General features: G+C 38.0%; 7 protein-coding genes across 17 annotated transcripts in view; 4 read left to right on the top strand and 3 right to left on the bottom strand.

Annotated features, from left to right (window-relative positions):
• neurod6a (neuronal differentiation 6a) overlaps window positions 1-2,096 on the bottom strand; it is a 2,101-nt gene extending 5 nt beyond the window's left edge. Inside the window, 3 exon segments of the mRNA XM_051682383.1 lie at window positions 1-1,506; window positions 1,922-1,985; window positions 1,988-2,096. The exon segment at window positions 1-1,506 is cut by the window's left edge and continues 5 nt beyond it. Of these exon segments, the coding sequence (XP_051538343.1) occupies window positions 510-1,506; window positions 1,922-1,985; window positions 1,988-2,096 (1,170 nt within the window). The 3' untranslated portion in view covers window positions 1-509.
• A 21,079-nt stretch (window positions 2,097-23,175) lies between these two features.
• itprid1 (ITPR interacting domain containing 1) lies at window positions 23,176-55,965 on the top strand. 5 transcript variants are annotated; one of them, XM_051682358.1, is made up of 18 exons: window positions 23,179-23,281; window positions 23,395-23,487; window positions 25,868-26,253; window positions 26,576-26,624; window positions 26,820-26,857; window positions 27,480-27,536; window positions 33,497-33,545; window positions 34,566-34,640; window positions 37,041-37,243; window positions 38,114-38,595; window positions 39,234-39,294; window positions 39,834-39,958; window positions 40,714-41,685; window positions 50,644-50,771; window positions 50,895-51,006; window positions 51,550-51,816; window positions 52,707-52,758; window positions 55,852-55,965. In XM_051682358.1, exons 3-17 carry the CDS (start codon window positions 26,133-26,135, stop codon window positions 52,752-52,754), a joined length of 2,787 nt encoding a protein of 928 aa, XP_051538318.1. In that variant the 5' UTR covers window positions 23,179-23,281; window positions 23,395-23,487; window positions 25,868-26,132; the 3' UTR covers window positions 52,755-52,758; window positions 55,852-55,965. The 5 variants fall into 5 exon arrangements, with proteins under 5 accessions (XP_051538315.1, XP_051538317.1, XP_051538316.1 ...); XM_051682355.1 differs by lacking the exons at window positions 52,707-52,758; window positions 55,852-55,965 and having other exon boundaries at window positions 23,176-23,281; window positions 51,550-52,700; XM_051682357.1 differs by lacking the exons at window positions 52,707-52,758; window positions 55,852-55,965 and having other exon boundaries at window positions 23,176-23,281; window positions 25,872-26,253; window positions 51,550-52,700.
• Window positions 55,966-58,913: 2,948 nt separating this feature from the next.
• ppp1r17 (protein phosphatase 1 regulatory subunit 17) lies at window positions 58,914-61,280 on the top strand. 2 transcript variants are annotated; one of them, XM_051682425.1, is made up of 4 exons: window positions 58,914-58,926; window positions 60,298-60,382; window positions 60,658-60,780; window positions 61,127-61,280. In XM_051682425.1, the coding sequence occupies exons 2-4, from the start codon at window positions 60,313-60,315 to the stop codon at window positions 61,195-61,197; spliced, it is 264 nt and encodes an 87-aa protein (XP_051538385.1). In that variant the 5' UTR covers window positions 58,914-58,926; window positions 60,298-60,312; the 3' UTR covers window positions 61,198-61,280. The 2 variants fall into 2 exon arrangements, with proteins under 2 accessions (XP_051538385.1, XP_051538384.1); XM_051682424.1 differs by lacking the exon at window positions 58,914-58,926 and having other exon boundaries at window positions 60,125-60,382.
• Window positions 61,281-61,407: 127 nt separating this feature from the next.
• pde1ca (phosphodiesterase 1C, calmodulin-dependent a) lies at window positions 61,408-157,539 on the bottom strand. Of its 6 annotated transcripts, none has more exons than XM_051682366.1 (17): window positions 157,015-157,539; window positions 150,983-151,009; window positions 103,750-103,863; window positions 102,073-102,255; window positions 92,710-92,776; window positions 87,611-87,727; window positions 87,170-87,310; window positions 84,429-84,529; window positions 84,211-84,339; window positions 83,710-83,811; window positions 83,425-83,545; window positions 77,891-77,972; window positions 77,685-77,805; window positions 76,408-76,580; window positions 75,063-75,449; window positions 62,603-62,808; window positions 61,408-62,047 (listed from the first exon to the last, which is right to left on the bottom strand). In XM_051682366.1, exons 1-16 carry the CDS (start codon window positions 157,143-157,145, stop codon window positions 62,651-62,653), a joined length of 2,154 nt encoding a protein of 717 aa, XP_051538326.1. In that variant the 5' UTR covers window positions 157,146-157,539; the 3' UTR covers window positions 61,408-62,047; window positions 62,603-62,650. The 6 variants fall into 6 exon arrangements, with proteins under 6 accessions (XP_051538326.1, XP_051538330.1, XP_051538325.1 ...); XM_051682370.1 differs by adding an exon at window positions 122,465-122,690 and having other exon boundaries at window positions 61,408-62,808; XM_051682367.1 differs by lacking the exons at window positions 61,408-62,047; window positions 62,603-62,808 and adding exons at window positions 64,279-70,196; window positions 73,006-73,071.
• Window positions 157,540-208,674: 51,135 nt separating this feature from the next.
• LOC127431811 (vimentin) lies at window positions 208,675-218,481 on the bottom strand. The gene is made up of 9 exons (XM_051682381.1): window positions 217,805-218,481; window positions 216,940-217,000; window positions 213,861-213,956; window positions 213,437-213,598; window positions 212,140-212,265; window positions 209,993-210,213; window positions 209,622-209,665; window positions 209,261-209,343; window positions 208,675-209,170 (listed from the first exon to the last, which is right to left on the bottom strand). The coding sequence occupies exons 1-9, from the start codon at window positions 218,344-218,346 to the stop codon at window positions 209,129-209,131; spliced, it is 1,377 nt and encodes a 458-aa protein (XP_051538341.1). The 5' UTR covers window positions 218,347-218,481; the 3' UTR covers window positions 208,675-209,128.
• Window positions 218,482-218,989: 508 nt separating this feature from the next.
• Window positions 218,990-227,485, top strand: trdmt1 (tRNA aspartic acid methyltransferase 1). Its single transcript, XM_051682384.1, has 10 exons — window positions 218,990-219,537; window positions 220,091-220,200; window positions 221,074-221,150; window positions 221,244-221,315; window positions 222,459-222,524; window positions 222,851-222,920; window positions 223,037-223,120; window positions 223,800-224,116; window positions 225,686-225,873; window positions 227,227-227,485. Exons 1-10 carry the CDS (start codon window positions 219,474-219,476, stop codon window positions 227,325-227,327), a joined length of 1,149 nt encoding a protein of 382 aa, XP_051538344.1. The 5' UTR covers window positions 218,990-219,473; the 3' UTR covers window positions 227,328-227,485.
• A 2,142-nt stretch (window positions 227,486-229,627) lies between these two features.
• Window positions 229,628-235,000, top strand: part of cubn (cubilin (intrinsic factor-cobalamin receptor)) — a 53,167-nt gene continuing 47,794 nt past the window's right edge. The window contains exons 1-6 of the mRNA XM_051682349.1: window positions 229,628-229,746; window positions 229,903-230,032; window positions 230,439-230,567; window positions 230,678-230,779; window positions 232,086-232,189; window positions 232,483-232,609. Of these exons, the coding sequence (XP_051538309.1) occupies window positions 229,628-229,746; window positions 229,903-230,032; window positions 230,439-230,567; window positions 230,678-230,779; window positions 232,086-232,189; window positions 232,483-232,609 (711 nt within the window). The remainder of the gene's footprint in view (window positions 229,747-229,902; window positions 230,033-230,438; window positions 230,568-230,677; window positions 230,780-232,085; window positions 232,190-232,482; window positions 232,610-235,000) is intronic.

Below are 235,000 nucleotides of genomic sequence, written 5' to 3' on the forward strand. Positions count from 1 at the left end.
TTTAGAAACTTTGTGCGAACATTGTGTGAATAAATTAGCGGGCCAAATCGAGAATTATAGACTATGATGAAGGGACGATGTGTATTGCATAGCACCCTAAGCAGTTATTGCTTTCTGTTTTGACTGAATTCTCATCGCAAATATATGATTGATATCTTAAATAAATTTTGGTCTGCTTCTGTACAGACAGATGTAGGCATGTAAATGAATATCATACCTACATTAAATTTGACCGAAAACAAAGTTCAAACTTATAGGCTATATCATCACCCGGAAACGCATTGTTATTATTGATGTATATTCCATAACAAACCACACATTTTGTCGGATAGTTTAAAACCAATAAAAACAATTCAGTTAGGAACACTGTGTTTTCTGTAAGCACATTTTCCATGTAATTAAAAAGGATAAATAATAAAACATCAGACGGCCCTACCCAGAGAGAGGGGCTGTTATATAAATAATACATGTGCGATTTGAAAGTCCTGCATTTTCAGTCATTACTCTCATTAATTATGAAAATTAGTATTTAATTCATCTGGCACCGGATAAAACTGGCCGCGGAGGTGAATGTCATAGGGGAAATGGAGATCCGAGGTGCCTCTTGCGCTCTGGCTGATGGTGGTGCGCTGCGGCACCGCGCAATAACGCGTGCCATAGTGGCAGCTTTTGCCATAATCAATCGGGTCCTCGTGCTTAAGGGAAAATATCCCGTTAAAGTTAATAGGAGGACTCAGTGGGCCTTCGAATTGAGGGCTACCGCATTCTGGCGAGACGCTTTCGTAGAAAGGCTCGTATGTGTTGCAGTAGTTGTACGGCCTGAAGGGTTTGACGGCATCCACAGCGCCACTACCGTGTCCAGAGGGCGTCACCACACCGGGGCTGTGGTAGGTCGTGTACACTGAGTCGTACGGTGACCTGCCAGAGAAAGACGCCTCGCCGTTGATCTGATCCGTGATGAAGTTCCTCGCGTTCAGCTGGAGACATCCGGCTACTAAGTTGGTGGTGGGCTGGGAGAGCCCCTTGCACAGGGTCTGCACGAAGGTCAAGAAGTCAGGCCTCTTCCCGGTGCTCAGGATCTCAGAGAGCGCCCAGATGTAGTTCTTGGCGAGCCGCAGAGTCTCGATTTTCGACAGTTTCTGCGTTTTGGAGTAGCAGGGAACCACCTTGCGCAGGCTGTCCAGGGCGTTGTTCAGTCCGTGCATTCGGTTCCTCTCCCGCGCGTTGGCCTCCATGCGCCTCAGCTTCACCCTTTCGACACGAGCTTTGGTCATTTTCTTTTTCCGAGGCCCTCTCCTCCGATGCAACCCGTTCTCGTCCTGCCCGTCCTCCCTTTCATCCTCATCCTCATCCTTCTCCGAATCCTCGTCGTCCATCGTCTCGTTTTTAAACGGCTCTTGTTTATTGACCTTCACTTCACCCACGCAATCCCGTGGAAAGTTTGCCCCAAACTGAGTGTCCTTTATGACAGGAGCCTCAAACGGTAGAGTCAGCATTGTGCTCTCACTGGGGATGGTGAGAAGACAACAGATCTTCTAAATGATTGAGAAAGCCATTTAAACAAAGTAAATGAAAATAAATACATTCAAATCAGTGCTCCATTATAAATACAGTTATACATAAAAGTAATGATTCATATTTGACAGGTTTGGCCATTCCATGAGTGACAGCAAGTGATGTTGATTCTCAAATCAAAGCAATGCACACATTAATCTGAAGCTTATGTAACAAAACTCAACTGCAGTCCATTCTGCACAGGAATGCAACACAATTGAAATCTGTAAACTTATTTTCAAGTGTTATATTTCATAAAATGTATGCATTTTTTTAAATATAAGGCATTAAAATCTGGTGAAATGGCACAGTCATATAGTCGTACAGCACAGATGTCCATCCTTAATCAAAACACCTTCATCCTTACCTGTATAATGATGGTGTCAGACAGTTTTCATATTTCCATTTTTGAACTTTTTTTCTGGCGTGGTTTTTAGCAGGTGAACAGCTCGTGCGTTTTTCTCACCACCCCACTGTTCTCCTTGTCTCGCGCTAAGAGAAATGACACTGATGCCAACTGCCAGAGCTGGTATCCATGCCATCTGCCACTGACGTCACGTGGTATGGGTTGGTCACGTGAATCGGTCCCGGGGGACCAGTATTTCTCCCCTGATCATCTGGCATGTGCCTTGAGCTGCGTACCACTGCAAAACCACAATGCAACCTTAATAAAGGGCCACGTACCAGAATTCACCATTAGAATCTGTTGCCATTGGTTTGCATGAGCAAACTGCTCAGGAATGTTATGACATGGTCATAAGAGCCTATACCTAGTCTCTGTTGTTCATTCAAAAGGCAGAGCACCAGATATAAAGGAATTGAAATTGGATTCTTGTGCAAATACAACTATAAGTGGTCTGAGCAATTTAATAGCACCTACAATTATTTCTAATTTATATAAGGTATTCTGTAAAAACAGAACTGATGAATGACAGCAAGTATTGGATGATTGATGGCTCTTGTTTGCCTGGTCATTCTCTTCAAGGGCATTTGCCAAATGACTAAGCATGAACTGTCTGTCATCCTAAAGGCCATTTTTAGTTTTGACATTTACTTTAATATAATGGGAACATGACGCTTTGACCAAGAAAATAAAATACTGCGTTTAGAGATGTCAAACTGAGGACAAATTCAACTGGGGTTAAAAAAAAAGAAATGAAAAAAAAATGGCCAGTTATCAACACCGATTTTGAGACTGCAGTGTTTTTGTTTTTATTTCTTCTACAAAAGTAGTTCTTGCTTTTTGTTTACACTCTCTCTCATGCACACACACACTCACATCATCTTTCCCCACCTCCCTTGAACACAAACACACACATTCACACCACCTCACTCGTGTGAATCTCATTAAAAACATTTAAAATTTCACCCCAAAATCAAAAGATAATGGTAAGAAATTATATTTTGTATCAAGAATTTTAGAGCCATTAAGACTTTTTGCCTGTGACATTTTCATGACAACTCAAGAATTGTTTAAGTTTTTTCTTCTGCAGAACACAAACAAAGATTTTTAGAAGAATATTTCAGCTCTGTAGGTCAATAAAATGTAAGTGAATGGGGTTCAAAATCGGAAGGTCCAAAAAGCACATAAAGGCAGCGTAAACGTAATCCATAAGACTCCAGTGGTTTAGTCAATGTCTTCTTAAGCGATCCAAACGATTTTGGTTGAGAACAGACCAAAATGTAACTCAATTTTCACTATAAATCTTGACACTAGCAGTCTCCTTGGTGATCAAGATTTCAAGCTCGATTACACTTCCTAGCGCCATCTAGTGCTCTGCTCATGCTCAAGCACTAGGAAGTGTAATCAAGCTTGAAATCATGATCGTGCTTAGAAACTGCAGTGGAGTTATTTTAGTATTTTTTCACCCAAAAATGATTGGATGGCTTCAGAAGACATGAACTCCTTGCTGAAAAGACCAGCATTGCTGGCCAACAGCTTATTGTTTGGGTGCTTGTTCCCCAGGATGGAATGCTGGTGTGCTGGTGTCCCCAACAGGCTTTTAACTAGCTTAACCAGCTTCATCAGTAAGACCATGCTGGTCAACAAGCTTCACCAGCAAGGTTTAGCTGGTAAAAAGCATGGCTTTGCTGGTCCATCAGCTAGACCAGCACCAAACCAGCATGAACCAGCATGAACCAGCTTAGACCAGCGTGAGAATTGCATGCTGGTTAAGCTGTTCTTTTCAGCAGGGCTAAACCACTGGAGTTATATGAATTACTTTTATGCTGCATTTATGAGCTTTGAGGTTTTGGTCACCATTTACTTGCATTGGATGGATCTACAGAGCTGAGATATTCTTCTCAAAATATTTGTTTGTGTTCTGCAGAAGAAAGAAAGTCTTTCACATCTGGGATAGCATCGTGTGAATAAATTATGAGAGTATTTTTAATTTGTGGGTAAACTATTCCTTTAACTTGTATTGATCCCGAAAGATTCCTTTACAGTTTTTCTCAATTCCTTTGGCTCAATTCTCGAATGAGAATTATTATTACACCAGTTTTGAATTTCTTATTCATTTTAGCAAATTGCATGTGTTTTGGCATGTGAGCAAAGAGTAAGTACAATTGTCTACAATTTGCACAATAACTGAATGCACATGGTTTGCTGATCAAAAGTGATGAGTTGATTCTCAGTGAAATTGTCACACTCTTCACAACTTCAAAATATTATTTTATCATGTGAGCCATCACATGCAAAATGATCCATTCAGTTATCAAAATCTGTCAGACATACATATTTATAAATATTTTATTTAGTATATTTATTTATTTATTTTATTTTATTTATTTGTTTTGGCATGGATGTCATTTTGTGACAATTTTCTGTTCACTATATATGACATTACATGTAAGAAATGTGTAAATCTGGACATGCAAATGTGAATTTTCTGTTTACATGTAACACACTGCTACAAAAATACATTTACTGTATACATACAAATGTGCATATCCTTTTTCTGTGTACTACAGTATTGTACAGTACTGACTTTCCCCAGTAAACTTTTACCTACTGTTGAAATCGGTATCTAAAAAGCTCAGTGTGATACACAATAGCATTCAGCTAGACAAAACTGACATTCTTGTATAGTACAGTAAGCAGTCAGTGTCAAAAAACAAGTAGAACAAAAATGACATTTGTATATAACACACATTTCCAGGGTTGACTGCCATGGTGAAATAATATCTAAACATTTTGACCAGTACGGCTCACACGATGCCAAAAAATCTTTTCATTTTGGTTGCATTGGCCACTTTACTGACACAATAACTACTGTGCACAATGTTTTGGGTGAGTTACTACATTCTGCAGACATGCAATAGAGTTGTGATGCCCCATAAAACAGTTGTGACAATTGCACTTACAGTTTAGAGAATGTTAAGACAGTTTCAAAAAAATTATCCTAAGTGACTGAGAAAAACTGTAAGCAAAATTTCCTTCTCATTATCGTAATGCATCCAAACTTTGTTTATTTTTTAGTTTTTTCCCCCATTTTTCTAAAACGATGATTCGCATTGTATTCTGATTACAGTAAAACAAGGACTATTTATTGAAATTAACATAAATCAAGGCAGAACAGAACAGAAGTTACTACCATGATAGGCTCTAATAGTATACAGTTAAAAATATTGGGTTATTTTTTAAATGTATTTTGAATTACTATAATGAGATTTGTATTATTTGTGTGCTTGTTTTATTTATTGTGCTTGTCATGGAAATAATGTCACAATATTTTATGCATGCATATTAATTTATTTTATTGGGGTGAAATGTGACTAGGATATGTTCTTTACAGGTTTTGGGAGATTTACCAGTGCACACTTTCACACTTTCTCTCTCTCTCTCTCTCTCTCTCTCTCTCTCTCTCTCTCTCTCTCACACACACACACACACACACACACACACACACACACGTTGGTGCGGCTATCCTTATGAGGACTCTCCATAGACATAATGATTTTTATACTGTACGAACTATAGAATCTATCCCCTAACCCTAAACCTACCCCTAAACCTAACCCTCACAAAAAACAGTTTTACATTAAAAAAAAAAACCAAAAACCATCGTTTAGTATGTTTTCTAAGCAATTTGAATTATGGGGACACTAGAAAAGTCCTCATAAACCACATTTATAGCATAATACCCTTGTAATTACCAGTTTGTAACCTAAAATAATGTCCTCTTAAACCACCCAAACCCGCCCACACACACAATAAATAATTGTCCAGATCTTTGACTCCTCCCAGATTGAGACCAAACACTTATGCCATTATCAAAGAAAGCTCCTGATGCTTTTGAACCTCTCTCTCTCTCTCTCTCTCTCTCTCTCTCAATCTCTCTCTCCCTTTCTCTCTCACTCTCTTTCTCTCTCAACCACACACACATTTATAATTAAAATCAGAAGCTCTTTAAATACAAGTGCATTTACCTCTCTCAGATGGACTGCCACAAAAAACATAACACGACATAAATGACATGCAACACTTTCCTTTACCTTTGCAAGTTTAATGAACTCTTTAAACATTTTAACCTGATGTTGACAGATTTTGACCAGCCCTGTTAACGGCAATCCAAATATCAGGCACAAGCACTGGTGCTGTGCATTAGCCATGAGTGATCTTGGAGTGAAATGGAGCCTGCTGAACTTTTTGTTGGGATAGTCAGGTTTATCTGCACTTATCAGCACAACTGAAACATAATGAACACAGTATACAGATGCAGTTTGCTGACAGCGACAACTCAGTCATGCTTGATTGGTGTGTATCCTGGATGTTTGTGTTTAGGAACACACATTCTCATCCCCTTCTGTCCCCCTCCAAAAATGCCTCAGCTGGTGATGAGCTTTACGGTTCTGCTCACACACCAACATCTGATGAGTCAAACTTCCCCATTTCAGACTAATCACTTGACTGCACTAATTGCAAATGCAAATATGCAAATTCATATTAATTAATTACTCTGTTAATTAGTTATCTGGTCTTTTTGGGCAATAAATCATTGTGCTGCATAAAGGAAAGGGGGCAGGCACATCCAACATAAAAAATTTAGCACACACGCTCGGTAAAAGGACCTGTAACCTTAAAAAAGCACAAAACACAAAAGCAATGGCTAGGCCAGACACACATGCTCCCCTAACAGACTCTCGTTTCCCAGACGGACTTGCTGTATACCCTGCAGACTCGCAGTGGAGGACTGGCCCCTTCTCATGTGGAACACTCGGCTGACAAGAGCTGTCTGCCAGTGATTTCATTAACACATTATCATCTTTTAAGGACAGTACGATGCCAGGCACAGGCAGCAAATGAAGGCATGGATGTTCACACGTCAAGTGGCATGCACACACACACACACACACACACATACACACACACACACACACACACACACACACAGTAAGATCAGTAGCTCTGCTAAAATGGTCTTTTGAGAGTTCTAGATGTCTGTTGGTGGGTCTGCTGTAAGCTAATCAAAAATAAGAGGATTTGATGACAAGGAAAGTCAAAATATTACGCTTTAACCCTGGAATACATATGAAATTTTACCCCTATAAAATGCAAATGTGGGTTGAAAAAGACCCAGATGAAATCTAGAAGCTTATATATATATATATATATATATATATATATATATATATATATATATATATATATATATATATACTGTAAAATATATAAAACTACTTTTATCAAGGAAAATTAATTGTAATAATACTTTTATTAATCATTTACATTTTAAATGGTTGATATATCTTTTCATAAATTCTGAAGAGTTTCAGACACATTGAAAATGGAGTAGGAGTTTTGAGAGAAAAAAAACAACAAAAAAAAAACACAGGTATGTGGGCATTATCCATGTCAATACTTCTACCCACACAATAACATACTGTACATATAAGTACAATGGACTAGTATAAAATTTATAACAAACAACTGAGTAATAAACTTGTAAAATGACATCCTTTTGTACTCTTTATTTCTATATTGCTCTATATTGCAATTTTACTTATATATTACTTGCTAGATATATAGCTATATTATACATTGCTTGCTACACTTGCCTATACTACAAATAAATATTTACATAAACATGGTATTTGACAAATATGTATTAACATAACAGATGGAAAATAAAAACAATCAATGTATTAAAAGTGTAATCACAGTGTTAAGTGCATTGAATACCATAGTAAACACATATGGATCCACACATGTATTCTAGGGGTAAATATTCAACTAAAAGTTAAAAATGTCAGTATACATGGTCAAAGACACCATAATTGACGAATACCCTGAGTGTCAGATGAAAAGACCACTTAATGTAAAAATTCGACGGCTGGGTAATTTTTTACCCACATATGCATTATACGTATATATATATATATATATATATATATTGCATCTATCTTTCATTACAAATGAATTTTTATATATATATATATATATATATATATATATATATATATAAATTCATTTGTAATGAAAGATAGATGCAAATTCCCTTAATGTATTTCATACTGTATCTGCTTCTTACTGTAAAGTGATGGAGGTCAGTATTTCAAAGGTACAATAGACATTTTTATACAGTAATTAAATGTTATAAAATAGTTTAAATATAATCAAACAGGGTTGACACACAAACGTACCCATGTGCCAACCATAGTGTTAATGGTCTGACAATATGGCACATGCATAATTCATCTGTTGTTAAAAATGTATAACATACATTTCTCAGAGGAGCAGGATGGCTGTGTACAATAGGAACTGTTGCTTGAAAAAGCTTCTGAGAAACTTTTTGGTTAATTATGTGTATTTTATATAAAGAACAACTTGATAAAGGCTATAAACATTAATAAATATAAATATTACAACTACTTGTAATATATGCAATTATATACAACTACTTAAAATACTGTATATATTGCAGCACAACAGCAATAGATTAACATTGTTATTGATTACATGTCTGAAGAACTATGTCTTCAAGTGAAAGGATGGTGCCTAGTGAATTGTCTTATTAAAATATCATGTTTAGAGTTTAAAAAAAAGTTTTGGGACTTAGACAATAGGAAAAATGTACGAGAGGCTGTGCTATATTCTGAACTTATTTAAGTGACCTGCCACATCATTTTAAGTCATTTTGACCTATTTTAAGTTTTATGCACTAAATTAAAAAGGAAAGTCTGAGCTTTCTAAAAATATATTGATTAACTTGTTAATTATTATATAATAATTATATTGTAACTCCAAACCGTTGTCAAGATATGTTGGCTGATATATTCATTTAAGTGCTTTCCTTTTTATTTTAGTGCGTACAACTTAAAATAAGTTTCTAGGACATAGTGACAATGGAGCAGGTCACATAATATAATATAATATAATATAATATAATATAATATAATATAATATAATATAATATAATTGTGGTGATAGGGGCACGACTGAATGAAAACTGTGGAGAGCAAGACTGGGAGAGACCGGAAGAATGGTAAGGATTGACACCTGTGGGAAATCACCTCTAACAGTTGTTTTGTGTTGCAGTGAGAGCTGGAGAGGGATAAAAGGGCAATCCAAACCGCCGGAGGAGAGAGAGAGAGAGAGAGAGACACAGTGTAGCAGAGCGTTCTGTGTGTTTTTTGTTATGCTGAAAAGCAAACCCTTGTGTGTCACTGAAAAGTGGAGAAATGAAAGTCTTACATTGGATGTTTACCCGGCTCCCTCTTCCTCCTTAACAAAGAAAGCTTGAGACGTATCACAATAATATAATATAATATAATATAATATAATATATTTAGGGCATCAGTGGTTCTAAAATTGTAATTTCCTTGTCTTATTAGAATCAGTGTTATATGCAACCACATACAAGCCAAAACAAAATATGCTTTTGATGTAAAATATGAACTTGTGCCATGTTTAAAAACAAAGCATTGAATAACTCTTGTAATTTGCATGCAGAAATGATCTGCTCAGTGCCGCTGATCCACACTCTTAAGTGATTTTAATTTCACTCTTGTACCAAGCCAAAGCTATAGTCCAGGGACTGGGAACTGGTGGGGGAAGTGTGTGTGTGGTATAGATGCACCGTGCTAGAAATGTTGATGTGACTGTGATTTATGTCAGAGTTGTGCCAAGAATGTCCATCAGTGTTGCATCCATATGACTAGCCACACACCTGTCCGTGTTTAAATCTGATCATGCCTGCATGCTGCATTTGGTGGGAAGGTAGGTTAAAACCGATTTGGCATGGGTGAAGTCTTTGGCATGGGTTAAATATGTCTTACCCTTTCTTTTGTCCCCTGTGGAGGCACACATTGGACTGGTGCTGTCCCGTACAGTCTCCTGCAGTCCCTCGCGGTTGTTGCCCAGTCCCAGATTGGGGTCTCCTGGCACATTTCAGACTAGGCTTCTTCCTAAACTGTCTGACATCTGTTTGCGAAGCACCCCTGAATGTGGAAATGTTAAGACTATATTTGGCTACTCATGACACCAGAATGTGTTTTTGTCTATGTTTGAATGAAAGATCAATTTTCTTTATGAAATGTTTGAAATATTTGGAATAATGCCTCCTGTCCTCTTTCTGCTGCCTACTATTTATTGTTACCTGAATGTTGCAGGAATGTTATGGAAATGTTATGCATTAGTGTGGTCCCAGCTGCTTTTGGCATGTCATTTCATCATTTGCAATCATCTACCCTGATGCAATGAGAGGCACCACAACAAATATTGTTTTGGAAATCTGCCTATTTTTCCTTTTATTGCGACTTCTTCTCTTGTACCCAGAGAGATAGAGAAAACGTCTCACAAGTTAAAATTCATGCTTTGCTTTTCTACTTCATATGCATTGCTTTCATTGAATTTTTATCAGAGTTTTTAGCAGCTAATAGGTAATACAGATGTCAATGATCAATAGCAGTAAGAGACTGAAGACAGAAACTGCTTGTAAAGAAACAACTTCCTAACCTTCTAGTGCAGTCTTTGTTAAGTGACAGAGTCAGATTGTGGTGCTCAATAAAACATGCATGGGTATCTGTGAAAACACACACAAGCACTTAGAAGTGTGATTACATGAGCACACACACTTTTATTCAGATTTGTTCCATTTACCAGGGCTCGTGTATTGTTTCTCTCTTGCCAAAACCTAACTGGCTGCAGTCAATTTTATTTTGATCTACCCAATTTAACCTCGGTTGCTACCAGATGAAGGATCCTTGTGTTGGAGCAGTTTTGGACAGCGTGCTAGTACACCCTCAGGAACAGGCCTAAATGTCCTTGGTTTTTAGCAGGCAGCTGTCCCCACTTAAGCCTTAATTTAATCTCCACTCTCCAACCCTCTGAGGCTCCTGTGTTTTCTAGAAAACAAGAATCTGGCAACACGGACACACACTCTTATATAAACACACGCACAGGCACGCTAGAACACATATATAGAACAAGAAGGACCTTTTATGCTGGACCAGTTGGACCAGTAGTTTATATTTTTTCTTGCTCTTCTCTGCAAAAAATATTTTTCTTAAGAAGTATGTTTATCTTTTTGTCTTATATACATATTCCTACAACTTGAGATGCAAAATGACATAATATATTAAGTCTTGTTTTCAGATACATATAACAAAATGTATTCAAATTTATGCTTAAAACAAGAAAAACTTTCAATGAAGTAAGAAAACTAAACTTGTTTTTATTTCCTTTTTATTAAGTCTATTTTATAGACTTCAAAAGACTTCATATCTTATGTAATTTTGATTCTCAAGTAAAAACAAAATATTTTAGATAATTTAACTGGAAAACAAGAGAAAAACATGGAGTAAGAAAACAATGTGGATAGTTTTTTTTAATAACTATACTTCAAAAACATTTTCATTTACAATAAAAGCTGGGAATTATATGGCTAAAATGTTCTATTATACACCGATCAGCCACAACATTAAAATCACCTGCCTAATATTGTGTAGGTCCCCCTCGTGCCGCCAAAACAGCACCAACCCGCATCTCAGAATAGCATTCTGAGATGCCATTCTTCTCACCACAATTGTATAGAGCAGTTATCTGAGTTACCGTAGACTTTGTCAGTTCGAACCAATTTGGCCATTCTCTATTGATGGTTCTCATCAACAAGGCATTTCCGTCCACAGAACTGCCACTCGATGTTTTTTGTTTTTGGCACTATTCTGAGTATATTCTAGAGACTCTTGAGCGTGAAGATACCAGGAGATCAGCAGTTACAGAAATACTCAAACTAGCCCATCTGGCATCAACAATCATGCCACAGTCAAAATCACTGAGATCAAATTTTTTCCCCATTCTGATGGTTGATGTGAACATTAACGGAAGCTCCTTACCTGTTTCTGCATGATTTTATGCACTGCACTGCTGCCACATGATTTACTGATTAGATAATCGCATGGATGATTGCTGGTGCCAGATGGGCTGGTTTGAGTATTTCTGTAACTGCTGATCTCCTGGGATTTTCACACAACAGTCTCTAGAATTTACTCAGAATGGTTCCAAAAACAAAAAACATCCAGTGAGCGGCAGTTCTGTGGATGGATATGCCTTGTTGATGAGAGAGGTCAACAGAGAATGGCCAGACTGGTTCGAACTGACAAAGTCTATGGTAACTCAGATAACTCACTGGGCATCACAGGAACTGTGGGCATCACAGGAACTCGCTGGGCATCACAGGAACTGTGCTTGACTGGTTTAATTCCTATCTCTCAAGTAGATCCTTCAAGGTAGCCTGGAGAGGTGAGGTATCCAAGCCACACCAGCTGCTTACTTGGGTACCTCAGCGATCAGTGCTTGGGCCACTTCTCTTCTCTATATACGGTGCATCCGGAAAGTATTCACAGTGCTTCACTTTTTCCACATTTTGTTATGTTACATCCTTATTCCAAAATGGAATAAATTCATTATTTTCCTCAAAATTATATAAACAATACCCCATAATGACAACGTGAAAGAAGTTTGTTTGAAATCTTTGCAAATGTATAAAAAATGAAAAATGAAAAAAAAATCACATGTACATAAGTATTCACAGCCTTTGCCATGACACTCAAAATTGAGCTCAGGTGCATCCTGTTTCCACTGATCATCCTTGAGATGTTTCTACAACTTGATTGGAGTCCACCTGTGGTAAATTCAGTTGATTGGACATGATTTGGAAAGGCACACACCTGTCTATATAAGGTCCCACAGTTAACAGTGAATGTCAGAGCACAAACCAAGCCATGAAGTCCAAGGAATTGTCTGTAGACCTCTGAGACAGGATTGTATCGAGGCACAGATCTGGGGAAGGGTACAGAAAAATTTCTGCAGCATTGAAGGTCCCAATGAGCACAATGGCCTCCATCATACGTAAATGGAAGAAGTTTGGAACCACCAGGATTCTTCCTAGAGCTGGCCGCCCGGCCAAACTGAGCAATCGGGGGAGAAGGGCCTTAGTCAGGGAGGTGACCAAGAACCCGATGGTCACTCTGACAGAGCTCCAGCCTTTCTCTGTGTAGAGAGGGGAACCTTCCAGAAGAACAACCATCTCTGCAGCACTCCACCAATCAGGGCTGTATGGTAGAGTGGCCAGACGGAAGCCACTCCTCAGTAAAAGGCACATGACAGCCCGCCTGGAGTTTGCCAAAAGGCACCTGAAGGACTTTCAGACCATGAGAAACAAAATTCTCTGGTCTGATGAAACAAAAATTGAACTCTTTGGCCTGAATGGCAAGCGTCATGTCTGGAGGAAACCAGGCACCGCTCATCACCTCGCCAACACCATCCCTTCAGTGAAGCATGGTGGTAGCAGCATCATGCTGTGGGGATGTTTTTCAGTGGCCGGAACTGGGAGACTAGTCAGGATCGAGGGAAAGATGAATGCAGCAATGTACAGAGACATCCTTGATGAAAACCTGCTCCAGAGCGCTCTGGACCTCAGACTGGGGCGAAGGTTCATCTTCCAACAGGACAACGACCCTAAGCACACAGCCAAAATAACAAAGGAGTGGATACGGGACAACTCTGTGAATGTCCTTGAGTGGCCCAGCCAGAGCCCAGACTTGAACCCGATTGAACATCTCTGGAGAGATCTGAAAATGGCTGTGCACCGACGCTCCCCATCCAACCTGATGGAGCTTGAGAGGTCCTGCAAAGAAGAATGGGAGAAACTGCCCAAAAATAGGTGTGCCAAGCTTGTAGCATCATACTCAAAAAGACTTGAGGCTGTAATTGGTGCCAAAGGTGCTTCAACAAAGTATTGAGAAAGGCTGTGAATACTCATGTACATGTGATTTTTTTTTCGTTTTTTTATTTTTAATAAATTTGCAAAGATTTCAAACAAACTTTTCACGTTGTCATTATGGGGTATTGTTTATAGAATTTTGAGGAAAGTAATGAATTTAATCCATTTTGGAATAAGGCTGTAACATAACAAAATGTGGAATTGTTTGGAAGCGCTGTGAATACTTTCCAGATGCACTTTACACAACATCACTGGGACCCACCATTCAGGCACATGGTTTCTTTTACCACTGCTACGCTGATGACACACAACTCTACTTGTCTTTCCAACCCAACGACACCACAGTGACTGCTCAAATTTCTGCCTGCCTGGCAGACATCTCGGCCTGGATGAAGGAACACCACCTGCAACTCAACCCAGCCAAGACTGAACTCCTTGTCTTTCCAGCCAACCCTGCTGTTGAACACAACATCACCGTGCAGCTGGGTGCAACTACAGTAACGCCTTCCAAAACGGTCAGAAATCTAGGGGGTAACCATCGACAACAAACTAAATTTCACAAGCCACATTACAAAGACCACAAGATCATGTAGATTTACACTCTACAATATCAGGAAGATAAGACCCTTCCTCTCTGAACATGCCACACAACTGCTTGTCCAGTCACTTGTCATAACTAGACTGGACTACTGTAATGCTCTCATTGCAGGCCTCCCTACATGTGCAATTAGACCCCTGCAAATGATCCAGAATGCAGCAGCACATCTGGTCTTTAATGAACTAAAGAGAGCACGTTACACCACACCTCATCTCTCTCCACTGGCTGCCGGTTGATGCACGTATCAAATTCAAGGCTCTGATGCTGGCATACAGAACAGTCACTGGGTCTGCTCCAGCATACCTAAAATCATTTATGCAGAGCTACGCGCCCACTAGAAGCCTGCGTTCGGCTAAGGGACGTCGCCTTGTTGTACCAACACAAAGAGGCACCAAAACACTTTCCCGGACTTTCAGCTTCATCGTACCACATTGGTGGAATGACCTTCCCAACTCCATCCGTGAAGCTGACTCACTCTCTGTCTTCAAAAAACGACTAAAAACACATCTTTTCCATGAGCACTTAACCAGTCATTAAAAAAATTATAATAAATAAATAAAAAAATCTTGTTGCACATTAATCTGTTTTGAATACTATTCTAATGCTAGTGAAACTTTGTAATATGGCACTTTTCATACCACTGTCTCCTTAAGATGATTTGCTTATGTCTTCCTCTTTTGTAAGTCGCTTTGGCTAAAAACGTCTGCCAACTGAATAAATGTAAATGTATAACCGCTCTGTACAGTTGTGGTGAGAAGAATAGTTGGCGCTGTTTTGGTGGCACGAGAGGGACCTACAAAATATTAGGCAGGTGGTTTTAATGTTGGGGCTGATCTGTGTATATATACTCATAGACTTACTTTTGCTAGAAAGTTATGGAATAGGATGCAAAACCACGCTGATTAGCTTATATTTTTCTATACTAACTGAAAATAATTCAAAATAGTCTACCATAATAGTGATAGATAATGTTAATTTGGTGATAGGTTTCAATCTTCAATTTTCAGTGCATCACAGAGCAACTTAATTTTGCAAGTCATAAAATCATGTATCATGGTTGCTATTATAGGCAAGTGGCACCTCTGTCAACTGGCCCGGAGATCTCTCAACCTGGCCCCGAGCCATCAGACTATTCTTTTTGCCCTGCATGTGTTCTCACACACAACTCTCAGCTAATCTGAAATACTTTAGTGCTGATGTTTATTGTTATGTTATCTGGTACCTTTTTTAACTATATTTTGCTTATGTGGGAGAAAACAGGCCCCTCTCATGCTCTGTGGGGCTTTCTAATATAACGATATGTTTATTTACCTTTAAATCGAATTTGTAATACCTGCATATTCCATAAAGACAGATAAAACTTTTCTTTGAACAAAGTTACGTAATTATGCCATTGTCCTCTGAAATGTTGGCCTGCTCTTGTTATCAGTCAGTCTGAAGGCCCCATCTGGTCAGCCTGGTGGGGTTTGGATTAGTCATGGTCTGGACCCAATGACCAACCAGCAGGCTCGTGAGGGTCTGCGCAACCCACCCACAGACAGCCTGTAACAAGCTACATCCAAAATGAGCAAGAGAACACAAAGTGACATTCAAAATCACTAGCACCATTCTGCTCAGATCTAAAACAGTAGGACTTGAACCCACACATGAGATGAGCACATGATTCTCCTTATTTAAGCTTATGTTGTTGAAAGAAAGAAAGGAAGAACGAGAGAAAGGATGGACGAACAGGAGAATGGACAGACGAAAGGGAGAAAGAGAGAAAGGACTAACAAAAGGGAGAAAGTACGAAAGAAAGAAAGGGAGAAAGAAAGAAAGAAAGGGAGAGAGAATGAAAGGAAGAAAGGGAGAAAGAATGAAGGATGTAAGAAAGAAAGGGAGAAAGAAAAAAGAAAGAAAGAAAGAAAGGGAGAAAGAAAAATGAATGAAGGATATAAGAAAGGGAGAAAGAAAGAAAAATGAATGAAGGATGTAAGAAAGAAAGGGAGAAAGAAATAAAGACAGAAAAGGAAAATGAATGAAGAAAGGGAGAAAGAAAGAAAGGGAGAAAGAAAGAAAAGCATGTCTTATATATATATATACACATACACACACTCTAACAAGCCAGGCACAGGTGATATCATTGAGCTAATAATGAACAGGAAATCAGGAGGAAGTTGTGGAAGGTCTTGTGCTCTCGGTTTCCCTCTGCTAGAAAGACCGTGGTGTGACAGCCACCCCCCCCACTTTACGGCCAGCTCCAGATGGCCCAGAACGGTCAGGATGCAGGCGATGGAATGTTTGGATCAGGTCTGGGTCCAAGATGTGTCGTGCTGGCACCCAGGTACGCTCCTCAGGCCCATATCCCTCCCAGTCGATCAGGTAGTGAAAACCACGGCCGCAACGTCTTGAATCTAACAGCCTCCGCACTGTATACGTGGGGCCACCTTCTGTAATATGGGGGGGGGGGGGGAAGCTGGGGAAGACAAAGGAGAGATTACTACAGGTTTCAGTTGAGAAACATGAAGAGTAGGTCTTACTCTCATGGATCTAGGTAGGAGAAGCTGGTATGTAACAGGGTTGACCTGTTGGGTGATTCTGAATGGGCCAATAAATCATGGGGCAAATTTTTTTGATTTGACTCTTAACGGTAAGTCTTTAGCTGAGAGCCAGACCCTTTGTCCTACTCTAAAGTGCGGGGTCACCCTCCTTTTCTTGTCAGCATGCTTCTTGTAGCGAGTTGAAGCACGTTTCAAGGCTAAGTGAACCCTTTTCCATGACCTTCTGCATCGTTCAATGAAACTTTCAGCACTTTGGGACTCCAACCTCTATTTCTTGACTGAAGAACAACAGTGGCTTGAACCCGAATTGACACTTGAATGGTGATAAACCAGTGGAGGAGCTGCGTAAGGTGTTGTGTGCCAGCTCTGCCCAAACCAGGAACCGAATCCAGGAGGATGGCTGATGGGATGTGAAGCAGCAAAGGTATTTCTCCAATTCCTGATTTACCCGTTCTGTTTGGCCATTTGACTGAGGGTGGAAACCTGAAGAGTGACTGACAGAAGAGCCACATAGAGACCAGAATGCTTTCCAATAACGAGACATAAACTGGGGACCCCAATCAGTAACAATGTTCACTGAAATTCCATGGATCCTTACAACATTTTGAAGAACAATATCAGCGGTTTCTCTAGCAGAAGGAAGTTTAGGTAAAGGAATGAAATGTGCAGCTTTAGAGAAGCAGTCCACCGCCACCAGGACAACAGTGTTACCTTCAGATACTGGCAAACCAGTGAAAAATCCATGGATATATGAGACCAGGGACATTGTGAGATGTGCAAGGGATGTAGAGGACCAGCAGGATGCTGATTAGACGACTTCTGTTGAGCGCAGACTGGGCAGGCTTGCACGAAAGATCGGACCTCTCTTGACATCTCTGGCCACCAAAACCGTGTTTGAATAAAATCCAATGTCCTCTCTATTCCCGAATGTCTAGCAAGGAGAGAGGCATGGTCCCACTGAAGGACCTCAGATCTTACTTTCTTGGGGACAAAGCATCCTGTTGGAACCATATCTGGAATGTGTGTGCCATGTAGCGCCTCACGGACAGTATCTTCAATGGACCGGCAAACAGGTGCCAGGATGCAGTCTCTAGGAATGATGAATTCTGGGGAACGGTCCTTCTGGGAACAATCATACTGGCGTGACAAGGCCTCAGCCTTAACATTCTTTGATCCAGATCTGTAAGAGATCACAAAATTGAAATGGGTAAAAAAAGAGAGCCCACCTAGCCTGCCGAGGGTTAAGGTGCTTTGCCTGCTGTAGATAGGACAGGTTCTTGTGGTCTGTCCTCACAGTGAAAGGATGCTTGGATCCCTTCAGCCAGTGGCGCCACTCTTCCAGTGCAAGTTTACAGCTAGGAGTTCTCGGTTACCCACATCGTAATTTCTTTCTGCTAAAGACAGGCTTCTGGAAAAGAAGGAACATGGATGAACTTTGTTATCTGTGACTGATCTCTGAGAGAGCACTGCTCCTACTCCCACTTCAGACGCATCCAATTAATAGGTAATTCACGGTCTGGGTGTACCAAGATTGGGGCAGAGGAGAACAGTTTCTTTAATCTGCCGAAAGACATCAGGGCTTCAGCAGTCCAGTGAATACGAGTGGGTGAACCCTTAGTAAGAGCAGAAATGGGTGCTGCAATTGTGCTGAAGTTATGAATAAACTTCCTATAGAAATTGGCAAAGCCAAGAAATCTCTGTACCTGCTTCAGTGTTTTTGGCAGGGGCCAGTTGGTGATGGCAGATAACTTCCTTGGTTCCTTCTGGAGGCCTACTTGAGAGACAACATAACCTAGGAATGAGACTTGGGACACATGGAAATTATACTTTAAGCTTTATGAAAAGATGACTCAAGTAGCTTCTTCAGAACCTGTCAGATATGGTGAATGTATTTCTGTAGAGAGTTTCAGAAGATTAATATGTCGTCTAGATAGACAAACACAAAACGATTCAACATTTCCCTCAAGACATCATTGAAGAAGGCCTGAAACACTGCTGGGGCATTAGCTAACCCAAAGGGCATGACTTGGTTCTCCCAGTGGCCAGTCGGGGTACTGAAGGTGGTCTTCCATTCATCACCCTCCTTTATGCGTACCAAGTTGTATGCACTCCGCAGATCTAATTTTGAAAAAATATTAGCTTACTGAAGCAGTTCAAAAGCGTATGACATGAGCGGGAGAGGGTAGCGATTCTTAAGTTATTTTATTGAGCCCACGATAGTCTATGCAAGGCCTAAGGCTACCATCTTTCTTAGGGACAAAAAATAACCCAGCACTAGCTGGTGAAGTTGAGGGGCGAATGAAGCCAGTCCTTAAAGCATCCTCAATATATTCATTCATGGCCTTAGTTTCTGGAACAGAGAGGGGAAATGTGCCAGGAAGAAGGTCAATAGCACAATCGTATGGTCTATGAGGTGGTAGCTTGGTAGCACGTTGTTTGCTAAATACTTCTCTCAAATCATAGTTTTCAGGGGGCATAAGTGGCAGATCTAGTGGATTATTCAAGGAACAAACACTCACCTTTTCAACTGCTGCCAGAATTTATTTACTCCCAGCCACAGAGGAAGTAGGAGAGGTGCAGGTGTCCTTACACGCAGAGCCCCAATGGAAAAGAGTTCCCGAGGCCCAAGAAAATTGAGGGTTGTGAAGCCGCAACCAGGGGTAACCCAGGATAAGGGGTTCTCTGGAAGGTTCGATAAGATAAAAGGAGATTGTTTCATGGTGGTTCGCTTCAATGGTTAAACGCTGAGGAACTGTTCTAAATTTGATCATTCCAGATCCAATAGGTCTGCCATCCAGGGCTTCAACTTTCCAGGATGAGGGACAAGTCTAATAGGGTATACACATCTTCTTTGCCAGTTCAATGTCCAAAAAATTGTCAGCTGCCCCTGAATCCCCAAATGCTTTCAATGTAGTTGTCCTCTCCTTAGTATCCCACCTAGTAAGGGTAGCTGACAACAGTAAACGGGAGTGGGGAGTGTCAAATTGCGCAGTCCCACTCGCTAAGGTCCCCACACCCCTAGTGAGCCTTGGTTTTTAATGCTAATTCAGGGCAAGCAGAGTGCATGTGACCAGACCCCCCACAGTAGAAACACGACCTTCTCTTATGCACCTCTCTCTCTCTCTCCTTAGGTGATAGGCGGGTTCTGCCCAGCTGCATTGGTTCTCCTTCTGTCTGTTGGTTGAGATCGGCAACATCGGGAGCATTAGTGGGTGGTAACATGGGCATGACTCAGGAGTGCAACGTTCTCTTCTCCATTCACGAATACGGTTATCAATGCGGATGGCCAAGGTTATGAGTTCCTCCAGACTTGAACCCCAGGCTCTACTAGCTAGTTCATCATTTACATCTCCAGAAAGGCCACGGTAGAATGTTGAGACAAGAGCCTCTGAATCCCATTTACTCTCAGACGCCAGAGTACGGAATTCAGTGGCATAATCAGCCACGGATTGATGCCCCTGACACAGGTCTAGTAAACTTGCTGCCTCACGGCCACTGACTGGATGGTCAAACACTTGTTGAAGAGTCTCTGTGAACCCCTTTAGATCTGAGCAAATGGGGGACTGTTGTCTCCAGAGGGTTGAGGCCCAATCCAGTGCACAATTACACAACAGGGAGATTAAGTATGCAATCTTAGCCTTCTCAGTAGCAAAGGCAGAAGATTGCAAATATGAGAGACACTTGAGTCAGGAAACCCTTGCAGGTACCAGGCTTCCCATCATAGTGCTGAGGGGCTGGGATCTTGGCTTCCTGGGTGCAGCTAGTGGTGGAGGATCTGGGGCCGGTACTACCACAGTTTCTTGAGGCAAGCGTGCTTGTAGTTGTTGCAGGGACTCCCCAGTCTGGTTCACAGTGTCCGTCAGCCTCTGAAGCTGTGTCTCGTGTGTTCCAAGCAAAACCCCTTGTTTGCTGATGGCTCCATGAATCTGTTCATCCTCTGCTGGGTCCAACATATTAGTGTCTCAGTCTTGCTGTCAGGACCGGGGCTCGAACCCAGAGTGTGTTGCTGGTAGCACTAACCAGGTATGCTATGGAGCTGTGTGGACCCAAATTGCAGAGAATCACAAGAGGCAGGACTTGAGGAAAACAAACAGTCTTTACTCAATGTCCTTCTTGAATAAACACAAAAAAATCAAGCATCAAAAGCAGGGCTGAAGAAAGTACAGATCCACAATGGCTTGATGCAGGCAAAAATGTCCAATAACATAAAACAAACTTCCCAAACAAGCAGGTTTCAATGTAGTCTAAACGTAGGTCAAAAAAGGGACAGGCATTTACCAAAAATCTGCCTAAGCAAAAGAACCTCAAGACTGAGCAAAGATACAAACAAAAGCAGGTCTTATATACAGTATACACATACATACACTCTAACAAGCCTGGCACAGGTGATATCATTGAGCTAATAATGAACAGGAAATCAGGAGGAAGTTGTGGAAGGTCTTGTGCTCTTGGTTTCCCTCTGCTGGACAGACCGTGGTGTGACATGTTCCAAATCTTTCTACTAACAATAACACTTTACACTCAGTTCTTGTAGGCAGATATTGGTGTGGAAGCCCGAGTAACTGTAAAAGATGTTAAATTATTAAATTAGCTGTTGCAGGCTGCTCAAATATTCATGTCGCATCGAAAACGTTTTCCAATTATGAACAAAACCCATTGAAAACTACATGATTACTCTATGCTTTTATTTAATTCACATCAGACACAAATCTTTCTAAATATGTTCTAAGAAAAGATGGTTTCTTATGTTTTCTCCAAGGACACTTGTGGTGGCTTTAAGAAAGTTTAAAAAAGAGACTCTTGGTGATGTCATGGGAAGCATCACAGTATGAAGTGGGAACTGCTCTTGTGTCCTGGAGCAAGACACTTCACGCCCGTCTGCTCCAGATGTGCTCTGTGCCTGCCTCTGTCGGAATGTGTCAAATCCCACTCGGAATGTGGACAGTATGCAAGGAAAGTCACTCTTAAGTACCTGCAAAAAATGGTTCAAAACAAGATTAAAATGTCTTAAAACACAAAATATATAAAAAAAGATCTTATAAAATAATTTTTATTAACATGAACATTTTTAAACAGATCATTTACAGTGGCCCCAAAAAGTATTTGGACAATTCAAGTACACTTAAAAATGTAGGAATGCTTTTGCATTAAGAAACTAAATTTTAAACCAAGTGGCATTTATCTGAAAGATAGACAAGCACAAGAAAAACAAATTCACAAAAATATGTTTGTTAGGTTTAAAATTATATATATATAATAAAATAATAATAATTATTATTATTATTATTATTATTATTATTATTATTTTTAACTAAAAAAACCTCTCTGAACATGAGGACTTCCACTAGACCAGTTGGTTAAAAGTAATAACAAAAATGGCTAGAAATGTGAAATTAGCAAGTTGTAATCTATTGCAATGAAATTCAAACAATTTAAAGCACATCTAAAGAGCCACTCGGTAGTTGTAATGAAACTTTGATTCATACAGCCTATAGTCATGCATATATTCATATTTAAATGTGAATGAACTTAGCATTAGTATTTGTTTATGACTTAAAGTTATTACAAAGTGTTGCAAAGAAGAATTCTTCAAATATGCTATGACGACAGACAGTAAAAAAAATGCTTGTTTATATAAAATTTTTAGTTGTACATTTTTGCTGCTCAAGATCAACTTTATGCTGAAAAGTGGATGGGTTTATTTCACCAACGTATAAATGAAGTCAAAGCCAAGATTCAATAAACTGTGCTCTGCTAAATATGCATTATGCAGCCAAATTTGTGCCAGTCACCTTGTTGTTTGTGAAGAGTTTCCTGGTCCATAGTAAGCACAGAATATAAATTCACACAGAAAAATAATATAGTTTCCACCTTTTATCCCCCAGTCTTTTGGGTAAAATTGCCAAACATTTTTATAGCTTAATAATGCGCGGTGGAATTCATTATTCACTGGTTTACGACAGGATTTGAATGAGTCTTTTAGTGACATCTAGCGGTTCAACATCAGAACTGCAGTTTTAGCTAACTCGCGGTTCCTTATCAGTAATTTTAAAAAAAAGTCACTTACTCCTATTTTCATTCTACAATTTGGATTCGGTGAGTTTATTCACCTATATTGACATAATAGCCTATGTAAGACAACATCTTTTCAGGACTCTTTTAGTCCCCCTCACACTCAGTTAAGAGGTGAGAGGTGGAAACAAAGTATTTTGAAATTCCACACATTTCCTTTCAACAGGTTAGGCAACTGATATCATGTTTCTGCACGCATGAAAAGCGCCTAATTCCTCTTTCTGACACATTAAATGCAAATGTACTATCACAGCAGTGCGCGACTGCGCGTTTACACAGCGTGTGTTTTGGTGGGTGTTGTTTTCCTTCTCATTTATTTACATATGCCTTCTGTTTTATTCCGCCAAATGTGGACCACATTAGAAACAGTGTTTCTTTTTTTTTTTTTTCTTTCTTTTTTTAGCCCTGGTTGATAAAGAGATAAGTAGAGTAAAAACTTTCGTCGTGTGAGAGGTTAGTTCAGTGATCGTTTTGAACATTCTCCTCAAAAGTGCAGGTGAGTTTTGGTTTGATTAACATTTGATGCTTGTGTTGCGGTGTAAAGCGGCAGGTGATGGATGTTTTGTTGGTTTACAGTGTAAATTAAATAGTACTTTAGTCTTTGCTGACCGCAACACTGTTAAATTCGACATTTGTTACAAAACGTGCTGCCTTATGTTGTGCATTTACAATATGTTGCAGTTCGATAAATGAGTGTTTCGTTAAATCTTTGTGTATGTTTTTTTTCTTGCATTTTTATGACAGTGGATTGTAAAGTGGTGTGTTTTAATGCTGTCTACATTATATAGAAGTTGAAGTTAGTAGCAGGTTTGTGGTGTCTCTGTGAAGAGCTAGCTTCTGGACCTTTCCCGAAATATTAAACTCTGGTAGGCTATATAATAAGACTGTCGTGCTATATATATATATATATATATATATATATTGACTAGTAAGTATTGTGATATATATTATAATATCATAATATTGAAAGAGACAGTAAAGTTTATAAAGTTGGACTGCTTTATACATTACAAATAAAATTATAAACTAATATATATATATATATATATATATATATATACACACACACACTGGTGGACAAAAGTTTGGAATAATGTACAGATTTTGCTGTTTCGGAAGCAAATAAGTACTCATTTTTGATCAAATCTAGACAGACCCCATTTCCAGCAGCCATCACTACAACACTTTATCCTTGAGTAATCATGCTAAATTGATAATTTGGTACTAGAAAATCACTTGCCATTATATCAAACACAGCTGAAAGCTATTTGGTTCGTTAAACGAAGCTTAACATTGTGTTTGTTTTTGAGTTGCCCCAGTATGCAATAGACTGGCATGTCTTAAAGTCAAAATTAAGTCAGAAATGCCAAAAAAGAAACAGCTTTCTCTAGAAATTCATCAGTCAATCATTGTTTTGAGGAATGAAGGCTATACAATGCTTGAAATCGCCAAAAAACTGAAGATTTCATACAAAGGTGTACACTACAGTCTTCAAAGACAAAGGACAACTGACTCTAACAAGGACAGAAAGAGATGTGGAAGGCCAGATGTACAACTAAACAAGAGGATAAGTACATCAGAGACTCTAGTTTGAGAAATAGACGCCTCACATGTCCTCAGCTGACAGCTTCATTCAATGCTACCCGCTCAACACCAGTTTCATGTACAACAGTAAAGAGAAGACTCAGGGGTGCAGGCCTTATGGGAAGAATTGCAAAGAAAAAGCCACTTTTGAAACAGAAAAACAAAAAGAAAAGTTCAGAGTGTGCAAAGAAACACAGACATTGGACAACAGATAATTGGAAAAGAGTGTTATGGATCTTAACCCCATTGAGCTTTTGTGGGATCAGCTAGACTGTAAGGTGTGTGAGAAGTGCCCGACAAGACAGTCACATCTATGGCAAGTGCTACAGGAAGCGTGGGGTGAAATGTCACCTGAGTATCTGGACAAACTGACAGCTAGAATGCCAAAGATCTGCAAAGCTGTCATTGCTGCACGTGGAGGATTTTTTGATGAGAGCTCTTTGAAGAAGTTTAAGAAGTTCTGACATTTTTTTTCAAACTGTAATAGTAATCTTTCATGTTATTAATGTCCGGACTATACATTGTGATCAGTTGAATGCAATTTTGGTGAATAAAAGTACCAATTTCTTTCCATAAGAGCAAAATCTGTACATTATTCCAATCTTTTGGCTGCCAGTGTGTGTGTGTGTGTGTGTGTGTGTGTGTGTGTGTGTGTGTGTGTATATATATATATATATATATATATGTGGGTTGTTGACAAATAAAGTTGTCTGGGATAATAAAAGTGAGAAATCTTTTTAAAATATGGTGTAAACCGCATTTATGAAGAAATTTTATATTTGTGTCCATGTTGGTTTCATACAATTTTTGAAAAGCATTTAAGGACTTAAAAAAAAATAAAACTGGTGTAACCATCAAGTGAAAGGTATTAAAATGCTTTCCTTGCACTTTGAATACATGTGAATGTAATCATTCATTTCCAAAGTTTTCAAACATATTTTTCATGAGGAAAAAAAAACAAATTCAAATATCATGAATATTTGAGTCACAAATGTAAAGAAGTTTTCTTAGGTTTACTCCATATGACCTGAAAAAAATGATAATTTTCATAAAAAATTTTTAAATATCTATAAAAATAATAAGTGACCCATATACTTTAAAACAAAAAATAATGTAATTTTAATATATACAGTAGTTACATATATAAGTTGCCCCAAAAACATTTGGAAAATATTTATCATTTCATACCTAACAAACTTCTTGTTGCAAAATGTTTTGTTTGAGGAGTGTGCTTGTGCTATCTTTTTTTTCTACATACATGCATACATCAACTTTTTGTTATTGTGCATTAGATAGAGCTCGTCACAAGGCTATCTGTAACCTTCATACAAGATTTGGGACTGACTGTTCCTTCAAGCAGTTCCAACTGTTCATTGCTGATAAACACAAGGGCCTGGAAGCCACTCACTCACACTTTAAATAAGGCAAAAAAGTGTCTTTATTCTGACCCGAGTGTTGTGAGCTGGGATTAAATACATTTGCATCTTCCAACGTTTTGCCTTAAAGAGATGACCTCATATTGAGGTGCCTGCTACTTTGTTGGATGTTTGGTTGGGGATGTCCACAGTGATGGCTACAGATTTGTTGGCAGACAGAAGAGCAATCCTACGGGCTTCATGGAATAGATGGAGCAGGACGAATAATTCTGAGATTGATAAAATTATCAATACTAACACAAGTATGTATCTTTATAATCATCTGAGATGTTTGCAATAAATAATCATGATTAATCTATATATATTTTTTATATTAATGATTATGCAGAATTATATCCAGCATAAAATCAGTTTTAAGTTTAAACTTGAGCCTTATTAATTTGGGGATTTGGGATCACATAAATCAAAATAGTTTGGGAAACATTGGTTTAGAGGAGACTATAGCAAGTAAACTCTTTTTACTGAAGTGACTTTAGCAAACTGAACTATAAGAAGATGGTATATGAGGCATGGAGTGGAACCAGATCGAACGTTTTAACGATTGGACTTGTTTATTTTGAACAGGGAACTGTGACGAAGACATTGTACAGTGCTGGCTTACGTCAGTCCCCAAGTAAGAGCTGCTTTCATGTCTCTTTTAGTGTGGCTTAATTTGAGATGGGAGATAAAACACTCTTTAAAACCCAGCTAGCTGGATGCTCTGTCATTGTGTTGATGTTGTGTTTTGCATTTCTTCCGACATTGTTTTCTTTACAGCTTTTTTCTCATAGTGATTTGGCCACTAATAGAGTTTGACTTCTTTGTTTAGGGATGATGCAAAACCAGACGTTGCCATGGAGATGGCAAGTAAGATTACACGTCACTGCAATTTTGACAAAAAAAAAAAAAAAAAAGAGCTTATGTGATTTGCATGGAGTATATAAAATATATATGCAATTATTATTGTTTTAGAATACACTAATAATAAAACGTACTGTTGTTGTAATCAAACCTTTAGCATATGTTGAATTAAATATTTTAATAATCTGTTGTTATAAAATTGTTCAGTTCAGAAGCTGAGATATATTTTGTTTTTTTTTTTTGGCGGGGGGGCAAACACTTTATATTTATGTATGTGCATATGTGTCGTTTTATAGTCGCGCGTTATAAATTTAAATTCAGTGGAATGTAGCTTGATAAATGTGGTCTTCAAATAATATGCAAAGCAATTCTGTGAACACCCATTTAACACTGGAGCTCAGTGGAGATATGCCACCTGGTTTACAGTGTAGTGCCCTGGATTATATAACTGAGATACTGATAGGATTCGATTTGCACTGCGAATATACAGTATACAGTTATTTTAATTTGTAACTTTAAAAAGATGCCCTATTGACAGGTGACCTGAGGGTGTGAATTGGTTCCTGTGAATTTCATTATTTGGTCAGCTTTGTAAATACTGTATTTTAATCTTTTGCTTTGTTTACAGTGAAGCCTATAAGGAGAAACAGGAGTGCAGAAGATGATCTGGCACTGGGAGTGGAAGGTAAACATTCCCTGGTTGTATTGCTGTTCAGTTAAACCAAATACCTTGCTTAAAAAGGACTGTGTTTTAACACACAAGCAATTAATCGTGGATATGTCCAGAGGCGGTGCTGACTAATAATAGACAGATTTATTTACTAGGGCAATTACTCAGCAGATATATCAATTATTACATAAGTGTCCATCCCATTCTGCTGAGAATGCCTTTTCCTGTGGTGCTACTGATGGCGTATTTCGCAAACAGCCTTGGAGAGATGGTTTCTAGTCCCTTTGAAACCAGGAAGTAATCATGTTTACATAATCAATGATGAGTGCCATTCGGAGAGTGCATTTTCCCTCTTAAGTTTACATTTTTAATCCACTGACAGTTACGTATTCCTGTATTACATGAATTACAACTAAAAACAACTTACTTTTGGCATCACTCTGGATATTTCACCCACGTGGAGCTCACAGGTGCCCATACGTTCAAAAACACTTCCAGCTTCGGCCACCAGGGGACTTTGGTTAAAGTTTTGATAAGCACAGACCGATTTTAGCTGAAGAACTTTCGATCTACTGTCACCAAATTCACAGTCAGATATATCTGGTGAAATAAGTGTTCATTTTATTTCATCAATCTCATTTGCTCTCAGTTTTAATGTAGGCTATATATCGGTATAATACCAGCAATCAACCACCTTTGTCTCTAGATATCTGTATTGGCATCACTAGTGGCGTATGGACATTTCTATGTTTGTGAAGCAGCAGCGGGCCAAGTCTCGACGATTCTAAATGATTGTGCCAAGTCTGGATTTTAAATATGGCAAACCTCTCCATGTGAGCACGGGCAGAAAGTGAGACAAGCCAGTCGCTGCTGTATCCTGCTTTAGGGGACATCAAGCGGAGCTGCGTCACGGAACATTTGTAGAAAGTTCACCTGCTGCTGTTTGGATTCCAGTCTTGCAAAACAGATAAAGACTAGATAAAAGGGAGAAAGACATACTTGTTAGTTTAACATGATTTACCCAAGAAGGATGGCATGTTCCTGGATCAACCTTCTTGTTAGTCTTGAAACAGCATTTCTATCAACCAGTCAGATTTTTGAGTTAAGAGTTCAAAAATGTTCTTTTTAACTTGTTTCCCTTTGATTTAGAGTGTACAGTAGGTGCTTTTGGTCATATATTGGCTGTTTTACAACTGCTTTGAATGTGGCTCATCCAGTTTAGAATAGTGGTCAATCAATTACATTTTTACATTTAGTCCTTTTTCTTCATTTAATCTTCAACATACCATTGTTGAAGATTAGGTTACATCCTTGGGTTTAGGGTTAGGGCACTGATTGTTTGACATAAAAGTTGTTTCAGGATCAAAAAGGATGTTATACATGTGTAACCGGTCCCGCTCAACCCGCTCCGAGGCGTGCTAACGAGGAGGCTAAAGTCTACAGGCTCTAGCGTCAGTCACTAGTGCACCTCTTGAGGCCATGGGAGTGAGGTTTACACATACCGCACAACCATCATGTACCAGCTGGCTCCCTTTATACTTGCTCCTCATATACTTCCTTGTTGTATTTGATGTTCTTGTCCTCTCATAAACAACTCTACAAAAGACTTTGGCATGATGTCAGGGACACAATGGGCCTTGATGCCTTCTTATAAGGGGATCCTGATCAATTGAGCCTAGCTTATTTTCCTAAACCAACATCTTGCATGGGTATTATGCCTGATCATTCATCAAATCATACCTGGGCACTTATATCCATCACAAATTCCCAAATAGTGAAAAATATATTGAGCTGGGCGTTTCTTCAACTTTGGGCACTTTCATGTCCTAGGGGTTGATTAGGGATTCAAGCCCGAAGTGCTGAAACATTATTGTATTTGTAAGGATTATTATTATTATAATTCTGCCCTAAAACTGATAGAGCAGACCAGGGCCATGCACAGACATTTTGGGGGGGCAGATGCTCAAGCGAAATAAAAGGGCACCGCTCTCATAATTATTTATAATAAAAAAAAGTTACTTACAATAGCACTTATTTTACTAATTTTTTGTTTTTTTTATTTCAATACCCATACACTCATGCAAATGTTTAATTCTCAACAGATTTCTACAAAATTATCAATTCACACAGACAGATGATGGTCTTTAGCATTCACTATTTCTACATTTATCACAAGAACAGGCAACAACAAAGAAATCAATGCCACATTGTGCATGCTTTAGTGGTCTATAAAATAAATAACCATTCAAAATCAAGAAATCTTTACATAAAATTGAAAAAGGATGTTCTGTGAATAAATAAAATAATAAACCAACCAATCTACCCTCCACTCTACAAAGTAGGCCTATGCTCAGTTGCAACAATTAGGCTAAGTGCGTTCTGTGTACTGAGGTGAAGGGAGCAGGATCACTCTCCTGCTTTTAAAATTAAAATTAGATGAACTGTTAAACTTTCAAATCTGAGCTTGTAAAGGCCCTGGACTATTGTATTGAAATGACAATCAGTTGGCTTGCCTACAATTACCAGTACATTTTGTGTCACAGGAGTAAGAATCGATAATTTACTAGGCTATATCTTAAAGCTGTTGCTAATCAGTATGATCATGTACGCAGTGGACGAATCATATATTTGCACATTTTCTTGTGACAAGTGACAGGTCGGCTAACGTTTCTGATATCCAAATATGATTGACTATTAACCACATAATGCATATTTATTTGTTTCAATTGCCTGACAAAGGAACTAGCCTACCGGAGTTTACTCGTTTTTCATTGATGACGGCGTCACAACACTTTTTTTACGCCAACGCCAGACTAGCTTGCTTATTGTTGAGCTTAATGGAGGGCTAATGCCCAAGTTAGTCTGGCTGTATTGAGATGTTTTAATAGTGGTTTAATTTCACAACAGTGACAAACAATGCCGAAGCTTAGGGCAAACACTATCGTTACCTGGCTGTCACAAATGAAGTCAGGTCAGAGAGACGTAGATGCTGATCCGCAAGGCGCTCGATTTGTGTGCTTTAACTGTGGTGGCTATGACACGGGAAGTCGAATAGGGAGGTGCAGGGGCTCGTGCAGTCTCACAGAATTAGAACTCAAATGCAGTTGTCGGGCATTACAACATGCTTTTAATTAAGAATTGATGCCATTGGCTAAATTTAAAAACTAAAATATAAAATTTTCTTGCAAAAAGGGCACTTATCTAGTCCGAGGCCAAAAGGGCATGTGCTTGAGCACCACCTGGGGTCTGTCTGGGTGCAGTGCAGACCAAACCGTGAGGCCTAGAGACTTGAAACTTTGGGTAATGGTTGTACTCTGGCTGGCTAACCATACACATGGACTTGCCCCGTTCGGGGGGCGCTACAGTGAACAAAAGAAATAAATAACAGCATTTGGGCCATAACTCTTGAACCGTAAGGCTTAGGAGCAAAATTCTTTTTGCCTGTGATTCCTCGCGTCATGGCGAATCTTTTGGAATACGATAAAAGTTTTGCTCCACCCTTTCGTTTTTCCGCTATTTCGTATTGTTTGAAAAAAATAAATAAAAACTAACTAGTCCTTGGCCGTTCGCTCCAATTGGAACCAAACCAGTGCAAAAAGATTCAGCAGAGTCCCAATATGAAAGTTATCTTTTTTTGAACTTTCGATTTTTTGAACTTTCGATTCATTGTCCTACAAGAAAAGGCCTATTTTTATCAAACTTAGTACGCATATGCGATATATCATTTTGAAGAAGCAGGCAAAATTTGGAGGAGTTTGGACAATAGGTGTCGCTATAACAGTTATGAATGTTTATGCTATCGTATTTTACACGCATGTGAATGGTTGTATATTCTGCAATGTTTCACACAGACACACGTTAATCATATCATACGGTAGATCTCCTCATTCTAAACAACTTTGCCTCAAGAACCATAGGTGTCAATCAAATTGTTCGTTAAATATTTGAGATTATTTAAAAAAAAAAAAAAAATGTTAAAAAAATTGTAACTAGTCCTAGGTTTTTCACTCAACCTCCACAAAACAATTCTCTGAACTTCTAGATAAATAATTATAAAAAGACATAAAACTTTTTTTATTTAGAATGGCTATAATAGGGTAATTTATACATATGGTTGTGGCTCAGTTTACCCAAAAGCCAGTAACTTCTAAACAAAGGTTATGATTGAAATAAAATTTAGTATACAAATGAAATGTGATTCCAAAGAAGCATGCAAAATTTGTTGTGGATCAGACAATAGGTGGCGCTATAAAAGTCAGACATGTTTAAAAAAAAAAAAAACACTAAATCTCTATGGTTATTTACCTGTGAGTGCTGAAAATTATATTGCTTTATTTCATTTTAGGTGCTTACGGGCTATCAGAATAATTCTTACAGTTCTGTAGCACATGCACTTAAAGGCCCTCTGCTGCTTGAACCCCAGTAATTGCTGCTTGCAGCTATTTTTAAATTTTCTTTTTTTTTTTTTTTATTAAGCGAACTGATATCAATTTTCTTCTTTATGTTAAATGAAGGTCTCATTAAAACTGAATTGGAAATGTTTTACCATGCAATCTCCATTTCTTTTTGGTACTTTTTAAATACCTTTTATGTACAGATTTGGCTGTTTTAGTCTTGTCCCAGATCCAGACTTTCAATATTAAACTATGAAATTCTGTTATAAAAATACAAATTATTACATGTTTAAAACTAGAATAATCTACACAAGAGTGAAATAAACAAACTGACATTATTTCCAATTAAGCTGCAATTTTGCTAAATTACACAACGATTGTGAAAATATTATTTAATTGTGTTTATTTAGGAAATAATAAATGTTAGCTATTAAATTAGCCTCATTTCCATTATGGAATTCTATTAAACAGAATATGGAATTTAAGATGACAGTGTGGTGGGAATTTTCATGACCTTCAGAAAAAAACATAAATCTCCTTTGGTGAATTTACATACACTGTTGTACATTTTTAGCAGGCAAAATTCAGTGGTAGAAGTTTTTTTATCAAGAATACTTTCTAAAAATTCACATTGCTAAAAATGCCCAAAGAAACACCCAGTTATATTTTGATATTTTATGTGTCACATATCAAACTGATCATGCAACAAAATAAGTAGCCCCCAAAACCCAGTTTACTTGCATGTTAATCACAGTGGTTTCTGAAAAACAGCAATCCATTGCGTTCTGTATTTTCCATTGCCATTGTGGCATACAGGCTGTAGGGAAATTTGCGGAGGTTTACCTTGTGCTGAGGTTTCACTTTAAGCACTAGGCCAAAGGTCCTTTTTTGCCAAAGAGGAGTGCATTTTCCTGCTTCCCATACCTACCTCATGTCTTTTAAAGTTTCTGAGTTATTTTATTTACTACATCCACCTAAATAGTTTTGTCTGTCTGTCTGTCTGCTCAGCATGCTGTCTTTGTCGACAGGGATTGTTCTTGCTTTGAGTGCTGTTTTCTGTCCAGGGCTCTTATGTCCTGATTTGTGTCATTCTGTTCAGAATGCTCACTGTATTCTCTTTTAAGTGAGACTCTTGAGCTCTTGGCTGTCCAATCTCACTCAAACTCTTTTTAGGAAAAGTCGATAAGTCAACAGCTCTCTGCATTTCATTCTGTCAGTCATTTGCCCTCAGTCAGACACACCCCGTCTAACAAATGTGGTGCATTGATTTCGCAACACTGTGGCAACGGAAGGATGACAGAACGGAATGGATTGTTGCTCTTTGGAATCCGCTGTGATCCGCTGTGTTTGGCAACACAAGTTGGGTTCATTGGATCAGGATGCACTTATAAGACAACATCAAGGCCCAGCGTGTCCCTGACAACATGCCAAAGTCTTCTGTGGACATTGTTTATGAGAGGACTACAAGGATGAATATTGACCTAATATAGCTACTCTACTGGAGACTGGAGGTGTTTAATAGAAAGTGAAGCTGTTTTCCATCATTAAATGTCCTCTATGTTTTTTCTGTGTCTGATGCAGCATCTTTATATAGTAAACTCTCCCTCGGGACTGTTTGGAGCTTTCGGAGGTAAGAACACATTTACTTGTCACTTTTCATTGGCAAATAGTTTTTATTTGTTTTAAGCTTAAATATAACAGTCTAGTGAGGTTTATGCCCAATCCGGTAAGAATAATAAACTTTCAATATTAAACTTTTCACATTCAAGATATATTGTCTGAAAACTTGTATTATCTTACACTATATTGCTTTAAGACAAATTTGTTCTTGTTTGAAGGGTGTTTAAATATTTTTACTGTATAACAAGACAAACATTTTTTTTTTCTTTTTCAGTATTCTTGTTGGGTTACTTCTGTTTTATGTGGTACTTTAATTTGTAACTTGAAGAACTTTGCTTGATAAACTTTACATATACATTAGTGTCTAGCCAAATGCAGAAAAATGAGTTTGAATATTGAATATTGATTGAATATACTTGTATCAAATACTGAACATCCCAAAATACTTATTCTAGTATACATGTCCACCAGGTTTGCATTGGACATTTTTTCTATTATATTGTAGTGTAAATGGAATATTTTATACATCATCATTTATTCAATATAGTATTCTAAATTGTTACAAATTTGCAACAGGACCATCCTGTATCCACAAAATTTGCTGTTCAATTATTGTTAAGATTCGGAATACACTTTGTATGTCCATGTTACATCATAGGTTGTTTGGGATAGGGAACATTTGTTATATGATTATGTACTAAGTATGGCTTGTGTATATACTATATATCAGCCTGGGCAGAGAGTGAATGTGTATATGTGCATGATGTGTCATAGCCTCGTTCAGTCACCTGCCAAACCTGAGTCATATTTCCCATGCAAATGTTGATCCGGTTCTGATGACCTGCCGCCACATGGGCTGGTTTGCATGAGGTGGAATGTCACTGATGGGAGCAATAGGCAGGAAAAGAACTTTGCTGACCTGTGAAAGAAGAGGGTATGGAGGAACTTGGAGAGGATTGTAGGGGCAGGACAACAGTCAGACAACGAATCTTCTACCTGATGTTTTATTTTGATTTCATCCATAATTTAGGTCGTCTGTAGACCCTCCTTCTCTATCCAGGTTGAACAGTTTTGCATCGGGTGTCTCGATACAGTCAGGAGTCAGGTAGGACCCCACCGTTGCATCCCGGGTCACACTTAAGTTGCAAAAAAATTGTCAAATTCCAAATTTGAGACTTGTGAACAAGTTTTTAGGTTTACAAGGAGAAATATTTTCGTTGTAAATCAACACTGTTTAGACACAGGGGAGCGTCTCTGTCACTCTTATTTTTCATGAAAATGTACAGCCATTTGCTCACAATGGTGCTTTTTCATAGGAAATCCCTAGATATAATAAAAAAAAATTTAAAGTAGAAGATTAATTGTCTTGCAACAAGGTTTATACTTACAGAAGCCCCGAACTGCAATGTAATTTTTTTTCTCCGCAAAAAATTTGAACTAGCCTGCCTATAGAAAACAGTTACCAAAAGGGATCTGAGCCTTGACTTGGCCTCTAGACAAAAGATTAAGTGGCCGTTTTGACCAGTCATGTTCTTGCGCTAAATAAAACCTAGATGCAGTGCCTCAAATTTAACAGAATGCAGGTGTATTGAGATTTTTCTTTTTAAAGGGATAGTTCACCCAAAATTTACAATTCTCTCATCATTTACCAACCCTCATGCCATCCCAGATGTGTATGACTTTCTTTCTTCTGCAGAAAACAGATTTTTAGAAGAATATCGCAGCTCTGCAGGTCCATACAATGCAAGTAAATGGTGACCAAAACTTTGAAGCTGTAAAAATCACAGAGTCAGCATAATAGTAATCCATAATCCAGACTAAATTACACCAACTCTCTGTTCCCATGTCTATCTGTAAGTGGATTACCAGCTTTCTGACAGACAGGCAGCAGCTTGTGAGACGGGAAATTCACTTTCAGCACCTGTACAATCAGCACTGGTGCCGCTCAGGGATGTGTGCTCTCCCCACTACTCTTCTCCCTCTACACCAACGACTGCATCGCCAAGGACCCCTCTGTCAAGCTCCTGAACTTTGCAGACGACACCACTGTCATCGGCCTCATCCGAGATAGGACTACAAAGGACAGTTCGGACTGCTGAGAGGATTATTGGTTGCCCCCTGCCACCCCTTCAAGAACTATACACTTCCAGAGTGAGGAAAAAGGCTGGAAATATCACTCTGGACCCCACTCACCCTGCCCACTACCTTTTTGAACTGCTGCCTTCTGGCTGACGCTTCAGAGCTCTGAGCACCAGAACCATCAGGCACAGGAACAAAATTTTTCCCCCAGGCTATCCATATCATGAACAGTTAAAACTGCCCCTTTGAGCAATAATTAATGTGCAATACACAGCTTAGTCTTTTTATATTATCCAACACATCCTACCTCTTCTGCCATTACATTCCCTTGCACTGTACATAACCGATTTGTATTTAGATTTGCACTACGTATATGTGTGTGTATGTATGCATGTATGTATGTATGTATGTATATTCATATATGTGTATATGTATATGTATGTGTGTGTGTGTGTATATATATATATATATATATATATATATATATATATATATATATATATATATATATATATATATTGTCTATTGTGTATTCTGTATATACTTTTTTTCTTTTCAATATTTATCTATTTTTTATTCAATTTTAATTATTTTTTAAAAGTCTTGTTGCTGTTTTCGTATTGTTGTGTACTGGAAGCTCCTGTCACCAAGACAAATTCCTTGTATGTGTAAGCATACTTGGCAATAAAGCTCATTCTGATTCTGATTCTGATATGACTCCAGTGGTTAAATCCATATCTTCTGAAGCAATGTGATAGGTGAGGGTGAGAATCAATATTTAAGTAAATTTTTACTATAAATCTCCACTTTAACTTCCCCATTCTTCTTCTTTTGTTTTTTGGTGATTCACATTCTTTGTGCATATCGCCACCTACTGGTCGGAGCTGATCAAAGGTGGAGATTTATAGTTTAAAATGACTTAAATATTGACAGTTAATACTTAAATACTTCTGAATATATAGATTTAACAACTGGAGTCTTATGGATTACTTCTTTGCTGGCTTTGTGATTTTTGGAGATTCAGAGTCCTGGTCACCATTCACTTGCATTGTATGTTCCTACAGAGCTGAGCAGAGGTGAGTAAATGATGAGAGAATTTTCATTTTTGAGTGAACTACTGTATCCCTTTAAGTTGAAATCGGGTCTAAAAACACAGGGCTCCTAACCAACATGCTGAAAAACCATGAGACACACCCAGTGGTCGCAATGGTCAAAAACGTCTGTAGCGCATGTATATATAGATAAACTGTTGAAAACAGTGAGGACAGATGAAAAAAGTGTTCAGAGTGAACGGCCCCTAAGACTTGACTCTTGACTTGGACACGAGACAAAACACTTGACACTTGAACATGTCTGTCTCATTCTCTTTTAAGTTCTCTTTGCAAGTGGTATGAACAGTATACTTGCATGGTTTTTCCCCCCGCAGTGTGATGGATGTATTGACTATGCTAAAAGATGACCCTGAAGAACTGTTGCTGGATTTGGGTTTCGGCATCGATGAGCCTGACATCACAGGGAGAATCCCGGCCCGTTTCCTCAATTATCAGTCCAGTGCTCACGGCATCAGTTTTCAGCTCTTTCTGGAAGCTCAGCAGAGCCGAATGGACATCGAAAACCCGGATGTCAGGAGTGAGTACCCAACATATCATTAGAGGGTTGCAGGAGCTCGTCTTTCGAAGTCTGATCTTCATATCCATACACAGTAGTCAAAGGCTGCATTTACATTGTCAACTAATTTTTATTTATTTATTTGCCAGTTTTTGTTGCATGCGTGTAACATCCAAAACACTTTTGAGATTTTTTGACTTCCTATTTTGGACCATTTTCAAATGTGGTTGGAAATCCAATATTTATCTGACATCTGGTCATTGGTCCTACATCGAAACACTCACGTGACCCTTGTTTGTTGTTCCAAACTCATATGACTTTTTCTTCAATGGAGCACAAAAGGAGAAATTTTGAAGACTGTACTTGTCTCGTTTTTGCCATGCATTTACAATGGGGACTGAAGGCTTCAGAAGACTTGGAATATATTGCATAAGTCGTATGGAGCACTTTTATAATACATTTATGTTGCTTTTGAGTGTATTCCCCATTCAGTTGCAAATTCTATGGAAAAGAGCAACTAGCACAGTCTTCAGAATTTCTTCTCTTGTCTTCCATGGAAGAAAGTTATATAGGGTTGGAACGAAATGAGGTTGAGTAAATTATGCCAGAAGTTTTAAAGTCTACAGTGAATGTAAACGGATGAGAAAAATATTTGTGAAAATGCATTAGGCTTTGCAATGTAAGAGTAATGCTGAAGAGGTTGAAAATAGTTTAAAATGACAGACGAATGTGCCTTCAGATCAAATGGCTGTTTTACTATAAAATAAAAGTTGACACTCATTTCCTGAACACGAAATTTCCTGTAGTGTGTTGAAAGTCTGATAAGCAGAAGAACCGTTTTATATTATTCATGAGTCATGAAATTAACTCTGTCTTCCTCTCTGTGCTCAGATCGATTTAGACAGCTCGAGGTTCTTCAGCAGGTCACCACGACCTTCTCCTCTCTGGTTGGCCCCATCTCTCCAGGTGCAGATGCATCTTTAGCTTCCCGAATGTCAGTGGAGGCACGGGAAAGGAGGAAACGCATGGCTATGATTCTGCGTAGAGCCTCCAAGAAGAGTCTCAGCCATGCCCAAATGTCACAGAACCAGCAAACACTCTCTCCAACGAACTTAGCCCAGTCTGGCGTGGAATCCTCTGGGGCTTCACCGGCAGATAAAATAATTCCTTTAAAACGGTCAAGGCAAAGTTTCTCTGACAACAGCGGTCTGCCTACCTTACAAGAGGAGCAGAGTTCTAATTTTGAATCGGCTGAGCCCATTTTAATTAGTCACCCAACTAGAGGAACAACAGACCCCCTAAAACTTGTGTCTGATCCCATGCCCACCGAAGGGATCTTGCATCAACCTGTGGAATCTTTTGAGCTAGAGGAGGTGTTGTATTATATGTAATTTCTGCATTGGTCGCATAGATTTGTTGTGTGAGGGACTAAAGTTCAGAGTTGTAGAAGGGTTGGGGGTTTTTGGACTGTAGAAGTTTTCTGAGTTCTAAAAGTTACGGTATGTTTTCATAGCACATCAAGCTCAAAAGATCAAGGAAATTTCCTCATTATATGAGCTATTTACATTTTATGTCAACCTTTGAGCCATCACTTCACCTTCATCTTTATTTGTTCCTAAAGGAAAATCAATTGTATTGCAGTGACATAAAAAACTTACAATTAATAAAAACACTCAATAAAGAAACATAATACTATTGAATAAATAAATTACTCTGTTAAATATATGCTTTGGCTGTTTATGGTTCTTAAAGGTAAAAATGCAACCTAAAATTATTGGAAAGGTTAAACTGGGGAAAAAAATAAAAATGTGTGATTGTGTGAATGGGACCTAAACTGAGTGGAAAGGGGTGGGAAGAAAATCCATAATAATCGGGGAGTGCTTGGACACAGTTAAATTCTGCGGGAGTGGGTAGGAAATGGGATTAAACTCGGAATGGAAAAACAATCTATCTTGCACAGACCTCTATTCCATATTGTTCCCTATGTAATTTTCTTCATTTCTTTTATCAGATCCAGAGTTTTGATGAGGGAAGTGTTTCTGGGCACTGCAGTGGCCCGGTGGATCCTGGAGGTGTGTTTGCTCTTCTTTCTTATCATTTTAAACACAAATATGCTATTTTAATTGCAATAGATTGTGCACTGGTTCACTGGTTTTTGTCATTTATTTGTGCTGTTTCTTTTCACAGCATCCCAAGTTGGACATTATTCTTTTCAAATACTGGTTAAAACAATGTCATAAATTACTCACTCTTATGTTGTTCCAAAATGAATGTCATATTTTTATAAAACAATAGCTCATCTCTTGATAGCTTTTCCTATTTCTTCATGGAATGTGAAAGTTTTTTCAAAAGCCTCTGTGTTGATTCAAATAATTTACATGGAACAATTTCCATCTCTGATATTATGCAAATGGTTCATGAGATTGTTCAGACATTTTCATGTGTGCTTCAGTGCATGCATTCAGGTTTTCTATTACTGTCCTGAATAAATGCATGCCTGACCACAGAGTTGTGAAAAAACATGTTTATTTAGTCTGAACAAGAGGCTTTAGTGTTCTGCTGCTGGTTTGTGATATGAGGGCGCATGTTCATGCCTCTTAGTTTTATGTAGGTGAACGTTTGGGATCTAATGTGATAAGGACAAACAGTTGTCAGTCAGACAGCAGTGGCTTCCTTGAGGAACCATTCGTACCAGCGCTCTCTCAGCAGAACAGCCCAGGATCTGAGCTCATGAAGGTAAGATATGATATTCCTTCCCTACACATTGCAGAAGGATAATTTATAATATGCAGAAATAAATCTCTCCCACCTTTACATGGGTGTTGCACTTTTACTACTGTTTATTCCAAAAACACTTTTTAAAGGTGAACCGTGTAATTTCTTCCAATGTTTACATGACTTTTTCCTATCTCAAGTCACTTTTATTTTTATAGCGCTTTTCACAACACACATCGTTTCAAAGCAGCTTTACAGAAAATCATGCATTAACAAAAAACTGTAATATCTATAAAGTCTTAGTGATCATTGTGTAGTTTGATTAAATATGATTGTAGATTGTGTATAAAAATTTTATAAATAATAATTGTATTTAGAACCCCTGTGAGCAAGCTGAAGGCGACTGTGGCAAGGAACATAAAACTCCATAAGATGTTGGTTAATGGAGAAAATTAGTCGTGAAATGATTCATTCTTTGAGACAATTTTTTTAGATACATTAGATGAGCCCGGTTCCAAAACAGACTGAATGATTCTATCACAGAGTTAAATCAGCGAAAAAACAACTCACTGATTCAATGTGATCAGCACAGGTCTCTCAACTTCCATGGAATTATGATCTGATGCCTCACTGTACCATTATACTACTACAGTACTTTTTTTTTTTTTGTATAGATTGGCATCCATGGATCAAAAATGTCACACTGTAACAGTAAAGGCATTTACCATGGATTTAGGTGTGTTTGTAAATATTTGATTTCTTGTGCATTTTTGCAGATGCTGAATGGGATATCACAAGACAGTACAGAGAGTCAACAGAAGAGCACAGAACAGCAAAACACTGAGGGGCCCAGTGCAGATAAACAGAACTCTGGCACACAGTTTGGCCATATAACACACTCTAGAAACACTGTTCTGAGAACGGCAGACTCTGGAACTATTAACAACACAGTGGACTCTTATACTGTCCTGGGAAAAATGGAATCAAGAACACACTCGACACAGAAAAGCACTATATGGACTGAAAAAGCTAATTCAAATTCTTTGTCACCAGACATTAGTAAAATTAAGGGCAATGGTGTTTGTGCTTTAGTGTACTCCGTCCAGATGGATCCTGTTTGTTATCCGCCTGAAATCCGTGACAAATTGCAAAGCCTAGATCAACGTGTTGGTAAGCAACGTATGTCCTTGTTTGACGAACTGAAATCTGCAGAGACAAACTCAACTACTTGTCCTACTGATCTGGGAACAGGTGTGGAAATGGAGGTTGCCACCTGTGCAGATCCCTATGAGTTGGGTGTGAAAGATCAGATCTCCAGACATTCAAATCAGATGTGCGATTCTCTGACCTCATACCGGGACAAAAATGTGACATCTGATACTGCATTTGGGCACGATTCCCCAGCTGCGCTCAAACGCAGAAGGGAGTCATTTTCCAAGAGGTCCAGGTCTGATGTGGCCACTGATAATGATTCGGGCACAGCGCAAACACCCACCACAAATACACCATTCACATCTGTGGAGACATGTCCAGCTGGCATGTGGAAATCTATGGAATGTTCTAGAGGTCTTGGACATTTCCGTACACGATCGATGTCTCTGGACACGGGGTTGTCATATGAGGAGGAGGATCACAGATGGGAGGGCATGTTTTGTGCAGGGACACAGCGATGCTCCCATTGCGGATCTCAGATAAGCAGCGACAATGGCTGGGAGAAACCTCAACCTGAGCAGTCCTCAAATCTGCCTGTAAGTAAAATGCACAGCTAAAGATTGTTCCACCCAAACTTCACACTTCATATTTGCATACTTTACTGTGGGAATGTTTCCAAAGTAGGGGCACAAAATAGACTACATAAGTTATTTTTTTATCTGTCAGAATGACAGTTCTGGTGCTTAGTGCTCTGTAGCGCTGGCCAGAGGGCAACAATTCGAAAAGGAAGTGTGCTGGGTGAATAGGGTCAATAGTGATTTTACCAACCCTTTTCATCACTCTGGATGTGTACAGTTCTAGCAGGGTGGGTAGGGGAGCACCAATAATCCTCTCAGCAGTCCGAACTATCCTTTGAAGTCTTTTGATGTCTGACTTAGTAGCTGAACCAAATGAGCTGAACAGACTCAATGACTGTTGAGTAGATGATACTGCTGTATCAGCAGCACCTGTGGCAGGTTGAACATCCTCAGCTGGCAAAGGAAGTACAACCTCTGCTGGTTATTTTTCAAAATTGAGTCCAATTGGGTCTCCCACTTCAGGTCCTGTGAAATGGTAGTGCCCAGGAACCTGAATGACTCCAATTCAGCCACAGTGCTCTTTAGAATGGTGAGCTGGGTTAATGCTGGGGTGTTCCTCAGTGCTCTCCACTGTTTTGAGTGTGTTCAGCTCCAGGTTGTTTTGACTGCACCAGATGGCCAGCTGTTCAACCTCCCTTCTGTATGCAGACCAGAGCATGTGAGCGGAGCTGTCAGTGCAGCTGCCAGCTAGATGCAAGTCCAGTTCTGCAGGTTTGCGAACATTAGAGCACCCTCAATTGAATATGTAAGCTTAATAATACTGTATATTTGCCTTGAATCCTGGCTTAGACACACACAAAACCAATAAACATGTTTGATCTTGCAGATCAGTGTGTCCTAATTTGCAGGCGGAGCATTCTGCTTTCATGCCTCTATTGTACAATTGAGCATTTGATTATGTGGCAGGGTGAGCAAGAGACAGACACACTGGGTGTGGCGTCAAGCCTCGGAGAGGCATTTATTGGAAACAATAATAAATGTAAAAATGTCCAAAAGGGGTAATAAAGTGTCCAAGGGGGAACAGTTTTCATAATAAAAGGGGAAATCTGGCATCCTCGCAGTGAACGGGGCGCCATGAAAGGGGCAGGGTAGTGTTCATAGGAAAAGCCCAGGCACGGGCTGGGTCAGTTGGCTGCTCATGCTCCCCTCCAAAGTCCACGGCGCGTGGGGCGGCGGCATCACTGGTGGCCTGTCTTCCCAGGCCTGCGGCAAGCGTGAGGGGAAGGCGGCCCAGCATCTAGCCCGTCGGCGGCAACGTGAGCAGTTCACCCCCGGTGACTCATTACGGCATCCAGGTGTCCGCAGAACGGGTCTGGCAGCGTGTCCACTCATCCAATCCCTCCCAGCTCTGGTCCTGGGCGTGCAAGGATGCCAGTGTGTGCACACATGGAGATTTGAAGCCGTCTCCCAGAGAAGAGGTGCACACTGTGTTTCAAAGACAGCGGTGATGAAGCATTATCCCCATCAGTTGTGTTTCATTCACCGCTGACCAAACGAGGCTTATTAATTATGCACCTCTTCTCGCACTCCCGCCCAACTCCCGTCGTGAGCCCGGCTGAAGGGCGGCCCTAAGAGGCAGGGCGACGATGACGAGCCAGAGGGGCGGATCATTCCGTCACAATTAGTAAAGACTTCCGCTCTCGCATAGAGAATTTCATTGCTGAATTATCTCACTTAATCGACCAGCTTTCAATTTCTGCTTCGGGATAAAGTGGCAGATAGTCAGATTCCCAAAGCCAAATCCACACCTTAACGAGAAGTGAGACGTAAAAAAATTATTCTAGATTAGTTTTTGCGGATATCCTCTTTCAACATCGCATGCTGCATTCATGCGCAGAGAAAAAAGCTATAAATGATTGTACATTAGGAAAAAAAAACTTTTCTTAAACGAAGTCATTGTAATTTGTGAATTAAATAATTTGTATTTGTTTTAGGATCATTAAACATGATTTCATCTAATATATATATTGGACAAAATCTCACTTTATGCAGGACAAATATTTTTTATTTGTTAAATTCATGGTTAAACCTTGCTGTACATATAAAGAGTGCATGCACAAGACATGATTATTTGATGCATATAAAGTCCAGATTCACTTTATAATGCTTTAAAAATATCAAGGAAAAACAAAGGGGGCACATGGTATCTACTAATATAATAATTATTATATAAATAACCACAGTCCTTTAGACTGCATATGATTCGAACATATAAAATTGTAGGGAATATTAATAAAGTAACAACACTGAAAAAGAGAAAAACATTCACTGCTGTTTTCTGGATAACTTAATATACCCTTTAAAACTGAACACAAAATTATGATGATAAATTGCTCATTTTAATTTGCAGACCCAAAGTCTGATAGCATTAAAACAGAAACCTATTAATGTATCAAATCTACAGTATAATCATTCCATGGAGACAACTGAATAATAATTATGAATTTCACTTTTACTTGCAATATTTTTCCTGGTATCAGTCCATGTTTTCATTATTGCCATAAAGGACTCGAACAAACTTTAAAGTTTAAAAGATTGTAGATTTCTGGGTCGGTTGTATCACTTGGGTCCAGTTTAAACTGAAAAGCGCAAATTTGCACAGTATGACAGTTTCCGTGCCAACGCACGTTTTATCAGTTGTAGAGGTGTGTTTGATGACTTGTTTAAAGTAAATAAAGGTAATTTAGAACAAAAAAATTTTAAGGCATTATTTGAAGATGTTCAATGACATATGTGCTAACAGAGAAATATTTGACTGATTACAAATGATAAGAAAGGTCTGGTTGACCCGATTATCTAACAGCCGTTGTAAACCAGTCCAAAATAAACAGCGAGATTTTATATTCAAAAACACAACAATACAATCACATAATTTCAGATGTGTATGTTACTAATCATTTGATGATTGCATAAATGTGAGCCTATAGTCTATATTTCACCCAGAGGGGCACCTCAGCCCATATGGGCAAAGGGGCAGTTGCTTGGGCCACTGTAGCTACCCCCTGTGTGCGTGTTTGGAACCAAGTATACTACAGAGAAATTTCATGTCGGAGCAGGATTTGAGCGAACGCTTTTTTACCGGTAAGCCTGAGTGTTACTTGAGCAGAGCATCCACTTGGGCCGTGAGCGGCTGAGCGGAGCGCATGTGCATGGAGCGGGTTATTGAGCGAAGTGTCACACCACTCCGCTTCGCTCACATGCTTTGATGCACACTCATCGTCATCTTGGATGAGGCCGATGACAGTAGTGTCATCTGCGAACTTCAGGAGCTTAACAGAGGGGTCCTTGGCTGTGCAGTCGATTTTGTAGAGGGAGAAGACTAGTGGGGAGAGTACACATCCCTAGGGGGCACCAGTGCTGATTGTACATGTGCTGGAGGTGAATTTCCCCATTCTCACTAGCTGCTACCTGTCTGTCAGAAAGCTGGTGATCCACTGACAGATAGAGGTGGGAACAGAGAGCTGGGTTAATTTAGTCCATAGGAGAGCGGGGTTGATGGTGTTAAAAGCCAAACTGAAGTCCACAAAAAGGATTCTTGCATATGTCCCTGGTCTGTCTAGATGTTGCAATATGTAATGCAGTCCCATATTGACTGCATCATCCACAGACCTGTTAGCTCGATAAGCAAACTGCAGGGATGCAGAATGGGTCCAGTGATGTCCTTCAGGTGGGCTAACACCAGTTTCTCAAATGACTTCATGACACAGATGTCAGAGCAATGGGTCTGTAGTCATTAAGTCCTGTGATTTTGGGTTTCTTTGGGACGGGGAAGTTGGTGGAGCATTTGAAGCAGCAGGGAACTTCACACTGCTCCAGTGATGTGTTGAAGATCTGTGTGAAGATGGGGGCAAGCTGGTCAGCACAGGGTTTTAGACAAGTGGGTGAAACACTGTCTGGGCCCTGTGCTTTCGGCACACATCCTCTTCACAGATCCTAAGTGCAGGTTGAGTAGCAGGAGAGGGGAGGAGGGGGGATGCAGGAGGTATGTGTGATGTGAAGGTCACAGCGGGTGTGGGGGTGTGAGACTGAGCTTTTCAAATCCACAGTAAAACACATTCAGATCGTCAGCCAGTTGTTGATTCCTTACAGAGTTGGGGGATGGTGTCCTGTAGTTGGTATTGTCCTTCAGGCCTCTCCACACTGATGCAGGGTCGTTAGCTGAGAACTTGTTTTTCTGCTTTTCAAAATAGCTTCTTTTAGCCACTCTAATCTCCTTTGTCAGTCTGTTTTTGGCATGATTGTACAAGATTTTATCCCCACTTCTGTAAGCATTCTCTTTGGCCTGACGAAGCTGCCTGAGTCCTGCTGTAAACCATGGTTTGTCATTGTTGTTTGTCAAATAAGTCCTTGTTGGAATGCACATATCCTCACAGAAACTGATGTATGATGTCACAGTATCTGTGAGCACGTCCAGGTCAGTGGCTGCAGCCTCAAAAACACTCCAATCAGTGCAGTCAAAACAGGCTTGTTGTTCCAGCTCTGATTTGGTCCATCATTTTAAACGGCCTTTACTACAGGTTTAGCTGATTATAGTTTCTGCCTGTAAATCGGAAGATGATGACCCGTCAGTGATGAGAGAGTCCCAAAGCTGCTCGAAGGACAGAGCGATATGCATCCTTTATTGTTGTGTAGCAGTGATCCAGTGTATTGCTGTCTCTGGTGGGGCATGTAATGTGCTGTCTGTATTGGGGCAGTTCACTTTTTGCAGTTTTTCACAGTTCAGATTTGCCTTGATAAAATCTCCAAGAATAATAATAAGAGAGTCCGGGTGTTGTTGCTCTGTGTCTATGATCTGATCAGCCAGCTGTTGCATCGCTGCGCTCATACATGCTTGTGGAGGAATATAAACACTCCTGTGGTGAGTGGAAAGGTTTGCAGTTTATGAAGAGCATCTCTAAATTAGGACAGCACATCTCCTTCAGTGTTGTTACATCTGTACACCAACTTTCGTTGATGTGAAAACACGTTCCACCGCCTCTTGTTTTTCCCGTTAAATCTGCGAAGCGATCCGCTCTGAACAGCTGGAAGCCCAGTAGACGTAATGCGCTGTCTGGAATGGCTTCACTCAGCCAGGTTTCTGTGAAGCACAATGCAGCAGAATTTGCAAAATACTAATTTTTGCAGGTGAGGAGAAGTAATTTGTCTGTTTTGTTAGGAAGAGAGCATAGATTCGCTAGACGGATGCTTGACAGCACAGTTCAAAAGCCGCGCTGTCAGAGTTTGACCAGCGTGCCGGCTCACTTCCCTCGCTTGCATCTTTTAGCACGCTTGTACAGCACCGCTGCTCCTCCAACTAAAATGTCCAACAGAATGTCAGAGTAATGAAAAACCGGTAAAAGATTGTCAGGCATGTGCTGCCGAATATTCAGCAGCTCATCTCTGGTAAAACTGATCAGAAATAAATTACTAAACACAGGACAAACAAACAAAAACAGCAAAAGAACTGGTGAGCTCCATAATGAGGTGGCCATCCGATATTTGCATTGAGATTTGATTTTTTTATTGCTAGTTATGGAAAAAACCTAGAGCCTGACCTGCTAGAAAAATGAAGCAAATGGAGTTAGAAAAGTCTGAAGGACTGTGCCAAGTTTGGTGAATGTTGCTTGAAAGCTCTAGCAGAAATTACAGGTAGAAATTTTCAACAGAGGTCTATGGGATATTTGGGAATTTTTTATTTGTCAGCTATGGGGAAACTATAAGTTTGATCGGTTCCGCCTGATCTCATGAAAATTACGTAACTGTGGCGACATTTTTCAATACATTACATGGTTCCTTACACGTATCGCGTAAGTTCCGAGGTGAAATGTCCACTATGTTGCGCTAAAAGCTGGTTAAATTTTCTATTGAGTTTCTAAGGTTAATGATCTATTGAGTTCAGCAAAAGAGAATCAACAAAATTGACCTCCCTCTCCTTAACCCTAACCCTAACCTTATGCCTAAGTCATGGAGTGATAAAAAAGCAAATGTGAGATGAAAGCACAATTACATCGCAAGTGCAGCGATCAGTTGAGCTACCGCACAATTTACTGTTCTCGAACAAGCTTGTAAATGTAGTTGGTTATGCAATGCAAACGTTAAAATGTATCAGCTTACAAGTCATGGGTGATAGATTTTGATGTCATAAGATGGCATTGTGTGGGGAACAGGGCTAAAAGAAAGTGTTTATGAACTAATAATCTGATTTATCTGTTTCATTCATGATTGTTGTTAAAGTAAATAAAAGTCATTGTAGTGCCTCTAGTGTTCATTTCACTAAGAAAATGACACAGTATTTACAATGAGCCAAGTAAAAATCATTTTGCAAAAATGTAGGAATAGCAACGTGATTCTATGAGATCAGGTTGAATCAGTTGGATAAGATATGGCACACAGCATTGCAAGTCAGAACAGGCTGAAGTTCTGTGCCAAGTTTTGTAGATGTAGTTTAAAAGCTGTAGGAAGAGTTACATGTAAAAATGTAAAACAATAAAAGTATGTTGGCTTTGTCAAAGCTGATATAGTTATGCATAATTTGTGCCTTTTTTATGAGACATGAGTTTTTTAAATTCAAGAAATTATAATTAAAAAATTGTTAACGCAACTGCTGCCTGCAATATTTGAAATGTACAGTAGCAAGGCTCTATTTTTCAGCATTTGAGGAATTTAATTAAGACAATCTTTTATTGGGGTATCTGAGAAGACATTTTCATTTACATTTATTCTTGGAGATCCTTATATGGAGATCTGTGTGTTGTCTACAAATAGTGGTTTATGCTGATTTTAAGAACAAACTATGATTAAACATTTCTATTCTTGGAAAAAAAACTCTTCTACCCTTTTCTCTACAACCTCTAAGATGAAAAGCTGCATGCGCTGCTTAAGTTTAATGAGGCTCATTTGAATTTGTATGGTTCATTTGCATGTGTAATGGAAAATAGTAGAGAGCGTTGACCACTTCAGAATCTTCACAAGCTTTAACAACACACACGCACAAGCAAGATCCCATTTAATTCACATCCTTGCTTAAAAACACTCTAATGAGAAAAATAATGAAGTAAAAGTATTGTATTAAGTAACTGATATTAAATTTACTTAAAGGTGTGCTCAATAATTTTTTCCCTGTTAAAAATGTTTCACTCCTAAAGAAAGTAATTGTAATTTTGAAACCTATATATACACAGGTGCATCTCAATAAATTAGAATGTCGTGGAAAAGTTCATTTATTTCAGTAATTCAACTCAAATTGTGAAATTCGTGTATTAAATAAATTCAGTGCACACAGACTGAAGTAGTTTAAGTCTTTGGTTCTTTTAATTGTGATGATTTTGGCTCACATTTAACAAAAACCCACCAATTCACTATCTCAACAAATTAGAATACATCATAAGACCAATAAAAAAAAAAAAAAAAATTTTTAGTGAATTGTTGGCCTTCTGGAAAAGTATGTTCATTTACTGTATATGTACTCAATACTTGGTAGGGGCTCCTTTTGCTTTAATTACTGCCTCAATTCGGCGTGGCATGGAGGTGATCAGTTTGTGGCACTGCTGAGGTGGTATGGAAGCCCAGGTTTCTTTGACAGTGGCCTTCAGCTCATCTGCATTTTTTGGTCTCTTGTTTCTCATTTTCCTCTTGACAATACCCCATAGATTCCCTATGGGGTTCAGGTCTGGTGAGTTTGCTGGCCAGTCAAGCACACCAACACCATGGTCATTTAACCAACTTTTGGTGCTTTTGGCAGTGTGGGCAGGTGCCAAATCCTGCTGGAAAATGAAGTCAGCATCTTTAAAAAGCTGGTCAGCCGAAGGAAGCATGAAGTGCTCCAAAATTTCTTGGTAAACAGGTGCAGTGAATTTGGTTTTCAAACAACACAATGAACCAACACCAGCAGATGACATTGCACCCCAAATCACAGACTGTGGAAACTTAACACTAGACTTCAAGCAACTTGGGCTATGAGCTTTTCCACCCTTCCTCTAGACTCTAGGACCTTGGTTTCCAAATGAAATACAAAACTTGCTCTCATCTGAAAAGAGGACTTTAGACCACTGGGCAGCAGTCCAGTTCTTCTTCTCCTTAGCCCAGGTAAGACGCCTCTGACGTTGTCTGTGGTTCAGGAGTGGCTTAACAAGAGGAATACGACAACTGTAGCCAAATTCCTTGACACGTCTGTGTGTGGTGGCTCTTGATGCCTTGACCCCAGCCTCAGTCCATTCCTTGTGAAGTTCACCAAATTGTTGAATCGATTTTGCTTGACAATCCTCATAAGGCTGCGGTTCTCTTGGTTGGTTGTGCATCTTTTTCTTCCACACTTTTTCCTTCCACTCAACTTTCTATTAACATGCTTGGATACAGCACTCTGTGAACAGCCAGCTTCTTTGGCAATGAATGTTTGTGGCTTACCCTCCTTGTGAAGGGTGTCAATGATTGTCTTCTGGACAGCTGTCAGATCAGCAGTCTTCCCCATGATTGTGTAGCCTAGTGAACCAAACTGAGAGACCATTTTGAAGGCTCAGGAAACCTTTGCAGATGTTTTGAGTTGATTAGCTGATTGGCATGTCACCATATTCTAATTTTTTGAGATAGTGAATTGGTGGGTTTTTGTTAAATGTGAGCCAAAATCATCACAATTAAAAGAACCAAAGACTTAAACTACTTCAGTCTGTGTGCACTGAATTTATTTAATACACGAGTTTCACAATTTGAGTTGAATTACTGAAATAAATGAACTTTTCCGCGACATTCTAATTTATTGAGATGCACCTGTAAAATCATAACCAGTCACATAAGCGTAACCCTTCAGATCAAAACTAATTTCAAGCATTTTAAACATAACCCTTCAGATCAAAGGGTTTCTAAGATCATGAAAAATATAAATTCAGTAAAATGTGTCCAAACTGTGACTGGTAGTGTAAATCCTTCTCTCTATCTTTTCAGTACTCTCTGGATGAGCTGGAGGAGATGATGAAGTGCATGAGAAAGTTCCAGAGTGTTCTGACGGAAATTGAAGTAAGACTAGAGGAACAACTAGCATCTGTACACTGCTCGCTTACAGACTCCCACAGGTGAAACTTTGGCATAATAATGGAAATATCGTTAATTTAATAGTGCTCTTTTTTTTTTTTTTTTTTTTTTTTTGGTGTTATTTGTAGTGTTGTTCTGTGTTTGAAGTTGCTTTTCTGTCTTAGAGAGGAAGTGAAGGATATTTTGAGGATACGAGAAGCTGTCAAACAGGAAGCTGGGATGCTCGAACAGCAGCTGTCCGATTTGGTACACCACTATGGTGATAGCATCAAAATGGTAATATTTCTACTCTATGTATAAAAATCTTTAGTAATTGACAATTAGAACAGTAGTTCTATCACCTGGTAGGTTGTACAAAAAAATCTATATGTTTTGCTGTTTTGTGCAGTTAATTATCGGCTGCCGAGAGCATGAAAACTTTGAAATTCAAAATTTTGTAAATAAACACTCAAACTATAAAGACAAGAATATGTCATGTTAAGAATTTTTAATATTGTTTGGCCTATGCGGTTAAGGTAATATTTATACATTTCAATGGTTAATTTTATGGATATTCCTGTTTTGTTTTTTGCTTTTTTGTATGTAAGATAAACATTTTTGGTTCAGAGTTGGATCAGTGGAAAACCTGGGTCCTGAGGCAAAACCAGTTGAGAACCACTAATTTCAAAATTACTCACCCCTACTTTAAATTTAACCCACAACCTTCTGTACCAGCCAATATCCTGCTTGGCCATCAGACAACCACCAACCCAGCAGTAAAATACACTTAATAGATATCAGTATTGCATTTGTTTTATGCCTGTTCTATTGTGTTTGTAGAAGCTGAATCGGCTCTTGGATGAACAGTCTCAGCTGTGTTCCCAACTGCGTATCACCCCTTCTGAAAGGCCCCGTCTTGGACTGCCCTCGACCAGGAGTGTGGGCACTCAGTGCTGCTTGCTGCCTGTGACATCCAACCCACTGAGATGTGTTCACCATCACTGTACATGTCAGAGAGCAGCATGCCACGATCCACACAAATATCAAACCCAGTGGGGGCCCAACTGCAAGCCAGACAGGCTGGACTTTGTAGCTTTTATTAAAAGTGTAAGAAATGTCTTGAATCCTAGTAGGGTTGGGAAAAATCTGGAACTAAATGATTTTCATGACATTCAGTTAACGCGTCTTGAACGTCTGCATTCTTCTGCCGATGTGAACAAAGCAGCATACTAAAATACTCTGTGAGTGCTTTCGGTTAGCGATGTCTGATTCATGAACAGATTGTTCTTTTGAATCATATCTTTTTAATTAATGAAGCCTAACCAGTCAAACCTGTTGAACTCCTCAGTCTAACGGCTCAAAAAAAAGTAAAGAATCATTCAGTGCAATCGGAACCAGAATCATTCAATGTCATTTGATTCCCTAATCCTAAAGGCCGAAACATGATCTACGCAAGTATGTAAACACAGATGCAAATGCTTGGCCACTGCATTGTCAATGCACTGTCCAGTTGAACGTGCTTAACGTGCATGTTCTGCATTACTGTGGTGGGAACGAACCTTCAAGGGGGCAATAGAGTTACCTTCAAACATCTGTGCCATTAAAATATAAGCGTTATTATTCAGGTAAGTATACATTATATAAATGTATTGACTTTCCTTACTTGCTCAGCAATACAGTATTCTCTTTTAACTGTTGTTCTGACATTAGTTATAGTTGGCTTGAAAGAGAAAGTTCCCTGTAGAAGTGGATAGTTCACACTAATCTCGCTATAGTGCCCCTTGTGGCAACATTAAGAATCCACGCGCACTTGCGTTGTGTTGCGGTTTATACACTTCTGGAAACACAACAATGCACAAAATATAGTTACCTTGGCTAGCTTAAGTGTTTGCGTTTACGTACTTGTAGAGTATATGTTTCGGCCATCACTGTCAGAACTGAATCTGTCTATGGTTAAATATCTCAAGTGTTTTTAACTGTGCACTTTTATCTTTCAGTTGAAAAATTCCTTACAACATTCGACGAACAATAACTCATTGGAATAAAAAGGTTTGTGTTGTACTTGTTATAGTTTCATACACAGTGATTCTCTGAAATCTTTTTGACATTTGAAATCAAAAGTTATCCTTAAAGTTAAGTTTACGTAAAGACCCCATGAAATTGTTCAACAAATGCAGTTTTCTTTCCTTTTGAAACAGGAAATTGGGGCAGGACAAATTAAAGGGCTTGTCCTTGTTTTTAAATAGCCAGTAGCAATAAAATGCAACAATAATTTATAGCCAGTAGCCTTTAGATTATATATATTTTTTTAATATATATATTTTTTTTGTTTTGTTTTTTTGCAACGTGCTATTGCTAGTCGGTGGCAAGTGGTATTAGCAAGGGGACATTTTCATTCTATTGCATTTTATTGGATGAAAATCTATACATGCCCCTGTGAACAAAATGAGTTATCAATATTAGCTATGCAGGTTGTAGTCTAAAAACCCGGAAGAGAATTAACATTTTCGAGCCACGGGTTCCATCAGAATTTTGCTATGGGCTTTTATAATGGCAGCTTTGGATTTATGAGTAAAATAAGGTTTGCGGTACATGTTACTTTAAGGCCACGTACACACCAATATGTTTTTGTTTGTAAACTCAGGGTACGTTTACACGACAACGATGTACTAAAAACGGAAACGTTTTTCCTTTGCGTTTTTGAAAAGTTTCACATACAGACAACAACGTTGTCAAAACGATCCCCGTTCACACGGATCCGCAAAAATGACTAAAAACGCTGTATTATGCATGCCAGGCCAGTAGTTGGCGATGTCACTTTGTAAAGAAACACTACGCACCTGCACACATAAGCATTCTTCCACAGATCGGTGAATACAAACAATGAAGATGGGGAAAGCATCGAGCAATTTTGTCTGGATGGATGATGAGGTTGCTTTATTACTACAATTACTTTGCTGGAGAAGCCTCAATAAACTCAAAATCTTGAGCAGCACAAACACAGTCCTGTAGTCCGCCATTGCAGTTTTTAAAGTCTCACCTGTTGTTTTGAAGTACTCGCGGGCATACCTATAGACTGAACATGTAATACGCGTGTGCATTTATGTCATCATTTTCACAAATTTGTGTTTTTGTATGTTTACACAGAGACGATAATGGCATAGTTTTCAAAAACGTGCACTTTGAAACCCGTTTTCAAAAGTTTGCGTTTTCAGGCCCCAAAACGCCTTTGTCGTGTAAACGTACAGTCAAAAAGCATGACAAATTTTCCGTTTTTAGTTGAAAACGTTGTCGTGTAAACGACGCCTCATTGATTTCGGTATGTTTTGGCCTTCCGTCCACACTAACACGGCATTTTTGTCCCTCGAAAACAGAGCTTTTAGAAAACGCTCTCCCAAGTGGATGAATTTGAAAACACCGTCTTCGTGTTGTAGTGTGGACAGGAAAAATGGAGATATTTGAAAACGATGACGTATTTGTTGTCATGTGACCAGTGGTGGGCCGTGCATTTAAAGTCTAGGCCTTCAGTGTGAGTCATGCCATTAAGAAAACACAGTTTCACAATGAATAAGACACCCTATGCCTTTGGGCATCATACATTGTCACAGCTAACTAGTAATACCAATTGACATTTTAAAAACACGTCCACGCACGAAAGCCAGAACTTGAAACGACACTTAATGCTCAAGCAAGCTTAATTTTAACTGCAGCATGACTGTTTTGTGAAATGAACGTCTCCCAAACAGACATTCAAAAATCATAATTTTTCATATGAATCTACCAAGGAGGTCTATAATACCTGGAGAAATCTATCTAATAATATTTGCAATTTACATGTTGCTTGCAATACATTTCGTTTCATCAGGGTACACGGTTATGCTGTGTTCCATTCAAGTTGGATGAAGGATATTCCTACTTGATATCTCCGACCATAAATTCCATTCCCCGATATTTGGAACTGCAACGCTCCCGTTAGCTTAGCAGGGGTTTGACTCTCATTAGAGATGTCTCCTAGCAATCCAACTGATAAACAATGCTGCAGCGCTAGCATTTGTGCTTCAGGTTTACGATTATCAAAAGAGATTATAATTTTATACACCTGTTTCTGCAGGCGTTTTTTAAACGAGCTTTAATATCATGTAATATGGAAACAAACTCATTTATCGATATTACTTAATAAAGTTAATGTTTATCACTTACTTTGTATATCTCCCTGAGTGTCAACATGTTTGTGTGACATCATGCCCCTGCATCTCGGCAAATCGGAGTTGAGAATTTCTGCACGAGCCTACAACTTGTAATTCTGACTTCAAGATGCATTCCATTGCACTTTTCCTAGGAAGTTGTAAAATCCAACTTTCCGAGTTGAATGGAACGCAGCACTACTTTTCAAAACTTGATCCGACACTGAATGCTTAAGCAGCCTAATTTACACTTAAAAAACTCCTGATGTTGCTATAGCAATGCAAAAAGCACTTACCAATTTACTTGAAGTAAAAATCAGTCCTCCTTTCCTGTTTAATAAATTAAGCAATCACGCGGTCATGAAGAACATCTCATGTTTTTAAATCCATAAGGATCTCTACGGCAATACCAGCAGTGATGACAGCCGACTCGTCAGCAAGATCTCACGCTCTTCGCTTTCAAATGACATACATCACTTAAAGCATGACTGCGTCACTCAAGGCCAGCTAGAAGGCCTCGACCGGGACATATCCTAAAGATCACACCCACCAAGAACAAATAAATCAATCTGATTTGCTGATGAATCAATTTCAAGCTTTTAAGAGCCCTTCAAAAACAATCCGCCACCAGATGACGATATGCTATAATGTAATGAAATAATTAAAATTGAAATGGTTCTTGGAAAAAATTTTATTCGTCATAAAACATGGCTACTTTTGAATGGCTGTCTATGGAGAAATATGCTTTTTGCCATCAGGTGGTGTAGTTCCAGCATCTACCAGCAGGTGATAACAGGGACCTGCTAACTAGCCAATTCCTGACCCCCTGACTAAAACCCACAAACTTTGAATTTTGATTTCATGGGGTTTTTAATCTAAATGGATTGCGCTGTTTTTCAGATTGCAGACTACAAACAAAATTAATACTTTTTGCATGTCCTTTCTTTTTTTATTTCAGAGTAACGAAGACCTTAAGATTCTTGCCATTTTTTTTCCACTTTTATAAAGTGAACCTTATAAAGTGCTGACCCTTGAGCTCAGAACTAATAAAAGACTGATATATAAACTGTCACCTCTGTGTCCACTTGTGCTTATTTGCATCCTCTCTCCCTCTTACTCTATCTCTGTTTCTCTCTGTCTGTAATGAACACTCAGGGCCGTAACCAGGGTTTGAAAATTAGTGAGGTCCATGGTGAGGTGTCAAGACTTTTACCAAAATTACACCTACAAATGCAACATATTCTATACATAAAAATTAAATATAAAAATTAAAGGACAGAAACCGCAATTACAAATGCAGTCAACAATATTATTACTGAATTTTTGTCACACAGAAATGCACATTTGACAGTAAGGCATTGATTTTGAGTTGGGCAGCAACATTTACTCATATTAACTACAGAAACATCAGCATAAGTTAGTTAACAACTAATTTATCTAGGGCTATGTTAACGCCGTTACATATTGATATTATCCAAAACAATCAATTGCTTTCCTTTTGCCAGACTCTTAATTATTTAATTATTTAAAGGTGCACTCAGTAATGTTTTCCCCTTTAAAAAGTTTTACTCCTAAAGAAATGAATTATAATTTTGAAACATATGTATAAAATCATGACCACTCACATGAGATGAGGACTCTGGTCATATCAGTGACCTTATAAAAGCTGTTTTATTCTACATGGGGCAGGGGCATCCTCATGGGTGCTGCCATTTTATAATCACATGAACAGCTGGATACTACCCGTTTAAACTCAGTAACCGTCTTGTTCTTGGACACTTTCACTCTTGGATTAAATTTATCATGGTTGAATGTGAATAGTGAATTTCTACAATGAGGTCTGTAACTGAAAACTATTGATTTTGAATGATGCTGCATCCACACCACTAGGTGTCACTGTACGTCCAAGATGACATGAGCAAAAAGTTACTGAGTGTACCTTTAATTCACCTTTTTCAATTAAAGTTCATTAGAACTGAACATATTTACAAAGGAGAAAAAGTCATAACTTCATCCTTAATTCATGAGTGTCCAGGCTTTAAAGCTTATTTTTTTGCTGTTGTTGTTAAATTCTGCTTTGTAACTGTCAGATATATTTCTATAATGGTGCTGATTTGTGGAATGAAAAGCCTGTAATTACCGTTGTGAATGGAACAAAGTTTTCCTGTTTACCTCGCCACTAGGGTTGCCACCCGTCCCGTATTTAAATATAAAATGATGCGTCCCGTATTGATACGTGACGCGATTTGTCCCGTATTTAAGCTGGTCAGATGGCGTCACGGTGAAATAGTTCCAGATCGCCAATTTAACACTGATATTAGCTGGAAAATTTGCCTACGGTGGGTAAGGGACCGTCTGAAAAGTCCACACATTGTGAAATAACTTGCTAATACTGTGGAGGGTGCGGTAAGGGACCGTCTGAAAAGTCCACACATTGTGAAATAACTTGCTAATACTGTGGAGGGTGCGGTAAGGGACCGTCTGAAAAGTCCACAAATGGTATAACTGTGGAGTTTTTTCTATATAAATGTTCAGTAAGATCAAACAATGTATGAATACAATCATAAAGACAAGTAGGTGAAGGAAAAAAATGAAACAAAATAAATTATATATATATATATATATATATATATATATATATATATATATATATAAACCGTCCAAAATGTATACATAATTAAGATAAAGACAAATAATAAAAAAATTAAAATATATTTTTAACATATAAATTATGTATTTTTTATTTTTTTATAAATGGGTCAGAAAAGTTCTCATTTTAGCATATAAGAAAGGATATAGCTACAGTTTTTATTCATATTAACCCTATTTTAAAACTTCAAAAGTGGCAACCCTACTCGCGACTGTAGTTTAATATGACGGGCTGTTTAATCTTATTTCAACTAGCTTCAGCACAGAGCCTTTAAGTATCTCGTATCAGATGGGATTATAACAGAGAATTCTGTGTCAAATTCAAATGGGTCGCACGCGACTCACACTGTGTTAACCTCAGGACAGCATGCCGCAAGCGCCATTGCATTTCTCTTTCCAAACATACACTGTTTTGATTTAAATAAGCAGATACTTAAAATGCTATGACTGGATCATTATTGCAGTGATTAATATGTTTCTTCTGGCAACAATTATTTTAACCCTAACTGATGCAATGCGTAGCTTTTAATTTCTTAAATCTATCAAATGGTGTGGCTAGGTTCAGTATCTGTGTTTTATTTTCTTTGTTAAATACTGTTTATCTTATATTTATTTGAATGAACAATATATTTGACCTCATAATCATGCTTAGGGATCATGTGAAAAGTGCCATTTTTATCACCACATTTATCCGTTAACATTTATGTTCTTTGCAGACGCTTCTTTACCAGTCATTGGGTTGACATATGAATACATTAAAACATACAGTACAGTCTCCTGTTTAACAGAGCAGTTCAATGAATGAAAATCATCAACACCACTTCACACACACTCAACATGGAAGGAAACACCATTCACATCAGGAGAGAATTAACAGACATCAAAGCCTCCCATCAAACAATATGTCCACATTGTTTTCTATTATTATTATAATTATTATTTACTCCCTCTTGTTCATGCTCTCCATTGTACTCTTAATGAGTTCTGTGGATGGTTGTAAATTACAGAGATAAGTCATTGTTAACTCAAACGTACTGTATTTTATGAAGTACTATATTAGATGGACAAATTAAACCGAGTTTCTCATGTAGGCGAATCAAAATCACTCATAGGGAATTATTCCATTGAGAACACACTGTCTTAAAGCACTGTCTAATCGAACCCCAGCTTCATCATTACTGTGTTTGAATCGCTGCTAAATTCAAAGTTGGTTCATTAACCTCAGTGATGTGTGCTCATGGAAGCTGGAATGATTGGCATATCACAAGGCCCTCTGTCACCGTGACAACAGGCTCTAATGGAGATGGGCCCTCCTCCTGGAGTACATAACCTCTCGCTTTCATCTGGCCTTTACTCTCTCAATCTCTATCTCGGCCACATTGAGGTAAGGCCTTCTGTTAATTTCGCTCACAGTTTAGTTCTGTTTTAGTCCTTTCTGATTTAAAACTTTATATTTCAGCAAGTCTTTGCTTAATGGGTCATATTTTACATTTTAATTCAGTAGTAAATAATGTTTAAGTAACTGTGTTTAGATAATATTGATTGTTTTTAGTGTGTATTCACTAGACTGCAGTCAAGCAACATGAGCACAATTAATGTTAGTGTAAATCGTTTATGAAAGCATGCTCAGAAATTGGTGCATTCAATGCAATGAATGAGAACCATTGTGTGTAAATAGAGCTTGATATCATGTATATATGTTGCACATTTGAATGTGTTAAATGTTTACTGTAGTTTCCTGAACTAATTTAGAGGAAAATAACAGTTAACATGACTTCGACTATGAAATTAAACGCATAACAAGTGATGAATATGGCATTTGTTTATTGAATGTGATATCTTTGAATATGATACTTTTCATGAGCATAAATAATATAACATACAGTTAATCTGATTGATGAATATACACTGCCGTTCAAAAGTTTGGGGTCACTTGACCGAAATGTTTCTCATGATCTTAAAAATCTTTTGATCTGAAGGCGTATGCTTAAATGTTTGAAATTAGTTTTGTAGACAAAAATATAATTGTGCCACCATATTAATTTATTTCATAAAAAAAAAAAAAAAAAAAAAAACGTTTTTGAAATTGATGACTTGGACCGAATAATAAAGAAAAGCAGCAAATAAGTACCCAGCATAGATTGAAACTCTTTCAATACAGTTTAAAAATCATCCCAGGGTGATACCTCAAGAAGTTGGTTGAGAAAATACTAAGAGTACATTTCTAGGCAAAGGGTGACTACTTTGAGGATGCTAAAATATAATATAGTTTTGATATATCATATTTTTTTTAGCCACAACATAATTCCCATAGTTCCATTTCTGTTATTCCATAGATTTGATGACTTTACTATTATTCGAAAATGAGAGAAAAAAAAATTATAATAAAGAATGAGTAAATGACCCCAAACTTTTGAACGGCAGTGTAATCCTCTGCATGAACATAAAAACCATTATAATAATATACATTGGGTCTCAAAAAGCAGTCTTTACAGTTTTATATATATATATATATATATATATATATATATATATATATATATATATATATATATATATAAATACACACCATATTATATATATACTTTATATAATTTATATAAGCAAAATCATTTTGTGAAATGAGTATCTACTTTTATTTTTAGTGCCCTATATATCCAATAAATTTGCTTTCCAGTAAGTATGACATAGCCTTTGTTATATATGTGTGTGTGTGTACACACTAAACATGAGCTGTTATCTGATACCTGAACAGACTGCCATACGGAGCATGTCTACTGACTGTGTGAGGTCACTCTCAGACAAAGCCGAGCACACACTCACCATGCACGAGCATCTCTGTGAGTACCGCAGTATGTTTTTGCCTGTTTTCCAGTCAATCTGTGTGTATATATGTGCATGATGTGTGTACTGTGGAGGAAAATAAGTCTTTTTTTTAAGGAAAGTACAAGAGAAACAATGTAGATTGACAACTGATAGGCAAAAAATTGGAGGAACCGTTGGGATAAACAAAGGTGGCAACAGATGGTGACAGTCTGACTGATACATGCACACACACCAGTCCTTGTGTGTGTTTGTGAACCTGGTTCTGAAGTGTTGTGGTATTCCCCTGCAGATGGGAATGCAGAAATGGACAATCAGAAGCACAATTCTGAAGAACATCAGCAAGACAACCTGGGACAGAAGAAACCTCGGAGGAAAGACACTCCTGTACTCAACAGCCCTCCACTCATTCCAGGCAAGACTTTCTCATTCTATAACACTACAAAAATCTTATATTAGTCAAAATGTTTGTCTTGAATATCTCTGTTTTAAACATCAAACTCTCATAAAACAAAATTATGTTACATTTATGCTTAAAACACATTTTCTTATTATCTTACACTATTTTGCTTCTCAAGTAAATGTATCTTGTTTTAAGAATGTTTAGATATTTTCACTAAAAACAAGCAAAAAAAAATTACAAAGAGTTTTTTTAGAAGTCTTGCCTTCTCACTGTCTGTCTCTCACTCTCTCTCTCTCTCTCTCTCTTGATGTCTTCTTTGTCTGCGAGTCTCTGAATTCTTTGTGATTCTCTTTCGCAGGTGTGAGACTGATGAAGACAGAGGCTCGAATGATTCACCAGGAGGATGAAGAGAAGGAGATGAAGAAGTAGATGTGTTTTTCAAAAGCTTTGGTTTTCATTGTTTTATTTTTGAATGTTCACTGAGTCTTCATTAAATGTAGGCTTTGCATATATTTTTTGTGCTGTCATGTCGTCATTTGAGTGTTACACTGTAGTAACACAACTTCCAGTGAAGGGACTTCCTTATAATTAAAACATGATCATTGCAATGTAAATGTAAATTTAGTGCATGTATTTGACAATCCATATATTAGACAGCAAAGACAATTCAGTCTTAATTAACATGCAAAATTATTAAGCATAATGAAAAGATGTGTCAGTGGGTAATATGTACAGTGGGTTACTTTAACTGGGTCTTAATCTTATGAAGCTTGTCAAGAACCTGTCCAGGTCTTATTTGATCCCAAAATCAAAATATTTAACAAATTATATTTTTGCCTAAAGAAAGAAGCCTATTTATGGGATTTTTTACATTGTGATATTATTTTTATGACCATTTAGCACATTTTACCACTTAATTCTCATTACCATAATGCAAATATTTATACATGGTAGTATTCATTGGACTGCCTTTAATTTATGCTGATATGAATATATAGTAAAAAGTTACTGTATTACAGTAATGAAACTCTATAATGAGAATTACCATTGAGAATAATGGAAATTCAAAAAATTAATAATCAAAACATAAATAAAAATGAAAAAAACAAACAAATAAAAACTATGAAAATAATATGTAAAAAAAAAAAAAAATGTTGCTCTCTAATTCTACTTACCATATTACTTAGAAATATCATTTTCATTACCGTAAAGTAAATAAGAATTGTGCGAATTTGCAAAACGTTTATCATGGTAGTACTTGCCTTTAATTTATGGTGACCTAAATGGAAAAACAACAATAACAACAACATTATATTACAGTAATTTTTACTGGAATACAGTAAAAATACGGTATTACAGTAATAATAATCTAATGAAAATGATCATTCAAAAAATACAAATAAAAATATAATTATACGTAACATGCTCCATCAGTTTTATGCACAAAGTAAAAAGAAAAGCTTTAAATTAATATACCAGCCAACATTTAATTTGTTGTATTTCGATAATGGTTTGGAGTAGAAACATAATATGTTGTTAGAAAGCTGAGACTTTCCATTCAACTAAATTCTTGGTCAAAGTGACTCAAAATGACAAAGCAGGTCACATATATAATAAAATAGTACAAATAAATAAATACATTAAATAAAAAATCCAAATAAAAAAACCTCAGAGAAAGGAAACATCTGGACACATTACAGTAATGGAAATGTCACAATATAAAAACAAATAAGTCTTAAGAGTCCTAAAAAGAGGCTTCATTTTCTTTAAGCAAAATTATGAAATGTGTACTAGACATGTTTTCATGTGTTTCAACAATATTAACTGTGTAGACCTGTTGTTGTGTGTAACTCAGACGTGTGTGTGTAGTGCTGAGGTGAGGTCACCTCCCCCGTCTCAGAGAGATGCTCTGTAGATGTCTGGCTTTGCTGCGGGGGTCTGCGTGTTTGTTGTCTTCTCTCTGTGGCCGGGAGAGCAAATAGGAGTAGGCACAGTAACTTGGTTTCTTAGTGTATCGCACCAGGTGGTACTTACGACGACCTGCAAAACACAGAGCAGAATCTGAATGAAGAAAGGTTTAGATAATATTTCTTTTTAAACATATGAATGAATAGACTGATATCAGACATGAATCTCATCAGAGATCCCAAATAAAGACTCCAACTCGTCATCTGAGCCCTTTGAGTAAAGATTTATTGTCACAAAAGTGCAATTACGGAGCACCAAAAGAAGCATGATCACATGACTACATGACCACACCTGCCTTAAGATGATTTATTCCTTATAAAAAATAAAATTCCTCATCAACAGACATTATTATTGAAGACAAATTAAAATTTTATGACAAATAAATTTAGAGATTAAAAAAAGAAAAAAGAAAAGGGGGGTAAACAATAAATATGTGTGGATATGAAAATTATTTTGTTTTTGTATGGTGTTGTTGTAAGAAAAATCTGGCAACTTACATACAAGTGTATGTAATTGACTGCAGTACATTAGACACCTAACAGATGGCAGCACAGCACTAGTTGCTAATTGTATTGAGAAAATAATAATAAAGGTGTCCATTTATTTCACTAATGGAACAGTTTTTTGTGTTAGCGAAATAAAAAAAAAAACAAAACAAAAAAACAAGATGTTGCCAGGCAGACACACAAACGTACTTGACAGAGCTGAACACGACTTACTTCAAAGCAGAACTATAAAACTCATTAAGGCAGAATCTCACAGTGTGCAATATTTACTCTTCAGTTTCTATAAATGTACATTTATTGTAGCATTTCATTTAGAGAATCTCCCGCTCTGAGTCCAAAAATGCTAAACATGAGTTTAAAAGAGGATTTTGCAGAACTCACAAGATATCAGTGGCAAAAATGTCAGAAATCCAAAATCACATTTATAATCACAGAGAAAAAGAGTAAACTTTGCATGTACTGATTTTAGTTAAACACAAAATTATACCATGATAATATTTGCAATATTTTATAATGGTACAGCATCAACCAAAGGAGCTTTGCAAAGTTCAATTACAAATTCGGGCAAAGCATTCTGCAGACATTCACATATGAATTTGAGCTTTTCTAGGAATTTAAGAATGAAATGTCATTGAGATGTTTCTCATATCTGGAAAAAAAAAAAAAAAAAAAGAAGAAGAAAAAAACAAAAGCTAAAAATGTGTGCTGTGACCCATAACAGAGTCAGGGAAGGACAAACTAAACAGTGACGGAAGATCAACACAAATATTCTATAAATTTTCTATTAAGGAGAACAGAATGAGGGACATGAGAATAATTTACAAGGTCATGAATAATAAAAGATTTAAGGCAACAATGCATTATTCTTTCTTTCTTTAAAAAATAATTACTCACAACACATGCGTGCTTGATGACTTGCGATGATCTCCAGTAAAATGATACAGACATTATAGTAATCTTTGGTTGAGGCAACAGACGTTTCTAGGATTTTGCTGGCTATTTATAACAGCCTATACAGTATACAAGGAGGCCTAACTTGTTTTTTTTTTTTTCTTTTTGTTTGTTTGTTTGTTTGTTTGTTTTTTTACTTGTTTTCTACTTTTTTTGTTTTTCTCATTATCACAGTTAATAAGAAAATGATTTTCAGTAATATTTCATATGAATAAGTGCATCATAAGAATGTGTCCTAGCATAACTGTATATACACACTTTTGTCACAGTCTCCTCTAAAGATCAATAAGGTTGGGCAATATAGATTAAACCATATTGAAAGTTTGTGACATAAATATTAAAATAAATACCCATAGGACATGGAACCAAAGAGGTGTTTTTTATCTGCACTCAGTATCTAGAGAATCACTATGTTGAAGTTATATTACTGAAATCTTTTTTCTTTGTTAACCAGATTAAATAGTAAAATCCCTTTTTATCTCTCTAATATATCTCTCATCTACATACACTATATTGCCAAAAGTATTCGCTCACCCATCCAAATAACTGAATTCAGGTGTTCCAATCACTTCCATGGCCACAGGTGTATAAAATGAAGCACCTAGGCATGCAGACTGCTTCTACAAACATTTGTGAAAGAATGGGCCGCTCTCAGGAGCTCAGTGAATTCCAGCGTGGTACTGTGATAGGATGCCACCTGTGCAACAAGTCCAGTCGTGAAATTTCCTCGCTACTAAATATTCCACAGTCAACTGTCAGTGGTATTATAACAAAGTGGAAGCGATTGGGAATGACAGCAACTCAGCCACGAAGTGGTAGGCCACGTAAAATGACAGAGCGGGGTCAGCGGATGCTGAGGCGCATAGTGCACAGAGGTCACCAACTTTCTGCAGAGTCAATCGCTACAGACCTCCAAAGTTCATGTGGCCTTCAGATTAGCTCAAGAACAGTGCGTAGAGAGCTTCATGGAATGGGTTTCCATGGCCGAGCATCTGCATCCAAGCCATACATCACCAAGTGCAATGCAAAGCGTCGGATGCAGTGGTGTAAAGCACGCCGCCACTGGTCTCTAGAGCAGTGGAGACGCGTTCTCTGGAGTGACGAATCACGCTTCTCCATCTGGCAATCTGATGGATGAGACTGGGTTTGGCGGTTGCCAGGAGAACGGTACTTGTCTGACTGCATTGTGCCAACTGTGAAGTTTGGTGGAGGGGGGATTATGGTGTGGGGTTGTTTTTCAGGAGCTGGGCTTGGCCCCTTAGTTCCAGTGAAAGGAACTCTGAATGCTTCAGCATACCAAGAGATTTTGGACAATTCCATGCTCCCAACTTTGTGGGAACAGTTTGGGGATGGCCCCTTCCTGTTCCAACATGACTGCGCACCAGTGCACAAAGCAAGGTCCATAAAGACATGGATGAGCGAGTTTGGTGTGGAAGAACTTGACTGGCCTGCACAGAGTCCTGACCTCAACCCGACAGAGCACCTTTGGGATGAATTAGAGCGAAGACTGCGAGCCAGGCCTTCTCGTCCAACATCAGTGTCTGACCTCACAAATGCGCTTCTGGAAGAATGGTCAAAAATTCCCATAAACACACTCCTAAACCTTGTGGAAAGCCTTCCCAGAAGAGTTGAAGCTGTTATAGCTGCAAAGGGTGGGCCGACGTCATATTAAACCCTAAGAATGGGATGTCACTTAAGTTCATATGCGTCTAAAGGCAAATGAGTGAATACCTTTGGCAATATAGTGTATGTATGGTATGCCTCCTCAAAAGTATATTGTTCATAGCAAATTTCGAAAATGTGACAAGCTCTATAAACAACACTTCATAAATAGTCATCTTTTATATACATTTAATACAAAAATAGAAGAAAATTCAAAATACAACCTACTGTCAAAATAATTACATTTACTACATTTTAAGGTCTTGAAGGGCTAAAAATGTTTGCAGAAGCTTGAGAGATAGTTGGCCCATCAGGTTCGAGTCACAACATCAGATGGACAAGACTTGTGTTATCTACAGTTGTGTCCAAAAATATTGGCACCCTTGGTAAATATGAGCAAAGAAGGCTGTGAAAAATATGTCTTTATTGTTTATCCTTTTGATTAAAATATTCACAAAAATCTAACCTTTAATTGAAGTAAACTAATTGCAAGGGGGGGGGGGGATCTCATAATTAAATAAATACTTTTCTCCAAAACATGTTTGCCACAATTATTGGCACCCCTAGAAATTCTTATGAGTAAAATATATCTGAATTATATTCCAATTCATATTTTTTTAGTACACCTGGTTGACTAGGAACATGAAATTGTTCAGCCATGACTTCCTGTTTCACAGGGGTATAAATATGAGGTAACACACGGGTCAAATTCCTTTAGTCATCCATCACAATGGATAAGACCAAAGAATATAGTTCTGATGTGCGGCAAAAGGTTGTTGAGCTTCACAAAATGGGAAGTGGCTATAAGAAAATAGCTAAAGCATTGAAAATGCCCATTTCCACCATCAGGGCAATAATTAAGAAGTTCCAATCAACTGGAGATGTTACAAATTGGCCTGGAAGAGAATGTGTGTCTATAATGTCTTTATGCACGGTGAGGAGGATGGTTCAGCTGGCCAAAAATTCTCCAAGGGATCACAGCTGGAGAATTGAACCAACATCACTACAAGTTGTTTGGGAGGGTTTCAAGAAAAAAGCCTCTGCTCTCATCCAACAACAAACTTAAGCATCTTCAGTTTGCCAGACACTACTGGAACTTCAAATAGGACAGGGTTCTATGGATAGATAAAACAAAAATAGAGCTTTTTGGCAGCAAACACCAGAGATGGGTTTGGTGCACACAGAGAGGTAGCCATATGGAAAAGTACCCCATGCCCACGGTTAAATATAGTGGTGGATCTTTAATGTTATGGTGCTGTTTTTCTGCCAGAGGTCCTGGACATCTTGTTTGGATACATGGCATCATGGACTCTATCAAATACTAGCAGGTAAAAAAATCAAAATCTGACTGCCTCTGTCAGACAGCTTACAATGGGCTCTGGTTGGATCTTCCAGCAGGACAATGATCCAAAACAAACACCAAAATCAACACAAAAAAATGGTTCACTGACCACAAAATCAAGGTTCTGCCATGGAAAACTTGTGGGGTGAACTGAAGAGGAGAGTCCACCAGCATGGACCTCTGAATTTGAAGGATCTGGAGAGATTCTGTATGGAGGAATGGTCTCATATCCCTTGCTATGTGACCTCCAACCTCATTAGGCATTATAGAAGAAGACTCAGAGCTGTTATCTTGGCAAAGGGAGGTTGCACAAAGTATTAAATAAAAGGGTGCCAATAATTGTGCCACACATATATTTGACAAATATATATATATATATTTTTTTATAAAACTTGTGTTGTGTTTGCAATTGTTTGATATCCATTAGAGGATAGATTTTTGTGAATATATTGAATGAAAGATCAAAAGGATAAGCAACAAAGACATATTTTACACAGCCTTCTTTGCTCATATTTACCAAGGGTGCCAATATTGTTGGACACCACTGTTACAGATGAACTGTATAATGGCAAATGCACCTTGATTACAATAAACATATGTATTTTTTTTTTCCATTTTCCTTTCCTCTTCTTTGTAATTTCACAATATGCAACTGATATAGATCTACGGGTATGTTGTGCAAATCACATATTGTAACATCCTATTAACAGTTTCTGTAAAAATGACTCCATATTCTAAATGAAAGACTGAACTGATTACAATTTGTGTGAATCCTATCAGTCACAATGAGTTATATTTGAAAAGAATAATATCTTTTGTGATCAAAGTGATGTTATAACAGTTAGTCCCGGTCCTCTAATCTGATCTGACAAGCGCCGTTCCAAGCTTGATTTCTATATTAAGTCTAAAGCCACATACACTCTTATCCATTTTATTTTAAAACTCCATTTTCAGTTTCTGACCATAATCGTTTTCCAAAGTATGCAGTAATGGAGAGCATTTTCGAAAAGCTCCATTGATTGGGTAACACTTTACAGTAAGGTTCCATTCATTAACATTAATTAATACAATAGGTATCATGAACTAACAATGAGCAATATATTTTCCACATCATTTATAAACTTTGTAAATGTTAGTTAATAAAAACACAATTGTTCATTGTTAGTTCATAGTGCAATAACTAATGTTAACATGTAAAACTTTAGATTTTGTGATGGACCACTTTTGATGGAGTGGTGGTGGCGTAATGGACTAAAGCACAGAACAGGAAAGCATAAGGTGGCCAGTTTGATCCCACAGCCACCACCATTGTGTCCTTGAGCAAGACACTTAACTCCAGGTTGCTCCGGGGGGGAATGTCCCTGTAATATGTGCACTGTAAGTTGCTTTGGATAAAAGCATCTGCCAAATGCATAAATGCAAAATGTAAATGTAAAAATGTATGAGTAGCCTATATGTTAAAATGAACATTAACCAAGATTAATAAATGCTGTAAAAGTATTTTTAATTGTTAGTTTATGTTAACTAATATTGTTAACTAATGTTTGTTAACTAACCATTGATTGTTTAAAAAAATGTTCTCCATTACCACATAATTTGAAAACAATGACGTCAGGAAACTGAAAACTTGCAAGTGTATATGTGGCCTAAAATTTAAGCTACTCTATATTAATTTCTTGTTTATAGAACTTTTGTATATAAAAGCAAAATCATTTGCAATCGTGCTGAGGTACTGAATGTCATTGTGCCAAAGTCACAAGCCTGCCGGCTGAGATTTTCAGTATTACAGCACTCTTGCTTGTCTGCTATTTCTTAATTGGCAAAGGATATTGACAAAAGATTACGGGCCATTATATTAACACTGAAAGCCTCTATCACATACACGGTTTGATCCACACCAGCATATGTACAGAGAACGCACACAAGCACTGGAAACAGTACAGTATCACACACATAACAAAAAACAGGATGACAGCAACATCAGTATAACTACTACTAAACAGTAAATAACAAACAATGAGCACGTTTACATGCACAATATTACACCGATTATGCTTAGCAAGCCAACAACGTGTAAGGTCATGTAAATGCCTTTAACGATTTTCCTTTATCGAGGTAAGGTCATAAAAGTTTAAGCAAAAAACGATAAGCACACGTAGATTTTTGCCCGTTACACCAATTTTGCGTTGCTTGTAAACACCTTTACCATCACTTTTACTGGCTTATGCAAAGTGCAGAAGTGTTGTGTGCATGTCTGTTCTCATTTTGATGTCAAAAGCAGAGAATAATCCGATCATTTCAAATCTCATGTAAACACGATTTTTTTAATGTACACATTTTTGGTCGTTATCAGCATATCGGTGTGCAAGTAAATGTGCACATTGATGAAAAAAATGCTAAAAATAAGAGGTAAACAAACAGCAACTCTGCAGACATTCTTTGGACACTGTAATGAGGGCCAGTTGAAGGCTGTGGTCCAGTTGCATGGGACTAAAGTTCTTTGAGGTTCTCCATCTGCTGTCTGGAGGTCTGATGCTTGTTGTGCCATCCCTGGGGAATTAGATGGGTGGCCTTCATCAACACACAGTACATACATTTAATTTCCGTGTGGTTTCGGTGGCAACAGTTTCCAAAAGCCACCATGGAACATCATGACTGCGGCCAATGTAGCATCATCAAGCAAAAGTCTTGGATTGTTTTGTGAATCTCAGACCCAAAACCTTGTTTGCATGTAAGGTCATACATCTTTAAAGTCAGGTTTGAATTAAAGAAAGCAGGAAAAACTTGAGGTGGGTCTATGAGAAACAGAAAACCTTATTTAAGAAAGAAAATGTCCTTCAAAAAGCAAAGAGATGAGTAATAAAAGAAAGTAACCACCAGGTGACAGCACAGAACAGGGTTTGGAGTCTGTTAGTTTGCATCAGGCGCAGAGGCAGCAGCTGCACTGTTTGCCAGTGATGAGGGGCTGTTCCCACAGTTACTGTACTCCTCTTCTGTGTCTGCAGAGGAGAGCAGATATTTGGCACATTTAGAGCTCATGTTCCATAGCTCCGACTGAGGTTTGACAAGGGAATGACATGCTACGACATCTGACATGCGATGGGAAATTTCATGCAAAAATTAAAATTCTGCCATCATTTACACACCCCAAGACTTTCTACATTCCGTGGAACACAAAAGGCAGAATATTAGCCTCAGTCACAACATGAGGGTGAATATTTTTATAATTTTCTTTTATTATATTATTCCATTTAGGGGAAATGGAGGGGATTGCAAAGGGAGAACAAAATAACTTGTTTTGGATGAACCAGTATGCAAATTATGGGGTGTTTTGGAGGGTGTTATACCCCATAATAGCATTCTGAGATGATATTCTTCTCACCACAATTATACAGAGCGGTTATCTGAGTTACCATAGACTTTGTCAGTTCAAACCAGTCTGGCCATTCTCTGTTGACCTCTCTCATCAACAAGGCATTTCCATCCACAGAACTGCCGCTCAATGGATGTTTTTTGTTTTTGGCACCATTCAGAGTAAATCCTAGAGACTGTTGTGTGTGAAAATCCCAGGAGATCAGCAAAATACTCAAACCAGCCCATCTGGCACCAACAATCATCCATGCGATTATCTAATCAGCCAATCGTGTGGCAGCAGTGCAGTGCATAAAATCATGCAGATATGGGTCAGGAGCTTCAGTTAATGTTCACATCAACCATCAGAATGGGTAAAAAATTTGATCTCAGTGATTTGGAGTGTGGCATGATTGTTGGTGCCAGATGGGCTGGTTTGAGTATTTCTGTAACTGCTGATCTCCTGGGATTTTCACACACAACAGTCTCTAGAATTTACTCAGAATGGTGCCAAAAACAAAAAACATCCAGTGAGTGGCAGTTCTGTTGACGGAAATGCTTTGTTGATGAGAGAGGTCACCAGAGAATGGCTTGGAGAATATGTTTAAACAGGGGTTTCAAGGTCAGTAGCCACGAAAGTTAAACAGATGCTCGTAAACCAAAAATATATGTTTGCAAATTAAATTTGCTATGGCAACACTTTTTGTTAGGATCATTTTTAGACAAACATTGACAAAACAGAAATACTGCCATTATATATCACTTTTTATAAATGTGCAAGTCAAAAATACAATCACAATACAACAAAAATTGTTACTGTTTGACATTAGGCTAAGAAAGACACATTTTCAACTGCAAATTTTTTAAAAGTCCCTTAATAATGTTAACCTCCATTAAAATTGCGGAGAATTGAATAAAGACGTTCAATAATTGCATACTGGGATGAACCGACATTTGCTCACACACAGCGTCCATATTTGTTGTCTGTCAACTTATACAGTACAAAATTTACTGTATGACGCCTTGATCACATCAGGGAATGGAAATTTTGTTTTTCATTTTTACAGCAAAAATGAGAAAGACTGAGAATACTAAACACTGAGGTGAAAGACAATGCGTGAAAGACGATGCATGAAAATGACAAATAAACAACACAGGATCCTGCCATGCGCTCTGATGAGACTTGGTGAAGCTCTCCTGCTGATAATGGCTGAATCCCAAATCATATATTATCTTAAATACAACATGCAAAATTGAGATTAGTGTATCCCAAATCACTATATGTTGAAAACAGTATGCCAAATGTGCCCGAATGGCTTACTATTTAGTGGATTTTTAAAGAATGTATCAGTGCATGCTTTATGGACTAATATTGCCACCTACTGTACCCCTGATTGGTGATGGTTCTTTGATGTGGTGTAATGTTGTAGTCACTTGTCACAAAAAGTAAGTAGATTGTACACTTTGGACCTGATTTACTAAAGGTTTGCATGTATAAAAACATGTGCAAACTTGATAGCACGCTAAAAAAATATCAGAGCTTGATCTACTAATGTAGTCTTTTAAAGATTGTGCCTTTCAGATGTGCAAAATAGCATGTCTTGGCAATTTTTGTGTGTTTCCCCAAAATGAATATTGTTTTTAACTGCTGACATATTTCGAAATATTTTAAGTGCCGGTTCTTTCTAGTAGGCAGTCCAATATACACCTGTATGCCGAACAGATTTCGTCTTGATCCCGTGAAATGAACAGGGAGCGCAAGTTCTGTACCGTGCAGCATGCCGTGTCTCTTGTGTGCAGCTAACTTTGCCATGGCCAAGATAATAATGGTTTGAAATTCTAATTTCATTTAAGTATACATCAGTGGTGCAATGGTTTAACATGTACATAATATTGTATTTTCTTTGTGAATTATGAATATTTCAAGTGAAGAGTGTCATGTGCATTCACATCAACTATACTTACACTTGTTAAATAGCAGGGATTTTATGATGATATCATACAATCCTATAAATAAACATATAAATGCCATATTGAATAAAAATAAAATTGTATTTAGTGAGAGCTGTACAGTAATTGCATTTGGTGCAAGTACCACATGCAAAAGCCTGCTTTTGGAGGGTGTGTCCAACATATTTGCATGACAGTAGTTATTTGCGTGATTTTTCTAAGTAAATCATGCACACGCAATTTCCAACGCAGTCTCAAAGATTGCACAAGCAAATTAGCACCAGTTATTTGAGATCTTAGTAAATTGGGGCCTTCGTGTACTAACCAGGTGTCATGACACAATAAAAACTACATGTTATATGTTCCACGTTGAGCTGAGTTTTTGGGGAGTTCAACATCGCCAACACAGTACATACTTTTCATACATACTACTGCAGGAATAGTATGTGAATCGGGATTCAGCCACTATGTGATGCCGCTAGCAGTTTAGGAAGATGATGGTGTTACCGTCTGAAATTTTGCTTTCACTGTCGTCACTGTCACTGTGTGAAGGTGAATTCAGTTCCTCGTTCCCTGACAGTCAGATAAGACATGAGTCACAGACTTAGCTTGTATAGGGAACAGTATACAAAAAATAAATAGACAAACAAATGAAAAGACGGACCCTTTTCATTGTAAGCGAACATTTGTCTTACTATACTGATTGTGCTGCAATATTATTAACAAACAATCGATGAAAAGACAAACCATTTTCTCTGGTCAGTCCTACAAACATAAGTGAATTTTCCCCTTAATATACTGACTGTTCATTCAGTCTGGAACTACATGGTTTCATTTTAGTACTGCACATATATACTTATACTAGTCATTGCAAACATGTCTTGCAAGAACATAAATGTGTGTACACTATACTACAGCATACTGTAGCACACAGTGCCTTAAAATCACAATAAAGGCCCCAATACAGAGTACAGCACTAGGGTACATCGGGGCTAAAGGTCCCTAGGGGGAAAAGGCTCTTTTGATTTCATTTTCTCCCACAATGCTAAACAGCAACAAAAACTATCACAGTACTTTCCTTAACACCTTTTTGTCACTTTACACTACAAAATACTCCTGATGCATGAGATCATTGCGTGTAAGCTCTAAAGTTTGATTTTGAGGTAATTTGATCTAATATTTACTAATTTTTAAAATGTTGCAAATTTATGTAGCTAATGAGAGACCCTGAAATTATCACATTTATTTGAAGACAAAATATTTATTTGTCTTTTTCAGTTTTGTTCAAGGGATTGAATCAAAAATCTTTTAATAATTGTCCAATAAGTGAAAGGATAGTATTTGGGGTAAAATCCCCCATTGCAGGGGCTAAAGCCCTCCCAAACACATTGTTTTTCTTAAGTGGGGCGAATAGATTTCTTATGAAAAATGTTCAAAGAGGGCTCACTTTGACTAATCCAATCACAATGGAGATTCATTTGTTAATAGAATACTTGAGATGTTATGAAATGACAAATGAGATTGAAATCAACAGAAAATGGTTCATCCTTTCCATTCCTTATCTTAATTTGTTACTCAAAGAAAGCATCTTGTCGTCTCAAATGTATTTGCCTTAGCTGAAAAATGTGCCCTATTGTTCCTATATTTACACAATATCACTATAACACCACCTTTTAAAATAATAATAATAATAATAATAATAATAATAATAATCAAAATAATCAAAAGAACTTCCGTTATTATTTCTTTTCACACAAATGATGTTGCTCCATCGATATTCAATTAAAAAACAAATGTATTTTTATCAATCTTGATATATTTTGTGACCAGAAAAGAAGCACATTTTCCTTAAAGTGAGCCTTTAGCCCTGTTGTACCCTTAGTAATAAACACTAGGTAGTACACACGTTTGTGAACATTATACACTTACACTGCACTCTATTCCCCTACACAGCAGATTATAAATGATTAAGCATAGTATACAGTATAGAGCACACAACACAACACCATAAGAATGAAAATAGGTGTACTACAACAAACTATTTACAACAAAGACATTACTATTTTGGCATTCAAAGTTTTGCTGGTGTTAGTGCTTGGTTACAAAAACCACAGTGGTAAGCAAAGAAAATAAATAATGTTTAAGCCATTATTGTATAGTTTTTCGGACTACTTTATAGTTTATTGTAGCTATTATACTATAGTTTATAGTATCGTTTCGTTGTTATCATTACATTATATTATATAAATTATAATATATTGGCATTACATCGGCCACCCTGCTCACTAGATGTTTTGGTATAATTGGCTATTAACAAACCCATATTGGTCGAGCACTAGTTTATAAACTTGAATAATATTATTTAAGTCAAGGAAGGTCAAACTTCAACAAATACCCTAAAGCATTGTTCAGAAAAAGTGTTGAGGTTTTAGGTACAGATGTTAGACATAAAAGCCACCATGCTTTGCTTGAAAATACTGAAAATAACAGGATATTGCTTTAATTTTTGTTTCAAAAACAAGCTAATTGCAAAAATCGATATGTAACACATTCAGAAAACTCACCGCTTTGTGCTCGCTGACTGTTGTCTGTGTCACTGCCGGTCTCAGGCTCTTTGGCATCAGACGCTGGCGTTTGTGCCCCGTTTACGCCCCCTGGGTCTTTATCACCCTCTTCCTCTCTGGGCTGCTGCTCTGTGGGTTCTTTGTTATCAACGGTAGCTTTGCTTGAATCCTCTTGAGTTTTTGAATCTTTCTCCTTGCCGTCCTTCTCTTGTCTTGCATCTTTTTTCCCTTTGTCATGAGATTTCTCAGGTAAGTTTGTGTTTGGTTTATCTATGTCTTGTGTTTTAGTATCATTGTCTTTGTTGGTTTTGCTGTCGTTGATCTGTGAGTCTATGGCATTGTCGTTTTTCTTTTCGGTATCTTCCTGTTTGGCCTTCTCTTCTAAATCTAACACACAAATGAAGAGTTCATAACTACTGTCACTGTAATTCTATTGCCAGACAACTTATCATGTCTTTGAGATGATGAAGTGTTCTGATGAGATCTGTTACCATGTTGTAAGTCACTGCACATACAGTGGTAAAAGAAAATATGTGAACCCTATGGAATTAGCTGGTTTTCTGCATTAATTGGCCATAAAATGTCACAAGTAATTCATCAAAGTCACAAGAACAGACAAACACGATGGTGCTTAAGCTAAGCCATCTTTTTTATCTCTTTGAGCATTCTGCGGTGTGCCCTATGAGTCATCTTGGCTAGACGGCCACTTCTAGGGAGAGTAGCCACAGTAATAAATCGTCTCCATTTATAGAAAATTTGTCTAACTGTGGACAGATAAATATCTAAGCTCTTCGAGATAACTTTGTAACCCTATCCAGCTTTATGCAAAGCAACATCGTACTTGATTGTAGGTCTTTTGAGATCTCTTTTTTTGCAAGGCAAGGTCCACATCAGTAGATGATTCTTTTGAATAGCAAACTCAAAATGTTTGAGTGCTTTTTATACATCAAAGTAGCTCCAACCCATACCTCCAATAGTGTTTCATTAACTGGATGGCAGGTTTGCCAACTACTGACTCTAATTAGTGTTTATTAACGTCATTAGCCTAGGGGTTTACATACTTTTTCCAACCTAAACTGTGAATGTTTGAATGATGTATTCAAAATGTACAAGAACAATACAATAATTGGTGTGTTATTAGTTAAAACAGATTGTGTTTGTTAATTAGTGTAACTTAGACGAAGATCAATCCAGACTTTAAAATAAATTAATATATACATGCAGGTAATTCCAAATGGTTCACATACTTTTTCTTGCTACTGTATGTAGTCTGTCGTGATTAAATATTACAACACACTTTATGTATTTCTGTATGTTTATTATATGTGTGTGTTTAAACCTGTACCTTTGGCTGCTTGCGCTTTCCATTTCTCTCGGTTTTTGTGCACTTCCTCGTTCCAGGTGCCCTTGAATGACTTGAAGTCCACAGTGTGTATGGAGCAGTTCAGAGAAGTGCCGCTCTCCGAACCCGTGCTTCTCGCATTAGACCGTTTACCATCTGTCGGGATGTTATTCAGACTGCATAAACACATAAAAAGACAGGGTTTATTTAGCTTCCACTTAATGTTTGGCTTTGGTTTATATGAAAGTACATCAATTTTATGAGTAATGTCTTTAGTTGTCAAATTGATCAAGGATGCAGAGACTGTGAGGGTTTCCATAACAAGACTCGGGATGTGTGTGTTCTCGCGTACCAGAAAGAAATGCCAGGTCACCTGAATAACAAGGACACTCTGGTATATACTGTATGTGTGGTAGGTTCATACATTATGACCTCATCAAAGTGGATTGTGGAATTAAAACTGGCCAGTGCAAGTCTGGATGGGGACTTTTGTGTTAGTATAAATGTGTAATGATGGATGTTATCTGTGGAATACTGTCAATTACAACAGACAATAATTTCAACTCGTACCTCAGTTTGTAAAAACAAGCAAAAAGGTCTACCGAAATGTACGTACTATGGAAGTCATGGGGCAAGACACTCCAGAGGGTTTCATAGCGGAAAAGTGCATCTTGTATTTTTGATAAAGCTCTCATATTAATTCATCCATCCAAAAAAGTGTGTTATTTGAGCTGTAAAGTTTTTTTTTTAATTGTCCTTTAAGCTGTGAGACTACTTTTCCATGTGGAAACATCCGGCTAACTACAGAGGGTGGGTTTTTCTCTGTGTAAAAAGTTGTTTCTAGTATTCCTGATCCATATCATGTGAAAGTTACTAGGTTTATTGGAATTACCTGGTCATGGCAGGAAGATTGGAAGATTGGATATGTTTGCATAGACATGGTTAGAAAGAGATTTTATCACAAGAGTCTCATGTGAACATGTAATGTTAATTCTTGTGGAAATACTTTCTAAACAAGTTTATAACAATGCAATGCCTTGTCTCATAGACCTCCATTGTAAATGCATTAATCTACACATGGTTTGGCTTGTCAAAAGTCACAATTATTGTCTTTGGTTGTTATTTTCAACAGCATGCCATAGAGCTAAATAATCAATGTAATTTGATCAAACACACACCATATCTCAACTATAGTAAATAGACACCAGTGTTGATTTTAATTACTTTGTTTTATTCATTTAATAGACCAGTGCCGTTGCTGCCCATTTGGTTGTGCTCACCTGGATCGTCTGAATCCAGCCAGGCCGGTGCGTGAGGACTCTTCAACTAGTGGACTAACAATTTTCTCGATCATGTCTGTGAGAACGGTAAAAGTGGGCTCCACAATGAAATCAATGAAACCTGTGTTAGAGAAGTAAATGGAACATCACAACACAGATGGGGATAAACCATTTCCTGCTTTACTCACACATGCTTGATCACTCACCGATCTGAGACTGGGCCACCATGGTAGACTTGCGGTCACAGAGAGGAGAGAAAGGCAATCCAAGCTCCGCCTCCTTATCTCCCTATAATACATAGCGGACAGGCTGTAACCCAAACAAACACACTAGCACCAGCCAATCAAGCTCGCCAAGCAGTTTTGATTATTGAAGGGGTCACAACATCATTTATCTTTTTACTTGTTATCTGGTTGTCAAGTTTTTAATGGCCATTTTACACACTCTGTCTGACAATTAGAATTGACAATTGCTATGCTTACACCCAGGCTGCGGGTCTGCTGTTGGATCCAATATAACTAGCACTACCAATGACCTTTTCGCAAAACTAGAACGTTTACGCATTTAAACATTTAAGTCAGACTTAAATGACCAAGAAGACAGTTAAAAATAAACTTCAGATGCACATTTTGTTTAGTAATTATGTTTAGGAATGATAAAATCTGTCCTACTTGCCCTTTATTACGTCACTGTGACTGGGCGGCCCAAGTTTCCGAAGACTGTATAAGCACTGCTGAGGTGTCAATTTCAATTCCTCACATATTTTAACTCAAAACTCCTCCTTGCATATCGTGTTCAGCTCTAGCTGCATTCTCTGTGACCCTAATTATTCCTCTAAAGTCCATAACACTTAATTTGCAAGTATCATAGTTAATCCTGAGGAACAACAGCTGTAATCATCTTTGCTGTGATGAAGTTCTGTGTCTTTTTGCTGAGTAATAAAGCTGTGACCTCTAAAAAAACAGACTCCTAAACAAATTGCTGCAGTTCCACATGAGACAATTTGCTGATCACACTTACATCGTCAGTTTCTCAAGGAAAGATGAACGATGATACAATCATGCCCCTGATATTACAATTATAATATCTGGAGATGCCTTACCTGGTGATGAGCTGATCAGATATAAGTTAAAATGTCAATAAACCAAATCTTTCAGTTACACCACTGTGATTTGAAATCTGACAATCAGATAATTGGTTTGGCTCTTCAGGAGAGATACTCATGACATTGTGTTAGGATAAGAATTAGACCTATTTTCATTAAGCAAAGAAAATTGAGCTGTTCTTCATTTATTTATTTAATCCAAAAAAAAAAACAAAAAAAAAAAACTCAATTCTCAAAAAGGTCAATTCTTTTCTAACTATATAAAATACACAACGTGTACAGGTGCATCTCAATAAATTAGAATGTCATAGAAAAGTTCATTTATTTCAGTAATTCAACTCAAATTGTGAAACTCGTGTATTAAATAAATTCAATGCACACAGACTGAAGTAGTTTAAGTCTTTGGTTCTTTTAATTGTGATGATTTTGGCTCACATTTAACAAAACCCACCAATTTACTATCTCAAAAAATTAGAATACATCATAAGACCAATAAAAAAACATTTTTAGTGAATTGTTGGCCTTCTGGAAAGTATGTTCATTTACTGTATATGTACTCAATACTTGGTAGGGGCTCCTTTTGCTTTAATTACTGCCTCAATTTGGCGTGGCATGGAGGTGATCAGTTTGTGGCACTGCTGAGGTGGTATGGAAGCCCATGTTTCTTTGACAGTGGCCTTCAGCTCATCTGCATTTTTTGGTCTCTTGTTTCTCATTTTCCTCTTGACAATACCCCATAGATTCTCTATGGGGTTCAGGTCTGGTGAGTTTGCTGGCCAGTCAAGCACACCAACACCATGGTCATTTAACCAACTTTTGGTGCTTTTGGCAGTGTGGGCAGGTGCCAAATCCTGCTGGAAAATGAAATCAGCATCTTTAAAAAGCTGGTCAGCAGAAGGAAGCCTGAAGTGCTCCAAAATTTCTTGGTAAACGGGTGCAGTGACTTTGGTTTTCAAAAAACACAATGGACCAACACCAGCAGATGACATTGCACCCCAAATCATCACAGACTGTGGAAACTTAACACTGGACTTCAAGCAACTTGGGCTATGAGCTTCTCCACCCTTCCTCCAGACTCTAGGACCTTGGTTTCCAAATGAAATACAAAACTTGCTCTCATCTGAAAAGAGGACTTTGGAACACTGGGCAACAGTCCAGTTCTTCTTCTCCTTAGCCCAGGTAAGACGTCTCTGACGTTGTCTGTGGTTCAGGAGTGGCTTAACAAGAGGAATATGACAACTGTAGCCAAATTCCTTGACATGTCTGTGTGTGGTGGCTCTTGATGCCTTGACCCCAGCCTCAGTCCATTCCTTGTGAAGTTCACCCAAATTCTTGAATCGATTTTGCTTGACAGTCCTCATAAGGCTGCGGTTCTCTTGGTTGGTTGTGCATCTTTTCTTCCACACTTTTTCCTTCCACTCAACTTTCTATTAACATGCTTGGATACAGCACTCTGTGAACAGCCAGCTTCTTTGGCAATGAATGTTTGTGGCTTACCCTCCTTGTGAAGGGTGTCAATGATTGTCTTCTGGCCAACTGTCAGATCAGCAGTCTTCCCCATGATTGTGTAGCCTAGTGAACCAAACTGAGAGACCATTTTGAAGGCTCAGGAAACCTTTGCAAGTGTTTTGAGTTGATTAGCTGATTGGCATGTCACCATATTCTAATTTTTTGAGATAGTGAATTGGTGGGTTTTTGTTAAATGTGAGCCAAAATCATCACAATTAAAAGAACCAAAGACTTAAACTACTTCAGTCTGTGTGCATTGAATTTATTTAATACATGAGTTTCACAATTTGAGTTGAATTACTGAAATAAATGAACTTTTCCATGACATTCTAATTTATTGAGATGCACCTGTAGTCTATTTAAAAATAGTATTTTTACAAATTAAACTATTTTAGCTGTTATCTTCAAAATCAACATCAAATATGTACAGTATATATATATTACACAATAAAAGCTCTGCTAGTATACATTTTATAGAATTGTACCGAATTATGCCACTCTCTACGGTCTACCGTCATGGTAGATTTTGGTGTGATTACAGTTTCAAGTTGGAGTTATGAGTATTTTATTCATGCTATGGGTATTAATCCCATAACTAGATAGTGTAAACCTAATAGAATATTATGAAATATTTAAAATGTTACATAACAGATAAAACAGAGAAAATGCCCAAGAAACATTCATATCTGGGGCATTTTTATCACATTCAATAGCATTTTGCCTAGTTAATTTGTGCTATTCTAAAATACTTTGTATGACTTTATGGAGATGCAAAAGCCAATAGAATACAGTAAACCAAGCGATATTCAAATGTCGAGGTTAGGATGCTGAAAAAGGATGTTTGGGATCCATGGGATTAATGGGATTTTCACAGTGGACGTTACAAGCTTGGAATGCTAAATAGGATTAAGACTCAATTTGAGATTAGATCAGAGTGGAGATGGCCAGAAAATGGGAATATGGAAGAAGACCTTAGAGGGAGAAGGAGAGAGAGAAAGCTTAATGTGAGATTTAAGAACCATAATAATGGTTAAGGGACCAGTCTCAGCTTCAGACGGCACACCCACAGACCATTCACAGGCCGTCTGATGCATATTGCACACAAAAATGGAAAGTGCTTTCTTAAAAGTGCAATCTCCAGTTTGGTTGCAAACACAATTTCTGGGAGTCAGAGTATACAGGTTTTTATTGGCCTACCGGGAAACAAAGTCTTGGGCTGCTGCAATGAGTTCTTCCTAGGAAAAACAAGTCACTGGATTTGAGTTGGTGAGGTTCATGGAAAATGAAATTCTGATCAGAGACATGTAGAGTTTTATTTGAGATACTTAGTTAGTGGCTTGTAAACAGGTTATCCTTAAGGTAAACTGTATATCCTGCTTTGTTAGATGAATAATTTATTAATCAATATTTATTATTATTTAATACAAAGGTAAATCAAAAGGAAAAATAAGAAAATGTATTTTGCGTAATGAAAATGAAGCCTATTTTTAGGAACTTTAATGAAAAATTATGACATTATTACTCCCCCCTAATTCTCATTACTGTAATAAGAAACTGCTGAAAAATCACACACACACATACAAAAAAAAAAAAAAAGTAACTTTTTTTCTTATTTTTCTGTTTTGACATATATCTCAGGGTGTAAATAAGGTAGCTCTAAAAACTGCTCTCGTTTTGTTCCCACTCATGTCACTTGTAACTGAGTAACATTTTGTGTTGATACAACAAAGCATTCAAAAGTTATAGCATTACAACAAATATTTTTCCTAGTGTCCAAAAACATCTCCAAGTGTCCAAAAACCTCTCCAAACAAAAAAAAAACATAAAACTAATTGCACATGCAAACACAACATTTACTAAAGATTTGCATAGCATCCAAATATTATTTTATTAATGAGATTTCACAGAATGAGTTTTAAGAGTCAACACTGAGTACTTGACGCCATCTCTCGGTGGCCATATGTAGTTAGAGTGACTGATCACAGGACTCTCTGCCCAAATATGAAGGACTATCACCACTGGTTGGATCAATTTGAACCCAATCCGATTGGTTTAGCGTTCCATTATGCCACAGCATTTCTGATGACATCATCTGATCCAGTGAAGCTAACATGTAGCCAGATAGCAAGATACCAGATGTGTGTAAACTGTGCTTCATGTGGGTTATCTAATGATCTATGCATCCGATTACTTTGTGTCTGGGCTCGTTTTAAAGATAATCACCTCCTCTAAGTAATGGCTTGTGATACTTTATGTTCTGTTTATTTTTCGTGAAGTTATAAGCAAAAACACGGCATATGAGCAACACCTGTTCACATGAAACTTATATATACTTAGCTATTACTTGTTATATTTTTGTCTCAGAGTAAAACAAACAGGCTGATTGTATTTCACTCTCTGAGAGCTTTCCAACAAAAAAATGACACATGGCTTTTTGATGAGTTTGATGTTTTTAATGATTACAATAATCTGTTCAGTACAAAAATGTTAATAAAATTATCAAAACGGAACACGTCTGCAAATTTCAAAGCACTTGTTCAGTTTTGGTCATAATGCCTACATGCATTGTAAAATACAGCTTCTAAAACAGTTGGTCAAGACTGTAGTTATTAACATTTTGATTAAAAAAAATATATATATCGTGGGCCCGCCGGATCCGAGTTTAAAGGGTTAACAGATTTGTTTTTATTAAAATCAACACAGATTAAATTAAATAATAATAATTATATATATTATCAATAATTATTTTCTTTAAGCCAAATCAAATTTCTTTTTTCCCCCTTTTGATTTTGTGGTGCAACATGATCAGGACATGTCTTCAGAAATCCTGACGACAAAGTCTACACACAAATTTCCTCATAATTTCTTTGGTGTCGTCTGTACAACCGTCTCATGCCAATTTACTATTTATTAATTATTGTAGTATCAGTGATTTCAGAGTTTCTCACCCCTTAAATATTATGTAAAAAAGTGCACTACTGTTGATCGTTTTACATGTTGGTCAGACAGCTCCTTCCTGTCCAAGTGGGTGGCTTTTTGCCAAAATAAGTCGAAATAAGCTCTAAAGTTGACCAGACTTTGCTGATAGTCAAACAGTCTGGCTTTGCGAAATTAACAGGAACTGACCTGTCTGAAGAACTCCTCCAGCAGTGAGGTGGTCCAACGATGGTGCATGTTCCAGTTTTTGGCGGGGTGGCTTATATCAGCAGTGTGCAGTAACAGGGATAAGGCCTTAGGTTTATCAATCCTGTAAAGGACAGAAAGATTCAGCCCCACAAAGCTGTTATAAACACTCTGTCCAACCGCTCACTATGTGGATATGAATACATGAAGATTCACGAATGTTCTTGTATCAGCAGAAGTTTGATCAGCTAAAGATCTTGTTACCCTAAAGTGTACGACCCAACTTACGCTTCAGGCTGCTGGAGGAAGTTTTTCATGGCTTTAATCTGCTGGAAGTGACAGGACATGTCTGTGGCCAGGACCATCTCAACCACCAGGGTCCGAAATTCTCTGGGAAAAAGAGTGATTTTTAGTATTCACTTCTTAAAATAAAAGTTCTTCAATGACTTTGTTTAACATCTTTGTGGAAAGCTGTTAAACCCTTTTTAGCTATAATCTTTCTTTTAAAGGAATGCTCTAGGTTCAGTACAAGTTAAGCTCAATTGACAGCATTTGTGACATAATGTTGATTACTACAAAAAATAATTTCGACTTGACCCTCATTTATTAAAAAACAAATAATAATTGCGGTTAAAGTAAGGCACTTACAATAAGTGAATGGGTGCAGTCCATAAACATTAAAATTACACTGGCCTGATTTCCTTTCATTGTGAGTGCCCTACTGTAACCACAATTCTGTCTTTTTTTAATGAACGAGGGACGAGTCGAAATTACTGCCATGTTTCTAACCTCCAGTCATCTTTAGACAAATTGAAGAGTATGTTCATCTCATCGTCATCCTGCAGGAGGCGATATGCAGCGCTCACATGGTGGTTTTCCTGTACAGCACGGTCGTTGTAGAGTATAGCTGTATCTGATCTGTAAAATATACATCAGTAGTTTTCAAGCACACTGATGTATTGAATAATATAGAGTTGAGTGATAAACGTGTTTTAGTGCAATGGTACCTGGTCTGTATGTGGAAGTTGTTGGTGGTGCCGGTATGTTCGTAATCATGCACAGCTGCGGCAAATAGCATAGCGAATATTTCTAACTCGGTCAACCAGTGCTAAAAGTAGGGAAATTAAGATAAAATTGAATAAGATTTGTGCTGTAGAGACAAATGTCTTTGTTATTGCCATTTCAACTTTTTTTTACAATAGCGAAACTTATTTTATCATCTCCAGCTTAACTGCATTTCAGTTCTGTAAAATGCGCAATAGCATTGTTCCAGCATCAAGCTATTTAAATTATTTAGTGGTGCTTGTTAATGTAGAAAGTAGGTCTGGTCTTAAAGGGATAGTTCACCCAAAAATGAAAATTCTCTCATAATTTACTCACCCTCATGCCATCCCAGATGTGTATGAATTTATTTCTTCTGTGGAACACAAATTAAGATTTTTCATAAAATATCTCAGCTCTGTAAATCCATACAATGCAAGTGAATGGTGGCCAGAATTTGAAGCTCCAAAAATTACATAATATAAACATAAAAGTAATCCATATGACTTCAGTGGTTAAATCCATATATTCAGAAGCATTATGATGTGTGGGTGAGAAACAGATCAAAATTTAAGTCCTTTTTTACTTTAAATCTCCACTTTCAACTTTACATCTGAAAGTGGAGATTTAGAGTAAAAAAGGACTTAAATATTGTTCGGTTTCTTACTTACAGCTATCAGATCGCTTCTGAAGATATAGATTTAACCACTGAAATCATATGGATTACTTTTATGTTTACTTTACGTTATTTTTGGAGCTTCAAAGTTCTGTCCACCATTCACTTGCATTGTATGGAGCTACAGAGCTAGGATATCCTTCTAAAAATAATTTGTGTTCAGCAGAAGAAAGAAAGTCAAACACATCTGGGATGGCATGAGGGTGAGTAAATGATGAGAGAATTTTCATTTTTGGGTGAACTATCCCTTTAAAAGTGCAATATTATTCCTAACATTTAAATCAACACCTTCTTTACTACATTATATTACAGAGTTATTTCTTATTCTTCAATAAATAGCAATACCATTCTCCTGAACTGAAGATAAGCATAAAGGAAATGAAATGATATTGGTTCCTCTAAATTAAGGTGCATGGCATTATTTTGTTTTAGCACTAAATCACCAAAGTGCCAGCATGACAAGAAGAAATCATCTGTGGTTCAATATTGTAAATGCTAGGGGGCAAATAATTTATCAGATGTGTGATGTGATGTCCACACATCACAGAGAGGTTAATGAGCCTACGACGTGAGTGACAGGAGAGTGTTTTGAGATGTCGAGGGAGATTAACTTGCTATTGATTGGTATTCGAGCAGCACCTTCAAGCGAGAGCGGACCACTGCACCTAATTCCATTCCGATGGCTCCAACCTCAATAAATACCACAAGTTCAGTGTCAGGCTCAATAAAACACACTTCAATGTCCCAGTTCAGTAACAATAATAATAATGATCAAAGACAGGGACTCGATGTACTGTACATTATTATTTTACCCAAGCACACATAAACATTGTTGCTTGAATTCACAGGGCATCTGGCCCCTTTTCCCAGGATGAATGAGTAGGTTACACAATGGCACCCCTACAAATCATTCGAACTACTTCGAAGTAATTCTTTAAAGCACATTAATGTTTAATATAATGTAAAATAACATATACAATATATGGGTTTCTTCAACTTCTGGCAATTTCATGTGCCAGGGGATGATTTTCATTAAATTTATATTCTGGATTCGATACAAGTTAAGCTCAGTCGACAGCATTTGTGGCATGATGTTGATAACCACAAAAAATCATTTCGACTTGTCCGTCCTTTTCTTTACATTTTTTGGGGGGGTTTAAACGCAGAAATGTAAAGCTTATAATTTTCTAAGAGCACTTATATTAATTCTTCTGTTAAAACTCATGTATTATTTGAGCTGCAAAGTTCTTAAAATCATCATTTTTACAGTCATTTTAGGGTTTGTTGACATTACATCGTCATGGCAATTAAGTTGTAAAATTGGCAATAAACTACACAGAAAAGGTTAATATGTGATTTAATCACACTAAAATCATGTTAATGTCTGTTGCAGGGCTCCCTGTTCTTCTATTCTAATCATTTCTATTTGCAAAAGTAATGTTTGGGAGTCTAACATTTATATTTCCTATTGACACACTAAAGCTGAAGATATAAATAACCATCTTAAGACAAATGCTTTTGTGAAACATCTTATGTGCCTAAGACTTTTGCACAGTACTGTATTTTTATTTTTATTTTATTTTTTTACGACAGTCCCACAGCTGTGGCATCATTTCCACCACAACAAACAACTTTGCCCCTAATAAAGCCTTTTCAAAAGTTAGTGTACTTATTAACCAAGTCGACAAATGTGTCAGTGAAGAGCATGCTTGATATGAAATATGAAACAAGTGATGTTTGAAGAAAACAAAGAAAAATCAAGGTAACTATCACTTGTAAGCAGAATATTTTTATTGGTCGTCATTTCCAATCAAGCTGTAATTTTGCCAAATTATGCAAAACATGTGAAACTATTATATAATTGTGTGCATTTATGATACATAAAATGTAAGCCTTAGCAAGCCTTAGTCGTAGCAAGACAAAGGAGTCAGTCCTAAGGATTTAATCTGAAAACAAATAGGAATTGGGAACAAAGCCATATTTTCTTTGAAGGGTCCTAGGTTTGTAACTCTAACTCAGGTCTAGACTTACCACCATGCCAGTCTTGAGCAGAATATAATGCACCGTCTGGGTGACGTCTGCAGCATGGATTAGATTGTGGTAAGGGTTTCTGTGTTTGCCGTAGCCCACCTCCAAGGCCTCCACAAAAGACACCAGGGCAGAGACAGGGATCTAGAGACAAAGACAACATACAGTATATCTAAAATAACATCATCTCAGTGTCAAATAACCACTCGTAACCTCACTTTGTAGATAATTTGGGTGTTGGTTAGTGTCACTCTACAAGGAAATGTCATTATGACAGTTGGTTGAGTCAAAACAGTATATATCAAAAGTTTGCACAGTGTAAACCTCAAAAAATATTATTATTTTTTTTTTTTACAATAAAAAAGTACTACAATGGATAACATTGCAAAGTACCACTTTAAGGTTTGAAATCCTGTTTGAACATTTGGTAAGAGAGCATCTTACCTTAAATCGATTGATTATGTCATATCTGGTGAGAAGTTCGTAAAAAATAAATTTTAGTGCATGATCTCCGCTGGCATCGTTTAGTGTGAAGACATCAAACGACCAAGTGTCCACATGCTAGACCAACAACACATACAGATCAGTTAGTGCATTAACTTCACAGGTTCTGAGCATTACAAATCACTCTTACATAGTATTATGTAGTATTACCAGGCTCATTTATTTTTCAATATAACATAAAAAATACTTTTACTACCCTTATACATAGGGACGGTGAAATGATTCTATTGTGCTTCATATTTCAACCCTGAGTCATAAAAAGAATTTCAGCAATAATGCAAGAGTTTTGGTCCACATCACGGCAGCCTGTGGGTAATTCATTGGACTGCGTTCTATATTTCTCTATATTTTTCTTCCCCTCTCAGTTTAGAGCCTTTATTTATTTTAAAACAAAGTTCTCTGTTGGTTTGATTAGTTGGTTGCAATGAACATTTGGAAAATGCTACATTAAATATTCAGAGCCTCAGATTGGAAGGTTTGTCCTGCATTTTATCTCAGTCAGGGCTAAGAGCTTTGAATAGCCTCAGGCTCTGAGATTTTCATGCAGAGTCTCTGTCTACTGTGAGAGAGGCCTAAATCCAGCTGTGAAGCCGACAGGATGGTTAGCGGGCATGCAGTACAAACCTGGGGACTTCATAAAATGCAATTACAACCTAAATTACAATGATTTGATCCTACATTAAGGATACGTCCACACAAATACTTTTCAATTTTAAAATGCGCTGATTTTGCTACATTCATCCACACTGGAATGGTGTTTTCCTCCACCAAAAATTGTGAGACTTTCGTAAATGCTATCCATAATCGTATACTTTGGAAAAAGATTAATGTGGAAATGGCCTAAAAGCGATGGACAAACGTACTGTAAAGGCAGAAACTGACGTGAAAATGTAAAAAGCATGCCAATTAATTTTTTATGCAAAGTGAGTGAGTGACTGAATTTTGTACTAAATCATTGACCATTTCTTCATTCACAAGAATATTTGATAATAATCCAAATTTGGTCATTTTCTGATTATGTCTGCATTAAGTAAATGCCTTATTTGGTTTTTATTTACAATATCTGTGCATAATAGGCTACATTTATTTTTATTTGGACAAGTCCTTATGAAAGTAATAATGAGGCCTACGAGATAACAGGCAGTTTGCGATGATTTGGGATCGATAAAGGGTTAAAGATTTTTTTTCCCCTCACATGCACAAACATTTGATAAATTATTCATAGGAACATTTAGGAAATTAACATAAATTCACAGTTAGGATGATTCTTTTTTTTTTTCTCCCCTTTTTCTCCCCAATTTGGAATGCCCAATTCGCAATGTGCACTATGTCCTTGCGGTGGCGTAGTGGCTCGTCTCACTCCGGGTGGCGAAGGATGAATCTCAGTGGCCTCCGTGTCTGAGACCATCAATCTGAGCATCTTATCGTGTGGCTTATTAAGAACATTACTGCGGAGACACAGCGCGTGTGGAGGCTTCACGCTATTCTCTGCGGCAACTACACACAACTCCCCACCGAGAGCGAACCATATTATAGTGACCATGAGGAGGTTACCCCATGTGACTCTACCCTCCCTAGCAACCGGGCCAATTTGGTTGCTTAGGAGACCTGGCTGGAGTTTGAACAGGATTCAAACTCGCAACTCCAGGGGTGGTAGTCAGCATCTTAACTCGCTGAGCTACCCAGGCCCCCAAGGATGATTCTTTATAAACAAGGCCCCTATAAGCATCACTAGATGTTTTGTAAGATTAAATGGAAATTTCACTTAAAAATGAGATTTCTGTCATAATTTACTCACCCTTATGTCAGTCCAAACCTGTATGACTTTCTTTGTTGAGATGTTAAGGCCCCGATATATTTCCTACGAAATCGAAGAACGAACGGGCGTGACACCGTTTAAAACAAAATCTGGCCAAAAAGATGTGTTTTTGCGTTCGTTTCGGTGGTTCGTAACAGCTCGCTGGGGCGAACTTTAAGGAAAAAATTTTACCGGCTGCTAAACACCTTCTTACTGCCATTGGTCCATGTCATCGATAGGTGTGACCTGAAGCTCCACCTGCCTTAAGGCTGACAGCTAATTCTGTTTACGTTTTTCAGTCAGTCAAGATCAATCAACATGTAAAACACAGGCGAGTAGAGTTATTAGCGAGCTGGTGCAAATTTACCTACATCTATAAAATCGTTCACACAGAGACTGTTTAATTAATCTACAAAAGGAATCAAATCTACTCAAATACTCTCAAGAGCCCATTCACTCATGTGCCATCTGCAGCCAAAGCCATTCACACATCTGCCCAAAGTAAGATATCATTATTGTTTTGTCTGTTTTTGGCATTAACACTCTCTATGTCCCTCTTTGTTATGGTAATTTATGATGACACTGATGCTACTGGAGAGTTACACCGGCGCATGTTTTGCCACGTATAGCATGTTAGCGCATTAATGTCATGAATTCAGAATCTAAACAAGAATAATTAAACATTATCTATTGCAAATATATTACTTTAAATCATCATCAAATGGTCAAAACAGCTTCTTTTACTGACTTCATGTGAATTCTACTCATAGAATGAGGCATAAAGTCATTGATAACATATATTAATGTCACATTAGTTAAGGTTTAACATGTAGCATCCTCATATTCAAATGTCCTTCTAAATGCCTCCCACAGTCTGTGTGAATGTTCGGAAACAGCATACTGTTGCCCAGCTGTTTAGAACTACTTTTTACCCCTGAACGAAGAAGAACTTCTCTGGAAGTATATTGGGGCCTTTAGGCAGTATGTTAGTCTCGGTCACCATTCACTTTCATCGCATTTTCCATATAATGAAAGTGAATGGCGATTGAAGCTCTCATTTTGTCTAAAATTTCCTTTTGTGCTCTATGGGAGAAAGAAAGTTATGTGGGTTTGCAAAAACATGACTGAGTAAATGATGACAGAACTTAAATTTTTAGGTGAACTATCCCTTTAAGAACATTTGGCTATTTTTAAAATAAACCCAGATATATTTAAAATACAAGGTAGCTAACATAGAGTAAAAAGCATAAAACAATTACTCATTAGTTTGAACGGATTACCCTTTTTATTCTCTATTAAGATTTCATAGATTTAAATGGACCCAGCCAAATAGTAGCTATTTTTGGAGGACAGTTACATTGGTATTAGTCTTTTGTTACTTATTCTTGTCACTTAGCTGAAACTTTATATATTTATTTGCAGATAAAGCAATCAAAGGCAAATTGCCTTGGGCTCAAGGGCATAAGAGTTATAGTGGGCTAAAGGAGATCTCCTTTCCATTTGGTCTCCACTACAAGGTTTGAACCTCTGCCATTTGTGATATCAGCCTAGAGGCTTAACCACTAGGATACCACATTATTCTGTCCATTTGACTTTCATCCACAGAACTGAGAAAAAAATTCCAGCACTACGTCTGGAATTTTTATGAGGTTGGATGTTTACAAAACCTAAATGCTCTCCTGTTTAACCCAAGCTTATAAACAGTAGCCTCGAGATACTACCATAGTCTCATGTTGCCCCAAATTATTGAAATCATGCTCTTAGACAAGTACTCTGGCGGTACTATGGTACAGTAATGGTGTTAGGTGGTAATACAAAAGTACTTTGAAATATTCCATGATAGTGAATGATTACAATATTCATATACAATGCTATTGCAATCTGAATGTTGCTCTTATGTTTTGCATTTGTGCATTGTAACTTTATTTTTGAACAATATTTTCCTACTATCCTGACACACGAATGTATTAGCTTCCCATATAAGCATTGACCTGTATATCACATCACACAGTTCCAATGTGATTCTTTCCACAGCAAGAGGCACATCTGCATGTCTGTGTATTTAAATGCATTTATGTGTTTGTGTGTGAGTGCGTCATGAAACTTTAACTGGAAATGAAATCTGTGTCGTGCACATATGCTGCATCCTGTAAGACAAGTTTTTGACTTACCTAACCACAGGCTAAACTCTCTCTGCCCTGTTCAATCATGTGTGTGTGTGTGTGTGTGTGTGTGTGTGTGTGTGTGTGTGTGTGTGTGTGTGTGCCAGGTGACCCAGCTGGCCGAGGGCAAGATCAATTCTGCACTATGGTTGATTAAACAGGCCTGTTTGCCTGGCAGAGAGTTTGATTTGGCCAACTCTCTCTTGTTGTGTTTCACATAAGCTATCATGCATTCAAAATATGTCACTGTGTTCATGTTTTGCCATCATGTTTGACTACTTAAAAAGTCTGGAGGAGGGAAAATCCCAAAATAGTGAAATTCTGGCAGATTAAAAAAAAAAAATAGTTCAACCCAAATGGAAATTCTGTCATCACTTATCCACATGCATGCCGTTCGGAACCTATATGACTTTCCTTATTATACGGGAAGTAAAAGAAGATGTTTTAATAAAGATAGCCCTCTGTCTTAACCATACAATCGCAGTGGATAGTGCCTCACTTTAAAGCTTCAAAAAGCGAGGACTTGCATTGTTAAATGCTAAAAACAACGCAAGTTCTCGCATGAACACACAAGCCACTGTTATCGAGCTTCTCTTATTGTGCTCATGAGTGTGCAACTAACCTTTTTAATTTTTCGATGAAAAATGAACAAATTCCGGGTGTTTTCTCACCAAAATATATAGTATGCCTTTGGAAGACTTTAAATAAGATGCAACTTTTATGATACTTCTTAGTCCTTTTTAAGCTTTAAAGTGAGGCCCTTTCAAGTGCCATTGTACTTAACAGACGAACAGTAATATATTTATGAATACATCTGCATAAGAACAACATGTTGATAGAATTTTTATTTGTGTGTGAACATTACAACATTCTTAAAAATGAGAAGTATTTAAAGAGACACAACAAAAAGTTTCAAGCTATAATAATCTATCCTTTAAAACTAGAATTTTTAAAAAAGTTTATTTTCTTTAAAAATATCCCAGGGGACATACTGTAAAAGTTCCTCTAATTGAGGAATTGCCAATATGTGTTTGAGGTCACGACTCATAGTCTGATGAGCACAGGTGATTGGCTGTTACCTTCAAGGCAGTGATCACGCTAGGCGGATAGCTGAGTCCAACCATGTTGGAGGTCCGTCGGTACATCCTGTCAGAGAGAGATAACACACTCCTGTCAGTGTGAGAGAGATTCTGGAGGAAAATAATGTAGGAAAATCTAGTGTGTTGGTCGAGATGCCCTTTAACATTAACATATAAAGAGCATGTAAGACAGGGAAGAAGACATGGGACAGAAAATGCACAGTAGGGGACCACAGTTCTGTCCTGATCAACCCATCAATGTTACGTGCAATCCATCAGCCTGTACCTGCTTGAAATTTATCAGCTCTATGTCAATACTTTGAAGGCTTCCAACAATTATCTATTGGGATGTTAAATTAAATAATTAAATAAATATTTAAACAAATCATTAAATGCATAGTGAATTAATTAAATGCATTATTAATCATTAAATACATAGTGAATTAATTACATGCAAAATTAAATCATTAAATCAATATATAAAAATATTACATTCCCTATCTGTCACTCACTTGACGTTGTGTCGATGTAGTGACACTAGGGGTCACTCTTGGGAGCCCCAAACACCTCTGCTTTTTGAAAAAAGGCCAATGGGAATTGGCGAGTGGAATTTGCATGCCACTCCCCTGGACATACGGGTATAAAAGGAGCTGGTATGCAACCACTCATTCAGATTTTCTCTTCAGAGCCGAGCGGTTGTGTTCAGCGAGCTGATTTACTCTGCCGATCCATTCACCTAGAAAAGCTGTTGGATTTATGGCGCATTACAGTGGCTTCTCCCCCTCTTGCACTGGTGAAGTGCAGAGAATGCCCCTGGGCGCTTCAGCAGCTAAAAGAGTATATTATTCCTACTAAAAGAGTATATTTTCCTTTCTTAAAAGAGTGGCATTTACGGAGAGCGTCTTTTTAAAGATGCCTCTCCATTTGTGTATTTCCTGGTTGCGGTCGTTACCACTCCGCTTCCGATGGCCACAATCGTGGTCTTACATGCTTGGGCGCTGCCCACGCGGAGACAGCGTTTGTGGACAGGTCATGTTCTCACTGCGAGAGCATGACCATGGCAACGTTGCTGTCGCGGTTTTTCCTTCGTTAGAAGGAAAGACCACCCCAGCAGCTCCCCGCCTCAGTCCTTCTACCCACACGTTTGAGGGCACGTCGGTTAGCACTGGGGGTAATTTGGGGACCCCAATGGGAGCCACTCCACCGGGTATCTCCCCACGGACCTCCCATTCCCCTGTACGCTCGTTTGCCCCGCTAGGATGAGACCGCCAGCTCGTCTCTCGGCGCTCGCGAAGTGGATGAGCTCTTGACTGCAGCATCGGAGAGTGGGCTGTCCAGTCTGACGTTGAGGACTCTACTGGGCTCCCACCTTCAGGTGTGGTCGCCCAGTCGCAGCCTGATGCGCAGCTGGCATCCATGCTTGCCCGGGCGGCTGTGTGTCGGGCTGGAGTGGAATCCTCCATCCCCCCAAACCCTTGCAGCCTGACGATTGGTTCCTGGGCCTGGAGCGCCCCGGTCCCTTTCTTCCCGGAGGTGCATGAGGAGCTCACAAGGTCGTGGCGGACACCTTTCACTGCCTGCACCCGGTCTTTGAGCTCCTCCGCTCTCACTACCCTCGATGGTGGGGCTGCCAGGGGGTACTTGGAGATCCCCAAAGTGGATAAGGTGGTTGCGGTGCACCTGTGCCAGCAAAACACCGCCACCTGGTGGGGCCGCCTGAGACACCCGTCCAGCGCCTGTAAGGTTATGTCGTCTCTGGCCACTAAGGCCTGCGGTGCCGCTGGACAGGCTGCCTCAGCCCTGCATGCCATGGCTCTCCTGAAAGTGCACCAAGCCAAGGCGCTAAGAGAACTGCACGAGGGTAGTTCTGACCCGGAATTGATGCATCCCCTAGAGCAGGTCTCCAGGCGCGTCGTGGTTACGACGGACGCCTCCAAGATGGGCTGGGGCACCGTATGCAATGGGCACACAGCCGCCGGCTCCTGGACTGGCCCGTGGCTGCGTTGGCACATCAACTGCCTCGAGTTGTTGGCAGTACTGCTTGCCCTGCGGAGGTTCCGGCCGTTGATCCAGGGCAAGCACGTGTTGGTCCGGACGGACAACACGGCAACGGTAGCGTGCATCAACCATCAAGGCAGCCTACGCTCCACTGCATGTCACAACTCACCCGCCGTCTCCTCCTCTGGAGTCAGCAGTGCCTCAAGTCGCTACGAGCCACTCACATCCCGGTTGACCTCAACACCGCAGCGGAAGCTCTGTCACGTCAGGCTATGCTCAGGGGAGTGTGGAGACTCCACCCCCAGGTGGTCCAGCTGATTTGTAGTCGATTCTTTCAAGCAGAGGTAGACTGGTTTGCTTCCTGGGAATTCCCCACTGCCCGCTTTGGTACGCCCTGACCGAGGCACCCCTCGGTATAGATGCGCTGGCACACAGCTGGCCCCCTGGACTACACAAATACGCGTTTCCCCCAGTGAGCCTACTTGCACAGACCCTGTGCAAGGTCAGGGAGAACGAGGAGCAGGTCGTCCAAGTAGCACCCTACTGGCCCACCCAAACGTGGTTCTCGGACCTCACACTCCTCGTGACAGCCCTCCCTGGCGAATTCCCCTGAGGAAGGACCTTCTTTCTCAGGGACGGGGCACCATCTGGCACCCGTGACCAGACCTCTGGAATCTCCACATCTGACCCTTGGACAGGACACGGAGACCTAGTGGCCTAACACCCGCAGTGATAGACACGATCACTCCGGCTAGGGCTCCCTCTATGAGGCGCCTGTATGCTTTGAAGTAGTGTCTGTTCGCTAAGTGGTGTTCTTCCCAACGTGAAGCCCCCAGAGATGCGCAGTTGGATCAGTGCTTTTCTTCCTGCAGGAGAGGCTGGAGAGGCGGCTGTCCCCCTCCACCTTGAAGGTGTATGTAGCCACTATAGTGGCACACAGTGGACGGTAAGTCCTTAGGGAAGCAAAACCTGATCATCAGGTTCCTGAGAGGCGCTAGGAGGTTGAATCCCTCCAGACTGCATCTCATCCCCTCATGGGACCTCTCTGTAGTCCTTCGGGCTCAACAGGGAGCCCCCTTCGAGCCCCTGGAGTCAGCTGAGCTTAAGGCACTCTCTTTGAAGACTGCCCTCCTGACTGTGCTCACTTCCATCAAGAGGGTAGGGGACCTGCAGGAGTTCTCTGTCAGCGAAATGTGCCTGGAGTTCGGTCCTGGCTACTCTCACGTGATCCTGAGACCCCGACCGAGCTATGTGCCCAAGGTTCCCACGACCCCATTTAGGGATCAGGTGGTGAATCTGCAAGCACTGCCCCAGGAGGAGGCAGACCCAGCTTTGGCGTTGCTGTGTCCAGTGCATGCTTTACGCATCTATTTGGATCGCATGCAGAGCTTTAGAAGCTCTGAGCAGCTCTTTGTCTGCTTTGGTGGACAACGGAAAGGAAGCACTGTCTCCAAACAGAGGATCGCCCACTGGGTCATTGATGCCATTGTGATGGCATATCACACTCAGGACATGCCGCCCCCATGGCGCTACGAGCCCACTCTACTAGGAGTGTAGCGGCCTCCTGGGCCCTGACCAGTGGCGCCTCTTTGGCAGACATCTGCAGAGCAGCGCGCTGGGCAACACCCAACACCTTTGTGAGGTTCTATAATCTCCTGGTTGAGCCGGTTTCGTCCCGTGTGTTGTCAGGTCCGAACAGGTAAGTTCCGGGACAGCTGGACGGGTGTACCGCTTGCGTATAGCACCTTTCCCCTCCCATGAGGTGAAGAAGTGCGCCTTTGACTCCCAGTCGTGTTCACAAGTTGTGATCCCTAGATGACTTTCCTCCTTAGCCCTGTGGCAGATAAGTTTGTGGAGAAACTCGCTGCCGGCCCAGTACATGTGCTAACTAAGCCCTGTACTGGGGTAGGTGCTCCACATGCGCTGGTTCCCCATAGGTGACCCCATGTGATATATCTTCCGCTAAATCGTTCCCCTCTCAGTAAACTGCGTCTTCCTTGGGCAGAGGCCCCTCTGCCCCCGGTCACCATGTTTGTAGAAACTCCTCTCCCCTTGGGTAGGACCTACCATGCGACTCCACATGACATATTTCTGACAAGACTCGGTAAGACCATGTGACGTATTTCCACTCAAAATACCTCCCCCCCCTTCTCTGGGCGGGGTGTGGTCTTCACGGTGTCTTCCTCTTGGGAGTGACACCCCTCTGACGTAGACATTTATGGCCCCCAGTCGGTTAACACATTCCACTGCTTTTGGGGAGAAAAAAAAGAGGAAAAGAGGCCACGGCTGGGCTAGCCTGTCCCTATTTGTTGGGCAGTCGACTTGTTCCCGAAGGACCGTTCGACGCTCATAAGAGCGTTGGGGGAGGTTACGTGACGGCCTGGTCTGCTGGCTACGAGGCACACAGCGGTCTGCCCATCTCGCACCGCCAGTCCACGTAACACAGTTCAACTAGTTGTGGCATTTTGTATAGGGACCCCTAGTGTCACTACATCGACACAACGTCGAGTGAGTGACAGATAGGGAACGTCCTGGTTACTTTCGTAACCTCCGTTCCCTGATGGAGGGAACAAGACATTGTGTCCCTCTTGCCACAACACTGAACTACTCGCTGAAATGGCTGGGACCTTGTCTCGGCTCCTCAGCACAAAATCTGAATGAGTGGTTGCATACCAGCTCCTTTTATACCCGTATGTCCGGGGGAGTGGCATGCAAATTCCACTCGCCAATCCTTTTTTCAATAAGCAGAGATGTTTGGGGCTCCCAAGAGTGACCCCTAGTGTCACTACATCGACACAACGTCTCCTTCCCTCCATCAGGGAACAGAGGTTACGAAAGTAACCATGACGTTAATGATTCATTAAATCATTAAATAAATCAATAAATGTCCCTTGTATTTTATTTTAGCACTATTTTGCATCCATTTTCATTTTAGGGTTGATTTTACATTTACGCATGTGCTTCGTGTCTTTTCATTTCCAGGGTTATGGTTATCGGCATGTTTATCGGCATGTCACTCAACAACAGTGGGCGTAGCCTTTTAAAATCAATTTCTTTGGACTTTCTGGTTAGTTTAAAATTTTTCCACACAACAACAGCAATGGTAGAGCTTGGTACAATAAGAGATTTCTTGTTGACTCTTGCAGATGAAGTTGCTAACCAGAATTTTGACAATTATGACTTAATTTGAACCCATATTGAAAATGTAAGGGAGATGCTGACTGAAATGCTGTAAATGACTGTAACACTGGCTTTGAGGTGTGGACCATTCTTAACATACTTGAGCCGTATGTCCGACTAATTTCTAATTGATTTGCTGCAGTTCTTAGTAGATCTGACAGCTGCCGCCTTGACTCTGATGCCTCCATCATTCAGCACATGCCAGCTACTGTCTCAGTTTCTTCTTCACTCTTCATCAAACTTCAGGCGTTTTGGTGATTACTTTGGACTGCTGACATTCTGAGCCAATGAGAAAATCTCAAAGCAGCCCACCTGCATTGATTGGCGTCTTGGTAATGCTCTTGCTTAAATGAAAAAGATCCCATAGCAAGCTCTTAAATGAAAATTGAGGCACAGAACTATTGTTTAAAGAGCCCATATTATGCAAATTTATATGTTCATAATTTTATTTTGCGGGTCTACTAGAATAGGTTTACATGCTTTAATGTTCAAAAAACAAATTTTTCTCATACTGTACATTTCTTTTCCCCGTTCTTCATACTCTGGCTGAAACGCTCTGATTTACCTCCTGTCACTTTAAAGCCCCTTTTTCCGAAAAACCCAGTGTGCTCTGATTGGTCAGCTGGCCTAGTCTGTTGTGATTGGTCAACCGTGTAGAGTGTGTGTCAGAAATGTAACGGCCCTTACCATATCTGAGTTTCAGCTCCCGAAGCTTCGTGAGCAGCTCTGTAAACACTATTGTAACTATAGTAACAGTGACGTCGGTTTTTGCCATACCAGCTCTAGCCCGAGTCCGATAACGAAAGTTTGGAAGAACAAGCTGATCAACCCAAACCACCTTTGCAAGCATGACTTGAGCAGCTGATTAGCAAAACTATTTCAACACAATAAAATTAGCTAGCAGGTTAGCAGAGGCCTACAGCTATGCACTGGGTGTACACCGTAACTACAACACAAAACTCCGCATTTGAACTCTCGGTAGCAGATAAATCCACAAATAATCAAGCATACTTACAGGTTGTGATTCTGAAGCGCCAGATTGTCCCAACAAAGTGGGAACTGCACCATCTTTCAGGAGTAACCGTCTTGAAAATCTGGCACTGGTTGTGGTTATACTGCTAAATAATTCAAATAAATTTTAACCACTGATTCTTCAATTCGTCTGCCTTTGGAAGTCCAAACAAAGAGATTTTGCTTTTGCAGTGAAGAAAACAGCATCTTCTCGACATGGCGACAACACTATGGGCCAAAGTAGCCCTTAGGTGGGCATTATGCAAATGTGTTACATAGTGACGTAGATACTTTACGGAAGAAATGTTTCATGTAGTTCTTGAGCAGTGTTTTCTGTGGGAGAGAATAACTCCCTTTTGCGTGGACTTTTTGCTTTGTAGCTTTGCAGACCTTTTACATGCACAAACAGCTATAATACACACTAAAGGAAAAGTAAAATCCCAAAAAGCATAATAGGGCCTCTTTAAATTAAACTGATTCAAAGCAATGGCTGAAATGAAATACATGGGAGATTTTATGTACTGATTTAATGGTGAATTTAATACATTTGCTATGCATTTAATGATTTATTTAAATATTTAATTATTTATTTAATAATACATTAAATTAATTCGCTATGTATTTAATGATTTATTTAAATATTTAAATATTAATTTAATAATGCATTGAAATAATTCACTATTCATTTAAAGATTTATTTTAATATTTAAATATTTAACTATTTATTTAATGATTAATTTAATTCACTTTGTATTTAATGATTTAAGTATTTAAATATTTATTTAATGATTTAATTTTGAGTAATTTGGCCCTCCATATTAAAGAGGCCACAGTATTTTCCACCCTCTTTAAGACCCTTAGAATTAAGGGTGCTGCTATGCCTTTCAGAAATTCCTCCTTTACATGTGAAATAAGCAAAAAGCGAGCTTGTTATTGTGTCAAATATAATTTTTAACTGCCCCACCCTACGATAACAGCCTCTTGCGAAGCCTGTTTCACAATTTGTGACAGGTTTAAAAAAGAATCTGTGCTGAAATGTGCCACTCAAACTGTAAAGATGATCAGGGATCTTGTTAAAAATAAACATCGGCAACTCTTTCCTAATGCTGGGATTCTTGAGAAGGATATGCAGAGTTGCAGATGCTACACACAGCAAGGAACGGCACAAGGTTTGATGGACTGTCCAGCATTTACTCTTAACAGTAGAGCTGGTGTTCAGGAATAATAGCATTTATCCTACTTAACCTCTGAAAAAGACTGGCCGTGCCAAGTTTCTGAACATAGAATAGTCATCGTTGACATGTAACCGCGGACCAGAGTATGTAAGCAGAGCCACATGATTTTGCCTGAAGCGAGGAGTGGGTCTTTTGAAAAACGGTGTCATTGTTTTCTCTCGCTCTAAGACTGCTCCACTAACGCTCTATCATGAGCAAAACACCTGTTAACGGCCCATAATGCAGCAAGAATTCACCATGTTAAAAGCAGTGTTAAACACTATTGGCATAAAAGAAAAATGGAATTTCTGATATTATCAGAAAGAATGTGATGAAAAATACAAATGTCAATTTAAATTAATGACGGTGAAGGAGAACATGAGTGAGGTGAACAAAGGTATGTTATGGAATCTTAAAAGGCATGTGTCCAGAAAACACGATAAAATCTGTGTACATGTGGAAAGAAAATCTAAAGGTCAGTAATACATATCTCTCTCTCCCTCCTATTAAATATTTTGAATAATCATATCATCATTCCAATCTAATGTACCGTCATCTCAACTGAATTTAATAAATTTAATAAAAAACCATCTGAACTTATCAATTTGTTAATATTGCGTAGTTTGACTTTAATTGCTTGCTATCAAAATATACGTTTTAGTGCCATAGTTTATGCAATTTACATGTGCAGATGAAGAAGCTCAGCAAATGCGATCCAAGGTAGAGAGAGGTTTAAAATATTTAAAAGATAATATTTAAAACCTAGTATTTCTGAAAGGGAACTCATCATTGGACATATAGCTTGATAATCTTATCTAGTCTTGAAAATAAAAGTGTAGAACATTCCTGAGTATGTAATTAAACCAACCTTTTATGCGTTCACAGAATTATAGGGCAAGGTTAATTTAGAAATAAAAAAAGGGCGTGGCCTGGGTAGCTCAGCGAGTAAAGACGCTAACTATCACCCCTGGAGTTGGAGTTCGAATCCAGGGCGTGCTAAGTGACTCCAGCCAGGTCTCCTGAGCAACCAAATTGGCCCAGTTGCTAGGGAGGGTAGACTCGCATGGGATAACCTCCTCGTGGTCGCTACAAAGTGGTTCTCGCTCTCGGTGGGGCACGTGGTGTGTTGTGCATGGATGCCATGGAGAATAGTGTGAAGCCTCCACATGCGCTATGTCTCCGCGGAAACGCGCAAAACAAGCCACGTGATAAGATGCGTGGATTGACGGTCTCAGACGCGGAGGCAACTGAGATTCATCCTCCGCCACCCGGATTGAGGCGAATCACTACGCCACCACGAGGACTTAGAGAGTATTGGGAATTCCAAATTGGGGAGATAAAGGGGAGAAAATAAAAATAAATGAATAAATGAATAAAGGGCAATAATAATAATACATAGGCCTAATAAAAAAAAAATCTGTTTTGTAATTTATTTAATTTAATGGGTTTGGTATTGTTACCGACATGTTTCAAAAGTAAGCTAATTTAAATAATTTAATATAGACTTGGGCTAATGTAAGTGTTCTAATAAAGCACATTTAAACTTTTATCCAAGTATTGTGTATTTATTTTTAATTTAATACATCTTCTGTATGGAGGTTTGTGATATTTTAAAGCATACTGAAATAACTTACAGTGGAGCGGTAGTTAGGTGCAAGTTTCGCCATAGAGCGAAGGAGGGAGGAGCGGGGAGTGGGAAATGGAGAACCTGGAGTGGAGCTGGAGTGGAGTGATTATAGAATTATTTCAGCGTGGAGGGAAAATTATTGCCACTCCACTCCACCCTACTCACATACTCTGATGTGGACGGGTTATATGTTTTGCAGCTTAGTTTTAAGAAATAGTCTTTTTGGACTTAGGCTAGCGTTTTCAACAAACAACAGTATTTTGTTTTATAGAACAATGGACTCTTATCTCAAATAATCAAGGAAAATCTTCCTTGGAAGAGCCCCGCACCCACCTTTCCACAAATATCCCAGCTTGCACCGCGTGCACAATGCTGCGAAATCGCGGCTTCTCCTCCGACCGTCTCAACATCAGCCCCATCTGACGTGTGAAAGTTGATGCCAGCCAGTCGCGCACTTCTGAGGGAACAGAGTCGGACTGGATGTCACTGAGCTCATCCTCTGTGTCCACCAACCGCCTGCAGGAACACACAAACACACACAAACTCAAATAAGACATGATTCCTGACTGAAGGCACTTAAATGGGTAAATCATGTCACTCGTGATCTTGTCAGATGGAATTTCAGCCAAAACGTCTCTGAGCAAAATTTATGAAAAGAAACAGAGGTAAAAATATACAATCTACATCAGGATTAAGGATATGGGGTAGTTTTGTGGTTGTACATTAGGTTAATATTTACATGAATGTATAAGGAAAGTGTATATTTTAGCTGTTGTAACTTGTCACTTATTTCTTTAAAGTTTTTCACTGTTTTTAGTCTCCACCAGTTCATTTTAAATGGCCCTGCAGAGTGACAAACACATTTTTAAAACTATAAATTTACCATATAGTCTTTCAATTAATGAGGTCATGAAACTACATGCATAATAATTATAACAGAATTAGCTAAATGCTTTTTACAATCATTTTAAATGGAGTATACCATGCGAAATTGCAGGACATGTTAGTTAGGCGCAAACCCATGTACAAACATATACAAATATTCCAAAATCACCTAAACAATAATTCTAAACATGTCTACGGTGGTCTGAGCAGTATTTAATTTAAAGGATGCCACACTTATTTCTGAGATAGTAGCAGATGTCTAGACATCCATTTCATTCGTCAGCACATCCAAATAAAACATCTAGAAACCAGATAACATGCAATAATTCTAACATTTCCTCTTTATGTCAAATCAACCTAGAGGTTTTAGAGCAGCTTTAGGGATTACGCCATCTAACACACTCAAGAAACAACATTTACCTTAGACCCCTGACCTCTGACCCCAAGGTTGTTTAAATATTTGTTAAAGGAATAGTTCACCCAAAAATGAAAATTCTCTCACAATTTACTCACCCTCATGCCATCCCAGATATGTATGACTTTCTTGCTTCTGCAGAACACAAAGATTTTTAGAAGAATATCTCAGCTCTGTAGCTCCATACAACGCAAGTAAATGGTGGTCAAAACTTTAAAGGTCCAAAAAGCATATAAAGGCAGCATAAAATTAATCCATATGACTCCAGTGATTTAATCTGTATCTTCAGAAGCAATATACGGTAATAGGTTTGGGTGAGAAACAGATCAATATTTAAGTATTTTTTACTATAAATCTCCACTTTCACTTTCACATTCTTCTTCTTTTGATTTTTGTCAATTAAAATTCTTTGTGCATATTGCTACCTACTGGGCAGGGAGAATAATTTATAGTAAAAAAAAAAAGAACTTAAATATTGATCTGTTTCTTACCCACACCTATCATATTGCTTCTGAAGACATGGATTATACTACTGGAGTCATGTGGATTACTTTTATGCTGCCTTTATATGCTTTTTGGACCTTCAAAGTTCTGGTCACCATTCACTTGCATTGTATGGACCTACAGAGCTGAGATATTTTGGATGATCTTTCCCTTAAGAGAAAAGAGGGAGAGAAATGTACAATTTGCGTGTAGTGTGTTTTCTTTACCTCGTCTCTTCAATGTAGACGGACTCCAAAACAGATGCAGCATATTCTAGATTTTTCTTCAGGTCTACAACTGAAGCCTCACCTCTTTCCAACTGTTTCACTAAACATCTCAGCCTGAAATGAGAAGAAAACATAACAAATCTGATTAAGTCTGATGATTTTTCTTTTTTTGTAATTTATTATTCCATTTTCGCCTTTAATGGATAGGACTAGGGATGTGAGAGACTAGTCGACTAAACTGTTCTGATGCTACTAGTCAACACTGGAATTACTAGTCAGTCAGTATTTTTCCTCATTAAACTGTTTTGCATTTTTACACATTTAAGTTTGGCTTTACGTTATTACAAAGGCTGCACTTAAATTATGTCCATGCTAATGCTACACATTTTTAAATATAATTAGTAATACAAATATTATTTAAAAAGAGGATATCTGGAGCAGATATACAAAACTCTTTTCACCTCAGGCTGCGCCTGCTTCTTCCCTCTTTCTCTCGTGGCGCGTGGAGGATAATGTCCTCTCGCAAGACCAGCAAAGTAGCTATGGAAATCACTTTGGCGATGGTGTGGGAAGCGTATTTCCCAAACATTGGCTTGCAAGTCGCTATGGATGTTTTTGAGTCACACTGAGTCTTTAAATCTGTGCATGCTTGCAAGTTATTTTCCCACCGAGCTGGCTTTTTCAAGGGCAGGATAATCACCTCAGGTGAGTCAGGTCCTGTCTTTCACCGGACCTTGTTGACATGTGAATTTTGTTCATCAAAAATGTATGCATGTGAGTAAGTAGCCTAGAAAATTACTATTTTGCAAATATTGTTTTACCCTGTTGATCAAGAAAGCTATTTTCAACGATGTGTCAACTGCTTAACTGGTTAAACCCTTTTATTCTGTGTGCACGTCATGTTTAGAACAATTCATTTGGGTTATTGTACATTTCTCACAGGCCTATTTTTTTCCATCCTATTTTTCTTTTTTTACATCGTAACTGTTATTGTTTAACATTCTTAACCCAACAGCTGTCATATTAGATCATAGGCTAATGCACGTCAACTTTTCAACACATTTTTTCACGCACGAGGCGTTAAGGACATACTTATTAACATTATGCCCTTACCCAAACCCCTTATCTAAACTTAACCAATCAGTAGAGTGTGTAAACATGATAGGAAGCTGTTGTGTGTGACAGAAGCAAGTTAGATGGAAACGATGTCCAGTGACGTCATTGGCTGTTGTGGCAGTCGCACGATATCATACGAATTAGCCACATTTTGTAAAGTCGTACGAATCTTGACGATTTTGCTGTGAGGGTGTGTTGCAGATTTCGCTAACATTGATTCATTAAATGCATGTCATCAGGGCTGACCCTTGGGTTTGTGGGGCCCTAGGAAAATCATGAAAATGCCGTAACTTTAAAACAACCATGGAACCACTGCAAAAGTGATGAGCAGATTTGTTTGAAATGAAAGCACTAAAAAATAAGCACTATGCTGTATAGTTCAGTAGATGACAAATAACGTGTCCAATAGCTTTTTTTTTTCCCAACATGAAGATGTTAGGTTAAAATGTGCATGTATGCATAAGGGAATATGTGTAGTTTAGTTGCTGTGACAAGTCACCATTTTATCGCCTTATTTTGATCTCCTTTCAACTTTTTTCTAGAAGTACATATAAACCAATGTCTCAATTAATATGAGGTCATGGAAACCGCAAGTATGGTAATTACTGGGTAACATTTTACAATAAGGTTTGCATTAGATAAAATTTTCCAGCATTTATTAATCTTGGCTAATGTCGATTTATAAAAATACAAATGTTTATTGTTCATATCGTATTAACTAATGTAAACTTATAAAAAATTTTATGTTAAAAATTGACTAGTATATGAAGAAATTAACATTATCCAAGATTATTAAGTATTGTTCATTGTTAATTAATATTTACTAACGTAGTTAAATAATGTTAACAAATACAAGCATAAGTGTTACACATTAAAGTAACACAAAATAAGAAAATGCTGTTTAAAGTAGTTTTAGATAGTTTTAATAGTATAGGACACAGCTGACAATGCTTGAAATTCCATTTCAACTACCCACATAAGCTCCTGTCACCAAGACAAATTCCTTGTATGAGTAAGCATACTTGGCAATAAAGCTCATTCTGATTCTGATTCTGATAACATGTATAATTGTTTATTTAGAGCAACAAAATCAATGAAAACAAAAAGTTGGCCAGAATGGGAGCAAAAGTGAATAAAAGTTAAAACATCAGGGAAAATAAGGTAACTACAGCAATGTATAATGTATAATTCTGTATAAATAAAATTACATATTTTAAATAGGGCCTATAAACACAACAACTCGAAATATATATTTGTAAACAAATGTAAAGAAAATGCACATACCTCTTAGAGAGCAGACACCTTTGCAGATAGGATGGTTTGGTTATTTTCCAGATTAGTTGCTCATATTTTCACTCTATGTGAGTTTTTTTTTTTTTTTTGCACCTTTATATCGGCAGTGTCCGAATATCTTCCTGTGTAATAATACTGCGAAAAGAAGCTATGCTCCAGGTCCCAGCAATGCTTTGCTTTATGAATTAATTATGCAGATTAGTGTGTACTGCTTAGCTTTACTTCTTGCCAATTTTAGATACATTGCTGTTATTTTATCTGCCGTAACTTTCAGTTATTTGTCTTATTGTGATTATACGTAATATGAGAATTTCAAAATAAAAGTCAGTGTTTCTTAATCTTATGACTTGTCCATTTACTTTCGTTAGCGGGGCCCCTTAGGCACGTCGGGGCCCTGGGCGGTCACCTGTATGGCCTGAAGGATGGGCCAGCCCTGCATGACATTTTCTATATTTAATGTAGCCTATGATGATGATAATGCAATTCAAGCACGTCGCAGATAAATGCCCCTTTTTCAGCGGAATTTGGCTGTTTGGAAATATTTTAAATGGGTCACATAAACACAATGTTATTTGACTGTTTCTGAGGGTTTCTTTCTTTTTAGACTAGCTGACTAGACAACTAACATTTTTGTTTAAACGTTAGTGAAATTAGTAATTCCACACATCCCTTGAGGACAGTGAATAACTGTCAGGAAAGATGGAATTGGGTGTTGACGCAGACTGGATTCGAACCTGCATCCTGTGAGCACATGCATTATCCACTGCACCACATCGGCAACAAAATTGAGCCCTTTAAATGTATTAGCAATTAGGGGGCATGATTTTGTAAATGCAGTTTACAAAATAAAATGAAAAAAATAAAATAAATAAATAATAAACATTAACGAGGCACACTCAAGACATCAAGAAAATAATTATTAATTAAATGCAAGAAGACCAATGACCATTCAATATGCAAATAGCAAAAACATCACTGCTAGATTTATACTGGCAAATATTCTAACAAAGTAAGTTTTAATCTTACTTACAGTACAAAAATAGATCACACTCCAATGAAATTATCTACAAAACAAAGTTTGAATGAAGTCTGTACATTAAAAATTGTGGAGAATAAAACAAGAATTTCCAAAAATAGTTGTGCCTTGTGAGCATGGTAATAAATACGAACATATTGTTTAGTTAAGAAGTCTTAAAAATTTTGCCTGAAACCCAAACTCTGTTCACTTGTGGTTTGTGGCTGCTGAAAGCTTTTTAGACAAAGTGAAAAGATTCATCCATCATTTTTATTACTAGGGATGATAAATAAAAAAAAAAAACACTCTTTGTTTCTGAACGTCAATAGATCCTTTTCACTGCCAAGAACTAAAATGAAGCGTTCTGTGTAGATTTTGACAACTTTTTCAGCTGTAACAGTATATAAATTGACAGAGTTTAAAATGTACATTGTAAAACAGATAGTTTTGGATCGGTCAATACAGTGTTCCAGTTGTGCTTAAATACACAATATTAACGACTATAACAAATCAAAGCACTTACTATTGTGTACACACAGGCAAAGCCACTTTAAATTATTTTTTAAAGTGAGCGTTTCTATTGTGTTTAGAACTTTAACACGGTTTGTAACTTATTTCACACACATTCACATGAGACAATAATATGGCTTCAATTCAGTTCTGTCACTTTTTTGTTTATGAGCCATATTTAGCATTTCCGAACTGGACTAAGACTTTCACTCATGTGGACATAGGGCAAAGTCATAAGGCCAACACTGATGTCCCAGGTGTGTGCAGACAGACTTCATTCTGTGTGGGCATGGGTGATGAGATATGTGTGTGAATGGAGAACATAGGAAACGTGCTTGACCCAATTCCAGACCAAATCAGCCAGACAACGTGAAGCTGAGGTGAGCATACAACAACATCCCTACCCCACATAAAAAAACATAAAAAAAAGAAAATTAAGTGAATTCATTTAATAGTTCAGTAATATTGCAATAATGCTGATCATAAATAAAAAATGAACATTTATAATAATTAAAGGCATGTTCCAGGATCAATACAAGTTAAGCTCAATAGACAGCATTTGTAGCATAATGCTTCTTACCACAGAATATATTTTTGAATAGTCATTTATTTAAAAAAAAAAAAAAAAAAATGTGTTTACAATAAGGCACATACACTGAAAGTTACTGGTTAAGTCCATAAATATTAAAATTGACACAACATTTTTAAAGTATAGCCAAGATGCAAAAATTAAACATGTTAAAATGATTTTAGTGTGATGAAATTTCTGTTCTTCACAATTTTAGTGTGATAAAACTACTTTTAGGGTTTGCTGGCATTTATCGTCATGGCAACAAAGCTGTATTATTGGATTTAACTTTATACAGATAAGGCTAGTAAGCGATTTTATCACACAAAAATCATGTTAACACGATTATGTTTAAGTCTTGTGGCTATACCTCAGAAAGATTAACATTTTTATGGGCTGGCCCCATTCACTTCAATTGTAAGCACCTTACTGTACACAAAATTTTTAACGAGTCAAAAATATTCTTGGTGGTAATCAAGCATTATGCCACAAATGCTATCGGTTGAGCTTAACTTGTGTTGAACCCAGAGTATTTCTTTAAAAACAAACAAAATTGTAAATTGATCAATTTGGGTAGTAGCTGCAGGTTTAGTTTAAATCAATTTCTACCCCAAAACGGCAACTTGAATGTCATCTTAATGGCCTCTTGTCTTCTATCCTTAAGTAGTCAGCAGCTGTGTTATTTGAATGAAGTGCTCTCATTCAACTCAAAAGTGTGACCTCGGAAACAGGGTCGAGGACATGCTGTTTGAACAATGTTATCGAAACCAGCGAGGCAGAGCAGAAATACATTCCGCTGGCGTCCCCGAGGAATCCCTTCCTTCCGACAAACACGCAATCGATGCCGCAAGTCAATGCCATCCCATTAGAGAATTAGTACTTCCTAGAATCTGTCCAGAGCAGAAATGATAAGAGCAAAAATTCATTAGATATGCACGCCCGCTTGGCCACGACCACACAATGTATGACCTTTCTAATACAGAGAAAGAGCCGGATTAGATGCTTATGATTAGACCATCAGACCACACCTTCCATCACAGAGTCGACTGTGACTGGATCAGGGACATCAGATATAGAAAGCATGCTTCAAATGAAGGACTGCCTAAATGTAAACGTATTGTACTGTATATGAATAGGAAATGTAGCTGCAGATACTGTGGTTGCAGTTTGCTTGAGCTGAGTTGTAACAGACATGGGTCTTCAGGGAACTGCCTTTATTGATTTTATATATTTTTTTCCCCAAAACTGAATGTGTTTTTGATAAGAACGGATTATGACATCAGCATGTCCTGGGCACAGATGTCTCAAAGATCCACCAGCACAACATTTTCTATGCACTGTATGGTCCGTATGGTTAAAAATAAATTTAATAAACATTGGGGTGTTCTATGCAAATACCCAGAAGGCCTGTGTGTTAATCCATCCCTGGTTGTTGATTATGATATGGTTTTTTAAGAAGCAAACTCCCCATGGAAATAAAGGTCTTTTTCACTAAGTTTCATGGCCATTTAATTCATGCCGAAACTTGCCGACCACAACATGTTTTATAAATCACCAACAACAGTAACACATCTATTTAAAATATACTCTGTGTAAGCACATAAAACACAGATGCTTCCAGCTATACAAGCTCGAATTCATGTCATTTTTTTCTGAAATGCAGCAAAGTGCAATTAATAACACACTCAAGTTAAGCATTGCATTCTCAGCAGTACCACAAGGAGCGTTGTGGCAGGCATTAGCGTAAACCAGGGCTATAAAGCTGTTCAGCCGTGACATCAATTTGTAGGCGACCCCAGAAGTCTAATTCGCCATGGGTTCCCTCTGGATTTTCCTATGGGTTTTTATAATGGGGTTTTTAAACTTAAAGTAAAATAAGGTTTGTGGTGAACATTACTTGAGGATACGTGGACGTTTTGTTCTACAACATAAATTACACACTTTCATACCTCAAACGTGAATTTTGAAGCCACCGTGTGTTTAAAAAAAAAAAAAATTATACAATTCATTACGGCTTCAAAACTCACGTTCAAGTTATCACTGTGTGTAATTTATGTTGTAGAACAAAACATCCATGTATTGTCAAGTAATGTTTATCACAGGCCTTATTTAACCCATTAAAACCCATAGGAAAATCCAGCCTGATCTCATTAATATATGTAGCTATTTGTCCGTTAATATTTGTAACATTTAAACGTACAAGTTTGTACTGGATAGACACTAAAACATACAATATGGACGTTTGAAAGCATCTAAAACGTAATTGTTTTTACATATTTACAGCTTTAGAAACGTAAAATGTTACAACTACAGTTGTGCTCAAAAGTTTCATACCCTGGCAGAAATTGTGAAATTTTGGCATTGATTTTGAAAATATGACTGATCATGCAAAAAAAAAAAACTGTCTATTATTTAAGGATAGTGATCATATGAAGCCATTTATTATCACATAGTTGTTTGGCTCCTTTTTAAATCATAATGATAACAGAAATCACCCAAATGGCCCTGATCAAAAGTTTACATACCCTTGAATGTTTGGCCTTGTTACAGACACATAAGGTGACACACACAGGTTTAAATGGCAACTGAAGGTTAATTTCCCACACCTGTGGCTTTTTAAATTGCAATTAGTGTCTGTGTATAATAACACAGTAATGGTCAATGAGTTTGTTAGCTCTCACGTGGATGCACTGAGCAGGCTAGATACTGAGCCATGGAGAGTAGAAAAGAACTGTCAAAAGCCCTGCGTAACAAGGTAATGGAACTTTATAAAGATGGAAAAGGATATAAAAAGATATCCAAAGCCTTGAAAATGCCAGTCAGTACTGTTCAATCACTTATTAAGAAGTGGACATTTCGGTGATCTCTTGATACCAAGCCAAGGTCAGGTAGACCAAGAAAGATTTCAGCCACAACTGCCAGAAGAATTGTTTGGGATACAAAGAAAAACCCACAGGTAACCTCAGGAGAAATATAGGCTGCTCTGGAAAAAGATGGTGTGGTTGTTTCAAGGAGCACAATATGACGATACTTGAACAAAAATGAGCTGCTTGGTCGAGTTGCCAGAAAGAAGCCTTTACTGTGCCAATGCCACAAAAAAGCCCGGTTACAATATGCCCAAAAACACCCTGACATGCTTCACAGCATCTGGCACACTGTAATTTGGAGTGACGAGAGCAAAACAGTCACAACCATAAGCGCTATGTTTGGAGAGGGGTCAACAAGGCCTATAGTGAAAAGAATACCATCCCCACTGTGAAGCATGGTGGTGGCTCACTGATGTTTTGGGGGTGTGTGAGGCACAGGGAATCTTGTGAAAATTGATGGCAAGATGAATGCAGCATGTTATCAGAAAATACTGGCAGACAGTTTGCATTCTTCTGCACGAAAGCTGTGCATGGGACGCCCTTGGACTTTCCAGCATGACAATGACCCTAAGTACAAGGCCAAGTTGACCCTCCAGTGGTTACAGCAGAAAAAGGTGAAGGTTCTGGAGTAGCCATCACAGTCTCCTGACCTTAATATCATCAAGCAACTCTGGGGAGATCTCAAACGTGCGATTCATGCAAGACGATCAAAGACTTTGCATGACCTGGAGGCATTTTGCCAAGACGAATGGGCAGCTATACCACCTGCAAGAATTTGGGGCCTCATAGACAACTATTACAAATGACTGCACACTGTCATTGACGCTAAAGGGGGCAATACACAGTATTAAGAACTAAGGGTATGCAGACTTTTGAACAGGGGTCATTTCATTTTTTTCTTTGTTGCCATGTTTTGTTTTATGATTGTGCCATTCTGTTATAACCTACAGTTGAATATGAATCCCATAAGAAATAAAAGAAATGTGTTTTGCCTGCTCATTCATGTTTTCTTTAAAAATGGTACATATATTACCAGTTCTCCAAGGGTATGCAAACTTTTGAGCACAACTGTATATTTGAATACACAAATCAATTATAAATATATTTGGGGGCCTGGGTAGCTCAGCGAGTATTGATGCTGACAACCACCCCTGGAGTAGCGAGTTCGAATCCAGTTAGTGCTGAGTGACTCCAGCCAGGTCTTCTAAGCAACCAAATTGGCCCAGTTGCTAGGGAGGGTAGAGTCACATGGGGTAACCTCCTTGTGGTTGCAATTAGGGGTTCTCTCTCTCAACGGGGCATGTGGTAAGTTGTGCGTGGGTTGTGGAGTTTAGCATGAGCGTCCACATGCGGAGTCTCCGTGGTGTCATGCACATCAAGCCACATGATAAGATGCGCGGACTGACAGTCTCAGGAGCAGAGGCAATTGAGAATTGTCCTCCACCACCCGGATTTAGGTGAGTAACCGCTCTACCACGAGGACCTACTAAGTAGTGGGAACTGAGCATTCCAAATTGGGAAAAAAGGGGATAAAAAAAAATAAAATAAAAACAATTTGAAATATATTTGTAAATTTTCACTGTTTTATAGATATTTAAGATCCCTTAACCCTACCCCAACCTCTAAACATAACCACATTTCAACAATATTAAAACATGTAACAAGTAGATTAATGTACAGAAGCAATTATTTTTGTTACAATATATTAATTTATATATATTTTACAGCCATCAATCCCACACCTACTCCTAAACCTAACCATAAACATTAATTAAGCATATAAAACACGTAAAAGGCAGATAAATTGAATCACAATAATTAATTCAGAAAAATGGCAAAATTTAATACAAAAGTAGTCCAAAGTAGTCTGATGTGCTCCCTGATGGCATACAATAGCATTGTGTGAGGTGGAGAGTAGAATTTAGAAATCTTCTCCTGATGCACTCCGTAACGGCACTGTGATACCTCATTGAAACATATACATCACAGATGTCGCAGGCATGTCGCAAACGGTCACGAGACACTTGAGAGCCAATGAGCATTCGACATCACTGCTGTAAAACCATTGGTCGTAATGCTTGAGGCGGCAGTTTTTGAATTCTGAAAACGAAACCAACACAGGCGTGTTGACGGTTACAGCGGGCGCGATGGCACTGCGGCAGATGGAGATCGTTGAATAAAAGGCTTGAATTTGGGTCTGTTCTTCACAGAAAGCAGTCTGTACATTTGGACTATGGCTAACAAATGTATGGATTTTTTATTGTTTTATGGTGCTTTTTGTGGTTTATTTTGTTTTTTTGGTATATTCTGAAAACTCCTTTTGTTTCCCATGGCAAACTAAAATAAAACTAAATGCTTAATAAATGATTAAATGATTACAGAGTTTTTATTCATTTTAATATTTTAAAGTTTAGTCTTGGTTAAAGTGATTTAATCCTTTAAAACGTTGTATAGGGCAGCAGAAATCACACAGAACTGAATGAAACCATTAAAATGTCATATTATAATGTCAACTGCATTAAATGTGATGGCATTTAACTAATCTGCATATTATAATTTAAATGTAATTAACTGATTAAATCTATGAATTATTCAATATTAATCAATTCAAACAGTACATGTAAACATTTGTACATTTCTATAGGTGTTAATACGTAAAATGATGACGTTAAGATGCTCAGTACATCAATATTATACATTTAAGTGTCTATGCAAACGTAAGAGAATGTATGTTTGCTAGAACCAAACTTTACTTAAGAATATATACGAATTTTCATGAGATCACATTGGAAAATCCCAAGGGAACCCATGGTGAATTCTCTTCCGGGTTTTTGGACTTAATTCAACTGAAGGGCCACGTCCTGCAGTTTAGTTCCAACCTTAAACAAACACAACTGCCTATAATTTTCAATTAATCTGAATAATCATTCTGAATAATAACACATCTGATTTAATGGCACAGATTTTTGAAGGTAATTCTATAACTGCCTGCATTGGCCAAGCATTTGCAAATCTGCATAGAGTATGTTTATAGCCTACGGTAAACTCTGTATACAAATACCATTTTATTTGTTGTTCATTCACGGTCATATTTTATCCGACAGATATATTTAGATTCTCCGTCGTACACACAGACCACCAGTGAAAACACACTCTGAGAATTTCCTGTTCATTAGCAGCTCCTAACGAGCATGTGTGCCGATTACTCATCACAAATGTTTTGCTTTTGCAGTAAACAGATAAACTTAAGCCTAAGGGGTTAAGAAAGCACTTCTGCTGAGGGAAACATCCAGTGTTGGGGAAGCTACATTGAATATAAAAAGTAGCCTAAAAATAGTAGTCTAAAAAGCTAATACTTCAGTATACTCATTATAAGATATTATCACATGTAGTATTTTGTTTACCTTTCATATGTTTAATTATATATATATATATATATATATATATATATATATATATATATATATATATATATATATATATTAAAATACAAAATGTTTGAATATTTGGTTGAAGGTTTTGTCATTTTGCAGATTGTCATCTGAAATATGTTATTGTTGTTGACTAAATTTATATGCCATTTTAGTAAGAGTAAAACTGACTAAAATAAATAAAAATAAAAACGTAGTTGCATTACATTAGAAACATCCATACTTTGAGAAAGCAGAGACATCTTTCCTAGAGTCTTTGTCACCATCAGAACTGGTTTATTTGCAGACTTGGAAGGGGAAACTGTATTTAAATGTTGTGTGAGTGCTGAGGTCCGTGCAGGGGCCCCAGGGTCTCAAAGGTGTCCTGACCAAATGGCTCGATGTAGTTTTTAATACTACATGAACAGAGAAACGCCATTAAAACAGAGGCCTCTGGAGATATACAAGGATGTGTGGGCTTCCTCGCCTCCTTTTGTTAACCTCTGTGACAAGGTCAATTTTAATCCATTCTTTAATCTGTTTTGCCAGCTATTCCTTTCTCTTTTAATGTATAACACATGCAAACAGGCGCAACAACAACACACACTCACACACTCACAAATACACCCACGAATGCATTAACTCACACTAACTGCTTCCCCATACCCAATACAATCACTCTTCGTTTAACCTTCCCCCACATTAAGAGATCTCCATCTCTTTCTCTTGGCTGAAGGTCAGTGGACTGTCTATTTTAATGTCAGTCATTGAAGATCTGAGCCTTTATCCCACTTTACTGACCCCTGGAAATGCACAAAAGCTGCTGGAAGTACACACAAGATTTACGGAGTCTCCAGGTAGGATGGCAATATCTGGTTTGAGTTTATATACATTGTACTGGCAGACGTTTTCCCAGGGTAAGCACAATCTCTGGTTGGTTAGGTTGACAGTCTGGCTGTCAGACTGAGGCTCTGGTCCAAAACAGAATGAGCTGCCTTGCTGTCTACTTGCTTCACAGACAGCTGGCTTTGAAGGCAGCATCCTAACTGATATATAACCTCATAAGTGACCAATTTGGAATGCTTTATATTGGCAGAAATTCCAGCAATTCCACGCACAAAAGTGGCACAACCATTTAGTGAATTTACCCCTTATAATTTTATAAAATACTTTATTTATATAGCAGCTTTATAATACTCAAGTTCGCTTTACAAAGTGGCATGTCAAGTACTCCAAAAATCATATTGACAAAGCAAACAAACAAAAAAAAAAACCAACAAATAAAAAACTGGTAATGTATTTCATATATTAATAAAGAGTAATTAAAGATATCTGAAAAAGGCTTTCTTGCTAGTTATATTAACATTATAGATATCTGAAATCAACATGAATTGTTGAATTAAAAATGAGGATTTTTACTAGCTGAAATTCAATTGTTGATATTAAGCATGGATATTTGTACTAGTAACAATGTAACTATTGATATCAAAATTATAATTCTTACTAGTAAGGTAAGTACATAGCTGATATCTAAAACTGGAATTTTAACTAGTAAGAAATACATTTTAGATATCTGTAATTGTGTTTTAGACAGGAATGCAATTACAGATATCAAGACTTATGTTTTTTACTAGACGAAATTCCATTTTTATGTCAAGAATGTGCATTTCTGTGAGTAATGACATAATTTTTTATATACAAAATTGAAGCTGTTCCTTGTAAAAATGTAACTTGCACTTTCACTGGTAGTAATTTCATTCCCGATCTCAAGTAATACATTTTAACTATTGAACTGTAGATATCTATAATTCATATCCTGCACGTGGTTAAATGTCTAAAGGGCTTGCGATACATGACTGCGCAATACAGCGAGGAACATTAGGTTGTTGATGTATGATTATGGGGTTGCACTGCAATGTATACTGTCGTGAGTTTTCTTCTCACAGTACACTGAATGAGTATGTTTGTGCTGAGTGGACTGTTTACAGTGACCTTGACTGAGCTGCTAAGATCAAACTCTGTGATGCCGCAAACCACGTGACCCTCCTTGAGTTCCGTCGCAGCTGAGGTTACCGGTGATGATGTGTGATGCGTCAGTCGACTGGCAAATGTTGCCTGAAACATATGTGGGTTCCACTGGGTGTCTCAAATGCCTTCCTGCCTCATAGTAGGGGACAGGACCATAAGGACATGCTGGGAATCAGGTCCCAAACAATCGGGGCTTAAATCTCCAACCGGTTGTGGTTTCAGAAAGGAAGATGGGTCAGGACCCTGATTTCTCATTAGTTCTCCAATTCTGACTTCCTACCAGAGGCCCGCAGGAAAAAAATACAAAACCGGGCAAAAGGCACCGGAAAACATTTGGATTGAGAACTGTGACATATTCTTCAGTGGCTCCTCCTTGACCTCCAAAATCCAAACACAAAACACACAACTCATACACCTTAAAAGTCTTTTAAAACCTGTTTGGTTGTGACTCCTAGCAGTAAACACTTTATTATTTGTTAAAAAAAAAAAAGTGTTTGCCACTTTTCTTTATAGGTACAATAGAGGAAGTACAGGAAATGATGGAAAGAAGAAGTGGGGAGTGGGCATTGAATATGTTGAAAGCCAGATTCAAAGTTGCATTTTCTGCATGAGCACCATTGCTTATTGTGTTGGAGCATACATCTTTCGAAGATGTGTCCAGGTCATATTTCAAGCCAACATTTTTAGAAAACATAAAAAATTTACAGAAAGAAAATGAAGCCCATTTTAAGACACATTTTAAGAGTTTCTGTATTGTGACATTATTTTCATGACTAAAAAAGTGCATCATTACTGTAATGAAAAAAAAAAAAAATCACATTACTGTAATAATTTTTTTTATTACAAAAAGTTTAAATGACATTCAGTAAATCAAACACTATCATGATTTATTCTTGCTATTGTACAGTATAATAATATCATTATTTCTTCTGCTTTACAGTAAAAAAATGTTGTTTAGTTTTTTGCATTCCAGTAGGCTACTGGGAATTTGGTATGGCCTACCGTCTTAAAATGTTTATGTTCCTATAAAAAGACTTCTTTTTTAACGCAAAATATAATTTCTTTTGTCTTTAGATTTTAGGGTGAAATGTGACCTGAACATGTTACTGACAGTTTTTGTAAGAATCACCTTTACATTTTCCCCAAAATTCACATTACTGTAATGCAAATACTGTAAATACATAAATAAACAATTCTCATTACTGTAATAAATTAAATCATTCTGTCCAACCACAATGATTGTTATTATTACAGTATGTTTAAATAAATGTAGTACAGCAAATAATATAATGATGTATACTTGCAATTGTACTGTAAAAAAAGAGAGTTGTGCATGTAGTAAAAGACTGATCTTGTGATTTAAGAATCAATACTGAGACCAAAAATCTATATTTTTACCCAGTCCTATAAACTATCATTGTTTTTTCTGCATAACAGTAAGGAGAATTAGATTTTTTGCGTCACAGTAGGCTGATTGTGAATAATGTCACAATAAAAACAATCATCATGGTCCTAAAATAGGCTGTATTATATACAGTATATATATATATATATATATATATTATTCAATATTAATCAATTCAAACAGTACATGTAAACATTTGTATATATATACATACTGTATATTCACCAATCAGCCACAACATTAAAACCACCTGCCTAATATTGTATAGTTCCCTCTCATGCCGCCAAAACAGCGCCAACCGGCATCTCAGAATAGCATTCTGAGATGATATTCTTCTCACCACAATTGTACAGAGTGATTATCTGAGTTACCGTAGACTCTGTCAGTTCACTCTGTTGACCTCTCTCATCAACAAGGCATTTCCATCCACAGAACTGCCGCTCACTGGATGTTTTTTGTTTTTGGCACCATTCTGAGTAAATTCTAGAGACTGTTGTGCGTGAAAATCCCAGGAGATCAGCAGTTACAGAAATACTCAAACCAGCCCATTTGGCACCAACAATCATCCATGTGATTGTCTAATCAGCCAATTGTGTGGCAGCATTGCAGTGCATAAAATCTTGCAGATATGGGTCAGGAGCTTCAGTTAATGTTCACATCATCCATCAGAATGGGGAAAAAATGTGATCTCAGTGATTTAGATCGTGGCATGATTGTTGGTGCAAGATGGGCTGGTTTGAGTATTTTTCAAAGTGGACTTTCACGCACAACAGTCTCTAGAATTTACTCTGAATGGTGCCAAAAACAAAAAACATTCAGTGAGCAGCAGTTCTTGGGCAGAAAAACCCCTATACACCAGGCCAGAGATACATCTGCACCCATCAGCAACAAGTTCAGTGTGTTAAAAGCCATTTCAGAACCAAAGCATGATGAAGGAGAAAAAAACGTTGTTGGGTCGATCTTCCCAAGCTCATTGGGTTAAAACCTGTCCGTGAAGCACAACATTGTAAAAGCTTTATAAACCCTTTAATCAGATTGGGGAGAGTAAGTGTGCCGTAATCCCTCTTAACTGCTTTCTAATTGGATTCTGGCTGAATTACTCATGTGCACATACAGGATTGAAATGATGTCTGGGCTCCTACAGCCACCGCTAACTGAACCTTGACAGATGTGTAAACCAGTGGCCAAAAAGTGTCCGGGCTCACATTTGCTTGCATTAATCATTTAGGATTAAAAACCACACATTCTGGACATATCCACTAATGAAGCCTCATAATATATTGTTGAGCCATATAGGAAAGGCTGCAGTATTACATCAACCAGCTACAGGCTAAAGGGTACAAGCAATGTTTCATAATGTATGAGGTCACAGAAACATTGGCTGGAACTATTGGCACTGTATTAACCAAAAGCAGGAGGGTAAGACCATCCTCCACCTTGACTAAAGCACTCAGTCAGGGAAATAACACACTGATCAATGGAGTTAGAGAGGAGACCAGGCAGAGAAGAGCAAAAGAGTGATACAGAGAGGAAAGAGGGATGAAGTATACAGGGTTCGTACAGGTGCTGGAAATCCTTGAAAATGCTTGAATTTTAATGTGGTGTTTTCAAGGTTTGAAAAGTGCTTGGATTTTGGATAAAGTGCTTGAAACTGCTTGAAACTGTAAATGCATTTGTATAATACGAAAAGATAAAATAGTCTAAATGCCTTCACATACTGTATATTTACACCCTAAATCAGCTTAAGATATTATTTACACCAATACAGAACAAATAAAAAATAAAAGATCATAGGGGAGGCTGGGGCTAGTTGTCTCAGTAACGATAAGACTTGGAGTCAAAAGTCCAATTTCGCAAATGTGTGTGTTCTCTTGCAGGGGGTTTGTATGCTCGTTTCAAACATCTAGTTCAAAACCCTCTTAAATTAGAATAATTTTTATGAATTCTATCATCCAAAGTAAATTTGGTATCACTTTATTTTACAGTACTTTTCTACAACAACTATAGTAATTACTAGGTACTACCCTAAACCTAACACTAACCCTAACCTTAACCTTAACCAATATTAAGTAAATGTAGTTAACTAATATTACTCAGTACTTTCTTGGTTAAGTACACTGTTAAGTATACTGAAAGTACATGTATTGTAAAATAAAGTGCATCCGTAAATTTTAACTATCATCATGCATTATTTTTGTTATAGCTCTTAGGTAAACAAGCAAACTTAATTAAACCACACTTGAATACTGTACATTCAGGCAAGGGTAAACTGTATTATGAAAATAGATTTTTTACTAAAAGATTTAAATGTGTTCTTAAGACAGATGGGACTTGTTATAAGTCGCATTCACATGACTCGCTGACTGAAGCATCAGTGTTTTCCCGGCGTCGTGTTGCACGTCCGTCTTCCTGGACGATTCGGATGAAGTATCATTACATGGACATTTCCAACGCTAAAAGTAAAAATAAGATGTTCTCTGCAGTGCTTTTCATGTGGAGTTCGAAACGGCGCGAATCATGTAAATGCGGCTTCACGATTGCTGTAGCAAAGTGGATAGCCACAATTAATACTGTGGAGGAAAGGGGTTTAAGATATTTGATGTCCATTACAATGAATACGCAAACAACAGGGACTTCTTTTAATTAGTCAAGCTCTCACTTACACTTTTGGAAACGTTTAATGTTACTTGAATTGATTTAGTGCATTTATGTCTTTATATTGTGGAATGGTTTGTTTGAAAAAAGTTAATAAAACATTATTGTTACATATTGTTTTGTTGTCTTTTCTAAGTACGAATTAAATGCTTTTTGACAGGAAAAGAAGTATATATAGAGACAAGCACTTTCAAAATCTGCAGTTAATTGCTATTAACAATGAAACAAAGATATTAATCGCAATTATAGTTTTTTAATCGACTGACAGCACTAATAATTATAAACAGAAAATACTGTAAGTCTTTAGACAAAAATCACAAAAAGAAATATTCAATAGAAGAAACTAAATCATCAATACAAGCTTTGATGTTGGCTTAAAGCCTTGTATGAAAATTTCAAACAAGGCTTGAAGCTTGAAAGTTATTTAGGCCTTAATACAGTTATACGTCTTGTCAGTTTTGTATCAGCACAAGGACAACAAACTTGAGCAGCCACAGTAAGACACAAACCTCCCGAGAGAAATGTCTGGCTTACAGTGCATTAACCCAAAGCCTCGCAATACAGCACTTCACAGCGCTACCCTAATCCTCTCTAGTCACATGCATAAATGACACACACACACACGCGCGTGCGTACAACCTCAATATGCATTCAGTTTGTGCAGCAATGGGTTTTGAAATTATTATCAAATTCACTCCATCTGTCAGAAATCATTTTCATACTGATTGTAATATATTCAAACGCTTTATGCCGTTTGTCTATTCGTCTGAAGCAGTAAAACAGATTCATGCAATAAGAACAGACGATCTGAATGCGTAAAATGACAAAGGAGGTGATAAAAAGACTTGATTACTTTCCGTCAGCAATCTGTTCACTTTGGAAATGTTAGTGTGGAACGTCAGCTTACAACAGCTTCAACTATTGTTTAAAGACAGACCCAAAAAATAAAAAGAAAGGAATAAGAATGCAGAGAAGGATTTGATCAATTACAAAAACAAAAAAAAAACGACACTATGGTTGCAGTCAGCGTGTGCAAAGAATTATGCCGATCTCAGTAAATGATCAACAGAAGACAAGAATAGGAGATGTTGAAAAAGAGAGAGAAAAAGAGAGCTCATTGGGAAAGAGACAGCAAAAACACATCTAACTGTCACCTTGCTAGCATGGGTTTTGCCTCGATTAATCCAGAAAACATCTATGGGGAGTGCCCGGTAGAGATTATAGTAGTTTGCATATGTGTGACTCTCTGAGAGGATCAGAGAGGGGAGGTCCATTGTCATACAGCACCACAGAGCTCCAGAAGTAAAAATCCCATGATTCGCAATGATTCAGAACATGATTCGCAATGCTTTATGGGTGTAACTGTCCAAGTTCTTAATGTGGAAAGGAGGAAGCGGGAACCTGGTGAACAATCCACGTCAGACATTTAATGGACACTTTACAGTGTACAACAAAAACTTTGCTTTTCAGCAACACATTAAAACACACATTGCCTTTCAGCCAGCTACGTATAAACATAAAGACACAGACACACAGACAGGCTTTGTGCATCTCTCTCTCGAACTGTGGCTCCGGCACTACCTTATTCCTCTCCCGGCTGATTACGATTATTCTCCCCCAGCTGTCTCTCATCGCTCTGCTACGCCCCTATTTACGCCTATAATATTACCCTTTAAACCCGTCCCGCTGCCGGATGGTTTTCCCCGCCTCCTGGGAACAGGAACAGGACGAGGGGAGGAGAGGGGAGAGAGAGAACGAGATAGAGTGAGAAGGGGAGGGAGAGGAGAGAGAGAATGAGAGAGAGAGAGAAGAGAGAGAGAAGGGGAAAAAACTCGCCGGTCCCCGTACATGCCGCCAGACGGTCCTCAGTCCGCTGTACTGCTTCCGTCCGTGATGCCGGGCGATGGCACTGGACCCCTCAGCTGTCCCTTTCGGTTGCCGGTTGATGCAGTGCTCCAGCGCCACCAGATCGACCACTCCCTTGGCGTTGCAATCCTTTGTCAGCGGCGAGGACTTGACGCTGCATCTTCCTCCAAATTCCCGGGGTTTCGGCACCATTGTAATGGACCAAGTTCTTAATGAGGAAAGGAGGAAGTGGGGACAGGGTGAACAATCCACATCAGAAATTTAATGGACACTTTATAGTGTATAACAAAAACTTTGCTTTTCAGCAACACATTAAAACACGCACTGCTACGAACTGCGGCTCCGACCTTATCCCTCTCCCGGCTGAATGCGATCATGCTCAGCCGCCCCCCCAACCCCCCGCCAAAATGGGATTGTAGTTTGTGCCCTCCTAAAAGACTGTAAGTACACAGCCTTATACCTTTGTTTTTATGTCCTATTTTCAAATACTTTTTTGCCTCAAAACAAAGTTTGTGATGTTGTGATTCTCCTCAGAGCTGGTTGGATTGGCTCATGGTTACAACTCTTTTATGAAGGATTTTATAAAAAGTCTATGAAAGAAATGAATAGGGAAAATACTTCCAGAACCCAGATGGCTAAAAAGTGTGCGGGCACTATTGCGCTATATTACACACCATCAAATCTGTTTTTAGCACTAAACATGCAAGTTCTCGCACGAACACTCTCATAGCACTCATGAACACCCAACGGACGTCAAGATTTCCACATAAATATTACTACTTTTTGTGTAATCGCACTAAATTAACACAAAGTGTTCAAATCTACCCAATTAATCATGCCCCCTGATCGTGCATCATTTCCCTTAAAAGGAATTTTCCTAGTTTGAAGTACCAACTTCATGTTTTAACAAGTAGAAGTCAGCAGGGGGTAGCACAACTCCTGCTCTACAGGCACACCTACCAAAGCAGGTAGCACTAAATGAGCCTCACACAGCAGGATGCAGTCTTTGGCTTTATGGCGCAAGATGCTGAAAATCAGTAAAAGACGTGATGCAACCGAAGTAAGACGCCCCAAAAGCGTCGACAGGACGCATGTGTACAAAGACCCACAAAAATAGCATGGAAAGAAGCAAGAACACATGTCTTCAGTCTACCTCGACCAGATTGATGAACTCAATTACAAAACGGATTGCTGTGGACTGTAGGCCAACAGTAGGCTTATGTTCAATGATATTGGAATAAAACAAACAATATACTGTCTTCAAAAGCCACTTTTTGTCATATCTATTCAGTGCAGACCCACTTTATTTTAGAGGTCTTTAACTTCTATGTACTTTAGCATTGGATACAATGTATTTAATATGTACAAATGTGTTGTTGCATTGTTCTTACAGTACATTTAAAGTACCTGCATTTAATTACATCTGTAATTACTCTGTTAACCTTACCCCTAACCCTAAACCTAACCCTACACCAACCCTTACCCTAAACCCTAACCCTATCCCAACCCCTACTCCTAAACCTACCCGTACAGCACCTCAACCTCAGTAGCAGCAAAATTGTGAGAATTTTGTAGAAAAATATGTAGTTACACAATAAATACATTGTACTGTATGTATTTTAATGTTAGCACATAGTAGTTAACCTTTTCACATGTGACTCTTGTACTGACAGATCCCCCAGTGTGAGTTCTTTAATGCGCACTTTAAAAAAAAATCTTACCTTACACTTCACAGCAGATGCACTGGAGAACAGATTATATCACAGCAGGTGCACTGAAGGTCAGATTATATATTATCGAACATATAATGTTTTTGGATGTTTATAATGATTGATTATTATAGATAAGATGCGATCAGGAACGCGCTTCCCAGCTATGTGCGCCGCCATTAGGGATGCTCTGATCAGGATTTTTACAGCCGATACCGATCACTGATCTTCTTGTCACCTGATCTCCCGATACCGATCATTTCACCTTTTATTAGGATCTCTGTCATAACTGGCTATATGTAAGCTTTCTGCACACCGTCACAATTAACTGAATTTTGCTCTTTGCTTCCTTCCATGCCTTTTCGTTTAGTTGGATTATTGTATTTATAGTTCATTTTTCACTTGTTGCTGCTTGATCTTTAATGAGGGGAACATGCGCTCACTCATGAGGGCAAGAGGTGAAAGGAAAGCAGAGAAAGAGCGCATGTTTCTGGACTCTACAGGTGCTACTACTGTTAATGTTGTTTAATCGGGAGATATTTAATAAAGATGTTTGAATTACACAACATCTTGTAGCTTGCGTTATTACCGAGATGCCTATGCCTGGCGGAGACTGAGAAGTTGCCGCCATGAACGATAATAAAGACCGTTTCATAGCTCACGCTGTTTTCCCTTTGCCTTGTCGCGTGTGAAACGCCACATTAACAGTACAGTAAAAAAAACTTTTCATATTCGTTATACCTCTCCCACTGCATCATACTTCAAATCAAAATCAAAATCAAATCACTTTTATTGTCATACAACCATATACACGAGTGCAATAGTGTGTGAAATTCTTGGGTGCAGTTCCGAGCAACATAGCAGTCGTGACAGTGATGAGACATATACCAATTTACAATAAACATCAGATTAACACAACACAATTAAAGTCTAATATACACATAATTACACACAACACAATATACAAATAATAACATACACTGTACAGTATACAATACACACAATATAGAATACACATTATACAATAAAAAAGTATATATAGTATATATAGAATGTACAGTAGGTTGTATTGTACTGTATTGACATTCAGGCTGTCGGTTGATAGTAAGTTGCCAGTGTGTTGTTAAGAGAGAATCTAATATAATAATAATATAATTTATGACAGTCCGGTGTGAGATATAAGAGTAAGAGTAATAAAGTGCAGTGCTGATGTATTTTGATCGTGGGAGATCAAGAGTTCAAAAGTCTGATTGCTTGGGGGAAGAAGCTATCATAAAGTCGGCTGGTGCGGGTCCTGATGCTGCGATACCGCCTGCCTGATGGTAGCAGTGAGAACAGCCCATGGCTCGGGTGGCTGGAGTCTCTGATGATCCTCCGAGCTTTTTTCACACACCGCCTGGTATATATGTCCTGGAGGGAGGGAAGCTCACCTCCGATGATGTGTCTGGCAGTTCGCACCACCCTTTGCAGTGCTTTGCGGTTGTGGGCGGTGCTATTGCCATACCAGGCGGAGATGCAGCCAGTCAGGATGTTTTCTACAGTGCAGGTGTAGAACCGTGTGAGGATGTGGCGGTTCATTCCAAACTTCCTCAGCCGTCTCAGGAAGAAGAGGCGCTGATGAGCCTTCTTCACAAGGGCTTCAGTGTGGATGGACCATGTGAGTTCTTCAGTGATGTGGACACCCAGGAACTTGAAGCTGCTGACTCTCTCCACTGGTGCTCCATTGATGGTGATGGGACTGTGTTCTCTGTCTTTTCTTCTGAAGTCCACCACAAGCTCATTGTCTTACTGACGTTGAGGGAGAGGTTGTGCTCCTGACACCAATGTGTCAGAGTGTGCACCTCCTCTCTGTAGGCCATTTCATCATTGTCAGTGATCAGACCTACCACCGTCGTGTCATCAGCAAACTTAATGATGGCATTGGAGCTATGTGTTGCCACACAGTCATGTGTGTACAGAGAATACAAGAGTGGGCTGAGAACACAGACCTGCGGGGCTCAAGTGTTGAGGGTCAGTGATGAGGAGATGTTGCTGCCTATTCTAACCACCTGGCATCTGCTTGACAGGAAGTCCAGGATCCAGCCGCACAGCGAGCTGTTTAAGCCCAGAGCCCGGAGTTTCTCATCAAGCTTGGAGGGCACTATGGTGTTGAATGCTGAGCTGTAGTCTACAAACAGCATTCTCACATAAGTGTTCTTTTTTCCAGGTGGGAGAGAGCAGTGTGTATTGTAGATGCAATGGCATCATCAGTGGAGCGGTTGTTGCGGTAAGCAAACTGCAATGGGTCTAGTGATGGAGGCAGCACAGAGCAGATGTAATCTCTGATTAGTCTCTCAAAGCATTTGCTGATGATGGGGGTCAGAGCAACAGGACGCCAGTCATTTAAGCAAGTGATTTTGGATTGCTTTGGAACAGGCACAATGGTGGATGTTTTGAAGCATGTGGGGACTACAGACAATAAACAAAACAAACAAAACACTACCATGTTGTGTCGGAGCTCGCAACACAGCAGCCATACTCGGCGCCATCTTGAGTCTAACTTAACTGCTGAAACAAGCACTACGCCAGTATTCCCCACACTCCGTGATGTCATGACAGTGCTGCTGATGTCTTAAAGGAGCCGCATGTCTTTTACGCCATGAGCGATCGGTTTATGCGATCGGCCAAATTACCGATCACCGATCGAGTCATAGGACGTGAATATCGGCCGATACCGATCGGTGGCCAATCGATCTAAGCATCACTAGCCGCCATATTGTTTACATTGCAATGCGAGATGGGATTCTGATTTCGTCATAGCATAGAAGCGTAGAAGCTTCTAAAAACCTAGCACTTCCACTTTCCCAGCACCGGAAGTGGTTAGAATGAGTGACGGACGCTATGGGAGAAGGCTCGAGTGGACTGACTAGTTTATGTATTCTTTGTTTGATGTCAGAATACATGGCCGCATCGCTGCATCAGAACAGTGTGCTCCGACAATATCGGCTTTAAACTTTTATTCAGTGGTTGTTTGAATGTTTGTAACATAAAAAAATAAAGATATTGTGATGTTGAATAGGCTATTTGAGCAGCTGGTACATTATGTCAACCGCTTCACCTGGACCTGGACCTGGACTACTTTAATGATACTTTTGGGTCCTTTCTTAAGCTTTAAAGTGAGGCACTATCCACTGCTATTGCACTGAAATGGACCGAGATATTAAAAATCATCCTTTTGTGCTCTGCATTATATAGAATGCCATACAGGTTTGGAACAACATGAGAGTGAGCAAATGATGACAGAATTTTCATTTCTGGATGAACTACTCCTTTAATCTAATACAGTATCTGCATAAAAATCCTATATTTATTGCTGATATGCTGGTTATAACTCCTTTGATAACCAATGGCTCTCTTGTTTGTGCGAGCCATACAGAGTGCGTTCAGTGAGATTACCAAGTCCTGAACATGTAGTCACCACCCAAGGTGTGAAATTTTATGAGGGGGAAAAAGGGGGAAACATTATGAATGGAACTTCCAATATCAATACAATAGCCTAACGAATAGAATAGACTTAAATAAAGAATAGCTGCCTAATGAAGAGTTGCGACCCCTGATAAATGAACCTAAATAACGCATTGAAAGCCAGATGTTCTTTACCAATGTATGAAATTACTCAGGCAGCAAAGTACATGCACTGACAGAAGATGATTAATTGCAGCTAGCAAATATAATGTGCATGGTGGGTAACTGTAAGACGTCTCGGATATGGAATGACACAAGAAATGTTGTTAGACACACAGACACGCGCTTGAAGAATTGAAGATTATATTTTTAAGAACAGCATGTCTGACGCACTTTTGGAGGCATTTGGAGGTGTGCAGTCTCATGGAGCACACGTATGTAAAGGGTTCTGACTCTTTCTTTGTCTCAGTCTTCTGAATTTTTTTTTTTGCAAGAATAGTATCATCAATGAGAATGCTGCAAATGACCTCAGACCATCTCAGCTCAGGAGGTGCTCTGAGTTCAGTTCACTTAATTTCCACAGAGCAGTTCGTTGTGTGTGCAGCTCCGCAGGGTCACTTTATACATAGCCTATACATGCTTTTTCATTTAGTTTGAAGTGCAATTTGAATTTAGAAATGTCTTTGGTTTACGTTTTTCATTTTTTAAATAAATGAATTTCATTTTCAATGCTAAATCACTAAAGCAAGAATATTCACCGATCTCTCAGCCGATGGGGTTGACAATGTAATTGGATATTGTGATTTTTTATTTTATTTATAAAAATATCATGAACATATTTCTTGCATATCGCCCAGCCCTAGGAGGGAACAAAACAAATTTATTCACACACATTCAAATCATTACCCTTCCGAAGCAGCTAAACTGGTTCCTGGGATGAAAGGTGATAAAACACCAACATTAAACCCGCAACAACCCAGAACAAGTGATGTATTTGCCCGGACAATGAAATACCCAACTGGTAGCCCATGATGGAGAGAATGCACGGATGAAGTAGGTTCGTTGCCAAAGAGATGTTGCCCTCCACAACTGTTGAAAAGCCATCTTTCAAAAAGTTGAACAACACACATTTTAATTGCACTTAATTTTTTTCAGTTTCATTTGAATTTTTCGTTAAAATAAATAAAAAATAAAGTTCAAAGTTTGAAATCAATCTGCCTTGCGTTATTGTGTAGGCTATTGCTTAACGAATATTACCCTATAGTACCACTTAGCATCCAACCAGCGGTAATACCGGTGTTAGTCGGTTTGAACGTGAACACTGCACTGGTGTGAAAATTATGACATCATGGCTAGTGTACAGTAGTCCTGAAAATTACACTGATATTAAAGCTCAGAGCATACCTAAGCAAGTTACTTTCTCACGCCCTGCAATATAAGTATGAGCGAGTGTCACTGTGTGTGATGGATGCACTTTCAAAATGATTTGAATGGGGCTTTATTAAACTTAAAATACTGATTAAACCTGTGAACAGCTTTGATGAAAAACAACAGGATTCAGAGGGATTTTTGAGCTGGCACTTAGAAAGAGGGACGTCTTGGTCTGATTTGAAGTGACCATCTGTGTCATAATGAAAAACATGCTTTGCAACTTCAACTCTTTTCACGAAAAGCCTTTCTCCACGCTGCCACGGTCATAGGTAATGTGCCGGTAGCTTCAAAATTAAGTGCAGCTGGTTTACTATGCAGATCCTAAGCATCAATCTGGGACACAATATCTCACAAATGTTATTGGTGTATGAAGGTCAGACAAAGGATAAAGGTTACATGTTGAGTTTAATTGCCTTCCTAATTCAACAGAGAGAGGACAGACAGGCAGACAAATTAGGAAAATCTGATTAGGAAAAATATTGTTTGCAGTTCAGAAAGGCAGACAAACACCAAATGATAGACAGACAGACAGACAGACAAACCAAAAAACAGACAGAGAGACAGAGTGGGAGAGATTCATTAAATATTCATCCTTCTATTTTGCTCAGTAACACTTCAGTGGAGCCGTTAGATTGATAATTGACAAAGATTCAACAGACACTGAACTGTAACTCAGCCCGAACAAACCCATTCATCTTGAACCTCCCCTCCACTCCTCGTTCTCTGGTGACAATATGAAGGTCACACTGATATACAAGCATGCAATCACTCACGTTTGTGAGTATACAAGCACTCGTCTGCAAGTCCTTTGAATGATGCTGTTGAGTTTTTCTAAGGATTTGTGCCACTGGAAATATTCACAGTGGTGCATCAGCATGCCACATTATTTAACTCCCTTAATTACTCGCACACTCCATAAAACAATTTTATTCACTAATATTCAGCTCCAACCTGAGCTTTGAAATCTGACCTGGGCATTTGCATGGTGGCTTTGGCTGTACTGTGTGTTATATATAGCCATGTGCCACACATAAAAGAACAAACAAGGTTCCATACGGCTATGTATCCATAACCTTGTCCCCCCTAGAGTATGACCTGGTCACATCCGTAACATAACAAAAAGTACATTTTTGTCTTCTTAAGGGTACAAATATGAACTCAAAACAATGGTACCATAATATATATATATATATATACACACACACACACACACACACATACATATATACACACTCACGGAGCACTTTATTAGGAACACTATGGTCCTAATAACGTGCCCAACGTGGTCTTCTGCTGTTGTAGCCCATCCTACTTTTTGTGTAATTGCACTAAATTAACACCCATTCTGTTCCTCACATTAAACTATTATATGGCTATAGAAGACTTGGAATATAGCACATGACTCTTATGAATAATGGTGCTTGAGAGTCACTGTTCACTGTATCCTACTGCTGTATTTAAAAGGGTAATGATTAAAGAAATTATAACAAAATGTTCACATTTAATTCTAACATTGTATTTGCTGTTTGATGTCATCTTTAAAAGTCTGCCAAGCTCATGGAACAAGAGAGGAACACCCTGACTCACAACTTGAAAACATACCCAACAAGCCACATGTCTACATTCACACAGATCACACTAATGTATGAGTACTGAGACTGCTGGACTGTGATGTGCTCTTGGCAGAAGTTCCAGAGAATCTGTCCAGTCTGGGAGGAAAAGCCTTGTTTCTCTATAACTGTGGAGACAGAAGCAGAGGTGGCGGATAAGGGGGGCATAGCCAATGATGCTAACGGTGGGTGAAAAGTTTAATGGGCATAACAATACACCATTTACTGGCCGTCATCACTAATTAAGACCAGAGAGAGTGGTGTGGAATTGGCCGGGGTGGGGAAACTCTAAATAGACTCTGTTGAGCAGCTGGACAACTCGATGCAGTTGACTCTGTAGTGGTCACGCTCTGCTCTGTCCAGATCGCTAATTGTGTCAGTAGCCCGTGCTCTGGTGTGATGGCAACAAGTGGTTGAAGGCCAATGTGTTGACAGCATTTACCAGAACCATCTGGAGTTTTTCACAAAGGTCCAGACCTCCAGAATTGCTCATTGGGGACGAAACCAATGCCCAGTCTGACCTGACTCACTCTCCTGCATATTATGACAAGATATGACAGAGATATGACAGGATATAATAGATAATACAATTCCAGAAGTTTGCAACTGACACTTTTGCTAAGCTCCGCCCCTCTGGAAAAACTTTATAGATAAAATTACAGTGACATAACATATCAGGCAACCACGCTTCCAGGCTATTTTGAGAAGCAACTTTTAGTGGATGATATGGGCAGCACTGCAATTTAAAAACTCTGTTAATCTTTACATAATCTAATAATGTTTGTTTATGTAAATAAAAGTTAGTATAAAGGGATATCTATGGTTTATAGTTAAGAAATGTACACTCACTGAGCACTTTATCAGGAACACCTGTACACCTACTTACTCATGCAATTATCTAATCAGCCAGCAGTGTGGTAGCAGTGCAGTGCATAAAATCATGCAGATATGGGTCAGGAGCTTTAGCTAATTTTCGCATCAACAATTTTTTATCTCAGTGATTTTGTCTGTGGCATGATTGTTGGTGCCAGACAGGCTGGTTTGAGTATTTCTGTATCTGCTGATCTACTGGGATTTTCTTGCACAACAGTCTCTAGAGTTTAATAAGAATGTTGCCAAAAACTAAAAACATCAAGTGAGCGGCAGTTCTGCAGAAGGAAATTCCTTGTAGATGAGAGAGATCAAAGGAGAATGGCAAGACTGGTTTGAGCAGTAACTCAGATAACCACTCTCTTCAATTGTAGAATAGCATCTCAGAATGCACAACACGTCGAACCTTGAGGCGGATGGGCTACAACAGCAGATGACGACGTCGGGCACTTTATTAGGACCATATTACCTCTGTTAGTGTATGTAGGTTCTTTTTGAACTATTGGAAAAACTATCGTTCTTAACAGGCCTGTATGATTTAGTCTTACATGTACCAGGTTGATGAATACACATTCTAACACACTTAATTTCACAATATTAGAAATAGTGCATAATTTTTATTCACATATCCATTCACAAATAGTCAGTACACACTGCAGTGTTGGAGACGGGTTCCGGTTCATCCCATTAGATCTTTCATAATTGTCTTGTTCATATAAGATCATCGTTTGATCATATTTGGCCACATTTCTGTCACAGTGGTTGTGCTTTGAAAATGAAAAACAACCGTTTGTGATTGGAATTTGTGCGATTGCTTCGTGAAAAGTTCAAATCTACCAACAGCAGCTGCAGAGCAATTTGGTTTTCTTAGAGCAGAGACGATCACGATGATGGTGATCCATGAAATATCATGATTCATGTCAAATCCTTGACATGAGTTTGTCTAGATCCACTAATCTAAAATCTTTAGGAAACTGGGTGCTCCACAGACAGCACGTTTCGGGCATTTTCAGCAAAATTTGAACAAAGCACCCATTGAAAGAAGTTGTTTTCTGGAGTGCCAAAAGAACCTGGAAGTGTTGCGCCAAATGTTTGTTTGTAAACAGTAACTTCATCTATAGAGTGTCCCATTGGAATAAATTTGGAGATTTTCATGAATGGCACAAGTTTTGGTAAAATGTGCTCATAAAGTGGTCAAAATTGTGTAGAAATTATTCTTATGTGAGCTGGAATGATGTGTCAAAATACAACACATTTTTACCTGCCATTTTCTTTAACAAAAATTTAAATATGCAGGTCCGTGATAAAAAAAACTGAATTAGAATCACTGCAAATGCCTATCATAGTCAAAAAGAGCCTCATTAGATAGCAATTGCAAATGATATAATTAGTGTACAGTACGTGAACATAACTGTTCCTTTTGTTTCTACAACATAATCACTATGGTACTAAAGTTGCTATCGCCTCTACTATAACCTACTACACGATGTTATACGTGTTCATTTGAGAATAAGGGCTGACACACTGATCAATAGTTTTATACAAAGGATGCACTCAATATTTATTTGACGATTTAGAAAAAAATACCATGTTTACCCTTTCGGTGCTCCTTGTGTTACTTTTACAAGTGCCCCGGCAACAAAGTTTTGTCGTATTTTTGAATAATTTCTGTAAGATTCTGTTTAAAACTATCCAACACACAGGAATTCCATAGGTGTTCATAAGAAAAGAGCAGTTCGTATAAAAATATGGCAGATGGCAACAGTAGCTGAGGTATGATTGGGCCACAATAATGTTAAGGTAGGACTTGGCAAAGGGTCATTTAGAAGCTTAAGGGATTCAGACAAGACTCCTCCCCTGCTATAAAAACTGATGATGTCTGGGTTTAAGGTAAATAGCTTTGTATTGCTGCAATTATTATCTTGATAGGTCATTATGCCACTAATTGGCCATTTTCCACGCTGTAAACTCAGTTTCACAGTATGTCGCTTTGTCTGCTATTCCTAAGTAGTCAGACATCTTACTTTATTTCACACTGAGGGCATCAAGGCTCCGCTGCAGAACTATGAATATTAAATGGTTCTTAGTATTGAGAACAGACTCCCTGATTGCACCTTAATAACAGAATATATGGCTGTCTATTTCTCTGTCATCTCAATTCTTGCATTAGCCCGATGGCAGTACATAGATTTTATTCAAAACAGTTAGATTGTCTGATTTCCAACAGTCATGCAAAGCAAAGTTGAACCTGGCACTGATCATAGCTGGCAGAACACAATGAATGGTTTAAATTATGCCAAAATGAGTTTCAGTATAAAAACAGATTGTTCCATCTCTTGTCTTTCTGAAGATGAAGACAGAGAGGCAGCCACGAAAGGAGCTCATCCAAGCAGACCTGGTGCCTGCGTGCAGAACAGCAAAGCTCTTTTGCCAATAAATACAGCTGGCTCTCAAGGCAAAATGGAGAGCCAGGTAAATTGACAAAACAGGCACAATATCATTCTGATACACTTCAATGGCAACTACTAGGTTTGGCAAATGAGAACCAGTACTTATTCAGAACCAATTCCATTTTTTTTATAAATATCGGAACGGAATCGTTTTCCTGATGCTTTGTTCTGTAAACGCTCAAACATCTACATTCTTCTGCTAACACAGGCTGAGCTCCAACACTCTGAAAGTGTTGAGAGAAACAACATGTGACACAGTTCTTTTTATTGCATTGTCTATGCTAGTTACACATGCTTGGAAGTTTAATCGAGCTTGAAATCATGAAAGTTTGGTCCCCAATTACTATCGTTGTATGGATATATTCACATCATATCTTCAACAAAAAAAATCTTAATTTGTGTTCCCCGTAACAAAGAGAGTCATACGGGTTTGAGATGGCATATTTTAATTTTTTGCTGAAGTATTCCTTTAAGTGGCAGAAATAAATGTGCAGATTATTAGACCCAGAAAACGCAAAAACATGAGATGTAAATAATCTGTTGGCGGAATGGGGAGATTTATTCTCTAATACCACACATCATGACATTTCATCAGCGCTTTAACGGGTTCAAAGCATCGCCATCCAGATAAATTAGGGATGCACCGATACCACTTTTTCTCTTCCGATCCGATTCCGATATCGGAAATCTCAGTATCGGCCAATACCGATCCCAAGCTGATACCAGTGTTGTTTTTTATAATCAGTTTAGAATATCTTTACATTATTGTGTGAAACTAATTGGGTGTACTCTTTAATATGTCAAGAAACACAACCTCTAACTACACATTGTTTCAATATAAATGTATAGCTTATTAAGAAACACTTTATTATTAACTAGTATACTGGGTAATGTAGCAGCAAAATTAACAGTAATTCCAGTTTTCAAGTCTTCAGTAGAAAAGAAACCAGTGTTTTATTTTTCCTTTTTTTCCCCCCTTTTTTTTTCCAAAAATGTTTCAAATTGCATCTGGACTTTAAAGGATTCAGATCTCTTTTTTTGTTCAATTTAGTTGTAAGACATCAGTTCACTTTTCATTCACACAGTTATTTTTTGGAACCCATTCAACTTAAATATTGTTATAAATTGTAAACAAATACTAATGATGACAATAATAATAATAATAATAATAATAATAATAATAATAATACATTGTTATTAATATTATTATTATTGACTTTTAATTTTAATTTTAAATACAACAGTAATATATTTAAATCGTGCACTTTTTAAAGGCTCATGCTTTTATTTTGACATTCTAAACTCTCCAGGAAGTCCTGTATGTGTCTGTTTGTAGGCAAGTTCACAGTAGTTTAATTCGCTTCTTATTCAAATTCTGGTCAAATGCACCTCCGGTGCCGTTTCTAAATGCATATTATAAGTGAACCGAACTATTGAGCATCTACATCTGAGATGCTGTTCTTCAGTAGTGCTCAAATATTGCGCATCACTGTGAAGGCTAAAAATAGCCGCGAGTGCATCACCAGCCTGTGCGTGAGTTTGTGTCAACAGAGCAGCGCCATTCACTAATGCACTGGCGCTGTGCATACTATATATTTACTTATTAAACACAGCCTTTTGTGATTCACAGAGCTATCGCACGTCTTCAAGTGGCTTTGAATAAAATGCACGAGTCATATGAACTGCTTTGATGGTGTTTTTATGGTTCTTTTATGTCATTTTTGGAGCTTGACAGTAATAAATATGACTAACACACAGTATTAGATTTGGATCGGGGTCGACGGACCGATACCCGATCTGTCTAAAAGCTTCAGTATCAGAGCCAATACCGATCCAGGTGCATCAGGTGCATCCCTATGATAAATATCCCTTTGTGTCAACTGATTATTGACATCACTTCCCTCTGGGCAGGATGTGTGACAGGGAGTGATGAACTGAAGCAGCCTTCTACAAGTTCAGTTTCAGACTGGCATTAAAATAACTTGACTTTTTCGGGAAGAAAATAGGAGTGTCACATGCCTGTGCAAAACTTGCTTCCAAGGGTGTTGTAGGTGGTTGCCAGGAGTTGCTATATGGTTGCAAGTGTGTTCTGGGTTGTTGCTAGGGCTTTGCTAACTTGTTTTGGGTGGTCGCTATGTGGTTGCTTATACTGACCCAAACCACAAGTCTCTACACTGTATTTTGTCGAGCTTTCCAGTAAAACTGATCCAAACATCCAAGATAAATTTACCTCAAAAACAAATTGCTTAATACATTAAGACTATATATATGTATTAATACATATCTTATAAGTGTATTTTGTGCTACTGGCAGATTTTTTCCACTTGTTTATGCCTATTTATAGTAACATTTTTAGCTTATGCTGTTTTACTGTCCACCAGAATCGCAAGCTTAGAAAAGTAGTCACTTAGAAAAGAAATAGCACACCTCTTCTCAACAAACTGCACGATTTAAGGTATCATTTATGTCCATAGAACGGTTTTGAAATGAGTTACGTACCAAAGTTTAATACTTAGGGTTACAGATTTGAATAAATCCCTAAACCTAAGTATTAAACTTTGGTATGATCAATAGTAAACGTGTTGTTTGTCAGAGCAATTTGTAAAACATGAGGGATTACATATAGGACAGGACAGATTGAGAATATACCTAAGTATTCCTAGTCCACAGCTGCAAAGCCAACAAATCCTCTGTGTTTTGTGCCTCATCAACCAGAGCAGAGAATATTAGCTTTAGAGCAAAGCTCTCCCAACATCACAGTTAAACACCTCAGATCTCCTCATGACTGAGTGGCATTTCCAACTAAAGTTCTCTGCCAAAGAGAGATAATAAAGATGTCGTTCCCCTCTGTGACAGATAGATATTCTCGGGGCCTGGAAAAAGAGCAGCATAATGCTTAAACAGTTCAGTTCATCCTGAACAGCGTTTGATGTGTTTTTGACCTGAATATCTGACCTGTGTGTGAACAGAAATGGCCGGTATGATATGCATTATAAGGAAACATAATATGCACACACTGTATTCTGCAAAAGAACAGCAATTTACAGTGGATGAATAAACATCAGTGATTATTATATTTTTTGAGTCGTGCTAGGCTGCTAAGAGATCACTTTTTGGCCAAAGTCAAAAGAGCCCATCTTTAAAGGTTTGGTTCGGACTTCCTGTGGCGAGGAGATTTCTCAACATGATTTGTGTGGGGTTCAAGTTCGGTGACATGTGAATTTGCAGTACTGACCAAGAGGAAGTTGCTTGGTTTGGCAGTGAGGCTGCTTTTTCAGTTCATTTTTGTGGGTTACACTGGTACTTCCCCTTTAAAATATACTGAAAATTACATAAACATTCTGGAGAGAATATGGCGGATGTGATTACAACTTCATGAAGCTGATCGCTCGTAGCACAAAGTGCTGTTGTAAATGTTTTTTAACACCGGCCTTGCTCTGCTCCCACGACCCAGGCCCTCAAGGAGCCACATTGTGCATAATAGGTCAGCTGCAGCCAAAGTCATCACAGCTGTGCTGATTTTATGGAGCTGAAGAGCTGCGTAAGCTCGAGCCAAGGCCAGTTCTGTCTTCTCCAGGAAAAAAAAAACACTGTTTATCCCTACAACAGTATTTGTGCAGGGTTTAATCAGTTTGTCTCACAGCTATCTGCATTGAAATGAAGAGCAACGTCAGAGGTCACCGGAACAGTGCATCCCTCATGTAAAATCAATGACCAGGAGCGCTGTATTAAAGAGTGTGTGAATGTTGTGGGGTGGCTTCTGTGTTTTAGCTTGCCAGAGAAGTCCAAACTGCCATTTCTTCCAACATCTATAAATCCATTTGATAAACATAGCTGAAGTCACAAGGTCACCTTCACACTTTTATGGCCTCTGTCCATGCAAACTATTTTTCTGAAAGTCATCCAAACCAGCGGCTGTAGAAAATAAACACACTCAAGGGAAGCAAGTAGCCAAAAATTATTAGGTCATGGTTGATTTAATTGCATGCTTTTAGTACTCAGTAAAAAAAGAAATCAATAAAAAACTTTGTTGTAGATCTTAGTGTTTTAAAGTCCACATGAAACAACACAAGAGGTCGACAGATATATCGGATTTACTGATTAATCGGGGCCGATAGTTGCGTTTTTTTACTATCGGCTTTCGGAAAAAAATCAACTCTGATAGGTTCCGATAGTTATTTTTGGTTTCATTTCTCCGTTGTCGGCACTGGAGGGTTCTACAGTCTGAACTCCTTGGTTCAACAATATAACAGAGCCTGTAGTAAACTATCACTATCACTACAGCGCCCTCTAGAGGTTGAATAAAAAACAATCACTTACTCCACGTGGAGTTTGTTGTGCAGTATGACTAGGCTATTTATAGAGACAGACGCTTCAAAAGCGGGTTTAAAACACCGACAGAGAAAAGCCAAGGTATGTATACAAAACACGTTATTATTATTGTCATGGTACAATAAATCAGTAATTTAATACAACCAAAGGCGGTTTGATGATTGATTTGCTTATAACTAATCACTGCACTGGAGTATTGCATTGCCGACACGGTGGCGAGGACGCTAACATTTAAACTAACATTAGCTGTTTGAATAGTTAGAACAAAGTTACAAAGTCAAGGGTGGAAACTGCTTACTTTTCCTCTTAATAAGCTGTTTTGAATAACAAAAAGTCACATATGAATGCAGATCCATTACGTTTTTTTTTTGTTTTTTTTTTGTGGTTGAGGGGCGTCCAGTATGTTCCAGTCAGGTTATAAACATGAGGGCTTCGAAGAGGTTTTGTTTCTAAGTGAATTTATAAGTTAATTATCAGTAATAAATCAATCATTAATGTCAATCTTATAGGAATATAGACCCAGCACTAGCAAATTACATTGCGTGAATGCACGCGCACAGGAACAGTTTTATAGTTTTACATTTTATGATTGTTTGACTTTAAAGTTTCCCAAACATTTCTCTGTTCTAAATTAAAAGCATGGTCAAATATATATACGTCTGAAATATAAATGTGATATTCATGAGAGGGCACTTTGTTATATAATACAATGTGTTTATGTGAGGGCACATATAATATATACAATGCCATTCTAAAATTACTCGAGTTTATTTTATTTCTATCACTCTTTTCTCTATCCCTTTCTTGTACATCATTCATATATTTAATATGATAATAAAATAAATAAATGAATAAATATTGTCAGTAGTGATGAAGCATGCAGTCACTATTGGCATTGTAAGTCAGTGTTTTATGTTACTGCTGAACAACAAACACATTTGACCTGTAATATTTTAATTAATATCAGATCGCAAAGGCTTTGAAGAAGCGTTTTGGCTGATCCGATCACAAGTGGACAAGCAAGATACATCTTCGTTTACATCTGGTCGTAATATGTGTCTCTTTTGGACCACTTGTGTTCTGATTTTGATGGGTGGGTGTATGATTCCATGACGACATACATCAATCACTCAGTGGATTACTGCATGATAATAAAAGTAAAAAAAAAAGTAAAAAAAAAAGTAAAAAAAAACATGCACTGATTGTCCCAATTACACTTATTTACAATTATATACAATATACAATTATAATCTAAGTACAAACATGACATTTATAGCAGGTTTGGTAGTTACTTTAGTGGATTACCTGTATTAACTGAGCTTCAGATGTGTGTATTTCTCATCTGTGTCACTGCATGTTGATTTTTTAAATCACAAATGAGTGCTATTCAGCACCCATATCCTTTTTTGTGTGGGAGGAGTTGGGAACGAGGGGTCGTAAGGGGCCCTGGGGTTTTTGGAGGGTGGAACGTGTTGCTCCCTGCTCTGAGAAATAAACCCAGACTCATTTCTGTTCTGCGTCTATCAGCCGGCGAATTGAAGGACAGATCAGAGAGCAGCGTCCCTATAATCAGCACTGCTCTCTCATACAGAACAGCACATTTAATCCCAAAAAACCCCCATAGGCACAGGACACTTCATGACTTAGAAATAGGATGATGAGAAGAAATTCCCACTCAAGGTCTATAGAGAACGAGAGAACTGCATTAAGATTTACTAAACCAGTAGTTCTCAAGTGGCAGGTCTGTTCTGATTGCAGACATAAGGGATAAAACAATGCTAAATGTAAATATTTAAATGCAATTGACCATATAACCATAAATAGTTAGGATAGAAAAATAAACTGGCTAATCAACTTTTGAAAGGGAGAAGAAAACGCATACCATATCTTCAGTTGTTGATGTCACTGGCTGTGCGTGTAATTAAACTTAACAGCATTTTGCCGAAATTCATCTGTCACTTGGTAAAAGCTAGCCAAATTAGGTAGATGCCAATATGGACAGGCTCCATCACATCCTCAAAAATGCAAAGAAAAAAAAATACAACCTAGTGCAGCCAGATATAGGCACCCACCCAAATGTGAGTCTTGCCACCCAATCAAACATTTGGCAAATACAGCATTAAATAAAATACTAGAATTTTTTCGATTTGTGCATTGGTTAAAAGCAACGACACACTCAAGAAGCGGCTACTGCAAACCAAAGAGAGACATCACGTGAGTGAGAATGGTAATAAGAGATGTTTTTGTGCAATGCATAGGTTTATAGTGCCCATAAAGAAGCTTGGTGGTGTCTCTAGCAGTGACTATGTGGCTTATGTTAATGTACCAAGGGCACCCTCTTCTCGCTCATCAAATATCTCCCTCTCCCTCCACCTCAGCTCCTCAAAATCACACTGCAGGTGTTCACGAAATACTGGACCTGAATTGTAAAGCACCCGCCAATATTAGCTGATGCTACCGTTCATGGCAATGGCTGGATACAGTGTTTTGCAGGACGCATGTTTCTGTTTCCCCTGTTGTATGTTCGGTGTCGCTGAGAGATGCTGTCTTCACCTTGCATCTTACATCTCTTTTATTTACATCTTTTTACAGTGATGTGATAGTTTGTTATTTTTTGTAATTACACATTAAACTACTCTGTTTTTGCCATGAAAATAACCTTTGGTGCTAACATGGCATTACTTTCCATTCATCCATCTGTCTGTCCATCCATCAAATTATTTTGATGTGAATTTTGTAGTTACTGCATTTTCACATCAAGTTTCTCTGAATTTTAGCATATAAGCCTAACTCATCTGTCACAGGACAGATCATAGTCTAAAAGACCTGATTTCAGTCTTAACTAAATTTTGCGTTTTGCCTTTGAAGGGCAGTATAATTGCTAATTACATTTCTATTTAACCAATTAGTCAGAAAAGTCAAAGAGAAATAATCATCATCATTTAATATATAATTAGTTCTTTAAGCAGTTCCCATCTTTGTTCAAATTTTAGGTTCTTAATCTTATATGTTATTGATCTCCCCATGTATTGTATTTCCTTCCACTCCATCATCATATTGTTCCTTGATATTATTTCTTTCCACTCCATCCTTGCAATCGAGTGTACTCTGATTTGTCCATGTAATTTGCTTTACAGCTGGAAGTCTATCGCTGTATTTTATTTCTTAATAATGAAGGTAGTATACCAATAATAAGGTTATCAGGACCCAGTTCAATCTTATTATTATGTACAATGTTAATCCGTTTATTTATTTCAATAGGTTATATTTTTAATATGGGGAATAAGTGTAAAATATAGGTGTAATGGGCCATATGATCTTAACAATGTTACGCCAATTGCAGACATCATAAGTTGTATGAGCTCCAATCCCCCCCCCAATTTCACAAATGAAATCTCCCAGCCCACCCAAGCATAGCTGGCAGGAGCCAGCTGGCTGCAACCCAGACTACATTAAATACAGGTTCACTTAAATCACACTTCTGCTGTTGTTTATGCCTTTACAAAATTTTCAAATTTCCTGTTCAACCTGTTAAATGTAAAAAAAGTTGGGTAGTCACATAATGTCCAATGTAAAATCTGGGTCCTAAAGCAAAACCAAGAGACCCAATGTACTGAACGACAGCAATAAAGGACGGCAAATGTCAATGGCATCCATTTTTGTATTCCTGTTTTGTATTCAACTGACAAAATACACCAACGATGGCAGCTCCTGGGGGAGGGTATTGGTGTTGTGGGGTAAAATTGCTTGTTAAAAATGTCAGTTTTTGACTGGAGTAATTATCTCGTTAATTATCAGGTGTGTGGACTGCGATTTAATGGCTGTGAAGCGATGAATTAACAAGCTGAAATCAGTCAGTGGAGGCAAGATGAGACTAGACCTCTGAGAGCTGCGCGCATCCAGCTCGCGTAGGAAACTCACGATTGCCAAAACAGAGCGCTGGATCACTGACTGACTCAATCTTTTGAGATATTGTTGTGTAAAAGTCTAAACGCTCCAATGCAAAAGAGAATTTTGATCTGTCAGTGGTCTCTAAATATTTATCTCTGCTTCATTCCAACTTGGCATCGCTAATCAACTTCACATGTAGCCTATCAGAGCAGTTCAGGACAACAATATAAAACTAGGAGAAACAAAGCTTGGGATTCAGTGTTGGGCTAAAGTGTGATTTTTTTATTTATTTTTCTCAGTCAGAGGATCCATCATTTCAACCAAATGTCAATGTTTTGAAGTAGATTTAAAATGTTTAATAAAAAAAATTAAAAAAAACATCTAGTAAAAAGCAATCAAGGCAGGTATTCACTAAATGAACACCATTTTCATTTACATGCACCAATATAACATAGTAACAAACAGCAATATTTATCTACATATAGTAGATTTTTCCTAAAAAGGAGACTTCAGTGAACATTTTTGAGTGATGACACAAATTAATCGTTGAACCAGAGTTTGGAATCAATTCACTGAAACAGACAGTTTGAACTGATTCACGGAAAATAATCCAACTTATCTACCTGCCTTAGGCACCATCCACACTAAACCGTTCTCATTTGAAAAATCAGTTTTGCAACATCATCGTTTTCCAAAGTATGCGGTAATGGTGAGCACTTTCAAAACGCTCCATTTCCGGTGGAGAAAAACAATGTCCTAGTGTGGATAAAAGGCGTAAACTTAGCAAAATAAATGCATTTTTAAACAAAATTTTTAGTGTGGATGTATGGTTACGTTTCGCTGTTAATGCCTCTTATCCACACTGGAACAGCGTTTTCCTCCAACAAAAATGCTTCGTTTCGAAAACGCTCTACATTACAGCATACTCTGGAAAACTATGACGTTAGGAAACTGAAAACAAAGTTTTCAAACAAAAATGGATAAGTGTGGATGTGGCCTAATTCTGTTTTTGCAACTGAACTCCAATAAAATATCTCCGTCTTAACTAGTGGTCGACCAATTTATCGGCAAAGCCGATAAATCATTTGATATTCATTTTCACTAATGGCCGATTAGTTTCTCAAGCTGCGAAGGCATCAAGAATCACCTGCTTGCATGTGAAGGAGCCATCTGAGACATGTAAACAACCAATCACAGTTAGTTTTTTGTTGCAGGCTATGGTGTTACTCCACTAAAAGACCACACACAACAATGCCTAATTAAAACAGTCCTGCATATCAGAGCTGCAACATAACCGCAATAGCCCATGTTTAAAGTGCATGTGTGTTTTATTCTGTCTTTCTCTCTCTCTTCAACTGTTCCCTGTAACTTTTAACTGTCTTGTCTAATGATATAAAGGCAAATATCAATAAAACTTCGATTATATACCATCTGCAAATATGCAGATATCTCGTTTAAACAGATTTCATTCTCAAACCTCACAAAACTTGAGCAAATCCAGTATTTCTTCCAGATTTTTTTAAATAAATTTTTGTGTGAAATTTTGTGCTAAATAAAAGTTAGTTCATTTTTTTAAGCAATTTTATGTAGATGTTATTTACTATATTAAATGGTTTAATATATCAGCATTATATTGGCCAACCAGCCACCCTACTCTCTGGATATCGGCATCGGCAATTAAAAAAAACATATTGGTGGACCACTAGTCTTAACTTCTAAACTCGCAAGGAAGAATTGCGAAACTAGTCTAATGACACGCACTTTCGGAAACTTAATGACCAAATAAAAAGCACATTAAAACGATAGTGATGTTCACAGTATTTCTTCATTTCATGTCCCCAGCAGAAGCATTGCAAATATATGAAAAATATTTAATTACTCAGCCCTAGTTCAAACCACATCAAAGCTAGTTTCCATGCCACAAAACATAAAAAGATATGAAAGAGAGAACTTTAAAATAATGTGTAAACAAACCCCATCTGCACTGTGTTTGGCTGAGTTTGAATGCCCCCAGCGTTTTTGTGTGAACTCTTCCTTTAAAAAAAAAAAAAAAGCAGTGCTGATCGTGAGCAGCAAAACAATGTCAGCTGTTCGTCCAATCAGATGAATCTGGGTGTGGGATAAGCACATGTACAGGGCATACTGATAAGCGTATTGAATGTTTATATTAGTGACGGTGTTTGCCATCCATTACTTCAAAAGTACCTCTAATATCTTAACTTGTTTCCTCACAAAGCCGGAATCCACTGAATATCAAAAATAGGCATGTGTTCCAGTTTGTCCGAAGATACAGGTCAATAGTGTATCTATAGCCATAGCCAAAGGGAAAGTGTTAGACCAAGAACATCAACCACTTGGATTTAGGTTCTCTGACATGTCCACTTCTGCTATAGGAGACTTGAATTAACCTAATCGTTTTTATCTTCAAAAACCTACCAACCAATTGCTTCAAAAGCACTGTGAACTGACCAAACACTTCAAATCTCTTCAACTACGATATATCAGAGAAGTTCAACAGCTTATGGTTAGTTCAACAGCTTAATGGAAAACTAAACCTTACCAGCCACCTTTAAAATCACGTTCCTAGAGTGGACATGAAAGAAAATGTTTACGAAGTAAATGCTGTGTGCTCACTTTTTTTTAAGAGATGGTGACTCATTGACCAGACGTGCATATAATACAGTAAAACAGAGTGTGAAATGTAAACAATAAATGAATAATAGACTAATATAGTTACAAAGAGCTAAATGACTAGGTCAGGGGTTGGCAACCTTAGGTAGACCGAGTGATAAAAGCAAAAGAGAGGAATATAAAATGTATTTAATTTTTTTAGTTGTTTATTTTGTATAAATGACAGTGAGATGCAGCACAATAGTTAAGAAAATCTGTCCAGCCATGTTTATATAGAAAAATTATTTAAACAGTGCACACGAATTCTAAATTGCACTCAACAATCCAAAAGTGGGACGAAACTGTGCTATCCAACTGAACGTTGTAATGTGGACCCATTATCCTGAATTTGGTTTCCCTAGAGCAGTGGTCTTCAACTGGAGGGTCTCGACCCAGAAATCTGTTCCGACAGAATAGAGGACAGCAGGGAAAATACAATGTTAAATGCAAATGATAAAATGCAACTTAACATATAATCGTGCATAGGTAGGATAGCAAAATAAATAGGCTTATCAACTTTTAAAAGCGAGGAGAAAACACTTTCCATATCTTTTATTGTTGTCACCTAAGACTGTGCGTTCAATCAAACTCTACAGCATTTTGGCCCTTAGTCACTTGTTAAAAGCTAGCCAAATTAGGCAGATGCCAACATTGGCAGGTTGCATGACATGCTCTCAAATCTATGAGCTCACTTGCAATGAGGATAAACATGGTTTGTGCAGACCACAGAGTGTTCTGTGTGGTCAATTACTGGCTTCTGAGAGCATGAAATCATCGAAATTCAAAAGGCATTTAGAAACGAAACACTCAAAGGTAGTTCATGGTAATATAAACACATTTCACTGTTTGATTTTGTTTGATTAACAATTTTTGTATTGTGTTGGGTCTCCATTTGATTTCCAATGTAAATTCCCAAAGCAAAACGAGTAGAGAACCACATCACATGTCCCTTTTGTCTTTTTGTTGCCTATACATCTCAAAACAATACGATTTTAACTTAGGGGATGGTACTGCATAAATTATTTTAAAATAGGGATTGTGTATATAATTAACTAGGGAGGATTTAAACTGAAATTTGGTGCTTTTGAAAATGCCAGGGTCTCCCGTGACCTAACTGAGATCATCAGGGGAATGATTGTGTGAAGGAATGAAGTGATAGTGATAATTACCTCTAATTAAACAACTGCAACCAACAGCCTCATCAGAGCCGTATTTTGCTTCAGAAAATGTCACTCTGGCTTGGCTGTGAATCGATTACAATTTTTTAACTAATTAATCACAAATTTTTTGTGATTAATTGGGATTCATCATGGTACATAAAAAAACAACAACATTAAAATATAATCATGAATATATGTACTTGGTAACACTTTACAATAAGGTTCCATTTATTAACATTAGTTAACCGCTTTAGTTAACATGAACTAACAATAAACAATAGTTTTACAGCATTTATTAAACTTAGTTAAAAACTCTTGAAATGTTCATTTCAACACAAAGTAATACATTTTTAAAATCAAGTTGTATATGTCAACATTAGTTAAAGCACTATAAACTAACATGAACTAACAATGAGCAATTGTATTTTTATAAACTAACATTAACAAAGATGCTGTAAAAATAAACAGTTAATTGTTTGTTCATGATACCTAAAGCATTAACTAATGTTAACAAATGGAACCTTATTGTAAAGTGTTACCATTTACTTTATACTTTGTCTCAAAGAACTTGCAAGAAAGTGGTTAGTCATAATGTATTTTAATTATTTAAATAAACAAAAAAACATTTCAGTGGACATGCTGTAATTAAAAGTTGGCTAAAATCTTTTGGCATTTTCCAGTGGTCTTCTTTAATAATAGGACCAAATGGGCAGATTCAATTCATATCAGAATCAGAATCAGAATGATCTTTATTGCCAAGTATGCTAACACATACAAGAAATTAATCTTGGTGACAGAAGCTTCCAGTGCACCAACATTACAAGACATAAAATAGAATAAAAATAAAAAGTGAATAGAAAATATAAGTATACAGTATATAGAAATACACAATAAGAAATATATATATATATATACACAGTATATATATGTACAAATACAAATCTGTTATATACAGTGCAAGGGAATGTAATGGCAGAAGAGTTTGGATATGTGGGATAAATATAAATAGACTAAGCTGTGTATTGCACATAATTATCGCTTAATGGGGCAGTTTTAACTGTTCATGAGATGGATAGCCTGGGGGAAAAAACTGTTCCTGTGCCTGACGGTTCTGGTGCTCAGTGCTCTGTAGCGCCGGCCAGAAGGCAACAGTTCAAAAAATGTAATGGGCTGGGTGAGTGGGGTCCAGAATGATTTTTCCAGTCCTTTTCCTCACTCTGGAAGTGTACAGATCTTGAAGGGAGGGCAGGGGGCAACCAATAATCCACTCAGCAGTCCGAACTGTCCTTTGTAGTCTTCTGATGTCCGATTTCGTAGCTGAACCAAACCGGACAGTTATTGAAGTGCAGAGGACAGACTCAATGTCTGCTGAGTAGTATTGTATCAGCAGTGCATGTGGCAGGTTGAATTTCCTCAACTGGCGAAGGAAGTACAACCTCTGCTGGGCCTTTCTTCACAATGGAGTCAATGTGGGTCTCCCACTTCAGGTCCTGTGAGATGGTAGTGCCCAGAAACCTGAATGACTCCACTGCTGCCACAGTGTTGTTTAGAATGGTGAGGGGGGTCAGTGTTGGGGTGTTTCTCCTAAAGTCCCAATCATCTCCACTGTTTTGAGCGAGTTCAGCTCAAGGTTGTTTTGACTGCACCAGACAGCCAACTGTTCAACCTCCCTTCTGTACGCAGACTCATCATCATCCTGGATGAGGCCGATGACAGTAGTGTCATCTGCAAACTTCAGGAGCTTGACAGAGGGGTCCTTGGCAGAGCAGTCATTTGTGTACAGGGAGAAGAGTAGTGGGGAGATCAAATCATATCAAGCTTTATTGGTAAGATAAACTCAAGTGTTCATTGCCAATGAATTATACAACAAAATGAAAGCTGAAGTTTAATTTGCTGAAGTTTAAAATCTCTGGCTGTTGTTTAGTCTCTATCGCACACACGCTGAGTCTCTTTCGAGCCGTCTCTTTTTGACACTGGTTCAGATGACAGTGAAGGAGCATTTTCGGGTGATGAAAAGAGATTTGGAAGCTTGGCCATATCTCTCTCACACCTGGCTCACCATTTGTGGGTGAAGTCTCAAATCTCTGTGCAGTCAATCGGGTCTCGTGTTTGTAATGTGTTGCGTTGTGAATAACATGCGTTGTGCGTAATGAATAAGCGTGCATTAGTCCATACAATCAGTTTCTATGATAAGATGTGCAGCCCAGTCAAGTGTGTACCTTATAGAAATGTATATATGATCAGTGTAGCCACACGAAGTGGGGAAAACCGGTACTGCATTAATTGTGTTAATATTTTTAACGTGATAAACAGTCAACTATTAACCGCAGAAATGAAATTTCCCAGCCCAGTAGATAATTCGAAATATCGAGTTATACCACGATATGGTTTGTCATTTTTTTGGTTCGAAATATCGTCCCATCCCTAACAATGTTTTCTGTCCATGTGATCATAAATGAAATGACCCATCAAACATTATAATCTCTCTATCACTTGATTTTACGCTTAATGCGCTTTTATCTACACTGTTTACAGGGTTCACATAAGGTCCTTAAAATGCTTGAATTTAGCTTTTAGAAGTTTAAGAACTATAATACCTGGAAAAGTCCTTGAGATTAAAACTAATCGTTTCCTCCGTGTAGTGTGTGTCCATAAAACATGAGGCGCACTCCACTTTCATTAAATTATGTGTCTTAATATCCTTTCTGGTCTTTACAGTCAGATAAAAAAGTAAAAAGAAATATAAATGTTAATCTCATACAGCATGGATGTGCTAAAGAAATCAAGAAATTCTCGTTAATGTTCGCTGAACCAGAACACTGTGAGCCACTTGTTGAACCCTTAAAGTGACAGTAACATTTTTAGTGTTTCTTATACAAATGAATGTAAACTAAATGTTATTATTTGTAAATTGTAAACATTATTTCAAACAGTGATATAGTATTAATTAATGTAATGTAGAATTTGTTTATTTTTGCAAAGTTACATTTTGATTATAATAATGATGACAAACAAATTATCAAAATATAAATATAGACTTTCACATACTTTTTGCAGGACAGGTTCTGTTCAGTTCTATTGCTTGTTCTGCCTGAATGTACCCCACTATTTTTGAAAGATTATGTTTGTGATCTTTTTATAGAGAAAGGTATATGAGCAACTCTTATTATTTAAATTTTGAGCATTTATATTGTCTATTAAAGAACTTTATTTTGATGAGAAATTATAATGAGCATTTTGCTCAAACATTTTTTCATAAAATAAACAATTTTCTGTAATATTCTGTCATTTAAGTGTTATTATATCGAATCGAGATTACATCGAATCGTGAACCTCATATCGTATAACGAACCGAATCATAAGACAACCATATCGCCCCATCCCTAATATATACAGACACATAAATTATTAGGATATATATACTTGGTATTAGACAGACATTCAAAAAACAAAAAACAAAAAAAATCACTATCACTGTTCTGGTTAAAAATACAGTAACATCTAAACTGCATGAACTGCCTTTTGCCCAGATACACAATAATAATTAAAAAATTGTTTTTTAAAAATCATTATAAAGAGAGAAGAAAATGTCAAATGCTCAGATGTACAGTGATGTATACGATCTGATGTCTGAACGGCTCGTGACCTTTAACCTTGACGGACCCATAAAGCATAACTCCCCCAAGCCCTACTCAAACACACATGCACACAAAGACACATATTTCCTCCCAGCTTTACACATACTCAGTCAATCACATCTCTAGCATTACCCTGCCTAAACATCAAAGCCTGATAAACCCAGACATTCTCATACATACACACGTCAAGACACACAGCGAGAAGGCCAGAAAAGGCATCTGCTGCTGGCTGTTTATGTCTGTGTGTGTGTTTTGAGCACACACTGTCTGGATCACAGTCATTACTGGCTGGTTAGTGCTCCTTCTTTGTATTGTCTCTGGTTAATGTCAGCAGGGGATGTTTTTAGCTTGTTTTTGTGTGTGGTGTGTGGGTGTGTGTGTCACCCAAACTCAAATATGACAAACATACCCATACAGACACAGAGATAGAACACACTTTCACAAATATCAGGAGACTTTCCCTTACAAAAAAAGTACTGGTCCCATGTTACTGTAATGGTAAAATGGTAGATGGTTATTCTATTGTACTTTTTATATACCATAGAACCGAACTGCTTGCATAATCATGTAACATGGTATTTACATGGTACTCCAAGGGATTTCAAAGAATATCATGGATGGTACATGTCCAAAAAAATAATTAGATTAACATGCTATATATCCAAAAACTTGGTATTACCACGGTACATGTCCAAAAACCTATGCTATTAACATAGTATATATCCGAAAACATGGTATTACCATGGTACCATGAAAATACCAAGGTTTTTGAACACTGCCATGATGGTAATACCATAGTATTCTATGAAGTGCCTTAGAGAACAATGAAAATACTATCTTGTACGAATACGGCAATCATTCAGTACCATTGTATACATCACATTTCCACGATATTACCACCTGATACAATCACTGTACAATGGAATTATCACCATACATTTTTGTAAGGCTCCTCATATGCTAATGTCAACGGCACTTCATTCACTTGTGGTAATGAAATAAAACTGCTGTTTATTTCTTACTGACAACCAGTAATTAAACACTGCTGCCAATTTGTTCTCTCCAACACACACAACATCAGGAAAATGTGACCGGACCTATGCACAACAGATGTGGATTTGCTGACCGTAAACACAACGTGCACATCTGGTTTCAACTGAATTTTAGTAGAAAAAACCTCAGTGTAGACACATTGTTTGCAAACAGTTTTATTCACTGAGTTCAATTCCCTGCTCATGTTTCATGTTGATATAACATATTCTGTTTTAAACACCAGATGTAAGTGAATATCTTACCTCTGTGATGTCTTCTTATATTTTCGCCTGAAAAACAACAAAATATGGATGTTTTAGTTTGTTCACAACTGAAACAAACTATTTACAACAAAACAACAGTTTTACAACAAAACTACAACTACAACTTTCTCACATTGATCAGAGTAGGAACAGACCAAAAAGTAAAATTGACTATTCTGCCATAGCTCTTAAATCTAATTTATGCTTGCCTATTTTCAAACATGGTGCATAAAGACATGTCGCACTAGGTTTGATGTCAGTGAACATGTTTACATGCATACCAATATGCTGATAACCAAAAATCTGCTTATTAAAAAAATCAGACAATGCAAAAAAACTGCATTTACATCAGACATGATATCATCGGGTTATTCATTGCTTTTGACATCAAAACGCAAACAGGCATGTGCAAAACATTTGCGTACATTGGATAATCCGGAAAGAATGCTGGTAAAGGTGTTTACTTGCAATGCAAAATATGGTAATGGTCAAAAACCTACCTGTGCTGATAATTTTTTGCTTAAACCTTTTATGACCTTACCTTAGGTCAGTTAGGATCACTACTTTATTTCAAGAATGTGAAATGTCAGAATAATAGTACAGAGAATGATTTATTTCAGCTTTTATTACTTTCATCACATTCCCAGTGGGTCAGAAGTTTACATACACTTTGTTAGTATTTGGTAGCATTGCCTTTAAATTGTTTAACTTGGGTCAAATGTTTTGGGTAGCCTTCCACAAGCTTCTCACAATAAGTTGCTTTAATTTTGGCCCATTCCTCCAGACAGAACTGGTGTAACTGAGTCAGGTTTGTAGGCCTCCTTGCTCGCACACGGTTTTTCAGTTCTTCCCACAAATTTTCTATCGGATTGAGGTCAGGGCTTTGTGATGGCCACTCCAATACCTTGACTTTGTTGTATTTAAGCCATTTTGCCACAACTTTGGAGGTATGCTTGGGGTCATTGTCCATTTGGAAGACCCATTTACGACCGAGCTTTAACTTCCTGGCTGATGTCTTGAGATGTTGCTTCAATATATCCACATAATTTTCCTTCCTCATGATTCCAATCTATTTTGTGAAGTGCACCTGTCCCTCCTGCAGCAATGCACCACCACAACATGATGCTGCCACCCCCATGCTTCATGGTTGGGATGGTGTTCTTCAGCTTGCAAGCCTCACCCTTTTTCCTCCAAACATAACAATGGTCATTATGACCAAACAGTTCAATTTTTGTTTCATTAGAGCAGAGGACATTTCTCCAAAAATTAAGATCTTTGTCTCCATGTGCACTTGCAAACATGCAGCTTTTTTATGGCGGTTTTGGAGCAGTGGCTTCTTGCTTGCTGAGCAGCCTTTCAGGTTATGTTGATATAGGACTCATTTTACTGTGGATATAGATACTTGTCTACCTGTTTCCTCCAGCATCTTCACAAGGTCCTTTGCTGTTGTTCTGGGATTGATCTGCACTTTTCGCACCAAATTATGCTCATCTCTAGGAGACAGAATGCGTCTCCTTCCTGAGCGGTATGACGGCTGTGTGGTCCCATGGTGTTTATACTTGTGTACTATTGTTTGTACAGATGAACGTGGTACCCTCAGGCATTTGGAAATTGCTCCCAAGGATGAACCAGACTTGTGAAGGTCCACAATTTTTTTTCTGAGGTCTTGGCTGTTTTATTTTGATTTTCCCATGATGTCAAGCAAAGAGGCACTGATTACAGGTACACCTCCAATTCAGTACACCTTCTATCAGAAGCTAATTGTCTAAAGGCTTGACATAATTTTCTGGAATTTTCCAAGCTGCTTAAAGGCACAGTTAACTTAGTGTATGTACACTTCTGACCCACTGGAATTGTGATGTAGTCAATTAAAAGTGAAACAATCTGTCTGTAAAAAATTGTTCGAAAAATTACTCATGCCATGCACAAAGTAGATGTTCTAAATGCCTTGCCAAAACTATAGTTTGCTAATATTAAATCTGTGAAATGGTTATAAAATGAGTTTTAATGACTTCAACCTAAGTGTATGTAAACTTCTGACTTCAACTGTATGTAAACACACTCAGTGACTAATCACGACATGCCAAATTTAACAATGCACAAATAGGATTTGAGAGCTAAGGCCGAGGGTAAGATTTTCAGTGAATCATATGGATTACTTTAATAGCTTTTTTTGACATTCTGCAAAACTTCTAGTGTGCTCCATGAAAAATAAAAGAAAGTTATACAGATTTGTAATGACATGAGTGTGAGTAAATGATGACAGAATTTAAATTTTTAGGTGAACTTTCCCTTTAAGTACCAAACATGAACATTTCTGTGCAAAAGGAAAAAAATGACTCATGACAGACATCTTGTCATTTGGCCGTCTAAATCCAGTAACTATATTTAAGGGATAGTTCATGCAAAAAGGAAAAATGTTCTCATACTTTACTCACTCTTATGCCATCCCAGATGTGTTTGACTTTCTTCTTCTGCTGAACACAAACAAAGATTTTTTAGTAGAATATTTCTGCTCTATAGGTCCATCCAATGCAAGTGAATAGTCCTTTGAAGCTCCAAAAATCACATTCTGAAAGTGAAAGTGGAGATTTATAGTAAAAAAGGACTTAAATATTAATCTGTTTCGCACCTACACCTATCATTTCGCTTCTGAAGACATAAGATTAAACCATTGGAGTTGTATGAATTACTTAGATGCTGCCTTTATGTGATTTTTAGGGCTTCAAAGGTCTGGTCACTATTCACTTGCAACGTATGGACCTACAGAGCTGAAATATTCTTCTAAAAATCTCTGTTTGTGTTCAGAAGAAGAAAGAAAGTCATACACATCTTTGATGGCATGAGGGTGAGTAAACAATGAGAGAATTTCAATTTTTGGGGGAACTATCTCATTAATGCTCACTCTGCTTAGCACGTAGAAAGGAAGAGTCACCTTATTTAAAGTAGCGCTTAGTAAACTATTTTAACTGCAGCATTTCTTAAGTCATATGAAGACAGACTCTCCGATTTGTCACCATTGATATTGATGACATCACCTTCAGCAGAGCCTGAAGCAGAGAACACAATGGCTGCCATTTATGTGATGGGTGGAAAAAGCAATGATCTGATTTATAACAGACACAAGTTTAATTAGAACGTTTCAGTCTTGATTGAGATGAGGCGGGCTGGTTAGTATGTCTGCTATGGTTAACCCTTAGCGTTCTGTAATGTTATCTCTCTTTTTCTACCACTTGCTTGTTTTTATTTGTATGAAATAGTAATAGAGACGAACAGGAAATTGATATATCAATGCATGTTTCCTTGTAAAGTGTGGAGGACACTATAGCAAAAACACATAATATTTAGGTTAATTCTGACAGATTTCAAACAATTGCTTTGTGTATTTTCCTGTGTATGAAAGATTTACTGTATATCATATTCACTGAAAATTGTCTTCTATGCCATAGCTCTCAAATGTAATTTATGTTTGCACATATTCAAACTTGGTGCCTTACGATTTGATTTCAGTGAATTCTAATGGCATTGGTTCTTGCGTGTCTTGTGACCGAACATCACGCAACGCATCTGAAAATATAGAAACATGAATAAGATTTGAGAGCAACAGCAAAGGACAAGATTTTCAAAGAATAAGGACTTAAATTACAGTCTGTTCCTCACACAAAGCTATCGTATTATGAACTACTTTACGGTACATTTATGGTTACTTTTATTTTATTTTTTTTGACATTTTTGGAGCTCAACAGTCCCTGGTCACTATATGCTTTCGCTGTATGAAAAAGAGCAAGGCCAACATGTGTTCCACAGAAAAAAGGAAGTCATACTGATTTGGAACAACATGACAGTAAGTAAATGATGACAGAATTTTCATTTTTGGCTGAACTATCCCTTTTAGGAAATGTGAGTGATTGGTTTACATACAGTGTTGTGAAAATGTGCAGCAACCCTTAACCTCTGCCCTCAACTTCCTGTCGGTCAACATTCTTATATTCATCATCATCATCATCATCACTTGCCCTTTATTTTCTAAATGTTTGTCCCTGCCCAAAACGTCTCTCTCTCTCTCTCTCTCTGCACATTTGATGTCAGTTTTAGCTCTTAATGTGCAGAGCTTTTATTAAGTCCTTAAACTTTTATAGGTGTGTGTTTTTCTCTGTGACCAGTGGTGTCGACACTGGTCTCATTTCCCCTAGAGCTGCCAATTTAATTCCTAATAAGCTCAATAAATCAGGCTTAAAAGGGAAAAAAGCTGGAAACAACACAACTTTGCTTTCCTTCAGTTCAGTTCAGCACTGCCTTTTGCCCTGCTCGTGACCGGTTGCGTTATGACAATGTTGATGGCTCTTAAGATTGTTTCAGGACAAATAGCAGTTGTCTGGTTTCTCCCATCTGGGTTCAGGGACCGCAGGCTGACAGTTACTCCATTGTCAGGGCAAATGCAGTTGTCATAAATCTAGGATGAGTCCTGGAGGATATTTTTCTGTTTATAACCGGGATAAGCGTTCAAAAGCTTAATGTGGAATGACATAGCGAGGGATTAGATCAATCCCTTTAATAACAAACAATAAAATCCCGTTGTGAGAACATACACAGTCAATGTTTTCCAAATAACGTTAGAAAAAGTTATTCTTCTTATTCATTGGCAAGAAGGAAAGTTGCGGTACATACGAATGTTTCAAGCTGAGCTTCCACAGCACATGTAATGTCGTGAGACACTGAACATAAGTGTCTTCCCTCTCAGCTGTTTGCTTTTTTTCTGCTACATTATGCTCATTAGCACATTGTAAAATGTGTAAATTTGCAGTTGTTACCTTGAGGAGCTATTTCTACCTGATATGACACTTAGAAAATACTTTTGTTGATGTAACCTAATATAGTCAGGTTGATTCAGTCATATTAAATATTATTTTTGACTCAAATGAGCAATGATATATTTAAACTTGGTAGCCTGGTTTCAAATCAATCCACTTCAAATGGTGCTGAACAGAAAACACTTCTAATGGAAGATGTGGTTTAATTTGTGTCCGGGAACTGAGCCACACATGAAGAGGATGTTTGTATTGAAAGTGACCTGTTAACCCTGACCTGAATCTCACTTTCACAAATATGCCTGCATCAGATTACAACAGCAGCAACTGAAAATCGCCCTCTACAAACAAACACGGAAACTACAGTAAAAAGTAACAGTTTACTTCACAATAGCAATTTTTATTATGAAATTGTTTTATTGATAATTGTGTTATTACATAAATTAATTTATTAATTATTTTAAATGATTTAATTTTACTTTTCATATTTTTTACTCATTTATTCTTCATAATGTATCATTTTTAATGTCACAATAATAAATTGTATTATTAACATTGTGTTATTGCATAAATCTATTAATAATACATTATTTTACATTATTGAATTTTACTCTTAATATTCTTTTACACATTTATTCTTTGCAATGTTTAATTCTTAATGTCACAACAATAATACTTTTTATTATTAAACTGCATTATTAATATTGTATTATTACATTTATTTATTTTAAATTATTAATTTTTACTTGTCATATTCTTTTACTCATTTATTATTCGTAATGTATTATTCTTAATATATGTTATTTTATATTATATATTATAGACATATTTATATATTTTATGTTATATTTTATTTTGATTCACAGTTTAACCTCGCAATAATAAATTGTTTAATTTATTTATTGATAAAAATCAAATAAAAAATTCTTATTGTGTTATTTATATGGACTGAAAGTTTACCTCATTATAATTATAATAATTTTTATTATTAAATGTAAAAATAAAATTAATTACAAATTATTTAAATAATTTTCTTTTCTTTCCTTCTTTCTTTTTTTTTTTTTTTTTTTTTTTTGGCTTCATGTATTACTTGTTTGAGAACTCACAAACTGCAATTAAACACATTCTGTTTGCTTTTTTCAGTAACATTCAATAGCAGATTAATAAACATGTTGCTCACTCTTGCACACAAACACAAAACACAAAGTATGAAACTCTACTCACAGTCCTCGCAGTCTCAGCCAGATCTTCTCAATCTGCTCTGGTTGCAGATACTTCAAAGAGTTGTTCTCGAAATCCTCTATCTCTTTGGTGGGTGATTCCATGTCGAAAAAGTCAACCAGGCAAAACGACATGAACGAGTTGGTATCCGGCTAGCAGCACAGACGCAGAGGCAGTTTTTCAGCACGATCGCAACGGCAGCAGCAGAGTCTGTCACAGAGACAGCTGTAGCGCGTCCCTCATCCTGTGTCTCTCTCTCTCTCTCTCTATCAGTGGTTGTGGGCTTGTTTCACCAGCTCTGGTCAGGTGTACATAGAGAAGCGTGTATGGCAGGGCTGCAGGGGGCCGCTCTCTCCCCTCATGAATATAAGCAGAGGGAGGTAAAGGAGGAGGAGGGGAGGGGATTAAACAACCGCTGTTGATCTCTGTATCACAGTTTCAGAGAAAACCAGTGCAACAGAATGTATTATTTGGGATAAGAAGAGAGAAAGATAAAAGAAGGTGAAGAGAGAGAGAGAGAGAGAGAGAGAGAGAGAGAGAGAGAGAGAGAGAGAAAGGACAAAGAGAGGGATGAGAAGTTGAAAAAGAAGGACTTGGAGGACAAGAGGAGATAAGGACATCTCTGGAGTATAAATGATAGTGTCTGAGAGACAGACAGAGAGAGAAGGAGAGAGAGATACTTTGACTTCTATGGTGTGTCAACAGAACAGGAAGATGTGGTGATGTTTATATATTCAGGGTTCACACCCCTTTAGACTAATGAATTTCCATGTATTTTCCATGGCTTTTCCATCCGTAATTATACTAGATATGTGGCTAACACCGAACACGTCCTTTCGTTAAAAAATGCTAGATGCAGTGCCACAAACAAAGCAGAAGGTAGTACTGTATAGGTGTCTTTGAGACGAGCTTTAAAAGTTTTTTTTTAATTTAATTTAATTTTTTTACTTGATTTGCTGTCTTAAGATGCAACGCAATGGTGAAATATGTCAGTCTAGTGCAAACCTGAAACAGCGTTGACACAAAAATAGCGTTTGGTGTGAACGGCCATGTTTAACATAATTTTAAAGACATTGTATTCATGAAAACAAGAATGAAATATTTTAGACAACAAAAACGTATACTCACTATAGAAATTTCCATGACGTGCAAAGATTTTTAATCATATTCCAAGACTTTCCGGGCCATGAAATCACAGTTTTGAAATTCCCTGATATTTACACGTTTTCCATGACGGACACTTTATACTCAACGTATTATAATACTCAATTACTGTAATAATTTGTGTTACTTTAAAGAGTATATTGCACACGATCAAAGTAAAATTTAATGCGTTATAATGTGTTATAATGCAATATACTGTACATTTAAAAGTCATCGTGAAATAAAAATTTAAAACATTCTTTACTTATTAGTTATTTGTAATCTGCCATCAAAATGAAATAACTTGCTCCACCACTAAAATGACTTACATTTTGGCTGACGTCACCGAGTCCTTATTTTTCAACCCCTTCACTCCAACCACGTCATATTGAGACCACTTTTCACGAGACAATCAATACCCAATGGGTAAAACCAAGTCCCGTCCCTTTTGTCTAGTTGAATATCATGTTTCAATCACAAATACGTCACATTACAGTAAAAAGTAAAATTGGTTGCGAACACCATTTCATGTCGACTTTAAAGAAACGACGATGAATAAATAAGAATTATAATGTTTTATAATAAATCTTTCTCAGCTCTACAGATGATTTTATGATTGAAATACTCAAAAATACAATGAAACCACATCATATTCTTTATAGACAGTATCCACCAAACTATTTCCATAAGGTGACAATTATGGAAAAATAAAAAATACACTGCATTAAACCCAGATAGGACTGAGCTTAATCGCCACTGAGCATAAATCGCACAGCAAAGAAGCAGATGGTCAGTACAGAGATTGTATCTCTGACTAGAGAACGGTTATAAATGGCATTAGAAGTGGAAATACAAATGATATCATCACAACAACAAATGTAAACACAATGGAGTGGTGGAGCAGAGGGCAGAAATGGAAAACCCACACAGTTAAATTAAGACGGCATCAATATCCAACTGCGCTTTAGACTAGCACACAATTAAATGGAGCCGTTCTGTTGATAGCTCATAAAGATAAAAAATAACTGACCAGAATCCATTAGCATCCGCCACTCAACAGCACATCAGCTTTGTTAGGATTCCACTTTGATGCTGATATGGAGAGGATAATTAATAATTAAGGGTACTGAATTATTTCATCCAAGGTTATGTGTGTGTATGCGATTGTGGGCTATGAGCGTTTTTGCAGAGAGTTACAGTATATTGACCAACAACAGCCACTCTTCCAACATCAGCCCAAACGGTTCTGAGCATAGTGGCCCCATTTCCACCTGGTATTACGATGCGTTTCAGGTGATCCGATCACATGTGGTCAGGTGAGACACACCACTGTTTACACCTGGTCACTTAAATGCGTCTCCTGTGACCACTTGTGTTTGGATTTGAGGGTAGGGTCTCTGTTTCATGACGACATACATCAATCACTATGTCTGTGTGTTACTGCATTATAATAAAGCAAAACAAGTCAGAAAAGATAAAGAAAGCGTGAAAAAATGGCGTGCTGTTTCTCTAAGATGCGGTTGAAATTTAATGTAAGTACAAACGCAACATGTCAAGCAGAATTATCCGTTATTTGAGTGGATTAGCTGTATTAAAGAGCTTCAGGTGTTCGTGCTTCTCGTCTGTTCTGATATCAGACACACTAAAGAAGATCCGTGAAGCACTCGGGATTGTGTATGTATCCGCTTTTTACATTTTCTGATCGGATGGTTATTTCCTTTAAAAGCTGCTCGTAAGCGGCAAAGTTTAAACTCTTGGTTTAGTGCAGAGGTTGATTGACAGGCGAGAGGTGGCGCTTCTCTGCTGACAGGACACATACAGGACTGATTAGCATTTACATGTGATGTGGTCACATGCGTTTCTGACCACATTCATATGTGATCAAATCCTGTTTGACCCCGTTTAGATCTGTATTTAGGGCTGACCACATGTGATCGGAATGCATCTTAATACCAGGTGGAAACGGGGTCAGTGAGGAATGGTTCCAGTAGCATTTCCACTTGAGTACGGTTTGACACAGCACGATTACAAACCGTGCTTAACCATGCCCGATCGTGCTGGTGGAATGGCTTTAGTATGTGGTGACTTACGATTGTCAATTTGCCACCGCCAAGATAACTCATTTGTTTCAAGGTAGCTGGTGATTGTTCTCTATGGTGAGATTAATACTATTTAAAAAAAAAAAAAAATTGGGGGGTATTTTCATGATTTTGTGCTGTTGGTTTAACTAATATAGGACTAATCCTACTAATAGGATTTTTTTCTACACTCCTTTTTCATCAGTGAGGTAGATTATGCAAGCTAGCTCATTAAAACTCATAATATAGCATTATATTACTCGTATAAAATTTCTTTGCTAATCTGCAAACCTTTTTGTGTGTTTGTGTCCGGTGCAATAACAACAAATTACTGCATGAGTGTGTTAACATAAAAAATGGTAATAGACTGTATTTTGATGCGATTTATGAAGTGACTTTTCCCCGTGTATGTGTGTGATTGTGTACTTATCCCCTTGAAGTTTGCCGTAGAAAGTGTCCATATGCAATTTCAGTGAGAAAATTAGGTATGTTCAATAAACAGACTGTTCCACCTGACTGTTGTAACATCTACTTTTATTGCAGTTTATAATCATTTTAGTGTATGAACATGCGCGGTATCGTGTCGCATCTGGTTAGGACCCCCTCCCCCCCAGCGACCAACTCAGGTGCTGGTGCGACCATCTGTAGATTTTGGTGGCACCGGTGCGACCACTCTCAAATGTTAGTCTGGAGCCTTGCATGTACATTCATGTGCATTTTTGTAAAATTTCACTGATTACAACAAAACGTGTAATATGTAGGCCTTTCTTTCCCTATCTTTTGGGAATCAGACTTCACTGGTTGTGTTGTGTGTTTCATGCTAAAAATTCAAAAGAACCGGTTCATAATAATAATTATTTCAGAAATTGCACTACACTGGTCATGCTCTATGTTTGACATTGTAGATTCGAAAGAACCGGCTCATGAGAGTCAGTAGTTTGGGATTCGGACTACACTGGTTGCTTTGTGTGTTTCGCACTATAGGTTCAGGAGATAGGCAGCTCTGCCGCTGAAGAATGCAGCAGGAAACACTGTCAGAGTACGTCGTACCATCCGCATAGTTTGGAAAACGCATGTTAACTAAAGGAACAGTTAACGGAATCGAAACCAATGAAAATCATACAGTTCCGGTACATTACTTAAAATGGAATCCTTCCAAATTAGAATAGGTAACTCACTATGACTTTCTTCTTTCATTGCATTGTTTTTCCACACAATGAAAATGAATGGTGACTGAGTCTAACATTCTACCAAACATCTCCTTGTGTGCTCCATAGAAGAAAGAAAGTCAAACGGTTTTGAAATAAAATGAGGGTGAGTAAATTATGAAAGAATTTCCATTTTTGGGAGAACTATTCCTTTAATATAAAATAACTAAAGAGCACCATGGTGAAGGGGAGAGTGTTACAGTTACATCTAGAGTTGACAGCCAGACCTTGGCTCACGAAACCCAAATCAGAAAATAAAAACGTGAAAAACTACTGGGTCATTATATACACAACGGAAATGACTTGTGAAATGAATTATTCTTTATAAACTCAAGGGCACCACAGACCCAAAGGACACAAACGCAATGGCGGACATGACAAGCTTATTAACATCCAGTCAGCTCATGAATTATTGAGTTTTTAATCCTGCCCGCTCACAGTCGGGTCTGCACCGGGCAGGTCAGGTGACTTGTGTGTGGGGGGAGACACTCATATCGAGTAACAAGCCCCCTTAACATGACAGCCTCTGGTCTTTTAGATTTGTAGGTCAGAGAAAAAAATACTCTCCAGGGCCTCCTTTGTAAACGAATGAAAGGATAAACAAAACATGCTAATATCTTTTACAGGTGATTAATCACCCGACATGCAGTTCCTCTCGATAGACTGAAATGTCATTGGTGAGCAATACCCAAAGGGTGGTGTTTGAAAGATTAACCAAATTAAAATATGTATGCTGTTTCACCATACTATAAACTCTAGCTATTTTCTTAATGTGCCTGTAAGAGCCAACAGAGCACACGGTCTGGTTCCAGAAGTAAAAAATCCAATATTTTTTTCAATTTATGGGGAATGGGATATTAAAGCTGATGCAGTTAATTTCTGCCCCACTAGTGCCACCAAACAGAATTGCAAATTAGATTTTTTTTTTCAAAACAGGTTTCTAAAAACGCCCCCCGTCTTTTGTTGATCAAACAAACAGGTAGTCCCGCCCCCAACTCACACCAGTGGTCAAGTCAATGTTATTGTCTCTCTTGAGACAGGTCACTCAAAACAAACAGAGAAATTGATGTTCTTGCCCTTATATTATAGTGCAATGCCATAAGCGCAGGTAAGACCATGGATGGCTCCTCATTTCTGTAGTCTTTCTAAAAAATGTATTATAGAAATAATGTGTTAATTACATTAAGTTCAGTTTGATTTCACATAGCACCTTAAATTAAAAAACAATCTGCATAGAATTCAAAAGGTTTCATACACTTAGATGGTGAAAAATAACTCATATCCAATGTAAACATGAAATGCAATTAAGTAATTATGTTATATATTAATTAAATGTAATTATGTAATAAACCAACTTCAAGCATATGGATGACGATATATGTCAGTTACCACCAAAGACCATTTTTGACCCAGGAAAAAACCCTGGATAGTGCCATTTAGCATCAACTTTTGAAGTACATAAACATAGAAATCTGAAAAATAGAAAGGATTGATCTATTTAAAGGCACAGTTTGCCCAAAAGTGTTTTTCCGTGGAACACAATAGGAGAAATGTGATGCTGCTCGCTTACATACAATAAAAAAAATATATATATATCCTTATGTATTACTTAGAAGAAAGAAAGTCATAAAGTTTGGAAAAATATGAGGGTGAGTAAATAAAGACAGAAATGTCATATTTGGGTGAACTATACCTTTAAGTGATTTATGTCACTGCAGTTTTAATCCCCTCTTCCAAACACAGCCAAATAATAGTGTTGTCCGAACTGGCACCTGTCCTGACTAAGCCTGAATACTGTTTACCAGCAGTGCCATTTCCTTGCGTTCCAAACGCCGGCCTTTACAATCCCCCTCAATCTTGCTTTCATTCACTAAGTTCATTCTATTCAGTAGGGTTGCGCTCAACTGGAAAATTAGGTTTCTCCACTAAAATGAGCTCTGCCTGCCACAGACCTATCAGAGAGCCGTCAGAAAGCTCAGTCTAAAAGAGAAACGATAATCAAAAGAAAACCGAGGTGCGAGGGGCCATTTGGACGAGATGAGAATGGGACATCCACCTGTGTACAATATGCTCCCACACGCCCCGGCTAAAGATCGGAGGTGTGCAAAGGTCAAATCATCCATAAGTCAGGAGAAGCATCGGGGACAGCTAATGTCAGGAGAGACAATCATGCTGCGTCTCGCACCCTCACACGTAATGAGTTCATTCAGAGGAGACAAACCTCGGCCTGCTGTGTTACACATGAATTTACTCCAGAGAGAGTGGAGAATGGAAAAATGAAAAGAGACAGACAGAAAGAAAAAAATTAAGGGAGAAATGAATCAAAACAAGTTACTATACATATCTATATTTACGTGGCTTATTGTACGTGTCACAGCATTTTGCTTTCATACTAATCACGAGTAGAAGGACTGATTATCAGTTTATAAACACTTACTTTTCACCCTGTTCCAACCAATGCTATCTTATGACATCAACACACTTTTACTATAGTGCATGACTTTTAAGGCAATGCATTTTAGGGCTCCAGACTGCAACTTAACGGTCTTAACGTGACTAAATTTAGTAAGAGGTCGCTCTGTTGCAACTAGAAAATTGCCCTACTCTTATTTATTTAGCACTGCCACTTACACAAAAATGGGGTGAGCGCAACACTGAACTTGCTCTGCGCTTGCACTGTTCAGTGGTAAACACAGCGCAAATTGCACAACCCATTTGAAATAACACAGAATTATCTGTAATACACATGGGAACCTTAAAGGCTCCGTGTTGAAGTTAGTTGAAACCATATTAAACAGACCTGACATTGTAAACAGCAAAGGAAAGGTAAACAGGAAAAACATTGTGCCATGCAAAACAGTCATTAAAAGACTTTTTTAATCCACACATCACTACCCTTACTAAAACTGACTTTGCAGATAACGTAGTAACACTAACTGTAGAAACACTAGTGTTTTGGCAGAAATATTGTATACATTTACAGTATAATTGTGGGAGGGTCTTTTTCCCTCCCGCAATACTCCTTCTGTGGCTCCTGAGGGACCGCATGAGTTAGGCATGTAAGGCCGGGATGTAGAGCACGGAGAATCTGAGGAGGATTTGTTGCTGGCACAAGCCTTGTGTGCCTCCCCGTCTCCATTTCAAGTGTCTTAGCCCACTGAATTCGCCTGTGACGATCTGCACCCCACAATTGGCGTGCATGGTACAATCACACATGTCGGTTACAATGAAGATGGAGACGGTATATCGCTCGCGGCATCTGAAAGTTAGGCCTCATCTCACTTAGCCAATGAGTTTGTTGGAATAAACCCCTGCAGGGAGGAAAACCGTACAGAAGTCTCTTACGCCGAGCCAACGCAGGTTCTCTCTCAGGCGGTCAAAAGGTTTCAACTCCGAGTGAGCCCACACGTCGAGAATCTCCAACTTGAGTGGCCCACTCTGAGTGCCCCTGGCTTAGGCCTTGGCCCAAGCATAAAATTGTGATCTCTGGTCCTCTTCCCAGCTGAAAACCTCCTTTTGGGCAAGGAAAGCATTTGAGAACCATGAAGCGGGGCCCAGAGCTTACAGAACTGTTCGCTCTGGCTCCGAAGAGTTTCCCTCACTCCCCACTTGCAGAAATAAAGAAGATGTTCACAACACTGTTACTTTTTGTGCTGTTGTTGGCTCCATGCCACTGCCTAGCTGCACGTACTGATCCAGACAGACAACACTGCTGTTGTGGCTCACATAAACAGCTAGGGGGGGAGTGCGGACGCATCCAACGTTGAACCTGGCGTGCCAGCTTCTCTTCTGGTGCGAAAAGCATCTCCTGTCAATGTGTCCGATGCACGTCCACGACCACCTGAACTGCGGCGCAAACTTGCGCTTGCGTTAGGGGATCAGCCAGAAAGACTGTTCAGAGGATTTGGGAGGTACAGTATTTGGGGAAGCTGTTTGGACCTGTTTGCCTTTCCGGAGACCACGCACTTCCTCTGGTACTCCATGACTAAGGCTCCGCTGGGCTTGAAAGCGCTAGCTCACAAATGGCCAGCGAAACGCAAGTATACATTCCTTCCCATTTGTGTGCTACACCAATTGTTGTGCAAAATTCGGGAGGACAGGGAAACCGTGCTGTTGGTTGCGCCGGAGTGGCCCAAACACCCTTGGTTCCCGGAGCTGGTAGAGCTGACTTTTACTATTTTCACTGGTGGACGATAAAATGGGTGAAAAAAAAAACATCAAAATTGAAAAAGGGGCTCCATATCTAGAGACCGTTTTCAGTTTCCTAACATCATTGTTTTTAAAAGTGTGCGGTAATGGGGCCTAACGTCATCATTTTCCAAAGTGTACAGTAATGGAGAATATTTTTAGCTACATTTTCAGTGGAGAAAAACACTGTTCTAGTGTGGATGAGAGACATACACGTAGCTAAATGAATGCGTTTTCAAATGTATTAGTGTGGACGTGCCCTTTCAACCTGGGCCAGAAAGCAGCCACCTAGCAACAACCCAGAACACCCTAGCAACCACATAGAGTAGCAACACCCTGGTAACCACCCTAGTTTTAATTAGAAAATTTGCATTTTTCCATTAAAAACTGTAAAAATAATCATAAAATTACACCACTTATTATTAACATTTTTAACAACAACAAAAAAAATTCCATATTTTTCCAAGTCATTTTTATCTTTAAAATGTCATATGATGCCAACATGCGTTCCAATAACTGAAAACAAGAACCTGTTTAAAAAATATGACGAAAATTCCAGCAGGATTGCCTGTGATAATCCTATTTGGAGAATGTAAAGGTGAACATGTCTGTCATAGAGTAAAGTCACCTTTTAGTAAATTGGAATAATGAATACGACTGACACTCCAATCTATGAGGGTCACGCTGAATCAGTTCTCTTTAGTCGCACATTTTTTAGATAAGACGTATGGAGGAGCAGCCCTGTCAATCGTAATGTCTTACCCTCTACAAAAACAACATAAGATCAGACTGGTCTTTTCCAATCACTGATTCAAAGGTGGTTCCATGGTACACACAGTCTCCTCGCCCTTTTAATTAATGCCTCACACACACCTCATCATTCATGACATTTACACAAATACAAACTCACATACAATCCCAAAAATTCCATTATCTCATTGTGTTTCTCTTCTTTAGTTCTTTATTTTAGTCATTCTTTAAAGATGAAATGTGTAATTTCTGAAGCCCGCCACTAGTGTCATCCATCAGAATTGCAAAAACAATTACTGTTTTCAAATGGGTTTCCAGCACACTCCTCTGATCTGTCACTGGCCAGTCAATCAGATTGTCCCGCCCTGAACTCATGCCATTGGTTGAGCAAATGTTGCAGTGTTGGGCTGGTTGAGAACAAACAGAGCACTATTTTGATACACCACAGGACCACATATAAATTTTTTAGGGAAATCAACTAACGAATGACTTACATATTTGTCTCTGTATAATAAGCTTGCACAGGAGAAAGTATTTTAAAGACCCAATGAAATCAAAATCAATGTTTTGTGTTTAGTTAGGAATGCACCGATTTATTGTCAACAATATTTATAGGCCAATTACTGACCAAATTGAAACCATCGACATATAGGTCATATGCATGAAAACGCAGGATATGAACCTGCGCTCGTTATTCAAATTTACGGGGACTTTGACATCGAAGACATAATTCACACTTCACTTTTAAATTCTTTCTCTGGAATGTCTTATGAAAAGGGGTGGAGCTTAACCATGCCACATCTTGACATTTCATCATGTCATGCTCAGATAGGCTTGTTCCCATCTGGGGCGCCTTCTCACCTGCAACCCATCACCTTACCCAACAAATGTGTCTTCCCAAGCACCCCGAGTGCACAATAACACATTGATAGAACATTAAGGATTCAATGGAGCGCAGTTTATGGGGGGTATTTATAGCAGACAGAGCCTGGTGCTGACGTCAGGTCTAATGCCATACAGTCTTCCCCCCTCCCTCCCATCCTCTCACTGGGTGATTAATGAGGAGTTGATCACTATACAAAACATCACAGTCCACCGGAGTCTTCCTGTTTAACACAGCCAGTCGCACCAGCACACAGCTGAGTCCAAAATACCACACTGTTCCATCAGTCACTTCCCTGTCGTTCCCTTTCATGCAGTTTCTGACGTCCATGTGAAATTTGTTCGGGATACACTGGGATTGTAATGGACTCTGAAGATTTACTAGATTGCTGTAGAAGTAGGGTTTATGGCATGGAGAAATGGACAAATCTGCATCTCAGGACTTTGGACAGTAAACATAAAAATAAAAAAATAAAATACTTTTTGTCTTAACATATGGGGTATGTTCTCACAATGGAACCTCTCATTAAAGAGCAAAACCAAAACCGTTATTAGTACTGAATGTAGCCCCCAAAAAATGAAAATTCTGCCATCATTTACTCACCCTCATGTTGCATAAAACCCATATGACTTTCTTTCGTGGAAAACAAAAGGAAATGTGAGGCAGAATGTTAGTTTCAGTCACCATTCACTTTTATATTAAGGACAAAAGACACATATTCTGTTGTGTGTTCCATGGAATCAAGTCAGTCATATGGTTTTGGAACCTCATGAAGTTGAGTAAATGACGACATAATTTAAATTTTTGTGTGAACCTTCCATTTTAAGTGCTGTCCCTTTTTTTGGACAAACTCATCATTTCTCTCACATGTGTGAAAAGTAGACACACTCACTGAGCACTTTATTAGGAACACTAATGTGCCCGATGTGGTCTTCTGCCTGTTGTAGCCTATCCTCCTCAAGGTTCAACATGTTGGGCATTCTGAGATGCTATTCTGCTCACTACAATTGTACAGAATGGTTATCTGAGTTATCGTAGCCTTTCTGTCAGCTCCAACCAGTCTGGCCATTCTCCATTGACCTCCTTCATCAACAAGGCGTTTCCTGCCACAGAACTGGATGTTTTTTTGGTTTTTGAAACCATTCTGAATAAACTCTAGAATCCCAGGAGATCAGCAGTTACAGAAATGCTCAAACCAGCCCGTCTGGCACCAACAATCATGCCACGGTCGAAATCACTGAGATCACCTTTTTCCCTCATTCTGATGGTTGATGTGAACATTAACTGAAGCTCCTGACCCGTATCTGCATGATTTATACATTGCACTGCTGCCACACGATTGGCTGATTAGGTAATCGCATAAATAAGTAGGTGTACAGGTGTTCCTGATAAAGTGCTCAGTGAGTGTATTTTCACATGGTCAAGAAATATTTTCAAGTCAATCTCATATAATCACCAAACAATCTGAAAGGGTCATGAAGAAATATTTTGAATTTAAACCTCACTCTGACAAATATATGGAAAACCGTTCCACCAGGCAACTCTGATAATGCCACCTTTTATATAGTAATCATTGGCAATTTCTTCCTGCACTCATTTTCTATCTCCTTCTCTCTATTTCACTCTGTCATAGACCTCTAAACTGATGCCATAGCACTCTGCAAATGTAAAACTCTATAAAACGGGGCAAAAATGTGAGCCAGAAACAGACTACTGATCACAGTCAGATTTCAAAATCAGATGAAATGGCAGTGCAGCCATCCACCCCGTTCTAGGTTCTGCCTGAAAGAGGAGATGCCATAGGAAAGAAAAATATTTCAATATGAACTAAAAAAATGTATCATCAAATTCTTCCAAGACCAAATTATGTGATGCTATCCACATTAATTTATTAGCTCTATACTCAACAACTGTCTAAATTTGTCTATTTCTATTTCTCCAAAGGAAGTTTAGGAGACACTTAAATGAAGCATAACTGAGAGTCTACTGAGCTATGAAAGAGCAACCTCTGAACATTGAAACTGTCCTCTGGGATGGATGGATTAGCCCCTCTGTTACACCACAAGATATAATAAAAGAGAATCTACAACACTGCAGCACTTGAGATGGACATCATCAATCTTCAAAGCAATTAGGATGTTATTTTTGAGATTTATCAGTTCTATATAACATTAGAGTTTGTGTGCTCACCTGCAAATAGCCCACAGTCTGTTTTTGAGAACATCATAACAAACTGGAGCACAAATGCACTCTTAAAAATAAAGATTCTTCAATGGTTCTTTGAACCTTCTTCTTATCACCTTCTCGAGTTAAAAAAGATTTCTTAGGCTGTTCAGATCAGCGTATTGGTTTCTGAGTTCTTTATAGCACCAGTAGAGGGTTTTCTAAAGAAACTAGAGAATAAAAAAATCTTTGTAGGACTTGAAAAGGTTCTTCAATGGCATCAGGCTCTAAAACCCTTCTTGGTTCCAGAATTGGATTCTTTTGAAAAGTGTGGTCTTTTACTACTGTGATGCCTGGTTTGATCTGAAAGAGAAGTGACCACGCAACACCAGAGCACTAAACAAATCAATAATCCTAGTCCAACCAGCTGTGCTTATGAGCAGAAAATACACACTTTAAGAGACATAATCACTGGATAATTCCTGCTTATGGAGCGTGTCCATTCACCCAGCTTGGCTTTATAGGTTCACAGCCTTTTTGGATAACAGCTGGAAAAGGGAAAGTATTTCCCCCCCACTAAGTTCTTGAAACTGAAAGCACTGAAAGTGATACAGTATTTCACCCAAAAATTACAATTCTGTCATTATTTACTCACCCTTATGTTGTACCCATATTACTTTCTTTCATTGGTGAAACACAAAAGGAGTTATTTACAGTATATCAGAATGTTCAAGCTGCATTTTCCCACACAATTATAGTAAATAAAGACTGCAGCTGTAAAGGCCCATTCACACGTGCACAACTTTCAGCGACAAAGCTACTAGATCTCATTCAATTTCAATGAGAGCTGGCGACTTCCGGTGACAAGAGCAACAGCGATCTCTGGCGACTAGATGTGGGTGTGTCCAGCGACTTCAGAAAATTGAAATTTATGCAAATGCAGAGCAACTTTTGGCAGCGACTGCCAATGAGTGAAGATGGTGTCAGTGGAGATCACGTCATCTGCCTCCTGTGAGATAATGGCATCGAGTGCAGACAAAACAGAGAAGTTAATGTTTCTGAGAGCGATTTCACTGTTTTATATGATTTGTCTGCAACCACACACATGGATATAATAACAATTATGCATGGAAAAGAAACTATCAGCAGTCTGAGTGAGTTTAATTTATACATTGATAGATCTTTCATCTTGTTAATTATATAATGCAATTAACTGTACTACTGTAGTTTATATAAAAACACTCTCAACTGTAAAATATACATTTTATGTGACAAAAAACAAAACAAATTCCTTGTCAAAATAGAATGATATCTTAGTTTTACCGTCAATATGTCTCATCTGTGATTATATTTTGTCAAAATATGGCCAGACATGCAGTCTACCATTAACGTTACAGCGTCAGCAGTAGGAACGCCCACTAGCAACCTCACAATACAGAGACTAGCGACTTCAAGTGAAGGGATAGTTCACCCAAAAATGAAAATTCTCTCATCATTTACTCACCCTCATGCCATCCCAGATGTGTATGACTTTCTTCTGCTGAACACAAACAAAGATTTTTAGAAGAGTATCTCAGATCTGTAGATCCATACAATGCAAGTGAATAGTGGCCAGAAATTTGAAGGTCCAAAAAAACATATAAAGGCAGCATAAAAGCAATCCATATGACTCCAGTGGTTTAATCCATGTCTTCTGATGTGATATGATAAGTGTGGGTGAGAAAAATATATTTTTTCCTATAAATTTTTCTCCCTGCCCAGTAGGTAATGATATGCACAAATTATACAAATCGCCAATAATAAAACAAGAAAGTGAAAGTGGAGATTTATAGCAAAAAGGACTTTAATATTGATCTATATCTCACCCACACCTATTATATTGATTCTGAAGATATGGATTTAACCACTGGATTTGTATGGATTATTTTATGCTATCTTTATGTGCTTTGTGGACCTACAAAGTTCTGGCCCACATTCACTTGCATTGTATGGACCAAAATATCAGAGATATTTTTCAAAAAAATCTTCATTTGTGTTCTGGAGAAGAAAGAAAGTCGTACAAATATGGGATGGCTTGAGGGTGGGTAAACGATAAGAGAATTTTCACTTTTGGGTGAACTATCCATTTAAAGCGAGATTTTCATTTAAGGAAAGATTTTCTGTAAATAACAGCTTAAATTTCAACCTGTTCCTTACACAAAGCTATTAAATGTCTTTTAAAAGTAATTTAGTTTTCTTGTCCTTTTTTGGAGCTTGGCAGCCCCTGGTCACCATCCAGTTTCATTGTATGGAAGAGAGCAACTGTAGTCATACAGTTGTGGAACAGTATGAGGGTGAGCAAATGATGACATAATTTTCATTTTGGGGTGAACTATTACTTTGACACTAAACCAAGTGAAAAATTCAGCACTGGTCAAGTCAGAGCAGATGTCAGCATACTGAATGATTCATCCAGAGCACACAGGAACAGGAAGAGAAGGTTGTTAGTGAGTAGTGTGATGCCCGCCAAACCTGATGGCCGTCTTCTCCATAGCATCAGGGATGTCCAGAGTGGGCAGGTCTTCAGCCAGAATCTCCTCCGGGCTCCGCGGGTCAATCAGAATGCCACGCTTGTCCTTGTCCTTGATCCCGATGCCCGCTGTGATGGCATTCCACAAAGCATTCTGAGACTTGGAACCTGATGCAACAATCAGAGATCAAACGCTCAGAGGGGTGTAGACAACAGAATGCAAGACCAGGGTGGTGAGAAGAAGAAATAGAATGACAGAGATAAAGAGATTGACAGAGGAAAAGAAACAATACTTGTTTTTGATTTCTGCCATTAAAAAAAATGCAGAAATGCAATGGCAGGGATGCACTGATACAAAATTTGCACGAGTGTTATATCGTCTGACTGGGGGGGGGGGGGGGGGGGCACATGGAGGGCCAGACTGATTTTAGATACTCACGTGCGAAGCGTGCCAAAGGTCTCGAACTGCTCTCACCAGCTTCATTCGCCACTGTGGAGAGATTGAAAGTAGATGTAGCTTAACTTCTGCAACCATGATTCATGGTTTTTCTCACTACAAATCTCACGTTTGGTCACATGCACCAAAAGTACAAATGGTCAAGAACGCCAGACGACAGAAAAAAATACTTTTCCATTTTTTTCATTGAAAATCTGTTATTTTTGTCTGCTGTTAACCTCATGCACATTAAAGCATCCAGTAAATAAAACACAAATACTTACATATTTTATTAGCATGTCACTCATGAATTTGTTAATGGTATGAAAATATGTTCATGATACAGTAGTTGTTCTCAGTTTCAGGATATAAGAAAGGAATATTTGGGCAGAAAGAGGTGGGGGAAAATAAGAAAGGACAAATCCAAAAAAAAAAAAAAAAAAAAAAAAAACATGTCGTAGCTTTTGTGTTTCTTATTAGTTATTTGACAGACAACCAGCAGACGTCGGTTGAGATCAGAGGTCGAACACATTTTAATGTTTACACAGAGCAAGTGCATTGCTGGAAAAACTGACGAGAGAGCTCTCTCTGCAGGCCACCTTACTGCACTGCATAATTAACTAACAGCAGACGGCTTCCTGTAGCTGTGTACTGTATCCACAATACATATTAAACGCTACTATCACAGCAGAAGCTTAAAGGCATCTAGAAACATTAGCAGCTACAGTACCAGAACTGAACCTGGGATTAGTGAGTATAGTGTTCACTCCCTTGTGAATCATTCGACTCAACAGTTTGGTAGAACTTTTTGTAATGCTCATCATAAACAATGAGATTTTTCACCAACCAAAAAAAAAAAAAAAAAATTACATTTAAATGAACATTTATAAAATGAATGAATCAAATCAATGTGGCCATGTTAAGCCACAGAAATCCTGAAAGCAGTGCATAAATTCACAGTTTTTACAGATTTTCTGTTGATAAAGCTTTTAATTAAAGGAATGTTCAGGGTTCAATACATGTTAAGCTAAATCGACAGCATTTGTGACATAATGTTGATTACCACAAAAATTTCTTTGGACTCGAACCTCCTTTTCTTTTAAAAAAAATTAATAAAAAAATCTGGGTTACAGTGGTACTTACAATGGATGTGAATAGGACCAATCCATAAATGTTAAAAAAAACGATGGGATGAATATAGTATCATAATTATTCACAAATGCGTAAACATCCATCAATTCGATAAATGTCATACATGCATCTTACTATCCACACACAAATGCCTTTCAACTTGTGTCAGTGAAATTCAGAATTAATTGAATGTGCACCTATTTGTACAAATAAAGGCATATTTTTTAATACAAATGTTCCCTTTTGTATAAATGTAACACAATTTGCATGTCTAACCAAAGGAAGATGTTCCAAATTAAACACAAAATGGCCTTGTGAATCACTGAACATGCATTTGTTGATCAAGTGACGTGCATTCATTGACATGTTTTTGTGCCTATTCTGTTTTATTTCTTCGAATTTTGAGACTTTTGTTTCACTGTTTTTACCATGGCCAACCCACACACAAACATCTACCAGTGAATAAGTCCTAAATTCATCCATAAGTGTTGCACAACTACCCACCAATTTTGGAAAATTACACAAATGCATGTTATTAGCCTTATACAAATTTATTTTTATTTGTGTCTGTGTAATTTATTATTAAATAAATGTGCAGCTATTTGTACAAATAGAGATACACTACTGTGCAAAAGTTTTAGGCACTTGTGAAAAATGTTGCATAGTGAGGATGTCTTCAAAAATAATGAAATAAATAGTTTTAATTTATCACTTATTGTCATACAAAGTCCAGTAAACATAAAAAAAGCTAAATCAATATTTGGTGTGACCACCTTTGCCTTTAAAACAGCACCAATTCTCCTAGGTACACCTGGACACAGTTTTTCTTAGTTGTTGGCAGATAGGATGTTCCAAGCTTCTTGGAGAATTTGCCACAGTTCTTCTATCTGTTTAGGCTGTCTCAATTGCTTCTGTCTCTTTATGTAATCTCTGACTGACACGATGTTCAGTGGGGGGCTTTGTGGCAGCAATGACATCTGTTGCAGGGCTCCCTGTTCTTCTATTTTAATCTTTTCTATTTGCAAAAGTAATGTTTGGGAGTCTAACATTTATATTTCCTATTGACACACTAAAGCTGAAGATATAAATAACCATCTTAAGACAAATGCTTTTGTGAAACATCTTGTGCGCCTAAGGCTTTTGCACAGTACTGTTTTGTGAATATAAATGTTCCCTTTTGTACAAATAAATCACAGTTTGTGTATGCAAACAAATGAAGATGTTACAAATGAAACACAAAATGGTCTTGTGAAGTATAAAATGTGCAGTTGTGGTTCAAGTGGCAAGTATACATTCATTGACGTCTTTGTGTGTGTTTTCGGTTTCATTCGTTTTTAATTTTGAGACTTCCTTTTCACTGGGTTTCCCTTGCACGATCCACACGTAACTTTGTGTAATAAAAGCACCTACCACTAGATAGCGGTCTCATTTTACAGATGTACCATCAGGTGGGGTGTGGTTTATTCACAAGGTCACTCGTCATGCGCAGTTTACAAGCGCCACTTCAAATAAACAGCGTCTGAGATCAGCAGAAAGAATCAAAGGTTTGTCACAATTTTTCTCATATACAACCAAGGATAATGTCCTGTCATATTGTAAAAGGCGAAAAAGCCCATTTTAGAGTGTAAGTCCTGGTGACAATATGTTTGTGTTACATGTCAGAAGCTTTCTAGCTAATAGAATTCCAACACCTGCTCACCGAGTCTTTGTTCCAGGTCAGCGTTAGAGTCTGCTACTTCAATCTTAACTAAGTTTCTAGACTGAAATTCCTGTCTACACAATGGGAAATATCTGTTTGTGTAGTCAAAGCATGAGTACAGTTCTTAATGTTGTAGTATCAAATAGGGCTGAGCGGAATGGCTATATATATCGTGGCGACAGAATAAAGTGTCAATCGGTAGAAATGTTTCTATATTGGCTATATCGTGGTATGCAAATATCTGCGCATGCAATGCTCCACTTGGCTGATAGTGAATCACTATCATCAAAATGTGTAGACTATATTCCATATCATAATATCATTATTGACCAAAAATGTAAATACTATTACCATATACTTTATTGCTTATATTGCCCACCCCATCACATGGTTATTTACATTTATTTATTTATTTAGTATTATTAATTTTTTTCCAGAAAAAAAAATATTATATTGTGATACATACCTTTATCGTAGTACAGCATTTTGGTCATATTGCCCACCCCTACCCAAACACCTGGCACTGTTGCATCCTGTCTCACAGTCAGAATCTGTTACTCCTTGTGCTCATATAACACAATAAAATTATCCAAACCTTGCTGCATTGTTATGAATTTTTTATTGAGAGAAATAAAAAAGCATTAACGCAGAAGAACAGCAGCACAGCTAGAAGTGCTTTTACAAAACAAGAATCATGATAACAGACATACCACAAATACCTTTATATTTTTAGAAAATTTGGAATCAAATTATATAAATTTGACATAAACACACACCCCAGTGTTCAAAAGTTAAATTGACAATGACACACAAACATTAAAAAAAAGAATATAAGTATACTTCCAAAAAAACAATACGGTTGTACACACATTTAAAATTACGAATCACTCTCCACTGCCCCTCTCCGAGAGCCTTCTAAAAAGGCTAAATAGCTGCCCCATTTTTTATTAAATAAACCCAGGTTGCCCAGCCTTCTATACGACATCTCCTCAAATGCTGCTACTCTGCCCATCTCCGTGCACCACTCTCGAAATTAGGGCACTCCAGCCAACTTCCATCCCCTAAGAATAACCCGTCTACCTATCATAACACTGGCCAGGACCCGAATCTTTATGTACTTATATTAATGACCGCCCCATCGCCTAAAATACAGAGTCTGGGGCAAAATGAAATTTGAGTGCCTAATACGTCACATAAAACTCTGAACCCTCAACCAAAATTCTTGGATCTTAACACACCACCAAAAAACATGGGTTGTGTCTCCATCTTCTGATTGGCATCGCCAGCAGGTGGGTGTGTCTTTAAGACCAAGCCTATACAATCTAGAGGGGGTCCAATAGAATCGATGTAAAATCTTAAATTGCATAAGGCACACCCTTGCATCTCTAGATGTAGACTGGATGTTTTATTAGAATCCCAGCCCACAATCCATCCTCCAATACCAAGTTTAAATCTTTCTCCCATAATCTCTTAAGAGAAGTTGAAGCTCCATCCCCCAGACTCTGAATTAGCAGGGAGTAATACACTGATGCCCTCATGACCTTTTCCAAAAGCAGTAATCACCACTCCCAGAGTATCTGCTGCTTTAGGGGGGTGTATGCTACTCCCAGAAATAGTACACTGCAGGTGGCGCAGCTGTAAATACCTAAAGAACTGAGACCTGGGAATCCCAAAATGTTGAACCATATTTTCAAAGGATCTCAACACTCCACTCTCATACAAGTCACCGAGCGTATTAACCTCCCTCACAATCCACTCCGTCCAACAGAAAGGGGACGTATTTTTTAAAAAAAACACATATTTTTGGGTTCAGCCATATGCTCAAGGCAACATTTAAATAAATGTCCGAATTAAACACTCTGGACACTTTTGTCCATACCAAGTGCAAATGCGAGATAACAGGGTGTAACTTAACTTCTCCAGTTAGTTTGATAGAAAGGCTTTGCAATGGTGAAATAGGGGCAAGAACTTCCTGTTCACTACAAAACCAGGGAGGGGCTCTCTCAGGTGGAAGCGACCTATGAGCCAAATGTCTGAGACCGAATGCATAATAATAAAACAAAATCTTGGGTAGGCCGAGCCCACCTTTGTCAATCGGCCTATGTAACTTACTGAAATGTAATCTGGGACGTTTACCATTCCAAATGAAGGACTTCGCTATGCTATCAAATTGCTTGAAATAAGAGAGGGGGACATCTATAGGGAGAGACTGTAGCAGGTAGTTGAATTTTGGAATACAATTCATTTTAATAACATTAACATTCCCAGTCATAGATAAATTTAATGAAGCCCACCTGCCCACATCGTTCGAAAACCTTTTTAATAAAGGGTCAGAATTAACTCTAACTAAATCACACAAATTTGCTGGGAATAAAATACCCAAATACTTAATGCCCAGTTTGGGCCACTGGAAGGCACCCAGCTGAAAAGCCGTTACCGGGCAGTACGCTGTCAGAGCCAAAGCTTCAGATTTAGACCAATTCACTCTGTATCCTGAGAACTTAGAAAAGGAATTAATAATTCTATGGAGGCAAGGCATAGATCTAGTAGGGTCGGAGACAAATAATAAAATACCATCTACTTAAAGCAAAAGCTTATGTGCCATACCTCCCACCACCACCCCTGGAAAATTATCCTCCTTTCTTATCGCAGCTGCTAATGGTTCCAGGGCAAGACAAAACAATAAGGGGGAAAGAGGGCAACCCTGCCGGGTGCCCCTATCTAGAATAAAATACTCTGAAATTAATCCATTCGTTTGTACCGCCGCTACCGGGTGTCTATAAAGTAACTTAATCCATCCAATAAAAGTATTCCCGAACCCGTACATTTCCAAGATCTTAAAAAGATAACCCCATTCTACCATATTAGACGCCTTTTTGGCATCAAGCGAGATGGCAGCGACCGGAGTCTGATCGTTCACCACTGCCCACAAGACATTAATGTAAGACTAATGTTATCAGAAGAGTTATGGCCCCAAATAAACCCCACCTGATCTATATGTATAAGAGATGTCATAACTTTATTTAATCAGTTAGCCAAAATTTTTGACAATATTTTAACGTCTAGATGGATCAGGGAAATTGGATGGAAACTCTTACACTAGCTTGAATCTTTGTCCTTTTTAAGCATCAAACTGATCCAGGCTTGTGTCATGGTTGGCGGAAGCTTTCCATTCTTTAATGATTCCGTATAAACTTCTAGCAAAAGTGGAGCCAGTTCTGTAGCATAAGATCTAAAAAATTCAGCGGCAAAGCCATCTGGGCCCGGTGCCTTGCCAATTAGGCAAGGCCTTAATTACCTCACCAAGCTCCTCCAAGGTTATCTCAGAATCTGTTTTTGCTTAGCCGTCTGTTTAGGAAGTTCTAATGGTTCCACAAAGTTTCTAATATCCTCTTCAGTAGATGAAGACATGGAACTATAAAGATCAAGATAGAATTCTTTAAAAGTATTATTAATACCAATGGTCGAGGTAAATATTTCACCACCAGCAGATTTCACTGGGGAATGGTAGAAAAAGTTTCTCTCTGTTTTATATATCTAGCCAGCGGTTTCCCTGCCTTATCCCCCGACTCAAAGTGTGACTGTCTTGCCCTGAATGCCCAAAACTCCACCTTCCGCTACAAAATAGTATTATATCTGTATTTCAATCAGGTCAATTCTCCGAGGCCATTAGATGACATTCGGTGCTTCAGCTCTGCCTTGGCACTTTTAATATTCCCTTCCAATTCCACAAGTTCTTGAGCTTTGGATTTTTTGGTGAATGAGGCATACTGTATGATCCGGCCCCTAAGAACTGTCTTAAGTGCCTTCAAATGCTGTAGATTGAGATTAACGTGTATTAAACCCGGAATATTACTTTAACATTTTATCTAGACAGTTTGCAATTTATTTGAGAGCAATGGAAAATGTATACTTAATTTGTTTAAATAATAAGAATTTATGAGTCAGTGTTGCTGTTTCAGACTGCATGGGTTGCTTAAACAAACAGAGCAATTGTTATAGTGGCACAGAGACAGTGTTTACAGTTTTCAAGGAGATCAACCTATGAATAGTTTACATATTGTAGTCTCTGCATTTTAAACTAGGATAGGAGAAAGTATTCTCTTAACCGATTCGCTAAAATGAATCAGACTACCGATTTCCCAAATCCCCAAATGCTACAGGTGATTTCTCAGAGTTAAAATGAAAATAGTCAATTAGTGGAATGAAAGACTAAAAATCTAAAACACTGCGAATCACACAGGTTAATAAAAAGACAGCAGAAGAAAGGGGAAAAAGAACCATAACATGAAAGAGAGAGAGCGTGTGTGTGAGAGAGATGTGAGGTTGTTAAGTGGGGACTGCCAGTCTGCAGGGGGCACGAAGGTAATGAGAGGGAAATTAGAGAGGAGCCTTTAGCACAGCGAGTTCGTCAGGCTGCTGAGTGTCCAAAGAGTCGATGCTCAGGAGAGGAGAAAGGACTCTTCATTAACGATAATGACTCCTCCTGGGCAGCTCACACTACTCGTCTAACCTGTTGACGACAGAAAGGCTCCCAGTGAGGGGCATACACAATCACCTACGCCTCCCCTGCCAGGTAACTAGCAAATAAACCATTCTCCATACATTCATCCCTCCCTATACAGAAATCTGGTTTATATATATATATATATATACACAGTATGATAATATATACTGTATATATACAATATTTATGTTCACTGATATAAAAAATGTGACATACTTGTACATATATATATATATATATATATATATATATATATATATATATATATATTACATTACTCCCCAACCCCTGTATATATATATATATATATATATATATATATGGTTTCGGGAGTAACGGAATACATGTAACAGGATTACATATTTAAAATACAAGATATTAGTAACTGTATTTCACTACAGTTACAATTTAAATAGTTGGTAATCGGAATACAGGTACATTCAAAAGGTATTTGGTTACTGAAGAGATTACTTTGCATTTTATTGTCATTTGTTTCATTAAAGGTGCCCTCAGTAATTTTTTAAAAGTATGACAAAGTGGCTTACACTGGCTTACACTGACACCTAGTGGCCTGGATGCTGCATCATTCAAACACAATAGTTTTCAGTTACCAATGTCATTGTAGAAATTCACCATGCACAGTAAAACAGGATTAATTTAATCCATGATTGAAGGTGTCCAATAACTGGGCAGTTACTGAGATTAAGAAAGTAGTATTCAGCTAGTCATGTGATGCTAACATGGCTGCCCCCATGAGGCACCCCTACTCCATGTAGAATAAAAGAGCTTTTATAAGGTTACTAAGATTTTTATAAAGTTGACTGAACTCTTCATCTCACATGAGTGGTCATGAATTTATACATATGTTTCAAAATTACTATTTCTTTCTTCAGAAGTAAAACTTTTTAAATGAATTAAAAATTACTGAGTGAACCTTTAAATCATTAGTCTGCTTTGTTGGAATAGATCTACACTATCGGTCAAAAGTTTTGAAACACTTACTCATTCTTTATTATATTTTTTTCTTTTCTTTTTAGAATAATAGTAAAGTCATCAAAACTATGGAATAACATAAATGGAACTATGGGAATTATGTTGTGACTAAACAAAATCCAAAATAAATCAAAACTGTGTTATATTTTAGCATCTTCAAAGTAGTCACCCTTTGCCTAGAATTTGCAGACATGTACTCTTGACATTTTCTCAACCAACTTCTTGAGGTATCACCCTGGATTGCTTTTTAAACAGTATTGAAGGAGTTCCCATCTATGTTGGGCACTTATTGGCTAATTTTCTTTATTATTTGGTCCAAGTCATCAATTTCAAAAACTTTTTTTTTTTTTTAATTACATTTTAGTTTTATAATGAAATAAATTAATATGGTGGCACAATTATATTTTTGTCTACAAAACTAATTTCAAACATTTAAGCAAATGCCTTCAGATCAAAAGATTTTTAAGATCATGATAAACATTTCAGTCAAGTGTTTCAAAACTTTTGACCGGTAGTGTATATAAATGATGCGATCCTAGGAGTGTTTGAACAGCTGTGAAACACTTTCTTATGATGCGTCACATTCATTCGAGCAGACACAGGGCGCTTTGATGCGGTTGTGAGTGAAAAGGTGGATATGATGTTATATGATCAGAAGATTATGCTGTTGTGTATACTCTGTGGAGTTTTGAAGTAAGTTTGGACAAGCAGAAATAGTTAACCTTGTGTAAACTGATGTGAACATTTAGCTTTATGCTACACTAAAATGTTATTTCTAGCCCTTTCTACTAGACAGCAATGAGATTAAATGGAGAGCAAATTTAGACTTTTGCTGAAGTCTCCTGTTTCACAGATGTTTCTCCTGAGAAAATCTTATGTACTGAATCTCTTATATAGAGTTTCAAAAGAGATCTCAACAATGTCTAAGACTGGGGGCCTGGGTAGCTCAGCGAGTAAAGACGCTGACTACCACTCCTGGAGTTGCGAGTTCAAATCCAGGGCATGCTGAGTGACTCCAGCCAGGTCTCCTAAGCAACCAAATTGGCCCAGTTACTAGGGAGGGTAGAGTCACATGGGGTAACCTCCTCATGGTCACTATAATGTGGTTCACTCTTGGTGGGGAGAAATTGGGGAGAAAAAGGGGAGAAGAAAAAAAGAAAAAAGAAACAATGTCTAAGATTTGCCAAGACACCAAATTCTGCAGTCAAAAGTCAGAGATTTAAATATGAATTTAAACATTTCTCATCAAATTCTTTTTACAAATATATTTTTCAATCAATAAAATCTACATTAGATGATATTTTTTTTCTCTCTAGTAAGATCTATAAAATGTCAATAATTGTTTTTACATTTTTTAACTTTACAGGTTTTTATTTCACTTATTACATTTTTATAGTCAAAACAAGTGCAAAAAATGTGCCAGTGCTGAAGAAGTAATCCAAAGTATTTAGAATACGTTACTGATTTTGAGTAATCTAACGGAATACATTCCAAATTACATTTTACAGCATGTATTGTGTAATCGGTTGTGGAGTACATTTTAAAAGTCATTTTTAATCAAGTTTAATCGCGTAATTTTTTCTACTTAATCGTAATTAATCACAGATTTTGAAAGTGCTGAAATTTGATTCTAAAAAATATTATTTTCCTGTCAAAATGCATTTATTTCCTTCTTAGGAAAGAAAACAAAACAATATGTAACTATATAATGCTTTATTAATATTTTTCAAACAAAGCCTTCCACAATATAAAGATAGAAATGCACTAAAATAGTACCAATTCAAGTAGCATTAAACGTTTCCCAAAGTCTAAGAGGGAGTTTGACTAATTGAAATAACTAGCCCCCACATTGGTTGGATATTTATTGCAAAGGGCAATAAATCCCTTAAGCTCTCAATCCTTCACAATATTAATCAGCTGGCAGACTGTGGCTATCCACTTTGTTACAGCAATCACGAAGCCGTGTTCATAATTCGCATCAGAGCGTCAACACCGGTGTCAAGCATCACTTTGAACTCCACATGAAAAGCACTTGCAGACAAAATTGTCTCATTCTGCGTTTTGATGATAGTTAAGACTTGCCATGCTTCTGTGGTAATGCTGGAAAAACTGTTGATTTCTGTCACAAGTTTTATCTAGGCTTGTTTTGTACAACAAATTGTGTTAAGAGCTCTTTTCCCCATCACTTTATCACTGACACTGAATCACAGCTGTGTGTATTTGTGGTGTGTGCATCAGTGTAATGACTCCAGGCGGACACGTCGCAAAGGTTCCGTCCTTCCAACCAGTGCTTATGGTGGTTTATGCTGTATTATTGGTAAATGCGTAATCACGATTAAAAAAATTTACTTTTTTTAAAAACTTTTTTAATTAATCACGTGCATTAACGCATTAATTTTGACAGCTCTAATAAATATCTAAAGATTTAAAGGGAGAAAATATTCATACATTTAAAGCTAGTGGCAACACATCATGTGCATTTGAGATGTCTCTTCTTTCAAATGAAAAATGGCGAATGCTTCCTTGTCGTAAAAACCCTAGTGTTGCATTTGAAATGACACTACCCTATGAAGATATACTGGATGGTTAAGTGCATACTGTATATATAGTACATCATTTGATGTTCTGGCAAAATACATGGTGTTCTGTCTTGTTGTTGTATTGTTTGTGCACTGGAAGCTTCTGTCACCAAGAAAAATTCCTTGTATGTGGAAGCATACTTGGCAATAAAGCTGATTCTGATTCTGATTCTACAAGCAGGCAGCACTGTAGTGAAGGGATGTTGGGGTTGTCTGTCAAGCAGAGGCAAGAATCGCTAGGTCGTGACATCACATCCTGCCTCCGCTGGTGACCATTGAGATGGTAATCGCACAGGCAGCATGGGAGATCCACGGGAGAATCCCCTTGTTGCATGTTTGTGTGGGCTTATAACACACACACATACAGGTTTATGATAAACAAATGTTCCAATGAGGATTTGTTTCATCAAACAAAATTAATCTGACATGTTGAGAATCACTGATAGTCGCAGAAGGAATGATCTGGCTCTAAAGGATCACATGGCTAATATTTCAACAGTGTTGAAAAGTTTGTGACTACACTACTGGTCAAAAGTTTTGAAACACTTGACTGAAATGTTTCTCACGATCTTAAAAATCTTTTGATCTGAAGGCGTATGCTTAAAATGTTTGAAATTAGTTTTGTAGACAAAAATGTAATTGTGCCACCATAATAATTTATTTCATTATAAAACTCAAATTTAATTAAAAAAAAAAAGTTTTTGAAATTGATGACTTGGACCAAATTTTAAAGAAAAGCAGCCAATAAGTGCCCAACATAGATGGGAACTCCTTCAATACTGTTTAAAAAGAATCCCAGGGTGATACCTCAAGAAGTTGGTTGAGAAAATGTCAAGAGTACATGTCTGCAAATTCTAGGTAAAGGGTGACTACTTTGAAGATGCTAAAATATAACACAGGTTTGATTTATTTTGGATTTTGTTTAGTCACAACATAATTCCAATAAGTTCCATTTATGTTATTCCATAGTTTTGATGACTTTACTATTATTCTAAAATGTGAAAAACATTATAATAAAGAATGAGTAAGTGTTTCAAAACTTTTGACCGGTAGTGTACATTGTAAATCTATGATTCATATTATAGATTAATAGCTGAAACATTATTTTGCAGTGCAACTTTCACTCAGTTTGTTATGCTGATAATATAATTTGCAATGAAAAATATTGTCTTAAATTAGAAAAAATCCAAATGGAATGTTCACTAGTGGTCTCAGACTTTTGGACACCAATGTACCTTCTGGAGACCAATTTGAGCACTACCATCGTTTTCTCAAGTTCTTCATCTCCTGATTGTGGATTGTGGTTATATAAGCCCTTGACCTTTTAGGAGTATAATTACCGCCATCCAATGTTCTGCCACAACAACTGTCATGTCACTTTGCCGATCAGCTCTCGTATTGTTTTATTCCTGCAGAAATCAGCTTGCTAACCCCGAAGCCTGTCAGAAAAATCAGCGTCCTGATGTTGTGTCCCCCACAATCTGACAGGGCAATACAATTATTCAGGCTTCTGGAGAACACAGAGAAATTCATTTTGTACAGAGAAAAAATAAATAAATGTTTCTTATGTAATCTAATTGTACTCAGGCTGCCTGAAAGAAACATAGGCTAATCACTTTGTTGCTTTCATGTTACTATGACACAACAGGAGAGAGGGAATTTGCATGCAAGGAACGCGTTTAAACGAGATCAAACTGTCTTGAACTAATTTACCAGCTTGTGTTAAGTTTACTATCTCCTTGAGACATCTCCAAAGCCCTTTATGAAACCCACACTCACACCAAAATATAAATATAATATACAACTCGTAATAATTTGTGGCAAAATCATTCAAAAAGGACAAAACTTTTATCTCCATAGAGATCAAGAATCAGAATTTCAATCAATCCAATACAGGCATCATATTTTAGCTAGTGTTCTTTCAAATTTTCCTTGATATTGTGACATAAAAGAGGTAATTCTACTGTTAAAACATACTGTAAATTTCAGTACTCAAAACTTAATCCCCAATGCAATAAAAGCATTTATTGAAACCAAGCTGCAAAAACGCCTCATTCTCCATTTCTGCGACTTCCCTACATCACTAGGGGGCTCACTATTTCATGGCCACCTCTACAGCAACAACATCAACACCTACTTTTGCATCATCTCACCCCTGGCCCAGCCCACTGGCACTCAGTTTGCAAACAAAGAGAGAGAGCAGGACAGACAGGCCTAGTGTGACCTACTAACAATACCTAAACACCAAAGGGGACCCATCTGGACTTCTTAAAATTATTTTTGTATGTAAATATGCACTAGACAGACGTCTTTGACTATTGTCATGTATCTCGTACCGCTTTTTTAAAAAGAGACCTCATTCTGTTTCATTCTGCTGAGCTACGTCTTGCTGTTTTGAGTGTAAACGCTCTGGATGTGTTCTTGCAGCCATCTGAGATTTTTTTAATAGTTGGTGTATGTAAACATGCACTAGATGGACGTTTTTGACCGTTTTAATGCATTTCCGGTGACTTGCGTTTCAGTGCAGGATTATACTGTATGTGTGTGTGTCTCATGTGGATAACCAGTTTCATTCATGAATGTTTCAATTGTCATGACTGTTTGATAGTTTATGGTGCCACTGTGCTTGAGTGAACAGTTTAATATATTCGGATGCAATTTGTTGGATGTGCGTTATGTGTAAACCCTGAAATTGTGTTTTTTAATGTTGTGGAGCTGGTTCATTCTCTTCCAATTGAGTTTCAAATAAGGCTGTATTCGAGGGCTGCACGATGTAAGCCAATAAAAAAAAAAAAATTCTATTAAAATCATGGTAAGGTTTAGGGTTTGGGTAAGGCTTAGACTTACATTGTTTGTTGGCTCGTTTATTTCTCTCTATGGGAGTAAAAGCCATATGTTTTTGAACAAGCCAACTTGTATTATTTCTTGCAATTTCGCCATCTCGTACTCTTATTCCGACTTGTTACAAGACCGTATTGAAAGGTAGAGTCATTTCTGTGCCACAGAACAGAATTACAAAAATTATGACTGTTTTCAAGCAGGTTTCCCAAACACTCCCCTCATCTTCCAATAGTCAAATGTACAGAAAGCCCCGCCCCAAACTCACACCATTGGCTGAGCCAATGTTGCATTGTTGGACTGGTTAGGATACTCAAACAAAAAATATTTGCAATGTTTTCATAGTTCCACACTTTCAGGATGAATCAACCTTCGAATGGCTTATTTATAGTTGTCTCTGCATATTAAGCTGAGACAGAAGAAAGTACTAAAATTAACACTGAAACATTAAAAAGATCACATCACCTTAACAAAGTTAGCTTTCTCAAACTAAATCTGTATTATATGCTAATGCAGAATTATAAAAGCGCACAAAAGCACTGACAGCAGCTCCAACCCAGTCTCATGAAAATTCGTACACAATTTCCGAGTTGGCTATTTCATATGATCTTGCACGATTTTGTTCGCATAAACTCGTACGACTTCATCACGTGCAAATTCCCGGATGTCTAATGCGGAAGCGCGAGTTCCGCGCATGAGGAGTTAAGGACATGCTTATTAATATTATGCCCTTACCCAAACCCCTTTTCTAAACTTAACCAATCAGTAGAGTGTGTAAACATGATAGGAAGCTGTTGTGTGTGACAGAAGCAAGTAATTGTCACGTATTAGATGGAAACGATGTCCAGTGACGTCACTGGCTGTAGTGAAAGTCGTAGGTATTCAAACGAGTGCAGTCGCACGATATCATACAAATTAGCCAAATTTAGAAAAGTCGTACGAACCCTGACGATTTCGTTGTGAGAGTGTGTTGGCAGCTCGCTCGAACAGAAAAAAAATCTGAGCATGTCACAGAAACACAGCCGCCCACACACCTGCCCAGCTGTTCTTACCAATAGTGAAGCTGAAGCCATCAATGCTGAAAGTGGCACTTCGGCATTTTTTAAATCCTTGTTTTTTGGAGCTGAGCTCTGACATTTTCAACTCTTCTGCCAACTTGTCCGTTTGCCAGGGAGGAGTCTCTAGTAACAGACTCCTCAGGTGGGAAAGCGTGCTCTGAGCAGAGACGTCAAAGATCAGAGAGGATCATTAGCAAAGGAAGTCACAGGGTTGACATCTCCAGCAGGGATCAGATCCCATTTGTAAAAATTCCTCTTGAGCTCTTCATACAGGTCTGTTTGTCTCTCGCATACTCTGTCGACTGCCTGTCTTACACTGTACAGAGAATAAACACAGATGGGAGATGTCTCTCTCTCTCTCCCTCCCTCGTTCTCCTCCTCCCGTTAACACTGTGACCCTTCCCACTGCTAAACTGTTCTTGATTATAGGCTCTCTCTCTTTCTCTCATTCACTGCCACACTCACTCGCCCATTTGCTTAAGCGGTAAGCATATGTATTCACTGATCGGAGTAAGTATACACATTGATGTTTATTCTTGGATATATTTTCACTAGTGGCTTTAAACCTGTGCAGTTACTGTGCATGTGGGCGAGTGGGTTTACAAGCATTGTCGAACGGGTGTATGGTATTGTGTGCTTTTGTGACACAGCAACTTTTTCACAATGTTTAAACAAAATACTCCATCAGAAACACTGCACAGATGAAGTTAAAACAAGGATATAGACTAGAGGGTCATAGTGTAAGAAATAAAAACAAACAGACTTTCACACAGGTCACAGAACTTACAAATTATATTTCTGTTCTTGATTTCCAAACTTACTGCCATAAAAAACAACTGTTATCTACAATTTTACTACATGTGAAAGTGTGTTTTCTGATCAGTTACAAAAATGCACCAAAGTAACCTCAGTTCCAAACAAAATATCAATATCTAGTATCAGAGGGGGCCTGGGTAGCTCAGTGGTAAAAGATGCTGGCTACCACCCCTGGGGTTCACTAGTTCACTAGTTTGAATCCCAGGGTGTGCTGAGTGACTCCAGCCAGGTCTCCTAAGCAACCAAATTTGCCCGGATGCTAGGGAGGGTAGAGTCACATGGGGTAACCTCCTCATGGTCGCCATAATGTGGTTCGTTCTCGGTGGGGCGCGTGGGGAGTTGAGAGTGGATGCTGCGGTGGATGGCGTGAAGCCTCCACACGCGCTATGTCTCCGTGGCAATGCGCTCAACAAGCTATGTGCAAATTATAATATAATAATAACTAGTCTAACTATATGCTGTAAGAGGCCATTCAGACTGTGAATGTGTTCTTGTGCTAAAAAAAAAAAAATGCTAGATGCAGCGCAAAGAATATAACAGAGTGCAGGTTTCAGAGGCCAAATTCACACTAATATGTTTTTATTTGAGATCACATCGATTGTGCTATGTTCACGCCTCTTATCCACACTAAAACTATGTTTTCCTCCACCGAAAACAGAGCGTTCTGAAAACACTATAACCGCAAACTTTGTAAAACAATAATGCTAGAAAACTGAAAACAGACATTTCAAACAAAAATGAATTGGTTCGGATGTGGTCTGAGACATATTATTAAAAGTTGACGTTCTTTTTAACCTGACACAGTGTCTAGAAAATGTGGCACTCCTGCGAGAGACACTGAAAAAAATTACACGTGGCGCAATGGTCAAAGAAGTCTGTATACATAGAAAAATAATTGAAAAACAGCGCAGATGGACTAAAACGCATTAAAAATTACTTTTGTTGGTGTAACCTTATGTGGTCATAAGGTTAAATAATATTTTGGACTTAAATAAAACCAGTTAATTTTGATCTTACCACATGAATCAGATATTTAGGTTACCTGACAAAACACTTTTACACTGTGATACCATTCAGTAGACATTAGAAAACAACCTCATTTGATCCAGTTGCACACATTTATCAGTTAGAATCTGCTTTGTGCTAATTCTTCCTTTGACAGAGCTATTTTAAACAGGACTGTGAGTTCATTTTAATGATGTAAGCATTCACGGGTGTTATGTTACAACCCTGTGGCACTTGAATTCATGCACCTTGTGATCTGGAAACTGCATGTATACACAAACTAAAGCATAAGCCATTCTGTCCCACTATTTAAAGTTCTGTTGAATCATATTCTCGAGAGATATTTTACGTTCATTAATACATCTGATGTTTGGGGATCTATCATTAACTCTGTAGCTTTTGGTACTCTAGATCTGATTGGACAATACTGCAGTGCTGTAGTGGCATTTTGATTATTACTGATGTCATCAGAAAATAATATTATCTCCCTTCACTCTAACTCTCCTAAAGTTTTGTTTAATACCATTAACAAATTACTTAATCCAACTACAGCCTGCCTAAATCCCTCCACAGAGACCTGTGAAATGTTTTAGAATTTTTTTGGTTTATAAAATCAATGGAATTATGTCTAGTTTTACTCCTACAATTCATGATCCTGTGGTGGCTACTATTAGTGATAAGATCTTTGATCAGTTTGAACCAGTTTCTCTCTTGGATGTGAAAGACATTAGTGTTCACCTGAGGCCTTCGTCTTGCCCCTGGGATGCTGTTCCCTCATTCCTGCTTGGTGAGATAGTAGAAATTATTAGCCCAAGTATTAGGTCTATTATTAATAGCGGTTTTCTGTTGGGACAGTCCCTCTATGCTTTAAGCAAGCGATTGTTCAGCCTCTTCTTAAGAAGCCTAGCTTAGACCCTCTGGATCTGATAAACTATCAGCTGATTTCTAAGCTAACCTGTTTATAAACATTTTTGAAGAAGGTAGTTCTTGCTCAGTTGACTTCTGTTGTAGCTAAGAATAATGTTTTGGGTCAATTTCATTCTGGCTTTAGGGCTGGCCACAGTACTGAGTCAGCACTGCTAAGGGTTGCCAGTGACCTTTTACTTATTGGTGATTCGGGTAATCATGCTGCTTTAATTTTATTGGACCTCAGTGCAGCAATTGACACAATAGACTATGAGATTTCCAAGGTACAGTCTTAAAGTGGTTTTCGTCCTATCTTGAGGGCAGACCATTCTCCGTGAGGGTTGGAGATTTTTCTTCTTCCTCAGCACCCATTATTGTGGAAACTCCCAGGGATCTATTTTGGGGCCTATCTTATTTTCTTTGTATATGCTCCCCATTGGTTTGATTTTTTAAAAAGATTGTATTTTTTTTTTTACCATTTTTACACTGAAGACACAGATTTACCTCACTCTGAAACCTGGAGACAGTAGTTCTTTTAAATCACTTTTGTTACATCTGGAAGAGGTTAAAAGTTGGATGGCACTAAACTGTCTCCAGCTAAATGATAAGAAGACAGAAATCATCATTTTTGGTCCTAGTGGATTTGCTGGGGAAATAATAAATGGCTTAGGTCCACGAGCTTCTAATTTACATACACAAGTTAAACATTTGGGTGTAGTTTTTGATTCAGCCCTTAAATTTGATAAGCAGATAAAGGCTGTTGTGAAAAGCTGCTTTTATCAACTACAGCCTGCCTAAATCCCTCCGCAGAGACCTGTGAAATGTTTTAGAATTTTTTTGTTCATAAAATCAATGGAATTATGTCTATTTTTTCTCCTACAATTCATGATCCTGTGGTGGCTACTATTAGTGACAAGATCTTTGATCAGTTTGAACCAGCTTCTCTCTCAGATGTGAAAGACATTAGTGTTCACCTGAGGCCTTCGTCTTGCCCCTGGGATGTTGTTCCCTCATTCCTGCTTGGTGAGATAGTAGAAATTATTAGTCCAAGTATTAGGTCTATTATTAATAGTAGTCTTTCTGTTGGGACAGTCCCTCTATGCTTTGAGCAAGCGATTGTTCAGCCTCTTCTTAAGAAGCCTAGCTTAGACCCTGTGGATCTGACAAACTATCCACTGATTTCTAAGCTACCCTGTTCATCAGAATTTTTGAAGATGGTAGTTTTTGCTCAGTTGACTTCTGTTGTAGCTAAGAATAATGTTTTGGATCAATTTAAATCTGGCTTTAGGGCTGGCCACAGTACTGAGTCAGCACTGCTAAGGGTTGCCAATGACCTTTTACTTATTGGTGATTCGGGTAATCATGCTGCTTTAATTTTATTGGACCTCAGTGTAGCATTTGACACAATAGACTATGAGATTTCCAAGGTACAGTCTTAAAGTGGTTTTCGTCCTATCTTGAGGGCAGACCATTCTCCGTGAGGGTTGGAGATTTTTCTTCTTCCTCAGCACCCATTATTGAGGAAACTCCCAGGGATCTATTTTGGGGCCTATCTTATTTTCTTTGTGTATGCTCCCCATTGGTTTGATTTTTTAAAAATATGTTTTGTTTTTTTTTACCATTTTTATGCTGATGACACACAGATTTACCTCTCTCTGAAACCTGGAGACAGTAGTTCTTTTAAATCACTTTTGTTACATCTGGAAGAGGTTAAAAGTTGGATGGCACTAAAGTGTCTCCAGCTAAATGATAAGAAGACAGAAATCATAATTTTTGGTCCTAGTGGATGTGGTGGGGAAATAATAAATGGCTTAGGTCCATGGGCTTCTAATTTACATACACAGGTTAAACATTTGGGTGTAGTTTTTGATTCAGCCCTTAAATTTGATAAGCAGATAAAAGCTGTTGTGAAAAGCTGCTTTTATAAATTTTTTATCAAGCCATTGCCAAAATGAAACCGATTCTTTCAGTTAATAACCTTGAAAGGCTTATACATGCTTTTATTCCTCCCACCTGGACTACTGTAATGCCCTCTATTTGGGGACTAGTCAGGCATCTATGTCACAGTTGCAGTTAGTCCAGAATGCGGCGGCCAGAATGCTCACAAATACCAAGAAGAGGGACCATATTTCACCTGTTTTGGCTTTGTTACATTGGTTAGGTATACATTGGCAATACAGGATTCAATATAAGGTCCTGCTACATATGTTTTTATTGATTTTATGTTTTTTTTTTTTTTTATGGATCTTGTTACTCTTCAATACTCATGCAGATTGCTAAGATCAGCTAACCAACTTCTTCTTACGATTCCTCGGTTGCACTTAAAGCTAAAAGGCGAACGTGCCTTTTCTATTGCTGGTCCGAGGTTGTGGAATGGTCTTCCGTTTGATATTAGATCCTCCTCTACTATTTCCATTTTTAAAGCTTGTTTAAATACCTATCCATTTTCTCATATGCTTTCAATACTTGATGGACTCTGTGTGTAGTGATATTATGTTGTTTTATTTGTTTAATGTATATTGTTTTATTTGATTTTTTCACTGTGTGAAGTGATTTTAATGTTTGCATTTTGATTATTGTTTTACCTCTAATTTTGGTCTACATTGTAGTTTTAAAGGGCTTTATAAATAAATGAGACTTGAGAAAAGAGGAGAACTGGGCATAACATACACTCATTAACCTGCTTATGTTGCACACTCCTTTCTCCCCTTACAAAAAAGAAATGTACTGTGGTAACCATAGTTCTCACCAAAATAACATAGTTACAAAGGTTATTTACTACAATAAAACAGTTGTAACTTTGTATTCCCCAAAGTCAACATGAAACAGCATTCATAACCCATTTATGTCCATACTATGATGAATTCCGGAATGAAGCTGAACGTTGAACAAGAAATGTTTTTGCCATTTGATTTTATCCATCAAGAAATTATTGGATCTTGAAAAGTGGGCGTTCCATACCAGAATGGGGCAAGTTTGCAGTGGATCGTGGAGTATTACTTCCCTACTGAAACACCCTAGCACGCACCTTTGAAGAGACTTTATGTCAAGTTCTACCTCAAGAGCATCTTAGTACAGCCTATGTAACGTCAACTGAAATAATGTTTAAGTATTAGGTTTTAAAGTATTAATAACTGTTATTTTGGTGCAAACCACAATAAAAAATGTATTAATGTCTCTATTCACAATGTGTTACACCAGACATAATCTATTCACTTGAGGGCTGGGACCCAATTTGGTGGGGGTGGTTGCTGGGGGGCTTGTCACTTGGCAACCACGAAAATATGTTTCCTTTATATTTGAGTCTTATTGCTGTGATCTGTTTTCACTAAGGTCCTGTATGGTGTCAGCAGGTGTTGAATCTAAATCAGATGAGTGCATTTAAGTGAAAATAAATGTTGTCTGGGTTTATGTTCTTTCAAAGAAGAGATGAAGGGGCTATGTCATGTGTCTAGCTCATGGAGACAATTAAACTGTGATATCTGTCTGATCCTATAGAGCTCTGTGGGGATGGCTGCCCATTCACACTGTATTACAACATTAGCACATACATAGCACAACTCACCAACATGGCTACAACGTGATCTACCACAGTTATTCGCAAGCAGGGAACTTATCCAGAGGGTACTTAAGAGATTGTGATTTTGCTTTGTAAAAAAAACATTTAAAAAATCAACAGAAAAAATAATAGGTTAAAATAACAAATGGTGAATAATCTAATAAATATTTCAGTTAATTTTTAAGGAAAGACAACAATTATCTGTGTAATGTGTGCAAGTTTTATACATTTGTGTGAATAACAATCAAGATAGTGTATACATTTGCAATTAAGAGATATAAAGTTCTATTTGTGAGATATACATGTGCAGGTATGTGAATAAATATACAATGCAGATCTAAAGAAATTAAGATATAAAGATTACAAGAAATAAAGTTGCAATTATGAGATATAAAGTCACAATTACAATAAATGTTGCAATGAGAAATAGTCAGTTTCAAGAAATAAAGTCGCATTTGTGAGAAATAAAGATAAAAATGATAAGAAATTAAGATGCAATTTTGACATATACAAGAAATAATTTTGCAATTAAGAGAAATAAAGTTGCAGTTACAGTAAGATAGTGAGATACAGTAGAGCAACTGTGAGATATAAGTCACAGTTACAAGAAATAATGTTGTAATGACGAGAAATAGTCACAGTTTTAAGAAATAAAGTCGCATTTGTGAGAAAAAGAGAAAAAGATAAAGATTTTAAGAATTGTGTTGCAATTAAGAGAAATAAAGTTGCAGTTACAAAAAATAGTCACAATTGTGAGAGTCACAATTACAAGAAATAATGTTGCAATTCCAAGAAATACAGTAGCAATTTCAAGAAATAGTTGCATTTGTGAGAAATAAAGATAAAACTATAAAAGGTTATAAGAAATAAAAGGTAATAAATAAATATACATAAATAAAAACATAAATTTGCAATTACAAGAAATAAAGTTGCAGTTTTGAGATATACAAGAAATAATGTTGCAATTAAGAGAAATAAAGTTGCCAGTTACAGTAAGATAGTGAGATACAGTAGAGCAATTGTGAGATATAAAGTCACAGTTTCAAGAAATAAAGTAGCATTTGTGAAAAAAGATAAAAAGTTAAAGATTCTAAGAAATAAAGTTGCAATTGTGAGATATACAAAAAATTATGTTGTAATTACGAGAAATAGTCGCATTTTCAAGAAATAGTCGCATTTGTGAGAAATAAAGATAAAACGATAAAGATTATAAGAAATAAGTTGCAATTGTGAAATATACATTTGCAATTACAAAAAATTATGTTGTAATTAAGAGAAATAAAGTTGCAGTTACAAAAAATGACGCAATTTTGAGATTGTCAGAATTGCAAGAAATGATGTTGCAATTACAAGAAAAAGTCGCAGTTTCAAGAAATAGTCGCATTCATGAGAAAATAAATATAAAATGATAAAGATTATAAGAAATATCCACAATTATGAGATATAAATTAGCAATTACAAGAAATAATTTTGTAATTAAGAGAAATAGTCGCATTTTCAAGAAAAAGTCGCATTTTCAAGAAAAAGTCGCATTTATGAGAAATAAAGATAAAAAGATAAAGATTATAAGAAATAAAAGTTGCAATTGTGACATATAAATTTGCAATTACAAAAAAAAAAAAATTTATTAAGAGAAATAAAGTTGCAGTTACAAGAAATAAAGTCTCAGTTGTGAGGTTTATTCACAATTACAAGAAATAATGTTGCAATAACGAGAAATAAAGTTGCACTAACAAGAAATAGTCACATTTGTTAAAAATAAAGATATAAAAATGACAAAAAATTAAATAATGATTACCTTTTTATTTATTTTTTATTTTATTTTATTTTTTTACTGAGGGGAAACAGGCTTTCCACCCAGAGAACTAGTTGTTTTTTTTAAGTGACTTGTCACTTTAATAATATTAATGATAATGCTATCAATTATATCTAGTAAAATATGAGTTAATAGGAACACATTTCTGGTTTTATTGTCGATAAAGGGGTATGTGAGCCTTACTGATGGTACTTTGGGTGTAAATAATAGAAACTCTGGAAACACTGATCTACAGTACCAAACACACAAGCCGAGTAAGAGTGGACCCTTCCCAGATCACCAGCTGTGTTTTTTGAGCACCTGTTCTGAGCACCCACCCGCAGAGATAGCAGAGACCAAAGTACAGCATCATTACCCAGAAACACCTGCTCTAAAGCCCTACTGAGATTAAAATCCGATAGTGATGATTCGACATGTCTCTCTCTCTCTCTCTCTCTCTCTCTCTCTCTCTCTCTCTCTCTTTCTTTCTGCCAAACACACCTCTGACATCAGCACCTGACGTCTTTATTTACACCCCAGTACTATTTATAGATTTACACAAATATATGTGTCTTAACACCTGTGACGATTTATTCACACCTTTAATGTCCAAGAGTCACGCAAATAGAGAAATAACAGGATGAAATCTATTGCAGAATTAAAGAATTAAAGCCAAAAATGAAAATTATAATATCTTTAACTCACCCTCAAGTTGTTCCAAACTTGTATCGTACGACTTTCTTTCATCTGTGCAACATAAAAGACGTTTAGCAGCATAGATTTGTGCACTATATTTCAAGTCTTCTGAAGCCATGTGATTGCTTTGTGTGAGGAACAAAGCGAAATTGCAATTCCGTGAAAATCTTACAGCAGCTCATAAATCTAATTTCTGTTTTTATACATTCAAATATAGTGCATCATCAAGTCGCATCGCACCAGGTTTGATGACTCAATGATTTTTAAATGCCCTTGGTTTTCATGCATGTTGTAACAGATTATGATGCAGCAAATTTGAATATGCGAAAGTGTAAATGAGATTTGACAGCTTCGTTGGCGGAGAGGATTTTCAGGGAATAACGACTTACATTTCTGTCTGTTCCTTATACAAAGCTGTTGTATGGCTTCAGAAGATTTGGAAAATAGAAAATTTTAATGTCTTTTAATACTTTTGGCACTTTTTGTAATTTTAGATCTCCATTTACTTTCGTTGTATGGACAAGAGCAGCATGAACATTTGTCAAAACATCCCCTTGTGTTCAACAGAAGACAGAAACACATACAACAAGTTTGAAAAGCATGAGTGTGAGTACAAGCTAAAACAGAATGAAAATTTTTGTGTCAGTTATTCCTTTTTAAAGTCAGATAAAACCTGAACATTTAATTTCAGGTTTAATATGGCGAACTCTCTATAAACCATTACTATTAAGGCAAACAATCATTATAACACAACAGATGGCTACCTCACACCTCTATTCGGAAAGTGGTGGTGTTTTTATTTTATTTAATTTTTTGGGTTGTTCGGCCCCGTTCGGTGGCCAGCCCACAGGGAAAAGTCCCGGTTCTCCACATGGCCAGTCCACCCCTGCTGCTGCATTATCAGGATCAGTTCAAGGACACCAATTCAGTCAAACAATGCAACTAGTGAAATAAAAATGTAGGTCAGCCTACACTGACACTCTGAAAGAATGGCAGAGGGAAAGGGAGAAAACTCAAGGACGTTTAAAGCAGAACGAAGCTGGTTAAGTTCTCCATCCCTGAGTGGGTGTAGCAGGATAAAAGCTTAGTTTATCTGATTCTGAAAAGACCATAGTCCACAAAACTCCACACAGGACTCTCAGCTCGCAGGTTTCCATGACAACCAAACACGGCCACTCACAAGTTAAAAACAGTGCCTTTTGAGGTTTCACAACATGTTCGATGTATCAATACTCAGTGTATTTACTGCTGTGTGGTTGGTAAAATGTGTTTGGAGAGGTAATTTTGTTGCAGATAAACCGCTGTAAAACCCCTTCTTCATCTCGGCCGGAGGGACAGGCTTTATCGCACCCTTCCGTAGAAGGGTAGCGATCTCCGCACGCAAGGTAGCGGCGTTCTCGCTCTTCACCGAGGTGAAGCGGACGCCGCTGAACCTGGGCGAGCGCCTGCCGAACTGAATCACGTAGCCGAGTTAGACGGTCCGGGCCAACCATCACGACGGGTTGAAAACCACGAGCCACTTGTCCAAACTCAGGGTGAGGGGGACCAAGGGGACAATCACGTCGGACGTACCTTCCTGCAGAGGGCTCCACGCCGGGACCGGGCCACGGGGGCGGGCTGCAGCGGAGCCTGTGCTGTTGCTGCAGGAGGACGCCCTTGGCGACGAGCAGACGGGGTGTGGGGTCTTGAGCCGTGCCGGGGCAGTGCAATTCCATGAAAATCTTACAGCAGCTCACAAATCTAATTTCTGTTTTTATACATTCAAATATAGTGCATCATCAAGTCGCATCGCACCAGGTTTGATGACTCAATGATTTTTAAATGCCCTTGGTTTTCATGCATGTTGTAACAGATTATGATGCAGCAAATTTGAATATGCGAAAGTGTAAATGAGATTTGACAGCTGTGTGGGGTCTTGAGCCGTGCCGGGGCAGGATGTGTTGAATAGCCTCCGTCTGATGCTTCACCGCTGAGAACAGTCGAACAGGCCAACCTGGGAAATGGGGGCGTCAAGTGCCTTGTCAGCCTCTCTCATCTCGACCAGTTTGAGCCAAAGGTGGCACTCCTGGACCACCAGGGTGGACATTGCCTGCCCGAGAGATGGAGTGGAGGGTTCCACTCTAGCCCGACACTCGCGGCTTCCCAGGAAAGCATGTCCGTCATCTCCGCATCGGCCTGAGAGTGGGCGACCACACCCAAAGGAGGAAGCCCAGCCAAAGCCTCCGCGTCAGACTGGACGAGCCCGCTCTCTGATGCTGCGCTTGATAACTCATTGTCTTCCCGGGCCCCGAATAAGAGGTCGAACTCACCCTGAGACGAGCCGGCGGTCTCATCTGAGAGCCCGACCGGGGCAAGCGAGCGTGCTGAGCAATGGGAGGTCTGTGGGGGGTTACCCAGCGGAGGTGCTCCCAAGTCCCCAAATCGCCCCCAGTGCTAACCAATGCGGCCTCATACCCGTAGGTAGAAGGACCGAGGCGGGGAGCCACTGGGGTGACTTGCTTTCTTAGGAAGGCAAGCTGCAACCGCAACGTTGCCATGGTCATGTTCTCGCAATGAGGACAAGACCCATCCATGATGGCCGTCAGAAGTGGAGAGATAATGACCGCAACCAGGAATAACACACAAACGGAAAGGCATCTTTAAAAAGATGTTCCGTGTGTGCCACTCTTTTATGAAAATATACTCTTTTAGAATATACTCTTTGTTTTGCTCTGCCAAAGCGCCCAGGGGCGTTCTCTGCACTCCACGGGCGCAGAGGGGGAGAAGCCGCTGAAATGTGCCGTGAATCCAGCAGTTTGAGGTGAATGGAAGGGAGAATTGAATTCAGTGCACTGAATGCAACCGTTCGGCTCCGAAGAGAAAATCTGAATGAGTACCATATGCATACCATACCAATTCCCATTGTTTGGGGCTCCCAAGAGTGACCCCTAGTGTCACTACGTCGACACAACGTCGAGTGAGTGACAGATAGGGAACTCTGCATCATTTAGCACAAAATCTTCTATACTGAATAATGGAAATTACTTTAAATCTAAACACATGTTAGACAAACAATATCAACCTAGGCTAAATGTTGTCCCAACTAGCTTAACACATTTGTATAAACAAACTATTTATTACTGAACAACGATGCTATCTGCAAGATCCCAGCATGGACATTAAATATATTTTTATGGTTAGTGTTAGTGTAATAGGTATATTATTTGCTGTTTGCAGACTTTATCTGTGCTGTTTTTGTTGTTGTTGTTGTTTTTCACTGGTAGTTAATAGTTGTTTTATGATGTTCAGAGCTCATGTTTTTACTTCATGATGTTTGTCACCATTACTGAGGTGTCTGTGTCAAGTGTTGAGGTCTATGCGCATCCCTCACTAATTATCACATACTGTGTCTGCTTTGCAATTTGCTAATGCCTCTAAAGGTAAGGATTGTACTTTGCATAAAGTGTACAAATTAAGTGCAAGAGTGTTTAAAAAAACAAGTGAAATGAATTGTTATTTGAACGAAAAAGGTAAAGTCTACATTACTCAAATCAAACGGTTTTTCAAATGTTTTACCTCAATCCAACTTTTTTACAACAGAAAAATTTACTTTTTTAGGGCAACGAGTATCAGTGAACTTGTACAGGCTTACAGTGATGTGTAAAAGTTCAATAATTGTGTTTTTTTTTACCTGTATTGATCCAAAATCATAGGTGAAAATTGTTATTTCGACCCACCCCCCTTCTACAAAATAATGGATTACTCAGTAGACTAGGTTGAATATGTTGGCTTTCATCATCATGTAGTATGTATTTCTTTCATTAGTAAAGAAATGATCAAAAAAAAATTTTTGAGCCGGGACCCTCTGGTTGATTTGACACGGAATGACCCTTTCAATAGCTCTATACTCTTCCTGTATTTCAATAATAACCTAATTTGTTTCTATTTTTATTTCTCCTAGTGAATTTCATGAGAAACGTAGTTGACAAAGTTGATAAGAAACATAACTACAACGGTCTCTGAGCAATACAAATTTGTACTGTTTGGTTCCTATTATAACTTATCTAGAGTCTAAAGTCCTTGTGATTGTGTTTTCAGATTATCACTCTTGAGGTACCAGCATGTCACAGCTGTCTGAACTTTGAATGGCTGTGTAAATCACCTTCAAGTACAGTACAAATGTCACATGTAAAGCAATCCGCTAATTTCATTTTAAGATCACAAAAAGGAGCTTGAAGGAGCTTCTATCATTAAGTGTTATTCTCCATCGGCTTCACTCTGGTTACCTGCTCATCCAAGTGAGAGCAGAAAACACATGTAAGAAACTCCATCACTCCTCAACAGCCCTGTTAACCAATCCACTTTTGCTTCTAACATGCTTGGCTGCGCTCATGGTGTTAAACTTTCTCTCAAACAGATGAGGTTAAGGTTAATGCTCGAGTTTAAAATCAATAAAACCTACATCTCTTCCCCATATTTTAAACATAAACCAAACTGATAGTGTCATATAAAGCAAATGCAAGATAAAAAACTTAGACCTTATTCACAGTAGTGCTACCTTAAAAAAAGTTTTTTTTTTTTTATTTTCTCCCATTTTCTCCCCAGTTTGGAATGCCCAATTCCCAATGTGCTCCAAGTCCTCGTGGTGGTGTAGTGACTCGCCTCATTCCAGGTGGCAAAGGACGAATCTCAGTTGCCTCCGCCTCTGAGACCGTCAATCTTCGCATCTTATCACGTGGCTTGTTGAGCGCGTTACCGCGGAGACGTAGCGCGTGTGGAGGCTTCACGCTATTCTCCGCGGCGTCCACGCACAACTCACCGAGAGCAAGAACCACATTACAGCGACCATGAGGAGGTTACCCCATGTGACTCTATCCTCCCTAGCAACCAGGCCAATTTGGTTGCTTTGGAGACCTGGCTGGAGTCAGCTACCTTTAATTTTTGATGGCATTGTCATCTGTGAGAGTTAGATTTACAGTCTTTTCAATATGTTGTCTAGTTGTTTAAAGTGTTTTGATCGTTCTGCTGATGAAACATTGAAAAAAAAACAAACACACATTTCCAAGAAATTTCAGTAGAAAACACAAGCTGTGGAAAACAAGATGTGATAGAAGCTTTACAAAGCTTTATACACAGCATCCCACTGAAGAGACTTAGCCTAAGTCTATCCCTTACAGCCTATAGTTTTCATTTAGATCAGAAATCAATACTGGTTACTGGTTCAGATTCTAATGTACATGTTCCTGGAATCAATTAGACAGAAGACCAGAAAACAGATGTGATGGTGATGGTAAACCTGTCTCATTTGCTGACTACCACCACTAGAGTCGTGAGTTCAAATCCAGGGTGTGCTGAGTGACTCCAGCCACTAAGCAAACAAATTGGCCCAGTTATTAGGGAGGGTAGAGTCACATAGGATAACCTCCTTGTGGTCGCGATGAGTGGTTCTCGCTCTCAGTGGGGCACGTGGTAAGTTGTGCGTGGATTGCGGAGAGTAGCATGAGCCTCCACATGCTGTGAGTCTCCGCAGTGTCATGCACAGCGAGCCATGTGATAAGATGCGTGGATTGACTGTCTCAGAAGTGGAGGCAACTGAGACTTGTCCTCCGCCACCTGGATTGAGGTGAGTAACCGCTCTACCACGAGGACCAAGTAAGTAGTGGGAATTGGGCATTCCAAATTGGGGAGAAAAGGGGATAAAAAAAAAATAATAATAATAAAACAAAAAACAGAACACCCCAATGTATGGTATTAAAAATAACATGAAACATAACTATTCCCATAAAATATAATGAAATATGATGGGTTATGCAGGGAATTGTGGGAACGCCCGATTATTGTTTTTTACTGTAATTTTAACAATAATTTACTGTAAAAAGTACATGTACACTCTTGTTAAACATAATGTACATTTTTACCATTAATTATACAGGAAAATCATACTTTTTCATCTAAACAATTTAATTTTTACATTTTATTGTAAAAACTACTGTATTGTCTTAATATATATAAAAAATTACTGTATATTTTACAGTTAATATTCACTAATCAATTAACATTTTATTTCTGTAGCATTTTTACAGTCTTTTACCGTTAAAATTACAGAAATGTTTTATGTGCCGTGTGCAAATGATTGAATTTGCTTTGAAAGTGTCTCCTTAGTTAAACCTAGCTATTATACGTTTTCATTTCCAATACAGTATCAAAATTATTCCTCTAATATTGTTTCTAAGCTGGGTAAATCATGACTGCTTTGGGCTCCTTTAACCCTCCTTCCTTCCCACTAATTTGACCTATGACCTTGGCCAGAGGCAAAGTTGACTGTAATAGACCCATGACAACAGCCTTTTTTTCTTGTTATCTGGCTACCACTATAGCAGTCATGTTAGTTTCGAGCACAGTGTTACTTTATGTTCATACTGACCACAGGCTTTAGCAGAGGAGTCAAGTCTCCATCTCTGTACCTAAATGCTCTGATCTATCAAACTGTAAGGTCAAAGTTTGCATGAATTAGCCAAGGCACATTAGGACCCATCTGGGCACAAACTCTCTCAAGGTTCACTCTGTGCCAGTTAAAGTCTAACAGAAAATATAAATATATGTTCTGTGAGGAGCATAATAGCAGAATCAAAAACATCAAATGGTAAACATTCTTTATAGTGTTAAATGGACATGATTCTAACAAATTCTGCTTTAACACTTTAAAGGGAAAACTATAAGCTGTTGTATAAGAGGTTAATGAAATTCTCACGTGAAAATGTTTTACGTGAGGCCGGGACAATGCACAGTCATTATTCCAGTGCAATCATACAGGCCTCTAAATTCAGCTTTGCGGTCAATACACAGTACAATAATTCTGACAGCGGAATGCTATGACTGACCAATCAAAATCAAGTATTCCAAGATGGTGTAATAAAATAAAAAGTTGAATAACTGTCTGACAGTAGCAATGTTCAGCCACATGGTGGCTCTTAAGCATTCTAAGCAGTGAATTTTGGGACTTTCAGCATGCAAACTTTAGTTTTTAGCATAGTAACTAAACATAACAAAACAAAAATCTGTATATCAAGTAAAGCTATTGAACACATTAAAAATGTATTGTGTGCTTTTTATTATTGTGGACTTTTATTGCTGTATTGTGTACTTTGTGTAAACATTTTTGTTTTGTTTTAAGCAACAACACAACAACAACAAAAAACTCAAATTTCAGTCTGATTTATGCTTAAAATAAGAAGACAAATGCCAAAGGGGTTAAAAAAAAATTATTTAAGATATATTTTAGATATATAAACATTGAAACCACCTGCCTAATATTGTGTAGGTCCCCCAGTGCATAAAATCATGCAGATATGGGTCAGGAGCTTCAGTTAATGTTCACATCAACCATCAGAATGGGGAAAAAATTTGATCTCCAGTGATTTCGACCGTCGCATGATTGTTGGTGCCAGATGGGCTGGTTTGAGTATTTCTGTAACTGCTGATCTCCTGGGATTTTCACACACAACAGTCTCTAGAATTTACTCCGAATGGTGCCAAAAACAAACAAAAAAATCATCAAGTGAGCTGCAGTTCTGCGGACGGAAATACCTTGTTGATGAGAGATGTCAACGGAGAATGGCCAGACTGGTTCGAGCTGACAGAAAGGCTACAGTAACTCAGATAACCACTCTGTACAACTGCAGTGAGCACAATAACATCTCGGAATACACAACACGTCAAACCTTGAGGCGGATAGGCTGCAACAGCAGAAGACCACGTCAGGCACTTTATTAGGACCATAGTGCTCCTAATAAAGTGCTCAGTGAGTGTATATATACTGTTGGCTGAGAATCAGACCAGGTCTTAGTATGTGAAGGCTCCAAACAGAACGAATCAAAAGTTGCACCGAAACTAATATTTATGAGTTGGTTCATACAGATTCATCTGAACATTTTGTGGTTGTCAGGCAGGAAAAACAGCCTAACATTCACTGATTGACCGAAACAGTTCCGAACACACTTTGTCCTCTCCCCCTCTCTCTCTCCTTCTTTCTTTATCTCTCTCACTTCTGCCATATCCCTGCTGATGGGATAGATTGCCCTTCACAGTGTTTTTGGAGGAGGTAATGAAATCTGCAATGGAACAGCAGAGCTGCGTAACATTTTAGATGCCTGAGGTATGTCCCTGCAGCTGTTAGACCTGTAATTACTGAATCAGAACACTCCATTCAGGCACTGCATTCTGGAGTTTGTTAAACATGGTTTAAGGGCTGAATCTTCCATTGCAAGGTTCATGTTGACTGTAATTAAATTGACAAGATATGTGCAGCTACTAAACATATTTTTGATACATTGAGAATTATATATTTGTAAGGAGGTAAAAAATAAAGATAAATATAGAATTATAATTTCTAATCAGTGTCCTGTTATCTGTTCAACAGGCTCTTCCATCTCCATCTAATCATCACTTTTGCATTTGGACCCTATTAGATTGCATAAGGGTTGTAAATTTCTACTAATCATGACACTCAGTGTGATCATGATTGTAATCAAGCCCAGATCATTTCCAACAGTCCTCCACTTAATCAAATATTGTAAAAAGAGAACACTAGAAAACAGCAGTTTGTGCTCAGTTGTAGTTCTTTTTTTTTTCATCTAATCAAGATGCATAATCTTCATGTTAGGGTTCTCAGACAGAATAGCTCAAATTAACTTAAATATCAGCCACACAAAGGGAAGCTCAAAGTGAAAGAGCTTGTCCTGAATATAAAGATTTGAACTGCTGTTAGGCCTGTAACTTCATCTACTGTAAGTGACCCCAAAAAATATTTTGACACTAAAGCCACGGTTTAAAATGTAAGAATTCCATTGCATTAGACAATAAAAGATAACAACAAGTGGCATTTAGTTTGAAGATAGCATAAGCACACTTTCCAAGCAAAATCTTTTACAAAAAAATCATCCCAAAAATGAAAATTCTCTCATCATTTACTCAACTCCATCCCAGATGTGTATGACTTTCTTTCATCTACAGACAAAGATTTTTGTAAGAATATCTCAGCTCTGTAGGTTTATACAATGCCAGTGAATGGTGTCCAAAACTTTAAAGCTCCAAAAAAAACACATAAAGGCAGCATAACAGTAAACCAAAAAACTCCAGTGGTTTAATCCATGTCTTCTGAAGCGATCTAATCTATTTTGGGTGAGCAAGACCAAAACATAACTCATTTTTCACTGTACGTCTTGCTATTGCAGTCTCTAGACACAATCATGATTTCAAGCTTTGATTAAACTTCCTAGTGCTTGATGCAGGTGCAGAGCACTAGAAGGCACTAGGAAGTGTAATTGAGCTTGAATTCATAATTGCCAAGGATATGGCTGATGACAACTGGAAGCTTATGGATTACTTCAAAGCTGCCTTTATGTGCTTTTTGGAGCTTCAAAGTTCAAATTCACTTTCATTGTATGGACCTACAAAGCTGAGATATTCTTCTTTGTTGGTGTTCTGTAGAAGAAAGAAAGTCATACACATCTGGGATTGCATGAGGGTGAGTAAATCATGAGAGAATTCTTTTAAGATCCATCTCACAATCTATTATGTGTGCTAACACTGTTGGCATACTACATTTGACATACTATTTAAATGATATAAGTTATTACATAAGTTATACACATACCATTATAAAATACATTTGCTTACCGTGTTCAATGTGACTAGTTGAGACTGTTTCTGAGAGTACATTTGTCAATTCGTGGTTCAATACCAGACACAGCTAGTCATAATTATCCTAAACTGCCAATAAATGTAAGTGGTAGCCTACTTGTTTTCTGAGGTATGAAAAACGTGGCTTAGCACTGATTGGCAGGTTTTGGTTTGTCGACTCTTTATGGCGGGAAAAGTCAACCGGCTTGACTTTTAGAACGTCGAGTGTTTGGTTTGTCTCACAGGTTTTAACCGCCATTTCTAAGCACCTGGGTGTCAGGACATGCAACTGTGGACATGGTTCGTTATTTAGCATAATACACGTGAATCCCCATTTTATGCACTGTTCCTCATACTTCCATATTTATTCGCTTCACTTGCGTTTAAACGCTAGTGTTTCGTTCATGAACGAATCAGTGTTTTTGAACCAATCATTTAAGTGAACAAATCATTCTCGTTCACTTCCATTGGTAACGTGTAACGAATCAGTTGAATCACTGACTCACTCATTAAACATTTATCTCCCATGCAGATGGAGCTAATTATCATAATAAATCAAAGATAGCTACTGTATGTACATCTGTTACAGTATTTTATGTTAATTTGTACGTTCATTATGTCTTGTTAAATGTTCATTGTATTTTATATTGTATACATTTTATTATTATTATTACCATCACTGGCACCTTTCTTTTTATTTTTATCGTTAGGCTGTTACCGTTATTATTATTATTTTCTCTTTTTCTTTTCCATTATTTGTTGTGTGTATTGATGCTTTGGCAATTTTGTATGTAAACACAGTCATGTTATGAAATTAATTAGAATTTGAAGATAAAAAATTGTAGCTACAGAAATGGTTTCTGGTCACTGAATGAATCTGATCGAATCTCTGTTTGAACGGATTGAAGTGACCCGAGTCAGTGAAAATGAATCAAAATCCCCGTAATCCCACGCACCTCAAATGAGGTTAAAAAAAAACTTACAATATTGGTATATTTTGGTGGTTAGCATAGTTACACAAAATACTATCGTCACTATCGGTAGCCACACCATGGTTAATATTCATAAGACAATCACAATGTTTCTTTGTTGTTTCATTGACCATGCAATCATTGGCAATCAAGACTCATTTTCTGCTTTTACAGTTTCACTTACTGCAACCAGCCACTTTACAGTACATGGTAAATCTATTTGAAACATACACCAAACGTCCACTAGAGGGCAGACGAGGGAAAAATCTGGATTAGAATTTATCGTCAATTTGTGTTTACATGCACTCTTGTAATCTGACTAATGACTGCATTTTGAAAAACAGTTTATTAAGTGAATTAAAGCATGAAGTGTTAACATTTTTATCACATCATTCCTGTCAGAATATCAGAAGTCTGCATTTTCCCAGACTCTGACTGGATCAGTGATTTAGTCCATATAAACAACACAGTCAGTCAGTTGAACTAGAGATTATTTAGCAGAGATGGGCTACTTCTATTTAAATGAATGGGAGAAATTGGAACACTCAACCAAGGAGCTCTGAGCGCCCAACAGTCAACAAATGTAGAAAGGATGTCCCGCTTTAGAGTTAAAAAAGACAGTCACCTTTTAAATATAGACATCACCTGTCAGTCAACTCTGTACGTGCATGCACATTAGCTATACAAGCTGGGAATATTGTGTTCTTTTTGCATAATACGAGGTAAAGATGTGTAACAGGAGCCAGCTGGTACGTAACGGCTGTACGGTATGTGTAAACCTCACTCCCCCGGCCTCAAGAGGCGCACTAGCGACTGACGCTAGCGGCTGTCACCTTTAGCCTCCTCGTTAGCACGCCCACCTCCCATGCCGGCTGACGCCGGTTCAAATCCCATTCGGAGTGGGTCGAGCAGCATCGGTTACAGTGGTGCCGTGACCCGGATGGGAGTGAGGTTTAGGGGTGAGTGTAACAGGAGCCAGCTGGTACGTGATGGTTGTAAGGTATGTGTAAATCTCACTCCCCTAGCCTCAAGTGGCACACTAGCAACTGACACTAGAGGCTGTAGCCTTTAGCCTCCCCTTTAGCTCGCCCGCCTCCCATGCCAGCCGATGCCGGTTAGAATCCGGGTCGAGCTGGACTGGTTACAGAAGCACAATTTATGATACCAGTATTGTCAGATTTTATTGCTGATTTGAAATATGTCCTTTGATCGTAATCTTGAACAACCATCTTTGAGATTTTGGTCTTTCTCAAGTAGATAGGAGCTGCACTGGCATGACTGAAAACAGCCTCCCGAGAGCGTTCCAAAGATGGCTGACAGTGGACTGACTTGCTAGAAAGACTTTGATTGAACTGAATGAAAAAGATTTTTAAAATCAACCCAAAAATTGTGTAAGGTTGACGTTTATTAAAAATGTTAAACTTTATCATTAAGATTTAATCCCCAAAACATGTCTGATAGATTATGAACTGAAGCATTATACTTTTTAGACCATTTTCTTGGATTTGGTCCCAGTTTCCATCATTAAATGAGGTTTTGTGCAAAGTTGCGTCAAGCTTTGGGTTTAATGTTGGCCTCAACAGGAGATTTGTTCTAATATCTTAATGCTGCCACAATACTAATGCCAATATACCAAATCCCTCCTTAGACTGGCACTATTTTCTGGTCTTTGCCCTTTCCCTCCACCCTAAGTGAGCCTGATTGTGTCCTACAATTTACCATTAATTAAACAATAGAAATGTGTACTTGTGCTGTATACTTTCAAGGATAAATCCTGGTAATCCGTTTAATTTTATGACGTGGAAGGGTTTGTGCAAAAACATGTTTTTTTTTTTTTTATTTTGTCAGAAAAGCATGTCAGGAAAAGGTTAATGTCACAACAAGGAGAGAAATCTGAATCAACTTTGCTAATATTGTAGCACCTTTAAGAGATATTACTTGTGATTTTCCCTATTTGTGTGTCACTTCCAATAAAAGCGTTTGCTAAATGAATAAATGCGAATGTGATCAAAATAGCTGAAATACCATGCTGAGTGTGAGATAATGGTGCGGGTAAGCAGTGATCTATAAAGGACAATGAAAAAAAATCTCATTCATTTTGAAAAGGTTTATTGAACTAGTGGAAATGTGTTGACATTTTGGTCATCTGGTGCAAGAGACACAAGTTCATCAAGGTTTTGGTCAACTGCAATAATTATATAAAACAGATACAATTCTGGGACACTTTTCTGTAGCAGTACTTTACTGTGGCAGTATTGCTGTGGTCTTCAACAGTGTAAACTACAGACATTGTGGTAAACATAAACTGGGATAAAGCTGGTTAACTCAGTGTCGTCTTAACTACAGTGTCTTCTCAGCTCTAATACTGATCTATCAATAGTCCTCTCTAGTGTGGCAATGCAAAAAAAAGGCACTTTAAAGCTGTTTTTCTTTCTTGTTTTTTTTTTTTTTTTAACCCACACAACAAAAAGAAAGTTCTTCTTCTAGTTCAGTGCCACCTTCTTCAGCTCTCCAGTGCCCCTACTGGTCACAGGTTCATATGCAGTTCATTCCAGATCATCCTGATTTTGGGTGGACTCATTAATTATCTGCAATAGATAGAGAGGCCAAAATGTGTCATCATTTTCATATAAAAATCAACAAACTCATAATTTTCTCTTATTGTTTATGTAACTCACATGTCCATCTCTTGTCTCGATGGTCTTTATCACCACTTTCTTAGACAGGTTGTCAATCAAAGGTCTGGTTTCCTTCATGGACTCTGCAGGCAGAATATATAATTTACTGTACATAGTCATTTCATTAGAAAAATGCGAGTTAGTTTTGATACAAGCCTATAAGACAAGACTCTAGCGGTAATTGCATCTTTTAAACTGATTCATGGCCGCCTAGTCCAAGATCTGCACTATGTATTATTTATTCATCACACAGAGCTCAGCCCTTTCTCGACTATCGCACTTAAAAGGAGCAATTCCTTTCATCTCAATTTGCCCCAAAATCGTGTTTATAAGGATATTGTTGAAATCGAAGAGTTTGTACCTCGTTGGGTGAATGATGTGATGTTGGGAAAAGGTGTGGTGATCCTATATAAGAGAAAGAGATCATAATTTGTGGCAGTTGTCAGAGATGCATGTGAAAATAAAAATAAATAATAATTTAAACTCTAAAATAATATTAAAAATAATAATATTTTTACTCAAATATGAAAGGAAATATAAGAATCCTATAAACAAATGAAGGTATATCTATAAAAGAATTAATATAATAAATAACAAGATAAATAAATATATAAATATAATAACAAGATAAATAAATATAATAACAAGATAAATAAAATATAATAAATAACAAGATAGATAGATAGATAGACAGATAGATAGATAGACAGATCCTTAAAAGTGAAAATTCACCTGCTTTCTTCTCCCTCCAGCAGCTTCCTGTAGGTGGCGATCTCAATATCCAAGGCCATCTTAACATTCAGCAGATCCTGGTATTCACGTAGATGATGCGCCATCTCATCCTTCATGTTACGCATGTCGTCCTCTAGACGCACAATGTTGTCCTGGTAACCAGATGCTTCGATGGAAAAGTTATCCTCCATCTCTCTCATCTGACGTTCCAGGGACTCATTCTGAAATGATCAGTTTGGATCCAATAATTTTTTTTTGTAATGCAAGGAGCCGTAGTATAAAGCAGTTGCTCTCAACTGATGGGTGATGACCCAAAAATTATTCCTTATTTAAAATCTGGGTTGGGAGGGTTACTTTTGAAATGTATTCCACTACAGATTACAGAATACATGTTGTAAAATGTAATTTGAAATGTATTTCGTTTGATTACTCAAGGTCAGTAATGTATTCTAAATACTTTGGATTACTTCTTCAGCACTGGTAGATTTTTTCACTTGTTTTGACTATAAAAACTCTGCCAGAACAGTAAGACAAAATACACATGTTCAAAATACATTCTCTGAAAAACCTAAATATCTTATGCAGTGTTGTTTCTAAAACAAGATAAATCAAATTGATCTTGTTTTAAGGATTTTTAGATATTTATACAGGAAAACAATAAAACAATTATTATCAAGTATAAGATTTTTGCCCTAATATCAAAGGTCTTACTAGAAAAAAGAATTTATGATCCAACATGAATTTTCTTGATAAAAACATATGATCGTGCCTGGTAACGTGCATGTAAAATGGCTAGAAATAGCATTTTAGCTTAGCGTAAAGCTGACAATTTACACAAGGTTTATTTCTATTTCTGCTGCTCCAAACTTACTTCAAACTTACTTCTCTGTCTGCTCGTATGAATGTAACACATCATAAGAAAGTGTTTCACCGCTGTTATAAGTCGCTTTGAATCGCATCATTTATATGTATAAATGTTTTCCATCTGAAAGGACTAAATATTAAATGAAACAAATGACAATAAAATGCAAAGTAAGCTCTTCAGTAATCAAAATACTTTTTGAATGTAACTGTATTCTAAATATCAATGATTTAAATTGTAACTGTAGTGGAATACAGTTACTTATGTTTTGTATTTGAAATACGTAATCCCGTTACATGTATTCCGTTACTCCCCAAACCTGCTTATTTACTACCTCAGCCATTACACTTGCGATGCAAAGGACCGGGATACGAGTCCTGAACAACATGTCAGTTGACAAGTGAGCTGAAAGTGTCAAAGAAGCACTACAATTTGATGTGGTTGCTTCACCATTTGCAATTTTCATCTCATATTTGCTTTTTATTACACTATCAGTTGGGTTTAGGTTTAAGATTTAGGGTAGGGGGGTAGGTTTTGCTGATTTAAAACTCTATAGAGCATTAACCTTAAAAAACATATCTGTTTGGGAGAAAAATGTACTCGCTTTTAGCGCCACTCATTGGACATTTTATCTCGGAACTGCCACGATACGTGAAAGGAACCACGTAATTTAATTTAGCAAAAATGTCGCCACAGTCACGTAATTTTCTGATTATTTTTACTGCAGACAATTCATACAGAACAGTGTAAACGCTCACAAAAACATTATCTTCCTCTCTGTTTTGCCTGCACTCGACTAGGAGACGGATGACGTCAGCTCCACTGGCATGTGTTCTCTCCTATTGGTTGTTCCTGCCAAAAGTTGCTCCTCATTTGCATAAAGTTAAACTTTTCTAAACTTTGTGGTGTCGTTCACCACGCCCACATCTATTCGCCAGAGGTCGCTGTTGCTCGTGTCGCCAGCTCTCATTGAAAATTAATGAGATGAGGTCGCTTTGTCGCTGCATGTGTGTACGGGGCTTCATTGTCTCTCTTGAGACAGGTCGCTCAAAACAAACAGAGGAATTTTTACAGCGCCACAGAGACAGTGTTTACGGTTTTCAAGAAAATGAACCTATGAATGGCTTATTTATAGTTGTCTCGGCATTTTAAGCTGGGATAGGAGAAAGTATTTAAGTAACACTGAAAAAGTTACATAAAATATGGGTCCTGAAGTGAAACCAGTTGAGAACTACCCATATTAAGCATTTAAAAAAATACTAACATTGTATTCTTCAGTACTCACCGTTCCTTTGAGAGCTTCTAAGTCACAGGTGAGCGACTGAAGCTGACGGCGGTAGTCATTGGCTTCCTGCTTGGCCAGACGAATCGCATCGTTGTTACGGGCAGCAGCTTCTGACAGGTCAGCAAACTACAGGAAGAGGGGGAAACCGAGATAAAAGGCCGTACTATTGCACAATAAACTGTTCTTAGACAGATTAAAAACTCTGTGCTCCATCTGCCTCTTTGGCTTTTATTTCCTTCAATCCTCAATGACACTGATGACTGTGCTGGTTTCATGTTTGAAGATGTAAGGTAATAGATCTATTGATCTATTAAGATGATCAATACAGAGAAGCAGATGGTCTCTAAATATAAAGATGCCATAAAGTCACCATCTGCTGTGTCTTAAGAAGCTGATCTTGAATTGAGCCTGTCTCACTTAATCCTTAAAAATCTCACTCTGTCTTACTAGATCACCACGGCTTCTCTTCTCATGTCATTTGATACTCACATCAGTTCAAAGTGATACAAACTATTTAATTTAATTCTCTACCATGATTTCCTAGAGGAACATGTTTTCGTTCAGAATTTATTGTAATCTCATTGTTTTCTGAGATTTGCTATATTAATATACACTCACTGAGCACTTTATTTGGAACACTATGCTCCTAATAAAGTGCCTGAAGTGGTCTTCTGCTGTTGTATCCCATCCGCCTCAAGGTTCAACGTGTTGTCCGTTCTGAGATGCTATTCTGCTCACCACAATTGTACAGAATGGCTATCTGCGGTACCGTGGCCTTTCTGTCAGCTCGAACCAGTATGGCCATTCTCCGTTGACCTCTCTCATCAACAAGGTGTTTCCGTCCGCAGAACTGCCGCTCACTGGTGGTTTTTGGCACCATACTGAGTAAATTCTAGAGACTGTTGTGCATGAAAATCCCAGGAGATTAGCAGTTACAGAAATACTCATACCAGCACCATCAATCATGCCACAGTTGAAGAGTCACTGAGATCACATTTTTTCCTTATTCTGATGGTTGATGTGAACATTAACTGAAGATCCTGACCCGTATCTGCATGATTTTATGCAGTGCACTGCTGCCACATGATTGGCTGCTTAGATAATCGCATGAATAAGTAGGTGTACAGGTGTTTATAATAAAGTGCTAAGTGAGTGTATATTAACTAATATTGAGATATTAAAGAGAACTCAATTGTGATTTTTATTTCTTACAAATGTGATGAAAATATTTATGTAACCAAACAAAGGAAAGTTCAATCATAAGGTGATCAATAAGTCACAAAGTTGAAAGACAGACCTTGGATTTGTACCATTCTTCGGACTCTTGGACGTTCCTGGCGGCCAGAGTCTCGTATTGCTGGCGAACGTCCTTTAGGGCAGCGGTGAGATCAGGTTTGGCCACTTCCATATCAATCTGCACATGTTGTTCCTGGATCTGGATCTGCAGTTCCGCAAGTTCCTGCAGAGAGATGATGGGAAAAGTACTGAAAATTTACAAAAGCGCAAAAGCACAGAAGCTGTTTTGCAATTAAAAAAAGAACCTGATTCTGAAATGCAGACAAAACTAGGCCTTGAATCTTAATAAAACAAGGCCCTGTACCTTTCTCTTGGTATTACTACCTTTTTCTATGGCCTATTTAACCACTGTGTTGGGTCACACAATGTTCACAATCCACTGATCTTAACAAGCCTGTGGGCAGATGGGTTGAAATGTTCTGTACCTCATCATGAAGTTTCTTCAAGAAAGCAATCTCCTCTTGCAAGGACTCCACTTTTCTCTCCAAGTCCAGACGAGCAAGGGAGGCATTATCAACATCCTGTGGGCAAAATACATAAAACAGAGTCAAATTTCAGCTTTCTTCAGTTTGTGAACTTTGGAGAATGCTCCCCTTAAAGTCTTGTTTACTTTCTTTTAGCAAATGTTCACTTACAAAAATCAAGAGTTCATGGCAAATTTTCAGCAAACTTGCCACAAATTCACCACTGTTAATTTTCACATGCAAATGAGCTTTGCGGCAAACTTGCGGCAAATTGTCCATTGTTGCAAAAGGTTTGCCAGAGGTTCACCACTACCGGCAAAGAGCTACAAAATTCTAGCAAACTTTTGCGCCGAATCAAAAGCTCATTTGCATGTGAAAATAACGAACTGCAAATATGCTGAAAATTTACGGCAAGTTTATAGCTAGTTTAGATTTTTTTGATTTTATAGCTAGTTTAGATTATAGCTAGTTTAGAGTTTTTTTTTATGTTTTTTATGTTATTAAATAAATTATACAACAATTATTTCCATTTTCATGCAATATTAAGCCTGTCCACCTTGGGTAGTTATTTTTAATGGCTAATTAGAAGTGTCTGTTTCTAATTCCTGATCATGTAAATACCATCAGTCAATACAGCATTACGATATCCATTTACCATAGAGCATAAAACGTAACTTTTTGATTTAAATATGGGAAGTACGCACTAAATATATGCTTGCAAACCATAGGGATTGCAATATGAAATGCTAGCTTAGCAAGCTAATTGATTGGCATACAAATTGAAAACACAAAGAAAAATGTTTAAATTGACCGTTTGTTGCTTTGGTTATATCATGCAATTTGTTATATAAAGTATAGCTTACATGACATCAATTGATGCAGTTTCATGATTAAGACTACATAAATCTTAAAGACATTGTACGTTTTTCTTCGATCAGGCATCGTGTAGAATACTCAAAACTTTGGGTTCCTAGTGGGACAGGATTTCATTGGGGGACTCAATATTGCATGAAACCAGCCCACTAATTTTAATGGACAATCTGAGTTCCTTCCAAGACTGTTGATATTTCATATCCATCTTTTTTTGTGAACGCAAATGTGTTCCACGATCAATAACCTAAGACTGTTTTTGTTTTCCAGCCTCTAGGATGCATGGCATATACGTATTTTTTTATTTTTTCTCCCCAATTTGGAATGCCCAATTCCCAATGCACTCGTGTCCTCGTGGTGGCGTATCAATCCAGGACAAATCTCATTTGCCTCTGCATCTGAGATCGTCAACCCGCGCATCTTATCACGTGGCTTGTTGAGTGCATTACCGCGAAGATATAGCGCATGTGGAGGCTTCACGCCATCCACCGCGGCATCCACACTCAACTCACCATGCGCCCCGCTAAGAGCGAACCACTTTATAGCGACCACGAGGAGGTTACCCCATGCGACTCCCTATCCCTCCCTAGCAACTGCGTCAATTTAGTTGCTTAGGAGACCTGGCTGGAGTCACTCAGCACACCCTGGGATTCGAACTCGCGAAGTCCAGGGGTGGTAGTCAGCGTCTTTACTCACTGAGCTACCTAGGCCCCCGCATATATGTATTTTTAAAGTTTAATGTGATGTTTAGAGTATTAAATTGACAAAAATTGGCAAATAAAAAAATGTGTGGCTAAACACTGCCGATAAAAAGAGTCGCGATTACAGTGTTTTGACAGTGCCTCACCCGAGTGGGTACATGACATGAAGCGATGGCCCGAAGTTAGTTACGTTGATATTATCAACTACTTTGATTTGTTACGACAGCCAACAACTGCACAAGTTGAGCCTGAACTCATTTTTACTCCATCCAACACTTAAAATAGTTTGCTTGTTTTTACATTGCTTCTTATGGAGCAGAAAACAGAAAACAGTCCAGCTGCAATCAGAATCATCTTGTCTGTGTTCGCTACATACAGTAGAATTCCAATTCTATGGTCATCAACGTTGTAACTGCACTTACAAAAAACTTGCCACAAATTTGCAGCTCGTTATTTTCACATGCAAATGAGCTTGTGATTCACTGCAAATGTTTGACAGAAGTTTTCAGCTCTTCACCGGTAGTGGTGAGCCTGCAGCAAACCTTTGATGGCAATGGACAATTTGCCGCAAGTTTGCCGCAAAGCTCATTTGCATGTGAAAATAATCAGTGGCGAATTGGCCATGAACTCTCGATTTTTGTAAGGGTGAACTGTTTTTGTTGACAGAGCAAAAAGAAACAAAATAGCTGGCCAGATTATGTCTGAAATGTCAGTTACTCAGTATAACTTCTTGTTTATAGAACTGTTGTATAAAAGCCTCCAAATCAGAACCATGCTGATATTCAGCATAACAGCACTCTTGCATGTGTGATATTGCATTATTTAAGCACCTATGACTAATATTTGTGTTTCCAGGACATCCTCTGAATCCAGCACAGTTCCTTTTCTTATTCTTCTATGCTGCTGCACTAAACAAAATCACATTACATGCAAATTCTTTGGAGACATTCCTGATTGAATTGAATAACAATAGTTTGCATGCTGCTTGGGACACAGCTGGTGGTGGCAGACACACTAACACACACACACACACACACACACACACACACACACACACACAAAATGTCCTCTTCTCTGCTGCCACAATTCACCAGTGACCCTTTGCAAGCTCTGGCCCCTCCCAATCGTACAACAGTTTGCTTTGTCATGAACACACAGGCCTGTCCCTCAGACAAAGCTCTCTGTTCTCTATGTGTCTAACCCTGATGCCAGACCGTAGGGCAGCTTGACTAGGTCTCCACTGCCCCTGATTGTGGTGAGACTCAGATGGTCACATTTAGTGACTGATCTGATCACAATTGAACTGAAACTAACTAATCACAGAGTAATGAGCTTTGGTATAAAAAGTTGAGCATTCCATTAAATGAGCTGTGGATCTAAAATGGGTCTGCAAATGGTGTTTGAATACTTTATAGGTTAGTTTATTTCTGAACACATGCATATCCAAACACACAAATACACAAACATACCTTTCTGAAACTCTGCAGGGTGTGTTCAGCATCCTCCTTCTGAAGCATCTCTTCTTGAAGTCTGAAAATTACAGATAGATATTTCAATAGAGCCACACCCTTTATAACTGTCAAACCCACTCTAACTCTCTCAACATCTCTAATTGCATCCAAGTCTCTCACCAGGACGGTAATTACACCTTCTAAACCCCTTATTGCCTTTGATATTAAACTAATTCAAATCTATTTCATTTAATTTCCTACGTCAACAAAATTAAACCAACCGTCAACAAGAGAGAAATTACCTAGTAAAGAGAAAACTCTCCCTACACAGAAGGGCTTTATCCTGAGTTACATTTGACCAGAATCAATCAAAGTCAGAGATAAACAATTACATTTTAAAATCAATTTCCTACGATTTTAAAGTATATGTCTGTAACAACATCAGACTGTCTAAAACTCCAAAGCATGCATAAAATACAGACTTTTGTTGTTTAAGTGCACCAAAGGGCGTAGATTTGGGGGGGGGGGGGGGGGGGTATTGTGAAGCGGGGGTGGGGTGGGGTGGGTTGTACTTGCTTGTCTTTATTATTGAGGGGGTGGGTGGGGGTTCGATCTACGCCCCTAAGTGCACCACATACTCTATATACTGTAATATATATAAATTTCTATTATATATATATAATACTGTGTATATATATATAGATAAAGTGTCCCAAACCTTCTATAACTACCCAACTGACCAGTTAGCTGGATTTAGCTTTTTTTTTTTTTTTCTTTTCTACAGGGATGTTAATTATTTCATTTTATTCCACTCTTCTAATCTAGTTGAGAAAAGATTATTGTCTTGCAGGATCTGTTATGGGACACTAAAGATTGCACATACTTTTCTTTTAGGCGCTCTATGTCCTCTCCCAGATTGTCCCGGTCCATTTCCACTCTTGCCTTCTCGTTGGTGAGCTGGTCCACTTGCCGTCGCAATTCTCTCATCTCATCCTCGTACAGATCCCCAACCCGGGACAAGCCTTTCCCTCTCAGCTGCTCGAGCTCCGCGATCAAGATCTTGTTCTGCTGCTCCAGGAATCTTACTTTCTCTATGTAGCTTGCGAATCTGTCATTAAGATGCTGCATCTCAGCCTTCTCATTGGTGCGGTTTGCTTTAAACTCGGTGTTCATGGCTTCAGCGAGCCCGAAATCCAAAGTATCGGTGGAGAGCCTTGGCAGGGGCGCGCTGCTGCGCACTCTTGCGCCCTTGGACATGTAGATGGATGGAGGCGCGGAAGACGCGCTGTAGGAGACTCTGGATGTTGTTGTACGCACCGGGCTGCTGTACTGGCGACTCGAATAAGTGGAGCGGGCCATCGCGGGTCGCTGCCCACCGAACATCCTTTGATAAGAAGATGAAGTTGTAGTTGTTCGGCTTGTCATGTTTGTAATCCTTTAGTTTTAATGGTATGCTGTCTCCTCGAAACCTACGCCCGTTTTCACTTTTTGTCCCAGTTTAAGCGCAAAGACACCACGCAGATTGTCCTGTCCAACCGAGACCACTGCAGAGATTCGGCCCGGATTTATAGTCCACTCCCTATGCAAATGACATAACGGTGCAGGGAGTTTAGTGACGTAGAGGGGCCGTCTGGGAGAGGAGCATGATCAATGAGAGGGTCTTAACCACAGCAAATCCGGGAAAGTCATTCAATTTATTTATTTATTTATTCAATATCAGATAGCCTTGCTTATAAGTTCATTGAGTTTCTTATATTTTATATTTATATTTAAGCTTTTTATTTTCCCTTATTTTTCCCTTTGTTTTCCCATAAATGTTTTTTAAAATAGACTTTTGCATAGTTATTAGCTATTATTTAATATGCAAAGGGATTTGATTTATTATTGTGTATCAAATGTGCTATAAACGTTCAATATTTAAACAATATTTAACTTGAATTCATTTTTTTTTTGTTATTATTTTTTATTTTCCTATTTTATTCATTATGTTTTTAATAATTCGTTAGGTATAGCCTACTGTAGACTAAGTAGAAGTTGTAGTCTATTGTTAAACAAACAAATATCGGAAATTAAGTTTTACATTAGTAGGCTATGTATGTAATGTATGTAAATTACGCCACTTTAAATAATAAATTATGCCATTTTTTTTAAACTGAGAATGTAATACTTTACCATAGTAATTAAATCCATTTACACTCATGTTTAGTCTATGACATAATGTATGTATAAGTATAGGACTATTATAGAATAGACCAGAAATTCACCACATTTTGAATTTCGAGGGCATTTTTGCTATTTTTGGTGGCATTTTGCCCCGAGCCCCCCTTAATTTCTGAACCCTTAATTGCACCTCAAAGCGTATTTTTTTGTTACCAGTTATTTATTATTATTATTATTATTATTATTAAGAAGAATCAGCGTAGTAGTAGGAGGAAATAAGCCGGAACCTTCGTTCACTGGCTTTGTTTCTTGAGGGTCATGTATTGTAGGTTGCACATGCGGCATGTCGTGTGCTGTCAAAACACCATAAACATCAGTGAAGAAGAGAAAGAATGGAGCAACTCCGTGTTCTGGAGTTATACAGCGGAATAGGAGGAATGCATTATGCTTTAAAGGGTATGCCAACTGGGTTACATTTGAGATTGGAGATAACATTTGAGTTATTATTTCTCTCTCTCTCTCTCTCTCTCTCTCTCTCTCTCTCTCTCTCTCTCTCTCTCTCTCTCTATTCTCCACTCTCTCTCTCTCTCTCTCTCTCTCTATTCTCCACTCTCTCTCTCTCTCTCTCTATTCTCCACTCTCTCTCTCTCTCTCTCTCTCTCTCTCTCTCTCACTCTCTATTCTCCACTCTCTCTCTCTCTCTCTCTCTCTCTCTATTCTCCACTCTCTCTCTCTCTCTCTCTCTCTCTCTCTCTCTATTCTCCACTCTCTCTCTCTCGCTATTCTCCTCTCTCTCTTTCTCTCTCTCTTTCTCTCTCTCTCTCTCTCTATTCTCCACTCTCTCTCTCGCTATTCTCCTCTCTCTCTCTCTCTCTCTCTCTCTCTCTCTCTCTCTCTCTCTCTCTCTGTTTTCCCTTCATAAATAAAATATGACAGGATCACAGACTGTCTGCTGATCAGACAAAAGATTTCAGACACATTTTATGATGAATGTGTATGTTTCTTTCAGAGAGCTCAGTTCCTGCTGAAGTTGTGGCTGCTGTGGACATCAACACAACAGCCAATGAAATCTACAAACACAATTTCCCCAGTACCCCTCTGTTACCTAAAACTATTGAGGTGAGTCCCTGCTTGATTTATCTGGGGTTTTCATCACATCACAGTTTATTGTGAAGAAAAAGCACTCTTTATTCTTTTTGAAAAGGTTCCATATGAATTTTAATTAGACACATTTTATCTGGATGTTTTCACATATCACTAAGTGGGTCCCATTAAAGGTTGTGGGTGGTTTTCCTTAAATCGGTTCCTTTTTTTAGGTTGATAATTGCAGACAAACATGATTTAAACATAGATACATATAAAGTTTAATCTGAAAGATAGGAATGATTATTTCCACTGATTTGCCACCCTTGCACATGACAAGCCCAGTTTATGCAAAATCGTACTGCGTTCCTAACAACATGTCTCTCTTGTTACATCTAAAAAATGCTGTTTGTATATTAGTCCTGCCAGCACATAATAACATAACAAACCCCATGACTGGGGTTTTACAAGCATATTGGAGGTAAAAGAGTAACTCAGTAGTTTTTGTGGTGTTTAAAGTTCTGTGCTTTGTCAGCATGGTAATCATGTACCTGCCACTGGCCTCGTTCCATAAAAACTTTAAACATTCTGTGTTTAATGCTTTTGAGATTCAGAGTGTGCTTATAAAAATGGTAGGACTGTATACCAGACAAGTTAATGTATTTAAAAGTATTGGATGTACTAAGAATGAATGTTTTCATGCTGAAGAGTTACTTAAGTGCAATTAACTTGGTTTCATAAGAATATTTTATTGCTCTATAACTCTATACCATTTTTAGTTACAATCATTGTTATGAGTGTGATTTATAGGAACAGCCTTTACCTTTTAAAATGCATGAGAGAGTGTTTTTGTCTTTTATAGTGTGTTAAATATCTTTATGAAAGCTGTTTTGATTTTGTGTATTTTAGGGAATGACGTTACAGGATTTCGACAAGTTGAAATTTGACATGATTTTGATGAGTCCCCCATGTCAACCATTCACCAGGTGATCAGAAATGTTTTTCTTCATTAAACATGCCTGTTATGTAAAGAAAGGCAGATAAATTGTTGGCTGAGGATATTGTATATTTCTCTATAGGATTGGTTTGCAGGGAGATGTTACAGACCCTAGAACGAAGAGCTTCCTCTACATCCTGGACCTTCTGCCAAGGTCAAACGGATAAATCTGTGATCTTCTGAAGCCACTGAGACATCAGTTCTCAAATTACATTCAAAAATTCATGCTCCCTTTCTCTTTTAAAGGAATTGTTCACCCCCCAAAAAATTCTGTCATTATTTACTCACCCTCATGTCATTCCAAACCCATATGTTGTGTTTTTTCTGGGGAACACAAATGGAGAATTTTATGAAGACTCTTTATGCTGCTCTTGCCATACAATGACATAGTGACCTCGGCTGTCAAGCTCAAAAAGAATACAAAAAACTATAAAATTATCATAAGTGTTGTTCATACATCTTGTGCAGTGTATTTCAGGTATTCTGAAGCTATACGATAGGTTTCTGTGAAGAACAGATCGAATATTAAGTCCTTATTCATTGATAATCCTGCCCTCTCCCAAAGTCCAGATTTAAAATTGCGTGTAGCATTTGGTTTTTACTCCAAGAACCAATGCCGTTGTGGTGTCAGTGACATCTTACACAAGTACCAGATCCACACTAATCTGTATAAGTTTGAAAACTCCATTTTCAGTTTCCTAACATCATTTTTCCAACAAAAAATTTCTGTAATTTTCCAAAGTATACGATTATGAAGAGCATTTTCGTAAGTCTCTGTTTTCGGTAAAGGAAAATGCCGTTCTAGTGTAGATGAGATGTGTAAATGTTGTAAAAATAATGCATTTTCAGACAAAAAGTTATTAGTGTAGATCTTGCCAAAAGAATTGGAATATAGCGGAAGAGTCGAATGGACTGTTGTATTGTTTTTTTGTTTTGTTTATTTACTTATTTATTTTGTATGGCAAGAGCTGTGTAACGAACGTTTATACTTTTGTGTTCTCCATATAGTATAACAGCATGCAGGTTTAGAACGACATGAGGGTGAGTAAATAATGACAGAATTTTCTTTTTTGGGTGAACTATCCCTTTAAAAGTACTTCCTATGAACATGCCATATTTCCTGGCAATGACATTATATTTTTGCACATCTAACATTATTAATTCATGACCAGTGAAAGGATAAGGAATTGCTTCCTCTCTCTCTCCTTCTGTTTGCCCTTTCTGAGGTCCATTGTGTTCTTCACTGGCTCTGCCAGATTCATTTTTGTAAAATAATTTTCCTCTCTTTCTTCTGCAGGCTCAACAAGCGTCCATGCTTTATTCTGCTGGAAAATGTGAAAGGCTTTGAGACCTCTGCTGCAAGGTAACCTCCGCTGGGAGGCACAGGAGCCCTTTACGCAGGGGGATCACCATGGTTACGTGGCTATGAGCCAATGGGGTCATGAGTTTGCTCTCTGTTTTGCTGTCAACATGGATTGTGTTAAAAAGAATTGTTAGCAGGGATGGTAAAGAGAGTGTAGACTCCAATCATCCCAACAGTTTGTATTAAAACTAAATTATGTCTTGTGTATTTTTAAATGTGAATTGCGAAATTTCTAAACCACTAGCACCTCCAAACACATTTCCCAAACACTCCTCACTCTGTTAATCGAGAAGCAGACTGATGTTTTTTTATGTTCAAATCTACAGGGATGCTTTAGTTAAGATGCTGAAAGAGTGTGACTACAGCTTTCAGGAGTTTCTGATTTCACCAACATCTGTAAGCATGTCTTTTTCCTTGATCAAGTGGCACTCTGGGATGCTACTATCTCTTTAAAAACCAGTTCTTCATTTTGTAAAATATCTTGTATTCCACTCTTGTTTTTATTGCCACAGCTTGGGATACCAAATTCTAGGCTCAGATATTTTCTTATTGCGAAGAGACCGCCAGAATCATTCTCGTTCCAGACTTCAACAGAGGTAGCTTTCTTTTTAGACGGTTTCTTTCTTTTTTTTATTTATTTTTTTCTCCCAATTTGGAATGCCCAATTCCCACTACTTAGTAGGTCCTCGTGGTGCCGCGGTTACTTGCCTCAATCCGGGTGATGGAGGACAAGTCTCAGTTGCCTCCGCTTCTGAGACAGTCAATCCGCGCATCTTATCACGTGGCTCATTGTGCATGACACCGCGGAGACTCATAGCACGTGGAGGCTCATGCTACTCTACGCGATCCACGCACAACTTACCACGCGCCCCGTTGAGAGCGAGAACCACTAATCGCGACCGCGAGGAGGTTACCCCATGTGACTCTACCTTCCCTAACAACCAGGCCAATTTGGTTGCTTAGGAGACCAGGCTGGATTCACTCAGCACACCCTGGATTCGAACTGTGACTCCAGGGGTGGTAGTCAGCGTCAATACTCGCTGAGCTACCCAGGCCCCATTTGTAGATGGTTTCTAAGATACAACAATACTGTTTTATGTACATTGGGTTGCACTGGTTTGAAATGACATCAAAGTTACTAAATATTGAAGATTCATGCCATTTAAAAAGAGTATTAAATAGCTGCTTTGTTGTATGAACAAGTAGAAAGGTGTTATTTCAGTTCTGCAAAGGATTTTACATTTCTTTACAGACAGTTTCTCATCTTTTTGGCAGATTATAGAGGGCTTTCCCAAATCAACCTCCAGTGTAACCTCAGATAGTTCAACTCTTCCAAACAATGAGCCTGCACCGTCTGAGTCTGAGAGAGAAAAGACGGGTACTATCATTTTTAAGCTTGAGACTAAACAAGAGTTGGAACGGAAGAGGAATCAGGATAGACAAGAGACAGTGCGGAGGCTGCAGGACTTCCTGCTGGAAGAGGAAGAGAACATGGATCAGTATCTGCTGCCCCCAAAAACCCTGCTGAGATACGCTGTACTGATGGATATAGTTCAGCCCAGCAGCAGGAGATCAGTCTGCTTTACTAAAGGGTGCGTGACTTAAAGCTTCATAACCTGATGTGCAGTTTATTACATTTTTGTACAATTTCTGCGCTGATTGTGGCGGATATGTTTTCGCAAAGGATTTAAATATTGTAAGACATGTAAAACAAAGCACTACACAATAATAGTTAGTAGAAAACATTGTTAAATTAGCTAAAATATGTAATAAACGAACATGCAAGAGTGTGAAATATTTTTAGAACTTTAGAATTCTGTGGAAATCAGATGCAAATTTTTCTGCAGAATTCGAAGAGCTGTCACAAAATTCCCACCCCTTCATTATAAATGTATTTTATGTTGTTAAAATTAAATGTAAAACATACAAATTTTTAGCTACTGTACAAATAAGAGTGTAGTACTCTCCAATCCATTTAAAGGAATAGTTCACCCAAAAATAAAACTTCTCACTTACTCATCATTTCATCCATGATATCCCAGATGTGTATGTGTAAGATTTTTAGAAAATATTTTAGATCTGTAGCTCCATACAATGCAAGTGAATTGTGGCCAGAACTTTGAAGGTTCAAAAAGCATATAAAGGCAGCATAAAAGTAATCCACACAACTCCAGTGGTTAAATCCGTAACTTCTGAAGCGATATTATAGGTGTGTGTGTGAAACAGATCAATATTTAAGTACTTTTTTATTATAAATGTCCATTTTCCCTTTCACATTTTTCTTCATTTGTTTTTGCCGATTAGCATTCTTTTTTCATTCTTTTTATTCCTCCCCTTTTCTCCCCAATTTGGAATGCCCAATTCCCAATGCGCTCTAAGTCCTCGTGGTGGCGTAGTGACTTGCCTCAATCCGGGTGAGAGAGAACGAATCTCAGTTGCGTCTGAGACCGTCAATCCGCGCATCTTATCACGTGGCTTGTTGAGCGCGTTACCGTGGAAACATAGTGCATGTGGAGGCTTCACGCTATTCTGTGCGGCATCCACGCACAACTCACCACGCGCCCCACAGAGAGCGAGAACCACATTATAGTGACCACGAGGAGGTTACCCCATGTTACTCTACCCTCCCTAGCAACCGGGCCAATTTGGTTGCTTAGGAGTCCTGGCTGGAGTCACTCAGCACACCCTGGATTCGAACGCACTACTCCAGGGGTGGTAGTCTGCATCTTTACCCGCGATTAGCATTCTTTGTGCATATCACAACCTACTGGGCAGGGAAGAACATTTATAGTAAAAAAGGACTCACCCACCTCAATCATATCGCTTCTGAAGATTTAGATTTAACCACTGGAGTCGATGTGGATTACTTTTATGCTGCCTTTGTGATTTTTGGACCTTCGAAGTTCTGGCCACCATTCACTTGCTTTGTATGGACCTACAGAGCTGAGATATTCTTCTAAAAATGTTTGTTTGTGTTCTGCAGAAGAAAGAAAGAGTCAGGTTGAGTAAATGATGAGATAATTTTCATTTTTGGGTGAACATATTTAAATAGATTCCATACAATCAGCACAAAAAAAGAAAAACAGAAACAGATTTAGTGTGGGTGTACAAGTATAGAACTCCTGTTTTGCTGATCATAATGGTTGTTTCTCTTTGTGTAGTTACGGTCATTATGTGGAGGGCACAGGTTCCGTCGTGAAGTCCTGTGTGGATGTGGAGATGGAGAGTGTGTTTAAGGGTCTGGAACTGCTTTCTGATGAAGACAAACTAAAGCAACTTCTGCAATTAAAGCTGAGATACTTCACACCCAGAGAGATTGCCAATCTCATGGGCTTCCCTGCAGAATTCAGTAAGACATACATCAGACAAATAAGACCTGTTTACACCTGGTATTAACATTCATCTGAAATGTGTCCTCTGTGACCACTTGTATTCAGATTTTGATGGGAAGGTCCCTGATTTCATGACTGCATGCATCATTTACTATGTCAGTGTGTTAATGCGTGTTTTTAAAGCACAAATAAAATGATGTCATCTGGGATGCATCATTGCGGATTAGCGTTGACACTACAAATCTGGTCAGTTGCGTTTTCGACTACCTCCGTATGTGGGTTGAGTGGTAAGATCACAAAATGTTTTGTATGTTTACACCTGTATTTTACGCTCTCCATGTTAATACCGGGTCTTATTCCAGGTGCAACGCATTTAAACACACATTCACAAATAAACTGAGTAAAAGTGCAACAATTAAATTAAATAGAAAAAATACTTTTATATTTAATGAAATAAAAACATTGCATTTAATATCAATATCAAAATATTAATTTAATTGATTTGTAGATCATTTATAATTAAACTCTAAATATAAATTAATATGAGTCAACTGGAGTTTCTGGAACTGAAGCTGTAAAGTCCAGTCTGTCATTCCACTGGATTGTGAAAACATTAATGAATAGATAACTGCCCATTATTCGCTCTAAGTTCTACAATCTTTGGATGGTATTTTCAGCCTTGATAAACCATGTCCTAGGGTGTTTAGCATTCTAAAGTCAAGAATTCAGTTGATATTTTGTAATGTCGGGAATTTTCAGAAATTTCTGCCTTTGCCTCCAAGCTGATCATTCAGTGACAGTGGCAGAAAGGTTTAAAGTTAAAAAGCTTTGGCCTCGATTATTTGTTGAGCGCAACAGACAAGACCAAGGTGAAGACAGGGAGAGAGAGAAGATTAGAGAGATCCCTGCCCATTTTTACTTTAATAATTTAACACGTGCATGCACACACAGTCACACACTTTCTGCAGTACTCGGCAGACAGACCTGCTGGCCCTGTTTCCAAAAACTAGTGAGCTGATTATGAAGAGCTCTGTTAAAAAAAAAAATAATCCATTCAAGATTGAGGACAAATAGAGAGAAATGTCATTTTGTAAATGTAATTCCTTCAATACCATTAAATGTTAATAAAATAGTATTTTCCATGATATTTGTGTGCTTTATGTATTTTAATGCTTATTAGAGTATCACTGAATAAGCCGAGCAACATGCTAATGGGAAAATCAGTTGTGATTCGAGTGATTTTTGACGCATAAAGTTGCTGCCTATGTAGAGTGTTCCAAATTAGTTTCTTGTAAGGTTCCTTAGAATGCGTGTGCAGGCAGTTGACCGTTGATTTTAAATGTGTTTTTTTTTTTGTGTGTGTGTTTCAGCCTTTCCAAAGCACATTTCTGTTAAGCAGCAGTACCGTGTGCTGGGGAACAGCCTGAATGTTCATGTGGTTTCAAATCTCATCCGTCTCATGATGTCATAATAGACATTTTGTGCTGAAAAGGATGATACCATGTTACCATGTGCAGAGAAACTCAATACAAGAGACTTTCTATTATTCTATATACAGTATACTGTGTATATTTTATATATGATTATTTCTGTCATATTTGTACATATGAATAAAGTTTGTTTTTTTCAATAGTATAATTGTTTTGTTTTTACTTCCACAAAATACAGTACAAGTTAAATGTTTAGACACAGGTTCTTGTTCTTTATTATTACTATTCTCCACATTTTCATCAAAATTATGAAATGACACAGATGGAAGTATGGGAATTATTTTGTGACTGAAAAATACAGAACAATCAAAGTTATATTTTAACTTCTTCAAAGTAGCTTTGCCTAAGATTACAGATTAATAATAATAATAATAATAATAATAATAATAATACGTTTTATTTATATAGTGCCTTTACAAAAGGAAAAACAAAAAAGAACAAGAACAACAAAAACTGATTAAAAAGATGAAAGTTTCCATGTACGCTGGCCATTTTGTGAAAAACAATAATACATAGGTAATATTTACACTGGCGACCAAAAATTTGGAATAATGTACAGATTTTGCTCTTATGGAAAGAAATTGGTACTTTTATTCCACCAAAGTGGCCTTCAGCTGATCACAATGTATAGTCAGGACATTAATAACGTGATAAATTACTATTACAATTTGAAAAAAATTACTTCAAAGAGTTCTCATCAAAACATCCTCCACGTGCAGCAGTGACAGCTTTGCAGATCCTTGGCATTCTAGCTGTCAGTTTGTCCAGATACTCAGGTGATATTTCACCCCACACTTCCTGTAGCACTTGCCATAGATGTGGCTGTCTTGTCGGGCACTTCTCACGCACCTTACAGTCTAGCTGATCCCACAAAAGCTCAATGGGGTTAAGATCCAAAACACTCTTTTCCAGTTATCTGTTGTCCACTGTCTGTGTTTCTTTGTCCACTCTAAACTTTTCTTTTTGTTTTTCTGTTTCAAAAGTGGCTTTTTCTTTGCAATTCTTCCCATAATGCTGCACCCCTGAGTCTTCTCTTTACTGTTGTACATGAAACTGGTGTTGAGCGGGTAGAATTCAATGAAGCTGTCAGCTGAGGACATGTGAGGCATCTATTTCTCAAACTAGAGACTCTGATGTACTTATCCTCTTGTTTAGTTGTACATCTGGCCTTCCACATCTCTTTCTGTCCTTGTTAGAGCCAGTTGTCCTTTGTCTTTGAAGACTGTAGTGTACACCTTTGTATGAAATCTTCAGTTTTTGGCAATTTCAAGCATTGTATAGCCTTCATTCCTCAAAACAATGATTGACTGATGAGTTTCTAGAGAAAGCTGTTTCTTTTTTGCCATTTTTGACCTAATATTGACCTTAAGACATGCCAGTTTATTGCATACTGTGGCAACTCAAAAACAAACACAAACACAATGTTAAGCCTCATTTACGAACCAAATCACTTTCAGCTGTGTTTGATATAATGGCAAGTGATTGTTCTAGTACCATATTAGCAATTTTGTCATGATTACTCAAGGATAAGGTGTTGGAGTGATGGCTGCTGGAAATGGGGCCTGTCTAGATTTTATCAAAAATGACTTTTTTCAAATAGTGATGGTGCTGTTTTTTTTTTTTTTTTTTTTTACATCAGTAATGTCCTGACTATACTTTGTGATCAGCTGAATGCCACTTTGGTGAATAAAAGTACCAATTTCCTTCTGAAACAGCTAAATCTGTACATTATTCCAAACTTTTGGCCGCCAGTGTATATTTGTCTAAAAAACTAATTTCATGCATTTAAGCATTTGCCTTTAGATCTGAAGGTCTTTAAGATCATGAGAAACATGCATTCAGTCAGGTGTTTATCTGATACTATACATGTTCTTGTATGGGATCACAGTACAGACGACAGAGAAAAATCTAGATTCACGTGTTGAAACACTAAATAACACATTATATCAGTTTTAATGGAGCTAGTACTGTGAAGCTGTTCACATTCACAGGAAAATGAGCCCTGAATTCTGTTATAAAAGCAAAATGTTGAAAGCCTTAACTATGGTTACTAATCTCCAAAAAACATGTGACAGCCCATGACTGTCACCCATTAAAGTGAAATAACTGACTTAAATGCCCTATGGCCACCTACCTGTTCTTTATGAGTGATTTTGGGAAATTCATTGGTGTTAGGATAGCTCAGGGGCCAAAGTGCATCAGCTGTTTGGGCTTTAGGCAGATCCTGGTGTGAAGGTGCAGTACAGTGTCTGATGAGCGTCCTGGGATGAGCTCTCTCAGCATGGCTCGGACACTCAGCTTCTCCTGGCCCTTCATCCTACTCCTCTTCCTCTCAGGATTGCAGTGTGATCATAGTGGTCAACCACATGACCGGCAGAAAAGGGACATCAGCAATGACCAGTATGTATTTTTTTTATTATTATTCTTAAAGGACCCTGGAATTGTTCGATATTGTGAAACATATTGAAAACCTTCTTCTTGGAGTGCATTTAGAAGTTTTGACAGGTCAGTCAGTTCATCAGGTTTTTGACTTTCAAACTGGTGATTGATTTGCAGGCCTCGTATGATATCAGAGAATGGACACCTCACCTTCACTGCTGGGTACAACAAAGACATTCGATTCTCAACCTCAGGGACGGGAAGTTTGAAGGTGGGGAACGAGGACCTCATCCAGCAGATAAATCAGGTGAGGTCATGCAATGTTTGAGTCAGTCATGTGTTTGAATTAAAATATGGTTCATGGTAGAAAAGAGATGGTGAGAAAGTACAAGCATTTTTTATTTATTATTTTTTTTTTTTTGAATAAATATTTTGGAATATGTTCTATCTAGAGATATGTCATTAAATCGGAAGAAAGGTTGGTTAAATCTTCACAAAATATCTATGGGTGTTTTGAGAATCTTTTCATAATATAATTTGTTTTGTTGTTGTTTTTTGCTCTATTTTAGATTTTTTATTATTTTTATTTTTTTTATTTAGTTTTTGCATTTGTTTTTTGTTCAATGTTTTGTTTTTTGTTTTGTTTTGTTTTAAAGAATTTAGCACCTAGTAAAAGTTTCAACAAAGCTTATGCACATGCAACTCTGTTCCAGATCAAAATTAACAAAGCTGACATCGATAACATAAAGAACAGTGGCCCACCTCCGGATATTACAAACCAGCTCAATCAACTCAACACCAGAGTGACTACACTTGAGTCAAAAGTTCAAACCATAGAACAGGTACTGCTGTAATCATCAAATTTACTCAGGCCTTATTGCTCGTGATTAAAGGCCAATCATTTCAGTCTTTACAGTTTAATTAGAGTTTTATGATTTTCTGTGTTTTATAGACAGTACAGCGTAAGACCTGCAGCAGTAATCCATGTCAGAATGCAGGAACGTGCCTGAATTTACTGGACGCCTTTTACTGCCTCTGTCCTGACAACTGGCAGGTCAGTCATTCAGACCTACAGTGCTCTGCAAAAGCGAGAATGTATTAAAAAAATAATGCAATGAATATTTCTATTTGTCAAATAACTTCATACAAAGTGCAGTAAACAAAAAACAAACTCAATATTTGGTGTGACCCCTTTGCAGCAATTCTCCTAGGTACATTTACACACAGTTTTTCAAGGTTGGTGGCAGATAGGTTGTTCCAAGCATCTTAGAGAACTTGCCACAGTTCTATGTATTTAGGCTGTCTCAATTACTTCTGTCTCTTCATGTAATCCCAGACTGACTCAGTGATGTTGAGATCTGGGCTCTGTGGGGGCCATGCCATCTGTTGCAGAAACCCTTGTTCTGCTCCTATTCTATTTTATTTGTTAAAGGAATGTTTGGAAATCAAATTTTCTAATTTCCTTCTGACACATTAAAGCAGAAGATTTAAAATAACCATCTTAAAACAATATATATATATATATATATATTTGTGAACATCTAATGTGACACTTGATGTGATATAAAAAAAAAAAATAAATAAAATATATATATATATATATATATATACACACACTACCGGTCAAAAGTTTTGAAACACTTGACTGAAATGTTTATCATGATCTTAAAAATCTGTTGATCTGAAGGCGTATGCTTAAATGTTTGAAATTAGTTTTCTAGACAAAAATATAATTGTGCCACCATATTAATTTATTTCATTATAAAACTAAAATTTAATTAAAAAAAAACATTTTTGAAATTGATGACTTGGACCAAATAATAAAGAAAAGCAGCGACTAAGTGCCCAACATAGATGGGAACTCCTTCAATACTGTTTAAAAAGAATCCCAGGGTGATACCTCAAGAAGCTGGTTAAGAAAATGTCAAGAGTACATGTCTGCAAATTCTAGGCAAAGGGTGACTACTTTGAAGATGCTAAAATATAACACAGTTTTGATTTATTTGGGATTTTGCAACATAATTCCCATAGTTCCATATACGTTATTCCATAGTTTTGATGACTTTACTATTATTCTAAATGTGAAAAAAAAAAAAATTATAATAAAGAATGAGTAAGTGTTTCAAAACTTTTGACCGGTAGTGTATATATTCTTGTTGCACTCTAATCTGTCTTGGATTCTACTATTCTGATGCTAGTGAAACTTTGTACTGCAGCACTTTTTGTACTGCTGTCTCCTTAAGATGAATCGCTTATGATGTATTATTCCTCTTTTGTAAGTTGCTTTGGATAAAAGCATCTGCCAAATGAATAAATGTAAATGTAAATTATATTGATTGCCACTTGTCTCTCTCTCACAGGGTCCCATATGTGCTGTAGATGTTAATGAGTGTCAAATCTTAGCAGGATCTCCTCTGGGCTGTCAGAACGGGGCCACATGTGTCAATACACCTGGCTCTTACACGTAATACTTTATTATCTGTCTATATTTCTACTATGGGAGAGCTTGCACACGTCTGTGTGTTTTGGTTGTTTTTCTATTAGTTTTGGAGCTTCTTCTGGGCTCTTCCCTGTACTTCTTTAATCAACAGCTTTAAGATGACAATTTTCATCTGACTTCACCTGTTTATTTTGGAGAGCGCCTCCATTTCTTTCTCCCTTGTTTAACCTGTCTGAGCAACCTGTGTGCGGGTTGCATCAAAACACCAAGAAAAGCTGATCTCAGTTGTATGTTCATATTTTTCTTTTGTTTTTTAGTTGTACATGTACTCCAGAATGGTATGGCCCACACTGTACGTCCCGCTATGATGACTGCGCAGGCGGGAGCCAGGATCTGTGCGTTCATGGGGTGTGCATTGATTCTGACAGAGTCACGCCGAACCAGGTGATTCACATTTACTAATTATTTTTGGGGCTATTTGCCATTTTTACTGATTGGTCAGTTCAGAGGTGACAGGAAACCATGTGAGGGAGAAGGTGGGTACAGAGAAAACCTCACAACAGATGCACCGCCCTTATTTTATTTATGTCATTTTTAGCCAAGGGTGACAGGATATTGAAGGGCAAAGAGAGGAATGGGATTGGGAATGTTTAGAACTCCAAACATTGAACAAGAATCGAAGAATCAGACCTGGTTTCTCGTGAGCTAAAAGATCATATGTCATGATCACATATTAATGCTGAAGTATGTAATTCCTGCGAAACTAGCGCCACCGAATGGAATTGCAAAAATAAACAATGTTTTAAAACAGCTTTCTGAAAACGCCCCTCATCTGTTGTTGTTCAAACAGTCAGATAGTCCCGTCCCCAATTCACGTCATTAGTTGAATAACGTTGTTGGGGCAGGTCTAAGCGGGTCTCTCAAAACAAACACTGGAATTTCTATAGTGCCACACAGACACAGTGTTTATAGATTTTGAGAAAATGAATCTATGAATGGCTTACTTATACACTCACTGAGCACTTTATTACGAACACTATGGTCCTAATAAAGTGCCTGACGTGGTCTTCTGCTGTTGTAGCCTATCTGCCTCAAGATTTGACATGTTGTGCATTCTGAGATGCTATTCTGCTCACTACAATTGTACAGAGTGGTTATCTGATTTACCTTAGCCTTTCTGTCAGCTCGAACCAATCTGGCCATTCTCTGTTGACCTCTCTCATCAACAAGGCATTTTCATCTGCAGAACTGCCGCTCACTGGATGTTTTTTGTTTTTGGCACCATTCTGAGTAAATTCTAGAGACTGTTGTGCGTGAAAATCCCAGGAGATCAGCAGTTACATAAATACTCAAACCAGCCCGTCTGGCACCAACAATCATGCCATGGTCGAAATCACTGAGATCACATTTTTCCCCATTCTGATGGTTGATGTGAACAATAACTGAAGATCCTGACCTGTATCTGATTTTACGCATTACACTGCTGACATACGATTGGCTGATTAAATAATCGCATGAATAAGTAGGTGTACATGTGTACCTAAAAAGTGCTCAGTGGGTGTAGTTGTTTCTGCATACTAAGCTGGTATAGAAGAAAGTATTTTAACACCGAAAAAGTTACATACTTCAGCTTTAAGTCTTAATAATTCCATGTGCAAGAGTTCTGAAAAGGGCATAAATACAGACAAACTACCATCAGTCCATTTTCTGACAGTAATGTGGTACTAGATGTAGAACCTGTGGCAAAAAAAAAAAAATTGGATTCTCATTTTATTACTTTTTTTTTTCATCATGAAACCACTATCTGCATCCCTTAGAGTTCAGCCTTGCTAATGCTGCGTAATGTAACCTAATGTAACAATGGTGAGGAAATTTCACTTTGACTGTGAAATCAATAAAAATGGCTCCAAGAAACCTTGAGCTCTGAAACATTGATTTCCTGTGCATTAGACTGCTCAGGATTGGAGAAATCCCCTGTGTAAGGTTACTTTCTCAAAAACCATAGTTTTCGGGAAAATACCCTTTGAATCCAGCCTTTAATCATTGCCACAAATAAATGCTTGATTGTTTTAATAAGCACTTTGTTGATACTGGATCTCTTTTTCAGGCACTTAAAATCACTGTTATGAAATTAGATATTGACTATGGAGAGAGACGTCTAATGAATCTTAATTTTAGTTTTCGACAGTTTACCATGAGGTTTAAGCAGCTCTCAAATTACTAGATACAAATAAATCAGCTGGTCCAGATAAATTTTAACCTTTATTTTTCAGATTAGCAGCAGACTTTATTTCTCCTCCATTAACTTATATCTTTAATCTTTCCTTATACTCAAATGAAATCCCAAAGATGTGGAAATCTGCATTTGTTATTCCTTTGTTAAAAGGTGGTGATCCTACTAAATTAGATAACTATAGACCCATTTCTAATCTCTGCATTCTTTCAAAGGTTTTAGAAACTCGTATCAGTGAACAATTGTCTTTGTATTTATCTGAAAATAATATTTTATCTGTTAACCAGTCAGGCTTTAGGAAAAACACAGTACCACTACAGCTGCTATAAAGGTCGTGAATGATATCATCAAGGCCCTTGATAAAGGACATCAGTGTGCATCCCTTTTTATCGATTTATCAAAAGCCTTCGATACTGTTGATCATGAAATATTGAAACTTAGACTTAAAAATATAGGACTATCCGATAACACTATATATTGGTTTGCAAACTATTTAAATGACAGAACACAATGGGTGCAAACGGAAGGTCACTCATCTGTGCCTTTACATATCACCAAGGGTGTTCCTCAGGGGTCTGTTCTAGGGCCACTACATTTTACCA

This window comes from Myxocyprinus asiaticus, chromosome 41 (genome assembly GCF_019703515.2).
Source record: "Myxocyprinus asiaticus isolate MX2 ecotype Aquarium Trade chromosome 41, UBuf_Myxa_2, whole genome shotgun sequence".
In the NCBI taxonomy this organism is placed as follows: domain Eukaryota; kingdom Metazoa; phylum Chordata; class Actinopteri; order Cypriniformes; family Catostomidae; genus Myxocyprinus; species Myxocyprinus asiaticus.

What these genes read in the sequence shown, in the direction of transcription:
- itprid1 (XM_051682355.1), top strand. Translation starts at nt 26,133, where the DNA reads ATGTCCACAGTGATGGCTACAGATTTGTTGGCAGACAGAAGAGCAATC. An exon ending in TGGCTTACGTCAGTCCCCAA is followed by an intron (nt 26,625 to 26,819) that starts GTAAGAGCTGCT and finishes TTCTTTGTTTAG; the next exon opens with GGATGATGCAAAACCAGACG. An exon ending in CGTTGCCATGGAGATGGCAA is followed by an intron (nt 26,858 to 27,479) that starts GTAAGATTACAC and finishes CTTTGTTTACAG; the next exon opens with TGAAGCCTATAAGGAGAAAC.
- ppp1r17 (XM_051682424.1), top strand. Translation starts at nt 60,271, where the DNA reads ATGAGCTGTTATCTGATACCTGAACAGACTGCCATACGGAGCATGTCT. An exon ending in CACCATGCACGAGCATCTCT is followed by an intron (nt 60,383 to 60,657) that starts GTGAGTACCGCA and finishes ATTCCCCTGCAG; the next exon opens with ATGGGAATGCAGAAATGGAC. An exon ending in CAGCCCTCCACTCATTCCAG is followed by an intron (nt 60,781 to 61,126) that starts GCAAGACTTTCT and finishes TCTCTTTCGCAG; the next exon opens with GTGTGAGACTGATGAAGACA.
- pde1ca (XM_051682366.1), bottom strand. Translation starts at nt 157,145, where the DNA reads ATGTCGTTTTGCCTGGTTGACTTTTTCGACATGGAATCACCCACCAAA. An exon ending in TGGCTGAGACTGCGAGGACT is followed by an intron (nt 151,010 to 157,014) that starts GTGAGTAGAGTT and finishes GTTGTTTTTCAG; the next exon opens with GCGAAAATATAAGAAGACAT. An exon ending in AACTTCCACATACAGACCAG is followed by an intron (nt 84,340 to 84,428) that starts GTACCATTGCAC and finishes TATATTTTACAG; the next exon opens with ATCAGATACAGCTATACTCT.
- LOC127431811 (XM_051682381.1), bottom strand. Translation starts at nt 218,346, where the DNA reads ATGACAAGCCGAACAACTACAACTTCATCTTCTTATCAAAGGATGTTC. An exon ending in AAGAATGGTACAAATCCAAG is followed by an intron (nt 212,266 to 213,436) that starts GTCTGTCTTTCA and finishes CTCTTCCTGTAG; the next exon opens with TTTGCTGACCTGTCAGAAGC. An exon ending in CACATCATTCACCCAACGAG is followed by an intron (nt 209,344 to 209,621) that starts GTACAAACTCTT and finishes TTCTGCCTGCAG; the next exon opens with AGTCCATGAAGGAAACCAGA.
- trdmt1 (XM_051682384.1), top strand. Translation starts at nt 219,474, where the DNA reads ATGGAGCAACTCCGTGTTCTGGAGTTATACAGCGGAATAGGAGGAATG. An exon ending in AATGCATTATGCTTTAAAGG is followed by an intron (nt 219,538 to 220,090) that starts GTATGCCAACTG and finishes TGTTTCTTTCAG; the next exon opens with AGAGCTCAGTTCCTGCTGAA. An exon ending in ATCCTGGACCTTCTGCCAAG is followed by an intron (nt 221,316 to 222,458) that starts GTCAAACGGATA and finishes TTTCTTCTGCAG; the next exon opens with GCTCAACAAGCGTCCATGCT.